A 288358-nucleotide genomic window follows, 5' to 3' on the forward strand; every position below is an offset into this window, starting at 1 on the left:
TTAACACACTCTGTGTGAGGCATCAGCACAGGACGTACAGGGCTGTGTACACGTACTGGTACAACAGCATGTGACACTGGCGCAGGATATCCGGGACCGAGGAGGGGTACTGGAGGCCACGAGCGTTGAGCCGGCACACTCCGTCCTGGCTGCATGCCCACCTTAGTACGACACGTGCGTGGTGCTCGCACAGGACGTACCGGACTGTGCCACGCAGCTCCGCATATCTCGGAACCTGCCCAGTCTCACGCTGCCTAGCCTGAGTATGGGGAGATGGCTCTGCTCTACCTCTAGGCTCCGCCAACCTCCCTTCCGGCCCCCCAAAGCCGGTGGCCTCCTCTCCTAATCCCCAAACTCGCCCTGTAGCTGCCTCCAGCAGCCCCGTCGTCCATGCCGTGTGCCCCCCCCTAAAAATGTATTGGGGTTGCCTCTTACGTGTCCGACGTCGGCCCGGTTGGCGCCGCTGCTCCTCTCTATGGTGCGCCTCCACCGTCTCCTCCCACGGACGGCGATCCATACCGGCCTGGATCTCCTTCCAAGTCCAGGACCCTTTCCCGTCCAATATCTCCTCCCAAGTCCAGGCTGTCTGCTCCTGGACACGCTGCTTGGTTCTGTTATGGTGGGATCTTCTGTCACGATCGTCAAAAGGATTGGACCAATGCGCAGCGTGGAATGCAAACATACTTTATTATATATTCACCACACGAACAAAAACAACAAAACGATACGTGAAGTCCTTGGTAACAAACACAAACCAACACGGAACAAGATCCCACAATACACTGTGCCAAATAGGCTGCCTAAGTATCGTTCCCAATCAGAGACAACAAGCAACAGCTGATTCTCGTTGCCTCTGATTGAGAACCACCCCGGCCAACATAGATACACATGAACTAGATCCTAACATAGAAACACAAAACATAGACTCTACACACCCTGGCTCAACATAAAATAGTCCCTAGAGCCAGGGCGTGACAGTAGGCTCTACTCAGTACAGTATACTTGCTTCTGAAGAGAGCTGCCCTATCAATTGTTTACTGCCCTTCGAAAACTTTGTAACATATTAGAATAATAGTACAATAGTACAATCATATGGGGGTAGGCTCAGTCAAGGTTGACTTCTCCAGGATTTCATTGTGAAGGCCCTGTGCCCGAAAGAAGATGGCGTAAAAAAAGAAACAGCTGCATTTCCACTATTGAAGAGAACATCCTCTCCGTAATACTCAGCAATACAAGACCCTGAGTGAACTAGTGTATATAGAAATGGATTAACAAGGTGCTTGAACTAGGTGAAAAACTTTTCAGTATGGGATACAACACCAAAAACAAATGTTAACTCTTTACACTCGTGGGAATTGGCCTAAATGGATAGGGCTAAATTGAAATGTTTCTTACAGAAGAGATATGAAATGCATAAACATGGTAGCGATTGAAATGGAACAGTTTGGAGATTATGGGAAAAGTATTAGAACAAAGGTGAGGACACAACAGTTCATCTGAGACAAGACTGAATCCAAACATTACACTGTTGATTTCATGTGTATTTTACATTTACTGTACTTTCCACCATTTGTTGATAACGAAATCTGGAAATACTCTGGATACGTTCAGCAACATGATAAGAATTCTTGGAAAATGTGGGGTAGGTGCAACATAAGACAGAAACATTTCACAGGTTTGAGTGAGAGGACGAACTGATGTCTCCCAGTGGCCACACAGTTCCTAAGTAATTTCAATGCACTTTCATGACTCAAAGAAGAGTCTTCAACTATAAGGTACTTTTCTGAGCTCTCCTTGCTGTGCCATTGAGGAACTAGAGTAAGCCCATTTGCAGTTGTTTTGGTTGGAACACAACCCTACATCCCCGCAATCATACAATTACTGTTATTGTTTACGTAATCCAAAAACGGTCCAATATAAATCGCAATCTGGGTCAGGTGGGCATAATTTGAAAACGTATTCTATTGCCAACATGACTAGCTAAGTTATCAAAATACGATATTACAGTGTTAGGCTTTCACAATGCAATTCATGGAAAACATATTGTACGTTTGGTGCGCATAGAAAGGAGTAATGAATGCATTCAGGTGCGTATGCCGCACCAAATTTTCTTCACAATAGACAAATTCTATTGTTCAGAACAACCCAGGGTATGACTTGCATCTTGCAACTGTACATCAAACATAGTGATCATAAACGTTGACACTGTATATGACAGTGCACATTTGGACTCATGGGTGTTTGGCTTGCTTGTATGACACCAAAGCAGTATTTATTATAATCCTCAATGTCTCATCTTTCAAAATACATCGAGTCCTTTTAATTTACAGAATATCCCTCACTCAGACAACAAAACATTTGCAAAAGTTGCCCAATTAGCGGGAGGGATGGGGGCAACTTCTTTTTGCGAGAGGTGCTCAAGTTCAGAATGGCTGTCTGGGAAGCTGTTACAGTAGAGCCACTGCATTCCAATTTAGCGATTTATCAGTGCCCAAATCTGCCATTTTCAACCCGTATATGGGTACGAGTGTAAAGGGCTAAACTCCCTGTGGAGAAATGCTTGTAGTACTAGCAGATCTTGGCCCGATCCACAAAGTGCATCAGAGTTCGCCTTTTAGATGACAATGAATAAGATTGCATTGACAGGAGGGACCTGATTCTAGATACACACTCCTACTCTGAGATGCCAGGGCCCGTATTCATAAAGCGTCTCAGAATAGGATTGCTGATCTAGGATTGCTGATAGTTTTTTTTTGCTGATACATTTCAATACAGCTATGGCAGTCAACAGGCAATTAAAAGATATGAGATCAGTAAATAAATTGGAAAATTAAGTTTAAAATCTATGATTCATATGAAATCTATTATTCTGTCCATGTGTCTGTCACCTCAACATTTTCTCTCGACCTGTGTGCAACTATGTTGTAAACTTTTCTTCATAGGCTAGGTTGTAGCAACCTCATGATGGGTATAGGGAAAATTTGAGTATCACAAAGTAGCCTAAACCTATAGATGTTACATTGAACTGGGTGAATGGAATATGAATGACAGTCATCCAATAAGCTGTAATAGAAATAAGGCCATGCTCATGAAAAAAAAACATCACTGACCGCCACTGGTGTGAGTGTAGGTGTAGGTGTGTGTGTTTCATTAGCACTTGTACACAGTCTGAATGGAACCAGCCAGGTTGAATAGGGTTGTAATTTATAACTGCAGACGATACTGCTAGAAGGCTAGGAGGATGTGCACGGGAGATGGAGCGAGAGATGGAACTAGCATCTCAGACGCTGCTTTACCACTGATGAAGAGCACTAGAAGGCACCTGCTCTCCTTGAGACAGAGAGAGAGAGCGAAAGAGAGAGAAGGGAGAGGGGGGAGAGAGATGAGGAAGGAAGGAGAAGGAGAGTAATTGAAGAAGGTAGGGAGGGAAGGAGAGAAAGCGATGGGGAGAGACAGACCTGGGCCCTGACAGTAAATCTGGGGAGAGACAGACCTGGGCCCTGATAGTAAATCTGGGGAGAGACAGACCTGGGCCCTGACAGTAAATCTGGGGAGAGACAGACCTGGGCCCTGACAGTAAATCTGGGGAGAGACAGACCTGGGCCCTGACAGTAAATCTGGGGAGAGACAGACCTGGGCCCTGACAGTAAATCTGGGGAGAGACAGACCTGGGCCCTGACAGTAAATCTGGGGAGAGACAGACCTGGGCCCTGACAGTAAATCTCAGTAAGACAAAAATAATGGGGTTCCAAAATAGGTCCAGTTGCCAGGACCACAAATACAAATTCCATCTAGACACCGTTGCCCTAGAGCACACAAAACATTATACATACCTCGGCCTAAACATCAGCACCACAGGTAACTTCCACAAAGCTGTGAATGATCTGAGAGACAAGGCAAGAAGGGCCTTCTATGCCATCAAAAGGAACATAAAATTCGACAAACCAATTAGGATCTGGCTAAAAATACTTGAATCAGTTATAGAACCCATTGCCCTTTATGGTTGTGAGGTCTGGGGTCCACTCACCAACCAAGAATTCACAAAATGGGACAAACACCAAATTGAGACTATTTGCACATTGTTACAACACTGTATATATACATAATATGACATTTGAAATGTCTTTATTCTTTTGGAACTTCTGAGTGTAATGTTTACTGTTAATTTGTATTGTTTATTTCACTTTTGTTTACTATCTACTTCACTTGCTTTGGCAATGTTAACATACGTTTCCCATGCCAATAAAGCCCTTAAATTGAATTGAATTGAAATTGAGTGCACAGGAGGGAGAGAGTGAGAGAGAACGGTAGGGAAGGTGAGAGAGAGAGAGTGCAGGGGGGGAGAAAGACAGAGACACACACCAACAAGCTTCCCAGACAGATGTATAAATACTGAGCCAACACAGGGGTGGAAAACTATTCAAACTTCCTGTTACAACAGGTTAAAGGTACACTCAGCATATGGCATCAACAACAATGGGGCAACTTCCTACTCACAGATGACAACACCAGCAGAATTCCACTTTGCCAAGACTATAATTTCTGGTCCTTTACTACAAGTTATGCCTTCCCGAATGTCAGTTTTCTTGCGTTTGGTGCCTAATGAATATGACCTAGGTTTCATGTTCAATGTAACTTAACTTTGTGCAAAGACACGCACATATACACAAAAAATGCAAGCATGCATCCCACACTCGCAGATATGCAATTATACTAAACAAAAATATAAACGCAACATGTAAAGTGTTGGTCCCATTTGTCATGAGCTGAAATTGCAGTTTTGTCACACAACACAATGCCACAGATGTCTCAAGTTTTGAGGGAGAGTGCAATTGGCATGCTGTCTGCAGGAATGTCCACTAGAGCTGAGCTGTTTCCAGATCATTTAATATTAATTTCTCTACCATAAGCCGCCTCCAACGTCGTTTTAGAGAATTTGGCAGTACGTCCAACCGGCCTCACAACCGCAGACCATGTGTAACCACGACAGCCCAGGACCTCCACATCCAGCTTCTTCACCTGCGGGATCGTCTGAGACCAGCCACCCGGACAGCTGATGATATTGAGGAGTATTTCTGTCTGTAATAAAGCCCTTTTGTGTGGAAAAACTCATTCTGATTGGCTGGGCTTGGCTCCCCAGTGGGTGGGCTTGGTGCCCAAGTGGGTGGGCCTATGCCTTCTCAGGCCAACCCATGGCTGCGCCCCTGCCCATTAATGTGAGATCCATAGATTAGGGCCTAATGAATTCATTTCAATTGACTGATTTCCTTATATGAACTGTAACTCAGTAAAATCGTTGAAAGTGATGCATGTTGCATTTATATTTTTGTTCAGTTTAAATACTGCTGAAATCTACAGTCAATGATTTTGACTTCAAAATGGTTTTGCATGCTAAGATTAGCTACACATACATTGGGTACAATGAATTTGCATTAATAAGACTTGAAAATGGGACCCAGGGGCCAAATCAATAACAATTACATGGAATTAGCTCCACTGTCTCTCGTTCCCGGCGCAGACGACTTCAGGAAATGAAGTGTTAAGCTCACGTGCTAACACATTAGCACGTAGAAGTCCAATTTTACGACTTATAGTATAATGTTAAAATGTATGGAAGAATTTGATTTAAAATGCCTCTTGTGGACAATCGTCTGTCAGCTACCATCTCTTGTTGAGACACAGGATCAAATTCAATCAACCTGTTTACGCAAAGATAACTAAGAATATATACTACAAGAAAGTATGTTAAGTTAAATGAACAACTTCACTAAATTGATCCAGACTAGGTGTATATTCAGTGAACTATTCCTTTAATAGTGAGTAATTTGCTCTATTTCATCATTGTTATATGAATCCAAACATGCATTTTCATAGTGCATGGAGATCATTAATTTGTCTCATCCCAAAACCCAGGGCCGGGCAGTTTCATATGAAGGAAAAAGGGCCCTGAGTGTTTTGAAATTGGCATGAGATGGCTCTATTGAATGTCACACCAATGAATTGAATGAATCAATTGACACATTTGCTTGCAGAACAACCCTTTTGTTGGCCATGCACATAAGGCCGTTGTCTCCGGATATTCTAATTAGCCGATTTGGCCGTCTGCGTACGACCTCGCCGCCACCTCTTCCTGGGTCCAGGCTTTGCCTGGATGCAGGGTTCTTCAGACCGTTTATTGGCATCAGTTCTCTCACGGAGTTCACTGCTACTGAGAGGCTGTGAGTGCTTTGTATAAAGGGAAGGGAACACTGCCACTACCTCATTCCCCAACCAAGGTGCGTGAATAGAGACGCAAACTGAAGTGAAGAGGAAATTCAGGAACTCTTCGAGGATAAAGGTGCTTCTAAAAGCATTTCGATGTTTAGCCTTCATCATTAAAAAAACTAAAACTTTGTATAAAAACAGTTGATCTAAATGAGTAATTCACTATACAGGACAGACCTAAGTTTAAATAATATTTGATATAATTTCAATACTTTAGGTGCGCTTGATTAAGCTTGCCTGTTGCAATGGAACCAATAGCAAAGTCCTAAAAGTGCACTCCAGGCAGGCTAAAGCAAATGCTCAAAGTATTTGACAGATTTCAAATAGTAGAAAAAGCGTGCTGGTACATTATTGTGATATTCTAATGCATCAAGTACTGTTAATGGCATTATATTCAATCATTTCATCACTTTCTTCACCATAATAGAGCTGTGTCAGTTAAACTATGCATTATGACAGATAAACATTTACATTCACATTATGACAGGAGTTAAAACTCATCTTTCGTCAAGCTTTATGTCATTTTTACCACAGCACAACATTATGATTTGGCAACTTCCAGTGAGACGATAATGTGTGCATTACTGTATCAATAAAAGCACATTTCACCTTCAACAACTCTGATATCAGTTTTCCACTGAAGTGACTTATCCTCAGTGCTTAATTTCACCTCTCCGTTTTGGACCTATTTGGTAACCCTCGTGGCATGAAAAATGATTGTCACTTTTTGCAATGTAAAAATTCTAATAAAAGCGATCAAAGTTTATTCGAGTTGCCTCTTTGTTAATTATCCTGCCCCCCCCAAAAAAAAAAAACATAATGTGAAAAGTAGATTTTCAGCCCGGGCCTAATATTCTAAGAGTTGATTCGGGTTGGGCCGGCCCGGGTTTATGGTTTGCGCAACATTGTAACCTACTGTATGTGTGAGACCAACAGGTGGCCCTGGCTGTGTGAGAAGCGGCCTGTATCTCTCACATAACTAGAATGAGATTCACTTTCTCTGATCTCTCTCCCTCTCTGCTCTGATAGGCATGAGCCTGCAACTCTCATCTCTTCAGCGTTGCACTTCATCATTTATTTCCTTATAGAATCATAGTGAAGGGTTCTGAAGGAACTGCAGCACCCCTGATAAATTGAAATACATTTGCCAAAATAATAGAATTACTGCTGTCTGTTCAGAAATACATGAAATCATTCAGAATAGCCTACTACACCATGAGAATGCCTATAATTTAGCCACAGAGGATCAATAGCTTCTTTATAAAAATAGCCTTGCTGTGGATTGTAGCCCAATAATAAGGAATAGCCTACAGTCAGGAATGCGCAGAAAATATGTCAATGAACAAACAGCATGCAGAGAAAACAGGCCTTTTGGAATATATATATATATATATATATATATTTATTATCTCTTATCCAGAGCAACTTACAGGAGCAATTAGGGTTAAGTGCCTTGCTCAAGGACACATCGACAGATTTTTCACCTAGTCAGCTCGGTGATTAGAACCAGCGACCTTTCGCTTACTGGCACAACGCTCTTAACCACTAAGCTACCTGCTGCCCCTACAATCTAGGGAAACACAGGTTGGTAAGCAAATGTCTCCTGCTGAAAAGAGAAGACTGCTATAGGCTACCAAAATATTTGATCAACTTCCAAATATTGTTTTGCAAAGTAAAACAAGACAGATAGCCTTTTGGCACAAGCGCATTGGCCATCACCAGCAAGTGAGCTGCACATCATTGGGTGAGTCAGTGAAACTTGAAATCATTTTTAGGACTATAACTTCCTCCACACACCTAGGCCTAGGCTATTGATGAATTCAACACAAGGTCATTTTTATTGATCTCAGATTCTCAGTTTGTCAGTGTCAAAGTAGCCTGCCATTTCGATCATTTGTGCGTTATTAAAAAATATTCTGCCAAAGTCTCCATTCATGTAAGATTACATAGAATTGCATGAAATGCGTTTATAAAAGGCCACATTTTTCCCGGACCCTAGGCTACTAAAAATATTCCCCATGTGTGCAACTTCTATAAGTGCCTCTACTCTACTGCTCTATGCCGCTACGTAAATGCGATGATATGCATGCAATGCTTTATTATAAAGGTGACTTTTCATGCGTTCAGGTAACTCACACCCCCACCCCCCTCTCGCGCTCACTTTTTGTTTCGGCACCCCCCGATTGACAAATTAAGCACTGCTTATCCTCTTGCAGGAGACCGCTGAGACCCCATAAGGATTAATGGGGAATCCTTTTTAAATGTCCAATGCAGCCGTTTTTATCTCAATATCAAATCATTTCTGGGTATCAATTAAGCACCTTACTGTTATTGTTTTCAATTAAATTGTAAAAAAATATACAGAAATATCAATTTCTCAAGCAAGAATTAGCTAGGACTGTCTGAGTGAGGGGCCTTATTGGACGAGCCTAATAGGAGGGATATGTGACCTGAAAACTAGCTGTTATTGGCAGAGAGGTTTGAAACTCTCTTTGTTAATGGTCTATTAACTTATACTGCCTGATGATGTTGCCAGGCAGGCCAAAACTCCATCCCACCTAAACAGTTCTTACACTAAATTGTAACAATTTTACAGTATTATTCCAATCTCATAGTGTGGAAATATATATAAAACACCCGGAAATCATGTTTTTGACTTCACTGGGCATTTATATATGCCCCCCTCATAAAAACATGAGACAAGGTCTTTGATGACTACTTTCTGCACAGCGCAAACTGGAAATGTGCCACCAGGCGCTGCCGTCAAAGCGACATTCTGACACCACTATCAACTAGCAGCATAACCAACTTCACTAATTTACCCCAGGGATCAAATGTCACACTGTCACACCAATTCACTAATCTCGTTTGAAATGCCATGCATGGAACCAGTTGCAATCTTTGCAGTTGAGCTCCCCATGCGCGCTGTAACCACCTTCCCCTGGGAAACAGCCTCCCTCTATGATGTTTCCTGTAATTAAGGATGAACTGGGTCTATGTATTTTAAATGACCAAGCAGAAATGGCAATAAGGACAACAAGTTTCATGAGGATGAACTAATATCACAACAACTTGAAATAAAACAAGTTTGTTGGCAGCTATTGTCTCAATGGTCCCATGATGCGAAGACAGAAGTGTTTGTATAGGGTTGTTCCATTTGATTTCAATCACTTTTTGACTGCACCCTTTTTTATTTTATTTTATTTTTATACATATTTGTCCATAGAAGTGGTGGTAGCAGTGGTCAGAAAGTAACTTTTTGGGCCTGAATGCCAAAATATTTAGGAGATAGAGGTGCTCAAAGTTTACCCATTTTGCATACCCCTCCCTGCCATGAGACATCCATTTATTCATCACTAGAAAATATAAAAGGTTGAGTTTGATATAATTTAAAATCTTACAAACAGAGTTGTCAAACTATTTGATAATGTCTTGAAAAAAAATTATGTAATTTTTTTACCTTTAACATCAATTATCTAAAAACCGCGTACATTTTAATTTTTCGCATATGTGTAGTTTAAACCTTATTTTACATCATCTGAGGTGTTTGTGTTGTGCCCAACAACAGTTGAGACACAACATGCTCTTGAATACAGGGTGGGTGTCATGTTGAGGCTGATAAATGTACTGAAATGGGAATAAAATAAACTTTCACATGGTAGAACAAAGATGGTTGGAGGTTTGGTTTATTAGGATCCCCATTAGCTACTGCACATGCAGCAGCTATTCTTCCTGGGGTCCGCATAAATTGTGCAAATACATAACAAAGTACAGACAGTTATAGACAAGAACAACATGAGATATTACAGTAAATTATAAATAATAATACATAAAAAAAGGTTATAAACTCAGAAAAAAAAAAAACGTCCTCTCACTGTCAAATGTGTTTATTTTCAGCAAACTTAACGTGTAAATATTTGTATGAACATAACAAGATTCAACAACTGAGATATACACCATCATTCAAAAGTTTTGGGTCACTTAGATATTTCCTTGATTTTGAAAGAAAAGCAATTTTTTTGTCCATTAAAATAACAACAAATTGATCAGAAATACAGTGTAGACATTGTTAATGTTGTAAATGGCTAATGCAGCTGGAAACGGATGATTTTTTATGGAATATCTACATAGGTGTACAGAGGCCCATTATCAGCAACCATCAGTCCTGTGTTCCAAAGGCACGTTGTGTTTGCTAATCCAAGTTTATCATTTTAAAAGGCTAATTGATCATTATAAAACCCTTTTGCAATTATGTTAGCACAGCAGAAAACTGTTCTGCTGATTAAAGAAGCAAAAACTGTTCTGAGAAATGAAAGCTATTCTATGCGAGAAATTGCCAAGAAACTGAAGATCTTGTACAGCGCTGTGTACTACTCCCTTCACAGAACAGCACAAACTGGATCTATCCAGAATAGAAAGAGGAGTGGGAGGCCCCGGTGCACAACTGAGCAAGAGGACAAATACATTAGAGTGTCTAGTTTGAGAAACAGACGCCTCACAGGTCCTCAACTGGCAGCTTCATTAAATAGTACCCGCAAAACACCAGTCTCAACGTCAACAGTGAAGAGGTGACTCCGGGATGCTGACCTTCTAGGCAGAGTTGCAAAGAAAAAGCCATATCTCAGACTGTCCATCTTAATCTTTTCTTTTTTTGGGGCAGTCTGTGATATGGCTTTTTCTTTGCAACTCTGGCGTTGATGCTCTCAATGGTGCAGCTGTAGAACTTTTAGAAGATTTGAGGGTCCATGGCACATTTTTTCAGCCTCCTTTCTTTTCTCTCCAAAACTCTTGAGCATGCCGTCTCTAGCCAACTCTCCTGCTATCTCTCTCAGAATGACCTTCTTGATCCAAACCAGTCAGGTTTCAAGACTGGTCATTCAACTGAGACTGCTCTTCTCTGTGTCACGGAGGCTCTCCGCACTGCTAAAGCTAACTCTCTCTCCTCTGCTCTTATCCTTCTAGACCTATCCGCTGCCTTTGATACTGTGAACCATCAGATCCTCCTCTCCACCCTCTCCGAGTTGGGCATCTCCGGCGCTGCTCACTCTTGGATTGCGTCCTACCTGACATGTTGCTCCTACCAGGTGGCGTGCGAGAATCTGTCTCCGCACCACGTGCTCTCACCACTGGTGTCCCCCAGGGCTCAGTTCTAGGCCCTCTCCTATTCTCTCTATACACCAAGTCACTTGGCTCTGTCATATCCTCACATGGTCTCTCCTATCATTGCTACGCAGACGACACACAATTAATTTTCTCCTTTCCCCCTTCTGATAACCAGGTGGCGAATCGCATCTCTGCATGTCTGGCAGACATATCAGTGTGGATGTCGGATCACCACCTCAAGCTGAACCTCGGCAAGACGGAGCTGCTCTTCCTCCCGGGGAAGGAGTGCCCGCTCCATGATCTCGCCATCACGGTTGACAACTCCATTGTGTCCTCCTCCCAGAGTGCAAAGAACATTGGCGTGACCCTGGACAACACCCTGTCGTTCTCCGCTAACATCAAAGCGGTGACCCGATCCTGCAGGTTCATGCTCTACAACATTTGCAGAGTACGACCCTACCTTTCACAGAAAGCAGCACAGGTCCTAATCCAGGCACCTGTCATCTCCCGTCTGGATTACTGCAACTCGCTGTTGGCTGGGCTCCCTGCCTATGCCATTAAACCCCTACAACTTATCCAGAACGCTGCAGCCTGTCTGGTGTTCAACCTTCCCAATTTCTCTCATGTCACCCTGCTCCTCCGCACACTCCACTGGCTTCCAGTTGAGGCTCACATCTACTACAAGACCATGGTGCTTGCCTACGGAGCTGTGAGGGGAACGGTACCTCCTTACCTTCAAGCTCTGATCAGACCCTACACCCAAACGAGGGCACTACGTTCATCCACCTCTGGCCTGCTAGCTCCCCTACCTCTACGGAAGCACAGTTCCCGCTCAGCCCAGTCAAAGCTATTCGCTGCTCTGGCACCCCAATGGTGGAACAAGCTCCCCCACGACGCCAGGACAGCGGAGTCACTGACCACCTTCCGGAGACACTTGAAACCCTACCTCTTTAAGGAATACCTGGAATAGTATAAAGTAATCCTTCTACCCCTACCCCCATAAAAATAAAAATAAATAGTGGTTGTCCCACTGGCTATCATAAGTTGAATGCACCAATAAGAGCGTCTGCTAAATGATGTAAATGTAAATGTAAATGAAGAGGCATTGTCTTGGCCTCTTCACAACTGTCTTGGTGTGTTTGGACCATGATAGGTCCTTTGTGATGTGGACACCGAGGAACTTGAAGCTCTTGACCTGCTCCACTACAGCCCACTCGATGTGAATGGGGGCGTAATCGGCCCTTCATTTCCTGTAGTGCACGATCAGCTCCTTTGTCTTGCTGACGTTGAGGGAGAGGTTGTTGTCCTGACATTACACTGCCAGGTCTTTGGACTCCTCCCTATAGGCTGACTCATTGTTGTCCGTGATCAGGCCTACCACCGTCGAGTCATCTGCAAACTTAATGATGGTGTTGGAGTCGTGCGTGGCCATGCAGTCATGGATGAACAGAGAGTACAGGAGGGGACTAAGCATGCGCCCCTGAGGGTCCCCGTGTTGAGGGTTAGCGTGAAAGATGTGTTGTTGCCTACCCTCACCACCTGGGGGCGGCCCGTCAGGAAGTCCAGGATCCAGTTGCAGAGGGAGGTGTTCAGTCCCAAGGTCCTTAGCTTAGTGATGAGCTTGGAGGGCACTATGGTGATGAAGAGTGAACTGTAGTCAATGAACAGCATTCTCACGTAGGTGTTCCTTTTGTCCAGGTGGGAAAGGGCAGTGTGAAGTGCAATAGAGATTGCATCATCTGTGGATCTGTTGGGGCAGTATGCAAATTGGAGTGGTTCCTGGGTGTAAGGGATGATGGTGTTGAGGTGAGGTGAGCCATGACCAGCCTTCTTGGCTACAGATGTGAGTGCTACGGGGTGATATTCATTTAGACTCCCGTAGGGAGTATGGTGGTCTGCTTGAAACATGTACAGTTGAAGTTGGAAGTTTACATACACTTAGGTTGGAGTCATTAAAACTCGTTTTTCAACCACTCCACAAATTTCTTGTTAACAAACTATAGTTTTGGCAAGTTTGTTAGGACATCTACATTGTGCAAGTAATTTTTCAAACAATTGTATTATTTCACTTATAATTCACTGTATCACAATTCCAGTGGGTCAGAAGTTTACATACACTAAGTTGACATTGCCTTTAAACAGCTTTGAAAATTCCAGAAAATGATGTCATGGCTTTAGAAGCTTCTGATAGGCTAATTTACATCATTTGAGTAAATTGGAGGTCTACCTGTGGATGTATTTCAAGGCTTCAAACTCAGTGCCTCTTTGCTTGACATCATGGGAAAATCAAAAGAAATCAGCCAAGACCTCAGAAGAAAACATCGTAGACCTCCACAAGTCTGGTTCATCCTTGGGAGCAATTTCCAAACGCCTGAAGGTACCACGTTCATCTGTACTAACAATAGTACGCAAGTATAAACACCATGGGACAACGCAGCCGTCATACCGCTCAGGAAGGAGAGCGTTCTGTCTCCTAGAGATGAACGTACTTTGGTGCGAAAAGTGCAAATTTATCCCAGAACAACAGCAAAGGACCTTGTGAAGATGCTGGAGGAAACAGGTACAAAAGTATCTATATCCACAGTAAAACGAGTGCTATATCAACATAACCTGAAAGGCCGCTCAGCAAGGAAGAAGCCACTGCTCCAAAACCGCCATAAAAAAGCCAGACTACGGTTTGCAACTGCACATGGGGACAAAGATCGTACTTTTTTGAGAAATATCCTCTGGTCTGATGAAACAAAAATATAACTGTTTGGCCATAATGACCATCGTTATGTTTGGAGTAAAAGGGGGACGCTTGCTAGCCGAAGAACACCCTTCCATCATGTTGTGGGGGTGCTTTGCTGCAGGAGTGCTGCAGCACTTCACAAAATAGATGTCATCATGAGGAAGGAAAATGATGTGGATATATTGAAGCAACATCTCAAGACATCAGTCAGGAAGTTAAAGCTTGGTCGCAAATGGGTCTTCCAAATGCACAATGACCCCAAGCATACTTCCAAAGTTGTGGCAAAATGACTTAAGGACAACAAAGTCAAGGTATTGGAGTGGCCATCACGAAGCCCTGACCTCAATCATATAGAAAATGTGTGGGCAGAACTGAAAAAACGTGTGCGAGCAAGGAGACCTACAAACCTGACTCAGTTACACAAGCTCTGTCAGGAGGAATGGGCCAAAATTCACCCAACTTATTGTGGGAAGATTGTGGAAGGCTACCCGAAACGTTTGACCCAAGTTAAACAATTTAAAGACAATGCTACCAAATACTAATTGAGTGTATGTAAACTTCTGACCCACTGGAAATGTGATGAAAGAAATAAAAGCTGAAATAAATAATTCTCTCTCCTATTATTCTGACATTTCACATTCTTAAAATAAAGTGGTGATCCTAACTGACCTAAGACAGGGAATTTTTACTAGGATTATATGTCAGGAATTGTGAAAAACTGAGTTTAAATATATTTGGCTAAGGTGTATGTAAACTTCCGACTTCAACTGTAGGTATTACAGACTGGGTCATGGAGAGGTTGAAAATGTCAGTGAAGACACTTGTCAGCGCATGCTCTGAGTACGTATCCTGGTAATCCATCTGGCCCTGCAGCCTTGTGAATGTTAACCTGTTTAAACATCTTACTCACATCGGCTACGGAGAGCGTGATCACACAGTTGTCCAGAACAGCTGGTGCTCTCATGCATGGTTCTGTGTTGCTAACCTCGAAGCGAGCATAGAAGGCATTTAGCTTGTCTGGTAGGCTTGTGTCACTGGGCAGCTCGCGACTGGGTTTCCCTTTGTAATGCATGATAGTTTGCAAGCCCTGCCACATCTGACGAGCGTCAGAGACGTTGTAGTAGGATTCATTCTTAGTCCTTTATTGACGCTTTGCCTGTTTGATGGTTCGTCGGAGGGCATAAGCATCCAGATTAGTGTCCCGCTTCTATAGATACTAGAATGGACATTCCTATTTAAATTGACATTCTACGGTGGGTTGACTGGCGGCCATCTTTGTAGTAGTAATTGGAGGGAAACATTTTAATTCAAATAAAATGTCAATGATGTGCCAATTGCAGTGGTCTGAAGGGATATTTCCATTCTATGAATTCAATTTGTCTGATTGAAATCACACCCACCTGTATTTAAGAGTATGTTGTGTCTCAACCAGTGGCGGCTCCTGAAAAAATTCTCAGGAGGGGCAATTTTTCTGATGATTTAGGTGACCTACACACATTTTAAAAAAGATATGTCCAGCAACAACATGAAGACAGGGGCAGCATATAAGTCAATACCAGAAGCATTTATTGACTGATCTGGGGAGATGGATTCCAGTTTCTGTGACAGATTATAAATAATCTCTGATGCCTTTGTTATATTAGCTTTTGGTTGAATGTACTGTCGTAGTAACTATATAATGTTATAGCTTGGTCTGACTAAAATCTTGTGCATGACCCATTTTGTGTTGGGCGTTTGTTTTCAATCAATGCTGTTCCTATCCTATAACAATGGACAAAAGAGTCCTATCTTGTCAGCCTTGTCAGCAGGTGGCCAAGGACAACACCCACGCCATAGGTCTCTCAGTTCTTCCAACTCACGAGTTCTTGCTCTGAGGACACACACACACACACACACACACACACACACATCATCACTGATAACACACACACACACACACATCATCACTGTTAAACACACACACACACACACACAAAAATCCCCTCTCTTTAGGCTGAACATTTGAAGACAAAGAACCCGACTCAGAGCCAATGCAACAGTGGAGGGGACCTCGCCCAACTCATCAGGACCAATCAGAAGATCAGAACTACTAGATTCAACCTACATCATTTATTGTATAAAATGTCTGCACACAATGTTTTCGGGGCTCTCTTCAGATAGCTCCCTAAGAGTTTGACGAACGAGTCCGTGCACGCGATTCCAGATATCTTTACCTCTGAATAAACTGCCTTTATTATACCATATCCACCCTGTCCAAAGTCTCTACTTGGTCTCAGTTCTCCAGTAAACTTGTGATTATCAACAGTACACAACGGTAACAAACAATTGGGGGAACTCACGGGGCAGATAGTAAGGTCGCAGTGACACAGAAAGCAGTTCAATGTCGGGGGTACAGAGTCGCTCTCTTACCAGGATCGATTTTCCCTGTGACTGTCAGATCGCGGTCCGCTCTGACCAGGGTGAAGCCGGCCGGCTCCACTTCTCTGTCCGGGACTCTGTCATCCAGCCAAGTCTCCCAGCTGTATTGGATTCCGCTGCCAGCAGCGTTTTCATTATTTAGTCCGTTCGTAGCGGGTATGTACACGATCAACAAGATCAGTCCAAAACCCACCACTGGAAATCCATGGTTGGCAGAATGTTTGTAAACTAAGTGTACAAATTAAAAACATAAAATAACGCCACTAAGTGTACAAATTAAAAACATAAGATAACGCCACACTGCAGGTCGCAACAGAGACGCTGCTAGCCGCTATTTTCTTAGTTACGTTCATGGTTACGTCACGTATGACGAAAGCGCGTAAGTGCAAGCCCTCAGAAACACATAGAGATTGTATTGAAAGCTTTGAAATTTGAAAAAAATAGATTTTACATCAGAGTCTATGACAGACTTCTGGGCGATTTTCAACTTGACTGAAATCGCCCCAAAAACGGGCGGGGCCATTTGAAGCACGACTTTAGCCTGATTTGACATTTAGTGGCAGTCAGATCAGATTAGAACACTGATAACTACTGTTGCCGTGATATAATTGATTAGAAAAAAAATCCCTTCCTTTTCCCGTTTGGCAGTGAGTCGCCCATATCGCCCTATTGAACACACCGCCCCTGGTCTCAACTGATGGCAGGCACAACACAAACACCTCAAATTACGTATAAGTCTAAGCTACAACATATTGTGAAAATTGGAGTGCACAAGTTTTTTGATAATTGATGTTAACATGGATTTAAAAACAACAACAAAAAAGTAATACTTTTTTGTATCTACAAATTATAAAATAGTTTCACAACCCTGTTTGTAAGCTTTCAAATTACATCAAACTCAACCGTTTACCTTTTCTAGTGATAAAGATATGTCTCATGGTAGGGTGGGGAATGCGAAATGGCTCAACTTTGAGCACCTTTATTGCCTAAATGTTTTGGCATTCAGGTCCAAAAGGTCCCTTTCTGACCACTTATAACATGGGCAAATATGTATGTAAAATTTTGTACAAATCAAAAGTGGTGCGGTCAAAAACTGATTGAAATCAATTGGAACGACCCTGTAGTGAGTCATGCATGTGCATATGTGATACTTGGTCTTGTCACTATGCTAATGTTACTAAAGTAATCTCCATATGGGAGGACAATGTGCTGCAGTAGCCTACTGTATCAACTGCAATAGAGGGAGGGAGGGGTGGATTCTTTTCATATTTGTTAGCATATGGTAGCATCACCTGTTTAGGATACTATGTTACAGTGGGGGAAAAAAGTATTTAGTCAGCCACCAATTGTGCAAGTTCTCCCACTTAAAAAGATGAGAGAGGCCTGTAATTTTCATCATAGGTACACGTCAACTCTGACAGACAAATTGAGAAAAAAAAATCCTGAAAATCACATTGTAGGATTTTTAATGAATTTATTTGCAAATTATGGTGGAAAATAAGTATTTGGTCACCTACAAACAAGCAAGATTTCTGGCTCTCACAGACCTGTAACTTCTTTAAGAGGCTCCTCTGTCCTCCACTCGTTACCTGTATTAATGGCACCTGTTTGAACTTGTTATCAGTATAAAAGACACCTGTCCACAACCTCAAACAGTCACACTCCAAACTCCACTATGGCCAAGACCAAAGAGCTGTCAAAGGACACCAGAAACAAAATTGTAGACCTGCACCAGGCTGGGAAGACTGAATCTGCAATAGGTAAGCAGCTTGGTTTGAAAAAAATCAACTGTGGGAGCAATTGTTAGGAAATGGAAGACATACAAGACCACTGATAATCTCCCTCGATCTGGGGCTCCACGCAAGATCTCACCCCGTGGGGTCAAAATGATCACAAGAACGGTGAGCAAAAATCCCAGAAACACACGGGGGGACCTAGTGAATGACCTGCAGAGAGCTGGGACCAAAGTAACAAAGCCTACCATCAGTAACACACTACGCCGCCAGGGACTCAAATCCTGCAGTGCCAGACGTGTCCCCCTGCTTAAGCCAGTACATGTCCAGGCCCGTCTGAAGTTTGCTAGAGTGCATTTGGATGATCCAGAAGAGGATTGGGAGAATGTCATATGGTCAGATGAAACCAAAATAGAACTTTTTGGTAAAAATTCAACTTGTCGTGTTTGGAGGACAAAGAATGCTGAGTTGCATCCAAAGAACACCATACCTACTGTGAAGCATGGGGGTGGAAACATCATGCTTTGGGGCTGTTTTTCTGCAAAGGGACCAGGACGACTGATCCGTGTAAAGGAAAGAATGAATGGGGCCATGTATCGTGAGATTTTGAGTGAAAACCTCCTTCCATCAGCAAGGGCATTGAAGATGAAACGTGGCTGGGTCTTTCAGCATGACAATGATCCCAAACACACCGCCCGGGCAACGAAGGAGTGGCTTCGTAAGAAGCATTTCAAGGTCCTGGAGTGGCCTAGCCAAAATCTTTGGAGGGAGTTGAAAGTCCGTGTTGCCCAGCGACAGCCCCAAAACATCACTGCTCTAGAGGAGATCTGCATGGAGGAATGGGCCAAAATACCAGCAACAGTGTGTGAAAACCTTGTGAAGACTTACAGAAAACGTTTGACCTGTGTCATTGCCAACAAAGGGTATATAACAAAGTATTGAGAAACTTTTGTTATTGACCAAATACTTTTTTTCCACCATAATTTGCAAATAAATTCATAAAAAATCCTACAATGTGATTTTCTGGAAATGTTTTTCCTCATTTTGTCTGTCATAGTTGACGTGTACCTATGATGAAAATTACAGGCCTCTGTCATCTTTTTAAGTGGGAGAACTTGCACAATTGGTGGCTGACTAAATACTTTTTTCCCCCACTGTAACAAAGTATTGAGAAACTTTTGTTATTGACCAAATACTTATTTTCCACCATAATTTGCAAATAAATTCATTAAAAATCCTACAATGTGATTTTCTGGATTTTATTTACTTTTTATTTACTTTTTTCCCCCACTGTAGATGCTGACTGCCAGTGAGGCTACCAACCAACCAACCACCAACCAAACAAACAATGGTAGGGTGCATCACTTATTCTACAAAGCATAGCCCATCCGCACAGCCTTCATTGTGTAACATCAAAACCCCATTGCAAATAACTCACAGCAGTTCCGCAGAACCTTCAAAGAACAATCTTTACCATAGGTTGAATATGAACAAGTATGCAAGGCTAACAGTAAGCTCATGAGCTACTGCAGCGAAACAGGAAATCTGATGTTTTCTCATGTTGTCAGAACTGTTCCAGGTCATAATATGGGTATAAAATATGGACAGTGGCAGCTGGGGGAAGAGAGAGAGAAACAAAGAGAAAAGTGGAGGTAGGGAGGGGGAGAGAGAGAGAGAGAAGGAAGGAAAGAGTAAGGGAGGGAGGGAGAGAGAGAGAGAGAGAGAGAGAGAGAGAGAGAGAGAGAGAGAGAGAGAGAGAGAGAGAGAGAGAGAGAGAGAGAGAGAGAGAGAGAGAGAGAGAGAGAGAGAGAGAGAGAGAGAGAGAGCGCGAGAGAGAGAGAGAGAAAGAAAGAAAGAAAGAAAGAAAGAAAGAAAGAAAGAAAGAAAGAAAGAAAGAAAGAAAGAAAGAAAGAAAGAAAGAAAGAGAGCTCAGGTATCCTGGCGTATGCTGTCAATCACAGAGCAGGGATTTGAAACAATCAAACGTTTCTTCTTCAAAACAATCCACCTTTGATAGGTTCATATCACACAGATCAACGAGTTTGTTGAGCTTTAGTTGTTTCCAAACCGCCTTCACGGTCCTCATCAGAAGAAATGCTGTGACCAACAGGTACGGTCACGTACGGTCAATCTCCCAATCTCACCTGTTTTATTGACCTAACAAAACCTGTCAAAATCTGTCATCGGTCGTGATTGAACGGAATAACCTCCGGAATGTAATTTTTCTCCTCCAGTCAATTCCAGCGAGGCAGGGGCAGAATATAGCTGGGTTATTTTTGGTCAGGGCCTTCTTTGATGTGTGTGTGTGTTTGTATGTGTGTGTGTGTGTGTGTGTGTTTGTATGTGTGTGTGTGTGTGATAGCGGCTATGTCCGGCCCTTCTCCTTCACAGGAGTGATGGCCCCCTAGACAGCCTTCCAATGTCAGTTTCTACTCCCTTCTTCACCCCCCATCTTCCTTCACGTCCCTCACTACCTCTTCTCATCTTACTCCTCCCCCTCTCCACCCATCTCATTTTCCTTCTCCCTCTCCTGCCCTCTTATCCACCTCTCCTATCTCAACCTGCCCATCAAATCTCATCCCCTTCTATTAAACTCCCCTATCCTCTACTACTCTCCTCTTCCCTCTCTTCTCTTCTCTCCTCCCTTCTCTTCTTCCTCTCCGCTCCTCAGCTGAGTACCAGTCCCATTTGCACTGACAGCTGCAGTACTCAGGCAATTAGGTCAGCCCATTGCCTATATAAAGCATCATTGAAGAAGAGTGAAGGTCCTACATTTTCTTTGGCACACTGAGATGATCAAAGACTGCAATAACTTCTGCTACATTGTAAGCTAACTATGGCCCTGTCCGAATACCCATAGGCTACATTAGTCCTAGCGCTCTGAGGAAAGCGTGAGCTAACACAAGCGGTCATATTTAACTATCGGCTGATAGACACCATAATATGAATTAGCTAATATCAATTCCAATTTACAATTCATCACATCACAGGTGAGCTCACCAGTGATCAAAATAATTGAGTAAACCACTTTCTAAAAGTCAAAAGAAATCAGACGGGGGGTAGAGTTTGTGCTTCGCACCATCTTTGTTTTTCCACGTCAACCAAAGATAAGAAGAGGTGACAAGATGAGTTGGGTCTGTTTGCAGTATGCATGTTGAAGGGGGTGTGTCGTCTACCATCATTCACTTCCATCATTCACTTCCGGAAGTTTACTCAAAAGACGAGTGAACCATCCCTTCACCTCGTTTTGTTATAACACATTTGGTCTGACACCCAGAATGACACCAGAATGCATTGCATGATGTCAATAAGCATGGCTCCACACATAGCTGGCAATTAGCTTAACATTAGCGCATCATAATCCTTCAAAAAAGTATTTTACACACGTGTCCATTACAATCTATGCAATAATCGGAATGCATGATTTGTCACCAGTACTTGAAAACATGAACAAAACAGTAAATAAATAAATAATTACCACACAAACCATTTTCTGATAATGACACAAGTGGCGCGTGCCGGCAGTCAATCACGTAACCACTCACTCGAAACCATTCAGTGTTGTCGTTTATGTATGTAGCTAGTGGGCTAATCTGTAGCATTAGCAATGTCTTTCAAAAGAAGGCAGCTATTTCACTGTTAGTCTACACTTGTTGCTTACGAATCTTTTCACAAATCAAATTTGATTTGATGGCCACATAGTTCACCGCCAGCTAAAAGTTAAGATGATTACAGAACAAGGTTGTTTTGTAATTGGACATAGAGTTCACATACAAATCCCATACAGTTCCATTATGCAATTACACTCAGTGGCCAGTTTATTAGGTCCAAAAGGCTTCTTAACAGTTTCTATCCCCAAGCCATAAGACTCCTGAACAGCTAATCAAATGGCTACCCGGACATTGTCCGGGTGCGACAAACAAAAAACATTGAGTCAGCGGCAGTCCTGTGGGCGAAAACAGCTCCTTGATGAAGGAGAACGGTTGAAGGAGAATGGCAAGAAGCATGCAAGCTGACAGGCAGGCCACAAACAGGCAAATAACAGCGCAGTGCAACAGTGATGTGCAGAACAGCATCTCAGAACGCACAACTCGTCGGTCCTTGTCACGGATGGGCTATTGCAGCAGACGCCCACACCAGGTTCCACTCTTATCAGCTAAAAACAAGAAGAAGTTGCTCCAGTGGGCATGCGATCACCGACACTGGACAATTGAGGAGTGGAAAAACATCGCCTGGTCCGGCGTATCCCGGTTCTTGTTGCGTCATGCTGATGGCAGAGTCAGGATTTGACGTAAGCATCATGAATCCATGGCCCCATCCTGCCTGGTGTATACGATACAGGCTGGTTGTGGTGGTGGTGTAATGGTGTGAGGAATGTTTTCCTGGCACACGTTAGGTAATTTTATACCAATTGAGCAACATTTCCATACCCAAAAGAATTCAGGCTGTTCTGGAGGCAAAGGGGGGCCCGACCCGGTACTAGATGGGTAATAGATGGTACCCGGTACTAGATATACCTAATAAACTGGCCACTGAGTGTATAATGACATTTTAGCATTCTTTTACAGAGCTAATAGAAGCATGTAGCTAGCTACATAAGCACAATTGAGTATAACAGCATAAATGTTATGACTTTAGTACCTTGTGTGTCCGCGGTTATAAAGGAATACACACATAACACATTATGCTCCATACATACATACGGTGTGCTACAGTAGAAATGACAACACAATATACAGAAACCATTATGATAACTTAATAAGGCACTTACTTTGATAGGAACACACACATGTCCAATGTTTTTATTAGTAAGGAAAACAACAATGAAGGCAATGCGGGCGCCAGCCGGAAAATGTACCAAGGGGAAAGGTTCGGGCAGGTTCTGTTCTGACTGGAGATGCACAAATGTCTGCATATACAGTGAGGGAAAAAAGTATTTGATCCCCTGCTGATTTTGTACGTTTGCCCACTGACAAAGAAATGATCAGTCTATAATTTTAATGGAAGGTTTATTTGAACAGTGAGAGACAAAATAACAACAAAGAAATCCAGAAAAACGCGTGTCAAAAATGTTATAAATTGATTTGCATTATAATGAGGGAAATAAGTATTTGACCCCATCTCAATCAGAAAGATTTCTGACTCCCAGGTGTCTTTTATACAGGTAACGAGCTGAGATTAGGAGCACACTCTTTAAGGGAGTGCTCCTAATCTCAGTTTGTTACCTGTATAAAAGACACCTGTCCACAGAAGCAATCAATCAATCAGATTCCAAACTCTCCACCATGGCCAAGACCAAAGAGCTCTCCAAGGATGTCAGGGACAAGATTGTAGACCTACACAAGGCTGGAATGGGCTACAAGACCATCGCCAAGCAGCTTGGTGAGAAGGTGACAACAGTTGGTGCGATTATTCGCAAATGGAAGAAACACAAAATAACTGTCAATCTCCCTCGGCCTGGGGCTCCATGCAAGATCTCACCTCATGGAGTTGCAATGATCATGAGAACGGTGAGGAATCAGCCCAGAACTACACGGGAGGATCTTGTCAATGATCTCAAGGCAGCTGGGACCATAGTCACTAAGAAAACAATTGGTAACACACTATGACGTGAAGAACTGAAATCCTGCAGCGCCCGCAAGGTCCCCCTGCTCAAGAAAGCACATATACAGGCCCGTATTAAGTTTGCCAATGAACATCTGAATGATTCAGAGGAGAACTGGGTGAAAGTGTTGTGGTCAGATGAGACCAAAATCGAGCTCTTTGGCATCAACTCAACTCGCCGTGTTTGGAGGAGGAGGAATGCTGCCTATGACCCCAAGAACACCATCCCCACCGTCAAACATGGAGGTGGAAACATTATGCTTTGGGGTTGTTTTTCTGCTAAGGGGACAGGACAACTTCACCGCATCAAAGGGACGATGGACGGGGCCATGTACCGTCAAGTCTTGGGTGAGAACCTCCTTCCCTCAGCCAGGGCATTGAAAATGGGTCGTGGATGGGTATTCCAGCATGACAATGACCCAAAACACACGGCCAAGGCAACAAAGGAGTGGCTCAAGAAGAAGCACATTAAGGTCCTGGAGTGGCCTAGCCAGTCTCCAGACCTTAATCCCATAGAAAATCTGTGGAGGGAGCTGAAGGTTCGAGTTGCCAAACGTCAGCCTCGAAACCTTAATGACTTGGAGAAGATCTGCAAAGAGGAGAGGGACAAAATCTCTCCTGAGATGTGTGCAAACCTGGTGGCCAACTACAAGAAACGTCTGACCTCTGTGATTGCCAACAAGGGTTTTGCCACCAAGTACTAAGTCATGTTTTGCAGAGGGGTCAAATACTTATTTAGGCTCATTAAAATGCAAATCAATTTAAAACATTTTTGACATGCGTTTTTCTGGATTTTGTTGTTGTTATTCTGTCTCTCACTGTTCAAATAAACCTACCATTAAAATTATAGCCTGATCATGTCTTTGTCAGTGGTAAAAAAATACAAAATCAGCAGGGGATCAAGGACTTTTTTCCCTCACTGTACTTGACCTGGGGAAACACTGGGGGAGTGCTTGGGCTCTCATTGAAGAGAGAAGTTTGTCTGGCTCATCTAGCTAATCCTCGCCTTACATTAGCATAACATACCTCAAACATAAATTGTCCAACACAGTGGAATGGAGTACTTCTATATGAATTAATAAGGAGCAGAACACACCTAATTTCAAACTGTTGTTTGAACATAATTTGAAATTGCCAAGTTAAAACATAGCCTATAGATAATTAGCAGATAGCTTGCCTTGGTTTGAGTGCAGTGCGTGTTAACTGTCCTGTTGCATAAAAATCTAAATTTGGAACAGTGAGCACATTCGGACATCACGCGCATAAAGAAAACTCATACTGGGGGGACCGTTAGAGATATTTTGAACTCACGCGTGACAAGGTTAACAGTACATAACTGCGAAGTTTACAGTAATGTACTGTTAAACCAAAGTTTATTTGGAATTTACAGTAACATACTGTTCCCTTTTTTACAGTAATTTACTGGTAACTGTTTGAAAGGGGGTCATATAAACATTGCCTTGTATTTTTTACAGGTAATATACCACATCTTCTGTCTGAAATGGGTATTGGTTGGATGAAGCAGGGAGTTCTAGATTATATTTCTCAACCTAACCCCTTCCCCTTTAACAGCACACAGTGTGCAAATCTAGCAATTCCCACTTTTTTTTTATTACACAGGATACTGTAGGCCCTTGTTATTCCAGGAGACTAAGGAATGAGAGGCTACAGAAGACACCAAGGCCAGGTCTTGCTCCCCCTTTTTTGAGTATTTATGAAGCTTCTGGCATTCTCCCGCTAGCTACACCACTTGAGGTCTGATCCTTGCAGCTCTCTGAAAAATAGTGTGTGAAGAAAACACCATTGACCTTAACTAGATTTATTGAAGTGATTCCCAACCGCCGCTACTCCAGTACAAGTGGTGTAGCGGCTTCAATGTTGCTCTCCTCTTCTGAAATCAATCAATTTGTCACGCTTGTGATTTAGCACTCTTCTCTACACCAGAGACTCTGTCTCTCTTTGTCTGCCTGTCGGTGAAAAATGGTGAACAATGCCATGCTAAACCACTTTCATGATGCTTGATAGATGGCTAGGCTAGGAGATCAAGTGCATCTGTATGTTTGCAAGCACACATAATCAAGCAATATAATATCATAACATATATAATCATTATTGCCTATTTCAGATGGTTGTATAATTCCATGAATCCAGTATAACGGGAATGACAAGTCCAACACAAACCAAGAGTGATTTGGACTAAGTGCATACCATCCATACAGATTACTCATACTGTCTTTCCCCGGACTGCCATTTGGATGCTTTGAGCATTGTGTAAACAAAGCTTGATCTCAAACATGCTTTCTCTAATATTTCCGGTAATGGAATTAACTTACTGTATATAGGCCAGATCCAAACCCACAATATGTGCACAGCATCTCTGTATGCCTCTGCAGAGGGGTAAGCAGGGAATCAGGTCACAGGCATTTTATATTATCGAGATAACATACACTAAAAAAATCCTGTTGTTTTTACGGTAACTTAATGGCAGTCAGTTACCTGTAAATTACTGTAAAAAAAAAAGGTCCAGTATGTTACCATAAATTCCAAATAAACTTTCGTTATCAGTACATTAATGTAAACTTTACAGTAATGTATGTGAAACCAACAATTCTTTGGAATTTATGGTAACCTACTGTACCTTTTTTTTACAGTAACTTACAGGTAACTAACTGGCTGCCAGTAAGTTACTGTAAAAACAACAGGATTTTTTTTTTACAGTGAAAAGGGGTATACATTTCATGTTATCGATGAGAATTGTCATAACTGGTACATTAAATTTGACTTGTTGATAAAAAATGCATGTGGGATAAAACCCTTAGATCATATTGATTATATCATATTATTATGATAATTGGCACTGTACCACATCAAGACATAACTGATGTGACCTATTTGGCATTGGAAAGGTTAATGACATGCAGTTGGAATCCCTGCACCTGTGATAGAGGGGTGTTTAGTGCACTGTGTGCGACACCACAACAGATCAAACAGCATGGATGTTTCACAAAGGGATGTGACTGCAGGCTGAAGGCTGGGGCCGTGTGTCCATGGGGAGGTTTAAAAGGCATGGGGTAGACACGCAAACAACCTGTCTGTCTGTCTGTCTGTTCTGTTTTGTCTTTTTCTGTCTGAAACCCTTGCTGTGTATGGTACACAATGGACTCATATTACAAGAAAAAGGGATTTGTTGTTGTGACCTTATAATCCCCCCTCCTAACCAAAACCCTACAGCAGATAAAATGGACACAATGTACATTTCCGCCGATTACCTCACGAGAAATCCCATTCTATCCCAACCTATAGCTAATCTTGGGAATGATGGAAAAAATGGCACCAGGAACAAAATTTGGTTTTCACTTTTTGCAAGCCTTTACAAGCAAAACAGAACTCTTTTTCTTAGATCCATCGATCATCAGTGGGTGATCAACATACATCACAAACTCACTCAGATTACCACTGACATTAAGGTGCCGTTCAAATCTGGCATAAAGTTAACCCCAGTCAAATGTATACCCTCTATAAACCTTAAATGTAATCAAAGCAACAATGATTCAGTCAAAGAAAAATGACAAACAGAAAGGGGATAGGGGGTTTATGTTGGCATGAATTAGCATCAAAACGCTAAGCACTTGATGTCATTATGATGTCAAAGGATGATGTCGTTAAAACTGTTCTCCTCAGATATAAGCTATAAGGGTCGTCTGATAGGATGAGGAAAGTTAATCAGGAAGTGGCTAGGATTTAACTGACATGGATAGGCCCTTTAATCTTCCATGACTAGATTATACCCAGAGGACACAGGGTTATGCTCAGCTATAAACGAAAACAGGGGAAGTTTGACATGATCTTTTGCCTTGAAGGACACAGATTAGGCTAGATTAACTGGTAATGGAAATAAAAACTCGGCTCTTGAGGAAAGAATTTGCTTGGTCATACTAAAGTTTGGTTGCTTAATTACATGGTTAAGGTATGATTCAGATTCAGAGTGTTTAATGGTCACATATACAGGCTCCAACATGCAGGACTAAGAGAAATAAAATAATGAAAATGGTAATAAAACAATAGAAATAGAAATAGCACTATATGCATCATAACAACTGTAGCAGTGATGAATAAATACATGTCCATTGGGGTGGAGGCAGAGTAAAGGCTGCTGAGAGGGTGGGGGGGGAATGACCATAGGGGGAGCAGCAGCATGACCATTGAGGGGGGGTGGGGATCAAGTAAAATAAAAACAATAACAATTATAATAAAAACAATTATAATATACATACATTATTAACAACTGCAGCATGTATGGTAAGTGACCATTGAGGGGGTGTGGAGGGGAAATCTCCATAGGGGGAGTAGCGGAGGGGAAATGTCCACAAGGGGAGTAGTAGGGGGGAGGGGGGAGTAGGTAGCTGCCTAGTGGTGGCTATTCAGCAGCCTGATGGTCTGAGGTTAGAAACTATTGGCCAGTCTGACAGTTTTTGCCATGATGCATTACATTTACATTTTTGTCATTTAGCAGACGCTCTTATCCAGAGCCACTTACAGTTAGTGAGTGCATACATATTTTTATAACAAAAAAAATTCTTACTGGCCCCCCGTTGGAATCGAACCCACAACCCTGGCGTTGCAAACGCCATGCTCTACCAACTGAGCTACATCACTGCCGGCCATTCCCTCCCCTACCCTAGACCAATTGTGCGCCGCCCCATGGGTCTCCCAGTCGCGGCCGGCTACGACAGAGCCTGGATTCAAACCAGGATCTCTAGTGGCACAGCTAGCACTGCGATGCAGTGCCTTAGACCACTGCGCCACTGGTGCTTTAGATATGTGTTATTTCATAGTTTAGATGTCTTCACTATTATTCTACAATGTAAAAAATAGTAAAAATAAAGAAAAGCCCTTGAATGAGTAGGTGTGTCCAAACATTTGACTGGTGGTGTATGTCAGACGTTCATGTAACCAATATGCCATGGATATTTTGGTCATATAATAATTGTGTGCTAACTTGCACGTGGTAGATAGCTAGCTATACAGGGCAGTTAGCATTCACATGCATCCTGCGGGATGTTGCTCCCTGATGGGCAGTGGTAATAATATTACGGTTCATGTTCATGAATGAGTTGTCAAATGAAGTTATTGTAAACAGTCAAGTACAGTTTGATATGGACGTTTATAGACCTGTTAAAAGGACAATATTGTAAAACATGACATGTACTGACCAGGTGAATCCAGGTGAAAGCTATGATCCCTTATTGATTGTCACTTGTTAAATCCACTTCAATCAGTGTAGATGTATGGGAGGAGACAGGTTAAAGAAGGATTTTTAAGCCTTGAGACAATTGCGACATGGATTGTGTATGTGTGCCATTCAGAGGGTGAATGGGCAAAACAAAATATTTAAGTGCCTTTGAATGGGGTATGGTAGTAGGTGCCAGGCGCACCGGTTTGTGTCAAGAATTACAACGCTGCTGTTTTTTTCATGCTCAACAGTTTCCTGTGTGTTTCAAGAATGGTCCACCACCCAAAGGGCATCAGGCCAACTTGACACAACTATGGGAAGCTTTGGATTCAACATGGGCCAGCATCACTGTGGAACGCTTTCGACACCTTGTAGAGGCCATGCCCCTACGAATTGAAGCTGTTCAAAAGCAACTCAAAAACAACTCAATATTAGGAAGGTGTTCAATTTTTCTGTCCACTCAGTGTAAATGCATTATTTTTATGTTAAGATGTTGATGGACATTATGGTAATGACCTGTGAACACTGCTGAGGCAGACAGCCATCTTTCCTGCATCCAGCTCACTAAAGTGCTTGTACAACTCTTTGCTAGTTTCTGCATGCATGCTGTGTGATGTCCTCATGTGGACACCGCCTGGGACCTGTGTTTGATCTCTCATTGTGGGATTCGACTGGTCTACTCATCTACAGCTCAGTGGATATCATGGACCACAACAGACTGCAAGAGTTCCCTTAACGTTTCCTAAAGGGTCTCCTTTGGTTATATGACAAATAACTCTCCGACCACATTCAGGGAACCAACATTTGTTAGCTGGGTATACTGTTGGTGGTCAAGTTACTTCTCAACAGAAAATGAATTACACTCAAATTAATGGAAAATCATACTTCACACCAAGTCTCTGACTCCCAGTCATGAAGCCTTTTTTTAGGGGATAGATCAGCCATGAAATTAATTAATTAATCATAAAGCCTTTCTTGAGCATTTCTAACAGCCTGGGCCGGTTGCACCAGTTGGTCGTAACTCTATGTCCGACGCAAAATGCGCTCTACGCCGGACCTAAAAATGACACCTATTGCACCGCTTGGGGCGTAAGCCCTTCTATGTGCTACGCCTGGGCATAGATTCAGACTAGTAGGGAGCAGGCGTAGGGTGCTAGATTGGGACTATCTTTACCATGATACGCATAGAAAATAATATACATCTATATTTTCAAAAGCCTGTGAGTTTCGTGTGTTCATATTTCACAACCTCTGTGGGCTTTTGAAGTGTCCTAGATGCCCAGGTCAATATAAAATAATACACATTGATTTAGGCTACATTATAGCATACTAAATATTTCTGATAAGTGATAGATGAGCAAATAAATAGATGAGCTGCACCTCCACTTCTTGGCCCTGCCAGAGATCAATAAAAAAAATATTCCTATCCAGCATACATCGACACGACATCCCCAGAATACCAAATAGAATTATGAATGCAGCAAAAAACAATTTGTTTTTGTTAACAGATCAAAGGCAAGGCCCACAATAAATACATATTCACGGCCTGCATAATCATTGGGTGCATTTGCTGGCTCTCCTCACAGCATCCATCCATCTCTCTCTCTCTCTCTCTCTCTCTCTCTCTCTCTCTCTCTCTCTCTCTCTCTCTCTCTCTCTCTCTCTCTCTCTCTCTCTCTCTCTCTCTCTCTCTCTCTCTCTCTCTCTCTCTCTCTCTCTCTCTCTCTCTCTCTCTCTCTCTCTCTCTCTCTCTCTCTCTCTCTCTCTCTCTCTCTCTCTCTCTCTCTCTCTCTCTCTCTCTCTCTCTCTCTCTCTCTCTCTCTCTCTCTCTCTCTCTCTCTCTCTCTCTCTCATAGAGCACCACAGAGAACTCCGACAATAAGGCTCTCACCCACTCGCTAGATTCAGGACACACACACACACACATATGTATACATATACGCACACACAAAGCACACATGCATGTATGCACATACAAATACACACACACCCTCCTTTGAATCTCTGAAGCATCTGAATAAACTTTTATCTGGCAAAATTTGAATCTGAATTCAGCCTGTGGAGAAACTGATACATAGCAATATCGGTTCCTTGATTTATTGGCACTGTGAAAACGCACAGGCAAAATGCACATGGAATCTGTGCCTTACAAGACAATCAATGTGGAAAACCTAATCATTGCTCGTTGCTAATTTGATTCCTCTGGGGGGTTTTTCAGTGGTGTCAAGCTATTAATTGTGGCACATTGTTTCTATTCTTCTCCGGGTGCATGTAGTCAAAGTTAATATGGCATTTGTGCTGGGGAATTTGCTCTATAGCTAACTATCAGGTGCAACAAAGCAATTAAAGGATGTATCCTATACAGAGCTTAGCAAGGACACACCATGTGTCTGCTCCACCGGAAAAAACAGCAAGGGCAATGTCACACAAAGGCTGCGTTTAGACAGGCAGCCCAATTTTGATCTTTTTTCCACCAATTGGTCTTTTGACCAATCAAATCAGATCTTTTCACATCATATCTTTTTTCAGAGCTGATCTGATTGGTCAAAATACCTAGTGAAAAAAATATCAGAATTGCGCTGTCTGTCTAAACAGAGCCATATATACATGGGTTCAAATAGTATTTGAAATATTTCGAATACTTTGAGTGTTTACTTGAGCTTGCCTTAAATGCCATATGGGCTGAGTTTGCAGTATTTGGACTATTCCAATGGTTCCATTAAGCCAGACAAGCTCAAACAAGCACAGATATAGTAATTGAAATGATTTCTAATAGTATTTGAACCCAAGTCTTAAATGTCACATGCAAAAAAGTGTGATGGGTCCGCCCTCAATTTTTTTTTGGCATAAAGCTTACTTAATTTTTTGCATGTATTCTTTTCACTAAATGTCACACAAAAAACAGTAAATGTAGGCATGCACTTAGACTTTCTGTACAGGAAACCCTGTCAAATTTCACTACTACAGTGCTAAAACACACGTTAACAACCCATGCTTATGAAGGTATCATGAACTATTATGTTACATTATGCAATGGTATGCTATTATGATATGCTATGCATTCCTTATATGGCCCTTGACTGTAAGGCTGCTACATAGTTATTGAGAGTCAGCAACGAGCTCTGACAACTGCATCTCAGTTGCTCAGCAGCCAAACCAGATGACACTATGCAGTATTCTAGTCACAGACACCGTCGGTTAATTGATTCTGTTCACCTCAATAGATGAGTTGGTTGTTTAGCAACAAAACCAACGTGTGTGCAACTATGGGGTAAAACAGACAGGGTTGGCTTAGACTGTTGGCAACTTGTAAACTATATTTAGTCTCCAAAGATGATTGAAAACATAAATACATTTGCACAATGGGCACTTGTTGTCTCTCAAATACATCGTTACAGTTGTTGTTTGGCTAGCTAACAAAGTTTAGCCATATTAGCATAGACATGACATCAGTCAAAACACCTCAAAACAGGACATGATATCAAAAACAAGATACAACAAGCTGAAACGAGCCACTTTCGATTCCCCACATGGCAGCTTCTTGCCATTGTTGCTAGCTATCTGATTATTTTCGTGATGATGTCAGCCAACCCGGGGAGGCAGGTAGCCTAGCAGTTAAGAGCGTCGGACCAGTTACCGAAAGGTAATTGGTTTGAATCCCTGAGCCGGCAAGGTGGAAATAATCTGCCCTTGAAGAAGACAGTTAACCCCCAACAACTAATCCCCAGGGGCTGATGATGTGGATGTCAATTAAGGCAGGCCCCCATACCTCTCTGACTCAGATAGGTTTGGTTAAATGCAGAGGGCACATTTCAGTTCAATGCCTTCAATTGTGCAACTGACTAGGCATCCCCCTGTCAATGGGGAGAAATGCCATGCCAATGTTCACATAACACCTGGAATGAGTAAGGCAGGGCACATGTCTAATTTCTTATCCAGATACACACCAGGGGACACTCAGAATGAAGCCTTTCAGTAAAAAAGAAGAAATATGAGAATCTCTGTCCAATTCTCTAATAATTAATTAACCTCCTTGCGAGATGGATAGAAAACTGTGTCCTCGGATTTGTGCTAATGCTCGGATAAGAGTTTAGCAGTTTCCTTCACTGTGATTTAACCAGGAGTTGTACAGTTGTCACACTTTTTAAAACTTCCTGTAAGTAAAGTTTTTATGCACTATTCAGTTACATTTGTGTGACCGACAATGTTTTGCATTGACGACCAGCCTTCATCTCCACCAGCGTTGAATGTTCTTTTACCACTACCTCCTTGGAGTTAACAATAAGCAGACTGCATACCAGGTGTTTATCTCACCTATGGCACTGCAATACATTCAATGATGAAACATAAGACCAATACATTTCCTAACCGCAGTTCCCAGGTTCACCTAACGACCGGTGACTGTTATGATTGAGTGACTGGCAGCTAGACCGGCTCATCACAGAGATGCATCTGTTGAGAGATGACCATTTTCTCTCCATTAGAGTTAGGGATGTGCCGGGCCTTCCAGAAACAGGCTGGGTAGTTAGCGTCTAGGCTATCATTCATACTAGGAAGGCAGGCAATTTGATTGAGGCCATTCAGAGAGAGGAGAGAGGAGTCTGGAATAGACTGGTAATTTGGTTTGGGGAGTGAGATAGAGGGATGGAGGGAGAAAGAGAGAGAGGGGTATGAGAGGGAGGGAGAAAAACAGGAGAGAGTGCCAACAGGGAACAGATAGGCTACAGTATTGAGTTGGGACAGTCATGGTTAGGAAGACCCATGTGGGCATTTCCTTCTAAAGCAAAGCCTATGTTGGGGGTGATGTGGTACCATGACTTGTCAAAATCGATTCTCTGGGTGACATGGAGGATTGATGGGGTGAGTTGGAGACAAATTAACAATCGGAGGAGAGTGAGAGGTGTTTTTTCTTTGTCTCTAACTCTGCCTCTCTCTCTCTCTCTCTCTCTCTCATTCACTTTCTCCCTTTCTCTCTCTGGTGTCTCTATTTGTCACAGCGCTGAGTTAAAGAGGCCATGGTCAAACCTCTAAAAATACTCCTCTATCTAGGTAGGGAGGGTGGAAATTGAAAAAAAGAGGGAGGGGGGAGGGAGTGAGGGAAGGAAAGAGGTCCGCTCTCAGAAACTTTAAGGACTTTTACTGCAGTGGGCTAAATCAGGGTCACACAGTGTTCTTAAACAAATCTACTTTGAAACAAAAGTATACACCTCACACACATGGATATGGACTTAAAAGAATGTCAGATATAGAGTTGAAATTTATTCAATTTTGAGTTTGCATTCCAATATTACACTTTACATACATTACAGAAGACTGAAATATAACAAAACTGTTCAACATAGAAACACTGGATTTTTGGCGGGTTTTTAATTATGAAAAATATTAATAACATTCCACCCATAAGGCCACTAGGTAATTTGACAGCAGGAAAGGCCTACCATGCTTGAGTTTGTATGAAAGTCCAAAGTAGCATGAAGTGATACATTGGCAATGCATACTAATGTTATTGTGGATATTGGGACACATTAGGAAATGTTGAATAGGTCAGCTGCAAAAGTCTCTGCTGCGCTGTCAATGATTGGGGATCTGATACGCTTTATAGCCCAAGCAATCATCCTGTAGCACATAGCAGAAGCCTTCATCATGCCCAGACACATCCCACCTGCTTCCTCCTCCTACACGCTCGCACACACACATAGACACAGCAAAAATCCAATACCAAGTCATCATAAGGGTATTTCATACTCCATTGGCCCTCATCCATTATAGATCAGCATGGTTACTTGCGCACACATTCTATTAGGCTGGCCTGTTAATTAGATTGAAGTGAATGGGTCCCACTCACTGTGGTGCTGGAGATCTGACTCTTGCTCAGACTTTGTTTCAAATAGTATTTAAAGTAATTTTAAATACTTTAGCTGGAATTGATTGAGCTTGCCTGGCGCAATGGAACCAATAGAATAGTCGCAAAACTGCAAAGCCCTGCCCATCTGGCACTCCAGGGCAGGCTAGAGAAAATGCTCAAAGTATTTGAACCCAGGGATGCTCCAGGTCAGTACAGAAGCAGGTGCAGGCTTCTCATCATGGGGTTACGAGGGCCAAATGGGGATGGGTCCTAAAGCTACAGCTGGTTACGATGTATTCCAGATACACATTTTCTATACAAATCTGCACCGATTATAATCAGCAAGGTCACCCGTGATACAAGTCAGTATTCGATGTTCATCCATGTCTGAGGATGTCGAGAGATAATGTGGAAACCGGCCACTAGGGCCAACAATGAGCACTCTTACCTTCAAGTAGGTTTCAGATTTGCTAGGGTGTTGTAAATGGCAAAAGAGGATAAGCGTTTGTCTCTGGTTCCAAAGGTTGTGTGTTCAAATCCAGCAATAGAAAACTGTTTTTGAGAAAAAAGCCTGTCCCTAACCTTATCCGTTACCTTAACCATTCTGAGTTAATGCCTAAACGTAACCTTAAACACTTCAAAACTTGACGTTTGGAACAACTTCGAAATTTGACGTTCGAGAAACATGGATGAACGTCTAATTCTGACGTGAGACTGTGAGAGCTCGTAGATTACAATATCGTGATTGGATGTTGATGCATGTTGAAGTCACCATCTCTATTGGAAAATCCATTGCAGACGTACTGTACAGGTAACTGAGAGTGTGGCAGGTAGCCTAGCGGTTAAGATCGTTGGGCCAGTAATTAAAAAGTGATTGGTTTGAATCCCTGAGCTGACTAGGTGAAAAATCTGTCAAGGTACCCTTGAGCAAGGCACTTAACCCTAGTTGCTCTGGATAAGAGCGTCTGCTAAATTACTAAAATGTAATTGCCAATGTAATGGAAACACTTGAGTAAATGAGGGACAGCCTACAAAGTATATTGAAAGCAGGTGCTTCCACACATGTGTGGTTCCTGAGTTAATTAAGCAATTAACATCCCATCATGTTTAGGGTCATGTATGAAAATGCTGGGCAGGCCATTATCATAGCTACTATGTCTAGGCCCCCATATATATATTACTATAAGTATTTATACATTCCTGCTACTAGTCACTTTTCAGCCATGTATACAGGTATCCTACTACCAATCACTTTTTGTTTACAAACCAACCTCAACCACTCCAGTACACCTGCACATTGAATAAGGTACTGGCACTGACCTGTATATATACTGAACAAAAATGTAAACGCAACATGTAAAGTGTTGTTCCCATGTTTCATGACATGAAATAAAAGATCCCAGAAATGTTCCATAAGCACAAAAAGCTTATTTCTCTCAAATTTCTGGCACAAATTTTGCTACATCCCTGTTTGTGAGCATTTCTCCTTTGCCAAGATAATCCATCCACCTAACAGGTGTGGCATATCAAGAAGCTGATTAAGCAGCATGATCATTACACAGGTGCACCTTGTGCTGGGGACAATAAAAGGCCACTCTAAAATGTGCAGTTTTGTCACACAACACACCGCCACAGATGTCTCAAGTTTTGATGGAGCGTGCAATTGACATGCTGACTGCAGGAATGTCAACCAGAGCTGTTGCCAGATAATTTAATGTTCATTTCTCTACCATAAACCGCCTCCAACATCGTTTTAGAGAATTTGGCAGTACGTCCAACTTGCCTCACAACCGCAGACCATGTGTAGCCATTCCAGCCCAGGACCTCCACATCCGGCTTCATCACCTTCGGGATTGTCTGAGACCAGCCATCCGGACAGCTGATGAAACTGAGGAGTATTTATGTCTGTAATAAAGCCCTTTTGTGGAGAAAAACTCATTCTGATTGGCTGGGCTTGGCTCCCCAGTAGGTGGGCCTATGCCCTCCCAGGCCCACCCATGGCTGTGCCCCTGCCCAGTCATGTGAAATCCATAGATTAGGGCCTAATGAATTCATTTCAATTGACTGATTTCCTTATATGAACTGTAACTCAATAAAATCGTTGAAATTGTTGCATGTTGCGTTTACATTTTTGTTCAGTATACTTGCATTCTCGTGTTTCTTTAATTATTAACTCCCATCGTAGTCCTTGTGTAGTTTTTATTTGTACTTTTAGTTTTTATAATTTTTTATATTATTATCTATATTATTGTTATCACAGCATTGTTGGAAAGCGCTCTGAAGGTAAGAATTTCACTGTACTGTTTTCCACCGGTTATATCCTGAGCACGTGGCGAATAAACTTTTGAAACATTAGTTAACTCACATACAGTATGTGGCCTGTGGTAGTCGAGCAGTTACTGCCGCTGCCAAACCATCTCTCCTCCTCGCTTTCCTGTCTCTCTTCACTGTCTCTGGCCAGTGGCCAATAAACTTGAAAAATCATTTTAAAGAACAACAACTCACATACAGTATAACAAAACAAGTCATGCAATATGGAAACACCCAAATATACAACTAATTTCACCATATTTGACAATTAAAACAGAACAAGAACCCCTGTCCACCTTCTAGGCTTAACACTCTCATTTAGCAGTTAGCCACAACCCAGCCTTATCACTCGCTAACACCGCCTCAACCTGAGACCTGTACTTGCTGCCTGTGTGTAGAATAACAACTGCCTCAGCACAGCAACATAGACCAACCCCTGCCATGCCATGAGTTTTGGCATCGTGCCAGTCTTGTTTCTCAGATGGGCGGCTGGCGTCGCTATTAACGGCCTGGCAAGTAACTTGCAGCCTTAGCGCTCGTGACTAATCAGATCACACATACGCACACACACATACACACACACACACCTTGGTGAAGACAGACGTTTTAATTAGAGGCATATCGCTTCGGGTTGGGACGAGTGGGGAGTACTTTATTGATGTCAAGAGTCTCTTCCTAACTCTCTTCCCATCCGGTCTCCACGGAGTCTGAGAGGGGGAGAAGGTTGGAGAAGACAGCAGGACCGCAGTCCAATCACCTGAGTTCGGGAAAGAACACACGGGGAATGAGGCAGGGGTGCACAATACCACCACTTGTGTTCTGCAGTCCTGCTGGTTTTCAGTTCTGCAGTCCTGCTGGTTTTCATTTACTCCCTTGCTTATTTGATCGGTGGATGCTATACTGGTTTGGCTAGAGTCTACCCCACCTGGTTTTCAAGGTATAAATCAGTCTCTGAGGCAAGGACAGAAATCAGGACCATAGCTATGCACCGCAGAGATAGACAGACAGCCAACCTGTTCATGTCATATCTGTATGTGTCTATGTGTATTAAATATCCACACACAATGAAAGGCCTATAAAGTACATGATGCTACTGTAACAAAGTATATTTCATACGAAAACTGACCTTGAGAAGGTAGCCTACAATCTCCAAAGCATTGAAAATAGCAAAAAAAATACTATAGTGATCATTTTAAGGGTACACTTGCACTTTCTTTCCATCGCAAGCCTGAAATGTTCTATTACCAAAAAGAAGAGACAATCAATGGCAGATATCTTCATTTCACACCTAACGACAATGTTTAGGGATAACGCTCAATGCAATTCACATTTGCCTTCCTGGCAATCAGTGTTCTCCTCGAGTTATCAGACTGCTGATTAATTCTGTTCAGCATGAACTATCGCTGTGCAACACCAATATCCACTTCCTTTTCAATATTCTTTGTTGATCTCTGTTGCATTTCAACTATCTCATTAGAAGCCAAGCTAGCTTCTCCTGTCAGTGCTTTAACATCTTTGGCTGACTTTTCAAAACCCCAAACATCTTTTGGCATACTGAGAGAGGCTGTTTGACATTTTCACAGACAAAATTATTCACTCTTTTGACAAGACGTGGCAAATGCTCAGGAAGGTAATTTAAAGTCCTACGAATGTTTTTGCTGTCAAGCTAGGAAAAATGATTCACCCTAGGTGAGCCTAGTTTGAAGTCAAACAAAGCAAAGCTATGATCTTTATAGGTTATAGCTTTACTGAAAGGATAAATTACACCAAAACAAAGCACACACATTGATATGAAGTCATGGTTTGTCTTTTTTCCCTGCAGATGCTAGCCCTTTGATAAGCACAAAAACAGAGAGGGAGGACATCTTACCTCGAGTAAGGTTGTTTAAATATAGACAGTTGCTACTTTATCTGTTTGTATAAGCTTAAAATTCTAAGCATTTCCACTGTGCAGTATCTGTGTATGAATCCTCCTGTGCTTGCTTCCCCTTTCCATCTCCATACCTCAGCCCGGGAAGTCAATATAATGACTTCAACATTATTTCTCTCTTTATCCTCTCTTGTCAGATAACAATAATAACTCACATTCACAAACATCACTTTGCAATGGATGCACTAACGTCAAGGGTTTCTGAATCTACCAGCTCACAAGAAAATATAGAAAATCTTTGCAAAAGCTATCTTGGGGGAACGGAAGCCCTGGATTTTCACTGTTGTTTTTATCTCACTCCCAGAATTCAGCTTTTTCTCATTGATGCAACATGGTGTAATCTAGCTGTCCATCTGAGAACTGGAATGCACACCTCCATCTCGGCAGATATTCAATACAGCATGAGCTATACATAATGCATGCCCTGCCCCTGCCATATACTATCCTATGAAACCAAGCCTCTATGCGTAAATCAAGGAAATCGTAATGACCTGCCCTTATACTCCTGGGGTTAGGAGATATGAGATATGAGCTTTATTTTTACCCATTATGTAGGTCACTGTAAAACAAATGGAGTTAAATATAGGTTTTATATAAGAATGGGCACAGCAGGGTTTGGGGCAGGTCATAATGTAAACAAACATTCTAAACACCGAATTGATATACAAAGAATTATGCCAGTAAGGAATTAGTGTGGTATAAACATCAACCATCAAAAGCATATTTAAAACAGGGTTCTCTCGCTCTCTCTCTGCATGTGTCAAGGTTATTATAGCAAACTAAAACTGAAACAAAAACAGTATGAAAAACTAACTGTAAGTCGCTCTGGATAAGAGCGTCTGCTAAATGACTAAAATGTAAATATCAAATCAATTTTTATTGGCCACATGCGCCGAATACAACAGGTGCAGACATTACAGTGAAATGCTTACTTACAGCCCTTAACCAACAGTGCATTTATTTTAAATAAAAAAGTAGAATAAAACAACAAAAAAGTGTTGAAAAAAAAGAGCAGAAGTAAAATAAAATAACAGGGGGGTACCGGTGCAGAGTCAATGTGCAGGGGCACCGGCTAGTTGAGGTAGTTGAAGTAATATGTACATGTGGGTAGAGTTAAAGTGACTATGCATGAATAATTAACAGAGTAGCAGCAGCATAAAAAGATGGGGTGGGGGGGCAGTGCAAATAGTCTGGGTAGCCATGATTAGCTGTTCAGGAGTCTTATGGCTTGGGGGTAGAAGCTGTTGAGAAGTCTTTTGGACCTAGACTCGGCACTCCGGTACCGCTTGCCGTGCGGTAGCAGAGAGAACAGTCTATGACTAGGGTGGCTGGAGTCTTTGACAATTTTGAGGGCCTTCCTCTGACACCGCCTGGTATAGAGGTCCTGGATGGCAGGAAGCTTGGCCCCAGTGATGTACTGGGCCGTACGCACTACCCTCTGTAGTGCCTTGCGGTCGGAGGCCAAGCAGTTGCCAAACCAGGCGGTGATGCAACCAGTCAGGATGCTCTCGATGGTGCAGCTGTAGAATTTTTTGAGGATCTGAGGACCCATGCCAAATCTTTTCAGTCTCCCGAGGGGGAACGGCCAGGAGATGGCACTGTTTCAAATAGGCCAAGCTTGTGCATCACTATCACTAACTAAACGGGAGAAAATCGGCTAGGTAGCTAACTTGATTCTTCTTACATGTACTACTAAAGTTGAAAAGCATTGGATTGGTATAACGATGGGCAAGAGAGAGTATCCTTCCACCATATTTTTTGCACCAGTCTCTGCGCTATTCCTTTTAAATCTAAGTCACACTGAGATTGACTTTACAATTTAAACCTAACCTAGAGCTCCATTCAATCAGTATCACTGAGATTTACTTTATAATTTAAACCTAACCTAGAGCTCCATTCAATCAGTTTCACTGAGATTTACTTTATAATTCAAACCTAACCTAGAGCTCCATTCAATCAGTATCACTGAGATTTACTTTATAATTTAAACCTAACCTAGAGCTCCATTCAATCAGTAACACTGAGATTGACTTTATAATTTAAACCTAACCTAGAGCTCCATTTAATCAGTATCGCCAATAGCGCAATTCGCGGAGACTGCTATCAATGAAACGCTGCATACAGTGCCTTACAAAGGTATTCATCCCCCTTGGCGTTTTTCCTATATTGTTGCATTACAACCTGTAATTTAAATGGATTTTTATTTGGATTTCATGTAATGGACATACACAAAATAGTCCAAATTGGTGAAGGGAAAAAAAAAAAACTTGTCTCAAAAAATGCAAAAACAATAAATAACAGAAAAGTGGTGCGTGCATATGTATTCACCCCCTTTGCTATGAAGCCCCTAAATAAGATCTGGTGCAACCAATTACCTTCAGAAGTCACATAATTAGTTAAATAAAGTCCACCTGTGTGCAATCTAAGTGTCACATGATCTTTCACATGATCTCAGTATATATACACCTGTTCTGAAAGGTCCCAGAGTCTGCAACACCACTAAGCAAGGGGCACCACCAAGCAAGCGGCACCATGAAGACCAAGGAGCTCTCCAAACAGGTCAGGGACAAAGTTGTGGAGAAGTACAGATAAGGGTTGGGTTATAAAAAAATATCTGAAACTTTAAACATCCCAAGGAGCACCATTAAATCCATTATAAAAAATGGAAAGAATATGGCACCACAACAACCCTGCTAAGAGAGGGCCGCCCACCAAAACTCATGGATCAGGCAAGGAGGGCATTAATCAGAGAAGCAACAAAGAGACCAAAGATAACCCTGAAGGAGCTGCAAAGCTCCACAGCATATATTGGAGTATCTGTCCATAGGACCACTTTAAGCCGTACACTCCACAGAGCTGGGCTTTATGGAAGAGTGGCCAAAAAAAAGCCATTGCTTAAAGAAAAAAATAAGCAAACACGTTTGGTGTTCACCAAAAGCCATGTGTGAGACTCCCCAAACATTTTGAAGAAGGTACTCTGGTCAGATGAGACTAAAATTTAGATTTTTGGCCATCAAGGAAAATGTTATGTCTGGTGCAAACCCAACACCACTCATCACCCCTAGAACACCATCCCCACAGTGAAGCATGGTGGTGGCAGCATCATGCTGTGGGGATGTTTTTCATCGGCAGGGACTGGGGAACTGGTCAGAATTGAAGGAATGATGGATGGCGCTAAATGCAGGGAAATTCTTGAGGGAAACCGGTTTCAGTCTTCCAGAGATTTGAGACTGGGACTGAGGTTCACCTTCCAGCAGGACAATGACCCTAAGCATACTGCTAAAGCAACACTTAATGGGAAACATTTAAATGTCTTGGAATGGCCTAGTCAAAGCCCAGACCTCAATCCAATTGAGAATCTGTGGTATGACTTAAAGATTGCTGTACACAAGTGGAACCCATCCAACTTGAAGGAGCTGGAGCAGTTTTGCCTTGAAGAATGGGCAAAAATCCCAGTGGCTAGATGTGCCAAGCTTATAGAGACATACCCCAAGAGACTTGCAGCTGTAATTTCTGCAAAAGGTGGCTCTACAAAGGATTGACTTTGGGGCGGTGAATAGTTATGCACACTCAAGTTTTCTGTTTTTTTTGTCTTATTTCTTGTTTGTTTCACCCCATATTTTGTATCTTCGAAGTGGTAGGCATGTTGTGTAAATCAGATGATACAAACCCCCAAAAAATCCATTTTAATTCCAGGTTGTAAGGCAACAAAATAGGAAAAATGCCAAGGGGGGTGAATACTTTCCCAAGCCACTGTGTGTCGGCTCAATCGGAATATAACTTTTCACGTGATCACATGTGATTTGTAAAATAAAAACATGTTTTCATGTGATCACATGTGATCTTATGTGAAGTTAATGTGATAACATGTGACAACATGTAAAGCAACATGTGATCACATGTGAAGTGTTACAAAAACACATATTTTCACATGATTTCACATTTTCCACGTAAAATCATGTGGTTTTTCTGTAAGGAGCGCTATAGCGCTGAACTTCGGCACTACGGATTGAGTCGAGCCCCTAACCTTTGACTGACCCCATTTGCAAGAAGTGACACACTATAAAACACAAAGGGCTCCTAGCCTCCTAAGTATGCTTTCTGTCCTGAACCCTAAAACTGAAACTAAATAATATAAAAATTAAATGAAAATGTTTTTATAAAACTAATACGAAATAAAAACTGAAACTAAACAGATTTTATTTATTTATTGAAAAACGAATGAAAAGAAAACTAAGATAACTATAATAACCTTGGCGTGTGTGTGTGAAAGAGAGAGGGAGCATCATGAGCGATACTGAAAGTATGACATGAGTGCAGCTAGAGAGAAAGAGGATGAGACAGTGAAAACGAGAGGGAAAAAGAGACTCAAAACGGTCTGCAAGCTCCCATGGCCTGGCAGCTCACTTCTCTTTTCCAACCACTTTTTCTAACTGAACCAACGTTGTTAGGCCACACTATTGAGGTCATTTAAAAAAAGCCCATGTTCAAAAGGCGCCAGCGCTAAACCCAATGTTAATTTGATGGCATGAAAGACACAGTGACCTAATACTGTAGAGTCGGGCACATTATGGCGCACATACCATTCAGTGCCAAGCATAACTCTTATCCTCATGGCAATCCCACTGTAGAGGGAGAGCTGCTGAAGTCTATTTGATATAATGTACTACATATAAATGAATGGTGTGGAAAAATGCTATTGATTTCTTTTGATTAGCGGTCTATCTTTGGCCAGACGCGTGGTGTGTCTGTCACTCTGTGAATTAGATGCGGTGACTCATTTTGCCTCGTAGTATAAATTACTCTATAATTGTGGGACTGAGTCTGCGCCAGAGCGGGGACATGGTCAGCATCTCTACTTAGACGAGTCAATGTTGCTCCCTTCCAGAAAACATGTAAACAACTCTACATCCCCAGCACACCCTTATACCCTGAGGGTGGTAGGATAGGTGGCTTCTAGGGTTCTCTGTCACTGACAAAATCATAGAGGGAGGCAAGAGAAGTTAGTTGCATAATGTCAGGGCCGGTTGCATAAATAGCTGTAAACTTGCAAAAATGACTCTGCACCCCATGGCTAAATGTGTAGAATTGCAGGAAATAAGCTTTAAAACTGCAAAGAATTATCTCTGCCCCATGGCAAAATGAGTAGAATTGCATGAAATTCATTATAAAATTGCAAGATTTTCTCTCTGTCCGTTGGTAAAATGTGTAGAACTGCAGTAAACTTGCTTTAAAACTGCAACATTATCTCTGTGCCCCATGGTAAAATGTGTAGAATTGCAGGAAATTAACTTTAAAACATACATTTTTCTTTTTCAGCTGTCAAGAGGGGGCCCCCCAACCAAATCTCACTTAACCCTCCCGTTGTCCTAGGGTCAAAATGACCCGCCACTGTGTTGAACCAACTTTATTTAATTTTTATATTTTGGGGATCATTTGTGAGAAGGAGGCAGTGAGACTTTCTTTAAAGAGAGGCGGCCCTGCATAATGTGTCAACCTTCAAAGTAGCTGGACATATGGTACTCTGGCCCATGAACGACTCATAGGTGTTGGAAGCAGGCAAGCATTGCTAACAAGACTCACATCAGTGCCACCTGACCACCCAGTGGGTGGTAAACTCCATTTATTTTTTCGGCCCAGCTGTGGTTTCATCCAAGTATAGCTATATTTTTCTCGCTCTGAGGTGCGCAAAACAACAAAAAGGCCAACCCAAAAACCACTGATAAGGCTACTGCAAAGATCAATGTTGACATTGTTGCATCTCTCGCACTTCCTCCTCTTACCTTCAAAACCAAACATGCTTTTGTTTCACTTGTGCTTTCGACAGCCTGGCAATTTGCTCCGCATGAGTAGGCTAGATAGCTCGACAGCATTTGGGACGACATATTTTAAACTGTGTGGCCACACTCTGTGGCCATACAAGTTTCATTGGCATGCACAAAATAAAAAAATGGAGAAATATACTGTATCTCAATTAATTACTAATATAACACTTTTTCCTCCTGCATTCAAATTGGTGAGTCGTCGCCCAACCCCCCCCCCCCCCCCCCCCCCCACACTCCCCCCCTCGCAAATGGAAAAGCCTCTCTATGTTCAACATTATTACTCATATTATTTATTTCATTAAATAGTGATGATCGCTGTAAATGAAGCTTCATACGGATGGACAACACGACTAGGTTACATGTCACACAAGCGGCTGAAATAACCCACTTTCTCTTCTTCTTTTTCTTTTTTTACATGTGTCAACCGCTATCAATTCATTCCTGTGAATTCAAAATACAATGATTCAAACCCCCATCTAGAGTCTAGACTACTGCAGTCAGAATAAATTGATGCAAAACACGTATGCAGTCGCTGAATAACATTATAACTGGCTTTATCCACACATTTAAACATGTATTTCCTGTCATGTTTTTGGTTAGGCTATTTGCCGAAACAACAAACGCCACATAACACAATTAATTCAACAGTTTTTCAAACCATACCTTCTGAGTCATCAACTTTGCTATTTGTCGGTCTGTAGAGAGGTTGAACAGACTTGTTATCCTGGTCTTATTGGCGATAACTTGCCGAATTAGGCTCTATTTTGAGAGTAAAAAAAAAAACGCTTATAAGCAAGAGTATGATAAGCGGACGCGGTGCTCCAGTTATTAAATCGCACACTTCATCGACGTCGAGTCTGTTATTCGTCCGTGCTGTCTGTCTCACTCCGCTTAGGTGGAAATGCGAGCGCCCCGGTTCACAGCGATCTCCATTACTGAGAAGTTAATTCACGTTTGCATTAGGGAGACAGCCTAGACATTGGCTCTGTGAGGCAAGGCAGTCGAGGCAGAGAGATGGTGGGCTTGGGAATAGCGGAGGAGGGTGTGTGTGTGTGAGAGAGAATAGCGGAGGAGTGTGTGTGTGTGTGTGTGTGTGTGTGTGAGAGAGAGAGAGAGAGAGAGAGAGAGAGAGAGAGAGAGAGAGAGAGAGAGAGAGAGAGATTCTAATCAGCACCATGGACAGCACACTGGGCGTCGAGACTGGAGAAGGCTACTTTGCACTTGCTTTGATCGGTGATTTACATATATAGAACTGTGTTGTTCATTCTTAAAAATAATATCTGACATCTCTGCCCCTCACCCAAACACAAGCTTTCTTTCTCTCTCTCTCTCTCTCTCTCTCTCTCTCTCTCTCTCTCTCTCTCTCTCTCTCTCTCTCTCTTCTCTCTCTCTCTCTCTCTCTCTCTCTCTCTCTCTCTCTCTCTCTCACACACACACACACACACACACACACACACATCTCAATATCATATAACATCTGGGTAACAATTAAGTACCTAAATGTGATTGTTTACAATTAAAATGGTCAAAAATAAACAAAAATAACTTCTTAGCAAAGAGCAATCTCTAAATAAATAATTTGGTTAGGACTGTCTGGGAGTGGTCTGACATTTACCACAGGAAAATACTAGATACTGTGAGAAAGCATTGACAGGTGTTGGAAATGCTGCAGGAATCATACCTAAAACTAGAAGGCAGAAGAGCAGGAGAGTGTGTGAAGGAGTAGAAAATACATCTGATTAGTGCTACAGAGTGAAAGTCTATTTTCTGTCATTCCACATTGACCTAGAAAACTAAACAGATCAATATAAATGAAGGGTGGGACTCAAGGAGGCAAGGAAAGGAAAGGAAACCATTTTAACAGTATTGAGACACCCCCCAACAGATAATATTACACTCAAGGACTAGAGGTTGGGGATATCTGATCTACATTAATACAAAAGCATGGGGGAACACAGAAAGAACGCACAACAATAAACATTTATACATTTATTGTGACCCCGGGTGCTTTCGGCGGTATGCAACGTTTCCAAGGTGTATGTGATATGAAAGACAGATCACAAACGAGGCTATGCAGTATATTCAGTGCAGCTGTTTATCCAATGCAGTTTACATTGCACAGGGTCATATTCATTTGGGCACAACGTAGCAAAATGGTTTGGAATGGAAAACAAAAAACTGTGTTTCTTAGTGGACAAGTCCAAGTAGTCCCTTCCTGTTTAAGTCTGGTTTCTACAGTTTGATGCCTAATGAACACAACCCAGGATTCATTAAGCATATGTTTTCTGTTGTGCTACTGTGTGATAGGGAATGGAACCTGATAGTAAATAGTTAAAGGAAAAATCAACTCAAAAACGATATTTTGGTATTTATTTCGTTAGTCCACTGTTGATACTGTCTCAAAATGTTTTGCATGTCAGCAGTCACGTTTTCATGATGATGTGGCAAGTGACTAATGGAAAAAAATACCAAAATATAGTTTTTGAATGGCTTTTTCCTTTAATTGGAGTGTAATCGAACATCTTTAATGAACATAAGTATTCACACTGCCTCATCGAATTAGCTTTACTATCTACTCATTCCTATTCAACATTGGTTCTCATTCATTTAGCGACATTATGTAAATAGTTGCCCCATGTATTCAACATCTTGACATGCTGTAAAATATTTGATTTTTAATAGTTCAACTTTTGGGGGGGGGAAGACAGATGTTTTTTCTGATAAATACAGTGGGGAAAAAAAGTATTTAGTCAGCCACCAATTGTGCAAGTTCTCCCACTTAAAAAGATGAGAGAGGCCTGTAATTTTCATCATAGGTACACGTCAACTATGACAGACAAATTGAGAAGAAAAAAAATCCAGAAAATCACATTGTAGGATTTCTAATGAATTTATTTGCAAATTATGGTGGAAAATAAGTATTTGGTCACCTACAAACAAGCAAGATTTCTGGCTCTCACAGACCTGTAACTTCTTCTTTAAGAGGCTCCTCTGTCCTCCACTCGTTACCTGTATTAATGGCACCTGTTTGAACTTGTTATCAGTATAAAAGACACCTGTCCACAACCTCAAACAGTCACACTCCAAACTCCACTATGGCCAAGACCAAAGCGCTGTCAAAGGACACCAGAAACAAAATTGTAGACCTGCACCAGGCTGGGAAGATTGAATCTGCAATAGGTAAGCAGCTTGGTTTGAAGAAATCAATTGTGGGACCAATTATTAGGAAATGGAAGACATACAAGACCACTGATAATCTCCCTCGATCTGGGGCTCCACGCAAGATCTCACCCCGTGGGGTCAAAATGATCACAAGAACGGTGAGCAAAAATCCCAGAACCACACGGGGGGACCTAGTGAATGACCTGCAGAGAGCTGGGACCAAAGTAACAAAGCCTACCAGTAACACACTACGCCGCCAGGGACTCAAATCCTGCAGTGCCAGACGTGTCCCCCTGCTTAAGCCAGTACATGTCCAGGCCCGTCTGAAGTTTGCTAGAGTGCATTTGGATGATCCAGAAGAGGATTGGGAGAATGTCATATGGTCAGATGAAACCAAAATAGAACTTTTTGGTAAAAACTCAACTCGTCGTGTTTGGAGGACAAAGAATGCTGAGTTGCATCCAAAGAACACCATACCTACTGTGAAGCATGGGGGTGGAAACATCATGCTTTGGGGCTGTTTTCTGCAAAGGGACCAGGACGACTGATCCGTGTAAAGGAAAGAATGAATGGGGCCATGTATCGTGAGATTTTGAGTGAAAACCTCCTTCCATCAGCAAGGGCATTGAAGATGAAACGTGGCTGGGTCTTTCAGCATGACAATGATCCCAAACACACCGCCCGGGCAACGAAGGAGTGGCTTCGTAAGAAGCATTTCAAGGTCCTGTAGTGACCTAGCCAGTCTCCAGATCTGAACCCCATAGAAAATCTTTGGAGGGAGTTGAAAGTCTGTGTTGCCCAGCGACAGCCCCAAAACATCACTGCTCTAGAGAAGATCTGCATGGAGGAATGGGCCAAAATACCAGCAACAGTTTGTGAAAACCTTGTGAAGACTTACAGAAAACGTTTGACCTGTGTCATTGCCAACAAAGGGTATATAACAAAGTATTGAGAAACTTTTGTTATTGACCAAATACTTATTTTCCACCATAATTTGCAAATAAATTCATAAAAAATCCTACAATGTGATTTTCTGGATTTTTTTCTTCTAATTTTGTATGTCATAGTTGACGTGTAACTATGATGAAAATTACAGGCCTCTTTCATCTTTTTAAGTAGGAGAACATGCACAATTGGTGGCTGACTAAATACTTTTTTCCCACACTGTATGTCATAGTGATGCATCGGGTCACTATATTCATTCCATAGTTCATCTTCAATATCATAATTGGAAATATTCAGAATCATATAAGAATAGTGTTGCAGTGTGCAGCTTTCCATTGAATGTCTGAATAGTAGCCCTACATTAGGGCCTATGGGTTGAATTCTAAATTGAGATTTACGGTATTGCGTTACTCGGATTGTTGTGCAAAATTGTTCAAGGACATTTGCGCAGTATTACAGGAATGATTTGCCGGCTTGGTATGTGACTATGTGAACCTCCCATCAGCAATATATAGAAAGGGATTCATTACTTCCTTTTTCATTCCGGGAGTAGACAATATTTTTGTGTTATACCTTTGTCACGTCTCCATGTATTTATTGGGGGATTTCCTCTCCTTCTTGCTCCCTATGGATACCATGTCAAGGGTTGCCTTGTAATGTTTGATATAGGCTTTCTTACAGTGTGGCCAATTCATCCCAAGGTACTTTCTCTTCAGTATCAGCCTCTGCAGAATATACAAGGGGATACTGCTAAAAATGTCTCCTGACGTATGACATGTACAGTGCATTCGGAAAGTATTCAGACCCCTTCCTTTTTGCCAATTTTGTTAAGTTACAGCCTTATTCTAAAATGGATTCAATATTTTTTTTGCCTCATCAATCTACACATAATACCTCATTATGACAAAGCTAAAACAGGTTTTTAGAAATGTTTCCAAATGTATAAAAAACAAAAACAGAAATACCTTTTTACATACAGTGAGGGAAAAAAGTATTTGATCCCCTGCTGATTTTGTACGTTTGCCCACTGACAAAAACATGATCAGTCTATAATTTTAATGGTAGGTTTATTTGAACAGTGAGAGACAGAATAACAACAAAAAAATCCAGAAAAACGCATGTCAAAAATGTTATAAATTGATTTGCATTTTAATGAGGGAAATAAGTATTTGAACCCCTCTCAATCAGAAAGATTTCTGGCTCCCAGGTGTCTTTTATACAGGTAACGAGCTGAGATTAGGAGCACACTCTTAAAGGGAGTGCTCCTAATCTCAGCTTGTTACCTGTATAAAAGACACCTGTCCACAGAAGCAATCAATCAATCAGATTCCAAACTCTCCAACATGGCCAAGACCAAAGAGCTCTCCAAGGATGTCAGGGACAAGATTGTAGACCTACACAAGGCTGGAATGGGCTACAAGACCATCGCCAAGCAGCTTGGTGAGAAGGTGATAACAGTTGGTGCGATTATTCGCAAATGGAAGAAACACAAAAGAACTGTCAATCTCCCTCGACCTGGGGCTCCATGCATGATCTCACCTTGTGGAGTTGCAATGACCAGGAGAACGGTGAGGAATCAGCCCAGAAAAACACGGGAGGATCTTGTCAATGATCTCAAGGCAGCTGGGACCATAGTCACCAAGAAAACAATTGGTAACACACTACACCGTGAAGGACTGAAATCCTGCAGTGCCCGCAAGGTCCCCCTTCTCAAGAAAGCACATATACAGGGCCGTCTGAAGTTTGCCAATGAACATCTGAATGATTCAGAGGAGAACTGGGTGAAAGTGTTGTGGTCAGATGAGACCAAAATCGAGCTCTTTGGCATCAACTCAACTCGCCGTGTTTGGAGGAGGAGGAATGCTGCCTATGACCCAAGAACACCATCGCCACCGTCAAACATGGAGGTGGAAACATTATGCTTTGGGGGTGTTTTTCTGCTAAAGGGACAGGACAACTTCACCGCATCAAAGGGACGATGGACGAGGCCATGTACCGTCAAATCCTCAGCCAGGGCATTGAAAATGGGTCGTGGATGGGTATTCCATCATGACACTGACCCAAAACACACGGCCAAGGCAACAAAGGAGTGGCTCAAGAAGAAGCACATTAAGGTCCTGGAGTGGCCTAGCCAGTCTCCAGACTTTAATCCCATAGAAAATCTGTGGAGGGAGCTGAAGGTTCGAGTTGCCAAACGTCAGCCTCGAAACCTTAATGACTTGGAGAAGATCTGCAAAGAGGAGTGGGACAAAATCCCTCCTGAGATGTGTGAAAACCTTTTGGCCAACTACAAGAAACGTCTGACCTCTGTGATTGCCAACAAGGGTTTTGCCACCAAGTACTACGTCATGTTTTGCAGAGGGGTCAAATACTTATTTCCCTCATTAAAATGCAAATCAATTGATAACATTTTTGACATGCGTTTTTCTGGATATTTTTGTTGTCATTCTGTCTCTCACTGTTCAAATTAACCTACCATTAAAATTATAGACTGATCATGTTTCTTTCTGTGGGCAAACGTACAAAATCAGCAGGGGATCAAATACTTTTTTCCCTCAATGTAAGTATTCAGACCCTTTGCTATTACACTCTAAAATTGAGCTCAGGTGCATCCTGATTCCATTGATCATCCTTGAGATGTTTCTACAACTTGATTGAAGTCCACCTGTGGTAAATTCAATTGATTGGACATGATTTGGAAAGGCACACACCTGTCTAGATAAGGTCCCACAGTTGACAGTGCATGTCAGAGCAAAAACCAAGCCATGAGGTCGAAAGAATTGTCCGTAGAGCTCCGAGACAGGATTGTGTCGAGGCAAAGATCTGGGGAAGGGTACCAAAAAATGTCTGCAGCATTGAAGGTCCCCAAGAACACAGCGGTATCCATCATTCTTAAATGGAAGAAGTTTAGAACCACCAAGTCTCTTCCTAGAGCTGGCCGCCCGGCCAAACTGAGCAATTGGGGGAGAAGGGCCTTGGTCAGGGAGGTGACCAAGAACCTGATGGTCACTCTAACAGAGCTCCAGAGTTCCTCTGTGGAGATGGGAGAACCTTCCAGAAGGACAACCATCTTTGCAGCCCTCCAGCAATCAGGCCTTTACTGTAGAGTGGCCAGACAGAAGCCACTCCTCAGTAATAGGCACGTGACAGCCCGCTTGGAGTTTACCAAAAGGCACCTAAAGGACTCTAAGACCACGAGAAACAATATTTTCTTGTCTGATAAAACCAAGATTGAACTCTTTGACCTGAATGCCAAGCGTCACATATGGAGGAAACCTGGCACCATCCCTACGGTGAAGCATGGTGGTGGCAGCATCATGCTATGGGGATGTTTTTCAGCAGAAGGGACTGGGAGACTAGTCAGGATCAAGGGAAAAATGAACGGAGCAAAGTACAGAGAGATCCTTGATGAAAACCTGCTCCAGAGTGCTCAGGACCTCAGACTGTGGTAAAGGTTCACCTTCCAACAGGACAACGACCCTAAGCACACAGCCAAGACAACAAAGGAGTGGCTTCGGGACAAGTCTCTAAATGTCCTTGAGTTCGGGACAAGTCTCTGAATGTCCTTGAGTGGCCCAGCCAGAGCCCAGACTTGAACCCGATCAAACATCTCTGGAGAGACTTGAAAATAGCTGTGCAGAGACACTCCCCATCCAAGCTGACCGAGCTTGAGAGGATCTGCAGTGAATGGGAGAAACTCCCCAAATACAGGTGTGCCAAGCTTGTAGCGTCATACCCAAGAAGACTCGAGGCTGTAAACGCTGCCAAAAGTGCTTCAACAAGGTACTGAGTAAAGGGTCTGAATACCTATGTAAATGTGATATTTCTGTTCTTTATTTTGAATACACTAGCAAAAATTCCAAAAAAACGATTTTTGCAATGTCATTATGGGGTATTGTGTTTAGATTGATGAGATAAAAAAAATAAAAAAAATTGAATAAGGCTGTAACGTAACAACATGTGGAAAAAGTCAAGGGGTCTGAATACTTTCCGAATGCACTGTACAGTGCACCCCTTTAGTGAGTGCCTTAACAGTATAGGTGTCCACTACTTGCATGTGGTGGAGGCATGTATTACGCTACACTGGTTCACTTTGTCTGGCCATGTTTTGGGTTGAGCACATTTTTAATTCCATGTTAGTCCAAACCATCTCTTAAAGGAATATTATAATCCTTAATTAGAATGAGATTCAATGGAGAGTATAAACGATGTCAGAAGCAGATGAGCAGCTCCTGTGATGACCAATTTGATAAGCAGATGGTCTTGAACACACGTACGCACGCACACACATACACACACAAACATGCGCACACACGCGCACACACGTGGTTCTGAATTAACACGGAAATGACCCTGGTGCTAATACTGAAGAGATACATGTGCATAGCTTTAAGACGACAATTCTCCTTACAGTTACACATGCACCAAGTCTCTAATATAGTCTGTTCAGTTTATAGACATTCAGAAAACTAATGACAAGGACAAACCTTTATGTTTCGCAACTATGGTTTCAAAATTCCCTGGTTTTCCAGAAATCCGGGTTGGAAGTTTCTCGGAATCAGGAGGGAACAAACCCTCATCAAACGTCTGTTGCTGTCAAGCAACTACAGTCAATTCGGAGACCCCTTGACTTTTTCCACATTTTGTTACTTTACAGCCTTATTCTAAAATTCATTTTTTTATATCCTCATCAATCTACACACAATACCCCATAATGACAAAGCAAAAACATGTTTTTAGAAATTTGTGCAAATGTATTAAAAATTAAAAACGGAAATATCACATTTACATAAGTATTCATACCCTATACTCAGTACTTTGTTGAAGCACCTTTGGCAGCAATTACAGCCTTGAGTCTTCTTGGGTATGACGCTACAAGCTTGGCACACCTGTATTTGGGGAGTTTCTCCCATTCTTCTCTGCAGATCCTCTCAAGCTCTGTCAGGTTGGGTGGGGAGCGTCACTGCACAGCTATTTTCAGGTCTCTCCAGAGATAATAATAATAAATAATAATAATATGCCATTTAGCAGACGCTTTTATTCAAAGCGACTTACAGTCATGCGTGCATACATTTTTTTGTGTGTATGGGTGGTCCCGGGGATCGAACCCACTACCTTGGCGTTGCAAGCACCGTGCTCTACCAGCTGAGCTACAGAGGACCACGAGATGTTAGATCGGGTTCAAGTCTGGGCTCTGGCTGGGCCACTCAAGGACATTCAGAGACTTGTCCTGATGCCACTCCTGCGTTGTCTTGGCTGTGTGCTTAGGGTCGTTTTCCTGATGGAAAGTGAACCTTCGCCCAAGTCTGAGGTCCTGAGCGCCCTGTAGCAGGTTTTCATCAAGGTTCTCTCTGTACTTTGCTCCGTTCATCTTTCCCTCGATCCTGACTAGTCTCCATTTGCGACCAAGCTTTAACTTCCTGACTGATGTCTTGAGATGTTGCTTCAATATATCCACATAATTTTCCTTCCTCATGATGCCATCTATTTTGTGAAGTGCACCAGTCCCTCCTGCAGCAAAGCACCCCCACAGCATGATGCTGCCACCCCCGTGCTTCACGTTTGGGATGGTGTTCTTCGGCTTGCAAGCGACCCCCTTTTTCCTCCAAACATAACGATGGTCATTATGGCCAAACAGTTCTATTTTTGTTTCATCAGACCAGAGGACATTTCTCCAAAAAGTACGATCTTTGTCCCCATGTGCAGTTGCAAATCGTAGTCTGGCTTTTTTATGGCGGTTTTGGAGCAGTGGCTTCTTCCTTGCTGAGCGGCCTTTCAGGTTATGTCGATTTAGGACTCGTTTTTACTGTGGATATAGATACTTTTGTACCTGTTTCCTCCAGCATCGTCACAATGTCCTTTGCTGTTGTTCTGGGATAGATTTGCACTTTTCGGACCAAAGTACGTTCATCTCTAGGTGACAGAACGCGTCTCCTTCCTGAGCGGTATGACTGCTGCGTGGTCCCATGTTGTCACGAATTCCGCTGAGGCTGCCCCCCCTCCTGGTTCGGGCAGGCTTCGGCGTTCGTCGTCACCGGAGTACTAGCTACTGCCAATCCCATTCTCATCACTCCACTTGTCATGTCTTGTCAATCACACACACCTGGTGCTCATTCCCCTAATTAGTATGTGTATAAGTGTTCCCTCTGTTCCTTTTGTCTTTGTGAGTGACTGTTTGTTGTGAGAGCGTGTAGCTTGGTTGAGCTTCTATTCACTGTGTTTATGCCAAGGTGGATGTTTTCCCTTGTAATAGTTTTGTTTGACGCTTGGGGCATTTGATTTATGTAAACAGAATAAACTCTGGACTTCTGTATTTTACCTCCTGTGCCTGACTCCTTCATTCACACCTCGTCACAGAATGACTCACCTGATCTGAAATGGAGTCAGCAGGAGAAGACTGCATGCCTGGAGTTGTGGCAAGGGTCCAGGAGCATTCCTCGATGTTGGCCAGCTTCGGGGAAGGGATGGATCGGGTTCTTCAGGTGGTAGAATGCCTGGAGAGGAGAGGATCTGATCTATCGAGACCAGCTTGTCAACCGGATCCAGCCACCTACACCCCAGCCCCTGGAGGGATCCAGATATCCCGGCCACCGGCCTTGGTGGGACAGCAGCGCGTTGTAAGGGATTCCTACTCCAACTGGAGTTGTATTTCTCCAGCATCAGGCCGGAGCCCCGGGAGCGGGAGAAGGTATCCGTCCTCGTTTCCTGCCTTTGTGGGAGAGCCCTGGAGTGGGCCAACGTGGTGTGGAACGAGGAAGGTACCGCGTTGGAGGACTACGGGGAGTTTGCTCACCTCTTTCAGGCCGTTTTTGATCACCCACCTGAGGGTCGAGAGGCGGGCGAACGACTGGTTCATCTGAGGCAGGGGACGAGGACCGCTCAGGACTACACGCTGGAGTTCCGGACGCTGGCAGCGGGGTCCAGGTGGAACCAGCGAGCCCTAATCGACCATTTCCGGTGCCACCGAAGGGAGGACGTCCGACGGGAGCTAGCCTGCCGGGATGCCATGCTATCGTTCTCCCAACTGGTGGATATGGCCATCCGGCTGGACAATCTGCTAGCAGCCAGAGGACGTCCTGGTAGGGGTCTGCCCGTTCCCGCTTCGGACAACTCTGACCCCGAGCAGATGGAGCTGGGGGGAGCCGCCGGTTGAGAGAGAGCAGGAGGACAGCGTCAGTGCCACTCTGGTGGCACGAAGGGACAATCCACCTCACGTTGTAGTAAACATTCTTTTGGGTATGGAGTCGGTAGGCAGGGTACTCACGCATCACCCCAGGTAATGAACACCCAAACGTGTTCAGAGCCCTTTGCGGCGCACTGTACTTTATCTAACTCCTTTCCTGATCACTTGGTAGGTTCCCAGTGTAAGGCGCTAGTCGATTCAGGCGCAGCTGGGAATTTTATGGACAGGGCATTTGCAGGCCGTCAAGGCATTTCATTGGTTCCCCTAACCATTCCACTCCCCATCAGAGCACTTGATAGTCGACCATTAAGGTCCGGGTTAGTTAAGGAAGTTACGGTACCATTCACCATGATTACGAAGGAGATGCATGTTGAGCATGTCACCTTTATGATTATTGAGTCTCCTGCTTACCCTGTAGTCTTGGGTATCCCGTGGTTAGCCCTTCACAACCCCAATTTCTCATGGCCGCAGAGGGTTCTTACGGGGTGGTCACGTGAGTGTCCGGGTAGGTGTCTAGGTGTTTCCGTTTGTGCGACCACGGTGGAAAGTCCAGACGGTACCCCCACCGTGCGCATTCCCCTCGAATACCATGATCTGGCGCTCACGTTTTCCAAGAGTCATGTGTATCCCCTGTCGCAGGCTGAAACAGAGGCTATGGAAACATACGTCACCGAGTCCCTGCGCCAGGGGTATATACGTCCCTCCACTTCACCTGCCTCCTCAAGTTTCTTTCTTTTTCACACAGGGCCATGTAGGTTTGGATTTTGTTTTCCCTTAATAATAACAACCTTCATTTCAAAACTGAATTTTGTGTTTACTTGTGTTATCTTTGACTAATATTAAAATTTGTTTGATGATCTGAAACATTTAAGTGTGACAAACATGCAAACAAATAACAAATCATGAAGGGGGCAAACACTTTTTCACACCACTGTATATAATTATATATATTTAACTGAAAACCTGTTTTCGCTTTGTCGTTATGGGGTATTGTGTGTAGATTGATGAGGAAAATGTTTTAATCATTTTAGAAGAAGGCAGTAAATTAACGAAGTGGAAAAAGTCAAGGGGTCTGAATACTTTCTGAATTCACTGCTGTTAGGCCCCTCTGTTTAATCACACAGACCTGTTTGATAGAGTCAACACGCATACAGCCTTGGTGCACTACCAATTTACAGAGCCCTATCAAATGTTTCAGCCAAATGTTAACATCTGAACTGGCTGTCATTGGTGTCAATGGAAGGCCTTTCGCACTGTGCGAAGTTAATTAAACATCAAACCCTTTGCCCTTTTTTGACTAGAGAGAGGTAGAGGGAGAGAGTACAGAGCGAGAGAGAGAGAGGGGGGAGCAGGAGACTGACAGAAAGAGAGAGAGGGAGAGAGAGAGAGAGAGAGAGAGAGAGAGAGAGGGAGAGAGAGAGAGAGAGAGAGAGAGAGAGAGAGAGAGAGAAAGCTGATCACTCAGAGATAAATTGTGTTTGTATTTGCTTTTTCTGTTTGTTTTGGGAAGCTCAAACGGATTCAATACAAAGAAGGAAAAAATAACTGTGTGCCTTTGGTTATGTCATCATGTACACTACCAGTCAAAAGTTTGGACACACCTACTCATTCAAGGGTTTTTCTTTATTTGTACTATTTTTTACATTGTAGAATAATAGTGACGACATCAAAACTATGAAATAACAAATATGGAATCATGTAGTAAACTAAAAAGTGTTAATCAAATCAAAATATATTTTATATTTGAGATTCTTCAAATAGCCACCCTTTGCCTTGATGACAGCTTTGCACACTCTTGGCATTCTCTCAACCAGCTTCACCAGGAATGCTTTTCCAACAGTCTTGAAGGAGTTCCCACATATGCTAAGCACTTGTTGGCTGCTTTTCCTTCACTCTGCCGTCCGACTCATCGCAAACTAACTCAATTGCGTTGAGGTCGGGGGATTGTGGAGGCCAGGTCATCTTATTCAGCACTCCATCACTCTACTTCTTGGTAAAATAGCCCTTACACAGCCTGGAGGTGTGTTGGGTCATTGTCCTGTTGAAAAACAAATGATAGTCCCACTAAGCCCAAACCAGATAGGATGGCGTATCGCTGCAGAATGCTGTGGTAGCCATGCTGGTTAAGTGTGCCTTGAAATCTAAATAAATCACAGACAGTGTCACAAGCAAAGCACCCCCACACCATAACACCTCATCATCCATGCTTTACGGTGGGAAATACAAATGCGGAGATCATCCGTTCACCCACACCGCGTCTCACAAAGACATGGCGTTGGAACCAAAAATCTCCAATTTGGACTCTAGACCAGAAGACAAATTTCCACCAGTCTAACGTCCATTGCTCGTGTTTCTTGGCCCAAACAGGTCTCTTTTTCTTATTGGTTTCCTTTAGTAGTGGTTTCTTTGCAGCAATTCGACCATGAAGGCCTAATTCACACAGTTCCGTCTGAACAGTTGATGTTGAGATGTGTCTGTGACTTGAACTCTGTGAAGCATTTATTTGGGCTGCAATTTCTGAGGCTGGTAACTCTAATAAACTTATCCTCTGCAGCAGAGGTAACTATGGGTCTTCCATTCCTGTGGCGGTCCTCATGAGAGCCAGTTTCATCATAGCACTTGATGGTTTTTGCAACTGCACTTGAAGAAACTTTGAAAGTTCTTGAAATGTTCCGTATTAACTGACCTTCATGTCTTAAAGTAATGATGGACTGTTGTTTCACTTTGCTTATTTGAGCTGTTATTGCCATAATATGGACTTGATCTTTTACCAAATAGGGCTATATTCTGTATATCCCCCTACCTTGTCACAACACAACTGATTGGCTCAAACACATTAAGAGATTTCACAAATTAACTTTTAAGAATGCACACCTGTTAATTGAAATGCATTCCAGGTGACTACCTCATTTACATTTTAGTCATTTAGCAGATGCTCTTATCTAGAGCGATTTACAGTTAGTGCATACATTTTTCATGCTGGCCCCTCGTGGGAATCGAACCCACAACCCTGGCATTGCAAGCGCCATGCTCTACCAACTGAGCTACAGGAGAAAAATTGAAGCTGGTTGAGAGAATGCCAAGAGTGCGCAAAGCTGTCATCAAGTCAAAGGGTGGCTATTTGAAGAATCTCAAATATAAAATATATTTTGATTTGTTTAACACTTTTTTGGTTACTACATGATTCCATATGTGTTATTTCATAGTTTTGATGTCTTCACTGTTGTTCTACAATGTAAAAAATAGCAAAATGAAAAATACTTGAATGAGTACGTGTGTCTAAACTTTTGACTGGAACTGTAAGTACTCAGATTAAGTTTGGGTAGAAATTAAACAAAAGTAATTGACTTTGATCCAAATATGAATAGATACAATACTATCTTGTTGTGCATTGTGGGTGTGCTTGATTTAAACCCTTGAGCTTGTCTATTTGATTTCAAAGTACTTTATGTATTTCATCCGCAACACAAAAGCTCGGGCCAAAAAAGACATGCTTCTATAATATCACAAATAATCCTATTCTCAACAGTAGGCTTGAGTCAAAAGATGTCAGACGAGCCTTACGACTCCCAACCAGCGACGTATTCAGACAATGGAAGTAAAAGAAGAAAAGCCCCAAAGAGATAAGTGTGGGAAGCAAAATGAATGCACAATGCATTCCGACCTCATTGTATTCGCCCCAGAGTGATTCTTTCATGGCTATATATTGCCACTGTCAACACCTCTTGAATTGGATGCGAGAGGTTCTTTTAATTCTTCTCGGCTCATTTGCTTAATTATCACCCCCAGTGCTGCACTTTTAAATCTGCAAACAAGTCTATTCTGAGTGTGGGAGTCAACTTCGCAGCTGAGAGAGGATGCCTGCTTGAAGTTACCCTCTTCTATTTCTAGTTCACGTGAAGGAACAAAGGAGAATCACACTTAACTGGCACAAAGAGAGTGCTGTTTGAGAGCCAATCGCATGGCTTCAGTGCTTGGCCTCCACCTATGAGGTCGTAACCCAGGAAGTGGACAATACAGCAGAGATATACCTCCGGGTACCCCCCTATACGCACTCACACATGCAGACAGGCACACATGCACACACGCACACACACAGGGAGAACACATATTAGTTGCATCCTTCATTTATTAATAACCATAATAATTACTCAACCATATCATCAAACAACCAGGGTTTTTATTCTAAGATCAGAGGTGTCACAGCTGCAAAGTAAGAATCTCTGAATCTTCATCATATCAGCTGTTATATTCCAGACACACACAGCACAATGTACACCTGGCTGCACGCCCCAACTGACAATGACCTTTGCCTGGATCGAGGAGAAAAAAGACAAGACTAGCATCCAAACCACATAATTGATCTCTCTTACACTCTGAGAGGTCACACCAATTATTTTCAGTGTGGAGGAGGAGTACAGAGTCGGGGGAGGAGGAGGATGAGGATGAGGATGAGGATGAGGAGGAGTGAGGACTAATTATGGAAGTCTATCTTAAGACAAGGCCGGGTGGTGAGATCCATTTTTTATTCTCTTCCCTCCTTTATTCCTCCTCTCAATCAGACTGTGAATGCAAAACAGATATTAAAAAAATGTGCCACCTCTAGCTCCCTGGCACTTTCTCTCGCTCTCTTTCTCACCTTGTTTTCACTCTCTTTCTTTTTCTCTGGTGTGATTTGTAGACACTCCACATCACCCCTGTCTTCTCTCACATGAACGCACACACACACACAAACACACACACACACACCAGTCAATTCCATTCCAATTCCAGTCAATTCAGAAAGTAAACCAAATTCCAATTCCACATTTTCCTCATTGAAAAACAATGGAGAGAATTCTAATTCTAATTTCAGTGTACTTCCTGAATTGACTGTCATTTAAATGGAATTGACCCCAACCCTGCTTATCACAAATGGGGGAGGGAGGGAGTTGGTTAGTATTGTCTACGTCCTAGGTTTGCCAATGATTATTCTATCAGCACATGGGAATAACGACCACACTATAGGGGAATTGAGGACGTTTTCAGAGAGGTGATGCGTCGCTTGTCGAGAAGCTAAGAGCAGAGGAGCAACAATGAAGTAACAGAGTCGAGAGAGAGATAGATAGAGAGAGAGATATAGGAGCGAGAGAGAGCGAGAACCCATATTCCACTGTGACTAGCATTGCAGAGGTAATGCCAACTGAGTGTAATCTGGCTTTGAGCAGCGAAGCTTTCTGACAGGACAGCTTTTAACCTGATTAAACACATATCTCTCCTAGAGAGACACACAGAGAGAGAGACACCCCTATCAGACCACAGAAAAATCACAGACTACTTGAATAGAGCAATATTCAGTCATGAGGCAACAAAGCCAAAGGAACTGAATAACATTAAGAATGCTATAGATGGAAGGAAAGTAGTGTCGAAACCTACCAAAAAACAATTAGGCAACAACAAATTCAATCCCTTTTAGACAACTTCCTGGAAAAAACGTTCCACTGTAATAGTGAAGGTGTAAACCTGGCAGTAGAAAACCTAAACAGTATATTTGACCTCTCAGCTTCCCTATCAAATCTAAAAAATCTCTAACAGAAAACCGAAGAAAAGTAACAACAATCACAAATGGTTTGATGAAGAATGCAAAAACCTAAGAAAGAAATTGAGAAACCTATCCAACCAAAAACATAGAGACCCAGAAAACCTGAGCCTACAACTTCACTATGTTGAATCACTAAAACAATACAGAAATACACTACGGAAAAAGAAGGAACAGCATGTCAGAAATCAGCTCAATGTAATTGAAGAATCCATAGACTCTAACCACTTCTGGGAAAATTGGAAAACACTAAACAAATAACAACACGAAGAGCTATCTATCCAAAACAGAGATTACATTTACGTCATTTAGCAGACGCTCTTATCCAGAGCGACTTAAAAAAAAAAAAAATCATACCCCCTGTGGGAATCAAACCCACAACCCTGGCGTTGCAAACACCATGCTCTATCAACTGAGCTACATCCCTGCCGGCCATTCCCTCCCCTACCCTGGGCCAATTGCGCGCCGCCCCATGGGTCTCCCGGTCACGGCCGGCTACAACAGAGCCTGGATTTGAACCAGGATCTCTAGTGGCACAGCCTGCACTACCTTAAACCACTGCGCCTTAGACCACTGCGCCACTCGGGAGACCCGAGATGTACGGGTAAACCACTTTTTCAATCTTTTTGGCCCTATAACAAAGAACAAACAGCCAAAAAATATACATGATCAAATGAAAATCTTAGAATCAACTATTAAAGACTACCCACTGGATTCTCCAATTAAATTCAATGAACTACAGGACAAAATACAAACCCTCCAACCCCAAAAGGCCTGTGGTGTTGATGGTATCCTCAATGAAATGATAAAATATACAGACCACAAATTCCAATTGGCTATACTTAAACTCTTTAACATCATCCTTAGCTCTGGCATCTTCCCCAATATTTGGAACCAAGGACTGATCACCCCAATCCACAAAAGTGGAGACAAATTTGACCCCAATAACTACCGTGGGATATGTGTCAACAGCAACCTTGGGAAAATCCTCTGCATTATCATTAACAGCAGACTAGTTCATTTCCTCAGTGAAAACAATGTACTGAGCAAATGTCAAATTGGCTTTTTACCAAATTACCGTACGACAGACCACGTATTCACCCTGCACACCCTAATTGACAAACAAATAAACCAAAACAAATGCAAAGGCAAAGTCTTCTCATGCTTTGTTGATTTCCAAAAAGCTTTTGACTCAATTTGGCATGAGGGTCTGCTATACAAATTGATGGAAAGTGGGGTTGGGGGAAAAACCTACAACATTATAAAATCCATGTACACAAACAACAAGTGTGCGGTTAAAATTGGCAAAAAACACACACATTTCTTTCCACAGGGCCATGGGGTGAGACACGGATACAGTTTAAGCCCCACCCTCTTCAACATATATATAAACAAATTGGCGAGGGCACTAGAACAGTCTGCAGCACCCGGCCTCACCCTACTAGAATCTGAAGTCAAATGTCTACTGTTTGCTGATGATCTGGTGCTTCTGTCACCAACCAAGGAGGGCCTACAGCAGCATCTAGATCTTCTGCACAGATTCTGTCAGACCTGGGCCCTGACAGTAAATCTCAGTAAGACAAAAATAATGGTGTCCCAAAAAAGGTCCAGTTGCCAGGACCACAAATACAAATTCCATCTAGACACCGTTGCCCTAGAGCACACAAGAAACTATACATACCTCGGCCTAAACATCAGTGCCACAGGTAACTTCCACAAAGCTGTGAACGATCTGAGAGACAAGGCAAGAAGGGCCTTCTATGCCATCAAAAGGAACATAAAATTCGACATACCAATTAGGATCTGGCTAAAAATACTTGAATCAGTTATAGAACCCATTGCCCTTTATGGTTGTGAGGTCTGGGGTCCGCTCACCAACCAATAACTCACAAAATGGGACAAACACCAAATTGAGACTCTGCATGCAGAACTCTGAAAAAATATCCTCTGGGTACAACAAAAATCACCAAATAATGCATGCAGAGCAGAATTAGGCCAATACCCGCTAATTATCAAAATCCACTTAAAAGGAAGCGATTCCCAAACCCTCCATAACAAAGCCATCACCTACAGAGAGATTAACTTGGAGAAGAGTCCCCTAAGTAAGCTGGTCCTGGGGCTCTGTTCACAAACACAAACAGACCCCACAGAGCCCCAGGACAGCAACACAATTAGACCCAACCAAATCATGAGAAAACAAAAAGAGAATTACTTGACACATTGGAAAGAATTAACAAAAAAACAGAGCAAACTAGAATGCTATTTGGCCTTAAACAGAGAGTACACAGTGGCAGAATACCTGACCCCTGTGACCAAACTTAAGGAATGCTTTGACTATGTACAGACTCAGTGAGCATAGCCTTGCTATTGAGAAAGGCCGCCGTAGGCAGACCTGGCTCTCAAGAGAAGACAGGCTATGTGCACACTGCCCACAAAATGAGGTGGAAACTGAGCTGCACTTCCTAACCTCCTGCCAAATGTATGACCATATTAGAGACACATATTTCCCTCAGATTACAGACATCCACAAAGAATTTGAAAACAAACCCAATTTTTATAAACTCCCTTATCTACTGGGTGAAATAACACAGTGTGCCATCACAGCAGCAATATTTGTGACCTGTTGCCACAAGAAAAGGGCAACCAGTGAAGAACATACAACCCATATTTATGTTTATTTATTTTCCCATTTGTACTTTAACTATTTGCACATTGTTACAACACTGTATATATACATAATATGACATTTGAAATGTCTTTATTGTTTTGGAACTTCTGAGTGTAATGTTTACTGTTAATATTTATTGTTTATTTCACTTTTGTTTACTATCTGCTTCACTTACTTTGGCAATGTTAACATATGTTTCCCATGCCAATAAAGCCCTTAAATTGAAATTAAAGTGAATTGAGAGAGAGAGAGAGAGAGAGAGAGAGAGAGAGAGAGAGAGAGCGAGAGAGAGAGAGAGAGCACGAGAGAGAGAGCGCGAGAGAGAGAGAGCGCGAGAGAGAGAGAGAGAGAGAGAGAGCGAGAGAGAGAGAGAGAGCGAGAGAGAGAGAGAGAGCGCGAGAGAGAGAGAGAGAGCACGAGAGAGAGAGCGCGAGAGAGAGAGAGAGCGCAAGAGAGAGAGAGAGAGAGAGAGAGAGAGAGAGAGAGAGAGAGAGAGAGAGAGAAAGGAAAGCGGGAGAGCCCTTAAATTGAAATTAAATTGAATTGAGAGAGAGAGAGAGAGAGAGAGAGAGAGAGAGAGAGAGAGAGAGAGAGAGAGAGCTAGAGAGAGAGAGAGAGCACGAGAGAGAGAGCACGAGAGAGAGAGCGTGAGAGAGAGAGAGAGAGAGAGAGAGAGAGAGAGAGAGAGAGAGAGAGAGAGCGAGAGAGAGAGAGAGCGTGAGAGAGAGAGAGAGAGCGAGAGAGAGAGAGAGAGAGAGAGAGAGAGAGAGAGAGAGAGAGAGAGAGAGAAAGAGAGAGAGAGAGAGAAAGGAAAGCGGGAGAGAGGAGAGAGGAGAGAATGAAAATGGTAGAGGGAGAGAGAGGGATGGATGGAGATAGAGAGAAGGTAGAAGGAGAGAAAGAGGGATGGAGAAATAAGGGCGCAGAGAGAAGAGGATAAAAAGGGGAAAAGAGGGATGTGGAGAATACGCAAGCTCACCATATGAGATGAGTCTCTCTCTCCCTCCCTCTGAGCTTTCACACACACACACACACACTCACACACAGTATCAATATATTGATATCTCAATATCATATAATTTCTGGGTAACAATTAAGTACCTTAATGTGACTGTTTTCAATTTAAATAGTAAAAAATATACAAAAATAGCTTCTTAGCGAAGAACAATTTCTCAAGAAAGACTGTCTGGGAGCGGTCTGAGTGGGGAGGGGGAAACTGAAAACTAGCTGTTATTGGCAAAGAGGTTTGGAACTCTTTCTCATTGGTCTATTGATTAATTTAGGTGATGTCACCAGGCAGGTTAAAACTCCATCCCACCAAAACAGGCTGAAATATCAGGCAGTCTTTTCAAACAGCTCTTACACTAAAAGGGCATTATTATAATTTTCACAATTTCCCAGTATTATTCCAACCTCATGGTGTGGAAATATATATAAAACACAGAAATTTCACTTTTTTGACTGCACTGGGTCTTTAAAGCTAGCATGGACATGCACAAAGTGGGGGGGGGAAGGGCTCAAAACTAAATCAGTGAAATTAAGGCCAGAAACATTTGTAGCGTGGGATAAAAGAGGTGGAACTGCCTAAGTAGTAAAGTGGTAGGCTAACATTATCTAACATTACCTCCGGCTTTCCTTGACAGGCTAAAAGCCCAAAATGGTGGTAAACTTTCAACTCCTTTCTGTAATTTAATGAGACTAATGTTGGCCATGGTTATTGTCCAGGACCAGGCCAATGCAGGATTAGCTGCATGTGGTTTAAGAGAAGATTAACAGATGGGATTTTTGACCAGATGAGGACTATTCTGTGCTGCACATTAACTAATTGTGATGACGTGCCTCACTCACATGACATGTGCCTCCAACTGAAGAGCATGTGGTGGAGGGATGAAAACTAGGCCAAACTTTCCTTGTCATTTAAAAAAGCTGCTTGTTTCTGTTCATTGGAGAAAAATGTGTGAAAATGCACTAGGAAGATGTGTGAAAATCTAATGAGAAAAACAAATGAAAACCGTCCTACCCCTGTTTTATATCTGCACCCGTTTTGATATTACTTTGCCTCAGATTACAATACCATGAACATAATGACCTTCTTACATTGGCATTAAATGCATTTGCTATCTTAAACAGATGCTACTCATTATCTAACCATTCGGACCTATTTTATTAGGCATAAACTCTCCACAAACCCTCTTGACAACCACATTTCTTAATGGCTATATGTAATGCACATAGTTCTGGAACAGAGGATGGTAATATGAGTCGGCACACTGCTAGTAAATATGCTAATGGCTATAAGCCTGCGTAATGCCGTGGCACGAGATATATCAATAAGCATGTCAGTACACACAGACTGAAACACGCATGTCATGTCGATCAGTGTGTGTGTGTGTATGTGCTAACATACACAGTGTGTCAGTTCGCGTGTTTAATGGCACAGCACACAAGTGAAGATTGGGAATAGTGGGGAGGCTCGCACACTGAGGCAGACCCCAGTGAGGACTAGCTTCACGCAGTGCTTGCAGCTCATGTCCATGGGGAGTGTGTGTATGTATCTGTCTCCAGCAGTGGAGGTTGCTGAGGGGAGGAAGGCACATAATAATGGCTGGAACGGAGTAAATGGAATGGCAACCATGTGTTTGATGTATTTGATACCATTCCACTTATTCCGCCCCAACCATTTCCACTCCGCAAAGGTATCTGTGTCTGTCTGTGTGTGTCTGTGTGTGTGTGTGTGTGTGTGTGTGTGTGTGTGTGTGTGTGTGTGTGTGTGTGTGTGTGTGTGTGTGTGTGTGTGTGATTGTGTGCGTGCGTGCATGCATGTCTGTGCATGTTATTGTCTGTACTAGCATGTGTGTGTGTGTGTGTGTGTGTGTGTGTGTGTGTGTGTGTGTGTGTGCGTGCTTGCACATGTTTGTATCTGTGCTAACTTGTGTGTGTGCGTCTCCAGCACTCCTCAGGCATCTCTCCTAATCTCACATGTTAGAGACAGCTGGCCGCCCAAGGGACTCCACACTGTGTGTCTAATGCAAATGAGACAAATCCAGAACAGAATGTGATCACACTACTTACGGTAGTACATGTAGGCCTATATCAGGGAGCCTGATTGGTATCACAATTTTGCCCCAGCCCCAGGTAACACACATTACTCCAATAATCAACTAATCATGATCTTCAGTTTAGAATGCATTAGTTAAATCAGATGTGTTTGCTAGGATGGGGAAAAGTGTGACACCACTCTGGCCCCCGACGACTGTAGTTGCCCATCCCTGGCTTATATTCTACCAGAAACACCCATTTCACAATCAGGATTAGCATTCAGAGAGAGCGAAGTGATGTGTTGTTTGGTCTGTGATAGATTGGTAATGTACAGCGAGTTGGTAATTTTATAGATATAATTTACCGCTAACACTTTACTTAAAGTAACTGTCCAGTGAAAATCTAATTTTTAAAAGCTCATATTCTGTTTTACCCAAATAATGTTGTTGACTCATCCCTTACTTGTAGTTGTGGCCAAAGCATAAATTAGAGAAAATACACTTTGTAAAACCACATTTGAAACTTGTTTTTGAAACAAATCGTTACATAAAATGCTGGAAATTTGCTTGGATAATGACATCATCCTCTTTGGCCGAGACAAGCCCGCATGTGATTGGTCCAGCAGCTTTTTATTTTGTTTCAAAATTCTCCAGTGATGAGAAGGATCCTTCTCAAGACAAGGGAAGACACCGACTCAGGAGTGCACACTCACTGCAGACAAGCAAGCTAGCTAGCTAGCAAGCCAAACAATCCACAGCTGCTGTTAGCGAAAGGGACAAAGCCTATTCAACAACTATCTCGCCAGTCACTTCTATTTCAAATGATGTGGTTTGTAAGAGTTGGCCTGCTGTCTGTTTAGAAGCAGTAGCTAAAATGCTAATGTTAGCTATCGTGGCTAGCTAGCTGGCTAGCCAACAAGAAAGCAAGTCAAAGCAGATCCTCCACACAACAACCATCTCACCATTCCCTTCTATTTTAAATCCTGTGGTTTGTATGTAAAAGTTGTATGTCAAGAGGAAACCTAGGTTGCTGTTATTGAGTGATATAGATAGCAGCAGTAGCTGGCTAGCTAGCCTTATGACTAGCTAGATAGCTAGTTAGGTAGCTAACAACAAAAATATTAGGAATATAGTAGTGTATGATACAGGGAGTAGGGTGCCATTTGGGACTCAACCTATATCAAGGCTAAGACAGCCCCAGCCTTGATTCCTTCCCCCATGCCCTCCTATTGATTGTCCAGGTCCTGGGGATAAGGGTTGTTATGAGGCCTGGATATGCCTAGATGAAATGGTGTCCTTGGATTAAAAGTAATGATCTCTGTGTTGTCTCACACATAGCCACTAAGGGGGCTTTATGGTTGAGCTGATACACACTGTGTGTGTGTGTGTGTGTGCGTAAGTGTGGGGTTTTTGTGTGTGCGAGTAGGGATGTTTTTTTTTTGTGTGTGTGTGTGTGTGTATGTCTTCAACCTCAGGCGCCTGAAGAAATTTGACATAGGCTCTCGGATCCTAAAGAAGTTCTAAAGCTGCACAATCTTGGGCATCTTGACCGGCTGCATCACCGCCTGGTACAGCAACTGCATCGCCCTCAACCAGAAGGCCCTAAACAGGGTGGTACGGATGGCCCAATATATCACTGGGGGCAAACTCCCTGCCCTCCAGGTAATCTACACCAGGTGGTGTCTGAGGAAGGCCCGAAAGATCGTCAAGGACTCCAGTCACCCGAGCCACAGACTGTTCGCTCTGTTATCATCTGGCAAGCGCTATCGGAGTATCGGGTCTCGGACCATCAAGCTCCGAGACAACTTCTACCACCAGGCCATCAGACTGCTGAAAAGCTAAACCTGCACCCCTGCACAGACCTGCAACTTAGAGACTATTTGCACCGTAGAGACTATATACAGTGGCTTGCGAAAGTATTCCCCCCCTTGGCATTTTTCCTATTTTGTTGTCTTACAACCTGGAATTAAAATGGATTTTTTGGGGGGTTTGTATCATTTGATTGACACAACATGCCTACCACTTTGAAGATGCAAAATAAAACAATTGTGAAACAAACAAGAAATAAGACAAAAAAACAGAAAACTTGAGCGTGCATAACTATTCACCCCCCCATAGTCAATACTTTGTAGAGCCACCTTTTGCAGCAATTACAGCTGCAAGTCTCTTGGGGTATGTCTCTATAAGCTTGGCACATCTAGCCACTGGGATTTTTGTCCATTCTTCAAGGCAAAACTGCTCCAGCTCCTTCAAGTTGGATGGGTTCCGCTGGTGTACAGCAATCTTTAAGTCATACCACAGATTCTCAATTGGATTGCGGTCTGGGCTTTGACTAGGCCATTCCAAGACATTTAAATGTTTCCCATTAAACCACTCGAGTGTTGCTTTAGCAGTATGCTTAGGGTCATTGTCCTGCTGGAAGGTGAACCGCCGTCCCAGTCTCAAATCTCTGGAAGACTGAAACAGGTTTCCCTCAAGAATTTCCCTGTATTTAACGCCATCCATCATTCCTTCAATTCTGACCAGTTTCCCAGTCCCTGCCGATGAAAAACATCCCCACAGCATGATGCTGCCACCACCATGCTTCACTGTGGGGATGTTGTTCTCGGGGTGATGAGAGATGTTGGGTTTGCGTCAGACATAGCGTTTTCCTGGATGGCCAAAAAGCTCAATTTTAGTCTCATCTGACCAGAGTACCTTCTTCCATATGTTTGGGGAGTCTCCCACATGGCTTTTGGCCAACACCAAACGTGTTTGCTTATTTTTTTCTTTAAGCAATAGCTTTTTTCTGGCCACTCTTCCGTAAAGCCCAGCTCTGTGGAGTGTACGGCTTAAAGTGGTCCTATGGACAGATACTCCAATCTCCGCTGTGGAGCTTTGCAGCTCCTTCAGGGTTATCTTTGGTTTCTTTGTTGCCTCTCTAATTAATGCCCTCCTTGCCTGGTCCGTGAGTTTTGGTGTGCGGCCCTCTCTTGGCAGGTTTGTTGTGGTGCCATATTCTTTCATTTTCTTTCATTTCTATAATGGATTTAATGGTGCTCCGTGGGATGTTCAAAGTTTCGGATATTCTTTTATAACCCAACCCTAATCTGTACTTCTCCACAACTTTGTCCCTGACCTGTTTGGAGAGATCCTTGGTCTTCATGGTGCGGCTTGCTTTCATATCGTCTGAGATCCCCAGAGATTAGAAAGCTGCCACGGTCATCCCCCTCTTCAAAGGGGGTGACACTCTAGATCCAAACTGTTACAGACCTATATCCATCCTGCCCTGCCTTGATCACCGACCATTTCGAATCCCACCGTACCTTCTCCGCTATGCAATCTGGTTTCCGAGCTGGTCATGGGTGCACCTCAGCCACGCTCAATGTCCTAAACGATATAATAACCGCGATCAATAAAAGACAGTACTGTGCAGCCGTCTTCATCGACCTGGCCAAGGCGTTTGACTCTGTCAATCACCACATTCTTATTGGCAGACTAAATAGCCTTGGTTTCTCAAATGACTGCCTCGCCTGGTTCACCAACTACTTCTCAGAGAGAGTTCAATGTGTCAAATCGGGGGGCCTGTTGTCTGGACCTCTGGCAGTCTCTATGGGGGTGCCACAGGGTTCAATTCTCGGGCCGACTCTATTCTCTGTGTATGTCGCTCTTGCTGCTGGTGACTCTCAGATCCACCTCTATGCAGACGACACCATTTTGTATACATCTGGACCTTCATTGGACACTGTGTTAACAAACCTCCAAACGAGCTTCAATGCCATACAACACTCCTTCCATGGCCTCCAACTGCTCTTAAATGCTAGTAAAACTAAATGCATGCTCTTCAATCGAACGCTGCTTGCACCCGCCCGACTAGAATCACTACTCTCGGTGGGTCTGACTTAGAATATGTGGACAACTACAAATACCTAGGTGTCTGGTTAGACTGTAAACTCTCCTCCCAGACTCACATTAAGCATCTCCAATTCAAAGTTAAATCTAGAATCCGCTTCCTATTTCGCAACAAAGCCTCCTTGACTCATGCTGATAAACATACCCTCATAAAACTGACTATCCTACCGATCCTTGACTTCGGCGATGTCATTTACAAAATAGCTTCCAACACTCTACTCAGCAAATTGGATGTAGTCTATCACAGTGCCATCCGTTTTGTCACCAAAGCACCATATTCTACCCATCATTGTGACCTGTACGCTCTCGTTGGCTGGCCCTCGCTACATATTCGTCACTAAACCCACTGGCTCCAGGTCATCTATAAATCACTTCTAGGCAAATCCCCGCCTTATCTTAGATCATTGGTCACCATAGCAACACCCACCCGTAGTATGCGTTCCAGCAGGTATATCTCACTGGTCATCCCCAAAGCCAACACCTCCTTTGGCTGCCATTCCTTCCAGTTCTCTGCTGCAAATGAATGGAACGAACTGCAAAAATCTCTGAAGCTGGAGACACTCATCTCCCTCACTAACTTTAAGCATCAGTTGTCAGAGAAGCTTACCGATCACTGCACCTGTACACAGCCCATCTGTAATTAGCCCACCCAACTACCTCATCCCCATATTGTTATTTACATAGTTATTTATTTTGCTCATTTGCACCCCAGTATCTGTATCTGCACATCATCTTCTGCACATTTATCACTCCAGTGTTAATACTAAATTGTAATTATTTTGCACTATGGCCTATTTTGTTTATTCCATATGTAACTCTGTGTTGTTGTTGTTTTTATCGCACTGCTTTGCTTTATCTTGGCCAGGTCGGAGTTGTAAATGAGAACTCAACTGGCTTACCTGGTTAAATAAAGGAGAAAAAAATAAATAAAAGTGCCCCTTGGTTAGTGCTGTTGCAGACTGGGGCCTTTCAGAACAGGTGTATATATACTGAGATCATGTGACAGATCATGCGACACTTAGATTGCACACAGGTGGACTTCATTTAACTAATTATGTGACTTTGAAGGTAATTGGTTGTACCAGATCTTATTTAGGGGATTCATAGCAAAGGGGGTGAATACATATGCACGCACCACTTGTCCGTTATCTATTTTTTAGAATTTTTTTAAACAAGTTATTTTTTTCATTTCACTTCACCAATTTGTACTATTTTGTGTATGTCCATTACATGAAATCCAAATAAAATCCATTTGAATTACAGGTTGTAATGCAACCATCCCAAGGGGGATGAATACACACACCCATAAACACACACACACACACACACACACACACACACACACACACACACACACACACACACACACACACACACACACACCCATAAACACACACACAAACATTCATAAAAACACACACACACAAACACCCATAAACACACACACGAACACCCATAAACACACACACAAACACCCATAAACACACAAACACCCATAAACACACACACACAAACACCCATAAACACACAATCACCCACACAAGCGCTAAGAACTCATACACTGACTGTCAATGCTGTTTTTTAATTGTTTACTATTTATTCCACTTCATGTTTGTAAATAGTGTAACTACAGCCCATTATTACTCTGCACACTATATCTTCTATTACTTCTGTTTTTTTCATTATTATTATTGATAACACTTAATATTAAGGGGTCCTTATTACAGTGTAATTACACTATAACAACTGTTGTAGTTCATTGTATTAACGCATCGTTACACTGTAATAACAACATGTAACTGCTGGTAAAATGCAGTCTGTAGTAAGTTAATGCTTGTTACCATGCTTGTTACAAATGGGCAAGTTCCCACTAAATTCACCAATTTAGGTTTTTGTTTCTTCTCAGCTGCATCCCGATTCTGTAATAACTGTCACAAGGTTGTAATCTCTTGTGGACAGATGCGCTGGGTGTTCGAGATTAAAGGTTTGAAGCTCAGAAGGCTCTAATTACCTACCCGTGAATGCGCACTCTTCAAAATCTCCACTCAATGTAGTTGCTAGCACCTGCCCCCCGAAAGTGTACCATCTCAGTTAACTTGGTTGAGTTTACAAAAACAGACCAGATATACAGTACCAGTCAAAAGTTTGGACACACCTACTCATTCAAGGGTTTTTCTTTATTTTTACTATTTTCTACATTGTAGAATAATAGTGAAGACATCAAAACTATGAAATAACACATATGAAATCATGTAGTAACCAAAAAAGTGTTAAACAAATCAAAATATATTTTACATTTGAGATTCTTCAAAGTAGCCACCCTTTGCCTTGATGACAGCTTTGCACACTCTTGGCATTCTCTTAAAAAGCTTAACCTGGAATGCTTTTCCAACAGTCTTGAAGGAGTTCCCACATATGCTGAGCACTTTTTGACTGCTTTTCCTTCACTTCGCAGTCCAACTCATTCCAAACCAAACCATCTCAATTGTGGAGGCCAGGTCATCTAATGCAGCACTCTCCTTGGTCAAATAGCCCTTACACAGCCTGGAGGTGTGTTTTGGGTCATTGTCCTGTTGAAAAACAAATGATAGACCCACTAAGCGCAAACCAGATGGGATGGTGTATCGCTGCAGAATGCTGTGGTAGCCATGCTGGTTAAGTATGCCTTGAATTCTAAATAAATCACAGACAGTGTCACCAGCAAAGCACCCCCACACCTCCTCCTCCATGCTTCACGGTAGGAACCACACATGCGGAGATCATCCGTTCACCTACTCTGCGTCTCACAAAGACACTGTGGTTGGAACCAAAAATCTCAAATTTGGACTCATCAGACCAAAGTACAGATTTCCACCGGTCTAATGTCCATTTCTCGTGTTTCTTGGCCCAAGCAGGTCTCTTCTTCTTATTGGTGTCCTTTAGTAGTGGTTTCTTTGTAGCAATTCGACCATGAAGGCCTGATTCACGCAGTCTCCTCTGAACAGTTGATGTTGAGATGTGTCTGTTACTTGAAATCTGTGAAGCATTTATTTGGGCTGCAATTTCTGAGGCTGGTAACTCTAATGAACATATCCTCTGCAGCAGAGGTAACTCTGGGTCTTCCTTTCCTGTGGCGGTCCTCATGAGAGCCAGTTTCATCATAGCGTTTGATGGTTTTTGCGACTGCGCTTGAAGAAACGTTCAAAGTTCTTGAAATGTTCCGCATTGACTGACCTTCATGTCTTAAAGTAATGATGGACTGTTGTTTCTCTTTGCTTATTTGAGCTATTCTTGCCATAATATGGACTTGGTCTTTTACCAAATATGGCTGTCTCCTGTATACCACTCCTATTATGACACAACACAACTGTTGGCTCAAACACATTAAGAAGGAAAGAAATTCCACAAATAAACTTTTAACATGGCACACCTGTTAATTGAAAAGCATTCCAGGTGACTACCTCATGAAGCTGTTTGAGAGAATGCCCAGAGTGTGCAAAGCTGTCATCAAGGCAAAGGGTGGCTACTTTGAAGAATCTCAAATGTAACATATATTTGGATTTGTTTAACACGTTTTTGGTTACTACATGATTCCATATGTGTTATTTGACAGTTTTGATGTCTTCACTATTATTCTACAATGTAGAAAATCGTAAAAAATAAAGAAAAACCCTTGAATGAGTAGGTGTGTCCAAACTTTTGACAGGTACTGTAGGTCAACCTCACTTAACATGTACGTTACTCATTATGACAACCTGAACCTCCTTGCCATCCAAGTGAGAGGATAAACCCACAACTACATAACAGAGTACATGCAATATCTGCATAAGTACAATGTAACTACTAAGTGTTACACAGGATTTAGCTAGTTAAAATGAAGTATATCTTGATGGGTACTTGTAATTAATGTGTGCTTATACACTGAGTATAAAAAAACATTAGGAACACTTAAAATGGTCCAAACACATGCGCACAGCCGTGAAGAAGGCGCAACAGCGCCTCTTCCCCCTCAGGAGGTTGAAAAAGATTGGCATTGGCCCTTAAATCCTCAAAAGGTTCTATATATGTACCACTGAGAGCATCTTGACTGGCTGCATCACTGCCTGGTATGGCAATAGCACCGCCCTCGATCACATGGCGTTGGAGGGTGTTGCGGACAGCCCAGTACATCACTGGGGCCGAGCTCCCTGCCATCCACGACATCTATATCAGGCGGTGTGGAAGGAAGGCCTGTTAAAGACTCCAACCAACCAAGCCATAGACTATTCTCTCTGCTTCCGCACGGCAAGAGGTACCAGTGCATTACATTTACATTTTAGTCATTTAGCAGACGCTCTTATCCAGAGCGACTTACAGGAGCAATTAGGGTTAAGTGCCTTGCTCAAGGGCACATTTACGTCATTTAGCAGACGCTCTTATCCAGAGCGACTACAAATTGGTGCATTCACCCTATAGCCAGTGGGATAACCACTTTACAATTATATATATATAATTTTTTTTATTTATAATTTTTATCTTTTTTTTTTAATTTTTTTATTTTTTTATTTTCTTTTTTTTGGGGGGGGGGGGGGGGGGGGGTGGAAGGATTACTTTATCCTATCCCAGGTGTTCCTTAAAGAGGTGGGGTTTCAAATGTCTCCGGAAGGTGGTGAGTGACTCCGCCGTCCTGGCGTCGTGAGGGAGCTTGTTCCACCATTGGGGTGCCAGAGCAGCGAACAGTTTTGACTGGGCTGAGCGGGAACTATGCTTCCGCAGAGGAAGGGGAGCCAGCAGGCCAGAGGTGGATGAACGCAATGCCCTCGTTTGGGTGTAGGGACTGATCAGAGCCCGAAGGTACGGAGGTGCCGTTCCCCTCACTGCTCCATAGGCAAGCACCATAGTCTTGTAACGGATGCGAGCCTCAACTGGAAGCCAGTGGAGTGTGCGGAGGAGGGGGGTGACGTGAGAGAACTTGGGAAGGTTGAACACCAGACGGGCTGCGGCATTCTGGATGAGTTGTAGGGGTTTAATGGCACAGGCAGGGAGCCCAGCCAACAGCGAGTTGCAGTAATCCAGACGGGAGATGACAAGTGCCTGGATTAGGACCTGTGCCGCTTCCTGTGTAAGGCAGGGTCGTACTCTCCGAATGTTGTAGAGCATGAACCTGCAGGATCGGGTCACCGCCTTGATGTTAGCGGAGAATGACAGGGTGTTGTCCAGGGTCACGCCAAGGCTCTTCGCACTCTGGGAGGAGGACACAACGGAGTTGTCAACCGTGATGGCGAGATCATGGAACGGGCAGTCCTTCCCCGGGAGGAAGAGCAGCTCCGTCTTGCCAGGGTTCAGCTTGAGGTGGTGATCCGTCATCCATACTGATATGTCGGCCAGACATGCAGAGATGCGATTCGCCACCTGGTTATCAGAAGGGGGAAAGGAGAAGATTAGTTGTGTATCGTCAGCGTAGCAATGATAGGAGAGGCCATGTGAGGATATGACAGAGCCAAGTGACTTGGTGTATAGGGAGAAAAGGAGAGGGCCTAGAACTGAGCCCTGGGGGACACCAGTGGTGAGAGCACGTGGTGCGGAGACAGCTTCTCGCCACGCCACTTGGTAGGAGCGACCGGTCAGGTAGGACGCAATCCAGGAGTGAGCCGCGCCGGAGATGCCCAGCTCGGAGAGGGTGGAGAGGAGGATCTGATGGTTCACTGTATCAAAGGCAGCAGACAGGTCTAGAAGGACAAGAGCAGAGGAGAGAGAGTTAGCTTTAGCAGTGCGGAGAGCCTCCGTGACACAGAGAAGAGCAGTCTCAGTTGAATGACCAGTCCTGAAACCTGACTGGTTTGGATCAAGAAGGTCATTCTGAGAGAGATAGCAAGAGAGTTGGCTCTTCTCGCTCTATCAGCGAGGTGAGGTAGGGGAGAAGGTCACCGGAGATGGTCTGGAGAAGAGAGGAGGGGATGGGATCAAGCGGGCAGGTTGTTGGGCGGCCTGCAGTCACTAGTCGCAAGATTTTATCTGGAGAGAGAGGGGAGAAAGAAGTCAAAGCATAGGGTAGGGCAGTGTGAGCAGGACCAGCAGTGTCATTAGACTTAACAAACGAGGATCGGATGTCGTTAACCTTCTTTTCAAAGTGGTTGACGAAGTCATCCACAGAGAGGGAGGAGGGGGGGGGGGGGGGAGGATTCAGCAGTGAGGAGAATGTGGCAAAGAGCTTCCTAGGGTTAGAGGCAGATGCTTGGAATTTAGAGTGGTAGAAAGTGGCCTTAGCAGCAGAAACAGATGAAGAAAATGTAGAGAGGAGGGAGTGAAAAGATGCCAGGTCGGCAGGGAGTTTAGTTTTCTTCCATTTCCGCTCAGCTGCCCGGAGCTCTGTTCTGTGAGCTCGCAATGAGTCATCAAGCCACGGAGCTGGAGGGGAGGACCGAGCCGGCCGGGAGGATATGGGACACAGGGAGTCAAAGGATGCAGAAAGGGAGGAGAGGAGGGTTGAGGAGGCAGAATCAGGAGATTGGAGGGAGAAGGATTGAGCAGAGGGAAGAGATGATAGGATGGAAGAGGAGAGAGTAGTGGGAGAAAGAGAGCGAAGGTTGCGGCGGCGCGTTACCATCTGTGTAGGGGCAGAGTGAGTAGTGTTGGAGGAGAGCGAGAGAGAAAAGGATACAAAGTAGTGGTCGGAGACATGGAGGGGAGTTGCAGTGAGATTAGTAGAAGAGCAACATCTAGTAAAGATGAAGTCAAGCGTATTGCCTGCCTTGTGAGTGGGGGGGGGGGGGGGGATGGTGAGAGGGTGAGGTCAAAAGAGGAGAGGAGTGGAAAGAAGGAGGCAGAGAGAAATGAGTCAAATGTAGACGTAGGGAGGTTGAAATCCCCCAAAACTGTGAAGGGTGAGCCATCCTCAGGAAAGGAACTTATCAAGGCGTCAAGCTCATTGATGAACTCTCCAAGGGAACCTGGAGGGCGATAGATGACAAGGATATTAAGCTTAAATGGGCTAGTGACTGTGACAGCGTGGAATTCAAATGAGGAGATAGACAGATGGGTTAGGGGAAAAATTGAGAATGACCACTTGGGAGAGATGAGGATTCCTGTGCCACCACCCCTCTGACCAGATGCTCTCGGGGTATGCGAGAACACATGGTCAGACGAGGAGAGAGCAGTAGGAGTAGCAGTGTTTTCAGTGGTAATCCATGTTTCCGTCAGCGCCAGGAAGTCGAGGGACTGGAGGGTAGCATAGGCTGGGATGAAGTCAGCCTTGTTGGCGGCAGAACGGCAGTTCCAGAGGCTGCCTGAGACCTGGAACTCCAGGTGTGTGGTGCGTGCAGGGACCACCAGGTTAGAGAGGCAGCAGCCACGCTGTGTGAGGCGTTTGTGTAGCCTGTGCAGAGAGGAGAGAACAGGGATAGGCAGAGGCATAGTTGACAGGCTGCAGCAGATGGCTACAATAATGCAGAGGAGATCGGAATGAAATGAACTAAACATCTGGGAAAGGAGAGATCAGGCCTCCCTCACCAAAAAAATTAATATAACTCTCCCAACTTCCACCTCAGAAACTATAATTGTTTCACTGAACCACCCGAATAAAACTCTCCCAACTTCCACTTTAGAAATTAGAATTGTTGTAAACTACAGCAGACTGTTATCGGTAGCTGTAATTAAGTACAGCAGCTACCAACCACCTAACGTTAATGCCTCGGATGAGGTTAGAAAAACAGCTGAATGGTAGCAGCTAGCTGGCTCAATCACAGGTACTCTTAAGCATGAAATAACATTGGAAACAACTAACCACAGTTGCTAAAAGTTACCAGTAGCTACCCGCTAGCTAGCTAGCTAGCTTTGTTGGTCCAAGTAGTGGGTAAGCTAGCCTCGTGCTTCGCCGGGGTCTGCCGAATACAATACTTACCTACAGTAATTACCTACAATAACCTTCAATAACTACCTGAGTAAGCTACCTATAATACCAAACTACAATACCTACCTACAATCTAAATACATGGTTTAAGCTTAACTCAACACCATATACGAAGCCAAGCTTACCTTTCATAATGCAGCAATGATTAAACGTTGGGTAGCTAGCACAAATATATTGTATTTAGCTACTACAGTACAGCCAGCTGGTAGTGTTGGCTAGCTAGCAATGGCTGCTGTGTTGACTTAGTTTGAAAAACGGCGTCGCTGCGAACGAATGTAGCTGGCTAAAAGGATATTGTTTTTAGTTGCTACCGTTGCTAATAGCTACTCGCCAGCTAATCCAGGAGGTGAGTTAGCTAGCTAGCTTCGTGCTACACCCGGCACCGCCGAATACAAAAGTAACCTACAATAACTACACAACAGCTACCCACAACAGCCCACGATGCCTACCTATACTACTTAATAATATACAGCCCACGATGCCTACCTATAATACCTAACTACAATCTAAATACATAGTTTAAGCCTTACTCGACAAAGCCCAAGCTATGTATAAAGCCAAACTGGCAGACTGCAATCAGTAGCCGTAATTAAGTACAGCAGCTACCAACCACCTAACGTTAATGATAATGAGGTTAGAAAAACAGCTGAATGGTGGCGGCTAGCTGGCTCAATCACAGGTACTCTTAAGCGTGAAATAACATTGGAAACAACTAACCACTGTTGCTAAAAGTTACCAGTAGCTACCCGCTAGCTAGCTAGCTAGCTTTGTTGGTCCAAGTAGTGGGCAAGCTAGCCTCGTGCTTCGCCGGGGTCCGCCGAATACAGTCCTTACCTACAATAATTACCTACAATAACCTACAATAACTACCTGAGTAAACTACCTATAATACCTAACTACAATACCTACCTACAATCTAAATACATGGTTTAAGCTTTACTCAACACCATATAAGAAGCCAAGCTTACCTCCTGCTAGAGAAAACACAACCTCTCCCGACCACGGCAGGTCTACGGCGGTGAATCAAGTCTGACGCCAACAGGCTCTTGAGCAGCTTCTATCCCCAAGCAGTAAGACTGATAATTAGCTAAGAAAGTAGCTGCACGGACTACCTGAGATAACATTTTATCTTTATTTACCTTTTATTTTTATTTTTGCATTCTCTCTATACTCACTCACAGGGCCCTCTACACTCACACACACACACTCACTCCATCATCTGCTCACTCATATATAATATGCACATCAGTGGAGGCTGGAGGATGGGAGACCCACGGTATAGGTGCGGACTGCACGGAGACAGCAAAGCGTGTTTCAAAAATTGTCAGACAAATTATTTTAACCTAAAGCATTTAAAAAATACATTTATAGTACAATATTATGGGGAATGGGAATGAGAGGGCTACTTACACAGTGTTGGGAAGGGATCACAGCAGTGATTGAATGAGGGTATGATGCATGAGTTGAGGTGTTCAGAGGCTTGACTTCAGTGCAGGACAGGGGTTGAGGTGTTCATAGGCTTTCGTTGCTGGACAGGCTCATCATGGATGGATGGTTTTTGAGATGAGCTCAACTTCCACTGAGGGCAGGACAGGATTTGACTGGGAAGACAAAAAACAATAACAGAATACACTACACAGTTAGACAAAAGAGCTAAGAATGAGTTAGCCCAAGCAAATAATAAAATCATTGATGTGGCGCAGTGCTAGCTGTGCCACTAGAGATCCTGGTTCGAATCCAGGCTCTGTTGTAGCCAGCCGCGACCGGGAGACCCATGGGGCGGGGCACAATTGGCCCACAATTGGCCCAGCGGATGTAGCTCAGCGTTTTCGATTCCGACGGGGGACCAGTATGAAAAAAATTAAAAATTAAATAATGTATGCACTCACTGACTGTAAGTTGCTCTGGATAAGAGTGTCTGCTAAAATGTAAATGTAATTGTGTGTTTTGATTGACTACATACAGTAATGAGAGAAAATTGACACATCTACAGTGCTTGGAGAGGAAACATTCAACGTGCCAGTGGATGAGCGGGCACATGAGACGTGGCTTCAGTTCATGTCAGGAGAGAGTTGACAATGGTACTGGAGTGGTCATCACCTCTTAATCAGGGAAAAGAATGGGACTTACTGTAGCTGTAAATACAAATAGCAGATACATTCCACTACAGCAGCGCCATCATAGGTTTGTGCAACATGTTTCTCCATGAAGTTAAACTCAGACATCTCAGAATTCACAAAGTCAAACAGACTGCACATCTCGCCCACTTGACACATCAAAGTAGCCCAAGAAACATTACTGGGGCAATTTTTCCCCCCAGGGGCACAGAGTTTTTCCTTATCTGGTAACCTAACCAGGAAAACTCTGGACCCTATAGGGTATGACAGTGATTAATCAGTTGTAAAAAGGTTTTATATGGGCTATGGAACCAGTTTTTCTAACTCCTGGCCCTGGGGAGGATGAAAACCCTGTCAAACTGCAGCAACCTTATACTTGTTCATATTAATTATATTTAGACTAGACTAACAGGAGGGTTTCCTCTACCCAGACACAGAGACAAGAGAACTCGCAGGGCTGAACTTGCTTTATGCATGTTTGCATCATACAGGCCTATACAACTGTAGGCCTGATTAAAAATGAACTCAAAGTCTATGTCATCACCATTACAGTTGAATTCGGAAGTTTACATACACTTAAGTTGGAGTCATTAAAACTCGTTTTTCAACCACTCCACAAATGTCTTGTTAACAAACTATAGTTTTGGCAAGTCGACTAGGACATCTACTTTGTGCATGACACAAGTAATTTTTCCAACAATTGTTAACAGACAGATTATTTCACTTATAATTCACTGTATCACAATTCCAGTGGGTCAGAAGTTTACATACACTAAGTTGACTGTGCCTTTAAACAGCTTGGAAAATTCCAGAAAATGATGTCATAGCTTTAGAAGCTTCTGATAGGCTAATTGACATAATTTGAGTCAATTGGAGGTGTACCTGTGGATGTGTTTCAAGGCCTACCTTCAAACTCAGTGCCTCTTTGCTTCACATCATGGGAAAATCAAAAGAAAAGACCTCAGAATAAAAATACCTCAGAAAAAAATTGTAGACCTCCACAAGTCTGGTTCATCCTTGGGAGCAATTTCCAAACACCTGAAGGTACCACGTTCATCTGTACAAACAATAGTACGCAAGTATAAACACCATGGGACCACGCAGCCATCATACCGCTCAGGAAGGAGACGCGTTCTGTCTCCTAGAGATGAACGTACTTTGGTGCGAAAAGTGCAAATCAATCCCAGAACAACAGCAAAGGACCTTGTGAAGATGCTGGAGGAAACAGGTACAAAAGTACTTATATCCACAGTAAAACGAATCCTATATCGACATAACCTGAAAGGCCGCTCAGCAAGGAAGAAGCCACTGCTCCAAAACCGCCATAAAACTACGGTTTGCAACTGCACATAGGGACAAAGAACGTACTTTTTGGAGAAATGTCCTGTGGTCTGATGAAACAAAAATATAACTGTTTGGCCATAATGACTATCGTTATGTTTGGAGGAAAAAGGGGGTACTTGCAAGCCGAAGAACACCATCCGAACCGTGAAGCACGGGGTGGCAGCATCATGCTGTGGGGGTGCTTTGCTGCAGGAGGGACTGGTGCACTTCACAAAATAGATGGCATCATGAGGAAGGAAAATTAAGTGGATATGTTGAAGCAACATCTCAAGACATCAGTCAGGAAGTTAAAGCTTGGTCGCAAATGGGTCTTCCAAATGGACAATGACCCCAAGCATACTTCCAAAGTTGTGGCAAAATGGCTTAAGGACAACAAAGTCAAGGTATTGGAGTGGCCATCACCAAAGCCCTGACCTCAATCCTATAGAAAATGTGTGGGCAGAACTGAAAAAGCGTGTGCGAGCAAGGAGGCCAACAAACCTTACTCAGTTACACCAGCTCTGTCAGGAGGAATGGGCCAAAATTCACCCAACTTATTGTGGGAAGCTTGTGGAAGGCTACCCGAAACGTTTGACCCAAGATAAACAATTTAAAGGCAATGCTACCAAATACTAATTGAGTGTATGTAAACTTCTGACCCACTGGGAATGTGATGAAAGAAGTAAAAGCTGAAATAAGTAATTCTCTCTATTATTCTGACATTTCACATTCTTAAAATAAAGTGGTGATCCTAACTGACCTAAGACAGTGAATTGTTACTAGGATTAAATGTCAGGAATTGTGAAAAACTGAGTTTAAATGTATTTGGCTAAGGTGTAGGTAAACTTCCGACTTCAACTGTATGTTGATTGATTAATTCCAGTTAATAATTTTGGATTTAAATGGTCTAGGCAGCCTAGCCAGCCCAAGTTTGAATATAAACCAAATTTGATCACATTCACATTTTCTCCTGACACACAAATGGACTATAAATACATAATGTTACCAAGTTGTTTACCCTGACCTGATGGACAGGGCACATAGCCTGCAGTTGATCAGACTGAACAATCGTCTCGTTTTCATCAGTTCTCTAATATTTAGGTGTAGCAACATTTATGTAATGAGTTTTTGCTTGTGTCTGTCCGGAGTGATTGTGTTATCACCTTTGCGAAATAAATACCAGAGGAAAGTGGAAAGCCTAAAAATGCACTTCTTCAACCTCTCTTTTTAATCTCACTTTTAATGGATGATGCGATGGAAACAGTCAAATAATTCTGAATTGATTTCAACATCCCAGAGAAGACAATAGAAACATCCATATGCTCAGCAAGTAAAGCATCATAACATGCAATTACCTCTGCAAGCTCCTTGTAGTTGCCCTTTCCCTCTCAACACATAGAACCCCCATAATGCTCTGTGGCATAACCCCAATACACCACACTAGGTTTGTTCTCTGATCCTAATCCTATGATTGGATGGACAACATATCAGTTCATATTGCAAAAGTTTTGATTGGTTGGAGGACGTCCTCCGGAAGTAATTACCATTTAGGTCTATGGAAGGTGGTAAAGGTTTTGTATTGAAGTCAATGTAGCCAGAGGAGGACGGGGAATAGCTGTCCTCTGGCTACACCATGGTGCTGAGTGTGTTGTTGAGACTACTGTAGACCTTCATTGTAAAACAGTGTGTTTTGATCAATTATTTGGTGACGTGAATATATGTAGTATAGTTTTATCTAAAAACATTTTAAATGTTTCATTATTTTGAATCTTTCTGAAATTCGCTGAGTAGGATGGTCCTCCCCTTCCTCCTCTGAGGAGCCTCCACTGATGCACATACATTTATACTGACTCTACACACCCACTCACATACAAGCTGCTGCTACTCTGTTTATCTTATATCCTGTTGCCTAGTCACCTTACCCCTATACATAACTGTCACGGATTCTGCCGAGGCTGCTCCTCCTCCTGGCTCGGGCAGGCTTCGGCGTTCGTCGTCCCCGGAGTACTAGCTGCCACCGCTGGATGTTTCGATAGTTGTTTGGTCATGTCTTGTGTGAGCACCTGTTTCACATTGAGTTTTGATTATGTCTCCTATAAGTTTCCCTTTTGGTTTGTTTGCAGTTGTGTGTAATTGTCCGTTTGTCCGTTCGGTGTTTCGTGTATGTTTAGTGTTTACGCGTGTTTGCGTAATCGTTCGCCTCCTTTGTTTTGAGGCCTTTGTTTCCCTGTGCTTTATTTAGTAAAGACATTTCTGATTGAACCTCCTTGTCCTGCGCTTGACTCCACCACTGCATCCACATCCGAACCCTGACAATAACTACCTCCATCACTCCAGTATCCCTGCACATTGTAAATATGGTATTGGAACTGACCCTGTATATAGTATGCTTACTTACTTACTTATTGTGTTCTTCATATTTCTTCTTATTTCTTTTATGTTTTTTCTAGTATTGCATTGTTATTGACTATTGCATTGTTGGATTTTGAGTTTGCAAGAAAGGCATTTTACTATACCCTTTGCCCTCAGAACAGCCACAATTCGTCAGGGCATGGACTCTGCAAGGTGTCGAAAACATTCCACAGGGATGCTGGCCCATGTTGACTCCAATGCTTCCCACAGCTGTGTCAAGTTGGCTGGATGTCCTCTGGGTGGTGGACGAATCTTAATACACACACAAAACTGTTGAGCGTGAAAATCCCAGCAGCGTTGCAGTTCTTGACACAAACCGGTGCACATGGCACCTACTACCATACCGTGTTCAAAGGCACTGAAATATTTTGTCATGCCCATTCACCATCTGAATGGCACACATACACAATCCATGTCTCAATTGTCTCAAGGCTTAAACATCTTTATTTAATCTGTCTCCTCCCCTTCATCTACACTGATTGAAATGACATCAATAAGGGATCATAGCTTTCAACTGGATTCACCTGATCAGTTTATGTCATGGAAAGAGCAGGTGTTGCGTAATGTTTTGTATACTCAGTGTATAGTACATTCCCCATCCTGACAACCTCACCCTAATTTTAAGGCTTCTGGAAGCACCATCCAAGTGGGACGATTAACACAATAGTACACAACAGAGTATGTAATATCTGCATAAGTACAATGTATTTACTAGGCGTTACACAGGCGTTTACTTGTAATTATTGTGTACCTACAAAGTACGTTACCCATCCTGACAAGCTAATCGTCAGCTTCTGAAAGCACCATCCGGGTGAGATGAAAAACACACTAACACACCACAGAGTACATATCTGTAATACCTGCATAGGTACAATGTTGTCACTAGTTGTTACTTAGGATTTAGCTTTTTAAAGTGAAGTGTAACCTTATAGTTACCTATGAGCAATTTCTATACAATTACTTATTACTCATTACCAAGTCAAACGACTTATTGACTAGGCCTATATCTTTGTTTAATCTAATTAAGCAAATTATTAATCTAACAATACAAATCCTTATTATCTTGTAAGAAATGTAAGGTCTTTTTACATGTTGCAATAAAGTTGAAGTAAAGTAGAATATCATATTTTGTTTGTAAGTATTTTTACTTGGTAAGGAGTAATACGTAATTGTATAGAAATTCCTCATAGGTAACTATTCTACTTTACTTCAACTTAATTGCAACATGTAAAAATACCTTACATTTCTTTCAAAATAATAAGGATTTTTATTGTTAGATTCATATCTAGGCTACTCAACATACTAGCTATAGGCTATATCATAAAAATAACTAGTGGTGATTCATATCTGTAGCCTATAGCTAGCATGTTGAGTAGCCTAGATACTGTAGCTTATTTAGAAAAACGGGATTGTCTTTAACAATGGAATTCAACAACTCTGTCTCTATCTTCCTCTGTTTCTTTCTTGTAAGCATTTTCCCATCCTGGAGTCTGAGACCTTGTGGGAATCTGTGGTAGAGAAGAAGAATGTATGACAATTTATCATAGACACGCTACATTACACTATACTAGTTACCATCATCCTGATTTCTATAGTTTAGGCTAGGCCTAGCTAGTAGTTGTTGTGTTATCCAGCTAGAAATAATAGTGCTTGCTAACACTAATAAGCTACATTTAGCATAATCTAATCTAATCATCATAATTAAAGAATCCCCATAAAAATCTGTCCGTTTGTCACGCCCTGACCTAGAGAACTCTTGTTGGTTGGGTCAGGGTGTGAGTTCAGGTTGAGATCTATGTTATCAGATTCTATGTTTAGGATCTAGTATGTGTATTTCTATGTTTGGCCGGATGTGATTCCCAATCAGAGGCAGCTGTCGCTCGTTGTCTCTGATTGGGGATCATACTTAGGTAGCCATGTTGCCTACCTTTGTTGTGGGATCTTGTTTGTGTTCTGGTGTGGCTTGTTGTGAGTATAGCACATAGGACTTCACGTTACGTTGCTTTTGTTGTTTTGTCAAGTGTTTATCGTCATTAATAAATATGTACGCATACCACGCTGCACCTTGGTCTGACCCGTCTCTCAACGATCGTGACAGAAGATCCCACCACCAAAAGACCAAGCAGCGTGCCCAGGAGCAGCAGACACCCTGGCCACAGGTGGGAAAGACATTTTAGTGTTAGTGGGCGAAAGTGGGCATCTAGCCAGGACGGGTTGTGCCAGCTCTAAGCTCCAGACCTCCAGTGCGCCTCCACAGCCCGGTACGGCCTGTGCCAGCTCCTCGCACCAAACCAGTGATGCCTGTTGCCAGCCCGATACGTCCTGTACCTGCTCCCCGCACCAAACCAGTGGTGCATGTATCCAGTCCAGTACGGCCCATACCTGCTCCTCGCACCAAACCAGTGGTGCGTGTGCCCAGTCCAGCTCCGGTCAGCGGCTCCACTCCGGAGCCAGAGCAGTCCGATCCACCGGTGCCTAGTTCAGCTAGGGTCAGTGGCTCCGTTCCAGTGCCAGAGCAATCCGCTCTACCGGTGCCTAGTCCGGCCCCGGTCAGCTGCTCCAGTCCAGTGCCAGAGCAGTCCGCTCCACCCGGGTCCAGTTCAGCTCCGGTCAGCTGTTCCACTCCGAAGCCAGAGCAGTCCGCTCCACCGGTGCCTAGTCCAGCTCCGGTCAGCGGATCCACTCCGGAGCCAGAGCAGTCCGCTCCACCGGTGCCTAGTCCAGCTCCGGTCAGCGGATCCACTCCGGAGCCAGAGCAGTCCATTCCACCGGTGCCTAGTCCAGCTCCGGTCAGCGGATCCACTCCGGAACCAGAGCAGTCCGCTCCACCGGGGTCCAGTCCAGCTCCGGTCAGCAGCTCCAGTCCGCATTTTTTTTGCATTGGATGCATCTCAATCCACCGCATCCGCCTATGTCGCACTTCCGCATATGCAGTGAAAGGTGACAGAGCTAAAGCAGTGTTTGTCAGACCATGAGACTTCAGTCTTCTCACAAAATCGACCCCCACAAGCGTCTTGGGACTGGTCTGATGTTGTTACAGTCGATATGCCAAACTCTGTCTGTAGCGTCCAAACAGTTTGGGCTACACACTAATATAACCCCTCTGTAGAAAGGTGAGACTCTCACGAACACGTCTCAGACTGCCCATCTTAATCTTTTATTTTTATTGGCCAGTCTGAGATATAGCTTTTTCTTTGCATCTCTGCCTAGAAGGTCAGCATCCCGGAGTCGCCTCTTCACTGTTGAGACTGGTGTTTTGCGGGTACTATTTAATGAAGCTGCCAGTTGAGGACCTGTGAGGCGTCTGTTTTTTGGTATATTTTTTTTGCCAGCTAGCTTAGTTGGTAGGCCTAACAAAAACATCAGCTAACGTTTGCTAGCAAGGCTAGCTAGCTGGCAAACGCTAGCTAGCTAACTATCTACCTATGCTAAACAAATTGCATGGAAAACTTACTTTCTCTCTCCTGTGTTGACGTCTTTGTTTATTAATGTGTCTAATATCTAAATGTTTAATTGACGGTTAAAGTAATTGACCCATTGTCAAATGCACAGTTAAATAATTTTACAATTTAAAGTATTTTTTTATGTGAACTATTTTTTAACCCATTTTTGCCATTGGGCCTGGGCAGACTCCAGAGCCCTTTATTGCACAGATGTGTCAATAAGGTGGTCAGTTTTCAGTTGGCTAACACTCCTCATGTGGCTTGTGCAGGCTGAAATATGGTGCGTTGGGATGCTATCGGAAACTTGAACATTTGTAACAAGCATGGTAACACGCATTCATTGTTACACCTCTGTAATTACAGAATGCAATTACCACCAGTTATAACGTATGTTGTTATTACAGTGTAACAATGAATTATTACACTTAATTACAATACTTGTAACAAAGTAATTACATGTGTAACTACACTGTAATAATCACCCCTCAAAATGAAGTGGTACCTTATTGGTAATTATTGATTAATGTCCTGCATTGTTGAGGGAGCTAGCACATAAGCGTTTCACTTCACCTTTTATACCTGCTGTAAAGTGTGTATATGACAAATACATTTGTTTTGTGTGTGTGTGTGTGTGTGTGTTTTATATTCGTTTTAATTTCTATTCGTTTTTAGATTTGTATTTGAAATTCAGTTTAGTTTAAGTTCATTTTCAGATTTGATTGTACTAGTTTTTATTTACTTTCAGTTTCATGAAAATATATTTTGTTTTTAAATTATTTGTTTCAGTTTTAGTTTTAGTGTTAGGGATAGAAAGTAGCCTATGCATGGGAGGCTAGGAGACATTCATGTAGTTTGTGTTTTTTTGGGATGCCACTTCATGCCACTGGGGGGCAGTAATAAGGAGCTGGTCATAGGTTTGGTTAGGTTTAAATTATAAATAAATCTTGGGCTGTATTCCAGAGCTTAGACTTTGCTGACTCCTGACAGATCTTACATCGCCTGGATAGTTATTTTAAGTATCAGTTAACCACATATGTTATAGCAATCTGTCAGTCGATGACACAGTTGATGATGTGGCACGCAACCATTGGTTGATGCATGCAATGTTTGAGCAGGGGGACCAACCATTGTCTGCTTATTGCCCCCGCCCCGCGGAGGGAGTGCCACAGAGCGAAACATCTCACTGGCTAATTTTTCTGGTTGGGGCGGGGCCACTCTGGTCTGCTTATTGCCCCCACCCCGACCAGGAAAACATTGGCAGGAAGATGTTTCGCTCTGGGGCACCCAATCTGCAGGGCAGGGACAATAAGCAGACCAGAGTGGCCCCAGCCCTATCAGAACAAAATGAGGGGGTGTCTCGCTTTCTCTACTGTCTCAGATTGCTTCCCTGTTGTTAGCTAGTGAAAGGTTATCTATTATATTGACAATACTGTATGTTCAAGTAATCGCTCTAACAATGAAAATACATGTCCTCAAAGATGGAAGGCAGGAGGGAGAAGACGAAATCAGGTGGGACCATTCTAGCCAATGAGAGGGCAAATACACGTGTGAACAACAAAAACTAAGTTGTTTTTTTCAAAGTTGCCGAATGTATTTGGTATAATTGCATCTATGGATGCATGTCTTTAAACGCAACATTTTCCAAAAGTCTAGCTAAAACAACTTGGCCGCTATGAACCAATGAGCTTGCATTAAAGTTTTTTCCTGTCCAACAGCGCCACCATGCGGCCAAACTCAACCATAGGTTAGCTAGACTCACCTCCCTGAGCGTGTGTGCCAGATTTCATCACTCTGAGTCAAACAGATCAAGAGACATAAACATGTGCCCGTTTTAGCGCCACCGTATGGTCGATCTAACTGTGCTTAGATATGTTGAGTCTGACAGTGTTTGGAACATGTGTAAAAATGTTGTTTTTGTTACTAGTGACCATGTTGTTTTTGTTACTAGTCTGGAAAATAATGCGTTCAAAGATCTTGGTCCATACATGTCACATGTCAAGTTTCGTGCAGATCGGGCAATCAGTGCTAGAGGAGTAGCATTTTAAGAGATTTTCACAAAATTCTAAATGGAGGAAAATCCATCATGGCAGACTTTATGAGTTCTTGAGGCAAATGTCTCCCGAGTGGTGCAGTGGTCTAAGGCACTGAATCGCAGTGCTAGCTGTGCCACTAGAGACCGGGAGACCCATGGGGCGGTGCGCAATTGACCCAGTGTCGTCCAGGGTAAGGGAGGGAATGGGATGTAGCTCAGTTGATAGAGCATGGTGTTTGCAACGCCAGGGTTGTGGGTTTGATTCCCACAGGGGGTATGAAAAAAATAAAATAATGTATGCACTCACTAACTGTAAGTTGCTCTGGATAAGAGTGTCTGCTAAATGACTAAAATGTAAATGTGTTCCTTGTGAGGAGAAGGACCTATGGACTAAATGTCATGACTCTAGGACACACAGAGTGTGGGGGCTGACCTTTCAAAGTTTGCATTTTCAATTGCTTGTTATGGCACCACCACGTGGCCAATTGGCTTCCTATTACATGAGAGGGTGTTGGCCTTGGGCCTTTACCATGTTGCTAAGTTGCACAGTCCTGGGCCTTTTTATCTCATGGGAATTTGTATTTTTTTCTCAAACGGCAGAAAAAGGAACATGATTATAATAACAATAATGAACTGCTTGAACCCATAATCGCTGCTTGAACACCTAATAATGAACTGGAACAAATACAATGGGGCTTCAGCAGCTTCACTGCCTGAACCCCTCATAAATTATTCAACTTTTATAGCGCTATTCATTACATAAAGACATCTCAAAGTGCTGTAACAAATCATGGAACATTTATTTTCTTTGTCTCCTGTCCTTCACTAGCGCTGATATACTGTAACAAGGATTGGACAGGTGACAGTAAGCCCAGTAGTTTCCACCATGTTGCTTTCACCCATCCCATCTTTTCAAAACAGTATGAATGACGCAAACAAGGAAAAGGAGACAAGGACAGGATTAAGAAAGTCAGTTTACACATGATTCATCCTCTACTGTTACATACAGTTGTGTAAAGTAACGAAGTAGAAATACTTTGTTACTGTACTTAAGTAGTTTTTGGGGTATCTGTACTTTACTATTTATATTTCTGTCGAGTTTTATTTTTACTTCACTACATAAAAAATTAAAATAAAGTATACTTTTTCTCCGATACATTTCCCATGATACCTACGTTCCTCCCTACAAATAAATAAATCTGAAGCTGGAAGAAAAAAACGAATCATATAATATAATAATATACCATTTAGCAGACGCTTTTATCAAAAGCGACTTACAGTCATGCGTGCATACATTTTTTTTGTGTATGGGTGGTCCCGGGGATCGAACCCACTACCTTGGCGTTACAAGCGCCGTGCTCTACCAGCTGAGCTACAGAGGACCACATCATGTTGGGAAAAAGATGCAAGCAACATCGGCGAGTCGGCACACTCATGGGTGAACTTGTTTTGCAATGCAGCAGGCGACGACATGCAGAGTTCCAATCCTCATCAGGCAAATCCAAGGGTCCTAAAGTGCAAACCTCAATCACCGGGAGCCTGTCACTTGCAAAACAGTCATCCACTCAGTGGCACTTTGCCCAAGTGTGTCCGACATCGCTCTACCACCACCACCTGATGAGGACGAACACCCTTGGCTGGATCTAAAATAAATGTTTTATTTTCTCGGAATGAAGGATTCATCCTACCAGATGAAATGTATGTTATGTTTACCAAAAGTTCAGGAAATAAAAGCGTTCAAGAACTCGTCTTCGAACCTAAAAAAACACATTGAGGTAAGCCTACTGTTAGCTTGCTAGCTAGAATAATGTTAGCGTGCTAATTAGCATGCTAGCTAGCATTAGCTAACCTAGCTAGCCCACATTTGCTAATGCAACAAGCAGTGTTAGTTGATGCTAGCTAATCCTATATACCTAAATAGTTCACTAGCTAGTATCTACCTACTTTAGCTGGCTAAAATGTGCCCAGATTCGGAAGCTCTGTTAGCTAACGCAATCTAACTAAACGGACACGAGCTAACTAGCTAGCTTGTTAACAAGCTAGCTAACTAGTAGTTTCCATCTCTGGGCACATTTTAGTCAGCTAACGTTACTCTAGCCAAATACCTTTTCTCTAAACACCTGGTCAAGCTAGCTAGCTAACTAATGTTAGCGTTCGGGTGATAACTAGCCATTTTATTCCTTGTGTTAGTTGTTCTTACCTAGTTAATTACTGTAGACTTAAGTTAATGACGTAACCTACTAGCTAGATCAATTAACATAGTTGTTTCTCATTGTTATATTAAGTGGTGGTCACAAACTCTCAATTAACTAATGTTGTTTATAGCTTTAAAATTAGGATCCTATACCTAAGTATTTGGTGATGGTAGTAATGTAGCTAAGTAACTGTCTTTCTCTTTTCCTTTTCTTCTTATTTCAGAGAAAGTATGTACACCATCTTAAGAAGTATGGAGAACTGACGGCAAACACTGAAGAGAACTTGCCCCTAAGACTCCCTCCACCATCAAGCAGAGCACATTACTGAAGACAGTGTCTCAAAAATCCATAGGCAAAGCTGTGGTGAAGAATGTGGTCCAAGGGCTCCAACCATTCGCTGTTGTAGAACAAGAACCGTTCAGAGAGTTTGTCCAGGATCTGCAGCCTAACTCAAAGATCTTATCAAGGCCCACACTGTGCTCCAGGTTTGATGAAGCCTCCACGGAAATGAAGAAGGTGACTGAGGCCATGAGAGGACTTGACCACATCGCCACCACCACTGACTCCCGGTCTGCAAGAAGACGGAGCTTCATTGGTGTTACAGCCCACTGGGTAGACCCTGACAGTCTCAACAGATGCTCTGCAGCCCTGGCTGGTAAACGGTTGAGAGGATCGCACACCTTTGATGTGTTGGCAGGCGCCCTAAATTACATCCATTCTGAGTTTGAAATCCGGGGAAAGATTGTGAGAACAACAACAGACAATGGCTCTAACTTCTTGAAAGCTTTCCAAGTTTTTGGAGAAGTTGCAAACAACGAGGCAGTGGGTGGTGAAGCAGCTCAGCCAGGACAGGAAGGTGATGTAGAGGAACAAGAGGAGAGTGGTCCCGTGTAGCTCAGTTGGTAGAGCATGGCGCTTGCAAGGTTGTGGGTTCGATTCCCATGGGGGGCCAGTATGAAAATGTATGCACTCACTAACTGTAAGTCGCTCTGGATAAGAGCGTCTGTTAAATGACTAAAATGTAAGAAGTGGAGTTTGTTGGTGTGGCCACGATCCTGAATGAAGATGATGGTTTTGAGTACCAGTTGCCAAAGCACCAGCGCTGTGCTGGCAACCTACTCAACTTAGAATCTACAGTCGATGCCCTGAAAGCAACATCCAGTGAGGCTTACAAAAAAGTGTGCCGTTCAACATTTGGCAAGTACCAAGCACTTTGGAACAGATGCGGAAGATCCACACTTGCAGCGAAAACGGTTGAAGATGTTTGCGACCTCCAGCTGCTGCGCCCGAATGGTTCATGGCTGTAGAAAGACTCCTGAGGATCGTCAAAGACAAAGGAGAGGCGGCCGTCAGAGTTCTCTGTACAGACTTCGAGGTTCCAATGTAAATAAGGATTATGTATTATTTTGTCATAATTTAAGGTCTTGAATGTTGTCTAAATCTGTTGCAGTGTTTCCTGACCCTTTGCTTGGGGACTAATAACTGTTTCACATGTTGTAGCCATACACTATCATTCATCCATTTAGTCAACTACTCATCCAGCCATTGATTACTGTAGTTAAATCAGGTGAAATGGTTAGTGGTCCCCTTTGTATATGGTTAAGAAACAGTATTATTATTATTATTATTATTTATTTTTTTCCAGCTGAACTCGCCTTCCTCACAGAGTATGCTGCCACCATGAGCCCAGTCGCAAAGGCCATCAACATCCTGCAGGCTGAAACCAATGTCAACCTGCTGATCACAAAACTTGACCGAATCAAGTTGTCGCTGAAGTACTGTAAGCCTCTGGTGGATGCGCTACAACTGGGACTGAAGAAGCGCTTCAGCCACATGTTTCACAACCCTGAGCTGATCGCAGCTGCAATCCTTCTCCCCAAATTCAAAACAACGTGGACAAAGGATGACGCCACCATCAGAATGGGTAAGACAACGTGGTTAATTAACAGTATTTTATTATTCATAAACAACTGTGTATAGTGTACATTTTGACACTTCATAGATTTGAGAACCACCCATTTAAACTACACTCCTGACTTTGTGGTTCAGTCCAATGGGTAGCCTACTTAGCCCTGTTGCTTGGTTTATATAGATGGGGGATGTCGATGGATTAATGTAGGCTCATAACGGCATGATATCTATTGTCATCTTCCTTGTATTTCAGGAATGGACTACATCAAGGACCACTTGGAAGAACCCTTGCTACAGCTGGGTGATGGCACCAGTTCATCAGATGAGGAGGACTTCTTCTCTGCCATGAAGATGTCTCAAGCACAAGAAAGCTCCAAACAGCTGGACGGATACCTGGCCGGTTCAGCTGATCATATGGAGTTGCTCAAGTCCTTCCCGGCAGTCTGTAAGCTGTTTCTGAGGCTAAACACACCCTTACCTGCATCAGATGCATGTGAAAGGCTGTTCAGCATTGCATGACTTGTTTTCAGCCCCAGGAGAGCAAGGCTGGATTCCAGAAACTTTGAAAACCAGCTTTTACTGAAGATGAACCGTAAATTCTTCAACTTCAAGTAATGACAGCTTAACGCTAGCAAGCCCAAGGACATGGATGCCTTATGCGTTTTTTAAATGTATGTTTAAAATTCGCAAGTTATAGGTGTCCTTGTTACAAAGGCATGACCTGACACACTGATTTCTAATACAGTTCTATCAGTGGTGATGTCCTCATATATGTACTTTTGATAAGCTCATCAACATTTTTTTTTTTTTTTTGTATATGGTTCTATTATAGGATGTTTTTTCTAAAGCAAAGTGACTGTGATTGTAAGTGCTTACGTTTACTGGCTATATTTCTTAATTATTAAGGCATAATTCTATTTTGTCTGTAAGAGATGTACTTTGAAGTGTTGCCTATTTGAGAATCCACTTTTTATTTATTTATCTGAGCTCTTGTATCCGTAAGACTGTTACCTTTCAGAAAAGCTCAAACTAAATAAAGGTCTGGCTGTTTTGCTTTTTGGATTTACGGCTCTTACGTTTCATACTTTTACTTTTGATCCTTAAGTACATTTACCATACGGCTATTTAATATCAGGTACTTTAAGACTTTTACTCAAGTAGTATTCTAATGGGTGACTTTCACTTTTACTTGAGTCACTAACTGTAAGTCGCTCTGGATAAGAGCGTCTGCTAAATGACTAAAATGTAAATGTAATGTCATTTTCCAGTAAGGTATCTTTTACTCAAGTATGGTTGTTTGGTATTTTTTCCACCACTGCTTAATATAAGGAATTTGATGTATAACTTTTACTTTTTAATTTTACTCAAGTATGATGATTGAGTACTTTTTCCACCACTGTACTTAAGTATATTTAAAAACAGATGCTTTTAGTATTTTACTTGGTGACTTTCACTTTTACTTGAGTAATTTTCTATTAAGGTATCTTTACTTTTACTCAAGTATGACATTTGAGTACCTTTTCCACCACTGGAAACTCACCTTTATCTAGAATCTCCAGTTGAAACTAGCTAGCCAGCTAACTAGCTACTTGCTATTAGCCACCGTTAGCGGTTTTCACCCAGAACATCGGATTTTCTACTGGAATAACTGAATCACTGGACCCTAACACCGGATCGGAACTAGCTAGCCGCAACCGAATGGATGTTGCTGTAGGCTAATCACCACTGCCCCCGACGCAAACACCAGTTAGCCTTGAGCCAGTCCCATATCCCGGCTATCTACCTCTTTGTCTACCGGACGGGAGTAGCCAGCTTACTAGCTACTTGCTATTAGCCACCGTTAGCGTTTTTTCACCATTGTCCATGGCCTGCACTACCTACCAGCCAGCTCTAGCCTGGACTATTATCGGCCAGTCTACACTGTGCGTTATCGACCCAGAACATATCGGATTTTACATTTTAGTCATTTAGCAGAAGCTCTTATCTTATAAGTGCATACATTATTTTTATTTTTTATACTGGTCCCCTGTGGGAAACGAACCCACAACCCTGGCGTTGCAAACGCCATGCTCTTCCAACTGAGGTACACTGGATTTTCTGCCGGAATCACTAAATCACTGGACCTTTAACACCTGATCATCGCAACTAGCTAGCTGCAACCAAATGGATGTTGTTGTTGGCTAATCAGCCTTGAGCTAGCCTCGAGTCAGGCACATCTCCCGGCTATCTACCTCTCTGTCAACCGGACGGGACCTCCTAGAGTCGACACGGAGCCCCACCGATCCATCACGACTGGTCTACCGATGTAATCGTCTGTGGTTTCAACAGGCTTCCCGTTGCGATGACCACGAAGATCCATCTGCTAGCCCCGGCCCGCTAGCACACGCAAACAACAGCCGTGCTTCCTGCTCGCTGTGCTTTAGCATCAATTCGGCTCTGCTGACACTCACAAACAGATCAATAAAAACGATGTTGTCTGATCCATATATTTGGCATACGAAAAGGTGTGACACAAATATAATATGATGTCCATCTAACCTGTAGGAGGAAATTATTGTCCAAAAACAAACAAAAGTGGCACTGACCCAATGGTAAAGACAGTAAATATGCACACTCACCGGGTATATGGCCGTTGTTCTCTGCTGGTGCCAATAAGAGAGGCTACTGTTTGCTCAATTAAGTTAAGCATTTTGATAACTAAAAGACAGATTGAAGCCTTTTCATTGTCATCTCTTTACAGCAATAGCCATTTGCTTTCAAACAGTTTTTCCGCAAATTTATATTTAAATATTGCGATATGCCTAGCTGGGTCTCTCTGGTTTTCACTGACAGTCACAACTCAACAATCATCTGTTTGGTATTTGCAGCACGCACTGCGCATATTGCGGGCCCTTCCGACTCTAGGCTATGCGATTTAAAACAATCCACAGCTTTTTTTATATACAGTGCATTCGGAAAGTATTCAGACCCCTTGACTTTTTCCACATTTTGTTACGTTACAGCCTTATTCTAAAATGGATTAAATAAATAAAAAATCCAAATCAATCTACACACAATACCACATAAACAGGTTTTTAGAAATGTTTGCAAATGTATAAAAATTTAAAAACAGAAATACCTTATTTACATAAGCATTCAGACCCTTTGCTATGAGACTCGAAATTGAGCTCAGGTGCATCCGGTTTCCATTGATCATCCTTGAGATGTTTCTACAACTTGATTGGAGTCCACATGTGGTACATTCAATTGATTGGACATGATTTGGAAAGGCACACACCTGTCTATATAAGGTCCAACAGTTGACAGTGCATGTCAGAGCAAAAACCAAGGCATGAGGTCTAAGGAATTGTCAGAGACAGGATTGTGTCGAGGCACAGATCTGGGGAAGGATACCAAAAAAGATATGCAGCATTGAAGGTCCCCAAGAACACAATGGCCTCCATGACTCTTAAATTGAAGAAGTTTGGAACCACCAAGACTATTCCTAGAACTGGCCGCCCGGCCAAACTGAACAATCGGGGGAGAAGGGCCATGCTCAGGGAGGTGATCAAGAACCTGATAGTCACTTGGACAAGCCTTTATGGTAGAGTGGCCAGATGGAAGCCACTCCTCAGTAAAAGGCACATGAAAGACAGCTTAAGGCACCTAAAGGACTCTCAGATCATGAGAAACAAGATTATTTGGTCTGATGAAACCAAGATTGAACTCTTTGGCCTGAATGCCAAGCGTCACATCTGGAGGAAACCTGGCACCATCCCTACGGTGAAGCATGGTGGTGGCAGCATCATGCTGTCGGGATGTTTTTCAACGGCAGGGACTGGGAGACTAGTCAGGATCGAGAGAAAGATGAACGGAGCAAAGTACAGAGAGATCCTTGATGAAAACCTGCTCCAGAGCGCTCAGTACCTCAGACTGGGGCAAAGGTTCACCTTCCAACAGGACAATGCACACAGCCAAGACAACGCAGGAGTGGCTTCGGGAAAAGTCTTTGAATGTCCTTGAGTGGCCCAGCCAGAGCCCGGACTTGAACCTGATCAAACATCTCTGGAGAGACCTGAAAATAGCTGTGCAGCGACGCTCCCCATCCAACCTGACAGACTTGAAAGGATCTGCAGAGAAGAATGGGAGAAACTCCCCAAATACAGGTGTACCAAGCTTGTAGTGTCATACCCAAGAAGACTCAAGGCTGTAATGGCTGCCAAAGGTGCTTCAACAAAGTACTGAGTAAGGGGTCTGAATACTTATGTAAATGTTTAAAGGTTTTTTTTGTTATACATTTTCTAAAATGTCTAAAAACCTGTTTTTGCTTTGTCATTATGGGGTATTGTGTGTAGATTGATGAGGATTTTTTAAAATCCATTTTAGAATAAGGCTGTAACGTAACAAAATGTGGAAAAGGTCAAGGGGTCTGAATACTTTCTGAATGCACTGTATATACAAAAGTATGTGGACATCGCTTTAAATTAGTGGATTTGGCTATTTCAGCTACTCCCGTTGCTGACAGGTGTATAAAAACAAGCACACAGCCATGCAATCTCCATAGACAAACATTGGCAGTAGAATGGCCTTATTGAAGAGCTCAGTGACTTTCAACACGGCACCCTCATAGGATGCCACCTTTCCAACAAGTCAGTTCGTCAAATTCCTGCCCTGCTAGAGCTGCCCCGGTCAACTGTAAGTGCTGTTATTGTGAAGTGGAAACGTCTAGGAGCAACAACGGCTCAGCCGCGAAGTGGTAGGCCACACAAGCTCACAGAACGCGACCGCCGAGTGAGTCTGTCCTCAGTTGCAACACTTACTACCGAGTTCCAAACTGCCTCCGGAAGCAACGTCAGCACAAGAACTGTTCGTCAGGAGCTTAATGAAATGGGTTTCCATGGCCCAGCAGCCGCAAACAAGCCTAAGATCACCATGTGCAATGCCAAGTGTTGTCTGGAGTGGTGTAAAGCTCGCCGCCATTGGACTCTGGAGCAGTGGAAACACGTTCTCTGGAGTGATGAATCACGCTTCACCATCTGGCAGTCCAAAGTATGAATCTGGGTTTGGCGGGTGCCAGGAGAACGCTACCTGCATAGTGGCAACTGTAAAGTTTGGAGGATAATGGTCTGGGGCTGTTTTTCATGGTTCGGGCTAGGCCCCTTAGTTCCAGTGAAGGGAAATCTTAATGCTACAGCATACAATGACATTCTAGTCGATTCTGTGCTTCCAACTTTGCAACAACAGTTTGGGGAAGGCCCTTTCCTTTTTCAGCATGACAATGCCCCTGTGCACAAAGCGAGGGCCATACAGAAATGGTTTGCTGAGATCGGTGTGGAAGAACTTGACTGGCCTGCACAGAGCCCTGACCTCAACCCCATTAACACCTTTTGAGTGAATTGGAACGCTGACTGCGAGCTAGGCCTAATCGCCCAACATCAGTGCCCGACCTCACTAACGCTCTTGTGGCTGAATGGAAGCAAGTTACCGCAGCAATGTTCCAACATCTAGTGTAAAGCCTTCCCAGAAGAGTGGAGGCTGTTATAGCAACAAAGGGGGGACCAACTCGATATTACTGCCCATGATTATGGAATGAGATGTTTGACAAGCATGGGTCCACATACTATTGGTCATGTAGTGTATCTTTAAGATACACTGCTCAAAAAAATTAAGGGAACACTTAAACAACACAATGTAACTCCAAGTCAATCACACTTCTGTGAAATCAAACTGTCCACTTAGGAAGCAACACTGATTGACAATAAATTTCACATGCTGTTGTGCAAATGGAATAGACAACAGGTGGAAATTATAGGCAATTAGCAAGACACCCCCCAATAAAGGACTGGTTTTGCAGGTGGTGACCACAGACCACTTCTCAGTTCCTATGCTTCCTGGCTGATGTTTTGGTCACTTTTGAATGCTGGCGGTGCTTTCACTCTAGTGGTAGCATGAGACGGAATCTACAACCCACACAAGTGGCTCCGGTAGTGCAGCTCATCCAGGATGGCACATCAATACGAGCTGTGGCAAGAAGGTTTGCTGTGTTTGTCAGCGTAGTGTCCAGAGCATGGAGGCACTACCAGGAGACAGGCCAGTACATCAGGAGACGTGGAGGAGGCCGTAGGAGGGCAACAACCCAGCAGCAGGACTGCTACCTCCGCCTTTGTGCAAGGAGGAGCAGGAGGAGCACTGCCAGAGCCCTGAAAATGACATCCAGCAGGCCACAAATGTGCATGTGTCTGCTCAAACGGTCAGAAACAGACTCCATGAGGGTGGTATGAGGGCCCGACGTCCACAGGTGGGGGTTGTGCTTACAACCCAACACCGTGCAGGGCGTTTGGCATTTGCCAGAGAACAACAAGATTGGTAAATTCGCCACTTGCGCCCTGTGCTCTTCACAGATGAAAGCAGGTTCACACTGAGCACGTGACAGACGTGACAGAGTCTGGAGACGCCGTGGAGAACGTTCTGCTGCCTGCAACATCCTCCAGCATGACCGGTTTGGCGGTGGGTAGTCATGGTGTGGGGTGGCATTTCTTTTGGTGGCCGCACAGCCCTCCATGTGCTCTCCAGAGGTAGCCTGACTGCCATTAGGTACCGAGATGAGATCCTCAGACCCCTTGTGAGACCATATGCTGGTGCGGTTGGCCCTGGGTTCCTCCTAATGCAAGACAATGCTAGACCTCATGTGGCTGAAGTGTGTCAGCAGTTCCTGCAAGAGGAAGGCATTGATGCTATGGACTGGCCTGCCCGTTCCCCAGACCTGAATCCAATTGAGCACATCTGGGACATCATGTCTCGCTCCATCCACCAACGCCACGTTGCACCACAGACTGTCCAGGAGTTGGCGGATGCTTTAGTCCAGGTCTGGGAGGAGATCCCTCAGGAGACCATCCGCCACCTCATCAGGAGCATGCCCAGGCGTTGTAGGGAGGTCATACAGGCACGTGGAGGCCACACACACTACTGAGACTCATTTTGACTTGTTTTAAGGACATTACATCAAAGTTGGATCAACCTGTAGTGTGGTTTTCCACTTTAATTTTGAGGGTGACTCCAAATCCAGACCTCCATGGGTTGATAAATTTGATTTCCATTGATAATTTTAGTGTGATTTTGTTGTCAGCACATTCAACTATGTAAAGAAAAAAGTATTTAATAAGATTATTTCATTCATTCAGATCTAGGATGTGTTATTTTAGTGTTCCCTTTATTTTTTTGAGCAGTGTATTTTCAAATTTCTCTCCCTCATGATGTAACAAGTAATGGTAGACATATGAAGTAGTTATAGTGATTTTACAGATTAAGTGATTAAAACTCACAATTCCATTACCAAATTGGTAATGGAATTACCAGAAAATCAGTAACGGAATTACTGCAATTGGAAATCATAATAGTCACAAATCATAGTTGTGTCACCTGCTACTGTCCTCCCTTCCTCTGGCATACTGTTATGTTCAGATGATAACTGTTTTCTTTGTCTTTCTGTTGTCTGGTGGTCAAACCAAGTGTTAAAACGTTCAGAGTCGGTACATTTACATTTACATTTAAGTCATTTAGCAGACGCTCTTATCCAGAGCGACTTACAGGAGCAATTAGGGTTAAGTGCCTTGCTCAAGGGCACATTTACGTCATTTAGCAGACGCTCTAGTCCAGAGCGACTCACAAATTGATGCATTCACCCTATAGCCAGTGGGATAACCACTTTACAATTTTTTTTTTGGGGGGGGGGGTTAAAGGATTACATTATCCTATCCCAGGTATTCCTTAAAGAGGTGGGGTTTCAAATGTCTCCGGAAGGTGGTGAGTGACTCCGCTGTCCTGGCGTCGTGAGGGAGCTTGTTCCACCATTGGGGTGCCAGAGCAGCGAACAGTTTTGACTGGGCTGAGCGGGAACTATGCTTCCGCAGAGGAAGGGGAGCCAGCAGGCCAGAGGTGGATGAACGCAATGCCCTCGTTTGGGTGTAGGGACTGATCAGAGCCCGAAGGTACAGAGGTGCCGTTCCCCTCGCTGCTCCAAAGGCAAGCACCATGGTCTTGTAACGGATGCGAGCTTCAACTGGAAGCCAGTGGAGTGTGCGGAAGAGGGGGGTGACGTGAGAGAACTTGGGAAGGTTGAACACCAGACGGGCTGCGGCATTCTGGATGAGTTGTAGGGGTTTAATGGCACATGCAGGGAGGCCAGCCAACAGCGAGTTGCAGTAATCCAGACGGGAGATGACAAGTGCCTGGATTAGGACCTGTGCCGCTTCCTGTGTGAGGCAGGGTCGTACTCTCCGAATGTTGTAGAGCATGAACCTGCAGGAGCGGGTCACCACCTTGATGTTAGCGGAGAACGACAGGGTGTTGTCCAGGGTCACGCCAAGGCTCTTCGCACTCTGGGAGGAGGACACAACGGAGTTGTCAACCGTGATGGCGAGATCATGGAACGGGCAGTCCTTCCCCGGGAGGAAGAGCAGCTCCGTCTTGCCAGGGTTCAGCTTGAGGTGGTGATCCGTCATCCATACTGATATGTCTGCCAGACATGCAGAGATGCGATTCGCCACCTGGTTATCAGAAGGGGGAAAGGAGAAGATTAGTTGTGTATCGTCAGCGTAGCAATGATAGGAGAGGCCGTGTGAGGATATGACAGAGCCAAGTGACTTGGTGTATAGGGAGAAAAGGAGAGGGCCTAGAACTGAGCCCTGGGGGACACCAGTGGTGAGAGCACGTGGTGCTCTCCCTCTCTCGCTCTGCCTCTCTCTCTCACTCTCCATTTAATGTCACCTCTCCCAGGTCTTACTGACACCTACCCATGCCTTGAGACCCCTCTCTTTCCATTTACTGTAACCAGCATCCTCACAAACTGAGCACCGACCGACACCGGACGTACATTGTGAAGTAGTTGAAATTTGGCCACTCCACTCTGGCCGTGATGTTAACGTCCACAGATGGGCCGGACTTGACTATATCTGAACCTATCATAGACGTATGATTCACAAGTTTGTACTGTAAAGTGAGTAAAGCACAGTATAGTACAATACTGTACAGTACAGTACAGTGAGTAGAGCACAGTAGTGTACAGTACAATAGGTCGTTGTCATCAAAACGTCACAATCAGGTGAAGAACGTTTGATTTGCTTGCTGGTGGGCAAGTAGACCGCAGCTCCACTAAAACCATTGACAACGGTGTGCCGTTTAATGGATTGTTAAATACATTGTATAACTATTTGGTTGTAATATCATCACCTCTTGAAGAGCGTAGTCAGAACTACAAATGTCAGATATTTCACCTGTAAAACGTGAGGAATTATCATTCACGATTGACAGTGATGGCCTAATTTATAATAAGGTAGGTCTAATTTGGTGTTTTAGGAATTTAGCCACGTACAGTAGGCCTATGTGTAGGCATAGCCAATCATGCAATTTGGATGATGCATTGTGTGTATATTCTAAAATGATTTTATACAATAGGCTTCATGTCGGTACCAACTTTCATTCACAAATGATGGTTTAATAATAATTTTTAAAATGGTGCTCCGGTAGGCTACCTAAAATAGCACTACACCACTGGTTCTAATAATTGTAAAGCAATTGCCATGTGTGGTCAACTGATAATTCCAGCACCATTTTGATTGGGACCGAGTCATTGCGCTGCTTTGAGACAAGCATGGGAACTCATCTTGATAAATCAATCAATGTCCGATTTTTGTTTTCACTGAATCTCCGTTTGGATATTTGGTTACAATCATGCTGGGAAATGTTAGCTAAGTTGAGGTGAGTGCTCATGATCATCAGTCTAGCTATTGAAAGCAATGCAGATCTTCTCCACACACACACACACATTAGGCATATAGCCTACCTGATGAGCTTCCTTATGTTTTCCTGAACTTTCCAAGACTTTTGTGATGCATTTCAGCCACTTAGCCTACTGATGTGAATAAACATTTGTACACTTTTCCAATAGGCTATTCAAGTCATTTGACATTTTTATTGTTTAGAAAGGTCACAAGGCCTACATGTTTCTGTAACAATATAGCTGAAACCACTATTGGCTTCATTGACTTACTGAATATATTCTCATAATTGTAGGCTAGGCTACTTGCTATTATATTATTGTAATAGTAGGCCTAACTACACAATAGCATTATATGGGGTTACTGACCACAATCGATTGAATTAATAATAAGAAGTGTTGATTAATTGATTTGGCCTTGGGGAGAGCACAGAGTATGGAAGAAAACATAGCGCTGCAGGACGGGGTTCTGGAAGTGCTGCAGATCAATTGAAATAAACAGTATATTGTTGTTATGTTTCTCATGTCCAGATGCTGTTCATGTTTTGTTTCATGTTTATTTATTATTAAATCCACAACCTGTACTTGCTTCTCGTCTCCCAGTGTCTGTCGCTACACTGCCATAGTCTTAAGATATCTGTCATATGGAAATGAATAAACATGTGATGCTGTCCCCTAACCGGTGTGATTGCAAAATGATGATTGATTGATTGATTGATTTAATTCATTTGATAATCAAACTTAGAAGGCTGCTTCTGCCGGAGACAACATTACATACGGGCAATTCCACGGTATGGAATTACACTTTGACTCAGTCTTTTCACTTTAAAATGTATGCCAAACAAAAACCATTGATTTAAAAGTTTAACAAACCATACAATTTCCACTCAGAAATTCACAAACTAATTTAGTGGAAGAACTGTGCAGATGCAAACTTTGTTAACGGAATTACGGTAAAATCTCCCTCCGTTTTTTATGCAACCACGTTTTCCAAAAACGGTTAATTATCTGCTCAGAATAAAGATTTAAAGATGTCTGCAGAATGAATGGGGTGTCAGATATGACATTGTCAGCTATAGGGTGTCAGCTATAGTTAAGAGGATTTACACCCGGTACCGGAATTATATGATGGGTCCCTGATCTGTACTACACAGAAATGCATAATTATGGATATGAATGTCATTCTCCTTATGTTTCACAAGTTTGGACATCACAGTGCAGCATAGCAGAGCAAAGTAGAGTACAATGCAGTATAGTACAATACAGTTCAGTACAGTAAAGTACAGTAGAGTTCAGTACAGTAAAGTATAGTACAGTACAATATACTGTACTCTACTATACTCTACTTTTCTTTACTGTACTGCATTGTACTGCACTACTGTATAGCTTGTTATCAATAAAACGTCACCATACAGTGCAGAGCGTTCGATTTGCCTGCTGGGGGCAAGGTGACCCCCAGCTCTGCTAAAACTATTGACAACTACAGTGAGGGAAAAAAGTATTTGATCCCCTGCTGATTTTGTACGTTTGCCCACTGACAAAGAAATGATCAGTCTATAATTGTAATAGTAGGTTTATTTGAACAGTGAGAGACAGAATAACAACAATCCCATAGAAAATCTGTGGAGGGAGCTGAAGGTTCGAGTTGCCAAACGTCAGCCTCGAAACCTTAATGACTTGGAGAAGATCTGCAAAGAGGAGTGGGACAAAATCCCTCCTGAGATGTGTGCAAACCTGGTGGCCAACTACAAGAAACGTCTGACCTCTGTGATTGCCAACAAGGGTTTTGCCACCAAGTACTAAATCATGTTTTGCAGAGGGGGAATACTTATTTCCCTCATTAAAATGCTAATCAATTTATAACATTTTTGACATGCGTTTTTCTGGATTATTTTGTTGTTATTCTGTCTCTCACTGTTCAAATAAACCTACCATTAAAATTATAGACTGATCATGTCTTTGTCAGTGGGCAAACGTACAAAATCAGCAGAGGATCAAATACTTTTTTCCCTCACTGTACCTGCACCGTATAGCTGGTTTAATATCAGATACAAATCTGATTCCTGGCCATGAGACGTGTCTGAATGGTCAAATCAGATTTATTTGCCCTCAAGTGTTTTTCACACTGTTATTTGTCATATATTGTCACTTGCTGTTGACAGTTTCACAAGAACATTTGATAGTTAACTCATTTGTTAATTGTTTACAAACAAATTAGTGAGTTTGGTAGCAAGCTTAACAGCTAGCTAGCTTGTTGACTATTGTGGACAGCCAAAAAGGACTTGTTTTGAAAGTTGGATCATCTTATCCTTTAAAAGTGTACTCACACTATGATTTTGAAGATTCAAAGCAACTGGCAGGAATTGTTACACAACTTCTGAGTTCGAGGAAGCACCAATCAGCCTATACCACTGCGCACACACCCATTTTTACTATAATGACAATTAGCGTAGCCATGTCAGCAAATTACTGCTGTCTGAACATACACAAATCTGATTTGGTCACTTGTAACTTGCTGTTTGGACAGTCAGTATTCCAAAACGGATTTGAAAAACAAAACTGATTTGAGCATTAAGGCCTGCAGTGTGAACAAAGTCGTATATCATACATCAAGATATTAAGGTTAGGTGTAGTATTGTCTGTGTTGCTGAACACATTTGGTGCTGTCCACGGCATAAAAATCATTAAAAAATATCATACAAATATAATCATCATCATCATCATCATCACCTCCACCATTAGTATCATCATCACCCTCATCCTCATGTTGTATTAGTACCAGTGAAGGGACAGCATAGCTTGTGAAACTGTTTATAAAAGTGATCAGTCATTTCCTCTTGATAACAGCGTATTACACCATATCATACTTTACTTTTGTGTATGGCTGCGTCCCGGGTGTGCCCTATTCCCTATGTGGCTTACTACTTGGTAAGCACTGTGTGGTGCACTGTGTGGGGAATGGGGTGCTATTTGGGACGTAGCATATGTATCCTCTGACTCCCCTCTCTTTCAAGAGTTTTTCAATAGAATTTTGTCACTCAAGGAGGACCGTGCCCCCTGGTTGAGTAAGCACAGTGACTGGTTAATTCTGGTGTAAAAATCGTCAGTTGTTTGAGACAAGACACAGGCAGCCTCCAGCATCTTGTTACTGAAGCTGAACCGAATCCTCAGATACTCACTCTGAACAGTCTTCATTACCATGAGGATGATGTGGACCATCCTTCTACTCCCTCTGTGTTTGCTTTGCACTGAGCGAAGCAATGTCCCTTCAGGAAGAGTAAAGAAGACCTGAACAGACCAGGTTGGAAGACAATATGCCACCGCAGGTGAAGGAGACAGTGCAGAACATCGGGGGCCCGGGGTGTGCGAAGATCATGGATGGGAACGAGAGAAGCAAAAGAAAATCTCTCTTTCACTACCTGACTTTCAGACGGAGGTATCCATTTCAATTTAAGAAGTGGGATTTTTTTCCCTTTATTTATTAGATAGGACAGTGAAAGACTGACAGGAAAGGTAGGAGAAGAGGGTGTGTTAGAATAGGGTCAGATTCAACCCCACGCTCGCAGTGGTACATGTATTTTGGAGGCAGCAGCTTAGACTGCTAGACCACCCCAGACCACAAAGGTATCCATTTGACAGAACAATGTGAATCCACTTCTCCTCTCTCCTAGCCTTGAGTAGTGTCACCTGGAGAAGGTCATTCTCCACAGTTGACGCGACCCATGACTGGGGGTATCCGTTGACAATCCAGAACAGTGAAGGGCCGCCGCGGGACTGTGGGATAATCATGAACTAGAAAGAAGTTCTATCACTCCAACTACTGTCTGAAGTGACACCCTATTTTACATTTTAGTCATTTAGCAGACGCTCTTATCCAGAGCGACTTACTGTTAGTGAGTCCATACATTTTCATACTGGCCCCCCCGTGGGAAATGAACCCACAACCCTGGCGTTGCAAGCGCCATGCTCTACCAACTGAGCTACAGGGGACCCTATCCCTCACTACTTTTAACCAATAGGGATATGGTGAAAGGTGGTGCACTAGTATGCAAGTAATGCACTATGTACGCGATTGGGGTGCCATAAGAGGGCAGAAAGTACAGAAAGTACAGAAAGTACTGCTTTGCAGATTTAATGGTCATCATTGTTAGCGTCTCTGCTATATACTGTCTGGTAACTTTCCATAACTGTAATGACTCCAAGGCCATACTGTAATGTATCTTAATTGAAGCTCTCTTATCATCTGTGCTGACTGCTGATCAATATGAATATGCTTACAGTATTGATAAGTAACCTTGAATAATCATGTACGTTGATAACACTCATTTCCTTCTGTTTCTGTGTCTAACACCTTGGATCCTGTCCCATAATGCAATTGTTTTGGAATAAATCTAATATCATCTAGAAAAAAGAGACACTGATTTAAGGTCAGTTTTGTGTGGTTTCCATGGCATGCAGATCCTGGGTTAGGGGTGCTATTTGAAATCTTTAGTGCTGATCAAGGATCAGGTCCTCCTTTCCATGTCATTTCATTCATTGTCATCTAAAAGGCTAAACTGGTCCTAGGTCAGCACTCTTGCTCTGGGACTCTTGACGGCCCCAGATCTACTAGGTCAGAGACTTCTGTAGTTCAACTTCATTCAGAGTTTGACAGAATTTACAGACAAACGAGCTGATTGATATCAAGGTAGCCAGGTAGCCTAGTGGTTAAGAGCGTTGGGCCACTAATCAAAAGGTTGCTGGTTTGAATCTCTGAGCAGACTAGGGGAAAAATCTGTCAATGTGCCCTTGAGCAACGTACTTTACCCTAATTGCTCTGGATAAGAGTGTCTGCTAAATAACTAATAATGACTTAAAAAAACAGGCATGCAGTATTGATAAGTACCCTTAACATAATGTACAGGCATTGTTTCATAGCATTAAGATTGTCGTTAGAACCTTCATAAGATGTTTCCCAGATAGTTTGTTAGTAATTTGGTTCTTATAAAACTTTGCACATCTATGAGTGATCCAGACCCCTCATAGAGCAACCAAACTGCATCGTTAGATGCTTTTTTGCCCTTTCTGTGCTACTTTATTCACAGAAGATCTCCGCTAAACATAGAATTAAGATGTTTAGGCTATCTGTTTGACTGTGACTGCCGATACTTTCAGAACGAAGTTGACTACAAATACAAAGTTGCCAAAGTATTTGCAATTGTTACAAACAAGTCAATGATAAATTGGTGCTTCAAATTAAAACCGAGATGATTGCATTAAAAGATACATAGGCTACATGGGCCTATATAGGCTAATTAAATCAATTTCATGTTCAATCAATTGAGTTCTATTTTGCAACTAGGGTACTGTCAAAAAGGATTGCCTCAATGTGTTTCATGATGTGTGACGTGCGCAATGATGTGCCAAATCTGTGATTTAGTGCATTAATCAAATCAAATCAAATTTTATTGGCCACATGCGCCGAATACAACAGGTGCAGACATTACAGTGAAATGCTTACTTACAGCCCTTAACCAACAGTGCATTTATTTGTAATAAAAAAGTAAAATAAAACAACAACAAAAAAGTGTTGAGAAAAAAAGAGCAGAAGTAAAATAAAATAACAGTAGGGAGGCTATATATACAGGCGGTTACCGGTGCAGAGTCAATGTGCGGGGGCACCGGCTAGTTGAGGTAGTTGAAGTAATATGTACATGTGGGTAGAGTTAAAGTGACTATGCATAAATAATTAACAGAGTAGCAGCAGCGTAAAAAGATGGGGTGGGGTGGGGGTGGGGGTGGGGGGGCAGTGCAAATAGTCCGGGTAGCCATGATTAGCTGTTCAGGAGTCTTATGGCTTGGGGGTAGAAGCTGTTGAGAAGTATTTTGGACCTAGACTTGGCACTCCGGTACCGCTTGCTGTGGGGTAGCAGAGAGAACAGTCTATGACTAGGGTGGCTGGAGTCTTTGACAATTTTGAGGGCCTTCCTCTGACACCGCCTGGTATAGAGGTCCTGGATGGCAGGAAGCTTGGCCCCAGTGATGTACTGGGCCGTACGCACTACCCTCTGTAGTGCCTTGTGGTCGGAGGCCGAACAGTTGCCATACCAGGCGGTGATGCAACCAGTCAGGATGCTCTCGATGGTGCAGCTGTATAATTTTTTGAGGATCTGAGGACCAATGTCAAATCTTTTCAGTCTCCTGAGGGGGAATAGGCTTTGTCGTGCCCTCTTCACGACTGTCTTGGTGTGTTTGGACCATGATAGTTCGTTGGTGATGTGGACACCAAGGAACTTGAAGCTCTCAACCTGTTCCACTACAGCCCCGTCGATGAGAATGGGGGCGTGCTCAGTCCTCTTTATTTTCCTGTAGTCCACAATCATCTCCTTTGTCTTGGTCACGTTGAGGGAGAGGTTGTTATCCTGGCACCACACGTCATTTAGGCAGGTTATCTTGGTGTCCTTGGGCACGGGGACTATGGTGGTCTGCTTGAAACATTTTGGTATTACAGACTCTGTCAGGGACATGTTTAAAATGTCAGTGAAGACACTTGCCAGTTGGTCAGCACATGCTCGGAGTACACGTCCTGGTAATCCGTCTGGCCCTGCGGCCTTTGTTTATGTTGACCTGCTTACAGGTCTTACTCACATCGGCTACGGAGAGCGTGATCACATAGTCATCCGGAACAGCTGGTGCTCTCATGCATGCTTCAGTGTTGCTTGCCTCGAAGCGAGCATAGAAGTGGTTTAGCTCGTCTGGAAGTCTTGTGTCACTGGGCAGCTCGCGGCTGTGCTTCCCTTTGTAGTCTGTAATAGTTTTCAAGCCCTGCCACATCCGACGAGCGTCAGAGCCGGTGTAGTACGATTCAATCTTAGTCCTGTATTGACTCTTTGCCTGTTTGATGGTTCGTCGGAGGGCATAGCGGGATTTCTTATAAGCGTCCGGGTTAGAGTCCCGCTCCTTGAAAGCGGCAGCTCTACCCTTTAGCTCAGTGCGGATGTTTCCTGTAATCCATGGCTTCTGGTTGGGGTATGTACGTACGGTCACTGTGGGGACAACATCATCAATACACTTATTGATGAAGCCAGTGACTGATGTGGTGTACTCCTCAATGCTATCTGAAGAACATGTTCCAGTCTGTGCTAGCAAAACAGTCCTGTAGCTTAGCATCTGCGTCATCTGACCACTTTTTTATTAACCGAGTCACTGGTGCTTCCTGCTTTAGTTTTTGCTTATAAGCAGGAATCAGGAGGATAGAGTTATGGTCAGATTTGCCAAATGGAGGGCGAGGGAGAGCTTTGTATGCGTCTCTGTGTGTGGAGTAAAGGTGGTCTAGAGTTTTTTTTCCATTGGTTGCACATTTAACATGCTGGTAGAAATTAGGTAGAAAGGATTTAAGTTTCCCTGCATTAAGTGCCCGGCCACTAGGAGCGCTGCCACTGGATGAGCGTTTTCCTGTTCACTTATGGCCTTATACAGCTCATTCAGTGCAATCTTAATGCCAGCATTGGTTTGTGGAGACAGCTATAAAAAATGTAGATGAAAACTCTCTTGGTAAATAGTGTGGTCTACAGCTTATCATAAGATACTCTACCTCAGGTGAGCAAAACCTCGAGACTTCCTTAGTATTTGATTTTGTTCACCAGCTGTTGTTTACAAATATACACAGACCGCCACCCCTTGTCTTACCGGAGTCAGCCGTTCTATCTTGCCGATGTAGCGTATAGCCCGCTAGCTGTATGTTGTCCATGTCGTCGTTCAGCCACGACTCGGTGAAACATAAGATATTACAGTTTTTAATGTCCCGTTTGTAGGATAACCGTAATCTTAGGTCATCCAATTTATTCTCAAATGATTGAAGATTGGCTAATAGGATTGATGGGAGAGGCAGTTTACTCGCTCACCGTCGGATCCTTACAAGGCACCCCGACCTACGTCCACGATATCTCTGTCTCTTTCTCATGCGAATGACGGGGATTTGGGCCTTGTCGGGTGTCTGTAGGATATCCTTCGCGGCCGCCTCGTTGAAGAAAAAATCTTTGTCCAATACGCGGTGAGTAATCGCTGTCCTGATATCCAGAAGCTATTTTTGGTTATAAGAGACGATGGCAGAAACATTATGTACAAAATAAATTACAAATAACGCGGAAAAACACACATAATAGTACAATTGGTTAGAGGGCTGTAAAACGGCAGCCATCTTCTCCAGCGCCATTCTATTGGGTAAGCATAATAAGACACCTCAATAACCTATTTGCAGCCATAGGTAGCCTGGGCGCCTGACTTTGTCTGAAAGTGGGGTAAACAGAACAAAAAAAGATGTAAACATTTCCTGCAATTCTATACTGTTTCTTTACAGGGGGAATCCATATATATGAACAGAACACAACAATTGTTCTTAGGTTCTGCCACAATAAATAATATTGAGCTTGAGTACTCAAATTAAAAATATATTTTTAGAACACAAGGCCAGAAAGAAATGTGTGCATTTATGCCTAATTTATCATAACCATTACAGATAACAAATCCTAATTGATAATTTGCCCCATATCTATTCAGTCACTAAAAAAACAAGTGCCATTTAAGATTGGTTTATTGAAACTGTAATATCAACTGGTTATATTATATCGTGGAACACCATTTTCAAAAAGGCAGTAACATCAGCAGTGGAGCTTGCTTGTAGAAGCCTATTGTAATGAACACTCGGACAGAGTGGTAAGATCCAATCGCAGAATAGCGATGCTTTATTAGAGTACAGACAAGGGAATAGCTTAATCGTGGTCGGGCGGGCTGTGGTCAAAACCGGGCCAGGCATAGACAGGCAGAGGTACCAAAGGAGCGGGCTTAGTCGTAGTCGAGGTCACAGGCACAGGATCAGAGAACGGTAATCACTGGGGTAGACAAGTAGAGGATTAAGCAATTCGGGGAGTCAAACAACAAGGCACAGGTCGGATACACGGGTAATCAAAAACAACAAACTCTCTCTCTCTCTCTCTCGGAACAAAACGCTTAGCAAGTCACAAAGGAACAATACCTCGCACCGACTGAACCTCTGAGCACACCTTATATCCTACCCTAATTACGGACAGGTGTGCTCAGAACTCAGTTGAACCAGATCGAGTCTGATGACTCCCCCTCTCTGTAGATCGGGGAAGTGTCAGACTCTGTCTAGACCCAGCCAACCCCCGATCCCTTACAGTATCCCCCTCCCCAGGGCCGGCTCCTGACGGCCTTCTACCTCTACCGGGTGGTCTTCCTCTGGGTCGGGGTCCGGGATGATCTGGGTGTTCAGCGTGGAAAGTGGCCTTGAGAGCGGGGTCTAGTATGTCCTTAGCAGGAACCCAGGACCGTTCCTCCGGTCCATATCCCTCCCAGTCCACGAGATATTCGATGCCCCCTCGTCTCCGTCTTGACTCCAGTATCTCGTGGACTGTATAGGTGGTGTCCTGTTCATCCTCCAAAGGTGGTGTAGTAGGTTGTTGAGCGATTGGTGGATACATCGGGCTATAATGAACAGGTTTCAGCAGGGAGACGTGGAACGTAGGGTTTATCCTGTAGTGTCGAGGGAGTAACAGACGGTAGGTGACAGGGTTAATACGTCTCTGTACTTTGAAGGGACCAATGTACCTGGGTTGGAGCTTCTTGCAGCTCCGTCGGAACCGCAGGTCTCGGGTAGACAGCCACACTCGTTGCCCGGGTTGATAAGTGGGAGTAGGTCTCCGGCGTCGGTCGGCATAGGTCTTTTGCTGCTGTGAGGCTTGACTGAGATGTTGATGGGCCGTCTCCCAGACCTGCGCACTCCGACGGAACCACTCGTCCACCGCCGGTACCATCCAGGGTGCGGTATCCCACGGAAACAGGGGTGGTTGATACCCTAGAACACACTGAAAGGGCGTTAGACGTAGGGAGGTGTGAATGAGTGAGTTCTGAGCATACTCTACCCAAGGAAGGAATCGGCTCCACTCTTGCGGCTGCCGCGAACATTGTTGCCGTAGATACTTCCCAATTTCCTGGTTGAGCCGTTCGGTCTGCCCATTGGCCTGGGGATGATATCCGGAGGTGAGGCTCACCGAGATACCCAAGCGTTTGCAGAAGGCCTTCCAAACCCGGGATACGAACTGGGGTCCCCGGTCGGAAACAATATCCTCTGGAACACCAAACTGCCGGAACACCTGGTTAAACATAGTCTCCGCCATCTGAGTGGCGTTAGGTAAACGGGTCATGGGTACTAACCGACACATCTTTGAGAATCGATCGATGACCACGAGAATAACAGTATGGCCCTCTGATTCTGGTAGATCGGTAACAAAGTCCATCGCAATGTGCGACCAGGGTCGTTGAGGAGTTGGCAATGGCATCAGCTTACCCTCCGGTAGTGCTCGAGGCGCCTTGGACTGAGCACATACTGGGCAGGATAATACGTAGTCTCGGACATCATCTGTGAGGGAATCCCACCAGTATTTTCGACTGATGAGTCGAGTAGTTCGAGTGATTCCGGGATGACCAGATCCTAGCAACGTGTGGCACCATTCCATCAGTTGAGGTCGAAGCGGAGCTGGTACAAACACCTTCGACACCGGGGTTTCTGGAGGGGCTGGTTCCGCTTGTAGGCTCTCCTGAATCATGTCATCGATAGCCCACCTCACAGGGCCAGCACGGCAACTCATGGGGAGGATAGGTTCTGGTTCAACCGGTCTGTCAGCGCGCTCGAACCGTCGGGAAAGCGCGTCCGCCTTACAATTCTTGGACCTGGGAATATAAGAGACAGTGAATTGGAAACGGTTGAAGAACAAAGACCACCTTGCCTGTCGGGAGTTCAGTCGTTTAGCACTGTGAAGATACTCCAGATTGCGATGGTCCGTGAGCACTTGGAACGGATGAGCTGCTCCCTCCAGCCAATGTCTCCACTCCTCCAGTGCCAACTTCACCGCCAGCAATTCACGATTTCCCACGTCGTAGTTCTGCTCGGCCGGATTCAGCTTCTTAGAAAAAAAAGCACAGGGTCGTGATTTGGGCGGCTCACCTTGGCGCTGGGATAGCACGGCTCCAACTCCAACCTCCGAGGCGTCCACCTCCACGATGAACGGCAAAGTAGGATCCGGCTGACAAAAAATGGGAACGGTGGTAAATCGTTGTTTCAATGTCTCAAAAGACCGCACTGCCCCCTCCGTCCATTTCAGACCACGCCCCTTGTGGCTGGTCATCGCCGACAGGGGAGCTGCGGTGGTGCTGAAATTACGCACGAACCGTCTATAGTAATTGGCAAACCCCAAGAATCTCTGAAGCTCTTTCACCGTCTGGGGTTGCGGCCAGTCTCGTACAGCTTGTACCTTGGATTCATCCAGTCTTACCCCGTCGGGAGTGAGTATGGCCCCAAGGAAGGAAATCGTCGTGACATGGAATTCACTCTTCTCGGCCTTCACGAACAGAGAGTGTTGGCGGAGTCGGTCCAGAACCTGTCGTACATGGGACACATGTTCACTCAGAGAGTTAGAGTAGATTAGGATGTCATCAATGTACACTATGACGAAACGATCAATCAAGTCCCTAAAAATGTCATTCATGAACGCCTGGAACACAGAGGGCGCGTTAGTAAGTCCAAAGGGCATAACACAATATTCATAATGTCCTCGATGGGTGATGAAGGCGGTGTTCCATTCATCCCCCTCTCTAATGCGCACCAGATTGTACGCACTCCTGAGGTCCAGTTTACTGTAGATGGAGGCTTGCCCCACCTGCTCGAGGGCCGCTGGAATCAAAGGAAGGGGGTAACGATTTTTTATGGCGATATCGTTCAAACCTCGATAGTCTATGCAAGGACGAAGTCTGCCATCCTTTTTCTTAACAAAGAAAAAACTGGATGCGGCGGGAGACGTAGATGGGCGAATGGCCCCTTGCTGAAGTGCCTCATCAATATACTTGCTCATTGATTCCCGTTCCGGCTGAGACAAAGGGTAGATTCGTCCGCGAGGAGGGGTAGCCCCGGATAGCAGATCAATTGCACAATCCCAGGCCCGATGCGGTGGTAACACGGTAGCCCTCTCCTTCGAGAACACCTGCGCGTAATCCTGGTACTCTGTAGGAACAACAGTAGACACCGCACCCTTCGCATCCTCCACAGTAGACGTTTTGCAAGGTAAAATGAGGCACTCAGCCCTACATACCTCACTCCAGGCCGTGATATCGCCAGATTTCCAGGAGATGACCGGATCATGGGTAACGAGCCAGGGGTGGCCGAGGACTAGCGGCTCCCGTGGGCCGGAGATGACGAACAGAATGATGTTCTCATGGTGCAGGGAGCCCACTTGTAACTTGATTTCCCCGGTACGGTGCGTAATGAACCCAGTGCCCATGGGCTCACCGTCTAGCGCGTTGACTCTCAGGGGAGGTTGAATTGGGATAAGTTGAACTCCCAACTCCTCAGCAAGACCCATATCCAGAAAGCTGGCAGCCGCTCCGGAATCAATAAGTCCCTCCAACCTGCGCACTTTCTCTCCGACAGATAAGGTAACAGGCACATACATTTGTTTAGATGTAATGTTCAACACTGGAGTCTCACTCACTGGTTTGGCAGTTCCGAGGCGATATCCTGGGGTACGGTTAGGTCGTACCGGACATGGACGAACGAAATGACCCGCCTGACCACCATACAGGCATAGTCCGTCTTGCCGACGTTGTTGTCTCACCGAACCTTGTAGAGGTGACCGTCCCAGTTGCATAGGTTCCTCCTCAGATTCTCTCCTCCGCTCTGTCGATTGCATAGGACCAGTGATCGAGGGCTCCCGGACTGTGGATGCCTTGTGTTGCACTATAAGATTATCAATAGAGATGGCTATCTTGATAAACTCATGTAGCGCAGTGATATCTCCTCGACAAGCCAACTCAGTGTGTACGTCTTTGCGCAGCCCTCTTCGGAAAACTGTGAGCAAAGCAGTTTCGCTCCATCCGCTACCGGCTGCTATAGTACGGAACTCTAAAGCGTAGTCGGCTACTGTGCGACGGCCCTGCTGAAGTTCGCATAGTTGGTCTCCCACACTACGCCCAGATACTGGGTGGTCGAACACCTCTTGAAACAGTCTCTTGAACTGAACTTCCGCATTCAACTCGGGGACCTCAGCTGCCCAAAGCGCAGTAGCCCAATCCAGTGCTCTTCCCGTTAGCAAAGAAATCATGAAATCCACCCTGCTACGGTCATCGGAAAACAGTACGATTATACGACATATACAGGGACATCTGGAGTAGAAACCCCTGACATTTGCCAGGTTCCCCGTCGTACCTTGTCGGTATAGAAATCGGAGGTGCATGACGAGGACTGACCGTACTCGGGGTGGTGCCTTCCGCGGCACCAGCGTTGAGTAGCTGTAGGAGTTCATCCATGCGTTTCTCCTGTATCTCCCATCACCTCTGTAATTCCGCTGGATCCATGGTAAGGGCGAGGTATTCTGTAATGAATACTCGGACAGAGTGGTAAGATCCAATCGCAGAATAGCGATGCTTTATTAGAGTACAGACAAGGGAATAGCTTAATCGTGGTCGGGCGGGCTGTGGTCAAAACCGGGCCAGGCATAGACAGGCAGAGGTACCAAAGGAGCGGGCTTAGTCGTAGTCGAGGTCACAGGCACAGGATCAGAGAACGGTAATCACTGGGGTAGACAAGTAGAGGATTAAGCAATTCGGGGAGTCAAACAACAAGGCACAGGTCGGATACACGGGTAATCAAAAACAACAAACTCTCTCTCTCTCTCGGAACAAAACGCTTAGCAAGTCACAAAGGAACAATACCTCGCACCGACTGAACCTCTGAGCACACCTTATATCCTACCCTAATTACGGACAGGTGTGCTCAGAACTCAGGTGAACCAGATCGAGTCTGATGACTCCCCCTCTCTGTAGATCGGGGAAGTGTCAGACTCTGTCTAGACCCAGCCAACCCCCGATCCCTTACACCTATGGCTGTGCAATGGCATAGCCTTACATTTAGCAGACGCTCTTATCCAAAATGACTTATGAATGCATTCATCTAGGTGAGACAATAACACCTCACAATCTTATCATGTACATTTTCCTTTAACAAAGTTTTTATCAGCAAAGTCAGTGCTAGTGGGTAAAGAGAAGTGATTTTGGGGGGGGAGGGAGTGTAAGGTTTCAGACATTTTCAAAAGATGGGCAGGGCCTCCACTGTCCTGATGTTAGGGGGAAGCTTGTTCCACCATTGGGGTGCCAGGACAGAGGAGCTTTGACTGGGTTGAGCAGGAGCTGCACTCCCATGAGGTAGGGAGGGCCAAGAGACCAGAGGTTGCAGAACAGTGCCTTGTTTTGTTAATTTGGCAGACAAGATGCTCACAAAATAAAATAAAAAAATTCTAAGCACATTCCACCAAATAATTTTGAACCCCCTTTTTCTCCCCAATTTCGATCTTGTCTCATCGCTGCAACTCCCCAAAGGGCTCGGGAGGCAAAGGTCGAGTCATGCGTCCTCCGAAACATGACCCGCCAAACCGTGCTTCTTAAAACCCGCCTGCTTAACCCGGAAGCCAGCCGCATCAATGTGTCAGAGGAAACACCGTTCACCTGACGACCGAGGTCAGCCTACATTGCCACAAGGAGTCGCTAGAGCGCGATGAGCCAAGTAAAGTCCCCCCAGCCAAACCGTCCCCTAACCAGGATGACGCTGGGCCAATTGTGCTCCGCCCTATGGGACTCCCGATCACGGCCGGTTGTGATACAGCCCGGGATCGAACCCGGGTCCGTAGTGATGAATGAAAACAACCACCTGATTGGTTTGGTAGAAGACAAAAAAGGCTAACCTGTGCACGCACTACGGCGTGTGCGACGTCATCTATAATAATTTGGCTGTTCTAAATTATTTTGACCAGCAGGTGCTACTAGTGCACAACGTGTTGATCAAAGCCTCGAGTAATGAACCTATTTTCGACACAATTGGCTGGAAATGCTCAATGTTTCAGTAAACTTTGTTAAATGGCTGTAAACAGCTTGGAGAGAAAAAGCATTTAACAGATGTAATCATGTAATAATAGGCATGCTGTCGCATACCAGTGCTCATCATGGTTCTTACAGGCAAAGTGAAATGACAGATTTGCTCGTGGTGCAGGCAGCTCAAATGATATGTAACAACACCCTGAGTGCATCGGACATGAAACAACGATACAAATGTAAGAGCACAACAAAATAGATAAAACATTTATTTTGCAGATGCCTTTTCATTTTAAACACCAGTTTTGCAACTAGTAGTGATATTACGTTTGATACCGGAGCTCCGAGGCATGCGTCGAAATCGCTAAGCAGTTAACTTCGAAGCAGTGTGCTGATGCTTGTATCACTTTATCAGAAGCATGTGATCAATGACGTCCGAAGCTTCGTTTTGTCGAATAACCACCTGATTGGTTTGGTAGAAGACAAAAAGGCTAACCTGTGCACGCACTATGGCGTGTGCGACGTCATCTATAATAATTTGGCTGTTCTAAATGATTTTGACCAGCAGGTGCTACTAGTGCACAACGTCTTGATCAAAGCCTCGAGTAATGAACCTATTTTCGACACAATTGGCTAGTAATGCTCAATGCTTCAGGAAGCTTCATTTCCCCATCAGTATCAACTAGTGCTTTTGTAACTGCACTGAACAAAAACTGGCGTGCGGGAGGGAAGGAAAACCTTGCAGTGGGCGAAACTATTCATCTTGATGCAATGGGGGGAGGGGGTGCAAAATGCAATCAGTTAATTTTTATATAATATATAAAAAATGGACATATCTATTTTAATACAGCCTTGCACAAAACATGACTAATTATTGAAAATGTCAAATTACCCAATGGGTCATGATACTTTTCTCGTGCAAAAGTCGGGGTGCAAAAGCATATGTTTACTATTTCAAAAGTGGGGATGCAGCTGCTCCGTTTGCCTCATTGCTCTTGCGCCTATGCATGGTAATATATCTCTAGGAGCTGATCCGTCGTTAGTATTGTGGAATAATTATAATGTTATGGTAAGATTTGAATGGAGAAAGCTGATCCGAGAGCAGTGCTAGTTTTCTTTCGATCCCATCAGTATCGACACATGGTCTAACGATGCACTTAGCAAAAGTTCTTTCTACGTACTTGTTTGGCAAACACAAAAGTTGGCTCGTAAATAACGATGGTACGATCATCGTAATGCTTAAGTCACATCGCAACTGGGAAATGAGACCCAGGTCTTTAGCCATAAACGTGGGTGTTGATGGTTATAACATTGTTCATCATTCTGTTACTTCATCCTGTCCATAATGTTGTTTGGAAATATCTGTCATGGAATAATTTTACGCACAAAGTAGGGTGTAAAAATATGCCTGAGCGAAGACCCACCTCCATTTTTCAGGGGAAATGGAGAGTGATCTACCCATATCCTATCTTCTATCATTGTATAGTGTCTAGTTAAAATTAGCTTAGTGTGTACAGGTAGCCTAGCTCAGAGTGATTAGCATAGCGATTAGCATAATTAGCATAGCAACCTGCGTTAGCTATGAAGCTAACTGGCTTCGGCCCAGCTCCGGGGCTGGCTGGCACCCCAGCTGAGGCACTGACTGTGGTGAAGGGATGCCATGTGTGGTTTGGCCCCTCTCTGAACATCTACCAGTAATGAACGCTTTAAACAACAGGGATTAGAACAGGTTTAACTGGCCTACATAACATAATCTCCCACTGACCACCACATGTGTGGCTAAGACGTAGAGAAATTCTACATAGGAGTAGGGGGAAGTTGCCCCTAGACGCTGATCCTGTGTCAGTTTTGCATTTTACCCACTAATGGTTAGGTTTGGGGGAGGGAAAGCCGATTCTAGATCTGTACTTAGAGGAAACGTATCCCGGAGCTTCTACATACAGTAGGGTACATATACTGAACAAAAATATAAAGGCAACATGTAAAGTGTTGGTTCCATGTTTCATGAGCTGAAATGAATGATTCCAGAAATGTTCCATACGCACAAAAAGCGTATTTCTCTCAAATGTTGTGCACACCTGACAGGTGTGGCATATCAAGAAGCTGATTAAATGGCATGATCTTTACACAGGTGCACCTTGTGCTGCGGACAATAAAAGGCTACTCTAAAATGTGCAGTTTTGTCACACAACACAATGCCAGTTGTGAGGGAGCGTGCAATTGGCATGCTGACTGCAGGAATGTCCACCAGAGCTGTTGCCAGATAATGTAATGTTAATTTCTCTACCATAAGCCGCCTCCAACGTCGCTTTAGAGAATTTGGCAGTACGTCCAACCGGCCTCACAACCGCAAACCACATGTAACCACGCCAGCCCAGGACCTCCACATCCGGCTTCTTCACCTGCGGGATCGTCTGAGACCAGCAAACCGGACAGCTGATGAAACTGTGGGTTTGCACAACCGAAGAATTTCTACACAACTGTCAGAAACCGTCACAGGGAAGCTCATCTGCGTGCTCGTCATCCTCACCAGGGTCTTGACCTTACTGCAGTTCAGCATCGTAACCGACTTCAGTAGGAAAATGCTCACCTTTGATAGCCACTGGCATGCTGGAGAAGTGTGCTCTTCACGGATGAATCCTGATTTCAACTGTACCGGGCAGATGGGATGTTTGGGATGCTCTGGATCAACGTGTACGACAATGTGTTCCAGTTCCCACAAATATCCAGCAACTTCGCACAGCAATTGAAGAGGAGTGGGACAACGTTCCACAGGCCACAATCAACAGCCTGATCAACTCTATGTTAAGGATATTTTTATATTTCTTTTTAAAAAGGCATAATCTTCGTAAATGATATCATAGGTAGGACTGGTGGAGTTATGTCGCACATGCAGCTAACAAAAAGATATGGAAATGTCTGCTCTACCCAAAATTACAACCAAATAATTGCAGCATTACTGCAAAAATGGAAGAGGAAAGTGGAAGTGGAAAAAGTAAGGAACATTTCTGTCGGCCCTGCATTAAAGACCATCATTGTTTAAAGAAAATTGTGATAAATAAAAAAGTATCCCAGTTTCCTTTAAGGACCAAAGGATTGACAGCCATCCCATATAGATTGCAAAATAGTTGGGAAGAGATTTGTGACGTACCGATTCCATGGCAAATGGTTTATGAACTAATATGCAAAACAACGCCGGATTCAAAATATTATACAAAATTCTTGCTACCAATAGAATGTTATTTATATGGGGGATACAATCTTCCCAGCTCTGCAGATTTTGCTGTGAATAGACAGAATCATTAGATCATTTGTTTTGGTTCTGTCCATTTGTAGCTTGTTTTTGGTCACAGGTCCAATAATGGCTGAAGGATTGCAATATTTACCTGGAGCTAACCCTGCAGATAGCACTACTGGGTGAGCTGAAAAGGCATAGTCAATTGATCAATAATATAATAATACTTTTAGCAAAAATGTTTATTTTCAATTTATAATCTGTAGAAACAATGAGAATAGAAGGGTTCAGAACTTTTGTGAAACATCACAATACAGTTGAAAAAGATATGGCAAATAGAAATCCAATATGGATGGTGTGAAGAGATAGATGGGAGGGGTTGAATGGAGCTGAAGGTTGGGACTAATAACTAATAACAACAAAATACAGTGGGGAAAAAAAGTATTTAGTCAGCCACCAATTGTGCAAGTTCTCCCACTTAAAAAGATGAGAGACGCCTGTAATTTTCATCATAGGTACACGTCAACTATGACAGAGAAATTGAGATTTTTTTTCTCCAGAAAATCACATTGTAGGATTTTTAATGAATTTATTTGCAAATTATGGTGGAAAATAAGTATTTGGTCACCTAAAAACAAGCAAGATTTCTGGCTCTCACAGACCTGTAATTTCTTCTTTAAAGGGCTCCTCTGTCCTCCACTCGTTACCTGTATTAATGGCACCTGTTTGAACTTGTTATCAGTATAAAAGACACCTGTCCACAACCTCAAACAGTCACACTCCAAACTCCACTATGGCCAAGACCAAAGAGCTGTCAAAGGACACCAGAAACAAAATTGTAGACCTGCACCAGGCTGGGAAGACTGAATCTGCAATAGGTAAGCAGCTTGGTTTGAAGAAATCAACTGTGGGAGCAATTATTAAGAAATGGAAGACATACAAGACCACTGATAATCTCCCTCGATCTGGGGCTCCACGCAAGATCTCACCCCGTGGGGTCAAAATGATCACAAGAACGGTGAGCAAAAATTCCAGAACCACACAGGGGAACCTAGTGAATGACCTGCAGAGAGCTGGGACCAAAGTAACAAAGCCTACCATCAGTAACACACTACGCCGCCAGGGACTCAAATCCTGCAGTGCCAGACGTGTCCCCCTGCTTAAGCCAGTACATGTCCAGGCCCCCGTCTGAAGTTTGCTAGAGTGCATTTGGATGATCCAGAAGAGGATTGGGAGAATGTCATATGGTCAGATGAAACCAAAATAGAACTTTTTGGTAAAAACTCAACTCGTCGTGTTTGGAGGACAAAGAATGCTGAGTTGCATCCAAAGAACACCATACCTACTGTGAAGCATGGGGGTGGAAACATCATGCTTTGGGGCTGTTTTTCTGCAAAGGGACCAGGACGACTGATCCGTGTAAAGGAAAGAATGAATGGGGCCATGTATCGTGAGATTTTGAGTGAAAACCTCCTTCCATCAGCAAGGGCATTGAAGATGAAACGTGGCTGGGTCTTTCAGCATGACAATGATCCCAAACACACCGCCCGGGCAACGAAGGAGTTGCTTCGTAAGAAGCATTTCAAGGTCCTGGAGTGGCCTAGAAAGTCTCCAGATCTCAACCCCATAGAAAATCTTTGGAGGGAGTTGAAAGTCTGTGTTGCCCAGCGACAGCCCCAAAACATCACTGCTCTAGAGGAGATCTGCATGGAGGAATGGGCCAAAATACCAGCAACAGTGTGTGAAAACCTTGTGAAGACTTACAGAAAAGGTTTGACCTGTGTCATTGCCAACACATTTGTCACGCTCTGGCTCCGGGACTGTGTATTTTGAGCCAGGGTGTGTTCATTTGGTTGTGTTGTATTTGGTTGTGTTTCATTGTTTGGTCGTGTGACTCCCAATCAGTGGTAACGAGTGTCAGCTGTCGGCTCGTTATCTCTGATTGGGAGCCATATTTAAACTGTCAGTGTTCACCTTAGTGTTGTGGGTTTTTGTTCCTTTACGGTCATTGTAACTGTGGACTTCACGAATCGTTTATTGTTTTGGTTTTTGCACTTTAGTATAATAAAGTCATCATGTTCGCTCAACATGCTGCGTATTGGTCTGCTCCTTTTGAAGACGATCGTGACAGAAAAACCCACCAAGATGGGACCAAGCAGCGTGTCCAGGAGCCATCGCCAGGGAGATCCCTCACAGATCTCCTTCGCCTCCTGGACTGGGTCAAGCCGAGTGAGGAAGAGAAGGGCTTGACATTATGGCAGAAGGGCGAGAGGCTGGCGAGGGACATGGAGACCTGGTCCACGGGTAGGAGAGACGCCCCGAAAATTTTTAGGGGGGGGCTCACGACGTCGGACCAGCAGGAGGCCGCGATAGAGCGGCCCAGTGGGTTGCCGGAGAAGGCCGCCGGGTTACGGGGGCCACTGGTCGAAGAGGGGATGGAGGAAGTAGAGGCACGGCGAGAGGTACTGGCGTGTGTTGCCAGTCCGGTCCGGCCCGTTCCAGATCCCGGTGTAGGACCAGTGGTGTGTGTCCCCAGTACAGTCCGGCCCATCCAAGCTTCCCGCACCAAGCCAGTGGTGTGCGTCGTCAGTCCGGCACGGCCCGTGCCTGCTCTCCGCATCAAGCCTGTGGTGCGTCTCGTCAGCCCGGCTCTGCCCGTTCCTGCTCTCCGCACCAGGTCGGTGGTGCACGTCGCCAGCCCAGTCCGGCCCATTCCTGCCACTTGTACCAAGTCAAGGGTGCGAGTCGTCAGCCGGATTCAGCTCATTCCTGCTACTCGCAACAAGCCAAGGGTGCGAGTCGTCAGCCGGATTCAGCCCATTCCTGCTACTCGCACCAAGCCAAGGGTGCGAGTCGTCAGCCGGATTCAGCCCATTCCTGCTACTCGCACCAAGCCAAGGGTGCGAGTCGTCAGCCGGATTCAGCCCATTCCTGCTACTCGCACCAAGCCAAGGGTGCGAGTCGTCAGCCGGATTCAGCCCATTCCTGCTAATCGCACCAAGCCAGGGATGCGAGTCTTCAGCCTGGTGAGGCCTGTTCCGGCTCCACGCACCATGCAAAGGGTGCGTATCGTCTGCCAGGTCCGGTCCATTCCTGCCTCACGCGCCAAGCCAGGGGTGCGCGTCGGCAGTCCTGATCCAGCTAACTGGGTCAGATCGGACTGGGGGCACTACGGGGGGATTGTAGTAGGGTGGTGGTCAAGCCCGGAGCCGGAGCCGCCTCCGAGGAGCAATACCCACCCAGCCCTTCCCTATTTGGGGTGTAGGCGCGGTCGGAGTCCGCGCCTTTAGGGGGGGGTACTGTCACGCTCTGGCTCCGGGACTGTGTATTTTGAGCAAGGGTGTGTTCATTTGGTTGTGTTGTATTTGGTTGTGTTTCATTGTTTGGTCGTGTGACTCCCAATCAGTGGTAACGAGTGTCAGCTGTCGGCTCGTTATCTCTGATTGGGAGCCATATTTAAACTGTCAGTGTTCACCTTAGTGTTGTGGGTTTTTGTTCCTTTACGGTCATTGTAACTGTGGACTTCACGAATCGTTTATTGTTTTGGTTTTTGCACTTTAGTATAATAAAGTCATCATGTTCGCTCAACACGCTGCGTATTGGTCTGCTCCTTTTGAAGACGATCGTGACACAAATGGTATATAACAAAGTATTGAGAAACTTTTGTTATTGACCAAATACTTATTTTCCACCATAATTTGCGAATAAATTCATAAAAAATCCTACATTGTGATTTTCTGGAGAAAAAAATTCTCATTTTGTCTGTCATAGTTGATGTGTACCTATGATGAAAATTACAGGCCTCTCTCATCTTTTTAAGTGGGAGAACTTGCACAATTGGTGGCTGACTAAATACATTTTTTCCCCACTGTAATTAATGTAAAACATACTGTGTCCATAATAAGTATATAGGTTATAGGTTGAGAGCTTTTGTGAAAGAGCACAGTTTGAAAGATATGGCATATAGAAGCAAACCGGATGGACATCGTGAAAATAATCGGAGAGGATGAGGAGGTTCAGGAGTAAAAACAAACAAAATAGAATTATTGTAAAATTGACTGTGTCCATAAAACGTATATAGTATGTATAAGCTGGAAGTAGAGGCCTAAGCGTTGTTGTTAACTAGTTGGAAAGTAATAAAACAAAATGTATTTAAAAAACTATATGTATATACAGTGCCTTGCAAAAGTATTCATCCCCCTTGGCGTTTTTTCTGTTTTGTTGCATTACAACCTGTAATTTAAATGGATTTTTATTTGGATTTCATGTAATGCACATACAAAAAATTGTCCAAATTGGTGAAGTGAAATGAAAAAAATAACTTGTTTCAAAAAATTCTAAAAAATAAATAATGGAAAAGTGGTGCGTGCATATGTACAGTGGGGAGAACAAGTATTTGATACACTGCCGATTTTGCAGGTTTTCCTACTTACAAAGCATGTAGAGGTCTGTAATTTTTATCATAGGTACACTTCAACTGTGAGAGACGGAATCTAAAACAAAAATCCAGAAAATCACATTGTATGATTTTTAAGTAATTAATTTGCATTTTATTGCATGACATAAGTATTTGATCCATCAGAAAAGCAGAACTTCATATTTGGTACAGAAACCATTGTTTGCAATTACAGAGATCATACGTTTCCTGTAGGTCTTGACCAGGTTTGCACACACTGCAGCAGGGATTTTGGCCCACTCCTCCATACAGACCTTCACCAGATCCTTCAGGTTTCGGGGCTGTCGCTGGGCAATACGGACTTTCAGCTCCCTCCAAAGATTTTCTATTGGGTTCAGGTCTGGAGACTGGCTAGGCCACTCCAGGACCTTGAGATGCTTCTTACGGAGCCACTCCTTAGTTGCCCTGGCTGTGTGTTTCGGGTCATTGTCATGCTGGAAGACCCAGCCACGACCCATCTTCAATGCTCTTACTGAGGGAAGGAGGTTGTTGGCCAAGATCTCGTGATACATGGCCCCATCCATCCTCCCCTCAATACGGTGCAGTCGTCCTGTCCCCTTTGCAGAAAAGCATCCCCAAAGAATGATGTTTCCACCTCCATGCTTCACGGTTGGGATGGTGTTCTTGGGGTTGTACTCATCCTTCTTCTTCCTCCAAATACGGCGAGTGGAGTTTAGACCAAAAAGCTCTATTTTTGTCTCATCAGACCACATGGCCTTCTCCCATTCCTCCTCTGGATCATCCAGATGGTCATTGGCAAACTTCAGACGGGCCTGGACATGCGCTGGCTTGAGCAGGGGGACCTTGCGTGCGCTGCAGGATTTTAATCCATGACGGCGTAGTTTGTTACTAATTGTTTTCTTCGAGACTGTGGTCCCAGCTCTCTTCAGGTCATTGACCAGGTCCTGCCGTGTAGTTCTGGGCTGATCCCTCACCTTCCTCATGATCATTGATGCCCCACGAGGTGAGATCTTGCATGGAGCCCCAGACCGAGGGTGATTGACTGTCATCTTGAACTTCTTCCATTTTCTAATAATTGCGCCAACAGTTGTTGCCTTCTCACCAGCTGCTTGCCTATTGTCCTGTAGCCCATCCCAGCCTTGTGCAGATCTACAATTTTATCCCTGATGTCCTTACACAGCTCTCTTGTCTTGGCCATTGTGGAGAGGTTGGAGTCTGTTTGATTGAGTGTGTGGACAGGTGTCTTTTATACAGGTAACGAGTTCAAACAGGTGCAGTTAATACAGGTAATGAGTGGAGAACAGGAGGGCTACTTAAAGAAAAACTAACAGGTCTGTGAGAGCCGGGATTCTTACTGGTTGGTAGGTGATCAAATACTTATGTCATGCAAGAAAATGCTAATTAATTACTTTAAAATCATACAATGTGATTTTCTGGATTTTTGTTTTAGATTCCGTCTCTCACAGTTGAAGTGTACCTATGATAAAAATTACAGACCTCTACATGCTTTGTAAGTAGGAAAACCTGCAAAATCGGCAGTGTATCAAATACTTGTTCTCCCCACTGTATTCACCCCCTTTGCTATGAAGCCTCTAAATAAGATCTGGTGCAACCAATTACCTTCAGAAGTCACAAAATAAGTTAAATAAAGTCCATCTGTGTGCAATCTAAGTGTCACATGATCTGCCACATGATTTCAGTATACACTACCGTTCAAAAGTTTGGGGTCACCTAGAAATGTCCTTATTTTCGAAAGATTATTTTTTTTTTGTCCATTAAAATAACATCAAATTGGTCAGAAATACAGTGTAGACATTGTTAATGGTGTAAAAGAGGCGACTCCGGGATGCTGACCTTCTAGGCAGAGTTGCAAAGAAAAAGCCATATCTCAGACTGGCCAATAAAAAGAAAAGATTAAGATGGGCAGAGACACACTGGTAGAAATAAGGTAGGTTTTTGAGCACAGAGCACAGAGCACAGTATCATGTTCAATTGTATGCTTTGTTTAATTGATTGAACAGTCTGTTTTGTACATACAGTTGCTTGCGAAAGTATTAACCCCCATTGGCATTTTTCCTATTTTATTGCCTTACAACCTGGAATTAAAATTGATTTTTGGGGGGTTTGTATCATATGATTTACACAACATGCCTACAACTTTGAAGATGCAAAAATGTTTTTCTTGTGAAACAAACAAGAAATAAGACAAAAAAAACAGAAAACTTGAGCGTGCATACCTATTCACCCCCCCCCCCCCCCCCCCAAAGTCAATACTTTGTAGAGCCACTTTTTGCAGCAATTACAGCTACAAGTCTCTTGGGGTATGTCTCTATAAGCTTGGCACATCTAGCCACTGGGATTTTAACCCATTCATTAACGCAAAACTGCTCCATTTCCTTCAAGTTGGATGGGTTCCGCTGGTGTACAGCAATCTTTAAGTCATACCACAGATTCTCAACTGGATTGAGGTCTGGGCTTTGACTAGGCCATTTCAAGACATTTAAATGTTTCCCCTTAAACCAATCGAGTGTTGCTTTAGCAGTATAATTAGGGTCATTGTCCTGCTGGAAGGTGAACCTCCGTCCCAGTCTCAAATCTCTGGAAGACTGAAACAGGTTTCCCTCAAGAATTTCCCTGTATTTAGCGCCATCCATCATTCCTTCAATTCTGACCATTTTCCCAGTACCTGCCGATGAAAAACATCCCCACAGCATGATGATGCCACCACCATAATTCACTGTGGGGATGGTGTTCTCGGGGTGATGAGAGGTGTTGGGTTTGCGTCAGACATTGCGTTTTCCTTGATGGCCAAATAGCTCAATTTTAGTCTCATCTGACCAGAGTACCTTCTTCAATATGTTTGGGGAGTCTCACACATGGCTTTTGGCGAACACCAAACGTGTTTGCTTATTTTATTTCTTTAAGCAATGGCTTTTCTGGCCACTTTTCCATAAAGCCCAGCTCTGTGGAGTGTACGGCTTAAAGTGGTCCTATGGACAGATACTCCAATCTCCACTGTGGAGCTTTGCAGCTCCTTCAGGGCTATCTTTTGTGTCTTTGTTGCCTCTCTGATGACTGCCCTCCTATCTTGGCAGGTTTGTTGTGGTGCCATATTCTTTCAATTTTTAAATAATGGATTTAATGGTGCTCCGTATGACGTTCAAAGTTTCTGATATTTTTTTATAACCCAACCATGATCTGTACTTCTCCACAACTTTGTCCCTGACCTGTTTGTAGAGCTCCTTGGTCTTCATGGTGCCACTTGCTTGGTGGTGTCCTTTGCTTAGTGGTGTTGCAGACTCTGGGGCCTTTCAGAACAGGTGTATATATACTGAGATCATGTGACAGATCATTTGACACTTAGATTGCACACAGGTGGACTTTATTTAACTAATTATGTGACTTCTGAAGGTAATTGGTTGCACCAGATCTTATTTAGGGGCTTCATAGCAAAGGGTGTGAATACATATGCACGCACCACTTTTCCGTTATTTATTTTTTAGAATTTTTTGAAACAAGTTATTTTTTTCATTTCACTTCACCAATTTGGACTATTTTGTGTATGTCCATTACATGAAATCCAAATAAAAATCCATTTAAATTACAGGTTATAATGCAACAAAATAGGAAAAACGCCAAGGGGGATAAAAACCTTTGCAAGGCACTGTATACAGTCATGTCCATAATTGTTGGCAGCCTTGATAAAGATGAGCATAAAAATACTAAAATAAATAATACAAATACTGATCTATATTGTTTGCTCAATAAATTGTGGATATTATATTATTTCATACTTGTACAATTGCTCAGAGAAAGAGATTTTGTTTAATAACAAGTAATTAAATACAATCTCAAAAAGATCAGGGTATCATGAATATTACCCAGTACCAGGACATCTTTGCCAGGAGGCTGAAACTTGGCCGCAAGTTGATTCTCCAGCAAGACAATAACCCCAAGCACACAGCAAAATCCACTAGGAAATGGTTTATTGACCACAAAATAAAGTCCGTAAGCGCAGACGAAGGATATCAAGGATCTGGAAAGATTCTGTATGGAATGTTCTAAGAGCCATCCCAATGTGTTCTCCAATCTCATAAAACATTTTCGAAATAGGCTCAGTGCCGTTATCCTTACAAGGTGAGTTATTGAAAGGTATTAAAAAGATGGGTGCCAATAATTTTAATAGTTTTTTAAATAGTTTTTATAGTTCTAGGCCTAGATTCAGTAGGTCACTGCAGCCTAAGAAGTTAATTTAACTCAGGACTGTTTGCAAAAAAATACCATTCTGAACAGAGTGCACATTTGGGGTTCAGTCCCAGTGGTCAATTATTTTATTAGGTTTTCAGGAAGATGTTGGCCTTTTTATAAATGTATTTCATGCAAAACTACATCATTTTAGACTTAGCACAATCTTTTTTAATAGCATAGAAATGACAGAAATGACAGGCTACTCTGACACTGACAAACTGAGATCAATAAGAACATCCTCGTCTTGAATGCGCCTAGGCCTACGAAAAGAGGGGAGACAGACAGATTGTACAATATGACGTCCATCTTGCCTGGTTGAGGAAGTTATAGTCTTTAAAACAACTTTCCAGAGGCACAGTCTCTCCTAATGATAAAGATAGTGATGGCTGGGATTCTGGGAATATGTGCACTCACTTGTGATGGATGTGCTCTGCTGGTCGCTCAATATTATAAACTGAGAAATTATTTAGGTAGCCTAAATACAGACAGATTAGAGTCTTCTCTTTTCAGCAGTAACCATTTGATTTCCAAACAGTGTTTTTCCATGATTGTATTTTGAAATATAAGGCCAATTTTAGCTGCTGTTCACTGACAGCCGCACCTCCACAATCAGCTGTTAGATATTACACACACTGCCCAATTTGCAGGCTATAGCCTATGCGCTGCACTTGTGATTAAAAACAATTCACAGCTATTTTAAATCCTCTTTGGCTAAATTATCCTGTCTGGTGTAGTATTTAGAAATATTGTATTTATTTATTTACAAACAGGAGTGATTATTAAATTAATAATCTACAGATAGACTATCGAAATAAAGTGTTACTGAGTTTTATGACTACCTGCAGTGACTCATGATCCCGCCCCTCTCCTTCTTTCGCTCTCTGAGCTGCACCTGTTACACGCCTGTATGTCGCTGTAGCTGTGCACACTGCCTCAAAACCAAAAAGGCTTCCACAGTGTGTGGAAACCTTTCTCATCATTTGGTGTTTGGACTTTTAAAGATTCAAGAGGGGAAAAACTTAGTAACAAGGTAAATAACTATTTTCACTTTGTATCCTATTATTTTGTACAGAGAAGCTCAGTCTACATCAAACATTTACAGGACCTTGAAGTTTAGGTGACTAATATTTTTTTGGGGGGGGGTTATAGTTATTAGGCCTATATCACATCTTTACCACAAAAATGTGTATTTTCTTGTCCAAGAGCTTTAGCTACAGAACATTTTACTGTTGGGCACTGTTTGGCTCTGAATTGTGTGAAATAAAGTTTTCTTTTTTTTAAATATGGGCCTCTAGGTATGTAAAGTAGAATGTGGAATGACACACGTTGGTGTTGAAATTATTTATCCATTTATTTAGTCTGCTTAAGTACAAGGAATTCCAACAGAATAGTTGGTGAGAGTGTCAGGCAAAGTGGAGGTGAGGCTCAAGCGACAAATATTGACAGTGCTTTCCTTTTTCATGTTCTCCACCATTTTGTGATTTTTAAAAGTTGTTTGTTAGTATGGTGCATGGACTTTGAGTTAAATTAGTAATGTGGTGCAATAAATGTGACTAAGGTGGGTTTAGTGACCACAGAAAATGGGATCATATTGAAGGTTTTGTAGTGATCAGAGAAGTGGCATGTCGAAGTGGACTTACTTTGTGCAATGTGTACAGAGTGGGAACAATACTAATGACAGTACCTACAATGGATTTGAATAGAGCTAATTAATCTTGGAGCGATTTATCCAGATTTGAGTCCATTGTGCTTTTATGCTGAATTCACGAGTACCACTCACTGAGCTTACTACAATTGACCTTGTAATTAATTGTTATACAAACTCTTAATTCAAATGACTGTACTGAAAATGTTAATGTACTGGCTTTCTATGAACACCACAAAGTAATGAAAGCCAAAGCCCAAAGGCGAGGTACTAATAAGATATTATATTACGGGATGTTTAATATCATTTTGTTCATATCCCTAAGCCTCCTGTCATTCATGAGGGGAATTTTAATAAAAGGATAAATTCAATCCCCCTCTTTTGCTGTACAATAGCCGCACTCATAATTTTTGTTCTGAATAGGGGCCTTTCTCAAATGGTTGGGAGTCTTTCAATGCAAGGTCAATATCAGCTTTGAGTTAAACAGAGAGCCAGCATGAACCGCTCATTATTTCTATTCAAATGTCAGATAACAGCGCAATTAGGCCTGTACCGTATATGGCATTTAAAACACCCTTACAAATGAGTGGTTAGTCAGAGGGTGTGCAAGGCTGGGCAAATGTACCTAAATAAATACGGAAGTGACTCAGCCAAATGTAATTACTGTTATTCCCCAAATGAGATTAGAGATCTGACCGCATCACCGGACATTTAGCAAAAGTTCAAAATGTGGCTACCTGGATCGAATTGAACTCAATTGAACTGTGAGTGGACATGATAGTAGATTATACTTAGACTCTGATGTACTTTCTGGGGAAAATTGAGTTGACTGACTTGTTGCCACTAATTTCCTGCTCTTTCTTAAGATTGCTCTTCGAGGCCATGTTTTGAATGGGAGCTCTTCACAAGTCTTTTTCAATGTCAGTGTTGCTCAAACTGTGGTCTGGGGACCCTGAGGGGTACTGAAGGCCATTCCAGGGGCTACTTGGAGAGACAAATCAGTGGTGGGGATTTTTTACATACCTGTAATTGTTAATGAGTCTATTTTTCACTCAGCGTGTGGATTCTGCATCTACATTTTTAAAACTTGTTTTTGGTGTCAACTGAGTGTAAATGATTAATTGTTGTTGTATTTTCTTCAAGGACTTTTTATTTATTTATGTTTTGATAAAGGAGTACTTGATAGAGTGGATACAGGTACTCGGGAGGGTTATATCAATAACACAAGTTGGAAACAATTGTTCAACAGGATTATTGACACACAAAGCAGTATGTTACAAAGTAGGCCAATGTATTTGACCTAGCAACAGGAAGCCATACCCGATTTATTCCAAATAGGCATTTCTTACCTTTATGCCTATCGTCCTAAACTTTGACAGTGGCGTTAGTGGCTTCCCTATTTTTTTATGAATGTACTCCATGCAAGAGACGGCATGACACCTGTTGACACCATGGACGAGTTTAAAGCTCCAATATGTAACTTTTTGGGCGACCCAACCAAATTCACATACAAATGTGTTGTTATAAATCTGTTATTCTCATTGAAAGCATAAGAAGCGGTAGATATGTTCTATGTGCGCTATTTCTATGCTTCCCGTTCTTAAGTTTCGTTTGTGCGTCTTTTACTTTCGTTTTTTTACGCCAGCTTCAAACAAGCTGAAAATATAATATTTTTGGTTATTGAAAATATATGTAACAGCGGTTTAGATGGTACAATAATTCTCTACACTATACATTGCTTGTTTTGTCACATAAACTGAAAAGGATTTGGCCAACTATTAGAATTTTAGCAACCAGGAAATTGCGGAGCACATTGTCAATGCCATGTTTACATGGCTGGACTTATTGGATTTGTCCAGTGCCAGAAACCAAAGGTCACCATTGGTCATCACCTCTTGGCTTCACGTGCTGGGGTCAACTCACTGTACTGTCTGCCCCTCAGCTGCTTGATGCATATCAAGGTGTGAGAATCTCCCAACAGAGCATGTGAAAGAGTACAATACTCTGGTCTCTTATCACTCCTTGAGGGAAAGCAAAAGAGGTTCAGCCCTCTCTCTTGAAGTAAAACAATCCTTAATTTAGAATAGTTAAAAATCAATGAGCATTTCTTGGCATTTCTGCTGCACGTCGACACTTGGTTTTGAACACTTCATTGTATTGATAAACGGAAATAAACTTTACATGAACGCTCTGTCATAAAGCCTACATAACACTGTCATAATACTGACATAACAGATATAATAGCCATGACAGATCATTTTTATTTATGGTAAATGACTTGGCCAAAACAACCCTCCAAAATGACAATTTGGGGAAATAAATCTCTTTCAGATACATCAAGTAGGCTACAATCAGCCTTCTTTCTCTCCAACAAGTCCTGCCGAGACTGAGGCTGTCCTAATATGGACACCGTAGTCTCCATTTGACAATGTCTGTCCCAAACTCATTTCACCATTAATGGCTTTGGAGGGTTCGAGGGTTCCTTGGACGGAAAGCCTTTAAGCTCAGCACAAACACAGGCAGACAGGTGCGTCAGCAAATCCTTTAAAGACACACACTCAAGCATACACAGGCCCTTGTGCTTTTTAACAGGAGACAACAGTAGATAGTGTCGTCGTTTTGTAGACTAATGGTAAAGAGACACACAGACAAGTGCAGGCCTGGGTATGGTTTTCTGAAACCTTTATCAGTATAGGTGGATAATGGCTTCAAATAATGGCAGTTATATGTTATTCTAACAACGTACTTTGTTTCCAGTAGATGGTGGTAAAGAGTAACTGTGTCAAATAGGTCAAACCAACAATATGCATGACCATTTCCAAAGGGGTATTTCTTTGATCGACCTGTGTCATTTCGTGCAGTAATTTGCATGTAACTAAAAGACAGCCACAGTGAAGACTATTTTATCACAGTCTACCCTGCTTCACTCTGCAGCTGTCTTGAACTTGTTTTAGTGTGTGTAAACATTAGTCCTGCAGGCTCTTTGTTACCAGAGTCCCTCTGTGGTCTCCACAGCTGCAGACGGGTTGGCTCCAAACACACACACGCAGACAGACACACACAGGTGAGGGACTGTGGCAACCTGTGTGGCGTTCTAGAAGTGCAGTTCAGTTCAATTCAATACAGTCATTCTCAATGTAGCTATTCTCAACTTTTTACTTCACAATTTGAGCAGCCCTATTGAACACTTTATGGGACACTTTATAAAGGGTGACAATAGTAGGCCCCTTGCCCTGCTTTGCAAGACAGGCTGCATCCTTGTAGGCTGCATCACAACTATGATTAGGATCATTAATGGGAATTTATAATTACCTTTATACACTAATGACGGATTACTCCTACTAACTCAAAATTACAAAGATAAATAGATGAAGTTTAATTAAAAGCTAAATTGATTAAGTTTAATGAATTATTCTAAAGCTGTCTAAACACATTGCCTTGAATTACACTTCTTGTAATCGTTAATTACCCTGTCTTCTTTAAACATCCCTGAGGATTTCTAAATGTTTCACATTTTCATTGATTACACACAATGCTGTAATTAATTTAAGCATATTGCTGGATTAGTTTACAGTAATAAAATAATATGCCAGTTAGCAGGCCCTTTAATTCAAAGCGACGCACAGTACAGTGAGTGCAAACATTTTTATGTTGTCCCGATGGGAATCAAACTCCCAACCCTAGCAGTGCTAGCACCATGCTCTTACCATCTGAGCCACACAGAATCTGGTACATTTCTAAAGGAATACAGGTATACAGTATGCATTGAGTGAGTGTCAAAACCTTTACAGAGTGGATATAATATGCCCCCTAGTGTTACAGTGGTATGAGTCTTTGAGAGTAGTGCTTTGCATGTGTTGGTGTATGGCAGTATATGTGAATGGGTGTGTCATGTATGTTTATACAATGTTTGTACAGTATGTCAGTATGTGCGTGTCTGAGTTTACCCACACCAGGCTGATCCGTGTGTGTGTCTGTTTGGTGTGTGTGTGTGTGTGTGTTGTTGTGTGATTACAATATACAACGTATGTTATGGCAGGATGTGTGTGTGTGTGTACAGCGTTTGTTTACTGAATCTGTAATCCCGTGTCTGCAGGCTACCTGGCAGTGTGAGGTTGTCTGGTCTTTAGTTTAGTGTGTGTGTTTGTGTGTGTGTGTGTATTCAGTGTGCATCTGGCAGTGGGTGTGTTCAATGTTTAGTTTGGAGGTGTCAGGCTGACTGGACTCTCTCTCTCTCTCTTCCAGACACAATCCATTGTGTTTTTTATGTTGTTTTGAGGCCCCTGCCATGGTGGCCAGTAAATCTTGTCCATGTTTGTTGCATCTGGACTGGCCTATTGCTACACTGAGGCTCTGGGTCCAGCCAAAATATCTGCTGCATGCATCCCAAACCACAATCCACAGAGAAAGGGGGGTTGAGAGGTTGTAGAGTGAGAGTGCATGCGTGTGCGAGAGAGAGAGAGAGAGAGAGAGAGATAGAAAATATGAGAGGTATGGTGGGTGGGGTGGAAGAGTGAGAGTAAAGGTGAGACAGAGTGGAATATAGAGGGTCAATGTGTGTGTGACAGAAAGATTAAGAGAAGGCTATAGCGAGAGACTGTTGAACAAGGAGAGAGAAACAGGGAAGCAGAGAGAGAAAGTAGAGGAGAAAAAGAAAGATGCCTGGAGAACAGAGAGGGTGAGAGAGACTTGAGAAAATAACAGATAGAGAGATTTTCACACCCTTCACATCTCTCGGTCAGGGATTAGCAGCTCCTCTCTGTCCTTAGAGGTGATACATCACCAGGAGATTAGCAACTTCTTCCCATACTGCCCTCCCTTCCTCAACAGCTGGCCTGGCAGGCCCTGTACACAGCCGACAACATACTACACTGGGGGAGAAGGGACGGGGAGGAAGAGGGGGAGAGAGGTGGAAAAGATGGAGATAGGGGGAAAAGAGGGGGTGAGAGAGGCGAGGGCAGAGAGAGAGTCAGCCTGGTAAACCACCCACTAGATACACTGGGAAAGAGGGAGAGAGAGAGAGGCTCTGTCGAAACAACCCCTAGTATGGAGCGATTTCAGTGGCAACAGAAATTGTATTTGAATTCCATAAATTTGAATTTGTATTAGGATAATGAATTTGAATTGAATTCATAAATTTAACTTGTATTTCATGATTTGAACTCTCTCTGTGGTAAACAGAAACCTCTGGCGGTTTCTGAAGCCAATGTGGCGGTTTCTGAAGCCTATGAATTTGGCCCATCAAGTTTTCAGAGCAAATTATTATTATTTTATTATTATTGTTGGACATGAAAGACTGTAAAAACCCCAGGAAATCAGCTCCAAGTTATTTAAATTGTTTTAATCTGTTCCCAAGTATTCTCACGCATAATAGAGAGACACGTGATCGTATACAAATGTAAGCAAGGTTTGAAATGATTATGTTTTAGTCAAATATTATATCTGTTTGGGCTTCTTGCGGACAATTTGCAGTCTACAAATGATTTGTAATTATGTTCTAATATTATTATAATCGGCCCGTGGTTGAATCTAGTTGATGATCCCTGCCCTAGGCAATTGTGCACAATATCCAGGCAGCCAGACATACTAAGTGTGAGGTGTGGTGAGAGAAAGAGCAGAAGAGAGACAGCAGTGACAAATGTCTGATCTGCAGACGTCTAGAATACTTGTAGTGACTCAGTAGAATTTGTATAGGGGTGTTATTGTCTATGATTTCCCCAGTAAACAAACTCTCAATTTACTCATACATCTTGTAATAAGGTGATATATAAATTAACAAATATTCAGTTTTCATTTCAGTTATGTCTGTTTTTGGATGTTCTGTATCCACAAATGTAATTATTTTGACATTATCCTTTATTTTGTGTGTGTACGTGCACGTGTGTGTGTGTGTGCACGTTTGTGTGTGTGAGTATGTGTGTGCATCTGTGCGGGCGTGTGTGAGATTGACAATGAAGCTAAAGTATTTTTCTATTCCATTTTACCCCAGTAATTCCTGAGTCATCTTCTGTCTGATAGTGAATTAGAAATAAGATAAAATAGTCTCTTCAGATTGTTTGTATTTGGCCCGTCTGGGAGTAATGCTAACAGCATTTTTGGGTGTGAGAAGGCGCTGAGGCTGCTGTCCTTTCAACCCTTCACACCTGTTGCCCTCTAAATGAACTAAACACATGACCGTCTCTCACTAAGTTCTGTGTTTGGGCCCTGACTTTCCCATGGCCTAACAGCAGAGACATTGTGAAATGTTTTCACATGCTGCTTTCCCAAACACCATTGTGTTCCCAGCTTTGCTTATTCAGCCCCAGTGAAGCTAGCAAACAAGCGCCTTCTTAGCAAGCAAGCTGGCGTCCTCTTAGCTAGCTTCTTGTGTGTTCTGTTCGAAGTTTACCTCAGTTCAGTGACTGCACTGACTGCCCAAAGATTTTCATGTCATTGTGTAAGGCTGGTTAATGCTGGTTAAAAAGCATAGGCAGGCCTACATGACCACTACAATGAGTTGTAGTTTAGCAACCCGCTAACACGATGGGACGTGTAGCATTTGTGCATGGAGCGATATTGGAGTGTTGAATTTAGTTGTTTGCCTGCGCCTCAACTCCAGTCTTTTTGGAGAAATAACTAAGGCTTACTTATGTGTATACAGTATACACACATGCTTTCTCTGTTTTATCCAAGCACCATGTCAAATTATCATTAATAGTTTTGTTCAGTTCTGATATGATATTGTACTGTATGGATTACAACAATATGGAGAACTGTCACACCCTGGTTCTGGGACTCATTATGTTGAGCCAGGGTGTGTGCAGTCTATGTGTTTATGTTCTATGTTGGGTGTCTAGGTTGTTGTTTTCTATGTTTGGTCAATGACTCCCAATCAGTGGTAACGAGTGTCAGCTGTCGGCTCGTTATCTCTGATTGGGAGCCATATGTATACTGTGTGTTTTCACCTTGGGGTTGTGGGTTTTTGTTCCAGGTTCAGTATTTTGTCACTGTTGGACTTCACTATCGTCTTTTGTTTTGTAGTTACGTGCTTTCTTTATTAAAGTCATCATGTTCACTCAACGCGCTGCGTATTGGTCTGCTCCCTTTATAGACGATCGTGACAGAAAAACCCACCATACCAAGACCAAGCAGCGTGTCCAGGAGCAGGCAGCCTGGACGTGGGAGCAGATCTTGGACGGGCAGGGGTCCTGGACCTGGGAGGAAATCCTGGCCGGGATGGATCGCCGGCCATGGAGTGAGACGGTGGAGGCGCGCCGTAGAGAGGAGCTACGGCGTGATCAGGGTCGTCGTCGGACGGTCGTGAGTCAACCCCAGAAAATTTTTAGGGGGGGGCACACGGCAAGGACGACGGGGCTAACGGAGGCAGAGAAGGGGCGAATCCAAGAGGCCACCAGGTTACGGGGGCTACTGGTGAAAGGAGGGAAAGGAGATGTAGAGGCACGGCGTGAGAGGCTGAGGTGTGTATCCAGTCCGGTCCGGCCCGTTCCAGTTCCCGGGGTAGAGCCAGTGGTGTGTGTCCCCAGTACGGTCCGGCCTGGTACGGCCCCTCGCACCAAATGGACGGTGCGCTTCTCCAGCCCGGTCCGACCTGTTCCTGCCTCTCGCACAAGGCCTACGGTGTGCTTCGCCAGCCCAGCCCGGCCTGTTCCTGCTTCCCGCACTAGCCCTGAGATGCGTGTCCTCAGCCCGGGACCACCAGTTCCGGCACCACGCACTAGGCCTTATGTGCGTCCCCAGGGTCCAGCATGCCCTGTTCCTGCTCCCCGCACTAGCCCTGAGATGCGTGTCCTCAGCCCGGGACCACCAGTTCCGGCACCACGCACTAGGCCTTATGTGCGTCCCCAGGGTCCTGCATGCCCTGTTCCTTCTCCCCGCACTAGCCCTGAGATGCGTGTCCTCAGCCCGGGACCACCAGTTCCGGCACCACGCACCAGGCCTATAGTGCGTCTCGGCCGGCCAGAGTCTGCCGTCTGCCCAACGGCGCCTGAACTGCCCGTCTGCCCAACGGCGCCTGAACTGCCCGTCTGCCCAACGGCGCCTGAACTGCCCGTCTGCCCAACGGCGCTTGAACTGCCCGTCTGCCCAACGGCGCCTGAACTGCCTGTCTGCCCAACGCCGTCTGAACTGTCCGTCTGCCAAGCGCTACATAAGCCGCCCGTCTGCCATGAGCCTTCAGAGCCGTCCGCCAGACCGGAGCCGCTAGAGCCTTCCGCCAGACAGGATCAGCCAGAGCCGTCCGCCAGACAGGATCAGCCAGAGCCTTCCGCCAGACAGGATCAGCCGGAGCCTTCCGCCAGACAGGATCAGCCAGAGCCTTCCGCCAGACAGGATCGGCCAGAGCCTTCCGCCAGACAGGATCAGCCAGAGCCTTCCGCCAGACAGGATCAGCCAGATCCGTCAGCCAGCCATGAGCAGCCAGATCCGTCGGCCAGCCATGAGCAGCCAGATCCGTCAGCCAGCCATGAGCAGCCAGATCCGTCAGCCAGCCATGAGCAGCCAGATCCGTCAGCCAGCCATGAGCAGCCAGATCCTTCGGCCAGCCATGAACAGCCAGATCCGTCGGCCAGCCATGAGCAGCCAGATCCGTCAGCCAGCCATGAGCAGCCAGATCCGTCAGCCAGCCATGAGCAGCCAGATCCTTCAGCCAGCCATGAGCCGTCCAGCCAGGATCCGCCAGAGCCAGCCAGCCAGGATCCGCCATTGAGTCCGGTGCTGTCCCTTAGCCCGGTGCTGCCCCTTATCCTGGTGCTGCCCCTTAGTCCGGTACTGCCTCTTAGTCCGGTGCTGTCCCTTAGTCTGGTGCTGCCCCTTAGTCCGGTGCTGCCCCTTAGTCCGGTGCTGCCCCTTAGTCCGGTGCTGCCTCTTAGTCCGGTGCTGCCCCTTAATCCGGTGGGGGTCAGTTGGAGGAGGCTACGAAAGCGGGTAGTGACTATGGTGGGGTGGGGACCACGACCAGAGCCAGAACCACCGCCGAAGAGGTATGCCCGCCCAGCCCTCCCTTGTTTAGCCCGTATTGAGGCGCGGTCGCAGTCCACGCCTTTAGGGGGGGGTACTGTCACACCCTGGTTCTGGGACTCATTATGTTGAGCCAGGGTGTGTGCAGTCTATGTGTTTATGTTCTATGTTGGGTGTCTAGGTTGTTGTTTTCTATGTTTGGTCAATGACTCCCAATCAGTGGTAACGAGTGTCAGCTGTCGGCTCGTTATCTCTGATTGGGAGCCATATGTATACTGTGTGTTTTCACCTTGGGGTTGTGGGTTTTTGTTCCAGGTTCAGTATTTTGTCACTGTTGGACTTCACTATCGTCTTTTGTTTTGTAGTTACGTGCTTTCTTTATTAAAGTCATCATGTTCACTCAACGCGCTGCGTATTGGTCTGCTCCCTTTATAGACGATCGTGACAAGAACAATACATTATATTGAATGTCAGTCAAGTGTACAGTGTCTATCCAGTCAGATCTAGTTTATTCTTTAGTAAGAGACAATGTCAAAAACAAATGGACGATTCCACGGTAACAGAATGACACTGAGACTTATTTTTCACTTTAAAAGTATGCCAAACCAAAACCATTGATTGAAAAGTTAAACAAACCATACAACTCTATGCAAGGACTACCTTTAACAATTTCCACAGAAAGGTTTGCAAACAACAAGTTTACTCTTAAGAGCAGTGCAGATGTAAAGTTTGGTAACAGAATGATGGTAAAATCTCTCTGTTTTTTATATGACCATGTTTTCCAAAAACTCTTAAATATCTACTCTGAATTAAGATTCAAAGATGCCTGCAGAAAGAATGGGGTGTCAGCTATGATATGATACCCTATGACACTACAGTAAGTGAAGTGGATTAACACCCGATAACAGAATGATGTTAACAGAATGACATCATGGGTTTGTGATGCATAATTATGAATGTAATTCTCTTCATGGTGATGTATCCTGAATAGGTACACAAATGTAGAACAATGTAATATCCTCCTTTGCATGTTCAGGTATTATTCTACACACTGGCTATTATTCTAATGAGCTCTGCCCCCAAACAAGACCAGATTTGGTTGTTCCGGACTGGACCAAATCTGTACCAACCATAGACATCTATGATTCACAAGATTGGACATCACAGTACAGCACAGTAGAGCACGGTTCTGTTCAGTACAGTACATTATACTTAACTCTACTCTAGTGTGCTCTACTGTACTGTAGTAAACTCTACTTTTGTTTACTGTTCTGTGCTCTACTGTACTCTACTGTGCTGTCCAAACTTGTGAAACAGACATTACATTACATTTACATTTTCGTCATTTAGCAGACGCTCTTATCCAGAGCGACTTACAAACAGAGGTCTATGATTGTTTCAGATTTGGACTGACCAAATTTCTACTACTTTTCAACGTCCATGGACATCAAGTGTCGGTCGGTGCTCAGTGGGTGAGAGGGCTGTTACAGCAAATGGAAAGAGAGGGGGCTCGTGTATTTGTCAGTAAGAGCCGAGAGAGGTGACATTAACTGGAGAGAGAGAGAAGAGAGAAAGGGAGAGAGAGTGGGTCCAGACGGTTTTCACACTCTTGCTTTGACCACCAGACGACAGAATGACAGAGAAAACAGTTATGAGCTGAACATAACAGTATGCCAGTAGCAGGTGATCCAGCTGTGGTTTGTGACTACTATGAATTATTATTGTAGCCAATTCTGTTGCAGTCATTCTATAACAGATTTTTTGGTCATTCTGTTACAGATTTGGTAACAGAATTACGCGTTTTAATCACTTAATAAATCATTAACCAAATCGTTATCAGTAAAAACCCCAACTAATTTGTAGGTCTACCTTCACTTGTTACTTCTGTGAACTTTCATTATCATCCCTCCTAATGAGGGACATAAATAATAAAATATCTTAAAGATATGTGGGGTTTTTGTAACAGAATGACAAGAAACTAGCCAATATTTTCTTAAACTTGAATGTTGATATTAGTTGGCAGGGGTCTTTATTTCAACATTATTGTGTTTTGTATTTCTAATACACTACGACTTTTTCTGCTAGATGTTTTCTAAGACCCCTTTTCCATCTATTTGACCAGAAATCAAAGCTTTTGTTTATTCCACATTTTTTGGATGAAAGAATGATGGAAAAAAGTATATATGCCTTAATTAAAAAAAATATATAGAATCTTAGCTTTCATTTGACAGCAAATGTTATATTCTTCTATGAACTTCACATTACTGCTCATGGGGCTTTTTACATGGAAATGCCCATTTCTATCTCACGTGGTAGTTTTCACATCAATGCAAAAGTGTCAAAGGAGTTTAGGCTAAGGAAATATGAGCCACTGATTCAACTCGGCATGTGGAATTGATTTTATAAGGCTGCCCCTCCTCATAATTGGACTGCTAGACAGCTGTGCTCATTTGGAGTTGTATGGCCCGTCCGCATTTAGGAAAACACAGTAGTATGGAGGGAACAACAAAATAAAATATGGAATCCTCTGTGAGGGTTATAGGGGCATGGCATGCAGGTGCACACACGCAGGCACAGTTACACACACACAGCCGCAGGCAAGCAGGGATGCACGGATGGACGGACAGACAGACAGATCCCTTTATCAATAATATGCATGAATGTACCCCAACACCAGTTGATCCACTGATAATTCAGCTAGCTCCCCAGTATGTACAGTAGTGGGGTTCGGGGATGATTCCCCCCTTCAAAAAATATTTCTCTGTTTAAACACTTAGGATTTATGATTTTTTATTCAGATCCCCATTAGCTGTTGAAGAAGCAGCAGCTATTCTTCCTGGGGTCCACACAAAACATTGAACATGACAAAATACAGAACGCTAATGGACAGGAACAGCAACACACATTTAAACTAACAACACTACGACTAAAGAACAATACAACTGTTTAAAATATGTGTATATATATATGTGTATTTATATGAAAATATACTAAAAATAATGTGTAGGTGTGTGTAGAGCGTGTGTGTTAGAGAGTGTGTGTCGCTTCACACTCCACTTTGTTCCTCCTTGAGGTGTTGTTTTATCTGTTTCTTAAAACTGAGTTTATTGCTTGCCTGAGTGACCTGAGGTGGAAGAGAATTCCATGTCATCATTGCTCTATACAGTACTGTGCATCTCCCAGCCTCTGTTCTGGACGTTGGGACTGTGAAGAGACCCTTGATTGCATGTCATGTGGGTATTTTGAAAGTGCAGTCGCAAAAAAACATGAAACTGGCTCTCATGAGGACCGCCACAGGAATGGAAGACCGAGCGTTAACTCTGCTGTAGAGGATAAGTTCATTAGAGTTACCAGCCTCAGAAATTGCAGCCCAAATAAATGCTTCACAGAGTTCAAGTAACAGACACATCTCAACATCAACTGTTCAGAGGAGACTGTGTGAATCAGGTCTTCATGGTCGAATTGCTGCAAAGAAACATCTACTAAAGGACACCAATAAGAAGAAGAGACTTGCTTGGGCCAAGAAACACGAGCAATGAACATTAGACCGGTGGAAATGTGTCCTTTGGTCTGGAGTCCAAATTGGAGATTTTTGGTTCCAACCGCTGTGTCTTTGTGAGACGCGGTGTGGGTGAACGGATGATCTCCGCATGTGAATTTCCCACCGTAAAGCATGGAGGTGTTATGGTGTGGGGGTGCTTTGCTGGTGACACTGTCTGTGATTTATTTAGAATTCAAGGCACACATAACCAACATGGCTACCACAGCATTCTGCAGCGATACGCCATCCCATCTGGTTTGGGCTTAGTGGGACTATCATTTGTTTTTCAACAGGACAATGACCCAACACACCTCCAGGCTGTGTAAGGGCTATTTTACCAAGAAGGAGAGTGATGGAGTGCTGCATCAGATGACCTGGCCACCACAATCCCCCGACCTCAACCCAATTGAGATGGTTTGGGATGAGTCGGACCGCAGAGTGAAGGAAAAGCAGCCAACAAGTACTCAGCATATGTGGGAATTCCGTCAAGACTGTTGGAAAAGCATTCCAGGTGAAGCTGGTTGAGAGAATGCCAAGAGTGTGCAAAGCTGTCATCAAGGCAAAGGGTGGCTATTTGAAGAATCTGAAATATAAAATATTATACACTTTTTTGGTTACTACATGATTCCATATGTGTTATTTAATAGTTTTGATGTCTTCACTATTATTCTACAATGTAGAAAATAGTAAAAATAAAGAATAACCCTTGAATGAGTAGGTGTTCTAAAACTTATGACCGGTAGTATAGGTTAAATGATCATATCAATGAAGATTCACTGTGTTTAATTTCTGATGCCCTGACTCATTATGTAAGTTTTGTCTACAAGACCATGACTATGGTTATGGACTATGTCGAGAAGAATGTGGAAATGATTGTGCCTATTACAAATGTTCACTATTTCAGTGATGGCTGTGCTGGACAGTACAAGAATTGTAAAACAAATTCATCCATTTGTGCCACAATGGGAGTGATTTTGGCGTAAAGTGCCTCTGGTCTTTCTATGCCACAAGCCATGGAAAATCACCATGTGATGGGATAGGAGGAACAATAAAATGTCTTACAGCAAGACCAAACCTCCAACGACCTCTGGAAAATCAAATTATTACTACAAGACAAGTGTATGAATTTTGCACAGAGGAAATCAAAAGAATCAAAGTGTTTTTCATAGAACAGGACATGGAAACATAGAACTCATTGAAAGATATGTGAACACAAGAACTCTGCCAGGAACCACCGCTTCCATCACTTTGTTCCACTCTCCAAAAGCTTCACAGGTGCAAAGAGTTTCCAGTGACACAGATTATGCCATTAAGTTTGACTTGGTCCTTGGAAAACCCATAGATGAGCATACAATGGTGAATGTGAGAGCATCTGATTTTCTAGTTTGCTGCTATGATGAGGAGTACTGGATTGGAATTGCAGATGCTTTGGATGATGAAAACATGGATTCAAAGGTGAAATTCATGCTTTTATGTTATTCAGCAAGGTCATTTTCTTCGCCAAACAGAGAGGACACATGTTATGTACAAAAAACAAGCATCATATGCACCTTTAAGGCACCAGCCACTGCAACTGGTCGCCAATATCATTTGGGATGTAGCGACATCACTGCAATAGAAGATGCACTGAAGAAAGAAAAGAAAGTGAAATAATTAAATGAAGAATGAGTAGTCTTCAATGCTGTTTTCTGTTTTCTGTTTTCATATGATTTTATTTTAATATATTTGGACAAAACATGTATAAATCATTATAATCTGAAGGTAAAAATTTGAAATAACACATGGGGGGGGGGGGATTCACACTTCACCTAATGGCAGGAACAGCACCATCTAGTGGTCAGAATCTGATAATATCAGGTTGTATGATGGGCCATAAACCTAACGACTTCAATGACTAATTTCTCTGAACAGGAGAAAATAAACATCATATTTACAGGGAATACATTACAAAGGATGAAGTAGCAATTATCCAAGCCATAGTTCCATACTACTTGTCAGACATAGAGAACTGATACTGTATATGGGTTGTTGGGGTGGAGTTGGTGTGGGGTGTGGGAGATCTGTGGGTCTCTTTGGACCATTTCTTTGGATTCCCCATGTTTAACTCATTGTTAGAAGAGTTTGGTCCAAATCGGATGTTAGATACTATATTTATTGAATATTATGTGAATTCTATAAATTAAAATGGCCTTTTTGGTGCAATCAATTAGCTTAATTTCTCAGAGATCAAATAACATTTCAACAGTAATGTTGCAGGAATGCTAATCTTATCTGTTTCTAACTACAGAAATGATTTCAGAACAATCTGAGGTAAGGTGTTATGGCTTGCTGAAATGACATGGAGTTACTCAAAAATGCACCTCTCCCACACTAACTTTACAAAATTACAATACTTTTCTTTAATTTATTAGGTATTGTATGCATGAATATGATGGCTCACAGTTTGTTGCCATTTCATGACTAAATTTGCCAACTTTGCCAATGAAATAATCGTAAAATTTGTTGAATTATTATTTCTGCCCATAATTTCATTTAAAGTACTCCAAAGCTTTATACTTAATATAATTTATCTTAGTTTCATAATACAATATCTTCTTTTTTTTCAGTTTAGTGACATCATTTTTTAATTTACAATATGTCTGCCAATCAGATGTGCAGCCAGACTTATTTGCCACTTTTGCTTCATTTCTCTCAACCATACAGTTCTTTTTAAAATTTCCCATCAATCCAGGTGGCCTTAATAGTTTTAACAGTCTGTTTCTTAATAGGTACATGCTTATTGATAACTGGAAGAAACTATTTCATAAATGCATCAAGTGCAGTGTCTGGATGCTCCTCATTACACACATCAGGCCAACAAATCTTCAACATAGGAATCACTACAAAACCTTTTGTATGATCGCTTATACACTATTTTAGGCTCAGCCTTTGGAACCTTGGCTTTTATGGATATAACCACTACAGTGGGGAAAAAAAGTATTTAGTCAGCCACCAATTGTGCAAGTTCTCCCACTTAAAAAGATGAGAGAGGCCTGTAATTTTCATCATAGGTACACGTCTACTATGACAGACAAAATGAGAAAAAGAAATCCAGAAAATCACATTGTAGGATTTTTTATGAATTTATTTGCAAATTATGGTGGAAAATAAGTATTTGGTCAATAACAAAAGTTTCTCAATACTTTGTTATATACCCTTTGTTGGCAATGACACAGGTCAAACGTTTTCTGTAATCTTCACAAGGTTTTCACACACTGTTGCTGGTATTTTGGCCCATTCCTCCATGCAGATCTCCTCTAGAGCAGTGATGTTTTGGGGCTGTAGCTGGGCAACACGGACTTTCAACTCCCTCCAAAGATTTTCTATGGGGTTGAGATCTGGAGACTGGCTAGGCCACTCCAGGACCTTGAAATGCTTCTTACGAAGCCACTCCTTCGTTGCCCGGGCGGTGTGTTTGGGATCATTGTCATGCTGAAAGACCCAGCCACGTTTCATCTTCAATGCCCTTGCTGATGGAAGGAGGTTTTCACTCAAAATCTCACGATACATGGCCCCATTCATTCTTTCCTTTACACGGATCAGTCGTCCTGGTCCCTTTGCAGAAAAACAGCCCCAAAGCATGACGTTTCCACCCCCATGCTTCACAATAGGTATGGTGTTCTTTGGATGCAACTCAGCATTCTTTGTCCTCCAAACACGACGAGTTGAGTTTTTACCAAAAAGTTATATTTTGGTTTCATCTGACCATATGACATTCTCCCAATCCTCTTCTGGATCATCCAAATGCACTCTAGCAAACTTCAGACGGGCCTGGACATGTACTGGCTTAAGCAGGGGGACACGTCTTGCACTGCAGGATTTGAGTCCCTGGCGGCGTAGTGTGTTACTGATGGTAGGCTTTGTTACTTTGGTCCCAGAACTCTGCAGGTCATTAACTAGGTCCCCACGTGTGGTTCTGGGATTTTTGCTCACCGTTCTTGTGATCATTTTGACCCCACGGGGTGAGATCATGCGTGGAGCCCCAGATCGAGGGAGATTATCAGTGGTCTTGTATGTCTTCCATTTCCTAATAATTGCTCCCACAGTTGATTTCTTCAAACCAAGCTGCTTACCTATTGCAGATTCAGTCTTCCCAGCCTGGTGCAGGTCTACAATTTTGTTTCTGGTGTCCTTTGACAGCTCTTTGGTCTTGGCCATAGTGGAGTTTGGAGTGTGACAGTTTGAGGTTGTGGACAGGTGTCTTTTATACTGATAACAAGTTCAAACAGGTGCCATTAATACAAGTAACGAGTGGAGGACAGAGGAGCCTCTTAAAAAAGAAGTTACAGGTCTGTGAGAGCCAGAAATCTTGCTTGTTTGTAGGTGACCAAATACTTATTTTCCACCATAATTTGCAAATAAATTCATAAAAAATCCTACAATGTGATTTTTTGGATTTTTTTTCCTCAATTTGTCTGTCATAGTTGACGTGTACCTATGATGAAAATTACAGGCCTCTCTCATCTTTTTAAGTGGGAGAACTTGCACAATTGGTGGCTGACTAAATACTTGTTTTCCCCACTGTATATTATGGTCACTAAATCTAATGGGTGTGGATACAGCTTTTGAACAAAGTTCAACACCAATAGCAAAAATATGATCAATACACTTGGATTATGTAGTTCCTGTACTGTTTGTTAACACTCTGGTAGGTTGATTAATAACTTGAGCCAGATTACAGGCACTGGTTACAATAAGAAGCTTCCTCTTGAGTGGACAGCTTGATGAAAACCAGTCTATATTCAGGTCATCCAGAAAATAGACCTCTTAACATCACACACATTATCAAGCATTTCACACATATTACCCAGATACTGACTGCTAGCCCTTGGTGGCCTATATCAGCACCCCTACTAATGCACATACAAAACTCCCCAGGGGCCAAAAATAGATGGAATACCATGCCTACTTTAACACACATACCCTATATAAAATACCCATAAAGCAATGTGAGAAATCTGTCTGTCTCTTCCCAGCTTTGGGAACTAGTTTTCCGGACTGGGAAAAATGTGTAATGTATTGAGTTTTCTCCAGCCAGAGCACGCATGCATGGTGCATTAATCTCTGTGTCAGATCCACTAAACTCACACAGATTTCAGACAATGTTGCCATGTCTGAATGTTGGAATGGTTGGCTTTGCGTCTGTACCTTTTTCTGAAAGATTATCTTAGAAAATTCGAAAAACCAAGAATTGCTCCAAACATGGTTTTGGAGTTTCTAATTACATGAATGAAGTATAATAATAATGTATTATCCTCAGGATGTATAAACTGTTGTGGTATTAAATATGAGTGTGAAATGGTACTGTATGTTGACAATGGATGTCAGGGATTACTTATTGAATCCTCACATATGCAAACAAACTTAGCTAGCATTCTTCAGTCAAATGTACGTTTCTGGACCTGTTAGCATGGTCTTAGATAGCAGGGTCTTATTTTATTATAATGGAAAATAATGTTATGTATGATGTGTAAGTATAACGTGATCCATCTCTGCCATGGCAGACCTGAGATTCGAACTAGCATCCCAAACAACACACTCCGAAGCACTGTCTGTGTCATTGACCCATAAAATCCAAGGCATTTATTGGTCCAGGATGACAACTTAAAGTCTCAGGAAAAACACGTCATTGTGAAATGCTAACTTAGCCACGCGCCATATGCATGTGACATTTCTAAACTATGCATTGTGTTATACTTACTATCATATAATGACTTTCAGATATATTGGCATTGATGATATTTATAAACGATGCATTCTCCTATACTTCCTTTCATATACATTGGCATTGGAGTCTGTGGGCCTGGTCCATAATATCTCAAAGACATTGTATTAGTAAGGTATAAACCAGAGTTATACAAAAAATAATGTCTCATTATAGAAACACAGAAGGGACTGCACAGATAATACAGAACAGATGGGAAGCAATGTTGGATAGCAGTGTTGAATAACTCTCTGTGCTCTCGTTTAGCACCTATAAAGATGTAACATGATTTGTGGAACATGATAGATTTATGGATTTACAATTACAGACCGCGTATATTTGGCAAACTTTAATGTCATGGTATATCACTCAAGTCTGGTTTTTAGATAGTTGACAGCAGGGGCGTCATGCATGGCAAAAATCTGAGGGGACACAAAGTAAGTGAGGATGACTTGGGGGTGGGTCCGGAGGGGGGCTAGGAAGTTGGAATTTTTCAAACCCCTGAAACAGCTTTTTTTCCTGCAATCTAGAGCCATAATCATTATGTTTAATTTTATGCTAAAAAAAAACATGTTTATTGTTCTGCATATCTAAGCATACCTCTTGAGCTGTCTGTATCCCCCTCGCTGGTGGTTATTTTTTTAAAGAAACTAAATATGCTTCTTTGCATCTCTGCTTAAATCTGGGTAAAAGATTGAAAGGAATGCGTCTTATTCAGTACATTTAGTAATTGCTTGCTTTTCTAAACTCTACCAATCTTGACAGCAGGCATGCTAAGCTACTCTAACTTGATTGATAGTCTGAAGTGGCTTCTTAGTAGCTAGTTATGAGGTTGGAACATTGGGAACCTATCTGGTCTAGCTAAAGTCAACTTCATTCAATTCCTAGGTGGCTAGTAGTATTACAGAGAAACAAAACAAAAAAATGTAACAATTATTATTAATATTTTTAAAACTGGATGAATCTGAGGGGGCACGTGACCCTGTGCCCCCTGTGGGCATGACGCGTCTGGTTGACAGTCTCCTATACCACACTGAACAATGGAGTACAGGCACGTAAATGCATGCGCAGGCACGCATGCGTAGGCATGCACACAGTCACAGACACACACAGGCGGGCACACGTAGGCGCGCGCGCACACACACAAACGCAGAATTCCAGGCTGTTTCAATCAACCCTCAGGAATGCACTCCTTAGTGTTTCCCAATACGACCTTTATAACCTATAAGAAACACAGCGAATGACACACTAGCAGTCCAAACAAGTATTTTAATCCCTGTAAGCCCCTCTTAAAAAGAGGTATGCCCCATGTGAATACCTCACACAAAATCACATCTGGAGTGAGGACAGATAGTAGACAATGGTCTGCTCTACTACCTGCTGTCTGTTGAGAGAGAGAATGTAAGTTGGTTTTCATTAGGCACCAAACAGAAGATAAAGGACTGAAACAGGGAGGGACTACCAATAAGAAGCGCACATTTTCGTTGTCCGTAACTTTTTGCTATGGAGTGCCCTAATGAATATGACCTAGAAAGTCCAGTATCTAAAATCACCACTATGACACCCCAGGCCGGGAAGGATATGATGTCATAGTCTATATAGCTGCAGATCTCCAGACAGAGATAACAAGACACTTTGCCTGGGAAAAGGGAACAGAGGAGGGGAAAACAGATAACACCAGAGAGGAAGAGATAAAGCGAGAGGGATAAATGGGCACAAAATCTTTACGAGTGTGCTGATATAAGTAGGACATGTGACATCCTGACAAATTTGAGAAAATACACTTTATATCGGAGTTGTGCCTGGTCGTCACTAGTTACCACAAATGCAAAGTCATAAACCCTGCCAATTTCTATGTCTCCTCTTAAAGAGCAACAAATCCCTTTGAAAATGGCCTATGTGGCATCGATATGAGTCAGAAACAGTTATTCTAGTGTCCAAATTTACTACAAAGTGTAAATAGGATCATTTTGGTCATAAAGTCAGTCTCGTCTAAAACAGAGTTTGGAACATCCATTCGTCACAACGGGTAAATGAAGGTTGGGTTTTGATTTAACAATGTCCATTTGCCCACTAACATGGGGTGAACAGCTGCGGTGATTGCTCTCTATCCAATAGCATAGACCCTGAGACAGACCTGCCCAGCAGTTCCGACTTTGTTTACATACAGTAAGACAACATGTCGCACATTTTTTTACTTGAGAAATACTGCACCTTAGTTACATGTAAAATTGCGCAACTAAAACATCTTTGGCAAAAACATCAATTAATTACAGATTTCTTAAGTTATCTTAGATTCATTCTGCCAGATTTTGAGGATGTTTCTCATGTGGGACAAACATCATTAACTAAATACGGAATAAGTCAGGAAAAAGACCTCCAAGATAGAAATCTCGTTATTCTAATGAGCAACAGAAAAACACACGTGCCAATTGTCGTGTTCAGTCACTCTTTAAAATGTGATTTTAAACCTAATCCTAACCACAATGCTAACTTTATGCCTAACCATAACCTTAATTAATTTTTACGATTTGGCCAATTCTGACGTTGTGGCTGTGATTACTAGTGGAAACCAGTGTTCCTGTTGTTCAAACGCATACACTGAGCGTACAAAAAATTAAGAACACCTTCCTAATATTGAGTTGCATCCTCCCTTTTGCACTCAATTCGTAAGGCATGGACTCTACAAGGTGTCAAGCGTTCCACAGGGATGCTGGCCAATGTTGACTCCAATGCTTCCCACAGTTGTGTCAAGTTGGCTGGATGTCCTTTGGGTGGTGGACCATTCTTGATACACACAGGAAACTGTTGAGTGTAAAAAGCCCAGCAGCATTGCAGTTCCTGATACAAACTGGTGCGCCTGGCACCAACTACCATACCCCACTAAATATTTTGTCTTGCCCATTCACCCTCTGAAAGGCACACACACACACACAATCCATGTCTCAATTGTCTCAAGGCTTAAAAATCCTTCTTTAACCTGTCACCTCCCCTTCATCTACACTGATTGAAGTGGATTTAACAAGTGACACCAATAAGGGATCATAGATTTCACCTGAATTCACCTGTCCAGTCTATATCAAGGAAAGAGCAGGTGTCCTTAATGTTTTGTACACTCACTCTATCTGATAATGTGACTTGACTATTCCCTGTTGTCTATTCTTTCATCTTCTCTCAAGTTTTATAGACAGGAACACACACACACAAACACACAGGGAGTCTGAATCGCAATTGCTGGGTATGGAAGGGAGCAAGGGAGGGGGGTATTTGTTGAAAGTAAATCACGGCAGGGAAGGGATGGAATGGGGGAGTGAAGGGTGTTTGTGTGTGTCTCATCCTGGTGTTTGTGTGTGCACGTACATCTGCGTGTCATCATCTGTATCTGGCTGACTTTATCTCTGCATGCGTTTGTCTTTCTCTGTGTCTACATTACGTCTGGATCAGTGCTTGTGTTCGTGTGTGTATGGCTTGTCTATTTCCATGTGTTTTGTGTGTGAAATGACTGGCCCAGCTCTGCCTCATCCCTCGCAGTCATGACCATCCAACTAGCCCTTTGTGTTAGTGGAGATGGACACCACATCTGGTTTTCATGAATGGGGGGGATTTGAGATGAATGTCAGCTTCTGTGGCCTCTTTGATCCTGCACAGCCTGACCAGACGAGCATCTTTCATATTGGGCGACAGCACCAGGTATCGCCTCTTAGCCGATGAGTGAAACCAATACAAGACACAGATAAATTTTCTACATGTGCACATTGACCAGAGGCATATTGAGGCACATTCAGTGAGTTAGGAAGCGCAGTGTTGAGGAATGTTTTGAATAGAAGTAGAAGAACGGAATGGAAAATGGTTCACTGCCAGAGGTTCTGAATCTTTATGTTGGATATGTACAGTGCCTTCAGAAAGTATTCAGACGGCTTGACTTTTTCCACATTGATTACAAAAAAAAACATCCCCAGCAACCTACACACAATACCCCATAATGACAAAGTGAAAACAGGTTTTTAGAACATTTAGAAAATGTATTACAAATAAAAACCAGAAATACCTTGACATAAGTATTCAGACCCTTTGATATGAGACTCGAAATTGAGCTCAGATACATCCTGTTTCCATTGATCATCCTTGAGATGTTTCCACAACTTGATTGGAGTCCACCTGTGGTAAATTCAATTGATTGGACATGATTTGGAAAGGCACACACCTGTCTATATAAAGGTCCCACAGTTGACAGCGCATGTCAGCACAAAAACAAAGCCATGAGGTCAAAGGAATTGTCCGTAGAGCTCTGAGACAGGATTGTGTCGAGGCACAGATCTGGGGAAGGGTAACAAAAACATGTCTGCAGCTTTGAAAGTCCCCAAGAACACAGTGGCCTCCATCATTCTTAAATGGAAGAAGTTTGGAACCACCAAGTCTCTTCCTAGAGCTTGCTGCCTGGCCAAACTGAGCACTCGGGAGAGAACCTGATAGTCACACTTACAGAGCTCCAGAGTTCCTCTGTGGAGATGGGAGAACCTTCCAGAAGGACAACCATCTCTGCAGCACTCCACCAATAAGGCCTTTATGGTAGAGTGGCCAGACGGAAGCAACTCCTCAGTAAAAGGCACATGACAGCCCACTTGGAGTTTCCCAAAAGGCACCTAAAGACTCTCAGACCATGAGAAACAAGATTCTCTGGTCTGATGAACCCAAGATTGAACTCTTTGGCATGAAAGCCAAGCGTCACTTCTGGAGGAAACCTGGCACCATCCCTACGGTGAAGCATGGTGGTGGCAACATCATGCTGTGGGGATGTTTTTCAGCGGCAGGGACTGGGAGACTAGTCAGGATCGAGGGAAAGATGAATGGAGCAAAGTACAGAGAGATCCTTGATGAAAACCTGCTCCAGAGCACTCACGACCGCAGACTGGGGTGAACGTTCACCTTCCAACAGGACAACAACCCTAAGCACACTGCCAATACAACGCAGGAGTGGCTTCGGGACAAGTCTCTGAATGTCCTTGAGTGGCCCAGCCAGAGCCCAGACTTGAACCCGATCGAACATCTCTGGAGAGACCTGAAAATAGCTGTGCAGCAACGCTCCCCATCCAACCTGACATAGCTTGAGAGAAGAATGGGAGAAACTCCCCAAATACCAAGCTTGTAGCATCATACCCAAGAAGACTCAATGCTCTAATCGCAGCCAAAGGCGCTTCAACAACGTACTCAGTAAAGGATCTGAATAGTTATGTAAATGTGATATAAATTAGCAAAAAATTATGAAAACCTGTTTTTGCTTCGTCATTATGGGTATTGTGTGTAGATTGATGAGGAATAAAATCAATTTAATCAATTTTAGAATAAGGCTGTAATGTAACAAAATGTGGAAAAGGTCAAGGGGTCTGAATACTTTCTGAAGGCACTGTATCTTGAGCATTCCATGATGGCTTTTCAATATGCCCCCTGGTCCTTTTATCCATGCATAAAGCTGACAGAAAGAGAGAGAGGAGGAAAATGGAGAGAGAGAGAGAGAGAGAGAGAACGAGAGAGAGTGTGAACTTCAGATGTTTTATGCTGGGGGATGGGGTGAAAAAGAAGAGTCTGAGTCGGAGAACCTGCTGGTTCTCTCACTGGCGTCCTGATCCCCTCTGCCAAAACATCTGTCCATTTAAAGGCCCTCTCTCCCCGAGTGGCACACATCTGTGGAAACCCTACAAGCAGGCTCTTGCACTTCTCGAAACCAAAGAGAGAGAGAGAGAGAGCACCTGCATCTTTCTATATTCCACAAAAATATACAAATATCTATCTCTTAACACCATCCATATTGGATTTCTATTTGCCAGTTGAAAAATATATGGCAAATAGAAATCCAATATGGATGGTGTTAAGAGATAGATGGGTGGTGTTGAATGGAGTTGAAGGATGGGACTAATAACAACTAACAACAACTAATAACAACAAGATAACTAATAATGTAAAGCATACTGTGTCCATAATAAGTATATAGGTTATAGGTTGAGAGCTTTTGTGAAAGAGCACAGTTAGAAAGATCTGGCATATAGAAGCAAACCGGATGGACATCATGAAAATGATTGGAGAGGTTGAGGGTAGAGGAAGTTCTGTAAAAACAAACAAAAGATAATTATTGTAAATTTATAACATTTCTGACATGCGTTTTTCTGGATTTTTTTGTTGTTATTCTGTCTCTCACTGTTCAAATAAACCTACCATTAAAATTATAGACTGATCATGTCTTTGTCAGTGGGCAAACGTACAAAATCAGCAGGAGATCAAATACTTTTTTCCCCTCACTATATATATATATATATACAGTGGGGAAAAAAAGTATTTAGTCAGCCACCAATTGTGCATGTTCTCCCACTTAAAAAGATGAGAGAGGCCTGTAATTTTCATCATAGGTACACGTCAATTATGATAGACAAATTGAGAAAAAAAATTCCAGAAAATCACATTGTAGGATTTTTAATGAATTTATTTGCAAATTATGGTGGAAAATAAGTATTTGGTCACCTAAAAACAAGCAAGATTTCTGGCTCTCACAGACCTGTAACTTCTTCTTTAAGAGGCTCCTCTGTCCTCCACTCGTTACCTGTATTAATGGCACCTGTTTGAACTTGATATCAGTATAAAAGACACCTGTCCACAACCTCAAACAGTCACACTCCAAACTCCACTATGGCCAAGACCAAAGAGCTGTCAAAGGACACCAGAAACAAAATTGTAGACCTGCACCAGGCTGGGAAGACTGATTCTGCAATAGGTAAGCAGCTTGGTTTGAAGAAATCAACTGTGGGAGCAATTATCAGGAAATGTAAGACATACAAGACAACTGATAATCTCCCTCGATCTGGGGCTCCACGCAAGATCTCACCCCGTGGGGTCAAAATGATCACAAGAACGGTGAGCAAAAATCCCAGAACCACATGGGGGGACCTAGTGAATGACCTGCAGAGAGCTGGGACCAAAGTAACAAAGCCTACCATCAGTAACACACTACGCCGCCAGGGACTCAAATCCTGCAGTGCCAGACGTGTCCCCCTGCTTAAGCCAGTCCAGGCCCGTCTGAAGTTTGCTAGAGTGCATTTGGATGATCCAGATGAGGATTGGGAGAATGTCATATGGTCAGATGAAACCAAAATAGAACTTTTTGGTAAAAACTCAACTCGTCGTGTTTGGAGGACAAAGAATGCTGAGTTGCATCCAAAGAACACCATACCTACTGTGAAGCATGGGGGTGGAAACATCATGCTTTGGGGCTGTTTTTCTGCAAAGGGACCAGGACGACTGATCCGTGTAAAGGAAAGAATGAATGGGGCCATGTATCGTGAGATTTTGAGTGAAAAACTCCTTCCATCAGCAAGGGCATTGAAGATGAAACGTGGCTGGGTCTTTCAGCATGACAATGATCCCAAACACACCGCCCGGGCAACGAAGGAGTGGCTTCGTAAGAAGCATTTCAAGGTCCTGGAGTGGCCTAGCCAGTCTCCAGATCTCAACCCCATAGAAAATCTTTGGAGGCAGTTGAAAGTCTGTGTTGCCCAGCGACAGCCCCAAAACATCACTGCTCTAGAGGAGATCTGCATGGAGGAATGGGCCAAAATACCAGCAACAGTGTGTGAAAACCTTGTGAAGACTTACAGAAAACGTTTGACCTGTGTCATTGCCAACAAAGGGTATATAACAAAGTATTGAGACACTTTTGTTATTGACCAAATACTTATTTTCCACCATAATTTGCAAATAAATTCATTAAAAATCCTACAATGTGATTTTCTGGAGATTTTTTTTTTTTCATTTTGTCTGTCATAGTTGACGTGTACCTATGATGAAAATTACAGGCCTCTCTCATCTTTTTAAGGTGGAGAACTTGGGGGAACCATGGGGGTTTGGAAGTGATGCTAACAATTACATTGATGGAGGTTACAATCTATCTGCAATATTGAAGCTGATCTGCCCCCCCCCCCCCCCCCAAAAAAAAATAATAATATTAATTTCAAATATAAATACAACATGCATCAATTTCTAAGATTTTAATGAGTTACAGGTCATATAAGGAAATCAGTCAATTGAAATAAATTCATTAGGCCCTAATCTATGGATTTCACATGACTGGGAATATAAATATGCATCTGTTGGTCACATATACCTTTAAAAAAACATAGGGACGTGGATCAGAAAACCAGTCAGTATCTGGTGTGACCACCATTTGCCTCAACCAGCGCGATACATCTCCTTCGCATAGAGTTGATCAGACTGTTGATTGTGGCCTGTGGAATGTTGTCCCACTCCTCTTCAATGGCTGTGAGAAGTTTCTGGATATTTGCGGGAACTGCGACACGCTGTCGTGCACGTCGAACCAGAGCATCCCAAACATGCTCAATGGGTGACATGTTTGGTGAGTATGCAGGCCATGGAAGAACTTGGACATTTTCAGCTTCCAGGAATTGTGTACAGATCCTTGCGACATGGGGCCGTGCATTATAATGCTGAAACATGAGGTGATGGCGGCGGATGAATGGGCCTCAGGATCTTGTCACGGTATCTCTGTGCATTGAAATTGCCATCGATAAAATGCAATTGTGTTTGTAGCTTATGCCTGTCCATACCATAACCCCACCGCCATCATGGGGCACTCTGTTCATAGCATTGACATCAGCAAACCGCTCGCCATCACGACGCCAAACACGTGGTCTGCGGTTGTGAGACCGGTTGGACGTACTGCCAAATTCTCTAAAACGATGTTGGAAGCTGCTTATGGTAGAGAAATGAACATTCAATTCTCTGGCAATAGCTCTGGTGGACATTACTGCAGTCAGCATGCCAATTGCACGCTCCCTCAAAACCTGAGACATCTGTGGCATTGTGTTGTGTGACAAAACTGCACATTTTAGAGTGGCTTTTATTTGTTCCCTGTTTAATTAGCTTTTTGATATGCCACATCTGTCAGGTGGATGGATTATCTTGGCAAAGGAAAAATGCTCACTAACAGGGATGTAAACAAATGTGTGCACAACATTTGAGAGAAATAAGCTTTTTGTGCATATGTAACATTTCTGGGATCTTTTATTTCAGCTCATGAAACATGGGACCAACACTTTACATGTTGCGTTTATATTTTTGTTCAGTATACATTCTTTTTATCTGTTTTCTGCTGCGATAAACACTATTATGCTATCTAAACACTTTTCTCTCTCGTTCTTCATGACAATGTTTGAGGCACATAGTTGGGTCTTGAAGCCATATTGAACCACATTATGAAAGAGAACAGCTGAAATGCTCTCCATTCCAGCTACTTAATCTGCATTCTTCTTGGGCATTTGGCTGAGAGAAATGAACACTTCTCAGTTCTCTCTATTTCTTAATGAAAATGTTTAAGGAATGCTGTTTGCCTGCTCTCGAGACCACCAACTTGAGGGAGAGAGAGCAGCCATATTCAATTTCGCCTTGTTCTAAGTCCTTCACTTTAATTCCTTGTAGCTATTGGCTGCTAGAAATAAACACAATTATCTTTCTCTCTCGGTCTCCCGCTACGAAACTGTTCAAGCAACCCTGCCGCTCACACACTAGCTCTTGGGTTTCATTCACCATACCAGCCGCCCCTCAGAAGTAGGCTACAGTCCAGAGAGGGTGTAACCCTGCATTCCATCAGTCTGCTGTGGCAGCAGCTAGCTACAGCTAGCCTAGCGCTCTGCTAATGCCCTGCTGGTGCACTGGGTCCTGTTAATTAGGAACCAAGTGGAATAAAACGGACTGAAACAAGGAGGGACTAGATGGACCTGGTCCAATAAGTTCAATAAGAAACATTCATTTTCAGTGTCTGTTGCAAAAACATGACCCTGGATGAAGTGTTGAAATGCTAGAGGAGAGGCTCTGTGGAAAGGAAATGAAAGAGTTTGTGTCCAAAAAGTTGCCCTACAGTATTCCCTATATAATGCACTTCTTTTGCTCTATGGGCTGTGGTCAAAAGTAGTGCACCATGTAGGGAATAGGGTGCCATTTGGGGCGCAATTAGAGCCTGCAGCAGCCACTGGAAGTCTTTGGTGAAGAGAGTAAAGAGAGGAGACTCCAAAGGGGACTAAGCTATGAAGCTATACCCTACCCAAGCCCTAATGATTAAAATAGATAGAAAGGGTCCACTAGAAGGAGGGGTTGTATTTTTTGTTCTCTCTGATGCTGACTGTGTGGGGATAGAGTGTGTCTTGTTATTGTGTGTGTGTGTGTGCCGAAATTTGAATACTGATTTCACTTTAGATCTTAATACAGTATTCAAATTAATGTGTGTGGTGTACCCAGACACTCATTTAAATACTGTATTGAGATCCACATCACAAGTGTGTGAGTGTGTATGTGTGAGCGTGTGTGAATCCCACACTGGTCTGAAAAGCCTAGAGGGGGATTTCCTTCTGAAAGGCAAAGCTTTTCTCCTCCCCCCTTCTCCAGCGCTCTCTCCCTCTCTCACGCTCCCACTTGCTCCAAAAAAACAGTGCTGCCAGAGAAGCTGAATAGTGGAGCCAGCGAAGCAACAGGCAGCTAGACACTTCACAGCTAGGAGCTCAACTCACTCAAACTTGCAGAAAGTCACAAAGAAATGGGAACTCTCCTACTTACTCGCAGACCACTAACTGTCATGTGGACCTACCTTCATCAATGGCATTAACTTGGCTATTAAGAACCATGTAAAGAAGACCTCACTCTCACTAGAGTCAATTATCTGGACAGGATTATCAGGACAAAATGTGAAGAAACATTCTGCAGGATAGAAGAGATACTGTCAGAAAGATGGTAACTAATTATACTTTTTCTATTGAGCTGTCATGTGCTTTTGGCTCCGTTGTCTTATGTTACCTCTTCCAGGTCTGTGAGTTGCGGTGCTCCACTGACCTACTGAGTGAATAACCCACGGGTGTGAACGAGTGGGTTGTCTTTCTCAGCGGCTTCTTCTGTAATGCATAAATGGAGAGTGTCCTGTATGCATTTTTTTTTCAAAGCACACTGTCTGCAAACTTTGAGATACAGAGTACAGTATGGTTTTCATAGGTGAATAGCAAAGAAAGTTACCTATTGACTTTTTCTAAATGGAAATTAAATCAAGGTAGCTAGCAGTACTTCTGCAGCAAGTACTGCTTTTTTGTATGGCCTTGATAGTGTTGATTAAACACTTATTTATTTCAGATTAAAGTTAACAGTCACTACAAGTACTTACCATTTTGCACAGTGTATGTTGTTAGGGACACCGTTTCATGCAGCGAACTGAACACAGCATCTCAAGCCCCTCAAGTGTCCCACCACTAGAGAGAAAAGAAGCTGCAGCAAATGGTCTTTGTTTTGTTTGCAATGGCAGTATGTAACTTTCTGGGCAACCCAACCAAATTCAAACAGAAATGTCTGTCATTCTCATTGAAAGCATGTCTAAGAAGCGGTAGATCTGTTCTTTGTGCGCTATTTCTATGCTTCCCGTTTTTGAGTCTTTTACTTTCGGTTTTGTACACCAGCTTCGAACATCTGAAAATACAATATGTTGGGGTATGGTAAAGATATTTCACAGCGGTTTAGATGGTACAATGATTCTCTCCACTATACTAGCTTGTTTTGCCACATAAACTGAAATTAAGCAAACTATTACAACTTTAGCAACCAGGAAATGGTGGAGCGATTTCTGTATAGTACATCTTTAATCCTAGTTGACGTGTCAACAATCATCTGCAAGTTAATAGCAGTCAGCATTTCACACACCAAGTAGGACTCTAGGAAGACCGGCAGCGCTAAAAGTATATGGCACTAGCTAGCAAAAAGACAGTACTAGACAACAACAGATAAAGACAAAACTTATACTTAACACTCCTGGAGATATCAGGAGTCCTCTAGCTATAGAATGAAGCACTCTTCCTTGTGTCTGATGACACCGCACTCCCAGCTTCCTCTCTGACAACTGAAGGAGTATCTAACGGAGAAGAATGAACGCTCAGTTTATCAGGTAATAGAGATAATGTGGAGGAAGTGTGGGTAATTGTGCTGGGCTTTCATTTTGACCCTCTTTGCCACAGAGCTTTCACAGTGGTGCCCGAAATATTGTCCTGTGGTCATCACTTTAAGCCCTTTGATTCGTATTTAATTGATGTGAATTGCACACATACTAGGAATAGCCAATGACTGTATAAGGCTAGTGGGAGTATTTCGCACAATGGGCAGTATATCAGGCTGAGTGTTTTGCATTTTGGTATAATGTGATTCTTCAGTTTAGTGAGCTGCTCTATAAACACTGTCAAATTCCGGGGACTAATTTTGTTCACAATAGGGACTAATTAATGACACCGGTTGCACCACATGAAGAATCCTAAAGTGGTGAGACCACTGAGACATGACAGTGTTTTGGAAGGAGGAAGCTTTACATCAGTCAGTAGCCTACAGAGTAATATGAGAAGAGTGCAGTTGCTGATCTTAAGTACAGTGCCTTCAAAAAGTATTCACACCCCTTGACTTATTCCACATTTTGTTATGTTACAAAGTGGGATTAAAATGGATTTCATTGTAATTTTTCTACACAAAATACTCTGTCAAAGTGTAAGGAAAATTCTAATGTTTGTAAAAACATTAATTAATAAAAATTATGAAAAATAAAACACTCATATCTTGATTAGATAAGTATTCAATTCCCTGAGTCAATACATGTTAGAATTTCTTTTGGCAGAGATTACAGCTGAGTCTTTCTGGGTAAGTCTCTAAGAGCTTTCCACACCTGGATTGTGCAACATTTGCCCATTATTCTTTTCATAATTCACTCTGTCAATTAGGTTGTTGATCCATCCTCAGTTTTCTCCTATCACAGCCATTAAACTCTGTAACTGTTTAAGTCACCGTTGTCACTGCCATTAGCTCATACAAACGCATTGAAAAACAGATTCACTACATGGAACAACAGATAGTCCCCCCCAATAAATCTAAAGGAAGTTTGTTCTGAAGTGTCTGTCCTATATCTGAGAGATATAAGATATTTATTTGTGTATTTAACATGTATTTAACCCCTTATTTTTGGCATTGAACAGTCTCCATATATACTGTACTCCCATTCATTTTTTCAACTGGCACCGGGGGACCTTCAGACGAGTCTTGTGAGGCCTGTGGGCGTCCTAGAGCAAAATAACATGTACGTGTTCGTGAGAGTCTCACCTTTCCACAGAGAGGTCATATTAGTGTGTAGCCCAAAATGTTCGGACGCTACAGACAGAAGTTGGCAGGTCGGCTGTATCAACCTCAGACGAGTCCCAAGACGCTTGTGGGGGTCGTAGAGCAAAACGGAGAACACAACACCATTGTTTTCGTGAGAGTCTCATTTTCGGGATGTCTCATGGTCTGACAAACACCGCTCTAGCTCTGTCACCTTTCACCGCAGATGTAGAAGTGCAACATCGGTGGATTGAGACACATCCAATGCAAAAAAAAATATCTCTAGCTAAAACTGACACATTTTTATTCCTGAACCTATTTAGACTTGCCATAACAAAGGGTTGAATACTTATTGCCTCAAGACATTTCAGCTTTGGTACTTTTTAGCCCTTTTTCGTGATATCCAATTGGTAGTTACAGTCTTGTCCCATCGCTACAACTCCCGTATGGACTTGGGAGAGGCAAAGGTCGAGAGCCATGCGTCCTCCGAAACACAGCCGTGCCAAGCCTCACTGCTTCTTGACACACTGCCAATGTGTCGGAGGAAACACCGTACAACTGGCGACCGAAGTCAGCGTGCATGCCAAACCCTCCCCTAACCCAGACGACGCTGGGCCAATTGTGAGCCGCCTCATGGGTCTCCCAGTGTTTTGATAATTTAAGTGAAACAGTTGTTGCATGTAGAATAAACCATACTTCACATAATACTGTAGAAGTAATGTTCTGTTAATATAACAACCTGCCAATATTATACCTTCCTGATCAAATCCTCATCAAATGTAATAAAAATAAATAAGTATTCAGACCCTTTGCTATGAGATTCAAAATTGAGCTCACGTGCTTCCATTGATCATCCTTGAGATGTTTCTACAACTTGATTCCACCTGTGGTAAATTCAATTGATTGGACATGATTTGGAGACGCACACACCTGTCTATATACATTTTAGCCATTTAGTAGACGCTCTTATCCAGAGCGACTTACTTTTTTTTATACTGGCCCCCCATGGGAATCGAACCCACAACCCTGGCGTTGCAAACACCATGCTCTATCAACTGAGCTACATCCCTGCTGGCCATTCCCTCCCCTACCCTGGACGACGCTGGGCCAATTGTGCGCCGCCCATGAGTCTCCCGGTCTCGGCCGGCTGCGACAGAGCCTGGATTCGAACCAGGATCTCTAGTGGCACAGTTAGCACTGCGATGCAGTGCCTTAGACCACTGCGCCACTCAGGACCTATATAAGGTCCCACAGTTGACAATGCATGTCAGAGCAAAAACCAAGCCATGATTGAGGTCAAAGGAATTGTCCGTAGAGCTCCGAGATAGGACTGTGTCGAGGCACTGATCTGGTGAAGGGTACAAAAACAATTCTGGCCTCCATCATTCTTAAATGGAAGAAGTTTGGAACCACCAAGACTCTTCCTAGAGCTGGCAGGCCGGCCAAATTGAGCAATCAGGGGAGAAGGGCCTTGGTCAGGTAGGTAACCAAAAACCTGATGATCATTCTGACAGAGCTCCAGAGTTCCTCTGTGAAGACGGGAGAACATTCCAGAAGGACAACCATCTCTACAGTACTCCACCAATCAGGCCTTTTTGGTATAGTGGCCAGACGGAAGCCACTGCTCAGTAAAAGGCACATGACAGCCCGCTTGGAGTTTGCCAAAAGGCACCTAAAGACTCTCAGACCATGAGAAACAAGATTCTCTGGAACCCAGATTGAACTCTTTGGCCTAAATGCCAAGTGTCACTTCTGGAGGAAACCTTGCACCATCCCTACGGTGAAGCATGGTGGTGGCAGCATCATGCTGTGGGGATGATTTTCAGCGGCAGGGACTGGGAGAATAGTCAGGATCGGGGGAAAGATGAATGGAGCAAAGTACAGAGAGATCCTTGATGAAAACCTGCTCCAGAGCGATCAGGACCTCAGCCTGTGGCGAAGGTTCACTTTCCAACAGGACAATGACCCTAAGCACACAGCCAAGACAATGCAGGAGTTGTTTCATGACAAGTCTCTGAATGTCCTTGAATGGCCCAGCCAGAGTCCGGACATGAACCCAATCGAACATCTCTGGAAAGACCTGAAAATAGCTGTGCAGCGATGCTCCCCATGCGTTCCAAAAGAGATATCGACCTGGCTACAGAAAAATGCTAAAGACTATTTTTGTAGCATTATTTTTGCAGACTATCAACAGTAGCCAGCATATTGTTAGTATGTTCACTATTGAAGGTTTACTTTTGTAAATCACTTTCCCTAAAATAAATAAGCTCAACGAGAAGATTGATGTGCACTTCCTTTTGCTCAGGACAGCTCGTGTGTGCTTTGTGAACGTAGCTATCAACTTCTGTATTGCTCAATAAGTTGTGGCGCTTGAATGAACTGCCAATCGTATTGCTCAAATACAAATAGCACAACCTTTCTGCGTGTAGTCTTCAATGGTTTTCAAATGTAGACTGAGACAGAGCAGGTAAATGTTGAAATGGAACGCTAAAATGTGCTGAGAATTTACTGGCACAGTCGGTGCTGCTGCTTTGAAACTTAGGCAAATGCTGTCTCGCAATACGTTTTCCGGCAGCTCTGCATAGTACGCAATTTTCTGGGACCACTTTTGGCTTGTGAGTACTACTTTCAGAACTACTGGCTAAAAAGTATACAAAAGTACCGGAGAATCTCTTAAAAACTCATTTTAGTCACAAACCACAATTGGGTCACCTGCTCCTGTGCTCCCTTCCACTGGCATACTGGTATGTTCAGCTCATAACTGTTTTCTTTCTCTTTCTCTTGTCTGGTGGTGAAAGCAAGTGTGAAAACAGTCTAGACAACCCCTCCCTCTCTCTCTCCCTCCCTCCCTATCTCTCTCCCTGTCTCTCTCTCCAGTTAATGTCACCTCTCCCGGATCTTACTGACACCTACACATGAGCCCCCTCTCTTTCCATTTACTGAAACCAGCATTCTTACCCACTGAGCACCAACACCAGACATCTATGGACGTTGAAAAGTAGTTGAAATTTGGTCAATCCACCCTGGCTATGATTTCAACGTCCACAGACGTCGTGTTTTGGTACGGTCCAGACCGGCTTTAATTTCAACGTCCACAGATGTCGATTTTTGGTCTGGTCCGGACCGTCCTTGATTTGGCCCAAACATAGTCGTCCATGATTGGTTTAGATTTAGTCCAGTCCGGACCAAATCTGAACCAATCATCGACGTCTATGTTTCACAAGTTTGGACAACACAGTACAGCACAGTAGAGCACAGAAGAGTTCAGTACAGTACAGTACTGTAGAATATAGTTCAGTACTGTACAGTAGAGCACACTAGAGTTGAGTACAGTATAATGTACTGTACTGAACTATACTCGACTTTACTCTAATGTGCTGTACTGTTCTCTACTAAGCTCTACTGTGCTGTACTTTGATGTCCAAACTTGTGAAACATAGACGTCTATGATTGGTTCAGCTTTGGTGTGGTCCGGACCAACCAAATGTATTTTTGTGGGGCGGAGCTCATTAAAATAATAGCAATGTGTAGAATAATACCCAAATATGCAAAATAAGGATATTGCATATTTCTACCTTTGTACCTATTCAGGATACATCACCATGAAGAGAATGATAATCATAACCATAATTATGCATTTCTGTATAGTACAGATCTGGGACCCATGATTAAATTCCGTTACCGTAATTCTGTTACCGGGCGTTAATCCACTTCACTTACTGTAGTTAAATAACCCCAAAATATTTTTTCAAAGTGAAGGTGTCATGTCATAGCTGACACTGGTCACATAAACTGAGGGAGATTTTACCGAAATTCTGTTACCAAACTTTGCATCTGCACAGTTCTTCGAGTAAATGTGTTTTGTAAAGATGTCAGTATAAATGGTTAAGATTAGTCCCTGTGCATAGAGTTGAATGTTTTTTTAAACTTTGAAATCAATGGTATTTGTTTGACATAAATTTTTAAGTGAAAAATCTGAGTCTCAGCGAAATGCCATTATCGTGGAATTGCCCGTATCATACATTTTGGAACTCTTTCTTTGGCATGTGTATTAAGTTCTCTTTAGATGACAACACAATATTTGATTTACTGAACCAACCCTATTGGGAATACAGTATGTAAGAAGTACTTTATCCATGAAGGATATTTCACAATATTACGGCACAATACCACAACATGACACTCATACAGTACATACTGTAGATTCCATTATTTATGTAGTCAGTGAAAGTTTCCAAGATTCTCTACATAATGGCAAATGTGGCAATGAGCCACATTTACAAATGCCACATTTCAGCACAGGAAGGATTTGACAGCTAGTTTTCAGACACAGTCGAAGATTCCCATCTCAGCAGCGACAGATAAAAGTGTACAGGATGGGATTTAGCGTAAAGTGTGTCATTGTAAAATTTGAGTTTTAGTTGTAATGCCTTTCTGTTTAGCCCATTCAGATAACTGACATAGGGTAGGGCAGTCTACTGGTGTTAATGTAGTGGATGGCTAAGGAAGTGAGCATCAATACTGCCTTCCTGAGAACTGAAGAACCGTTGCCCCAGACCCAGAAATACCTTGGCTGGGGTTGAAATCTCAATAGACCATGTTATACCATGTTATATTCCATATGTATATACTGTATTCTACTGTATTTTGGTCAATGCCACTCCGACATTGCGCGTCCTAATATTTACAGTATATATTTCTTAATTCCATTTTTTTACTTTTAGATTTGTGTGTATTGTTGTGAATTGTTAGATACTACTGCACTGTTGGAGCTAGGAACACAAGCATTTCGCTACACCCGCAATAACATCTGCTAAATATGTGTATGTGACCAATACAATTTGATTTGATTTGATTTATACTACACCACTGGTGCAGTGTATTACAATATGGGTTTACTGTCTCTAGTTCAATGTGGGTCAGGCCAGAGGAAGTCTATAGCGTTGTGATCTAGATTTACTGGCATCTATTCAGAGAAAGTATTAATATGTGGCAATAACTTTTCTAAGAGTGAGTTTCTCATGTGAAGTCTTTCCAGGGACTGAGTAAGAGTAACATATTGATTTCCTGCCTAGACTGAGCATCAAAGGTGGTGTAGCAGTCTGTCTTTTCAGGAAGAGAATGATTGTAGGTCATTTGTGTCTTCTAAGCAAACTGTGGTTTGCAATGGTGGGTCTTCTCCTTACTTTAAGTTAAAGTGATAGTTCACCCAAATTAGAATTTGACCTCAATTTATGGATATGTAGGATGTCATAAGCAGCTAAATAAATTCAGGAGGAGAGTCTATGCAATTTAGTGGTATACTTTCCAGTATTGCGATACTCGTCAGTATCGTGGCAAGGAAACAAAATACGAAGCTTCTTTAGGAAAACAGCCCTAATATAGGAAACATAGATCATTATGTTGTCATCCAGAGTCACATGTATTTATTTTCCAAGCTATAGCAGACAATATTTTACATACAGGTTTTTAAAGGACCAGAGTTGGGTCTGCTTCGTGTAAAAAAATTTGGCCTGGAAAAAATATTGCGATACTACTATCGTCCCGGCCCTAATACTTTCAGAGATGGTCGAAGTATCGGTGTCTATCCCAGTTATAAGTTAGCATGGTGTTATGGATCCCTATGTATCTTGTTATAAGTTAGCATGGTGTTATGGATCTCTATGTATCTTGTTATAAGTTAGCATGGTGTTATGGATCTCTATGTATCGTGTGCTCTCTGTCTTGTGATACTGCAGCTGTTGCAGCCACTCCACAGCTCGCCCACTGTTAGGAACTGTTGCTTTAGGAAATGTTTTGACTCAGAGAGAACTTAGCATGAGCAGAGAATGAGAAAAAAAACACAGCAAATGTCAGTGCCGTTCAAATAAAATCAAATGTATTTCTAAAGCCCTTTTTACATCAGCAGATGTCACAAAGTACAAATACATTAGCTCGTATAAACACACACACACACACACACACACTACACACCAGTGTCTTCACATCAGCATTTACGCACGACAAATCATTCACCGTGATATCTGGAGTGCCAAGAGTAAATGGGATGCCTTACGGGCTAAGACCACCCCTATTGGCGCTGTGTCCAATGCTTTGGCCTATTTAACCTGGTGAACGGTACTCGGGGAGCCAATACTTACAACTCCCCAAAAACAAACAAGCAAGTACTTTTCCTGATGTTTTTCCCGAAAAGCAAGCTTTGGGAATACTCAGAAGATGAAGAAATTAATTGTTTTGTCATGCTAAGTGGGTCATCAGAGTTCAGCTGTAGGAAAAGTGCCAGAAAAAAAAAGTAAAACATCTAAAAAGCTGCACGCTGTTGCTCTCACACTAGGGGCTTTTTCTTTGGGCCAGATTGCCAGATTTGAGGTTGAAGGTTGAGTGTTTGCATGTGTGGTGAGCCCAGTGCAAATCCTGCCACACTTCCTGGCAACCCTGCGCCCCATTTGACCCAGTTCCACAGGTGTGCATCTATGTTGGGCATTGGTGATGGTGTTGAGATGTAAGGAGCTCACTTGGAAAGCTTTTTTTTAATCCTTCCTTTCTTCCAAGCAAACATAAAACAGACATGATTGAATAGATGAAAGCCAGGTTGAACTATATATTACTTTCACCTACCAAAGCATGACACTAAATTCAAGGACAGGAGAATGGAAGGATGCAATTTCCACTATTCAGGATTCTGCATTTAAATCATAACCACTGCTGCTTTTGGCCAAAATATGACAGGGAATGCTCCTACTGGCCGGTGACTTTAATGCAAGAAAACAAATCCGTTTCACATAATTTCTACCAGCATGTCACCTGTGCAACTTCCTGTTTACAAGCAAAAACTCAAACAGGAAGTACCGGTGACGTACTCAATATGGAAGTGGTCCGATGAAGCGGATGCTAAGCTACAGGACTGTTTCACTAGCACAGACTGAAATATGTTCCGGGATTCAGTGACCGTACAGTGACCGTACGTATATCCCAACCAGAAGCCATGGATTACAGGCAACATCCACACTGAGTTAAAAAGCTGCCGATTTCAAAAAGCGGGACACTAATCCGGATGATTATAAAAAATCTCGCTATGACTTCCGACAAACCATCAAACTTGCAAAGCATCAATACAGGACCAAGATCAAATCCTACTACACCGGCTCTGATACTTGTAGGATTGCAAACTATAACAGATTACAAAGGGAAACCCAACCGCGAGCCTACCAGATGAGCTAAATACCTTCTATTCTCACTTCGAAGCTAGCAAAACTGAACCATGCATGAGATCATCAGCTGTTCCGGACGACTGTGTGATCACACTCTCCATAGCCGATGTGAGTAAGACCTTTAAACAGGTTAACATTCACAAGGCCGCAGGGCCAGACAGCTTACCAGGACGCATACTCAGAGCATGCGCTGACCAGCTGGCAAGTGTCTTCACTGACATTTTCAATCTCTCCCTGACCCAGTCTGTAATACGTACATGTTTCAAGCAGACCACCATAGTCCCTGTGCCCAAGAACGCCAAGGTATCCTGTCTAAATGACTATTGCCCTGTAGCACTCACATCTGTAGCCATGAAATCCTTTGAAAGGCTGGTCATGGCTCACATCAACACCATCATCCCAGACACCCCGGACCCACTCCAATTCGCATAACGCCCCAACAGACCACAGATTATGCAATCTCTATTGCACTCCACACTGCCTTTTCCCATCTGGACAAAAGGAACACCTACGTGAGAATGCTTTTAATTGACTACAGCTCACCGTTCAACACCATAGTGCCCTCCAAGCTCATCGTTAAGGTAAGGAACCTGTGCTGAGGAGTATTTCTGTCTGTAATAAAGCCCTTTTGTAGGGAAAAACTCATTCTGATTGACTGGGCCTGGCTCCCCAATGGGTGGGCCTGGCTCCCCAGTGGTTGACCAATAGCTACCCGGACTATCTGCATTGAACTCTTTTGATTTATCACACGCTGCTGTTACTGTTTATTATCTGTTCTGTTGCCTAGTCACTTTATCCCTACCTAAATGTAAATATCTACCTCAATTACCTTGTATCCCTGCACATCGACTCGGTACTGGTACCCCATGTATATAGCCAAGTTATCGTTACCCATTGTGTATTTATTCCTTGTGCTATTGTTTTTGCATTTTTGTATTATTTCTCTTTTTTTCTCTCTGCATTGTTGGGAAAGGCTAGTAAGTGAGTATTTCACTTTTTGTCTACACTTGTTGTTTACGAAGCATGTAACAAATAAAAATATGATTTGATTAAATTGTCATACAAAGCAATACTCATGGTTTATGGTGGCATTTAATTACACTAAGCCCATTGTCCTCAGAGCCATGGCACAATACTTGCATATTTTCAGCATGACTAATGTCTATAGTACAGTATAGGCCTATATATTTTTTCATCTGTAACTCAAAATTCAGATCATTTGTTTTGAGTTGGAATCCCAGCACACCCACAGGGACCAAATTTAATTTTGGCCCTTCTGAGGACAAGGACAAACAAAACATCAGATACCCAATACACTGTTTATGTGGCCTCTTAATTTCCCTAACACAGCCTGAGAGTCTTACAGTTCTGTTAAAACTGGTGCTATATAGGCCCTGCCAAATCCACTTGTAGGCAGCACACAAGACTTTGCTAAAGCAAGATAGATGGATAGATGGATGGGTGGATACATGCAGGGGGCCTTGTCTTGTTGGGGGCCTTTCTTATTAGGCGGTTCAGCATTAAAAGGATTTCAAATGGCTTATTTCAATTGTGTGCCACTTTGCCAAAGCCCTGAGCCGAGGTTTACAAGAGGGTCTCAGACAAAGACAGTACTGTCCCACCAACCAACAGGAGTAACCCTCTCCTGAAGAAAGAGAGGAAAAGAGGGGAAGAATGGAGGGGGGGATGAGACATGCTGAGAACAGGGAAAGGGGTTGTTGCACGTCGGAAGTTGGAAATACAGACCTTCTTATACCTTAAAGCAGTTTGTTCTTTCTTAGTTTATTTACAAATGTACTGCACATGTATTATACATGTGTTCACTAAAACAAGCATCTTGCCTTCTATACAGCCCATTTATATCGTGCGGTCATTGAAAGTTGCTCTACTTGCTGACACATGATGCATGAGGGATACGGTACAAGTTACACTATCAATCAATCAATCAATCAACCAATCAATCAAATGTATTTATAAAGCCCTTTTTACCACAGCAGTTGTCACAAAGTGCTTATACAGAAACCCAGCCTAAACGCCCCAAAGGCAAGCAATGCAGATGTAGAAGCACGGTGGCTACGAAAAACTCCCTAGTAAGGCAGGAACCTATGAAGAAACCTAAAGAGGAACCAGGCTCTGAGGGGTGGCCAGTCCTCTTCTTGCTGTGCCTGGTAGAGATTATAAGAGTATGTGGCCATTAAGGCCAGACCGTACTTCAAGATGTTCATACCTTAACAGATGACCAGCAGGGTCAAATAATAATCACAGTGGTTATAGAGGGTGCAACAGGTCAGCACCTCAGGAGTAAATGCCAGTTGGCTTTTCATAGCCGAGCATTCAGAGGTCGAGACAGCAGGTGCGGTAGAGCGAGAGAGAGAGAGCAAGAGAGGCAGAGTCGAAATAGCAGATCTGGGATAAGGTCGCATGACCGGTGAACAGGTCAGGGTTCCATAGCCGCAGGCAGAACAGCAGAAACTGGATCAGCAGCACGACCAGGTGTACTGGGGACGGGGACAGCCAGAAGTCATCAGACCAGGTAGTCCTGAGGCATGGACCTAAGGCTCAGATCCTCCAGGAGGGAGAGAAAGAGAGTGGGAGAGAGATGTGAGAATTAGAGGGACCATGCTTAAGATCACACAAGACACCAGATAAGACAGGATAATTACACCAGATAGGACAGACTGACCCTAGTCCCTCCGCACATAGACTATTGCAGCATAGATACTGGAGACTGAGACAGGGGGGGTCGGGGGACTGTGGCCCCGTCCGATGATACCACCGGACAGGGCCGACCAACCCCCACACCACCAGAGGGATCTTAACAGACCACCAACTTACTACCCTGAGACAAGGCGGAGTATAATCCACGAAGATCTCCCCCACCGCACAAACCCGCGGGGGTGCAAAACTGGACAAGAAGATCACGTCAGTGACTCAACCCACTCAAGTCGAGTATAGTGAAATGCACTAAAGGTGTAGTGGAAGAATAAGAGAAGATGATACTCGCGACTAGCGACTTGATGACTCAATCATAATGTATGACATTGTTTGGAAGGCTGACTATCTGTGGGCTATCACAGGGCTCAAACACAACTTGTCTGTGGTTTTCTCCGGGGAGGGATGTTCCCATAGAACCCTGGGAGCATGGACACGTTGGTGTGAAGACTGAAGAAAACTTGAATCGACTAAATGAATGTTACTGTGTGAATTAAATTGTCATGTTTGGATTGTTTCAAGAGTTCATGAAGAGCTACACATTTTGATATGTTTTATTGTACTGTAAGTGCTATGGATGTATTGTTACAGGGAAACTGACACAGTGGTGCGCCCCTATCATTTAAAATGAGTTGATTAGATTAGAATCTGGGTGTGTTTTCCTGTCTTTTGTTTTGACTAGCAAAGTGCAAAGAAATGTTCATTTAGGTTGGGGGTGAGTTTTTGCTTGAATTTGGTTACAAGGGCACTGAATTTGTTCATACTTTGAGAACTTGTTACCAAGCTCCTGTGTGTATCACACAGTTTTTTATCTTAGAGATTATTCTTAACTGAAGACACGTGTAACCACGTTAAGTCTTACTTAGTTGAAAGTCATTTACGTTGAGTAGTCTGTAATGTTTCATGCATTTCATGTACACTGTAATTGTTTGAGTTTTAATTATTTAGTGACTAATAAATTCTATTAACTGAATTGAGTAAATCCATTCCTCGTTTTACAGAGTAATTATTTGATTGGCTGTACGCTTATAATTTAGTAGGTCTATTGCAGTGGAGGCTGCTGAGGGGAGGACGGCTCATAATAATGGCCGGAACGGAGCAAATGGAATGGCATCAAACACCTGGAAACCATGTGTTTGATGTATTTGATACTATTCCACTGATTCCTCTCCTGTCATTACCACGGACCCGTTCTCCCCAATTAAGGTGCCACCAACCTCCTGTGGTCCATTGGTCATTTTTTTATTTACACTATACACTACACATGCTTCGGTACCACCTTGACATCTCTGATCTGCTTGCCTCAATAAATGAATACTAGAACATTTGTTGCCAGGATTAGCTATGTGTATCTCTCAATAATTTCATAGCGGTGCAAATTAGACACATGTTCATTGTATTCATACTGAGAGGTGATGCAAGGCTCGCTACCTTGACTAGATTCCTCCAGAGACGCACAGGGCCTGTTGCATTTATTCACATAATATTGGAGTCAGATTTCTAAATATAGTTTATTATTATATTCAACATAATTTCTACACCCCTACAAAGGTACATTACTTGAAAATGAGCTGTATGCTCCATGAAAGCTTAATTGCGTTTCACTGATAAAAATCTCTAGCTGTTATTTTAGTCATCACTTGTTTAGGGAACAATGGGGAATTCTCCTGCCCGCCGCCTTGTGTCCACACAGACATAATAATGTGGTGTTGTTTTGGGTAGATGTGTCATCTGGGACTGCTCGGCCAGACAAGCATGATGAGTCACTAGAGTTTACCAACGTGTCACTGCTCTCTCTCTCTCTCTGAACCCACAAACCATCACTTCTAATCACAGGTGACATTCCTTGGAGCATTCTATGGAGTGCTTATACTTTCCCTGGGTTGTGGTCTGGGTCGTGGTCTGTAGCCTAGAGGGGCTTTTGTCTTGTCAGTCCATGCCTCACCAGGATTTGGTTGGAGGTCAGAGATTTGCGGTTATCTTATACGCCTGTAAGCTTTTGACCTTGCTAAAAAGCTAACACGAACAATGCCAGTCCACACACCTTGACAGGTTGTTTACATAGCTGTTGAAATTCAAGAGCGGTCTGCTCAATGCTTTCGTTGACCAGTGCCCAAGGCAATAGTAGTAGAGTGAGAGTGAGAGAGAGAGAGACAGAGAGAGAGAAAGCGAGAGAGTGTGTGTGTGTCCCTTTAAATGGGGAGGACAAAGACCCACACCCATCACGACAGATGCCACAGCAGAGAACTGTGACCTTTGATTGAAGGGTAAATCCATTTGATTTCAATCACTTTTTGACAGCACCCCTTTTGATTTGAACGAAACCTTTCATAAATATTTGCCCATTGTAGAAGTGCTCAGAAAGTGAGTTTTTGGACCTGAATGCTAACACATAAAAGAGATAAAGGTGCTCAAAGTTGACCCATTTTGCAGCACTGGAAAATATAAAATGGTTGAGATTGATATCATTTAAAAGCTTACAAACAGGGTTGTCAAACTACACTTAACTAAAATATAAACGCAACATGCAAGGTGTTGGTCCCATGTTTCATGAGCTGAAATAAAAGATCCCAGAAATGTTCCATACGCACAAAAAGCATATTTCTCTAAATTGTGTGCACAAATGTGTTTACATCCCTGTTAACGAGCATTTCTCCTTTGCCAAGATAATCCATCCACCTGACAGGTGTGGCATATCAAGAAGCTCATTAAACAGCAGGATCATTACACAGGTGCACCTTGTGCTGGGGACAATAAAATGCCACTCTAAAATGTGCAGTTTTGTCACACAACACAATGCCGCATATGTCTCAAGTTTTGAGGGAGCGTGTAATTGGCATGCTGACTGCAGGTATGTCCACCAGAGCTTTTGGCAGTACGTCCAACCGGCTTCACAACCGCAGACCACGTGTATGGGATCGTGTGGGCGAGTGGTTTGCTGATGTCAACGTTGTGAACAGAGTGCCCCATTGTGGCGGTGGGGTAATGGTATGGGCAGGCAGGCATAAGCTACAGAACAAAAAAAACACAATTGCATTTTATCGATGGCAATTTGAATGCACAGAGATACAGTGACTAGATCCTGAGGCCCATTCATCCTGTCGTGCCATTTATCCGCCGCCATCACCCCATGTCGCAAGGATCTGTATACAATTCCTGGAAACTGAAAATGTCCCAGTTCTTCAATGGCCTGCATACTCACCAAACATGTCACCCATTGAGCATGTTTGGGATGCTCTGGATCGACGTGTACGACAGCGTACACAGCCATTGAAGAAGAGTGGGACAACATTCCATAGGCCACAGTCAACAGTCTGATCAACTCTATGTGAAGGAGATGTGTCGGGCTGAGGCAAATGGTTGCCACACCAGATACTGACTGGTTTCCTTATATGAACTGTAACTCAGTAGAATCTTTGAAATTGTTGCATGTTGCGTTTATATTTTTGTTCAGTGTAGTATGAAAAAGGGATCAACACAAAATGGTGTGTACCTGCCCCTGTTTTGGTAAAAAAATTAGGGATGGGTCTGGAGAAATGTAACCAATCTCACATTCATAGACAAAGCTATGGATGCAAGGACCCATGATATCAAAATTATAGTTTTAACCATGTTTTGAGGCTATATGCTGTTTGTTTACATTTACTTCGTTTACAAACATCTGGTACAACATGGTAGGGCAATTGAATGCAAGCTTCACAAAACATTGTTAAAACATTTCTAGCCTGTCTATCTGTGGGTAACAGTTATACTCGAACCACTCAGTTGTCCATCACAAAACGGCCAAAAAGAGTAGAACCAGCCCAGCTGCTTTTACACTATGATTTCACTATTCAATGTTTCTTTTGAAATAATAATAATTAAGGAATAGTTTCACCATTTTAAAACGAGAGTTCAGTTCACGTAAAGATCTTAAAATGAGGGACAGGTTATTTGTACCTTAACATGAATCACTAATCACATTAAATAAATAACAATCTTCAGCAACTGAATTTGTCAAGGCATCAAAATAATTAGGGCTTTACAATGGTGAAAACTTTGAGAAAAAGTGTGTTAAAATCTGTAAGTCACAGAGGGTGCACGGAGGGACATGTCAAAATACCGAATTTTCGCACATTGGCAAGTCTTTATTCATAGAAAAAATATATATTGAATACTCCATATAGTTTATATTAAAGGGCACTTCATTGAATATAACAGTCTTTTAAAATTCAATATTGGTGCACAATTTCTACATAAAATATCAAAGGGACACAAAAGGCACTCATTTCATGGTATAACAAACTTTTATTTTAGCGTGTAACATCCCTTTAAACCTCTTCCCCGATTGCTTCCATCTGTTTTGTTTGTACTATTCTCCACAGCTGGTCGAAGTAGCAGAAACCGGGGCACAACCACAGATAAATGTGGCCTAGTTCCTAGTTCCTATTGCCGTGACTATCTGAAACAGACATGTGTAGCCTAGCATATACAGTGGGGGAAAAAAGTATTTAGTCAGCCACTAATTGTGCAAGTTCTCCCACTTAAAAAGATGAGAGGCCTGTAATTTTCATCATAAGTACACGTCAACTATGACAGACAAATTTAGAAAAAAAAATCCGGAAAATCACATTGTAGGATTTTTAATGAATTTATTTGCAAATTATGGTGGAAAATAAGTATTTGGTCAATAACAAAAGTTTCTCAATACTTTGTTATATACCCTTTGTTGGCAATGACACAGGTCAAACGTTTTCTGTAAGTCTTCACAAGGTTTTCACACACTGTTGCTGGTATTTTGGCCCATTCCTCCATGCAGATCTCCTCTAGAGCAGTGATGTTTTGGGGCTGTCGCTGGGCAACACGGACTTTCAACTCCCTCCAAAGATTTTCTATGGGGTTGAGATCTGGAGACTGGCTAGGCCACTCCAGGACCTTGAAATGCTTCTTACGAAGCCACTCCTTCGTTGCCCGGGCGGTGTGTTTGGGATCATTGTCATGCTGAAAGACCCAGCCACGTTTCATCTTCAATGCCCTTGCTGATGGAAGGAGGTTTTCACTCAAAATCTCACGATACATGGCCCCATTCATTCTTTCCTTTACACGGATCAGTCGTCCTGGTCCCTTTGCAGAAAACAGCCCCAAAGCATGATGTTTCCACCCCCATGCTTCACAGTAGGTATGGTGTTCTTTGGATGCAACTCAGCATTCTTTGTCCTCCAATCACGACGAGTTGAGTTTTTACCAAAAAGTTATATTTTGGTTTCATCTGACATTCTCCCAATCCTCTTCTGGATCATCCAAATGCACTCTAGCAAACTTCAGACGGGCCTGGACATGTACTGGCTTAAGCAGGGGGACACGTCTGGCACTGCAGGATTTGAGTCCCTGGCGGCGTAGTGTGTTACTGATGGTAGGCTTTGTTACTTTGGTCCCAGCTCTCTGCAGGTCATTCACTAGGTCCCCCCGTGTGGTTCTGGGATTTTTGCTCACCGTTCTTGTGATCATTTTGACCCCACGCGGTGAGATCTTGCGTGGAGCCCCAGATCGAGGGAGATTATCAGTGGTCTTGTATGTCTTCCATTTCCTAATAATTGCTCCCACAGTTGATTTCTTAAAACCAAGCTGCTTACCTATTGCAGATTCAGTCTTCCCAGCCTGGTGCAGGTCTACAATTTTGTTCTGGTGTCCTTTGACAGCTCTTTGGTCTTGGCCATAGTGAAGTTTGGAGTGTGACTGTTTGAGGTTGTGGACAGGTGTCTTTTATGCTGATAACAAGTTCAAACAGGTGCCATTAATACAGGTAACGAGTGGAGGACAGAGGAGCTTCTTAAAGAAGAAGTTACAGGTCTGTGAGAGCCAGAAATCTTGCTTGTTTGTAGGTGACCAAATACTTATTTTCCACCATAATTTGCAAATAAATTCATAAAAAATCCTACAATGTGATTTTCTGGATTTTCTTTTCTCAATTTGTCTGTCATAGTTGACGTGTACCTATGATGAAAATTACAGGCATCTCTCATCTTTTTAAGTGGGAGAAATTGCACAATTGGTGGCTGACTAAATACTTTTTTTCCCCACTGTATGTAGTAAACACTACCATCATGACTTAAGTGCACAATGCTGTCCTTTTATACAGCTTCCTTTCTACAGGGACCTGTGATGGAGACCATACATTTCTTCTTTCTCTCGCTCATACTTGTCTGCTTGAATCTGATCAGAACCTCACCCTTCCCCAGCTTGAAGTATACCAACTCAAATGAGGTGTATCTTGGAAGTACATGAAACACTCACAGAGGACAGAGCTAAGCATATCTAGAGCATGGCAAAGGCTTTCTGATTAGTTTATCTCACCACTCAAACAGAAACCTTAATTTTCCCAAATGTCCGTTTTTATTTCCATCTTGAACTAAGAATGAAGATATAGATGAAATGTTTACATTTTAGAGGAATGTTTTGGTTTTGGGGACATAGTTCCTCCTTTGCAGCATTCAAATCACTTTTGTATGATGTGGATGACTATGCTGAATATGAAGGCACAACCACAGACTATAAAAGCCCACAAAGGTACATCCATACTGTTCACTGTACAGCAGTGGAGGCTGGTGACTTGAAAAATTGAGGAGGATGGTAGACTCACGGTATTGATGTGGACCACATGGAGACGACAAAGCATGTATAGAAAATAATCAAAGACAAATTACTTTAGCCTAAAACGTTTAATGAATACATTTATAGTAAATATTATTGGGAATGGGACAAGGCCAGTTCATCGAGGGAGTAGCAGTGCATGATATGCTCATCATGAGCTCAACTCTTCTACTGAGGGCAGGACAGGATATGACTGGGAAGACAAAAACTATAACACAACACAGTTAGACAAAAGAGCTAAGAATGAGTTAGTCTAAGCAAAGAGTGAATCGTTGATGTGTATGTGTAATAATTAGATTGTGTTAGTTCAGGGATTCTTGAAAGTCAGGACAATCCTTGTCTGGCAGGGAAACTTTATTTGAAATAAAAAAATAAAAATAAGATAGAGATTGTCTTTCAAGAATCCTTGAGTTGCTGGTTTACTATGGTATTTATCCAAACATGAAAGAGCTACTTACGCAGTGATTAGCTCTTTAGGCCTCCCGAGTGGTCAAAGGCACTGCATCGCAGTGCTAGCTGTGCCACTAGAGATCCTGGTTCGAATCCAGGCTCTGCTGTAGCCGGCCGCAACCGGGAGACCAATGGAGCGGCGCGCAATTGGCCCAGCGTCATCCAGGGTATGGGAGGGAATGGCAGGCAGGGAGGTAGCTCAGTTGATAGAGCATGGCGTTTGCAACGCCAGGGTTGTGGGTTCGTTTCCCACGGGGGGCCAGTATGAAAATAATAATGTATGCACTAACTGTAAGTCGCTCTGGATAAGAGCGTCTGCTAAATGAAAAAAAAAATGAAAAAAAAGATTGAATGACGGTATGAAGCATGAGTTAGGGCGGCAGGTAGCTTAGTGGTTAAGAGCGTAGTGCCAGTAACCGAAAGGTCACTGGTTCTAATCCCCGAGCCGACTAGGTGAAAAATCTGTCGATGTGCCCTTGAGCAAGGCACTTAACCCTAATTGCTCCTGTAAATCGCTCTGGATAAGAGCGTCTGCTTAATGACTCAAATGTAAATGTAATGAGTTGAGGTGTTCAGAGGCTTGACTTCAGTGCAGGACAGGGGTTGAGGTGTTCAGAGGCTTCAGTGCTGCACAGGGGTTGAGGTGTTCAGAGGCTAGACTTCAGTGCAGGACAGGCGCATCATGGATGGATGGTGTTTGAGAAGAACTCAACTCTTCCATTGAGGGCAGGACAGGAGTTGACTGGGATGACAAAAAACAATGACACAACACAGTTAGACAAAAGAGCTAAGAATGAGTTAGTCCAAGCAAGGAGTAAAATTTCCTTGATGTGAAATAATATGATTGTGTTTGTGTATGTGATTGACTCTACATGCATTAATGAGAGACAATTGAATGGGCTACTCACAGTGCTTGGAAAGGAAACATTAATTGCGCCAGTGGATGAGAGTGCACATGAGACATGGCTTCAGTTCATGTCAGGAAAGAGTTGAGACTGGGAGTGGAGTGGTCAAATACAAATAGCAGATGCATTGAGTTACACATGAATCACTGATTTGAAAATGTAATTCACTCTACATACAGTGATGAGAGAAAATGTACAGTGCTTGGAGGGGAAACATTTAATGCACCAGTGGATGAGAGGACATATGGGACATGGGGAATAACAGACGGCAGGAGGGCAGAGGATCAGGGGCTTCAGTTCTTCAGAGGGCCTTGGGTGAGCCAGGAGGGCAGAGGACCAGGCGCTTGAATCTCCCTTGAATCTCCCCATCACAATAAAACACTTGCAGCTCTGTTTTTAGTCTTTCCTGAAATTCCAACGCGTTGGTGCATTTTTCGTCAAGCATGCACATCCAGCCTGTTCAAGCAACATCACCCACTTGGTCGACTTCCCCAAAAAAGTGGTGAAGCCGCCAAGTGTCGCAAAGAAAACCTTAACTTTGGGAATGGACTTCGTGCTCTGACTCTGAACTAAATTGAGCCGTTGTGCATAGCAATGCACAAAGGTGGCACTCGGAGCTAATTCTCTTACTTTTGCCTGCAGGCCAGTGGTCCTCTGTAGCTCAGCTGGTAGAGCACGGTGCTTGTAACGCCAAGGTAGTGGGTTCGATCCCCGGGACCACCCATACACAAACATTAATGCACGCATGACTGTAAGTCGCTTTGGATAAAAGCGTCTGCTAAATGGCATATTATTATTATTATTATTTAAGTCAGAAGCCATTACAGAAGCGCCATCATAGGTTTGGGCAACAAGTTTCTCCATGAACTTAAACTCATCTCAGAATTCACTAAGTCAAACACAGACTGCACATCTCGCCCACTTGACACATCAAAGTAGCCCCAAAAACTTTCCTGAATAAAGCCCTGATCATCCACATAGCTGATGATAACTGACCACTGCTAGTGACCGCTGATCTCTGTGGTTTCTCCATTTGCCATGTGGGAAAGGGCACTGCGTCAACCTCTTTTAATCTCCCTTTTAACAGATGATGCAATGGAAGCTATCAAATCATTCTGAATTGATTTCGACATCCCAGAGAAGACAGTAGAAACGTCCATATACTCAGCAAGTAAAGCATCGTAACATGCAATTACCTCTGCAAACTCCTTGTAGTTGCCCTTGTTAACGGAACTTTCCCTCTCATCGTGCCCCCTAAAAGCCAACTCTTGCATGGCCAAAAATGCAGTAGTGTCAATAAGCCACTTGACAACACCCGTTTCTTACCTTCTCGTTGTGTTGCACAGATGGAATACGCAGACCTTCGTCCATTACATGATCAATGCAGCTTTCTCCCAGAAGCTTGAATCTGATGTGGGCATCTCTTTCTGTGTACTCCAGAGAATGAAAAGTGTTCTTCAACAAAAAATTCACTACACTATTCAGTCTCAATCTATACAACTCACCACGCTTCTAAATCACACATGCGTAGTAGTAGGTTCCTTCTCTGATCTTTTGATTGGATGGAAAACATGTTAGTTCATACTGCAAAAGCTTTGATTGGTTGGAGGACGTCCTCCGGAAGTTGTCATAATTGAGGGGGTGAGGAGCACGAGGCTCCTGGGTTTTGTATTGAAGTCGATGTAGCCAGAGGAGGACGGAAAATAGCTGTCCTCTGGCTACACCATGGTTCTACCCTAGAGGGTGTTGTTGAGACTATTGTAGACCTTCATCGCAAAACAGTGTGTTTTAATCAGGTATTTGCTGACGTTACTATATTTAGTATAGTTTTATCTAAAGAGGATACATATGTATAATGTTTCATATAAAAAATAAAAACCTAAATCATCCTCCCTTTCCTCTACTGAGGAGCATTCACTGCTGTACAGTACTTCAAATTTCAACATTTGTTGGTTGCAGACGCTAAAGTGATTTGCTTTGAGGCATTCCAAAGGGCCCAGTATAGGGGTAAAGGCCAAGAAAAATAGCTGTCCTGTGGCTTTACATTTACAGTGTATTTATCTTTTTGGACGTTCTGCGGTTATGTTAACTTTCTTCAAACAAAGCGGTGCTGTCAACACTAGTGGAATTCAAAATTGACACTCACCTCTGAAGTTATTCACACACACACACACTCATATTTGGGGATTTGCACTCTGTCAAACATACTTGCATTCCAATTTCTGCAATGACAAAAAAGGGTCAGGGTACAATTACATTATCATTCACTCTTTGGTCATGCTATCCTATCTTATATGAAAGTGAAATTAAATCAAAGGGACTTGTGTGAACAGGTTAGTTGATGTGGGATGTGACTTGACACAAAAATATCTCTTCCCTAACCCCCCTCTCAGAACCCAGAATCCCTGGACTCGTCCATCCAGAGTGCCCTGTCTGCTCTGTTCCCGCCCTTTGAGGTCACAGCGCCCACCGTCCTCAGTCAGCTGTTTAGGACCATCGAGGAGCGATTCCACGGTGACGCGCTGCACTGCTTGCTCGACTTCCTCATCCCGTCCAAACACCTCCTGGAGAGCGTGCAGCAGGCGGCGTGTGTGAGTACACACACACAAGCACGCACGGACGTGCACACACACGCGCACACACGGAATAGATGGAGCAACTTGGGTTTAATAACAGTAAAACCTCAGAGGTTCACGTTGAGGTTCTAACTGTATTACAGAAAAAGACATCAACAAAAGGTTGACTTGTCTGTCGCGGGATATATCCAAGCTGTTGTTTATGCTTCAGGAAATGTCTGTGGATCCTAGCCAGACATGCAACTGAGCTGACATCACTCAGCAAAGGATCACATTTTATTGTTTCTCCTCAAAGTGTTCAAAAGAAAAGAGAACACAGTCTAGGATTCCATTTGTCTTTGTTGGAGGCTCAAGGAACGTTGGGTTTAGGCCAGAATCTGGGATTCTCTTTAGTTTTTCATAACCACAGCTCAGTAGTGCACATATGAAGGTGAATTTGAGTTATTTATCCTTCCCTCATTGCATTCCAGTCTGTAAAATGCAATTTTGAAGTAGAAGTAAGCCTAATTTGTTTGGGATTCTAGTCTCCTCATGTCACATAATACATAGCTTAAGTGCACCCCTAGTCGGAACCCCGGGAATGTAAATGTTGGATCATTTAGTATTTTTTCTTCTAGTCCAGCATTAACCCACCTAATTAAACTCATCAAGGGAGTTGATGATTAGTTGAGATCAGTTGAGCTGGTGCTGGGCTGGGCTGGAACAAAAAAATGCAATCCTACTGCAGGACTGACGATGAGAAACTCTGACATAAAGGATCATAAATCCATGCAACTCACCCACTCTCCCATCTCTCCCTCCCTCTCCCCAGGCTGCATACTCGGATGTGCTTTTCCGTTGTGAGGGCTGGCCCCTGTGCCTCCACGACAGGACAGTAATCCAGCTGGCCCCCCTCAACCCTCTCCTGCTGCGCCCCGGAGACTTCTACCTGCAGTTGGAGCCCTTTGGCGAACAGGCAACCCGCATCGTCCTCAAGAGTCTCCTGGAGGAGGGCTGCCATGAGGTGGAGGAGACCCCCATCCCCGACACCACCTACCCCTGTATCTTTACCCTTGATTGGCTGAGGGAGGTGAACGATGGCCGCCATGGCACCCCGCTGTCCCACTGCCTGCTTTCCACCGACCAGGGAGTGATGAAGGTGCCCTGGGCGCAAGTGGCCATCCCCGAGTTTCTGGTCAAGCCCAAGACCATGACTACACCAAGTGTTATCCGGGACGTTCCGTTTGAGTCACGGCAGTTGCAGATTCCATCCTCTTCCGACTCTACATCTTCCGCCCTTTCTCTGGAGACCATGATCCTTCCTGCCAGGGACGGGATCTCTGTGTCCTTGCGACTCATGGATGGTACCTCGAAACTAATCAATGGGGACCATGAAAAACCTGTCCCCAAACTGCATGCCAAACCCCTAGTCAAGCCTGTGGGCTGGGTGTCGCCCAACACCTGGGACACCAGCTGGAACTACCACGAGATCGAAGGTGACTATGTGGATTTAGTGGAGTTCTCCAAGGAGAAAGAGTCTCTTGCGGGACGCAGTAGGAATCCCAACCCTTCTACTCCTCTCCCTTTGTTCAAACCAGTCAGGCCCCCTCCTCCTATACCGCATGGGAGCAGCACCCCCTGTGGGTGCACCCTCAGGTTTGCGGAGGAGCCTTGCACACCATGCAGCCAGAGGAGACTAGGGAAAGAGCCTGGTGGGCATGAACTAAAGTGCAGGTACAGGGACTCCTACCTAGCAGCACTGCGCAACCCAGTTTCCGGCCCCTGCGGAGGGGAGGAGTCAGGCTTCAAGGGTCACGCCAGAGTTCTGGGTCAGGACCTCTGGGAGTGCTGTAACCACTATAAGGAGCCTATTGTATGTCACGAGCCACACCAACATGGGCACTTCGCTAAGGAATCCCCAAACCTAAATCACATAACACACAAATCTATCGAACCTGCCGTAACTCACGAACCAGGAAAACATACTAAAGAACCTCAAGTCATTCATAAACTCTGCCAAGTGGAACCCCATAACCAAGAATTTCAAACAAACCACAAAGCCCATCAAATGGGACCTGATTCAATGTTAATCTTACCTCCGGTGGGCCCTCACCCGGGCGTGGTTGATGCCTTTGAGTGTGACTTCACCTCCAAGCCAGTTTGGAACCCGGAGGCAGTGAAAACCATTGGTAAACACAAGGCCAAGCCCAGGTCACTCTCCACTGTGTCCGAGACTGCCAGAGGAAGTCCTCTGGTTCATAAACTGAACAACAGGAGCCACAGTGACATCTGTCCAGAGATGACCCCCCCCAGTGTCCAGTGTAAGAAAATCACTGCCTTCGGCCTGGTGTCCCCCAAGCTGGAGAGTTGGCAGTCTGCAAAGAATGGTAAGAGGGACTACTGTTCCCTTTACACACTTTTGTGCTGACCTGAACCATACAGTGATGTCTTTGGTATTGGAAGAAATTTGCAACATAGACTAGTATTGTTGTACCCCATCCAGCTTACTGTCTTGCTTCATAAATAGTGCATGTTTCAAAGGGACACCAAAACCATCTCTGTGTACACCAACTAATTTAAACTCAACCTTGACCCCTTTTGCTGAAGGGAGTGTGCTGTGTTGAAGGGGGCCATTAGGCCAGTGTCCATTGGCTATGGTAATAAACATGACATTCCTTTTATGAAGAGAGACAGGGGGTGAAGGAGGGAGGAGAATACACTGTTCCCGTTTCCTACACCCTCACAAGAGGACTCACAAGGGCACTCAGAGGTCAAGCAGGGGGCTAGGGAAGAAGGAGAGGGGACTGTCCCCATTCCCTATTAAACCCTCCCTCTCTACACCCTCACATGGGCCCTCCGAGGACTCAAGACATGCTTGTCGGAGACTATTGGACTGGGGAGGGAGAGGGAGCACAGACAAGCCTTTGTTGGCTCTAGATGAAGTCAATTAGGATTCTAGAAATCAAAGCCAGGCTTAACAGCCTCAAAGTGTTTGGTTACAGGGAGAGAGCATGTCCAATGTTTAAAGGCTGTGCATAGTGCAACGGTGGCACGTAAGGTTAAGGTTTATATGAAAGACAGCCATTGAGATCTATGTCTAAAAAATAAATGCTCCCAGTGCTAAAAGGTCAAGTCTTTTTGAATGCCAAAGCAATTTGACCAGGAAGACTTTACAGTAGAGCATTGTTCTTCAACCCTGGTTATTGAGAAATATATTATGCGTCTCTGATGTCTCTTTCTGTGTTTATCATTTTAATCAACTTGATCAGTGTTGTTCAAGACTGTGTGCAGGCTTTTGTTTTAGCCCAGCACTAACATACAGTATGTGATGATTAGTTGTTTAGTTGGATGCGTTGTGTTGGTGTTAGGCTAGAACAGGTCTAAACACAGTCTTGAACAACACTGATTAAGTTGATTAAAATTATAAACACAGACATAATCAGAGACATGAGAGAAGAAGAGACACAACAGAGAAGATGCAATAAATAGTGCAAACACATTCACTTTCTTGTTGGTATCTGTCATTTTTTTTACCTCAAGATCCCCCGCCTGGCAAAGTTGAAACGCACACTACTACACACCCCAACGGACCTGACACCAAACTCCAGAGTCCAAAGACTAAGCCATCAGCACCTCCAATCCAACCCCCCTCCCCCATATACAGAGCTCCTCCATATCCCCCCTCCCAAGACTCCATCTTCAGAAGCATCAGCGGCCTACTTCACCTGGGTATCGTCAGTCTACCAGGTATTGTGTTTGTTCTGCATGACATCCAGTGATACCCAGTGTTGTCCAATAAGAAACAAAAAAAAATGTTTTCCTTTGCAAAGCGTATTGCTACGGTGTTCCCTTATGAATACGCCACTGGTCCACACTTTCTCTATCTCCCCATGACACCCTCTATTGTCCCCTCCACCCCCAGGTAGCAGAGACAGGGTGGGCAGGGCCGTGCTGGAGGTCCATGGGGACAGGCAGGCCTGGACGTCTCCTCTGCTGTCCGCCCAGGAGGTGTGTAAAGTGCTACTCTACCTTCACTCCATCCCCAGGTAATACCAATCAATCCCTAGTCATCTTCGGTGATAGTTCAAGGGAGTTTACTATATGTGATTTTGTATAGGGTGTAGGTGATCAACTGGTCTGTGCCCAGTTTCCCAAAAGCAATGTTACTAAAGTTAACTATAAATACAAAGTTACCAATGTCTTTGCAATTGTTTCAAACAAGCAAAGGATTTAAAAAAAAAAATCGAATTAAAACCGAAATGACTGCAGTAGGCTATTAGGCTACAAAGGCCTATATATTCAATCATGTTTAAATCAATTTCATATTCAGTCAAAGTAGTTCTGTTTTGCTAATTGTAGGCTGCACTGTCTGTGAATTTTAACTCAATATAAACTGAACAAAAATGTTATGGCAACATTCAACAATTTCAAAGATTTTACTGAGTTACAGTTCACTGTTCCACGGGTACCGAAGACGTGGACGTCTGTACTCCCTTTTCATCCATGACTGCATGGCCAAGCACGACTCCAACACCATCATTAAGTTTGCAGACGACACAACATTGGTAGGCCTGATCACCGACAACGATGAGACAGTCTATATGGAGGAGGTCAGAGACCTGGCCATGTGGTGCCAGGATAACAACCTCTCCCTCAACGTGATCAAGACAAAGGAGATGATTGTGGACTACAGGAAAGGAGGACCGAGCACACCCCCATTCTCATCGATGGGGCTGTAATGGAGCAGGTTGAGAGCTTCAAGTTCCTTGGTGTCCACATCACCAACAAACTATCATGGTCCAAACACACCAAGACAGTCGTGAAGAGGGCACGACAAAGCCTATTCCCCCTCAAAGACTGAAAATATTTGGCATGGGTCCTCAGCTCCTCAAAAGGTTCTACAGCTGCACCATCGAGAGCATCCTGACTGGTTGCATCACCGCCTGATATGGCAACTGCTCGGCCTCCGACCGCAAGGCACTACAGAGGGTAGTGCGTAATGGCCCAGTACATCACTGGGGCCAAGCTTCCTGCCATCCAGGACTTCTATACCAGGCGGTGTCAGAGGAAGGCCCTAAAAATGGTCAAAGACTCCAGCCTACCAGCCACTCTACCGCACGGCAAGCGGTACCGGAGCGCCAAGTCTAGGTCCAAAAGGCTTCTCAACAGCTTCTACCCCCAAGCCATAAGACTCCTGACCAGCTAATCATGGCTACCCAGACTATTTGCTTATGCCTGCCCATACCATAATCCCACCACCACCATGGGGCACTCTGTTCACAATGTTGACATCAGCAAACCGCTCGCCCACACGACGTCATACACGCTGTCTGTCATCTGCCCGGTACAGATTCATCTGTGGAGGGTACACTTCTCCAGCGTGCCAGTGGCCATCGAAGGTGGTGGAGAATGGTAGAGAAGTTAACATTAAATTCTCTGGCCACAGCTCTGGTGGACATCCCTGCAGTCAGCATGCCAATTGCACGCTCCCTCAAAACTTGAGACATCTGTGGCATTGTGTTGTGTGACAAAACTGCACAATTTAGAGTGGCCTTTTATTGTCCCCAGCACAAGGTGAACCTGTGTAACGATCATGCTGTTTAATCAGTTTCTTGATATGCCACACCTGTCTGGTGGATGGATTATCTTGGCAAATGAGAAATGCTCACTAACAGGGATGAAAATAAGATTTTTGTGCGTTTGGAAAATTCTGGGATCTTTTATTTCAGCTCATGAAACATGGGACCAACATTTTACATGTTGCATTTACATTTTGGTTCAGTATATTTCATGATGTGTAACAACATGTCCGCAATGATGTACCAAATCTGTGATTTTTATTCGTTAGGCATTAGAATAAACGTCCTCAATATTTGCACCGATATAGACATAGGTGATAATATCTCTCTCGGAGCTGCGTGGTGTTTTGGGAAACGCATGTTACAGTTTCAGCCATTGTAGGGATGATGCATCGTTAAAACACTCATAAGCCCATCAGTATCGGGAAACCGGGGCCTGGTCTTTCCACTCTTACCTTACTATAATTGTGATTCATGCTTTTTTTGTGTGTCCTTGTAATACACACTGTTAACACACATTGTGTGAGTTGAAACTATGCAATGGAAGTGAATATTTTACATTGTTTGGAAGTCATTTAGGTAACCCTCTCAGCACATTTTGATGGGTGGTCCTCTGTAGCTCAATTGGTAGAGCATGGCGCTTGTAATGCCATGGTAGTGGGTTTGATCCCCGGGACCACCCATACCTAAAAATGTATGCACACATGACTGTAAATCGCTTTGGATAAAAGCGTCTGCTAAATGGCATATTAATATTATTAATTTTAATGCATGTTGTCAAAACATTTGTCATAGATTTTGGGCTATATCTTTTCACCACTGGGGGGCAGTGAAATACCACCATCTTATGTCTCACACAACACTAGTAGGGCCCTTTTCGAATACTTTAATAATGCATCCTTCCTCCCCCCCATCCTTGAAGTAATCAGCGCAACTGACATGGTTTGAGGACTGTATGTAGCAAAATTGTCCAATCATATCAGGGATTACTCCAATGGAAGAAGTAAGGAAGGATGCATTTGTAAAGTATTTGAACAGGGCCATAGTCTCCCACTTCTAAAACAGATTAACAGATAAAGACACGCCATCCACTCTGTTCTCAGTTAACCCTATAGCTTTACCCCTAGCTGATACTGGTCTCGCAGCCGGAGCTGTTTAAAAGCCAAATGTCCTCATAATACTCATTTTACAGTCTAATCCGTTTACACAGCTTTAATGGACACACTTTGAAATTCAAGGTGACGGCTGTCTCGTTAAAACAGATTAGCCCTTTAATGTTGTCCCCTTAATGTCCCTCATTTAACCCTTTAAGAGGCATCCCGTCCTGACAAACCACAATGACAACACTACCACTCAAATAACACTTCAAATTCCAGGGAAGTTTGAACAACTTTTAAATGTGCCCCAACATGCTTTCCTGTTTTCTTCTAGAAAAGAGGTCCGGGACCTGGGAATGACAGTGGTGATCAATGCCAGGAAGAAGCCCCCTCCCTCCCTCTTCTACACAGCCCTAATGATGCTTCAGGTTAGGAAAATAAGAGTCATCACATCATAATAAATCAACTGTCAAACTATAATCCACCCATTCTGAGATAAAGAGCTGATTGTGGTGTATCTAGTTACTCAGTGTTCAAATGCAATATGGGGGCAGTTCAAGCAGTTCATCAGTTAAGTTCAGTTTAGTTCACATTATTGGCTTTTGCAAGATTTCTCTTGCATTCTCAAGCACTGAGGTAAAAAAGACAATCAAAAAAGACAACAGATAGATGACAACAGGTCACACAACAGACAGAGCTATTGATCTGACTAAAGTAAAGAATCGTTGCTGCAGTTCATGATTGGGGATTGCTGTTGCCTGGGAAGTCCACAAGGATATATTGGTTGCTGTACATGACTGACTTCACCCAATTTGTCCTTTATGAATTCATAGTGATTTCTGTCAACTGCACAGTAGTCAATTATGTCATTGACAATGATCTATCACTTTCTCTCATAGATATTTACCGACCATTTAAACACATCTTGGGGACACATACAAACGTGAATCCCTATAGTGAAGAACACATTATGATGACCTTGCATGATGCCTTGTCCTGACATGTTTCCTTATTGGTCGGCCCTATAGGAGCAAGCCCTGCATGCAGTTCATAGTGTGCTGATGCTGGTGGATAAAGAAACAAGCCCTCGCCCTGAAAGACACCCTGGGCTACAGGTCAGATAACACATACATGCGCATGTACACATGGCAAGCACATTCACAAGCACATACACACACACACACACACACACACACACACACACAATCCTGTTTCACAAGACTCCATGGCTGTGTCCCAATAGTCTAAAAGTCAGTGTCTCCTCTCCATCTTCTCCTTCAACTAATCTGAAAGCAATAGGAGGGATGTGTCTTCAAGGATGCTATCTGTGACTGTTGAGACACGTCCACATTGTCAGGCCCGCTATCTGTAATATGACTGACCCCTCCCCTCATGACTCCCGTCAATCAGATGGACGTGGTGACCTCTCTGAAGGCCCTGCACAAGACGGTGGAGGGACAACAGCTGACCTCTGACCTAGGCGGGAACTTTCCCTACAGCCACATTGATTGGCTGCAGTTTCACCAGGTGCAGTATAATATTTATAAATGGGTTTTCCATATGTAATGGCCTCTTTAAATGAGCTTCAGTCTACCCGGGTAGTATGGTCAAGATTTCTAGAAGTACAAGTTAATTAAATCTGCTATACAAGTGTCATCAACATTTTACATTGTAGTTGATAGTTGCTCACTTCAATGCTATTGTAGATTCTTTACTTGTGTTAATTTCACTATAATACCAATGCATTGTCCATCTCAAAGTCCATGCATATACAATACATCCCACTGTATCATTCCAGTAGCGCCCACATGATGACACATTATTCACTTAGTTTCCAGTAAAGTAAGCAGCTGTTCTACCACACCCACTGGAGATTGCTCTTATAACACAGATTAACTCACGTTAATATGTTGAATATGAAACCGATTGTGATTGTGAACACGTTATAGTTCTATACGGATCACTTGGCCCTATCACTAGGGCCTTGTTGCTTACCCCCTCACCGATCTGAAAAGAACTGGGTAGATTTAGGGAATATGTCTCTTGCTAATACATTTCCAATTCTTTCAAATTCGCAAGGGCTAGTCAACAAGGGCATACGAATAGTGGGCAAGAAATCGGTTTGGAAGTGAGCTTGTTCGGAATCGCGTGGCCGTTGTCTTTGCTATTCTGAACCATAAATTCCCCAAATCTATTGCATCAGCCTTGTTTTGGGATGAGTCTGAATCCTAAAATCTTTTTCCTGTGTTTCAGAAACTGGTTTCCTTTGTGTCGGACTTGCAAGGGGCAGCCCATTTACTACATAGAGCAATCAAGAAAATTGATGGTAATCCAAAAACAGACACCGACCAGGTAGCGCATTACAATTATTATAAATGAAAAATAATATAAGTCTATAGCATGACTTTTTCAGAGCTGATTTTTTTCCCTTGGGTTGTTTTTTGTTCAGGATGTGCAGCTATGTATTCAAGATCAGAAGACCTCAATGAAAGAGGTGCTGCAGGATGCCCGATTGGTCCATTTACAGAGAGAAGGTGGGGCCATCCTGACCAGAATGAGGAGGGAGGAGTTTCGATTTACCAAGTCCGACGACTACAGGTATTGTTCTTTATCTAATTCATAAATTATTGCGATTAACTGTGTGTAGTACCCTTAGAGATGTAAAGAGGGCACACCTATCTTTGCCATTGATTGCTTCTATGTCCCACCTACCTAGTTGACTACTTGCCCTCCATTGCATTGCCCATTCTAAAACAGGCTTCTTGGCAAGTGAGCCCTCTATCCATCTCTATGGTAGCAACCATCTACAGTATGTCAGGGGTACTCAACTCTTACCCTACGAGGTCCGGAGCCTGCTGGTTTTCTGTTCTACCTGATAATTAATTGCACTCACCTGATGTCCCAGGTCTAAATCAATCCCTGAATAGAGGGGAACAATAAAAAAAATGCAGTGGAACTGGCTTCGAGGTCCAAAGTTGAGTTTGAGGGATCTAGGTGATACCAAGGCAGCCATTTTCTGCCAGAACACCACTGACCACACATCATCTATCAAGGTGGAGAGGAAAAGAGTGAATGTTTGCCAATGTCCACCTCTCATTACAGGGATGCCTTGGAGTCAGTGACGGTCCTATATAACCAGATGGAAGAGAGTGTTCATACCCTGGTGATGAGGTCCAATGAATCACTACAGCATCTGGACTTCCTGCTCAAACTCAGGGAGGCGGAGTCAAATCTCAATATGGTAGGTCAGGAGGTTGTAACCTTACAGAACATTCAGCTGGAAGTATATTGTGTAGTATAATCAAGCACACCTAACATTATTGAAAGAAAACTAATACTATTTTCACCCGGGTCTGTTAGTATGCTTTATGATGTATAATTCCCTATCTGAATTTGTACCTTGTAGGCAATGGCATGGTTCGATACAGAAGGAGAGCAACGGCTGAAGGACTCCAACTCCACTGAGGACACCCTGGAGAGTGTGACCCAAGCCTTTCAGCGCTTTGACACCGTCCTCTCTCAGGCCAAGGTACAGCTAGGTTGGGGTTAGACAAATTAACTAAGCTCATGAGGCAGTCAGGTCCAGAAATATTTGCACCCTTGATAAAGATGAGCAAAAAATACTATAAAATAAATAATACAAATACTGAGCTATATTGTATGCTAAGACAATTGCTCAGATAAAGATAATTTCTTTAACAAGTAATATTATTTTTCTCAAAAAGATAGGGGTAAAAAATATTGGCACCCCTGTTTTTAATACCTTCCAATACCTCACCTTGTGAGGATAACGGCACTGAGCCTTTTCCTAAATGGTTTTATGAGATTGGAGAACACATTTGGAGGGATCTTAGACCATTCCTCCGAACAGAATCCTTCCAGATCATTGATATCCTTCATCTGCACTTTCAATTCAAACCACAGATTTTCAATTAACCATTTCTTTGTGGATTTTGATGTGTGCTTGGGGTTGCTGGAAGATCCACTTGCAGCCAAGTTTCGGCCTCCTGGCAGAGGCAACCAGGTTTTTGGCTAAAATGTCCTGGTACTGGGTAAAGTTCATGATGTCGTTGACCTTAACAAGGGCCCCAGGACCATTGGAAGCAAAAGTCCACCATCATATTTGACTGTAGATATGAGGTTATTTTCTGTTTATCCATCCTTATTTCGATGCCAAACCCATCACGGGTGTGGTGGCCCAAGAGCTCTATTTTCATGTAATCTGACCATAGCACCGGTTACAATCCTAGTGCCAATGAAATAAGGATGCATAGGCAGATAATAACCCTACTGTAAAATGTTGACATCTTTTGTTATTCATCATAGGAGAAGAAACAGAAGACCTTGACCCTGGTGATGGAGGTGGAGAAGATTTTGGGTTCCACCAACTCCAACCCCGAGACTGAGGTTTTTAGGACTGTGATGAACACGTTCAAATCCAATATGGCCGACTTTATGTTGCGCGCCGAGCAACGGCGTACCGAGCTTGACAACATGGTGCATGTCTACCGCTTCTGTGAAGAGGTTAGTTGAGGAAGACCTGTCAAAATACTCTGAAAAATACTCCATTCCTTCCCTTCCTTTAGTCCTTACCTTCTTTCTTAGTGAGTTAATTCCATTTAAATTCCTCCCAATTGCAAGAAATGTAACTCACTTTTATGGAGGAATGTCAACTAATTCGAATTGATATAACATTGACCCAAACTCTGCTTAATTTCTCCAACCACATTACTTTTACCACCACTACCACCATGTTGTCTGTTGTAACTCATATCACGTGTGAACTGAGGAAATGAAGGAAGGATTGATACATTTTTACAATATGCGGACAGGCCCCCTCTTTAACCCCTAACCACAACAGTCATAAATATTCCCATCAATCTTTTTAGAACCCTGACTCCCCATCCAAGATATAACTTCTCTAACACCTCTAAAATAACACTGATCTCTGTACTGTTTCCTCTAGGCTGCTGCCCTTGCTAAGGAATGCAGGCAATATCTGGAGCAGGTAGAGACAGGGTGCTATCCTGCCAAAGCCAATCTAAGCATGCTTAAGATCTACGAGGAGAGATTGGTTGACTGCTTCTCGGCCCGACACTTCCAGAAGATCAAAGCCAAAGCCTGCAGCATGAGGGGCTCTGGGGGGATGAATTTGTGGAATGCAGTCTGGTTCCAGTGCCAGGAAGTCAGTCAGCGGCTGGGGGAGAGATTGCAGCAGCAGGGGAACACAGCAAACAAATACCAGCAGCAACCCACAGCTGGCGGAGCTCAAGTGAAGAGCAGGGTGTTAGAGACAGGGAAGGAGAGGGAGAAAGAGGAGGAGGAGGTGGTGGCCCCTTGCTCCCTCACCCAAGCCTCAACCTCCCATCCAGGGGTGCCCGATATTGCCAATAACTCAGAGAGGGCCTCCGTGGAACAGATGGAGAGCAGAGACAGCCGTGCAAGGGACAGCACTCACATCACGTGTTTTAACCTCCCTTTCAAAGCGGACTCGAAAGGGAGCATAGGAACCAAAGAAGCATCCCAGTCACCCAAATCCCCAGGCATAGAGGGGAAACTGACGACAGCGGTGCCCCAAGATGGAGAAGTTGGACCAGGAAGGCACCACAGCGAGACGGACCTCAAGACGGGGGATCTGATTGGTGGGTGTGAGGCGTTTCCATGGAAACGTGGCGCTTTGGGGTGGTCCCTGAGTGAGGGTTCCTGTATGAGCTCTCTCCTGTCCTCAGAGTATGGCTCCTCCCCCTTGTCGGCAAGACACTCCCATAGTCGGCCCTTAGTAGTGGCACTGCAGTCCCCCCAAAACCCTTATGATATCTCCCATAATGGAAGTTTCTGCTCCGGCCACTCCTGCTGTAGGACAAATGGGAAAAGGGACGATGACAGAGAAGATGGTGACCCCACAGAGGTGTCTTCAGTGTCCTTCGCTGACCCCTGTGACCCGAATGGTGACAGGACCCAGAAGGCCTCATCTTTGGCCGACACACAAGCTGAAGATAATGGAAACAATGTCCTGTGAGTGATGGACCTCCCAATTCTCAACAGCTATGTGAAAAGCTATCCCAAAATAACATGCAAATGTTTCCCCAGAAATTCCAAGAAAACCTACATGCCAATAGTCACCCAAGAACTATTAACAATCTGCAATTCAGACAAACAAAATAACATTGTTATTGAAATGGTTCTGTGAAATAAGTCTTGAAATCATGCTTACTGGCAGTTTAAACAAATGAGTGACAAATGACATTTACAGCATGCAGTGTTAGTAGAAGTGCAACATAGAGATGGCTTTTCTTTGGGCCTTTGTTAGATTTCAGATGAAGATGAGTTGCCAGAAACCTTTACAATAACTACACTAAGTAAACCAGTCACAGTTATTAGGATATACCTACATGAAAAAATACTATAGTGTACTATTGTGTAAACACTATAGTACTTGGTCGTTTCTGTGGACTAAAGTCTGCAAAAACACTACAGTGAATACTGTAGTACTTACTGTAATATACTGTAGTATTTACAGTTAACTATAATATACAGTGCATATGGAAAGTATTCAGACCCCTTGACTTTTTCCACATTTTCATTAAAGTTGTTTTCCCTCATCAATCTACACACAATACCCCATTATGACTAAGCAAAAACTGTTTTTTAGATTTTCTTAGCAAATTTATTAAAAATAAAATACTGAAATCACATTTACAGTTGAAGTCGGAAGTTCACATACACCTTAGACAAATACATTTAACTCAGTTTTTCAAGTCCTGACATTTAATCCTAGTAAACATTCCCTGTCTTAGGTCAGTTAGGATCACCACTTTATTTTAAGAATGTGAAATGTCAGAATAATAGTAGAGATAATGATTTATTTCAGCTTTTATTTCTTTCATCAGATTCCCAGAGGGTCAGAAGTTTACATACACTCAATTAGTATTTGGTAGCGTTGCCTTTAAATTGTTTAACTTGGGTCAAACGTTTCGGGTAGCCTTCCACAAGCTTCCCACAATAAGTTGGGTGAATTTTGGCCCATTCCTCCTGACAGAGCTGGTGTAACTGAGTCAGGTTTGTAGGCCTCCTTGCTCGCACACGCTTTTTCAGTTCTGCCCACAAATGTTCTATGGGATTGAGGTCAGGGCTTTGTGATGGCCACTCCAATACCTTGACTTTGTTGTCCTTAAGCCATTTTTCCACACCTTTGGAAGTATGCTTGGCGTCATTGTTCATTTGGAAGAACCATTTGCGACCAAGCTTTAACTTCCTGACTGATGTCTTGAGATGTTGCTTCAATATATCCACATAATTTTCCTTCGTCATGATGCCATCTATTTTGTGAAGTGAACCAGTCCCTCCTGCAGCAAAGCACCCCCACAGCATGACGCTGCCACCCACGTGCTTCACGGTGGGATGGTGTTCTTCGGCTTGCAAGCCTTACCCTTTTTCCTCCAAACATAACGATGGTCAATAAATTCACCCAACTTATTGTGGGAAGCTTGTGGAAGGCTTCCCGAAACGTTTGAACCAAGTTAAAAAATGTAAAGGCAATGCTACCAAATACTAATTGAGTGTATGTAAACTTCTGACCCACTGGGAATGTGATGAAATAAATAAAAGCTTAAATAAATAATTCTCTCTATTATTATTCTGACATTTCACATTCTTAAAATAAAGTGGTGATCCTAACTGACCTAAGACAGGGAATTTTTATTAGGATTAAATGTCAGGAAATTTGAAAAACTGAGTTTAAATGTATTTGTCTAAGGTGTATGTAAACTTCCGACTTCAACGGTATGTATGTATGGGCTCCCGAGTGGCGCAGTGGTCTAAGGCACTGCATCTCATTGCTTGATGCGTCACTACAGACCCCCTGGTTCGATTCCAGGCTGTATCACAACCGGCCTTGATTGGGAGTCCCATAGGGCGGCGCATAATTTGCCCAGCATCGCCCGGGTTTGGCCGGTGTAGGCCATCATTGTAAATAAGAATTTGTTCTTAACTGACTTGCCTAGTTAAATAAAGGTAAAACTGTACATACGTTTTCAGACAGCTATTTTCAGGACTCTCAAGACATGTTCTGGTTGGGCCACTCAAGGACATTCAGAGACTTGGCCCAAAGCCACTCCTGTCTTGGCTGTGTGCTTAGGGTCGTTGTCCGGTTGGAAGGTGAACCTTCGCCCCAGTCTGAGGTCCTGATCGCTCTGGAGCAGGTTTTCATCAAGGATCTCTCTGTACTTTGCTCCAGTCATCTTTCCCTCGATCCTGACTAGTCTCCCAGTCCCTGCTGCTGAAAAAACATCCCTACAACATGATGCTGCCACCACCGTGCTTCACCGTAGGTATGGTGCCAGGTTTCCTCCAGATGTGACGCTTGGCATTCAGGCTTTTTGCAAACTCCAAGCGGGCTGTCATGTGCCTTTTACTGAGGAGTGGTTTAGTCTGGCCAATCTACCATAAAGGCCTGATTGGTGGAGTGTTGCAGATATGGTTGTCCTTCTGGACGGTTCTCCCATCTCCACAGAGGAACTCTGGAGCTCTGTCAGAGTGACCATCTGGTTCTTGGTCACCTCCTTGACCAAGGCCCTTCTCCCCCGAATGCTCAGTTTGGCCGGGCGGCCAGCTCTAGGAAGACTCTTGGTGGTTCCAAACTTCTTCCATTTTAAGAGTGATGGAGGCCACTGTTTTCTTGGGGACCTTCAATGCTGCAGAAATGTTTTGGTAACCTTCCCCAGATCTGTGCCTCGACACAATCCTGTCTCTGAGCTCTACAGACAATTCCTTCCACCTCATGGCTTGTTTTTTGCTCTGACATGCACTGTCAACTGTGGGACCTTATATAGACAGATGTGTGCCTTTCCAAAACCTGTCCAATCAATTGAATTTACCACAGATGGACACCAATCAAGTTGTAGAAACATCTCAAGAATGATCAATGGAAACAGGATGCACCTGATCTCAATTTCGAGTCTAATAGCAAACCCTGAATACTTGTGTAAATAAGGTATTTCTGTTTTTTAATTTGAATAAATTAGCAAAAATTTCTAAAAACCTGTTTTCACTTTGTCATTATGGGGTATTGTGTGTAGATTGATGAGGGAAAGCATTTATTGAATCAATTTTAGAATAAGGCTGTAACGTAACAAAATGTGGAAAAATTCAATGGGTCTAAATACATTCCGAATGGACTTTATATGTACATACTGTGGCATAGAAGTGGAAGGTTTCTCCTTGAGAAAATCAACTGGTGAAATACTGAAAAAGCACATTTTCCATAACCTGTAGGTAGGTAGGACTGGGGTCTGAACGGATAGTTCAGATCTTCAGCTCTTTTCTATAACCTGTAGGGAACACAATATATGGTGTATATTTGGCATGTAGGTTTCTTAAATTTGCGAATGCATTGTATAAATTCATCCATCTTAAAAAATCCTGATTCCCTGTTTCCTGTGTGGACAGGAAGTTGCAGAGGATCATGGAGGAGCTCTTGTTGACTGAGAGGGAGTATGTACGATCTCTAGGTTACGTCCGAGAGCACTACTTCCCCGAGCTGGAGAGGCCTGACGTGCCTCAGGACCTAAGGGGCCAGAGGGGGAGCATTTTCGGCAACCTGGAGAAGCTCCATGACTTCCATCGACACCACTTCCTGAAAGAGCTGGAGGGCTGCCTCCGAGAGCCCTTCAGGGTGGGACGCAGCTTCCTACGACATGTGGGTTCCCATCGTTATGTACCTTAACCGCTTGATAACTAACCCTAACCTTAAAGGGATATTTCACTCGAAACAATCTTTCATTATTTAGTCCACTGTTATTATAACAATTGTTTTATAGTCCGCAATCAAGTTTTCAAGAGCATTTTCTGTACAGAGCAAAAACTGTGACGACGGCACCCTTTCCAGGGTAGTGTCACCATCACTTCACAGAGAAGTTAAAAGGACAGTACCGCTGGTATAACAGTCTATTTTAATCCAACTGCTCTTAAATAAACAACCAACAACAACTTTTGTGGGTGAGAGACGCTTCAGTCTTTTTATCTGGTATTTTCATCTGCTTAGCAATCCCCAACAAGTGATGTGGACTGCATGCCACAAGTCAGTTCAACTAAAATCTTGTTGAATCAACAAGCACGTAGTGTCTACCGCTGTCGGAAATATTCCAGATGTGCACACTGGCAATTAGACAGAGTTCCTGGGAATTTCCACTTTTTTTTATCCCATTTCCTGTCTTCCCGACAATGCGAAAAATAGGGATATTTTTTGTTGTCTTTCACTGGAAATTGGAAACGAGGCAGACCGATCCATTTCATCCAATGTTTCAACTTTGTTGATTGGATTGTTTTTCCTCTGTCCAGAGAGAGAGCTTTGGTCTGTACGCCCTCTACAGCAAGAACAAACCCAAGTCTGACAGCTTACTCATCAACCACGGCCATGACTTCTTCAAGGTGAGGACCTCAACCATCCCCCACAGTACACTGATATTAGATAAGGCAATACTCATCCCCATTGGAGCCCATGAAATGAATTTGTTGTGGAAGTGACACTGGAACAACCGGTTTTGCAAGGAATTATGAGGCCTTTAATAGTATATTATAACATGCATTTCCCAATAGTCCTGCATTTTCATAATCTTTTCCTATTGTATGACATTCCTACTAAGACGCTGTTGAAGGAATTACATTTACATTTTACATTTTAGTCATTTAGCAGACGCTCTTATCCAGAGCGACTTACAGTTAGTGAGTGCATACATTTCTTCACAACACACTTAACACTTCCAGACATACCATCTCTCTAAATAAATAATGCTAAAAGCTAATGATTAAGCATGCTACATTTCCACCTGTGTCTTCAGGGGTCAATGACAGAGAAGTGTTTCTAAAATGGTGTTCTGCAATGTGTCACAGACCATGAGCAACGTGACAGGAGGAAGGAATTAACGTTGTGAGGTGAACAAACTAGCCCCACTGACAGTTTCAACTCATAACAAGCAGGAAAGTTCCAGCAAGTTCTCGAGAGAACTGTAGCGCCTCTGACTGTTTCTGGCGCTCAGTTGCGTCCAAGATAATAACCACAATAGTTTCTAGGGCTACAATCAAAGAAAAACACAAACAGTAACATTTAAGCAATAACGTTAGCTACAATCGTCAAAAACAAGGGCCACGGCTGATACAGCTAGTAATGTTACATAGCTGGCAAACCGGACAACGTTGATTGTGCAAACTGGTTGGGTTACAATGCACGACATGGAACCGAAAGTTGATGCGTTAAAAGGAATAACCTTGCATGAGCAAAGGCCTAACAAATCAATGCTTAAGTACGGCACTGATCTACTGTACCTATGTATTGTATCTACCCTAAATCTATTGTAACCTATACAGTGCATTCCGAAAGTATTTAGACCCTTTGACTTTTTCCACATTTTGTTACGTTACAGCCTTATTCTAAAATGGATTAAATAAATACAAATCCTCATCAATCTACCCCATAATGACAAAGCAAAAAAATGTTTTTTACATGTTTTATTAATTTTAGCAAATGTATTAAAATTAACAAACTGAAATGCCTTATTTACATACAGTGAGGGAAAAAAGTATTTGATCCCCTGCTGATTTTGTAAATTTGCCCACTGACAAAGAAATGATCAGTCTATAATTTTAATGGTAGGTTTATTTGAACAGTGAGAGACATAATAACAACAAAAAAATCCAGAAAAACGCTTGTCAAAAATGTTATCAATTGATATGCATTTTAATGAGGGAAATAAGTATTTGACCCCTCTCAAGTGTATTTTATACAGGTAACGAGCTGAGATTAGGCGCACACTCTTAAAGGGAGTACTCCTAATCTCAGTTTGTTACTTGTATAAAAGACACCTATCCACAGAAGCAATCTATCAATCAGATTCCAAACTCTCCACCATGGCCAAGACCAAAGAGCTCTCCAAGGATGTCAGGGACAAGATTGTAGACCTACACAAGGCTGGAATGGGCTACAAGACCATCGTCAAGCAGCTTGGTGAGAAGATGACAACAGTTTGTGCGATTATTCGCAAATGGAAGAAACATAAAATAACTGTCAATCTCCCTCGGCCTGGGGCTCCATGCAAGATCTCACCTCGTGGAGTTGCAATGATCATGAGAACGGTGAGGAATCAGCCCAGAACTACAAGGGAGGATCTTGTCAATGATCTCAAGGCAGCTGGGACCATAGTCACCAAGAAAACAATTGGTAACACACTACGCCGTGAAGGACTGAAATCCTGCAGTGCCCGCAAGGTCCCCCTGCTCAAGAAAGCACATATACAGGGCCGTCTGAAGTTTTCCAATGAACATCTGAATGATTCAGAGGAGAACTGGGTCAAAGTGTTGTGTTCAGATGAGACCAAAATCGAGCTCTTTGGCATAAACTCAACTCGCCCTGTTTGGAGGAGGAGGAATGCTGCCTATGACCCCAAGAACACCAGCCCCACCATCAAACATGGAGGTGGAAACATTATGCTTTGGGGGTTTTTTTCTGCTAAGGGGACAGGACAACTTCACCGCATCAAAGGAACGATGGACGGGGCCATGTACTGTCAAATCTTGAGTGAGAACCTCCTTCCCTCAGCCAGGGCATTGAAAATGGGTCGTGGATGGGTATTCCAGCATGACAATGACCCAAAACATACGGCCAAAGCAACAAAGGAGTGGCTCAAGAAGAAGCACATTAAGGTCCTGGAGTGGCCTAGCCAGTCTCCAGACCTTAATCCCATAGAAAATCGGTGGAGGGAGCTGAAGGTTCGAGTTGCCAAACGTCAGCCTCGAAACCTTAATGACTTGGAGAAGATCTGCAGAGAGGAGTGGGACAAAATCCCTCCTGAGATGTGTGCAAACCTGGTGGCCAACTACAAGAAACGTCTGACCTCTGTGATTGCCAACAAGGGTTTTGCCACCAAGTACTAAGTCATATTTTGCAGAGGGGTCAAATACTTATTTCCCTCATTAAAATGCAAATCAATTCATAACATTTTTGACATGCGTTTTTCTGGATTTTTTTTCGTTATTCTGTCTCTCACTGTTCAAATAAACCTACCATTAAAATTATAGATAGATCATGTCTTTGTCAGTGGGAAAACGTACAAAATCAGCAGTGGATCAAATACTTTTTTCCCTCACTGTAAGTATTCAGACCCTTTGCTATGAGACTCGAAATTTAGCTCCGGTGCATCCTGTTTCCATTGATCATCCTTGAGATGTTTCTACGACTTGATTGGAGTCCACCTGTGGTAAATTCAATTGATTGGACATTATTTGGAAAGGCACACCTGTCTATATAAGGTCCCACAGTTGACAGTGCATGTCAGAACAAAAACCAATCCATGAGGTCGAAGGAATTGTCCGTAGAGATCCGAGACAGGATTGTGTCAAGGCACAGATCTGGGGAACGGTACCAAAACATTTCTGCAGCATTGAAGGTCCCCAAGAACACAGTGGCCTCCATCATTCTTAAATGGAAGACGTTTAGAACCGCCAAGAGTCTTTCTAGAGCTGGCAGCCCAGCCAAACTGAGTAATCGGGGGAGAAGGGCCTTGGTCAGGGAGGTGACCAAGAAACCTATGGTCACTCTGACAGAGCTGCAGAGTTCCTCTGTGGAGATGGGAGAACCTTCCAGAAGGATAATCATCTCTGCAGCACTCCACCAATCAGGCCTTTATGGTAGAGTGGACAGAAGCCACTCCTTAGTAAAAGGCACATGACAGCCAACTTGGAGTTTGGCAAAAGGCACCTAAAGGACTCTCAGACCATGAAAAACAAGATTCTCTGGTCTGATGAAACCAAGATTGAACTCTTTGGCCTAAATGCTAAGCGTCCCGTCTGGAGTAAACCTGAACCTTCCATACGGTGAAGCATGGTGGTGGTAGCATCATGTTGTGGGGATGTTTTACAGCAGAAGGGACTAGGAGACTAGTCAGGATCGAGGGAAAGATGAATGCAGCAAAGTACTGAGAGATCCTTGATGAAAACCTATTATAGAGCGCTGAGGACCTCAGACTGGGGCAAAGGACAACGACCCTAAGCACACAGCCAAGACAACAAGGAGTTGCTTCGGGACAAGTCTCTGAATGTCCTTGAGTGGCCCAGCCAGAGCCCGGACTTGAACCCGATAGAACATCTCTGGAAAGACCTGAAAATAGCTGTGCAGCGACACTCCCCATCCAACCTGATAGAGCATGAGAGGATCTGCAGAGAAGAATGTGAGAAACTCCTCAAATACAGGTGTGCCAAGCTTGTAGCATCATACCCAAGAAGACTCGAGGCTGTAATCGCTGCCAAAGGTGCTTCAACAAAGTACAGAGTAAAGGGTCTGAATACTTATGTAAATCTGATATTTCACTTTTTTATTTTTTATAAAAGTGCTAACATTTAGCAAACCTGTTTTTGCTTTATCATTATGGGGTATTTAGTGTAGATTGATGAGAGAAAAAAAAGATTTAATCAATTTTAGAATAAGGCTGTAACGTAACAAAATGTGGAAAAAGTCAAGGGGTCTGAATACTGTCCGAATGCTCTGTATATCTCCCCTACACTTTAGCAAAAACAGCTGCAGCTGGGCGACAAGATGGATCTGTCGTCTTACCTGCTGAAGCCGGTGCAGCGGATCAGCAAGTACAGCCTGCTGCTGCAGGACATGGTGAGGGATTGCGGGCCCCACAGGGGCCGCGAGGAGGCCGAAGTCCAGTGTGCCCTGGAAGTCATCCAGTTCCAGTTGCGCCATGGCAACAACCTGCTGGCCATGGACGACATACAGGACTGTGATGTGAGTGTTAAGGGGTGAAGCCAATCAATCAAATTTATTTAATAAATCCCTTTTTAGAGGGGTTATTGGCAGTTGTCACGTGCTTTTACAGTAACCTGGGATAGACCCTAAAGAGCAAGCAGAGACAGAAACTCTATCTATATTCCTTATATGTCCCTATCTAAACATTACGTTCTTACACATCCTCTTCTCTCTGAGTTTACCGGAGTAGGGATTTGGGGATGTGGGGATGGGTGGGGTATGGGGTCATCTGAGCGTAGAGGAGATGACTGGGCAGGACAAGACTGGACTGCATTGTGGCCCAGGGAACACACTTCATCCACTACCAATGTTCTAGCACCCATCCTGGTTTATTTGTGACAAGACATACAAAAGCAACATCTTTATCCAATATTATCTCACCATGGGTGTAATATTGAAACGTAACAGAGTATAGATTTTATTCAGAGGATGGAATGAGAGGGAGTGGAATAGAAAGCAGAGGAATGTTGAGTTTGATTTATTCAGTGTTTGTAATAAGACATAACATCAAAGCAACATTTCTATGGATGTTTGTGTATGGGCTACTGGTTGTCTATGTCAGTGATTTTCAAACTTTCTTTCAGAAGACCCACATTGGAAATATGATTTACCAACATGACCCAAATAACTACCTGTAGCCTATACTGTAAACCACATTTACATTTGACATGTTAGTAATTTAGGAGACGCTCTTATCCAGAGCGACTTACAGTTAGTGCATTCATCTTAAGAAAGCTAGGTGAGAAAACCACATATCACATGCATAGTAAGTACATTTTTCCTCAATAAAGTAGTTATCAGCAAAGTCAGAGCTCGAAAGGCGGGGGCGAAAGGTAGGGTTTCAGGTGCTTTCGGAAAATGGGCAGGGACTCTGCTGTCCTCGCTTCAGTGGGAAGCTGGTTCCACCATTGGGGTACCAGGACAGAGAAGAGCTTGGACTGGGCTGAGCAAGAGCTGGCCTCCCGTAGGGGTGGGAGGGCCAAGAGACCATAGGTGGCAGAAGTAGTCCTCTGGTTGGGATGTAGGGTTTGAGCATAGCCTGAAGGTAGGGAGGGGCAGTTCCTCTTGCTGCTCCGTAGGCAAGCACCATGGTTTTGTAGTGGATTTGAGCTTCGCCTGGAAGCCAGTGGAGTGTGCGGAGGAGCGGGGTGACATGGGAGAACTTGGGAAGGTTGAAAACCAGGCGGGCTGCAGCGTTCTGGATAAGTTGCAGGGGTTTGATGGCACAAGCGGGGAGCCCAGCCAACAGCGAGTTGCAGTAGTCCAGACGGGAGATGATAAGTGCCTGGATTAGGACCTGCGCCGCTTCCTGTGTGAGGTAGGGTCGTACTCTACAGATGCTGTAGAGCATCAACCTGTAGGAGTGAGTCACTCCTTTGATGTTTGCAGAGAAAGACAGGGTTTTGTCCAGGGTCATGCCAAGGTTATTGGCACTCTGGGAGGGTGACACTGTGGAGTTGTCAACCGTGATAGAGCGGTCTATGAGCGGGCAGGCCTTCCCGGGAGGAAGAGCAGCTCCGTCTTGTCGAGGTTGAGCTTTAGGGGTTGGGCCGACATCCAAGCTGAGATATCTGCCAGAGAGACAGTCAGCTTTGGCAGTGCGGAGCGCCTCTGTGACACAGAGAAGAGCAGTCTCGGTTGAGTGACCTGTCTTGAAGCCTGATTGGTTAGGGTCAAGAAGATCGTTCTGAGAGAGATAACGAGTTTGTGAGGTGGTTTGGTTGCTTTATTTTTTGTAAGATAACAAGCTTGTTTAAGCCTTTCACTTTTTTAGACCTGTATACTGCCCATGCAGTTGACCGCACTCTGTCCATAACTCTTGTCATCTCTGAAGTTCAAGGCACCACTTGGCTCTGATCTACTGTGCATTGGCAACTGACCTTGCGGTCATACAGTATAGTGCAGGGGTCTTCAAACTTTTTTTCAGGTGACTCACTTTGGCAAAATGATTTACTCACTTGACCCAAATAGCTATCTACCACATTCGTGAGGTTGTTCGGAACCTAAAAAACATGTTAGTTTGTTCCTATCAGCGGGTGAATACAGTATAATGTCAAATGTCAAGGTACTAAAAATTGTTTATCTTACTACAGAAGCATCCTGACAGAATACAGCCCGCCTCCAATGTTATCTCTCTTTGTCTCTAGGTCAACCTGAAGGAGCAGGGGCAGCTGATTCGTCAGGACGAGTTCCTGGTGTCCTTCAGGAAGAAGAAATGTTTCCGCCACATCTTCCTCTTCCAGGACCTCATCCTCTTCAGCAAGACCAAGTGGACTGATGTGGGCAACGACACTTATGTCTACAAACAGTCATTTAAGGTATGCAGACAGTCTGTACAAAACACAGCACAATATACCCCAATATGAAACTTTAGCTGAAGCTACTTCCCTTGGATTTCAATTAAACAAATGTTTAAGTTTATAAAAGGCCTTGTGGAGGCCTTATGTGACATGAGAGAGCATTATATGGAATTTCCCATTTGAGCTAGCTACACTCCTAAAGTTTCACTTCCTCTATTGCTTAGCAAAACTGTATATGATACATTAACACATACCCTACTTTAAAATGGAGAAGGAAACTGCAGATGACCTCGTCTGTCTAGGGCAAGGGTTTCAAACTCATTCCATGGAGGGCCTAGTGTCTGCGGGTTTTTGGTTTTTCCTTTCAATTAAGACCTAGACAACCAGGTGAGGGGAGTGCTTTACTAATTAGTGACCTTAATTAATCAATCAGGTACAAGGGAAGACCGAAAACCTGCAGACACTCGGCCCTCCGTGGAATGAGTTTGACACGTAGTCTAGGGTGATTACTTTCTTAGCAAAAATTTAGAAGAATTTGTGCAGAGTAATATCCATAAAGTATAGATCTTTGTAGGCTTTATAACATTTATGAAGACTTCATAAGCTGTACAAGTTGTATTTAGGTAAAGGCCATGTTGTCTATTTTGACAGACCTCTGACATTGGGATGACCCATAACTCAGGGGACAGCGGGCTGTGCTTTGAGATCTGGTTCCGAAGGAGGAAGTCCCATGACACGTACACGCTGCAGGCCAGGAACAGGGAAGTGAAGGAGGCCTGGACTAAAGACCTTAAGCGCATCCTCTGGGAGCAGGCTGTACACAACAGAGGTTAGAGGTCACCCAGCCAATCAGGTCTCTCAGAATCACCAGAAAGTGTCCTCAGGTGATCTGGTCTGTGTCGGAAAACATGACTAAACGTCAATTAGGAATTGAGGAAAGAAGGACGGAGGAAGCAACGATTTTAAAGTTACAGATGTAGGATCTTAATTGGATCACTCGTTAGTTACTGAGAATGTTCCTGTACCAAAGGAAATGCAGATTCATGATTCACATAAATGCACTGAAAAAACGCAATAACACACATAGCCTAATTTTGGCCAGCTAATAGCCTTACCACCAATCAAGCAACATTATGGACTAAATGATAAAATCCTGTTTCTGCAGGATGATTTTGCTGCAATAACTGGTCACGATAAGATCCTACACCTGTAGTAACATTTTCAGACACAGCTAAACAGAACGATATAAATATGTCATACATTTATGTGCCAGAAGTATTTTATCTAGTAGTAGTACAGATGTTGGATCTTAATTTGACCTCTATTGTCACTGCAAAATAATCCTGCAGCAACAGGATTTGAACGTTTTGTCCATAATGTTGCTTGATCGTTTGTTAGGCTATTAGCTGGCCAAAATTAGGTTACATGAAAAGTGCAATACTGTTAATATAACCGTGTGTTAATGCATGTTTTCAGTGAATTTATGTAAATCATGAATCTCAATCATGTGGTGCAGAAACATTTTAAGCAACAAAAGAGTGATCAAATTAAGATCCTACACCTGTAGGTTGTATTGGTTTCTCGCAGATATGTAGTATGTCATTCTCTTTCCCCCATTCCCTCTGATCTGAATGGAATTGATGGGTGAGTGCAATGTTATGTAAACCAACCCAACACTTGGCCTGACATGTGGTCAAGTGGTCGTGAAGGAATAGAGGCAAGGAAAATAAACAATTTCAGGCTACTGGCATACAGCTCGCCTTGCCAGTACTATTAACCTGGATTTTAAGTAGAAGCAGAGAGGGTCTTGACGGGAAGCTCTTGCAACAAAGTTGTAAATTAAAGTACTCTACCTGACGTACTGTTCAAACACACATCTTGCAATGAGACTAGTACATTTACATTTAAATTTTAGTCATTTAGCAGACGCTCTTATCCAGAGCGACTTACAGTTAGTGATTACATATATATATTTTTTTATACTGGCCCCCCGTGGGACTCAAACCCACAACCCTGGCGTTGCAAACGCCATGCTCTATCAACTGAGCTATATCCCTGCCGGCCATTCCCTCCCCTACCCTGGACCAATTGTGCGCCGCCCATGAGTCTCCCGGTCGCGGCCGGCTGCGACAGAGCCTGGATTCGAACCAGATTCTCTAGTGCCACAGTTAGCACTGCGATGCAGTGCCTTAGACCACTGTGCCACTCAGCCATAGTATTTCTTGGGTCAATGTTTGAGTTTTGTTATTGTGTTCCTCCCTTTTATAGGTAAATTACTTACTAGCTAAATTCTGTCCATGGTAATATGTTGTGCCTTGCTCCAAGAAAAGTTGATCTCTGCCAGCTCATCTCTCAAAATAGGTCACTGTTGAAACTTTATTTTGTTTGCTCAATTCTAGAGATTCGTATGCAGGAGAGGGTGTTCATGGGTATCGGGAACAAGCCCTTCATGGACATCCAGCCTAGCGATGCGGCCATCAACGACAGGGCAGTCAATTGTACTCTGATGGGAAGAGGTACACAGCCATATAATAATATAATATTTCAATTAGACTATAATTGGAATGGTTCTTCTTAGTAATAAATGAACACCATAATAAATATGTTTTTCTGAGGTCCTTGTTGATCCTCCTTTGGAATTTCTCTTTTTGTCTCATTCATGTCCCATTTTATACAATTTGATTTCATCTGGCCCTCCCAGAATCCAAGGCGTTGGCCTCCTCGGGGACGTCTGGCTTGCAGGGCAGGTTTCCTGTGCTGCGGCCTAACTCCATTGGCTCGGGGAGCTGTTCGTCGTCTTCCGGCAGCCACTCCTCTTCGTCCTCGGGGAGAGGGTCCCTGTCGTCTGCCGTGGGTGGGAACCTTTGTGGCCCGAAGCGGAGGGGGGCAGGGGGTCACGGGGGGTACTCCGCACCCCCTGGGGTCCTGGAAGAGGATGACATGGACCAGGAGAGCGGGAGTCAGAATCTACTGAGTGAGTGGCTATAATGAGAAGGGTAGCTAATTTGGGGAATATACACTTAAACATGCTAATTGGGGGAATATACACTAAAACATGCTAATTTGGGGGGATATCGACTAAAAAGTTAGCATTTGGTTTAGATAGCAGCCAGGTACACAAATCCAAAGCATGAATTGCTGTCTCCTTGTCCAAATACTGTTTACAGGGTCAGACTTTCTTCCTATGATTCCTATTTGTCATAAGACACAGCTGCTGTTGAAAGAGGCTAGGTGGTTCTCAGAAATGTTTGTGCTATGAGTGACCCACCCTCCAAAAATTGTGGGGATTTTCCTGTGACCCAAAAAATTGAGGGAGAGTTTTCTGTTTCTAGAGAGGACTCTGTCATACCACAGCCCAAAATGAAGCAGCCATGATGACCCACCATTTGGTCCCAAGCCCAACCCACCATTTGGGAATCAAAAACTGACATGGGATCATTTACAGCATAGAATAAATCATGAGCACAACCCACTAGGCAAAAACTGGTTGAATGAACGTTGTTTCCACATAATTTCAACCCAAAAATGATATCTGATGACATTGAATCAATGTGAAAATCTGATTGGATTTGCCAAAAGTCATCAACGTAAGGGAATTTAGTCTTTTTTTCCCACAAACATTTTACCTAAATCCACAGGGCCTGATATTTTTTTTTTTGTAGCCACCCCTTCCCCACCCTCCCATCACACTATAATTTCCTGTAAACAAATCAATAAAATTCCAATCAAATGTATTTATAGAGTCCCTTTTACATCAGCAGATGCCACAAAGTGCTTATACAGAAACCCAGCCTAAAACCCAAAGGCAGGAACCTAGGTGGCCAGTCCTCTTCTGGCTGTGCTGGTGGACATTATAAGAGTACATGGCCATTAAGCGAGATCATTCTTCAAGATGTTCAAGCGTTCATAGATGACCAGCAGGGTCAAATAATAATCATAGTGATTATAGAGGGTGCAACAGGTCACCACCTCAGGAGTAAATGTCAGTTGGCAATTTTAAGATCATGTACCAGTAAGAATAATAGACAAGATGGCGTATTGAATAGAAATCGGTACAAAACACCTCAAGATAAAAACATAATATTCAAAATCAGTAAGTTAGACTAAATATTAGCATTTCATATATTCGCAGTTAATATAATTCAATCTGGATAATAACAGAAATAAGATCATAAGGCTAGAGAAATATATAGACAAATATTACAACAACAAGCAACACCCAAACATGACTGAAGACAAGCGTGGAGAGCCGATCCCCAAAAGGAAACGCGACTCATCGACTGATACAGATGATATATGCTTTTCACCACTGGGTATGGTAAGTGTGGAAAGCGACCTGTTGAAGTCGATAAATGACAAATTGGGCATACTAGAATTGGTCAGTAAAGACGTAAAAGAGTTGAAAGCGAGTCTTCAAATGAGTGACGAAAAAGCTTTGGTAATGGAGAAAGAAATCAAAGAAATAAAAGTGACAGTCTCTAAAATGGAAATGGACGTTAGGGAACTAAAAAAGGAGAACAATCTTCTGAGAGAAGCCTTACTAGACATCCAAACTAGATTGATGAGGGAAAATCTAGTACTTACGGGTATTCAGGAAAAGGAGGGAGAAATAACAGAGAATATTATGAAGGACTTCCTGCATACAGCGCTACAAATCCCACTCGAGGCTGTCGATAAAATCCAACTTGAACGTGTACATCGTTTCGGAAAAAGAGGACAGAAATATGAGCGCCCATTCGTTGCCAAATTTGCTTTTTTTAAGGATAAAGCTATGGTGAAAAGCCTAGGAAAAAGACTTGCTTGCACGAAAATAGGCATGAATGATCAGTTCCCGAGGGAGATTGTAGAAAGGCGCAAAGTTCTGTATCCAATCTTCAAGGAAAACAGATTAAAAGGGAAACGTGTTGCACTAGTGGTGGATAAATTATATATTGACAACCAAATGTTCAGAGACACAAAGACTACTCCATGGCTATTCTAAAAGTTGTAATAGAGGAGTCAAATATTGGAGCACCTGATACTAGCAATGATAGGGATTGTAATATTAAATAACATTTATAGTAAGTATAGTATTTTACAAAACGATAAAACGATATAACAAGCAGAATAATACATCTTTAAATACAAATAATTAGAACATGGCTTTTTTGGCGGGAGGTTGTTGTTTTGGCGGATGGTTGTTGTGGTTGGTCCTGTGTTCTCTCTGGCGTCCTTTCCCCCTTGCGGCAGATGTGGATGCGGGTGCGTTTGCACGCTCAGCCCATTTCTTCCGCAGTCAACCATGTGGTGTGCATTTTTGTGTTTGAAAAGGTGCGGCGTTAAGTGAGTGAGAGGGGAAATGGTTGCATATCCCAGAGCCGACCGGGGGTCTATGAGCAGGGGTAGTGAGAGAGAGAGCTTTCAATTTTGTGTAGATGAGGGATATACATTTTTAAATATAGTATACATCTAATCTAATTATTCATTGTCCTATCATGATGGAAAGATCCCTAACCCTATAACCTGGACACCCACCTGAGCGACCCATACACCAAAGAGAAGTTCCCATCTATTTTATGGACCTGCTGTGAATATGCAGCCTAAACAGAGAAATAAATGCGGTCAGAGACCTACTTGAGCAGCACCGCCCCCTCAAGATTCTGAGCCTGCCTGGCAGGGTTGGTCCTAAAAAGCCAGAGCCCCCTGATGGGAGAGCATAATATACAAGGAAATTCTCAAAGCTGCTAATGAGAACCTTGACGACCTTTTACCTAGCCGGTGGGGATTCCGGTGGGGTACGCCCACCCAGGTAGTGGCAGTGCTGGCAACACTGGCTGCAGTAACCCATGGGGAGGGGGTCACACTCGGACAATCAGAGAGGGGGTTTATCATTGTGGCCCAGGTGGCACAAAATAATCAAAGGTCTGACCGCATGGAGATGCTTGGGAAAATGGTTACAACAGGGGATCAGAGTGTTTATGTCTCAGGTGAAGAGGGTGGATCTGATCTCCATCACCTAGGACTTGACATAGATTAAGTAGATTAATCAAATCTCACATTGTTATCAATTTCTGCTCAATCTGCATGCTTTCTCAATCAGCTTTAACTGTATGTGCACTCGTAGATCAAGTTATTTCTCGAGTTGGGCTCTGGGATATAACAGCCGTTGAGTATCTGATTTTATGGTGGATTGTGGAGGAGGGGGGTTAAGTGTTTTGGAGTATGTGAGTATGTGCGTGTGTGCTTGTCTGGCATCTGTTGTGGGGGGGTGGGGATGTTGGGGGGGAGGGTATGGGATGGACCACTGGAATTATTTGCTAGGATAATAATTGCTTGTCAATGAATTAAATGTAATACAATGGCAATCCGGGTTATATGTTAGAATCCTATGTGTGAACTGCCGACATTATTACGCATATTAATTGATAATGATGGAAAATTGGATATGCATAATTTAAAAAAAAATAGTTATATATATATATATATATACAGTGGGGAAAAAAAGTATTTAGTCAGCCACCAATTGTGCAAGTTCTCCCACTTAAAAAGATGAGAGAGGCCTTCAATTTTCATCATAGGTACACGTCAACTATGACAGACAAATTGAGGGGAAAAAATCCAGAAAATCACATTGTAGGATTTTTTATGAATTTATTTGCAAATTATGGTGGAAAATAAGTATTTGGTCACCTACAAACAAGCAAGATTTCTGGCTCTCACAGACCTGTAACTTCTTCTTTAAGAGGCTCCTCTGTCCTCCACTCGTTACCTGTATTAATGGCACCTGTTTGAACTTGTTATCAGTATAAAAGACACCTGTCCACAACCTCAAACAGTCACACTCCAAACTCCACTATGGCCAAGACTAAAGAGCTGTCAAAGGACACCAGAAACAAAATTGTAGACCTGCACCAGGCTGGGAAGACTGAATCTGCAATAGGTAAGCAGCTTGGTTTGAAGAAATCAACTGTGGGAGCAATTATTAGGAAATGGAAGACATACAAGACCACTGATAATCTCCCTCGATCTGGGGCTCCACGCAAGATCTCACCCCGTGGGGTCAAAATGATCACAAGAACGGTGAGCAAAAATCCCAGAACCACACGGGGGGACCTAGTGAATGACCTGCAGAGAGCTGGGACCAAAGTAACAAAGCCTACCATCAGTAACACACTACGCCGCCAGGGACTCAAATCCTGCAGTGCCAGACGTGTCCCCCTGCTTAAGCCAGTACATGTCCAGGCCCGTCTGAAGTTTGCTAGAGTGCATTTGGATGATCCAGAAGAGGATTGGGAGAATGTCATATGGTCAGATTAAACCAAAATATAACTTTTTGGTAAAAAGTCAACTCATCGTGTTTGGAGGACAAAGAATGCTGAGTTGCATCCAAAGAACACCATACCTACTGTGAAGCATGGGGGTGGAAACATCATGCTTTGGGGCTGTTTTTCTGCAAAGGGACCAGGACGACTGATCCGTGTAAAGGAAAGAATGAATGGGGCCATGTAGATTTTGAGTGAAAACCTCCTTCCATCAGCAAGGGCATTGAAGATTAAACGTGGCTGGGTCTTTCAGCATGACAATGATCCCAAACACACCGCCCGGGCAACGAAGGAGTGGCTTCGTAAGAAGCATTTCAAGGTCCTGGAGTGGCCTAGCCAGTCTCCAGATCTCAACCCCATAGAAAATCTTTGGAAGGAGTTGAAAGTCTGTGTTGCCCAGCGACAGCCCCAAAACATCACTGCTCTAGAGGAGATCTGCATGGAGGAATGGGCCAAAATACCAGCAACAGTGTGTGAAAACCTTGTGAAGACTTACAGAAAACGTTTGACCTTTGTCATTGCCAACAAATGGTATATAACAAAGTATTGAGAAACTTTTGTTATTGACCAAATACTTATTTTCCACCATAATTTGCAAATAAATTCATTAAAAATCCTACAATGTGATTTTCTGGATTTTCTTTCCTAATTTTGTCTGTCATAGTTGACGTGTACCTATGATGAAAATTACAGGCCTCTCTCATCTTTTTAAGTGGGAGAACATGCAGAATTGGTGGCTGACTAAATACTTTTTTTCCCCACTGTATATATATATATATATAGAGGTGAAAGCATTGGAAATGCTTTTGGCGGTTAATCTGCTTCTGTTTTGTGGGTGGCACTGTGTGCTGTTTTCGATGGATGGGTCCTGGCCTCTCGGGGCCTTAGGGATACGGAGGGACGTGGGTGGGATGCTGATCACTGGGATGACGGCTCAACTTGGGATGGGGAGGGGCTTTAGCGTGGGAATTAGTGGAGAACAATTGAAGGGTTACTCCGTAGCAATGCAAATATCAGGGTACAGCTATATGGACACTCAATCGTTACGCTATTTTTTATTGGTAAATTTACAAACATATATAATGATAAATAGACTTGAAACTTGTATCTCATTATGGTGTATGGTGAAATAAGTATAGCCAGTTATAATTGTAATGGCTTAGCTGATAATAACAAAAGAAGAACAATATTTACATGGCTCAAAGAGAAGGAATATAATATCTATTGTATACAGGAAACTCATTCAACAATTCGAGATGAAGTAGCGTGGAAAAAATAATGGGGGTGGGAATATACTTCTCCCATGGGCAAAGAAATTCAAAAGGGGTGATGATATTAATTAATAGTAATTTCGATCCGAATGTGCAAATTGTCCAAATAGATACGCAAGGTAGATGGATTATTTTAAATATGTTATTGGACCATAAACAGATATGGCTCATTAACCTTTACGGACCAAATAATGATGATCCACAATTCTTTGACAATATATATAATACATTATCAAGCCTGCAAGCAACTCAAGACAATATTATTATGGTGGGGGATTATAATACTGTTTTAAATAGCTCAATGGACCGAAAAGGAAATCACACCACAAACAATCACCCACATGCTCTTAAGGAAATTGTGAATGTCATGGATACATTAGAACTAGTAGATATATGGAGGCTTAAATATACTGATCTAGTGAAATATACATGGCGGAGACTGAATCAAGCTAGTCGTCTTGACTTCTTTCTTATCTCATTCTCGTTGGCACCAAAAGTAAAAAAAGTGTTGATAGGGGACAGAATGCAGTCGTACCATCATATAATAGGCATATACATTACTCTTACTGAATTTCCACGTGGGCGAGGATATTGGAAATTTAATCAAAGCCTATTGGATGATAATTTATTTATAATTAGAACAAAGGAATTTATAACTGACTTTTTCCAACATAACATAGGTACAGCGAATCCCCTTATTGTATGGGACACCTTTAAATGTGCCTTTAGAGGCCATGCAATTCAGTACTCATCTCAAAAACAAAAGCAATGTAGGTCAAAAATAGTTTATACTAAGAAATGAAATAGAAAGTCTAACAGAACAGATAGATGGCAATAAAAACTGTAACATAGAGGCTCAGAATAAATTAGAGGAAAAACAAAAAGAAATGGAGAAACTTATTCAAGAAAGATCAAGTGTAATATATTATAAAAATAAAGCAAACTGGATGGAATATGGGGAAAAATGCACAAAATTCTTTTTTAATCTTCAACATAGGAATGCTACCAAAAAGAACTTAATGAAACTGGTTACAATTGACGGAGTCATCCATAATTCACCAAATGATATTTTGAAGGAAGAAACAAAGTACTTTAAGCATATGTTTTCTTTTCAGTCGCCTCCATCTCCTCTAACTGAAGCTAATTGTAGAGATATTTTTTCTATTGATAATGTCTAATTAACAGCCACACAGAAAGACTCATGTGAAGGTGAAATTACAGAGGAGGAACTTCTGGATGCAATTAAAGACTTTAAGTCCGGGAAAACTCCAGGGTTGGATGGCATACCAGTCGAGGTATACCAAACCTTTTTTGATATACTAAGAGGACCGTTATTAGCATGTTTTAACCACTCCTATATAAATGGTAGATTATCTGACACTCAAGAAGAAGGTCTGATCTCATTATTACTGAAACAGGATACAAGTGGAAAATATAAAGATCCAGTCCATTTACAAAATTGGAGGCCCCTTACACTTCAGTGTTGTGATGCAAAAATCCTAGCAAAATGTATAGCGCATAGAATTAAAAAGGTATTGTCGGATATTATTCATTCTAATCAGACAGGTTTTTTACATGGAAGATACATTGGAGATAATATAAGGCAAGTATTGGAAACAATAGAACACTATGGAAAATATGGGAAACCAGGCCTGCTATTCATAGCAGACTTCGAAAAGGCATTTGATAAAGTTCGACTGGGGTTTATATATAAATGCCTGGAGCATTTCAATTTTGGAGAATCTCTCATAAAATGGGTCAAAATCATGTATAGTAACCCTAGGTGTAAAATAGTAAATAATGGCTATTTCTCAGAAAGTTTTAAACTGTCAAGAGGAGTGAAACAAGGTTGTCCACTATCGGCATATCTATTTATTGTGGCCATCGAGATGTTAGCTATTAAAATCAGATCCAATAATAATATCAGAGGATTAGAAATACAGGGCTTAAAAACAAAGGTGTCATTGTACGCAGATGATTCATGTTTTCTTTTAGATCCACAACTAGAATCCCTCCACAGCCTCATAGAGGATCTAGATACATTTTCTAACCTCTCTGGATTACAACCAAATTATGACAAATGTACTATATTATGTATTGGATCACAAAAAAATACAATTTTTACATTACCATGTAGTTTACCAATAAAATGGTCTGATGGTGATGTGAATATACTCTGAATACATATCCCAAAGGAAATAAATGATCTCACTTCAATAAATTTTAATAGAAAGTTAGCAAAAATAGATAAGATCTTACTACCATGGAAAGGAAAATACCTGTCAATTTGTGGAAAAATCACCCTGATTAACTCTTTAGTATTATCCCAGTTTACCTATTTGCTTATGGTCTTGCCTACGCCTAGCAAACAGTTTTTTAAATTATATGAGAAAAAAATATTCAATTTTATTTGGAACGGCAAGCCAGACAAAATTAAAAGAGCATATTTATATAATGAATATGAATTCAGAGGACAGAAATTATTAAATATTAAAGCATTAGACCTATCAATAAAATCTTCAGTCATCCAAAAGTTATACTTAAATCCGAACTGGTTCTCAAGCAAATTAGTAAGATTGTCTCACCCAATGTTCAAGAAAGGCCTTTTTCCCTTTATTCAGATTACAACCTCTCACTTTCAGTTATTTGAAAAGGAAATAATCTCCCAAATGTCACTATTTCTAAAACAAGCCATAGAAAGTTGGTTGCAATTTCAATTTAATCCTCCAGAAACGACAGAACAAATAATGCAACAAATATTGTGGTTAAATTCAAATATACTAATTGACAAAAAACCTCCATTTTTTTGACAGAATGTTTAAAAAAGGTATAATCTTCGTAAATGATATCATCGGTAGGACTGGTGGAGTTATGTCGCACATGCAGCTAACAAAAACATATGGAAATGTCTGCTCTACCCAAAATTACAACCAAATAATTGCAGCCTTACCGCAAAAGTGGAAGAGGAAAGTGGAAGGGGGAGAAAGTAAGGAACTTGTCTGTTGGCCTTGCATTAAAGAACATAATTGGTTAAGGAAAACTGTGATAAATAAAAAAGTATATCAGTTTCACTTAAGGACCAAAGGATTGACAGCCGTCCCATATAGATTGCAAAATAGTTGGGAAGAGATCTTTGACGTACCGATCCCATGACATAGTGTTTATGAACTGACAGGCAAAACGACACCGGATTCAAAAATTAGAATCTTTCAATTTAAATTATTATATACAATTCTTGCTACCAATATAATGTTATTTATATGGGGGATACAATCTTCCCAGCTCTGCAGATTTTGCTGTGAAGAGACAGAATCATTAGATAATTTGTTTTGGTTCTGTCCATTTGTAGCTTGTTTTTGGACACAGGTCCAGGAATGGCTAAAGGATTGCAATATTTACCTGGAACTAACCTTGCAGATAGCATTACTGGGTGATCTGAAAAGTCATAGTCAATCAATCAATAATATAATAATACTTTTAGCAAAAATGTTTATTTTTCATTCACAATCTGTAGAAGCAATGAGAATAGAAAGGTTCAGAACTTTTGTAAAATATCACAGTACGGTTGAAATATATATGGCAAATAGAAATCCTATATGGATGGTGTTAAGAGATAGATGGGAGGTATTGAATAGAGTTGAAGGATGGGACTAATAACAAATAACAACAAATAATAACAAAGATAGCTAATAATGTAAGCATACTGTGTCCATAATAAGTATATAGGTTGTATGTTGGGAGCTTTTGGAAAGAGCACAGTTAGAAAGATATGGCATATAGAAGCAAACCGGATGGACATCATGAAAATGATCGGAGAGGTTGAGAGTAGAAGAAGTTCAGGAGCAAAAAAAAAATATATATATATATATATAAATTAAGCTGATCCATCCCCCCCCCCCAAAAAAACCCCCCCCAAAAATAAAAATAAATGTCAGTTGACATCTCATAGCCAAGCATTCAGAGGTCGAGACAGTAGGTGAGAGAGTGCGAAAATCCCCCCACCCCCAACGGGCCTGGGCCCAGGTACTTCAGCCGCGCTAAACCACTGCATTAATCCGGCCCTGTAAATCCAATAACATGGTGTCATGTTTTTTGTTGATTTCATGTTGCATTCAAGCCACGAAAGAAAATGAGTCAGGCTCTTTTACGCCCTCTTCCAAATGGTAGCTATAAATGCAGAGGTTGAGCACAGTGCAAAAATATGATGAAGTGTGAATATTTCTGCCACCCGCATACAGGAAAATGGTTCCAAATAAATGACATTATTACGTGCTCCACCTCCCATGTTATCTACATGATTAAATGTCCATGTGGGCTGTGTCATGTAGGTAAAACCTCTCATTCTCTCAAACAGAGAATTAGTGAACAAAAAAGTTCAATCAGGAGAAACGACAGGGATTATCCAGTTGCAGTACATTTTAATTACCAAAAACATGAGATTTCTACCTTTTTAGAGTTTGTGGCATAGAGAAAGTCAAGATATCAGACAGGGGAGGTGATATAAATAGTACTCTGAGCAACAGAGAATGTTTTGGGATTTTCACTCTCCAGACATTATTCCCAAAAGGTCTTAATGATGAAATGTCCATGCATGTTATATTTTAAATGTGAATATGAACTAATGCCACCACGTCAGCCTACTTTGACGTTTTTTCTTGCACTGTACCCAATGATTTATGAACACTTACTTGATAGGTCAATGTCCTCATTGTGGTGTTACAGACGTGTTTAATACGTTTTATGTACACACTTTATTAGAATACTGAAATGCACATTGTTATATTTGGCAACACATGTTATTTTCCCTCGACTCCAACCCCATTCGATGCATTGAACGGATGTGGGTGGAGCAATGTCTACATGAGGGTGCAAATTAAAAACACTCACAAAAGCTCTGACGAAGGACTTAAGGCCGATACATAAAGCTTAATAAAGAGCAGTGATACTAGCAAGAGCAGTGTGCGGGTTTCTTCTTTTTTCTCATCTTATTCAACTGTTACCATGCACCTGCAACAAAGATAGCTCAGATGTGCGAGTGCCTTTTGAAAGTTGACAACTTTCAAAACTAGACGTTGAACTGACGTCTGTGCCCAGTGAGAAGACGTGTTCCATTTATTTTTCTGTGCTGCGGCTCTGTCTGGCTACTGTCCATAAGGTTAGCGGAAGCAGAGTAGGCTACCTTGTAATTTTTGTCGGATTAAAAAATATTCTACTGTCTCCAGTCATTTAAAGTGTGGTAAAAATTGCATGAAATGTGTTTATAAAAGGCCACATTATTTTCATGCAAAGAAAGGAAAATAAACGTACAGTATCTGATATAGCCTAGACCTACTCCACTACGCGCTGCATTGAACGGTCTTTTCTACGAATAGTGATTGAGTTATGTTATTAGCCTAAATTATGACTTTCCAATTTACTCATCACATTAGCAATACATCTGCAAATGCAATGATTCATGGAATGCTTTATTATAAAGGTGAATTTCTATGGTGAAAGTTTGCTTTCCCAAACTTGAGACTCACTGCCAGACAGATAACTAATTGCGTTTGGGAATGCTTTATTAATATGACAGAGGATCTATTTTCTAATTTATGATTGAACTAAAGACAATGTATAAAGGGTCAGTCATTGAAAAGCCCTGAGCCCATATTTACTAAGCGTCTCAGAGTAATGTAGGAGTGCTGATCTTGGATCAGTTTTGCCTTTTGAGTCATAATGAATAAGAGGGGGGACGTGATCCTAAATCAGCACTCCTTTCAGATTAGAATGTGGACAAGTCTGACGGTTTCCCCTTCCTATTCCAGTGAACAGCTCAGAGTCTTCGGGAGAGAGCGTGAGCGGCTTCAGCAGCTGTCACTCCGCCATTGGTGGAGAGGCGGAGGACGCCTCCTCCGTGTGCGCCTCCGTCGTCAGCCTGAAGGAGGTGCTAGCCCGCAGACCCGAAGCCGACCTCCACAAGGCCAAGAGTCCCACCCGGTCCACAGAGAAAACCATCTCGCCCTTGCTCCCACCCAGACCACCAGCCATGACTAAGGATCCACCAAAGGTGTGGGTTGAGACTAACCATGAGCAGTACAATTTCGCAGGATTATAATACTATTAGGGTGAATTCTAAATCAAATATTAACTTAGTCATGCATTGAGGTGGTGTACAGTCGTGGTCAAAAGTTTTGAGAATGACACAAGTATCGCTGCTTCAGATGTTACTATGGTATACTGAAGTATAATTACAAGCATTCCATAAGTGTCAAAGGCTTTTATTGACAATTACATTAAGTTTATGCAAAGAGTCAATATTTGCAGTGTTGACCCTTCTTTTTCAAGACCTCTGCAATCCGCCCTGGCATGCTGTCAATTAACTTCTGGGCCACATCCTGACTGATGGCAGCCCATTCTTGCATAATCAATGCTTGGAGTTAGTCAGAATTTGTGGGTTTTCGTTTGTCCACCCGCCTCTTGAGGATCGACCACAAGTTCTCAATGGGATTAAGGTCTGGGGAGTTTCCTGGCCATGGACCCAAAATGTTGATGTTTTGTTCCCCGTGCCACTTAGTTATCACGTTTGCCTTATGGCAAGGTGCTCCATCATGCTGGAAAAGGCATTGGTCGTCACCAAACTGTTCTTGGATGGTTGGGAGAAGTTGATCTCGGAGGATGTGTTGGTACCATTCTTTATTCATGGCTGTGTTCTTAGGCAAAATTGTGAGTGAGCCCACTCCCTTGGCTGAGAAGCAACCCCACACATGAATGGTCTCAGGATGCTTTACTGTTGGCATGACACAGGACTGATGGTAGCGCTCACCTTGTCTTCTCCGGGCAAGGTGTTTTCCGGATGCCCCAAACAATCGGAAAGGGGATTCATCAGAGAAAATAACTTTACCCCAGTCCTCAGCAGTCCAATCCCTGTACCTTTTGCAGAATATCAGTCTGTCCCTGATGTTTTTCCTGGAGAGAAGTGACTTCTTTGCTGCCCTTCTTGACACCAGGCCATCCTCCAAAAGTCTTCGCCTCACTGTGCGTGCAGTTGCACTCGCACCTGCCTGCTGCCATTGCTGAGCAAGCTCTGCACTGGTGGTGCCCCGATCCCACAGCTGAATCAACTTTAGGAGACGGTCCTGGAGCTTTAGGAGACGGTCCTGGTGCTTGCTGGACTTTCTTGATCGCCCTGACGCCTTCTTCACAACAATTGAACCTCTCTCCTTGAAGTTCTTGATGATCCGATAAATGGTTGATGTAGGTGCAATCTTACTAGCAGCAATATCCTTGCCTGTGAAAGCCTTTTTGTGCAAAGCAATGATGACGGCACGTGTTTCCTTGCAGGAAACCATGGTTAATAGAGGAAGAACAACGATTTCAAGCACCACCCTCCTTTTAAAGCTTCCAGTCTGTTATTCTAACTCAATCAGCATGACCGAGTGATCTCCAGCCTTGTCCTCGTCAACACTCTCACCTGTGTTAACGAGAGAATCACTGACATGATGGCAGGCTGGTCCTTTTGTGGCAGGGCTGAAATGCAGTGGAAATGTTTTTGGGGGATTAAGTTCATTTTCATGGCAAAGAGGGACTTTCATCTGATCACTCTTCATTACATTCTGGAGTATATGCAAATTGCCATCATCAAAACTGAGGCAGCAGACTTTGTGAAAATTAGTATTTGTGTCATTCTCAAAACTTTTGACCACGACTGTAGAGACAGTGGTATAGTGGAAACACTGCTGCCGCTATCACAGGTATGCCTTCCCACCGGAGACCAGGCCCGCCTTACCTCCTGCATCTCCCTTCTTCATCTATATCACCATCCACTTCTGTACTGTTTGAATAAAGCATATATATTACCAAAAATAACAATATACAAAAATAAAGTCATGCACTGATGTCAATGGGAGGCTAAGTGAAAATGCACCCCTTCGTGATCTGGTAAGCTATACCACATGAAGTGATGTTTATTATTTAATGTTTTCCCCCCACAGGTTCAAAATGTGGCCATTGGAAAGTCAACCGAGGTTTGAGCTCTGAGTTTGGTAGGTTTGTCTGTAATGATGATGTCACTATGCACCATCTATAGTTGGCCTGTATTTATGTCTGGGGATTTTTTTCAATATAATTCCATATATGTTTGTGTTGTATGTAACTGTATTTATTGTATATACTGTATGGGACTGTCTTTTACACATGGATGTTTCATGTTCTCAGTCATTTTCCCTAGGTTATCCAACTACAATCCTATATTGTCTCTCTTCACAGAATTGGACCTATCCACAACAGAAGGACACCATGAACTGTGTCACTGTATAAAGGGGACTATTATATGACAGTTACTGTACTCTACTTTTTCTATTCTGTTTTTATCTGACCACTAAAATGACATGTATTTCACATATTTTCTTATTGTTTTGCAATTAAACATGTACGTCTGAATTGTGTTTGCATTGTGTAAGACAAGTACATTCAACATGTAATTAACCTCAGTGTTATATCATATTCAATAGATTGCAATACAATACGGTCCCTCTTTAAAAAACCCACAACTTAGGCTTTACGGAGCACATGACATTACTTGTCCTATCTGGGGCCTTCCCTCAAGACTAGCAATGTCACATACCTGTAATGTCACCATGTCACCCTATATAAAGCACAGCGTTTTAGGGGATTGACATAATAGGTTATAGTGAATTGCAAAATGTGACAAAGAAATTGTTGCACGTGATGCAACCATCATACCTGTCCTTGAGCGTGCTCTGACCTGTAATCGGCAGGTGTGAATGTCATGCCAGGCATAGAGCATGTTCTCTGCCAAGCTAAACCAATAACACATGCTCTCAGGAAACTGTGTGGGTAACATTTAGATAAAACTGTGGTGAATCAATCAATGAATCAACTTCACCTGTCTTTTTATGTATACTGAGCAAAAATATAAATGCAACATGTAAAGTGTTGGTCCCATGTTTCATGAGCTCAAATAAAAGATCCCAGAAATGTTCCATATTCACAAAAAGCTTATTTCTCTCAAATTATGTGCACAAATGTGTTTACATCCCTGTTAGTGAGCATTTCTCCTTTTCCAATATAATCCATCCACCTGACAGGTGTGGCATTTCAAGAAGCTGATTAAACAGAATTTAGGGCTCCCGAGTGGCGCAGCGGTCTAAGGCACTGCATCTCAGTGCTTGAGGCATCACTACAGACCCCCTGGTTCGATTCCAGGCTGTATCACAACCGGCTGTGATTGGGAGTCCCATAAGGCAGCGCACAATTGGCCCAGCGTCGTCCGGGTTTGGCCGGTGTAGGCCGTCATTGTAAATAAGAATCTGTTCTTAACTAACTTGCCTAGTTAAATAAAGGTAAAATAAAAATAAAACACAGGTGCAACTTGTGCTGGGGACAAGAAAAGGCCACTCTAAAATTTTGTCACACAGCACAATGCTACAGATGTCTCAAGATTTGAGGGAGCGTGCAATTGGCATGCTGACTGCAGGAATGTCCACCAGAGCTGTTGCGAGAGAATTGAATGTTCATTTCTCTACCATAAGCCGCCTCCAACATCGTTTTAGAGAATTTGGCAGTACGTCCAACCGGCCTCACAACCGCAGACTACGTGTAACCACTTACAGCCCACGACCTCCACATCCGTCTTCTTCACCTGCGGTATCATCTGAGGCCAGCCACCCGGTCTGATGAGGAGTATTTCTGTGTGTAATAAAGGCCTTTTGTAGGGAAAAACTCATTCTGATTGGCTGGGCCAGCTCCCCAGTGGGTGCGCCTATGCCCTCCCAGGCCCACCCATGGCTGGGCCCTTGTGAAATCCATAGATTAGGGCCTAATTTATTTATTTCAATTGACTAATTTCTTTATATGAACTGTAACTCAGTGAAATCGTTCAAATCGTTGCATGTTGTGTTTATATTTTTGTTCAGTATAGATATGTTTATTATTTAACATTTTCTCTTAATACATGAAATATGCAGTTATGGCATGAGATTACAGTTACACCTGCCATACTTCAGGCCAGAACTTCACCCTAGGTATGGTGCATCACGTGCAATAACAATATTACAACAGCCAAAACTTGTTAACTAGTTTAAGCAATTTGATTGACAACATTGTTGAATCAAATGTGCAAGACCAAACATCTTTTAACAGTAGAAACATAAATTGGTTCCATGCCATCCTTTCAGTAGGAGAGCCATGACAAGATCTGTCCATGATTTTTAAATCTCATGTTGAAGAGAGCTTATCAACTAAATTAAATGATTGTTAACTGGTGCTTGCTTGTAATGTGTTTTATTGGTTTTTATTAGTACAATTATAAGCACAGTATTGCACTGTTATGACAGTATGGCTAGTCTCGTAACAAGTTCATAATAATCTTCGAGACTAATGAACATTTCATTCGTTTTCACTTCATCTTTCTCACTTTGATTCCTCAACATTAACAGTTATCTTTTTCCTCTAATTGGATGTTGTTATTGCAATTTTATATGTATTAAATTATGAAACTGGTCAAAATATTTACAGTTTGTGTGCTTTTATTTTTATTTACTTTGATAAGATTTAAAAAAGATAAGAAATACTTTTATTTAATCCCAAGCGGAAATTGATTTGTCAAAAATAATGTGAAACTGTACCAACATTTTAAAGGAATTATCTATCAAATAGGTAGTTTGTGAAGAAAAATTAGGTGTCAAATAAATTACAGTGCATTCGGAAAGTATTCAAACTGTGGCACGTAAGGTTAAGGTTTATATGAAAGACAGCCATTGAGATCTATGTCCAAAAAATAAATGCTCCCAGTGCTAAAAGGTCAAATCTTTTTGAATGCCAAAACAATTTGACCAGGAAGACTTTACAGTAGAGCATTGTTCTTCAATCTTGGTTAGTGAGAAATCTATTATGCGTCTCTGATGTCTCTTTCTGTGTTTATCATTTTAATCAACTTAATCAGTGTTGTTCAAGACTGTGTGCAGGCTTTTATTTCATCCCAGCACTAACATACAGTATGTGATGATTAGTTGTTTAGTTGGATGCGAAGTGTTGGTGTTAGGCTAGAACAGAAGTGTAAACACAGTCTTGAACAACACTGATTAAGTTGATTAAAATGAAAAACACAGACATAATCAGAGACATAATAGAGAAGATGCAATAAATAGCGCAAACACATTCACTTTCTGGTTGGTCAAAAGTATCTGTCATTTTTTTTACCTCAAGATCCCCCGCCTGGCAAAGTTGAAACGCACACTACCACACCCTCCAACGGACCTGGCACCAAACAAAGTCCAAAGACTAAGCCATCAGCACCTCCAATCCAACCCCCCTCCCCCATATACAGAACTCCTCCATATCCCCCCTCCCAAGACTCCATCTTCAGAAGCATCAGCGGCCTACTTCACCTGGGCATCGTCAGTCTACCAGGTATTGTGTTTGTTCTAAATGACATCCAGTGATACCCAGTGTTGTCCAATAAGAAACAAAAAAATATGTTTTCCTTTGCAAAGCGTGTTGCTACGGTGTTCCCTTATGAATACGCCGCTGGTCCACACTTTCTCTATCTCTCCATGACACCCTCTATTGTCCCCTCCACCCCCAGGTATCAGAGACAGGGTGGGCAGGGCCGTGCTGGAGGTCCATGGGCACCGAAATGCAGTAATTTCGGTTTTCATTCGAATGATTTTTTTATCCTTTGCTTGTTTGAAACAATTGCAAAGACATTGCTAACTTTGTATTTACAGTCAACTTTAATAAGATTACTTTTGGGAAACTGGGCACAGACCAGTTGATCACCTACACCCTATACAAAATCACGATGACTACCAGGACTATTTGCTTATGCCTGCCCATACCATAATCCCACCACCACCATGGGGCACACTGTTCACAACATTGACAACAACAAACCGCTCGCCCACACGACGTCATACACACTGTCTGTCATCTGCCCGGTACAGATTCATCTGTGGAGAGCACACTTCCAGCGTGCCAGTGGCCATCGAAGGTGGTGGAGAATGGTAGAGAAATTAACATTCAGTTCTCTAGCCACAGCTCCTGTGGACATTCCTGCAGTCAGCATGCCAATTGCACGCTCCCTCAAAACTTGAGACATCTGTGGCATTGTGTTGTGTGACAAAACTGCACAATTTAGAGTGGCCTTTTATTGTCCCCAGCACAAGGTGCACCTGTGTAACGATCATGCTGTTTAATCAGTTTCTTGATATGCCACACCTGTCTGGTGGATGGATTATCTTGGCAAATGAGAAATGCTCACTAACAGGGATGAAAAGAAACTTTTTGTGTGTTTGGAAAATTCTGGGATCTTTTATTTCAGCTCATGAAACATGGGACCAACATTTTACATGTTGCATTTACATTTTGGTTCAGTATATTTCATGATGTGTAACAACATGTCCGCAATGATGTACCAAATCTGTGATTTTTATTCGTTAGGCATTAGAATAAACTTCCTCAATATTTGCACCGATATAGACATAGGTGATAATATCTCTCTAGGAGCTGCGTGGTGTTTTGGGAAACGCATGTTACAGTTTCGGCCATTGTAGGGATGATGCATCGTTAAAACATAAGCCCATCAGTATCGGGAAACCGGGGCCTGGTCTTTCCACTCTTACCTTACTATAATTGTGATTCATGCTTTTTTTGTGTGTCCTTGTAATACACACTGTTAACACACATTGTGTGAGTTGAAACTATGCAATGGAAGTGAATATTTTACAATGTTTGGAAGTCATTTAGGTAACCCTCTCAGCACATTTTGATGGGTGGTCCTCTGTAGCTCAATTGGTAGAGCATGGCGCTTGTAATGCCATGGTAGTGGGTTTGATCCCCGGGACCACCCATACCTAAAAATGTATGCACACATGACTGTAAATCGCTTTGGATAAAAGCGTCTGCTAAATGGTATATTAATATTATTAATTTTAATGCATGTTGTCAAAACATTTGTCATAGATTTTGGGCTATATCTTTTCACCACTAGGGGGCAGTGAAATACCACCATCTTATGTCTGACACAACACTAGTAGGGCCCTTTTCGAATACTTTAAAAATGCATCCTTCCTCCCCCCCATCCTTGAAGTAATCAGCGAAACTGACATGGTTTGAGGACTGTATGTAGCAAAATTGTCCAATCATATCAGGGATTACTCCAATGGAAGAAGTAAGGAAGGAAAGATGCATTTGTAAAGTATTTGAACAGGGCCATAGTCTCCCACTTCTAAAACAGATTAACAGATAAAGACACGCCATCCACTCTGTTCTCAGTTAACCCTATAGTTTTACCCCTAGCTGATACTGGTCTCGCAGCCAGAGCTGTTTAAAAGCCAAATGTCCTCATAATAAACATTTTACAGTCTAATCCGTTTACACAGCTTTAATGGACACACTTTGAAATTCAAGGTGACGGCTGTCTCGTTAAAACAGATTAGCCCTTTAATGTTGTCCCCTTAATGTCCCTCATTTAACCCTTTAAGAGGCATCCCGTCCTGACAAACCACAATGACAACACTACCACTCAAATAACACTTCAAATTCCAGGGAAGTTTGAACAACTTTTAAATGTGCCCCAACATGCTTTCCTGTTTTCTTCTAGAAAAGAGGTCCGGGACCTGGGAATGACAGTGGTGATCAATGCCAGGAAGAAGCCCCCTCCCTCCCTCTTCTACACAGCCCTAATGATGCTTCAGGTTAGGAAAATAAGAGTCATCACATCATAATAAATCAACTGTCAAACTATAATCCACCCATTCTGAGATAAAGAGCTGATTGTGGTGTATCTAGTTACTCAGTGTTCAAATGCAATATGGGGGCAGTTCAAGCAGTTCATCAGTTAAGTTCAGTTTAGTTCACATTATTGGCTTTTGCAAGATTTCTCTTGCATTCTCAAGCACTGAGGTAAAAAAGACAATCAAAAAAGACAACAGATAGATGACAACAGGTCACACAACAGACAGAGCTATTGATCTGACTAAAGTAAAGAATCGTTGCTGCAGTTCATGATTGGGGATTGCTGTTGCCTGGGAAGTCCACAAGGATATATTGGTTGCTGTACATGACTGACTTCACCCAATTTGTCCTTTATGAATTCATAGTGATTTCTGTCAACTGCACAGTAGTCAATTATGTCATTGACAATGATCTATCACTTTCTCTCATAGATATTTACCGACCATTTAAACACATCTTGGGGACACATACAAACGTGAATCCCTATAGTGAAGAACACATTATGATGACCTTGCATGATGCCTTGTCCTGACATGTTTCCTTATTGGTCGGCCCTATAGGAGCAAGCCCTGCATGCAGTTCATAGTGTGCTGATGCTGGTGGATAAAGAAACGAGCCCTCGCCCTGAAAGACACCCTGGGCTACAGGTCAGATAACACATACATGCGCATGTACACATGGCAAGCACATTCACAAGCACATACACACACACACACACACACACACACACACACAATCCTGTTTCACAAGACTCCATGGCTGTGTCCCAATAGTCTAAAAGTCAGTGTCTCCTCTCCATCTTCTCCTTCAACTAATCTGAAAGCAATAGGAGGGATGTGTCTTCAAGGATGCTATCTGTGACTGTTGAGACACGTCCACATTGTCAGGCCCGCTATCTGTAATATGACTGACCCCTCCCCTCATGACTCCCGTCAATCAGATGGACGTGGTGACCTCTCTGAAGGCCCTGCACAAGACGGTGGAGGGACAACAGCTGACCTCTGACCTAGGCGGGAACTTTCCCTACAGCCACATTGATTGGCTGCAGTTTCACCAGGTGCAGTATAATATTTATAAATGGGTTTTCCATATGTAATGGCCTCTTTAAATGAGCTTCAGTCTACCCGGGTAGTATGGTCAAGATTTCTAGAAGTACAAGTTAATTAAATCTGCTATACAAGTGTCATCAACATTTTACATTGTAGTTGATAGTTGCTCACTTCAATGCTATTGTAGATTCTTTACTTGTGTTAATTTCACTATAATACCAATGCATTGTCCATCTCAAAGTCCATGCATATACAATACATCCCACTGTATCATTCCAGTAGCGCCCACATGATGACACATTATTCACTTAGTTTCCAGTAAAGTAAGCAGCTGTTCTACCACACCCACTGGAGATTGCTCTTATAACACAGATTAACTCACGTTAATATGTTGAATATGAAACCGATTGTGATTGTGAACACGTTATAGTTCTATACGGATCACTTGGCCCTATCACTAGGGCCTTGTTGCTTACCCCCTCACCGATCTGAAAAGAACTGGGTAGATTTAGGGAATATGTCTCTTGCTAATACATTTCCAATTCTTTCAAATTCGCAAGGGCTAGTCAACAAGGGCATACGAATAGTGGGCAAGAAATCGGTTTGGAAGTGAGCTTGTTCGGAATCGCGTGGCCGTTGTCTTTGCTATTCTGAACCATAAATTCCCCAAATCTATTGCATCAGCCTTGTTTTGGGATGAGTCTGAATCCTAAAATCTTTTTCCTGTGTTTCAGAAACTGGTTTCCTTTGTGTCGGACTTGCAAGGGGCAGCCCATTTACTACATAGAGCAATCAAGAAAATTGATGGTAATCCAAAAACAGACACCGACCAGGTAGCGCATTACAATTATTATAAATGAAAAATAATATAAGTCTATAGCATGACTTTTTCAGAGCTGATTTTTTTCCCTTGGGTTGTTTTTTGTTCAGGATGTGCAGCTATGTATTCAAGATCAGAAGACCTCAATGAAAGAGGTGCTGCAGGATGCCCGATTGGTCCATTTACAGAGAGAAGGTGGGGCCATCCTAACCAGAATGAGGAGGGAGGAGTTTCGATTTACCAAGTCCGACGACTACAGGTATTGTTCTTTATCTAATTCATAAATTATTGCGATTAACTGTGTGTAGTACCCTTAGAGATGTAAAGAGGTCACACCTATCTTTGCCATTGATTGCTTCTATGTCCCACCTACCTAGTTGACTACTTGCCCTCCATTGCATTGCCCATTCTAAAACAGGCTTCTTGGCAAGTGAGCCCTCTATCCATCTCTATGGTAGCAACCATCTACAGTATGTCAGGGGTACTCAACTCTTACCCTACGAGGTCCGGAGCCTGCTGGTTTTCTGTTCTACCTGATAATTAATTGCACTCACCTGATGTCCCAGGTCTAAATCAATCCCTGAATAGAGGGGAACAATAAAAAAAATGCAGTGGAACTGGCTTCGAGGTCCAAAGTTGAGTTTGAGGGATCTAGGTGATACCAAGGCAGCCATTTTCTGCCAGAACACCACTGACCACACATCATCTATCAAGGTGGAGAGGAAAAGAGTGAATGTTTGCCAATGTCCACCTCTCATTACAGGGATGCCTTGGAGTCAGTGACGGTTCTATATAACCAGATGGAAGAGAGTGTTCATACCCTGGTGATGAGGTCCAATGAATCACTACAGCATCTGGACTTCCTGCTCAAACTCAGGGAGGCGGAGTCAAATCTCAATATGGTAGGTCAGGAGGTTGTAACCTTACAGAACATTCAGCTGGAAGTATATTGTGTAGTATAATCAAGCACACCTAACATTATTGAAAGAAAACTAATACTATTTTCACCCGGGTCTGTTAGTATGCTTTATGATGTATAATTCCCTATCTGAATTTGTACCTTGTAGGCAATGGCATGGTTCGATACAGAAGGAGAGCAACGGCTGAAGGACTCCAACTCCACTGAGGACACCCTGGAGAGTGTGAACCAAGCCTTTCAGCGCTTTGACACCGTCCTCACTCAGGCCAAGGTACAGCTGGGTTGGGGTTAGACAAATTAACTAAGCTCATGAGGCACAGTCAGGTCCAGAAATATTTGCACCCTTGATAAAGATGAGCAAAAAATACTATAAAATAAATAATACAAATACTGAGCTATATTGTATGCTAAGACAATTGCTCAGATAAAGATAATTTCTTTAACAAGTAATATTATTTTTCTCAAAAAGATAGGGGTAAAAAATATTGGCACCCCTGTTTTTAATACCTTCCAATACCTCACCTTGTGAGGATAACGGCACTGAGCCTTTTCCTAAATGGTTTTATGAGATTGGAGAACACATTTGGAGGGATCTTAGACCATTCCTCCGAACAGAATCCTTCCAGATCATTGATATCCTTCATCTGCACTTTCAATTCAAACCACAGTTTTTCAATTAACCATTTCTTTGTGGATTTTGATGTGTGCTTGGGGTTGCTGGAAGATCCACTTGCAGCCAAGTTTCGGCCTCCTGGCAGAGGCAACCAGGTTTTTGGCTAAAATGTCCTGGTACTGGGTAAAGTTCATGATGTCGTTGACCTTAACAAGGGCCCCAGGACCATTGGAAGCAAAAGTCCACCATCGTATTTGACTGTAGATGTGAGGTTATTTTCTGTTTATCCATCCTTATTTCGATGCCAAACCCATCACGGGTGTGGTGGCCCAAGAGCTCTATTTTCATGTAATCTGACCATAGCACCGGTTACAATCCTAGTGCCAATGAAATAAGGATGCATAGGCAGATAATAACCCTACTGTAAAATGTTGACATCTTTTGTTATTCATCATAGGAGAAGAAACAGAAGACCTTGACCCTGGTGATGGAGGTGGAGAAGATTCTGGGTTCCACCAACTCCAACCCCGAGACTGAGGTTTTTAGGACTGTGATGAACACGTTCAAATCCAATATGGCCGACTTTATGTTGCGCGCCGAGCAACGGCGTACCGAGCTTGACAACATGGTGCATGTCTACCGCTTCTGTGAAGAGGTTAGTTGAGGAAGTTGAGGAAGACCTGTCAAAATACTCTGAAAAATACTCCATTCCTTCCCTTCCTTTAGTCCTTACCTTCTTTCTTAGTGAGTTAATTCCATTTAAATTCCTCCCAATTGCAAGAAATGTAACTCACTTTTATGGAGGAATGTCAACTAATTCGAATTGATATAACATTGACCCAAACTCTGCTTAATTTCTCCAACCACATTACTTTTACCACCACTACCACCATGTTGTCTGTTGTAACTCATATCACGTGTGAACTGAGGAAATGAAGGAAGGATTGATACATTTTTACAATATGCGGACAGGCCCCCTCTTTAACCCCTAACCACAACAGTCATAAATATTCCCATCAATCTTTTTAGAACCCTGACTCCCCATCCAAGATATAACTTCTCTAACACCTCTAAAATAACACTGATCTCTGTACTGTTTCCTCTAGGCTGCTGCCCTTGCTAAGGAATGCAGGCAATATCTGGAGCAGGTAGAGACAGGGTGCTATCCTGCCAAAGCCAATCTAAGCATGCTTAAGACCTACGAGGAGAGATTGGTTGACTGCTTCTCGGCCCGACACTTCCAGAAGATCAAAGCCAAAGCCTGCAGCATGAGGGGCTCTGGGGGGATGAATTTGTGGAATGCAGTCTGGTTCCAGTGCCAGGAAGTCAGTCAGCGGCTGGGGGAGAGATTGCAGCAGCAGGGGAACGCAGCAAACAAATACCAGCAGCAACCCACAGCTGTCGGAGCTCAAGTGAAGAGCAGGGTGTTAGAGACAGGGAAGGAGAGGGAGAAAGAGGAGGAGGAGGTGGTGGCCCCTTGCTCCCTCACCCAAGCCTCAACCTCCCATCCAGGGGTGCCCGATATTGCCAATAACTCAGAGAGGGCCTCCGTGGAACAGATGGAGAGCAGAGACAGCCGTGCAAGGGACAGCACTCACATCACGTGTTTTAACCTCCCTTTCAAAGCGGACTCGAAGGGGAGCATAGGAACCAAAGAAGCATCCCAGTCACCCAAATCCCCAGGCATAGAGGGGAAACTGACGACAGCGGTGCCCCAAGATGGAGAAGTTGGACCAGGAAGGCACCACAGCGAGACGGACCTCAAGACGGGGGATCTGATTGGTGGGTGTGAGGCGTTTCCATGGAAACGTGGCGCTTTGGGGTGGTCCCTGAGTGAGGGTTCCTGTATGAGCTCTCTCCTGTCCTCAGAGTATGGCTCCTCCCCCTTGTCGGCAAGACACTCCCATAGTCGGCCCTTAGTAGTGGCACTGCAGTCCCCCCAAAACCCTTATGATATCTCCCATAATGGAAGTTTCTGCTCCGGCCACTCCTGCTGTAGGACAAATGGGAAAAGGGACGATGACAGAGAAGATGGTGACCCCACAGAGGTGTCTTCAGTGTCCTTCGCTGACCCCTGTGACCCGAATGGTGACAGGACCCAGAAGGCCTCATCTTTGGCCGACACACAAGCTGAAGATAATGGAAACAATGTCCTGTGAGTGATGGACCTCCCACTTCTCAACAGCTATGTGAAAAGCTATCCCAAAATAACATGCAAATGTTTCCCCAGAAATTCCAAGAAAACCTACATGCCAATAGTCACCCAAGAACTATTAACAATCTGCAATTCAGACAAACAAAATAACATTGTTATTGAAATGGTTCTGTGAAATAAGTCTTGAAATCATGCTTACTGACAGTTTAAACAAATGAGTGACAAATGACATTTACAGCATGCAGTGTTAGTAGAAGTGCAACATAGAGATGGCTTTTCTTTGGGCCTTTGTTAGATTTCAGATGAAGATGAGTTGCCAGAAACCTTTACAATAACTACACTAAGTAAACCAGTCACAGTTATTAGGATATACCTACATGAAAAAATACTATAGTGTACTATTGTGTAAACACTATAGTATTCACTGTAGTGTTTCTGTGGACTAAAGTCTGCAAAAACACTACAGTGAATATTGTAGTACTTACTGTAATATACTGTAGTATTTACAGTTAACTATAATATACAGTGCATATGGAAAGTATTCAGACCCCTTGACTTTTTCCACATTTTCATTAAAGTTGTTTTCCCTCATCAATCTACACACAATACCCCATTATGACTAAGCAAAAACTGTTTTTTAGATTTTCTTAGCAAATTTATTAAAAATAAAATACTGAAATCACATTTACAGTTGAAGTCTGAAGTTCACATACACCTTAGACAAATACATTTAACTCAGTTTTTCAAGTCCTGACATTTAATCCTAGTAAACATTCCCTGTCTTAGGTCAGTTAGGATCACCACTTTATTTTAAGGATGTGAAATGTCAGAATAATAGGAGAGAGAATTATTTATTTCAGCTTTTATTTCTTTCATCAGATTCCCAGTGGGTCAGAAGTTTACATACACTCAATTAGTATTTGGTAGCGTTGCCTTTAAATTGTTTAACTTGGGTCAAACGTTTCGGGTAGCCTTCCACAAGCTTCCCACAATAAGTTGGGTGAATTTTGGCCCATTCCTCCTGACAGAGCTGGTGTAACTGAGTCAGGTTTGTAGGCCTCCTTGCTCGCACACGCTTTTTCAGTTCTGCCCACAAATGTTCTATGGGATTGAGGTCAGGGCTTTGTGATGGCCACTCCAATACCTTGACTTTGTTGTCCTTAAGCCATTTTTCCACACCTTTGGAAGTATGCTTGGCGTCATTGTTCATTTGGAAGAACCATTTGCGACCAAGCTTTAACTTCCTGACTGATGTCTTGAGATGTTGCTTCAATATATCCACATAATTTTCCTTCGTCATGATGCCATCTATTTTGTGAAGTGAACCAGTCCCTCCTGCAGCAAAGCACCCCCACAGCATGACGCTGCCACCCCCGTGCTTCACGGTGGGATGGTGTTCTTCGGCTTGCAAGCCTTACCCTTTTTCCTCCAAACATAACGATGGTCAATAAATTCACCCAACTTATTGTGGGAAGCTTGTGGAAGGCTTCCCGAAACGTTTGAACCAAGTTAAAAAATGTAAAGGCAATGCTACCAAATACTAATTGAGTGTATGTAAACTTCTGACCCACTGGGATTGTGATGAAATAAATAAAAGCTTAAATAAATAATTCTCTCTATTATTATTCTGACATTTCACATTCTTAAAATAAAGTGGTGATCCTAACTGACCTAAGACAGGGAATTTTTATTAGGATTAAATGTCAGGAAATTTGAAAAACGGAGTTTAAATGTATTTGTCTAAGGTGTATGTAAACTTCCGACTTCAACGGTATGTATGTATGGGCTCCCGAGTGGCGCAGTGGTCTAAGGCACTGCATCTCATTGCTTGATGCGTCACTACAGACCCCCTGGTTCGATTCCAGGCTGTATCACAACCGGCCTTGATTGGGAGTCCCATTGGGCGGCGCATAATTTGCCCAGCATCGTCCGGGTTTGGCCGGTGTAGGCCGTCATTGTAAATAAGAATTTGTTCTTAACTGACTTGCCTAGTTAAATAAAGGTAAAACTGTACATACGTTTTCAGACAGCTATTTTCAGGACTCTCAAGACATGTTCTGGTTGGGCCACTCAAGGACATTCAGAGACTTGGCCCAAAGCCACTCCTGTCTTGGCTGTGTGCTTAGGGTCGTTGTCCGGTTGGAAGGTGAACCTTCGCCCCAGTCTGAGGTCCTGATCGCTCTGGAGCAGGTTTTCATCAAGGATCTCTCTGTACTTTGCTCCAGTCATCTTTCCCTCGATCCTGACTAGTCTCCCAGTCCCTGCTGCTGAAAAAACATCCCTACAACATGATGCTGCCACCACCGTGCTTCACCGTAGGTATGGTGCCAGGTTTCCTCCAGATGTGACGCTTGGCATTCAGGCTTTTTGCAAACTCCAAGCGGGCTGTCATGTGCCTTTTACTGAGGAGTGGTTTAGTCTGGCCAATCTACCATAAAGGCCTGATTGGTGGAGTGTTGCAGATATGGTTGTCCTTCTGGACGGTTCTCCCATCTCCACAGAGGAACTCTGGAGCTCTGTCAGAGTGACCATCTGGTTCTTGGTCACCTCCTTGACCAAGGCCCTTCTCCCCCGAATGCTCAGTTTGGCCGGGCGGCCAGCTCTAGGAAGACTCTTGGTGGTTCCAAACTTCTTCCATTTTAAGAGTGATGGAGGCCACTGTTTTCTTGGGGACCTTCAATGCTGCAGAAATGTTTTGGTAACCTTCCCCAGATCTGTGCCTCGACACAATCCTGTCTCTGAGCTCTACAGACAATTCCTTCCACCTCATGGCTTGTTTTTTGCTCTGACATGCACTGCCAACTGTGGGACCTTATATAGACAGATGTGTGCCTTTCCAAAACCTGTCCAATCAATTGAATTTACCACAGATGGACACCAATCAAGTTGTAGAAACATCTCAAGAATGATCAATGGAAACAGGATGCACCTGATCTCAATTTCGAGTCTAATAGCAAACCCTGAATACTTGTGTAAATAAGGTATTTCTGTTTTTTAATTTGAATAAATTAGCAAAAATTTCTAAAAACCTGTTTTCACTTTGTCATTATGGGGTATTGTGTGTAGATTGATGAGGGAAAGCATTTATTGAATCAATTTTAGAATAAGGCTGTAACGTAACAAAATGTGGAAAAATTCAATGGGTCTAAATACATTCCGAATGGACTTTATATGTACATACTGTGGCATAGAAGTGGAAGGTTTCTCCTTGAGAAAATCAACTGGTGAAATACTGAAAAAGCACATTTTCCATAACCTGTAGGTAGGTAGGACTGGGGTCTGAACGGATAGTTCAGATCTTCAGCTCTTTTCTATAACCTGTAGGGAACACAATATATGGTGTATATTTGGCATGTAGGTTTCTTAAATTTGCGAATGCATTGTATAAATTCATCCATCTTAAAAAATCCTGATTCCCTGATTCCTGTGTGGACAGGAAGTTGCAGAGGATCATGGAGGAGCTCTTGTTGACTGAGAGGGAGTATGTACGATCTCTAGGTTACGTCCGAGAGCACTACTTCCCCGAGCTGGAGAGGCCTGACGTGCCTCAGGACCTAAGGGGCCAGAGGGGGAGCATTTTCGGCAACCTGGAGAAGCTCCATGACTTCCATCGACACCACTTCCTGAAAGAGCTGGAGGGCTGCCTCCGAGAGCCCTTCAGGGTGGGACGCAGCTTCCTACGACATGTGGGTTCCCATCGTTATGTACCTTAACCGCTTGATAACTAACCCTAACCTTAAAGGGATATTTCACTCGAAACAATCTTTCATTATTTAGTCCACTGTTATTATAACAATTGTTTTATAGTCCGCAATAAAGTTTTCAAGAGCATTTTCTGTACAGAGCAAAAACTGTGACGACGGCACCCTTTCCAGGGTAGTGTCACCATCACTTCACAGAGAAGTTAAAAGGACAGTACCGCTGGTATAACAGTCTATTTTAATCCAACTGCTCTTAAATAAACAACCAACAACAACTTTTGGGGGTGAGAGACGCTTCAGTCTTTTTATCTGGTATTTTCATCTGCTTAGCAATCCCCAACAAGTGATGTGGACTGCATGCCACAAGTCAGTTCAACTAAAATCTTGTTGAATCAACAAGCACGTAGTGTCTACCGCTGTCGGAAATATTCCAGATGTGCACACTGGCAATTAGACAGAGTTCCTGGGAATTTCCACTTTTTTTAATCCCATTTCCTGTCTTCCCGACAATGTGAAAAATAGGGATATTTTTTGTTGTCTTTCACTGGAAATTGGAAACGAGGCAGACCGATCCATTTCATCCAATGTTTCAACTTTGTTGATTGGATTGTTTTTCCTCTGTCCAGAGAGAGAGCTTTGGTCTGTACGCCCTCTACAGCAAGAACAAACCCAAGTCTGACAGCTTACTCATCAACCACGGCCATGACTTCTTCAAGGTGAGGACCTCAACCATCCCCCACAGTACACTGATATTAGATAAGGCAATACTCATCCCCATTGGAGCCCATGAAATGAATTTGTTGTGGAAGTGACACTGGAACAACCGGTTTTGCAAGGAATTATGAGGCCTTTAATAGTATATTATAACATGCATTTCCCAATAGTCCTGCATTTTCATAATCTTTTCCTATTGTATGACATTCCTACTAAGACGCTGTTGAAGGAATTACATTTACATTTTACATTTTAGTCATTTAGCAGACGCTCTTATCCAGAGCGACTTACAGTTAGTGAGTGCATACATTTCTTCACAACACACTTAACACTTCCAGACATACCATCTCTCTAAATAAATAATGCTAAAAGCTAATGATTAAGCATGCTACATTTCCACCTGTGTCTTCAGGGGTCAATGACAGAGAAGTGTTTCTAAAATGGTGTTCTGCAATGTGTCACAGACCATGAGCAACGTGACAGGAGGAAGGAATTAACGTTGTGAGGTGAACAAACTAGCCCCACTGACAGTTTCAACTCATAACAAGCAGGAAAGTTCCAGCAAGTTCTCGAGAGAACTGTAGCGCCTCTGACTGTTTCTGGCGCTCAGTTGCGTCCAAGATAATAACCACAATAGTTTCTAGGGCTACAATCAAAGAAAAACACAAACAGTAACATTTAAGCAATAACGTTAGCTACAATCGTCAAAAACAAGGGCCACGGCTGATACAGCTAGTAATGTTACATAGCTGGCAAACCGGACAACGTCGATTGTGCAAACTGGTTGGGTTACAATGCACGACATGGAACCGAAAGTTGATGCGTTAAAAGGAATAACCTTGCATGAGCAAAGGCCTAACAAATCAATGCTTAAGTACGGCACTGATCTACTGTACCTATGTATTGTATCTACCCTAAATCTATTGTAACCTATACAGTGCATTCCGAAAGTATTTAGACCCTTTGACTTTTTCCACATTTTGTTACGTTACAGCCTTATTCTAAAATGGATTAAATAAATAAAAATCCTCATCAATCTACACATAATACCCCATAATGACAAAGCAAAAAAATGTTTTTTACATGTTTTATTAATTTTAGCAAATGTATTAAAATTAACAAACTGAAATGCCTTATTTACATACAGTGAGGGAAAAAAGTATTTGATCCCCTGCTGATTTTGTAAATTTGCCCACTGACAAAGAAATGATCAGTCTATAATTTTAATGGTAGGTTTATTTGAACAGTGAGAGACATAATAACAACAAAAAAATCCAGAAAAACGCTTGTCAAAAATGTTATCAATTGATTTGCATTTTAATGAGGGAAATAAGTATTTGACCCCTCTCAAGTGTATTTTATACAGGTAACGAGCTGAGATTAGGCGCACACTCTTAAAGGGAGTACTCCTAATCTCAGTTTGTTACTTGTATAAAAGACACCTATCCACAGAAGCAATCTATCAATCAGATTCCAAACTCTCCACCATGGCCAAGACCAAAGAGCTCTCCAAGGATGTCAGGGACAAGATTGTAGACCTACACAAGGCTGGAATGGGCTACAAGACCATCGTCAAGCAGCTTGGTGAGAAGATGACAACAGTTTGTGCGATTATTCGCAAATGGAAGAAACATAAAATAACTGTCAATCTCCCTCGGCCTGGGGCTCCATGCAAGATCTCACCTCGTGGAGTTGCAATGATCATGAGAACGGTGAGGAATCAGCCCAGAACTACAAGGGAGGATCTTGTCAATGATCTCAAGGCAGCTGGGACCATAGTCACCAAGAAAACAATTGGTAACACACTACGCCGTGAAGGACTGAAATCCTGCAGTGCCCGCAAGGTCCCCCTGCTCAAGAAAGCACATATACAGGGCCGTCTGAAGTTTTCCAATGAACATCTGAATGATTCAGAGGAGAACTGGGTCAAAGTGTTGTGTTCAGATGAGACCAAAATCGAGCTCTTTGGCATAAACTCAACTCGCCCTGTTTGGAGGAGGAGGAATGCTGCCTATGACCCCAAGAACACCAGCCCCACCATCAAACATGGAGGTGGAAACATTATGCTTTGGGGATTTTTTTCTGCTAAGGGGACAGGACAACTTCACCGCATCAAAGGAACGATGGACGGGGCCATGTACTGTCAAATCTTGAGTGAGAACCTCCTTCCCTCAGCCAGGGCATTGAAAATGGGTCGTGGATGGGTATTCCAGCATGACAATGACCCAAAACATACGGCCAAAGCAACAAAGGAGTGGCTCAAGAAGAAGCACATTAAGGTCCTGGAGTGGCCTAGCCAGTCTCCAGACCTTAATCCCATAGAAAATCGGTGGAGGGAGCTGAAGGTTCGAGTTGCCAAACGTCAGCCTCGAAACCTTAATGACTTGGAGAAGATCTGCAGAGAGGAGTGGGACAAAATCCCTCCTGAGATGTGTGCAAACCTGGTGGCCAACTACAAGAAACGTCTGACCTCTGTGATTGCCAACAAGGGTTTTGCCACCAAGTACTAAGTCATATTTTGCAGAGGGGTCAAATACTTATTTCCCTCATTAAAATGCAAATCAATTCATAACATTTTTGACATGCGTTTTTCTGGATTTTTTTTTGTTATTCTGTCTCTCACTGTTCAAATAAACCTACCATTAAAATTATAGATAGATCATGTCTTTGTCAGTGGGAAAACGTACAAAATCAGCAGTGGATCAAATACTTTTTTCCCTCACTGTAAGTATTCAGACCCTTTGCTATGAGACTCGAAATTTAGCTCCGGTGCATCCTGTTTCCATTGATCATCCTTGAGATGTTTCTACGACTTGATTGGAGTCCACCTGTGGTAAATTCAATTGATTGGACATTATTTGGAAAGGCACACCTGTCTATATAAGGTCCCACAGTTGACAGTGCATGTCAGAACAAAAACCAATCCATGAGGTCGAAGGAATTGTCCGTAGAGATCCGAGACAGGATTGTGTCAAGGCACAGATCTGGGGAACGGTACCAAAACATTTCTGCAGCATTGAAGGTCCCCAAGAACACAGTGGCCTCCATCATTCTTAAATGGAAGACGTTTAGAACCGCCAAGAGTCTTTCTAGAGCTGGCGGCCCAGCCAAACTGAGTAATCGGGGGAGAAGGGCCTTGGTCAGGGAGGTGACCAAGAAACCTATGGTCACTCTGACAGAGCTGCAGAGTTCCTCTGTGGAGATGGGAGAACCTTCCAGAAGGATAATCATCTCTGCAGCACTCCACCAATCAGGCCTTTATGGTAGAGTGGACAGAAGCCACTCCTTAGTAAAAGGCACATGACAGCCAACTTGGAGTTTGGCAAAAGGCACCTAAAGGACTCTCAGACCATGAAAAACAAGATTCTCTGGTCTGATGAAACCAAGATTGAACTCTTTGGCCTAAATGCTAAGCGTCCCGTCTGGAGTAAACCTGAACCTTCCATACGGTGAAGCATGGTGGTGGTAGCATCATGTTGTGGGGATGTTTTACAGCAGAAGGGACTAGGAGACTAGTCAGGATCGAGGGAAAGATGAATGCAGCAAAGTACTGAGAGATCCTTGATGAAAACCTATTATAGAGCGCTGAGGACCTCAGACTGGGGCAAAGGACAACGACCCTAAGCACACAGCCAAGACAACAAGGAGTTGCTTCGGGACAAGTCTCTGAATGTCCTTGAGTGGCCCAGCCAGAGCCCGGACTTGAACCCGATAGAACATCTCTGGAAAGACCTGAAAATAGCTGTGCAGCGACACTCCCCATCCAACCTGATAGAGCATGAGAGGATCTGCAGAGAAGAATGTGAGAAACTCCTCAAATACAGGTGTGCCAAGCTTGTAGCATCATACCCAAGAAGACTCGAGGCTGTAATCGCTGCCAAAGGTGCTTCAACAAAGTACAGAGTAAAGGGTCTGAATACTTATGTAAATCTGATATTTCACTTTTTTATTTTTTATAAAAGTGCTAACATTTAGCAAACCTGTTTTTGCTTTATCATTATGGGGTATTTAGTGTAGATTGATGAGAGAAAAAAAATATTTAATCAATTTTAGAATAAGGCTGTAACGTAACAAAATGTGGAAAAAGTCAAGGGGTCTGAATACTGTCCGAATGCTCTGTATATCTCCCCTACACTTTAGCAAAAACAGCTGCAGCTGGGCGACAAGATGGATCTGTCGTCTTACCTGCTGAAGCCGGTGCAGCGGATCAGCAAGTACAGCCTGCTGCTGCAGGACATGGTGAGGGATTGCGGGCCCCACAGGGGCCGCGAGGAGGCCGAAGTCCAGTGTGCCCTGGAAGTCATCCAGTTCCAGTTGCGCCATGGCAACAACCTGCTGGCCATGGACGACATACAGGACTGTGATGTGAGTGTTAGGGGGTGAAGCCAATCAATCAAATGTATTTAATAAATCCCTTTTTAGAGGGGTTATTGGCAGTTGTCACGTGCTTTTACAGTAACCTGGGATAGACCCTAAAGAGCAAGCAGAGACAGAAACTCTATCTATATTCCTTATATGTCCCTATCTAAACATTACGTTCTTACACATCCTCTTCTCTCTGAGTTTACCGGAGTAGGGATTTGGGTATGTGGGGATGGGTGGGGTATGGGGTCATCTGAGCGTAGAGGAGATGACTGGGCAGGACAAGACTGGACTGCATTGTGGCCCAGGGAACACACTTCATCCACTACCAATGTTCTAGCACCCATCCTGGTTTATTTGTGACAAGACATACAAAAGCAACATCTTTATCCAATATTATCTCACCATGGGTGTAATATTGAAACGTAACAGAGTATAGATTTTATTCAGAGGATGGAATGAGAGGGAGTGGAATAGAAAGCAGAGGAATGTTGAGTTTGATTTATTCAGTGTTTGTAATAAGACATAACATCAAAGCAACATTTCTATGGATGTTTGTGTATGGGCTACTGGTTGTCTATGTCAGTGATTTTCAAACTTTCTTTCAGAAGACCCACATTGGAAATATGATTTACCAACATGACCCAAATAACTACCTGTAGCCTATACTGTAAACCACATTTACATTTGACATGTTAGTAATTTAGGAGACGCTCTTATCCAGAGCGACTTACAGTTAGTGCATTCATCTTAAGAAAGCTAGGTGAGAAAACCACATATCACATGCATAGTAAGTACATTTTTCCTCAATAAAGTAGTTATCAGCAAAGTCAGAGCTCGAAAGGCGGGGGCGAAAGGTAGTGTTTCAGGTGCTTTCGGAAAATGGGCAGGGACTCTGCTGTCCTCGCTTCAGTGGGAAGCTGGTTCCACCATTGGGGTACCAGGACAGAGAAGAGCTTGGACTGGGCTGAGCAAGAGCTGGCCTCCCGTAGGGGTGGGAGGGCCAAGAGACCATAGGTGGCAGAAGTAGTCCTCTGGTTGGGATGTAGGGTTTGAGCATAGCCTGAAGGTAGGGAGGGGCAGTTCCTCTTGCTGCTCCGTAGGCAAGCACCATGGTTTTGTAGTGGATTTGAGCTTCGCCTGGAAGCCAGTGGAGTGTGCGGAGGAGCGGGGTGACATGGGAGAACTTGGGAAAGTTGAAAACCAGGCGGGCTGCAGCGTTCTGGTTAAGTTGCAGGGGTTTGATGGCACAAGCGGGGAGCCCAGCCAACAGCGAGTTGCAGTAGTCCAGACGGGAGATGATAAGTGCCTGGATTAGGACCTGCGCCGCTTCCTGTGTGAGGTAGGGTCGTACTCTACAGATGCTGTAGAGCATCAACCTGTAGGAGTGAGTCACTCCTTTGATGTTTGCAGAGAAAGACAGGGTTTTGTCCAGGGTCATGCCAAGGTTATTGGCACTCTGGGAGGGTGACACTGTGGAGTTGTCAACCGTGATAGAGCGGTCTATGAGCGGGCAGGCCTTCCCGGGAGGAAGAGCAGCTCCGTCTTGTCGAGGTTGAGCTTTAGGGGTTGGGCCGACATCCAAGCTGAGATATCTGCCAGAGAGACAGTCAGCTTTGGCAGTGCGGAGCGCCTCTGTGACACAGAGAAGAGCAGTCTCGGTTGAGTGACCTGTCTTGAAGCCTGATTGGTTAGGGTCAAGAAGATCGTTCTGAGAGAGATAACGAGTTTGTGAGGTGGTTTGGTTGCTTTATTTTTTGTAAGATAACAAGCTTGTTTAAGCCTTTCACTTTTTTAGACCTGTATACTGCCCATGCAGTTGACCGCACTCTGTCCATAACTCTTGTCATCTCTGAAGTTCAAGGCACCACTTGGCTCTGATCTACTGTGCATTGGCAACTGACCTTGCGGTCATACAGTATAGTGCAGGGGTCTTCAAACTTTTTTTCAGGTGACTCACTTTGGCAAAATGATTTACTCACTTGACCCAAATAGCTATCTACCACATTCGTGAGGTTGTTCGGAACCTAAAAAACATGTTAGTTTGTTCCTATCAGCGGGTGAATACAGTATAATGTCAAATGTCAAGGTACTAAAAATTGTTTATCTTACTACAGAAGCATCCTGACAGAATACAGCCCGCCTCCAATGTCATCTCTCTTTGTCTCTAGGTCAACCTGAAGGAGCAGGGGCAGCTGATTCGTCAGGACGAGTTCCTGGTGTCCTTCAGGAAGAAGAAATGTTTCCGCCACATCTTCCTCTTCCAGGACCTCATCCTCTTCAGCAAGACCAAGTGGACTGATGTGGGCAACGACACTTATGTCTACAAACAGTCATTTAAGGTATGCAGACAGTCTGTACAAAACACAGCACAATATACCCCAATATGAAACTTTAGCTGAAGCTACTTCCCTTGGATTTCAATTAAACAAATGTTTAAGTTTATAAAAGGCCTTGTGGAGGCCTTATGTGACATGAGAGAGCATTATATGGAATTTCCCATTTGAGCTAGCTACACTCCTAAAGTTTCACTTCCTCTATTGCTTAGCAAAACTGTATATGATACATTAACACATACCCTACTTTAAAATGGAGAAGGAAACTGCAGATGACCTCGTCTGTCTAGGGCAAGGGTTTCAAACTCATTCCATGGAGGGCCTAGTGTCTGCGGGTTTTTGGTTTTTCCTTTCAATTAAGACCTAGACAACCAGGTGAGGGGAGTGCTTTACTAATTAGTGACCTTAATTAATCAATCAGGTACAAGGGAAGACCGAAAACCTGCAGACACTCGGCCCTCCGTGGAATGAGTTTGACACGTAGTCTAGGGTGATTACTTTCTTAGCAAAAATTTAGAAGAATTTGTGCAGAGTAATATCCATAAAGTATAGATCTTTGTAGGCTTTATAACATTTATGAAGACTTCATAAGCTGTACAAGTTGTATTTAGGTAAAGGCCATGTTGTCTATTTTGACAGACCTCTGACATTGGGATGACCCATAACTCAGGGGACAGCGGGCTGTGCTTTGAGATCTGGTTCCGAAGGAGGAAGTCCCATGACACGTACACGCTGCAGGCCAGGAACAGGGAAGTGAAGGAGGCCTGGACTAAAGACCTTAAGCGCATCCTCTGGGAGCAGGCTGTACACAACAGAGGTTAGAGGTCACCCAGCCAATCAGGTCTCTCAGAATCACCAGAAAGTGTCCTCAGGTGATCTGGTCTGTGTCGGAAAACATGACTAAACGTCAATTAGGAATTGAGGAAAGAAGGACGGAGGAAGCAACGATTTTAAAGTTACAGATGTAGGATCTTAATTGGATCACTCGTTAGTTACTGAGAATGTTCCTGTACCAAAGGAAATGCAGATTCATGATTCACATAAATGCACTGAAAAAACGCAATAACACACATAGCCTAATTTTGGCCAGCTAATAGCCTTACCACCAATCAAGCAACATTATGGACTAAATGATAAAATCCTGTTTCTGCAGGATGATTTTGCTGCAATAACTGGTCACGATAAGATCCTACACCTGTAGTAACATTTTCAGACACAGCTAAACAGAACGATATAAATATGTCATACATTTATGTGCCAGAAGTATTTTATCTAGTAGTAGTACAGATGTTGGATCTTAATTTGACCTCTATTGTCACTGCAAAATAATCCTGCAGCAACAGGATTTGAACGTTTTGTCCATAATGTTGCTTGATCGTTGGTTAGGCTATTAGCTGGCCAAAATTAGGTTACATGAAAAGTGCAATACTGTTAATATAACCGTGTGTTAATGCATGTTTTCAGTGAATTTATGTAAATCATGAATCTCAATCATGTGGTGCAGAAACATTTTAAGCAACAAAAGAGTGATCAAATTAAGATCCTACACCTGTAGGTTGTATTGGTTTCTCGCAGATATGTAGTATGTCATTCTCTTTCCCCCATTCCCTCTGATCTGAATGGAATTGATGGGTGAGTGCAATGTTATGTAAACCAACCCAACACTTGGCCTGACATGTGGTCAAGTGGTCGTGAAGGAATAGAGGCAAGGAAAATAAACAATTTCAGGCTACTGGCATACAGCTCGCCTTGCCAGTACTATTAACCTGGATTTTAAGTAGAAGCAGAGAGGGTCTTGACGGGAAGCTCTTGCAACAAAGTTGTAAATTAAAGTACTCTACCTGACGTACTGTTCAAACACACATCTTGCAATGAGACTAGTACATTTACATTTAAATTTTAGTCATTTAGCAGACGCTCTTATCCAGAGCGACTTACAGTTAGTGATTACATATATATATTTTTTTATACTGGCCCCCCGTGGGACTCAAACCCACAACCCTGGCGTTGCAAACGCCATGCTCTATCAACTGAGCTATATCCCTGCCGGCCATTCCCTCCCCTACCCTGGACCAATTGTGCGCCGCCCATGAGTCTCCCGGTCGCGGCCGGCTGCGACAGAGCCTGGATTCGAACCAGATTCTCTAGTGCCACAGTTAGCACTGCGATGCAGTGCCTTAGACCACTGTGCCACTCAGCCATAGTATTTCTTGGGTCAATGTTTGAGTTTTGTTATTGTGTTCCTCCCTTTTATAGGTAAATTACTTACCAGGGACGGCTTGTTCAATAGGGCGATATGGGCGACGCACTGCCAAACGGGAAAAGGAAGGGATTTTTTTTCTAATCAATTATTTAAAAAAAAATTAAATAAAAAAAAATATTTTTTTTTTATAAATTTATAAAAAATTATATCACGGCAACAGCAGTTATCAGTGTTCACGTCTGATCTGCCAGCCACTAAATGTCAAATCAGGCTAAAGTCGTGCTTCAAATGGCCCCGCCCGTTTTTTGGGCGATTTCAGTCAGGTTGAAAATCGCCCAGAAGTCTGTCATAGACTCCCATGTAAAATCTAGTTTTGTCACATTTCAAAGCTTTCAATACATTCTCTATGGGTGTCTGTGGGCTTGCACTTACGCGCTTTCGTCATACATAACGTAACCACGAATGAACGTAACTAAGAAAAGACCAGGTAGCAGCCTCATTCAATTCACTACTACTATCAAAATGGCTAGGCTTCAGTCCAACTCGATTGTGTGTTTGAAAGAAGTTCCTTTTTGTCGGCGAACAAATGAAGATAAATTGGCAACGAAACAATTAGGACCCCCCAGACCAAATTTAATAATTCAACAGGTGTCTACTAAAGGGGGGAAGTCCTACACCCGAGGATTTTCCAAAAATTGGTATGAACGGAAAACCTGGCTAGCAGGCTGCGATGTAGCTAATGCAGTTTTTTGCTACCCCTGCTTACTCTTCCACCCTGAAGGCGGCACAGCAGACAGCACCGCTTGGACAGCGACTGGTGTAACCGACATGCACCATCTTTCAGAAAAGATTAAGAAAAATTAGCTGTCAAAGACCCACATATAGCTGTTTGAGATTGTCTGCTTTTGGGAGAGTGAATATTGCCACTCAACTGGATGAGGGATACAGGCTAGCTGTCCGCCGCCACAACGATGAGGTTAGCAACAGCAGAGTCGTGAACACTGTCTACGAGAATCGAGACGACCTCATATAATGTTTTGAAGCCATCCGGACGGGTTCATTGGGTTCATTTGACCAGCACACCTTGAGAGAGGCAGCTGGCTACGTGAGGATACTACATGATGAAGATTTAATTTTTTTTCACAAAATCATGCCCCACGTCGACATTCTGTACCAGAAGCTACAGAAGAAGGACATCGATGCTGTCTCTATCAAACGTGCCCTCGACAGCTTCACAAGCAAGTGCAGGCCATAAGGTAAGATTAAACAGATATCAAAAAATGTGGTAAAAGCTCTTGTTGATCCTGCAATCTGAACAAATACCAAGATGCTGTATTTTCAGCTGATATTTCATTTGTTTATGGAAATGCATATTGTTTATGCAGTGTTGAGGAATGTGAAAGAACACCCTTGATTATTTTTACTGTGATAACTTATTTTGCTTTTGTAAGCCAACACTTTTGAGATCAGTCAATAAATGCTTCTGGTATTGACTTATATGCTGCCCCTGTCTTCATGTTGTTGCTGGACATATCTTTTTAAAAATGTGTGTAGGTCACCTAAATCATCAGAAAAATTGCCCTCCCTGAGAATTTGTTCAGGAGCCGCCACTGTTACTTACTAGCTAAATTCTGTCCATGGTAATATGTTGTGCCTTGCTCCAAGAAAAGTTGATCTCTGCCAGCTCATCTCTCAAAATAGGTCACTGTTGAAACTTTATTTTGTTTGCTCAATTCTAGAGATTCGTATGCAGGAGAGGGTGTTCATGGGTATCGGGAACAAGCCCTTCATGGACATCCAGCCTAGCGATGCGGCCATCAACGACAGGGCAGTCAATTGTACTCTGATGGGAAGAGGTACACAGCCATATAATAATATAATATTTCAATTAGACTATAATTGGAATGGTTCTTCTTAGTAATAAATGAACACCATAATAAATATGTTTTTCTGAGGTCCTTGTTGATCCTCCTTTGGAATTTCTCTTTTTGTCTCATTCATGTCCCATTTTATACAATTTGATTTCATCTGGCCCTCCCAGAATCCAAGGTGTTGGCCTCCTCGGGGACGTCTGGCTTGCAGGGCAGGTTTCCTGTGCTGCGGCCTAACTCCATTGGCTCGGGGAGCTGTTCGTCGTCTTCCGGCAGCCACTCCTCTTCGTCCTCGGGGAGAGGGTCCCTGTCGTCTGCCGTGGGTGGGAACCTTTGTGGCCCGAAGCGGAGGGGGGCAGGGGGTCACGGGGGTTACTCCGCACCCCCTGGGGTCCTGGAAGAGGATGACATGGACCAGGAGAGCGGGAGTCAGAATCTACTGAGTGAGTGGCTATAATGAGAAGGGTAGCTAATTTGGGGAATATACACTTAAACATGCTAATTGGGGGAATATACACTAAAACATGCTAATTTGGGGGGATATCGACTAAAAAGTTAGCATTTGGTTTAGATAGCAGCCAGGTACACAAATCCAAAGCATGAATTGCTGTCTCCTTGTCCAAATACTGTTTACAGGGTCAGACTTTCTTCCTATGATTCCTATTTGTCATAAGACACAGCTGCTGTTGAAAGAGGCTAGGTGGTTCTCAGAAATGTTTGTGCTATGAGTGACCCACCCTCCAAAAATTGTGGGGATTTTCCTGTGACCCAAAAAATTGAGAGAGAGTTTTCTGTTTCTAGAGAGGACTCTGTCATACCACAGCCCAAAATGAAGCAGCCATGATGACCCACCATTTGGTCCCAAGCCCAACCCACCATTTGGGAATCAAAAACTGACATGGGATCATTTACAGCATAGAATAAATCATGAGCACAACCCACTAGGCAAAAACTGGTTGAATGAACGTTGTTTCCACATAATTTCAACCCAAAAATTATATCTGATGACATTGAATCAATGTGAAAATCTGATTGGATTTGCCAAAAGTCATCAACGTAAGGGAATTTAGTCTTTTATTCCAACAAACATTTTACCTAAATCCACAGGGCCTGATATTTTTTTTTTGTAGCCACCCCTTCCCCACCCTCCCATCACACTATAATTTCCTGTAAACAAATCAATAAAATTCCAATCAAATGTATTTATAGAGTCCCTTTTACATCAGCAGATGCCACAAAGTGCTTATACAGAAACCCAGCCTAAAACCCAAAGGCAGGAACCTAGGTGGCCAGTCCTCTTCTGGCTGTGCTGGTGGACATTATAAGAGTACATGGCCATTAAGGCGAGATCATTCTTCAAGATGTTCAAGCGTTCATAGATGACCAGCAGGGTCAAATAATAATCATAGTGATTATAGAGGGTGCAACAGGTCACCACCTCAGGAGTAAATGTCAGTTGGCAATTTTAAGATCATGTACCAGTAAGAATAATAGACAAGATGGCGTATTGAATAGAAATCGGTACAAAACACCTCAAGATAAAAACATAATATTCAAAATCAGTAAGTTAGACTAAATATTAGCATTTCATATATTCGCAGTTAATATAATTCAATCTGGATAATAACAGAAATAAGATCATAAGGCTAGAGAAATATATAGACAAATATTACAACAACAAGCAACACCCAAACATGACTGAAGACAAGCGTGGAGAGCCGATCCCCAAAAGGAAACGCGACTCATCGACTGATACAGATGATATATGCTTTTCACCACTGGGTATGGTAAGTGTGGAAAGCGACCTGTTGAAGTCGATAAATGACAAATTGGGCATACTAGAATTGGTCAGTAAAGACGTAAAAGAGTTGAAAGCGAGTCTTCAAATGAGTGACGAAAAAGCTTTGGTAATGGAGAAAGAAATCAAAGAAATAAAAGTGACAGTCTCTAAAATGGAAATGGACGTTAGGGAACTAAAAAAGGAGAACAATCTTCTGAGAGAAGCCTTACTAGACATCCAAACTAGATTGATGAGGGAAAATCTAGTACTTACGGGTATTCAGGAAAAGGAGGGAGAAATAACAGAGAATATTATGAAGGACTTCCTGCATACAGCGCTACAAATCCCACTCGAGGCTGTCGATAAAATCCAACTTGAACGTGTACATCGTTTCGGAAAAAGAGGACAGAAATATGAGCGCCCAATCGTTGCCAAATTTGCTTTTTTTAAGGATAAAGCTATGGTGAAAAGCCTAGGAAAAAGACTTGCTGGCACGAAAATAGGCATGAATGATCAGTTCCCGAGGGAGATTGTAGAAAGGCGCAAAGTTCTGTATCCAATCTTCAAGGAAAACAGATTAAAAGGGAAACGTGTTGCACTAGTGGTGGATAAATTATATATTGACAACCAAATGTTCAGAGACACAAAGACTACTCCATGGCTATTCTAAAAGTTGTAATAGAGGAGTCAAATATTGGAGCACCTGATACTAGCAATGATAGGGATTGTAATATTAAATAACATTTATAGTAAGTATAGTATTTTACAAAACGATAAAACGATATAACAAGCAGAATAATACATCTTTAAATACAAATAATTAGAACATGGCTTTTTTGGCGGGAGGTTGTTGTTTTGGCGGATGGTTGTTGTGGTTGGTCCTGTGTTCTCTCTGGCGTCCTTTCCCCCTTGCGGCAGATGTGGATGCGGGTGCGTTTGCACGCTCAGCCCATTTCTTCCGCAGTCAACCATGTGGTGTGCATTTTTGTGTTTGAAAAGGTGCGGCGTTAAGTGAGTGAGAGGGGAAATGGTTGCATATCCCAGAGCCGACCGGGGGTCTATGAGCAGGGGTAGTGAGAGAGAGAGCTTTCAATTTTGTGTAGATGAGGGATATACATTTTTAAATATAGTATACATCTAATCTAATTATTCATTGTCCTATCATGATGGAAAGATCCCTAACCCTATAACCTGGACACCCACCTGAGCGACCCATACACCAAAGAGAAGTTCCCATCTATTTTATGGACCTGCTGTGAATATGCAGCCTAAACAGAGAAATAAATGCGGTCAGAGACCTACTTGAGCAGCACCGCCCCCTCAAGATTCTGAGCCTGCCTGGCAGGGTTGGTCCTAAAAAGCCAGAGCCCCCTGATGGGAGAGCATAATATACAAGGAAATTCTCAAAGCTGCTAATGAGAACCTTGACGACCTTTTACCTAGCCGGTGGGGATTCCGGTGGGGTACGCCCACCCAGGTAGTGGCAGTGCTGGCAACACTGGCTGCAGTAACCCATGGGGAGGGGGTCACACTCGGACAATCAGAGAGGGGGTTTATCATTGTGGCCCAGGTGGCACAAAATAATCAAAGGTCTGACCGCATGGAGATGCTTGGGAAAATGGTTACAACAGGGGATCAGAGTGTTTATGTCTCAGGTGAAGAGGGTGGATCTGATCTCCATCACCTAGGACTTGACATAGATTAAGTAGATTAATCAAATCTCACATTGTTATCAATTTCTGCTCAATCTGCATGCTTTCTCAATCAGCTTTAACTGTATGTGCACTCGTAGATCAAGTTATTTCTCGAGTTGGGCTCTGGGATATAACAGCCGTTGAGTATCTGATTTTATGGTGGATTGTGGAGGAGGGGGGTTAAGTGTTTTGGAGTATGTGAGTATGTGCGTGTGTGCTTGTCTGGCATCTGTTGTGGGGGGGTGGGGATGTTGGGGGGGAGGGTATGGGATGGACCACTGGAATTATTTGCTAGGATAATAATTGCTTGTCAATGAATTAAATGTAATACAATGGCAATCCGGGTTATATGTTAGAATCCTATGCGTGAACTGCCGACATCATTACGCATATTAATTGATAATGATGGAAAATTGGATATGCATAATTTTAAAAAAAATAGTTATATATATATATATATATACAGTGGGGAAAAAAAGTATTTAGTCAGCCACCAATTGTGCAAGTTCTCCCACTTAAAAAGATGAGAGAGGCCTTCAATTTTCATCATAGGTACACGTCAACTATGACAGACAAATTGAGGGGAAAAAATCCAGAAAATCACATTGTAGGATTTTTTATGAATTTATTTGCAAATTATGGTGGAAAATAAGTATTTGGTCACCTACAAACAAGCAAGATTTCTGGCTCTCACAGACCTGTAACTTCTTCTTTAAGAGGCTCCTCTGTCCTCCACTCGTTACCTGTATTAATGGCACCTGTTTGAACTTGTTATCAGTATAAAAGACACCTGTCCACAACCTCAAACAGTCACACTCCAAACTCCACTATGGCCAAGACTAAAGAGCTGTCAAAGGACACCAGAAACAAAATTGTAGACCTGCACCAGGCTGGGAAGACTGAATCTGCAATAGGTAAGCAGCTTGGTTTGAAGAAATCAACTGTGGGAGCAATTATTAGGAAATGGAAGACATACAAGACCACTGATAATCTCCCTCGATCTGGGGCTCCACGCAAGATCTCACCCCGTGGGGTCAAAATGATCACAAGAACGGTGAGCAAAAATCCCAGAACCACACGGGGGGACCTAGTGAATGACCTGCAGAGAGCTGGGACCAAAGTAACAAAGCCTACCATCAGTAACACACTACGCCGCCAGGGACTCAAATCCTGCAGTGCAAGACATGTCCCCCTGCTTAAGCCAGTACATGTCCAGGCCCGTCTGAAGTTTGCTAGAGTGCATTTGGATGATCCAGAAGAGGATTGGGAGAATGTCATATGGTCAGATTAAACCAAAATATAACTTTTTGGTAAAAAGTCAACTCATCGTGTTTGGAGGACAAAGAATGCTGAGTTGCATCCAAAGAACACCATACCTACTGTGAAGCATGGGGGTGGAAACATCATGCTTTGGGGCTGTTTTTCTGCAAAGGGACCAGGACGACTGATCCGTGTAAAGGAAAGAATGAATGGGGCAATGTAGATTTTGAGTGAAAACCTCCTTCCATCAGCAAGGGCATTGAAGATTAAACGTGGCTGGGTCTTTCAGCATGACAATGATCCCAAACACACCGCCCGGGCAACGAAGGAGTGGCTTCGTAAGAAGCATTTCAAGGTCCTGGAGTGGCCTAGCCAGTCTCCAGATCTCAACCCCATAGAAAATCTTTGGAAGGAGTTGAAAGTCTGTGTTGCCCAGCGACAGCCCCAAAACATCACTGCTCTAGAGGAGATCTGCATGGAGGAATGGGCCAAAATACCAGCAACAGTGTGTGAAAACCTTGTGAAGACTTACAGAAAACGTTTGACCTTTGTCATTGCCAACAAATGGTATATAACAAAGTATTGAGAAACTTTTGTTATTGACCAAATACTTATTTTCCACCATAATTTGCAAATAAATTCATTAAAAATCCTACAATGTGATTTTCTGGATTTTCTTTCCTAATTGTGTCTGTCATAGTTGACGTGTACCTATGATGAAAATTACAGGCCTCTCTCATCTTTTTAAGTGGGAGAACATGCAGAATTGGTGGCTGACTAAATACTTTTTTCCCCACTGTATATATATATATATATATAGAGGTGAAAGCATTGGAAATGCTTTTGGCGGTTAATCTGCTTCTGTTTTGTGGGTGGCACTGTGTGCTGTTTTCGATGGATGGGTCCTGGCCTCTCGGGGCCTTAGGGATACGGAGGGACGTGGGTGGGATGCTGATCACTGGGATGACGGCTCAACTTGGGATGGGGAGGGGCTTTAGCGTGGGAATTAGTGGAGAACAATTGAAGGGTTACTCCGTAGCAATGCAAATATCAGGGTACAGCTATATGGACACTCAATCGTTACGCTATTTTTTATTGGTAAATTTACAAACATATATAATGATAAATAGACTTGAAACTTGTATCTCATTATGGTGTATGGTGAAATAAGTATAGCCAGTTATAATTGTAATGGCTTAGCTGATAATAACAAAAGAAGAACAATATTTACATGGCTCAAAGAGAAGGAATATAATATATATTGTATACAGGAAACTCATTCAACAATTCGAGATGAAGTAGCGTGGAAAAAATAATGGGGGTGGGAATATACTTCTCCCATGGGCAAAGAAATTCAAAAGGGGTGATGATATTAATTAATAGTAATTTCGATCCGAATGTGCAAATTGTCCAAATAGATACGCAAGGTAGATGGATTATTTTAAATATGTTATTGGACCATAAACAGATATGGCTCATTAACCTTTACGGACCAAATAATGATGATCCACAATTATTTGACAATATATATAATACATTATCAAGCCTGCAAGCAACTCAAGACAATATTATTATGGTGGGGGATTATAATACTGTTTTAAATAGCTCAATGGACCGAAAAGGAAATCACACCACAAACAATCACCCACATGCTCTTAAGGAAATTGTGAATGTCATGGATACATTAGAACTAGTAGATATATGGAGGCTTAAATATACTGATCTAGTGAAATATACATGGCGGAGACTGAATCAAGCTAGTCGTCTTGACTTCTTTCTTATCTCATTCTCGTTGGCACCAAAAGTAAAAAAAGTGTTGATAGGGGACAGAATGCAGTCGTACCATCATATAATAGGCATATACATTACTCTTACTGAATTTCCACGTGGGCGAGGATATTGGAAATTTAATCAAAGCCTATTGGATGATAATTTATTTATAATTAGAACAAAGGAATTTATAACTGACTTTTTCCAACATAACATAGGTACAGCGAATCCCCTTATTGTATGGGACACCTTTAAATGTGCCTTTAGAGGCCATGCAATTCAGTACTCATCTCAAAAACAAAAGCAATGTAGGTCAAAAATAGTTTATACTAAGAAATGAAATAGAAAGTCTAACAGAACAGATAGATGGCAATAAAAACTGTAACATAGAGGCTCAGAATAAATTAGAGGAAAAACAAAAAGAAATGGAGAAACTTATTCAAGAAAGATCAAGTGTAATATATTATAAAAATAAAGCAAACTGGATGGAATATGGGGAAAAATGCACAAAATTCTTTTTTAATCTTCAACATAGGAATGCTACCAAAAAGAACTTAATGAAACTGGTTACAATTGACGGAGTCACCCATAATTCACCAAATGATATTTTGAAGGAAGAAACAAAGTACTTTAAGCATATTTTTTCTTTTCAGTCGCCTCCATCTCCTCTAACTGAAGCTAATTGTAGAGATATTTTTTCTATTGATAATGTCTAATTAACAGCCACACAGAAAGACTCATGTGAAGGTGAAATTACAGAGGAGGAACTTCTGGATGCAATTAAAGACTTTAAGTCCGGGAAAACTCCAGGGTTGGATGGCATACCAGTCGAGGTATACCAAACCTTTTTTGATATACTAAGAGGACCGTTATTAGCATGTTTTAACCACTCCTATGTAAATGGTAGATTATCTGACACTCAAGAAGAAGGTCTGATCTCATTATTACTGAAACAGGATACAAGTGGAAAATATAAAGATCCAGTCCATTTACAAAATTGGAGGCCCCTTACACTTCAGTGTTGTGATGCAAAAATCCTAGCAAAATGTATAGCGCATAGAATTAAAAAGGTATTGTCGGATATTATTCATTCTAATCAGACAGGTTTTTTACATGGAAGATACATTGGAGATAATATAAGGCAAGTATTGGAAACAATAGAACACTATGGAAAATATGGGAAACCAGGCCTGCTATTCATAGCAGACTTCGAAAAGGCATTTGATAAAGTTCGACTGGGGTTTATATATAAATGCCTGGAGCATTTCAATTTTGGAGAATCTCTTATAAAATGGGTCAAATTCATGTATAGTAACCCTAGGTGTAAAATAGTAAATAATGGCTATTTCTCAGAAAGTTTTAAACTGTCAAGAGGAGTGAAACAAGGTTGTCCACTATCGGCATATCTATTTATTGTGGCCATCGAGATGTTAGCTATTAAAATCAGATCCAATAATAATATCAGAGGATTAGAAATACGGGGCTTAAAAACAAAGGTGTCATTGTACGCAGATGATTCATGTTTTCTTTTAGATCCACAACTAGAATCCCTCCACAGCCTCATAGAGGATCTAGATACATTTTCTAACCTCTCTGGATTACAACCAAATTATGACAAATGTACTATATTATGTATTGGATCACAAAAAAATACAATTTTTACATTACCATGTAGTTTACCAATAAAATGGTCTGATGGTGATGTGAATATACTCTGAATACATATCCGAAAGGAAATAAATGATCTCACTTCAATAAATTTTAATAGAAAGTTAGCAAAAATAGATAAGATCTTACTACCATGGAAAGGAAAATACCTGTCAATTTGTGGAAAAATCACCCTGATTAACTCTTTAGTATTATCCCAGTTTACCTATTTGCTTATGGTCTTGCCTACGCCTAGCAAACAGTTTTTTAAATTATATGAGAAAAAAATATTCAATTTTATTTGGAACGGCAAGCCAGACAAAATTAAAAGAGCATATTTATATAATGAATATGAATTCAGAGGACAGAAATTATTAAATATTAAAGCATTAGACCTATCACTAAAATCTTCAGTCATCCAAAAGTTATACTTAAATCCGAACTGGTTCTCAAGCAAATTAGTAAGATTGTCTCACCCAATGTTCAAGAAAGGCCTTTTTCCCTTTATTCAGATTACAACCTCTCACTTTCAGTTATTTGAAAAGGAAATAATCTCCCAAATGTCACTATTTCTAAAACAAGCCATAGAAAGTTGGTTGCAATTTCAATTTAATCCTCCAGAAACGACAGAACAAATAATGCAACAAATATTGTGGTTAAATTCAAATATACTAATTGACAAAAAACCTCAATTTTTTTGACAGAATGTTTAAAAAAGGTATAATCTTCGTAAATGATATCATCGGTAGGACTGGTGGAGTTATGTCGCACATGCAGCTAACAAAAACATATGGAAATGTCTGCTCTACCCAAAATTACAACCAAATAATTGCAGCCTTACCGCAAAAGTGGAAGAGGAAAGTGGAAGGGGGAGAAAGTAAGGAACTTGTCTGTTGGCCTTGCATTAAAGAACATAATTGGTTAAGGAAAACTGTGATAAATAAAAAAGTATATCAGTTTCACTTAAGGACCAAAGGATTGACAGCCGTCCCATATAGATTGCAAAATAGTTGGGAAGAGATCTTTGACGTACCGATCCCATGACATAGTGTTTATGAACTGACAGGCAAAACGACACCGGATTCAAAAATTAGAATCTTTCAATTTAAATTATTATATACAATTCTTGCTACCAATATAATGTTATTTATATGGGGGATACAATCTTCCCAGCTCTGCAGATATTGCTGTGAAGAGACAGAATCATTAGATAATTTGTTTTGGTTCTGTCCATTTGTAGCTTGTTTTTGGACACAGGTCCAGGAATGGCTAAAGGATTGCAATATTTACCTGGAACTAACCTTGCAGATAGCATTACTGGGTGATCTGAAAAGTCATAGTCAATCAATCAATAATATAATAATACTTTTAGCAAAAATGTTTATTTTTCATTCACAATCTGTAGAAGCAATGAGAATAGAAAGGTTCAGAACTTTTGGAAAACATCACAGTACGGTTGAAATATATATGGCAAATAGAAATCCTATATGGATGGTGTTAAGAGATAGATGGGAGGTATTGAATAGAGTTGAAGGATGGGACTAATAACAAATAACAACAAATAATAACAAAGATAGCTAATAATGTAAGCATACTGTGTCCATAATAAGTATATAGGTTGTATGTTGGGAGCTTTTGGAAAGAGCACAGTTAGAAAGATATGCATATAGAAGCAAACCGGATGGACATCATGAAAATGATCGGAGAGGTTGAGAGTAGAAGAAGTTCAGAAGCAAAAAAAAAATATATATATATATATATATATATATATATATATATATATATATATATATATATAAATTAAGCTGATCCACCCCCCCCCCCAAAAAAACCCCCCCAAAAAATAAAAATAAATGTCAGTTGACATCTCATAGCCAAGCATTCAGAGGTCGAGACAGTAGGTGAGAGAGTGCGAAAATCCCCCCATGCCATTTTTACCACACTTTAAATGACTGGAGACAGTAGAATATTTTTTAATACGACAAAAATTACAAGGTAGCCTACTCTGCTTCCGCTAACCTTATGGACAGTAGCCAGACAGAGCCGCAGCACAGAAAAATAAATGGAACACGTCTTCTCACTGGGCACAGACGTCAGTTCAGTGTGAATATTTCTGCCACCCGCATACAGGAAAATGGTTCCAAATAAATGACATTATTACGTGCTCCACCTCCCATGTTATCTACATGATTAAATGTCCATGTGGGCTGTGTCATGTAGGTAAAACCTCTCATTCTCTCAAACAGAGAATTAGTGAACAAAAAAGTTCAATCAGGAGAAACGACAGGGATTATCCAGTTGCAGTACATTTTAATTACCAAAAACATGAGATTTCTACCTTTTTAGAGTTTGTGGCATAGAGAAAGTCAAGATATCAGACAGGGGAGGTGATATAAATAGTACTCTGAGCAACAGAGAATGTTTTGGGATTTTCACTCTCCAGACATTATTCCCAAAAGGTCTTAATGATGAAATGTCCATGCATGTTATATTTTAAATGTGAATATGAACTAATGCCACCACGTCAGCCTACTTTGACGTTTTTTCTTGCACTGTACCCAATGATTTATGAACACTTACTTGATAGGTCAATGTCCTCATTGTGGTGTTACAGACGTGTTTAATACGTTTTATGTACACACTTTATTAGAATACTGAAATGCACATTGTTATATTTGGCAACACATGTTATTTTCCCTCGACTCCAACCCCATTCGATGCATTGAACGGATGTGGGTGGAGCAATGTCTACATGAGGGTGCAAATTAAAAACACTCACAAAAGCTCTGACGAAGGCCTTAAGGCCGATACATAAAGCTTAATAAAGAGCAGTGATACTAGCAAGAGCAGTGTGCGGGTTTCTTCTTTTTTCTCATCTTATTCAACTGTTACCATGCACCTGCAACAAAGATAGCTCAGATGTGCGAGTGCCTTTTGAAAGTTGACAACTTTCAAAACTAGACGTTGAACTGACGTCTGTGCCCAGTGAGAAGACGTGTTCCATTTATTTTTCTGTGCTGCGGCTCTGTCTGGCTACTGTCCATAAGGTTAGCGGAAGCAGAGTAGGCTACCTTGTAATTTTTGTCGTATTAAAAAATATTCTACTGTCTCCAGTCATTTAAAGTGTGGTAAAAATGGCATGAAATGTGTTTATAAAAGGCCACATTATTTTCATGCAAAGAAAGGAAAATATACGTACAGTATCTGATATAGCCTAGACCTACTCCACTACGCGCTGCATTGAACGGTCTTTTCTACGAATAGTGATTGAGTTATGTTATTAGCCTAAATTATGACTTTCCAATTTACTCATCACATTAGCAATAAATTTGCAAATGCAATGATTCATGGAATGCTTTATTATAAAGGTGAATTTCTATGGTGAAAGGTTGCTTTCCCAAACTTGAGACTCACTGCCAGACAGATAACTAATTGCGTTTGGGAATGCTTTATTAATATGACAGAGGATCTATTTTCTAATTTATGATTGAACTAAAGACAATGTATAAAGGGTCAGTCATTGAAAAGCCCTGAGCCCATATTTACTAAGCGTCTCAGAGTAATGTAGGAGTGCTGATCTTGGATCAGTTTTGCCTTTTGAGTCATAATGAATAAGAGGGGGGACGTGATCCTAAATCAGCACTCCTTTCAGATTAGAATGTGGACAAGTCTGACGGTTTCCCCTTCCTATTCCAGTGAACAGCTCAGAGTCTTCGGGAGAGAGCGTGAGCGGCTTCAGCAGCTGTCACTCCGCCATTGGTGGAGAGGCGGAGGACGCCTCCTCCGTTTGCGCCTCCGTCGTCAGCCTGAAGGAGGTGCTAGCCCGCAGACCCGAAGCCGACCTCCACAAGGCCAAGAGTCCCACCCGGTCCACAGAGAAAACCATCTCGCCCTTGCTCCCACCCAGACCACCAGCCATGACTAAGGATCCACCAAAGGTGTGGGTTGAGACTAACCATGAGCAGTACAATTTCGCAGGATTATAATGCTATTAGGGTGAATTCTAAATCAAATATTAACTTAGTCATGCATTGAGGTGGTGTACAGTCGTGGTCAAAAGTTTTGAGAATGACACAAGTATCGCTGCTTCAGATGTTACTATGGTATACTGAAGTATAATTACAAGCATTCCATAAGTGTCAAAGGCTTTTATTGACAATTACATTAAGTTTATGCAAAGAGTCAATATTTGCAGTGTTGACCCTTCTTTTTCAAGACCTCTGCAATCCGCCCAGGCATGCTGTCAATTAACTTCTGGGCCACATCCTGACTGATGGCAGCCCATTCTTGCATAATCAATGCTTGGAGTTAGTCAGAATTTGTGGGTTTTCGTTTGTCCACCCGCCTCTTGAGGATCGACCACAAGTTCTCAATGGGATTAAGGTCTGGGGAGTTTCCTGGCCATGGACCCAAAATGTTGATGTTTTGTTCCCCGTGCCACTTAGTTATCACGTTTGCCTTATGGCAAGGTGCTCCATCATGCTGGAAAAGGCATTGGTCGTCACCAAACTGTTCTTGGATGGTTGGGAGAAGTTGATCTCGGAGGATGTGTTGGTACCATTCTTTATTCATGGCTGTGTTCTTAGGCAAAATTGTGAGTGAGCCCACTCCCTTGGCTGAGAAGCAACCCCACACATGAATGGTCTCAGGATGCTTTACTGTTGGCATGACACAGGACTGATGGTAGCGCTCACCTTGTCTTCTCCGGGCAAGGTGTTTTCCGGATGCCCCAAACAATCGGAAAGGGGATTCATCAGAGAAAATAACTTTACCCCAGTCCTCAGCAGTCCAATCCCTGTACCTTTTGCAGAATATCAGTCTGTCCCTGATGTTTTTCCTGGAGAGAAGTGACTTCTTTGCTGCCCTTCTTGACACCAGGCCATCCTCCAAAAGTCTTCGCCTCACTGTGCGTGCAGTTGCACTCGCACCTGCCTGCTGCCATTGCTGAGCAAGCTCTGCACTGGTGGTGCCCCGATCCCACAGCTGAATCAACTTTAGGAGACGGTCCTGGAGCTTTAGGAGACGGTCCTGGTGCTTGCTGGACTTTCTTGATCGCCCTGACGCCTTCTTCACAACAATTGAACCTCTCTCCTTGAAGTTCTTGATGATCCGATAAATGGTTGATGTAGGTGCAATCTTACTAGCAGCAATATCCTTGCCTGTGAAAGCCTTTTTGTGCAAAGCAATGATGACGGCACGTGTTTCCTTGCAGGAAACCATGGTTAATAGAGGAAGAACAACGATTTCAAGCACCACCCTCCTTTTAAAGCTTCCAGTCTGTTATTCTAACTCAATCAGCATGACCGAGTGATCTCCAGCCTTGTCCTCGTCAACACTCTCACCTGTGTTAACGAGAGAATCACTGACATGATGGCAGCTGGTCCTTTTGTGGCAGGGCTGAAATGCAGTGGAAATGTTTTTGGGGGATTAAGTTCATTTTCATGGCAAAGAGGGACTTTGCAATTCATTGCAATTCATCTGATCACTCTTCATGACATTCTGGAGTATATGCAAATTGCCATCATCAAAACTGAGGCAGCAGACTTTGTAAAAATTAGTATTTGTGTCATTCTCAAAACTTTTGACCACGACTGTGTCATGAGCCCTCTCACTCCACCGGGTTACCACCTTAATTTGTTTCCACTATCTTCCACTCTGCTCACCACTCTCTCTACTCAGCCTAACTAGCTCCACCTGTCCCTGCTCTGCTCTGCTCTAATTACTCTGCCAGCTGCGCTGCATTACCCACTAACCTCTCCCAGTATTTAAAGCCCTGTCTTTCAGCTCTCCTTTGTCAGATCGTCTGCAAAGCTCACACCCGGAACCTGTTTGCTCGCGCTTCTGGCTCACCCTGGTTTTGTGACCCCGGACCTGCCTGATTTTTGGATACTCTTCTGCCCCAGGAGATCCAGACCTGCTTTTTGCCATAACGACTCCTGACTACTCTTCGATCCCGGACTTCTGGACCACCCACCACCGGCTTCATAGGACGCATCGCTGCCACTGGGGGGGGCACAGACCCAGCACATTGGACGGGATCCCTGTTACCCCTGGAGCCTTCACTTACTCCCTACTTCCCTTTTCCCTTAAGTTTTAATAAACTTTCTGGTGTGACGCAATTGTGGTCCTCTGGTCGTCTGTCTGAACCGTGACAGTACGATCTGACCATCATGGACTCAGCGCACACTTTCCCCGACATGGAAACCGACGAACCTGAGCAGCAGTTCCAGCAGCAGCAACAACAACTCGCCATGATCATTCAACTCCTCACCAACCTTACCCCAGCCACTCCGCCCACCGGCCCGTTTCCAGGCAGTCTGCCCACCAGCCCTGCCCCCGAGTTACCTGCCCCGGTCATTGCAGCCGCTGCTCCGGAACCCAAGATTGGAAACCCCGAGCGGTTCAACGGCGATTCAACCCAGGTCCGGCCATTCCTGACTAGCTGTCGACTTCAGTTCTCCTTGCAGCCAAGGACCTTCGCCACGGAGGGGGCTAAAGTTGGGTATGCCATCACTCACCTGACGGGCCGAGCTCGACTCTGGGGAACAGCAGAGTTCGAACGTCAAACCCCCGCATGTGCAACCTTCGACCTGTTTGCTGAGGAGATGCTGAAGGTGTTTGACCTGGATTCACCAACCGCAGAGGCGTCTCGTGAACTGTTCAGTATTCGACAAGGCAGACGTACAGTCGCAGACCATTCCATCGACTTCCGAACCCTGGCAAGACGAAGTTCTTGGAACACACCATCGTTGGTGGACGCGTTCTTCCATAGTTTGGCTGACTATATCAAGGACGAGTTGGTCTCCCATGAACTGCCTTCCACTCTTGATGAAGCCATCGCACTGACTGTCCGGATCGACAGAAGGATACAGACCCGTCGTCGTGAGAGGGGGCGCCAAGGTCCACCTACTACCGGCATTCGGAGAGATCCGACTGGGCTCCTGTCATCTACTGCCACTCACCCAGGTCAGCTTGATCAGTCTGAGCCTATGGAGATTGGACGAGCCTCTCTCACTCCTGCAGAGCGCCAGCGCCGCTTCACCTCAAACCTCTGCCTCTATTGTGGAGGTGATGGACATCGTGTGGTAACCTGCCCTTTAAAAGGCCGAAGCTCACCGGGCATAGGGGGAGTCCGGTTGAGCTCAATGACCATCCAGTCCTCCGACCGCAAACCCCTGCTGCAAGTTCACCTCCGCCTCTCTGACTCAACTCACACCCTGGCTGCTCTGGTGGATTCTGGCGCCGAAGCCAACATAATGGACATCAAGCTGGCACGCCAACTGGGACTGGAGAACCTCCGTTTGACACCTCCTATTCCTGCCCGGGCACTGGATGGACACTTACTCGGATCGGTTACTCATGTCACGGCCCCGGTCTCGATGGGTCTGTCCGGAAACCATCAAGAAACTATCCAGTTTCACCTGCTCCCCTCTCCAGGCCAACCCCTCATCCTGGGTTACCCATGGCTCCGCCGGCACAACCCTCAGCTCGACTGGGTGACCGGGGTGATCAGGGAGTGGGGAGAGGACTGCCACCGAACCTGCCTGCTTGCTGCCGCACTACCCCCTCGGCCAGTACCTACTAACTCCGCTCCTGACCTCTCCAATGTCCCAGAATGCTACCATGGTCTCAGAGAAGTGTTTAACAAAGCAAGAGCCACATCTCTGCCCCCTCACCGACCGTACGACTGTGCCATCGACCTCCTCCCTGGAACAGCCCCTCCAAAGGGCCGTCTTTATTCGTTGTCTGCTCCTGAAAGAAAGTCCATGGAGGACTACATCAATGACTCTCTGTCCGCAGGATTAATCCGTTCATCTTCATCTCCTGCTGGTGCTGGCTTCTTCTTTGTGGGGAAGAGGGACGGATCTCTTCGCCCCTGCATCGACTACAGGGGACTCAACGACATCACAGTGAAGAACCGTTACCCTCTGCCTCTGCTCACCTCTGCTTTTGAGTTGCTCCAGGGAGCCACTGTTTTTACCAAGTTGGATCTCAGAAACGCTTACCACCTAGTGCGGATCCGGGAGGGAGATGAATGGAAAACCGCATTCAATACACCTACAGGCCACTACGAGTATCTGGTTATGCCTTTTGGCCTCACCAATGCTCCTGCTGTGTTCCAGGCTCTAGTGAATGATGTACTGCGGGACATGTTAAACAAGTTTGTCTTCGTTTACCTGGATGACATCTTAATCTACTCCAGAAACCTGTCTGAACACACCCGCCATGTCCAGCAAGTCCTTCATCGTCTTCTGGAGAATTCCCTCTACGCCAAGGCAGAGAAATGTGAGTTTCACGTCAAGACAGTGGCCTTCCTGGGGTACATAGTGGCAGAGGGAAGTATCCAAATGGATCCTGCCAAAGTATCAGCAGTCACTTCATGGCCAGTTCCGGAGAACCGAAAGAAGCTGCAACAGTTTCTGGGGTTTGCTAACTTCTATAGAAAGTTTATCCGGAACTACAGTACCGTTGCTGCCCCTCTCACTGCTCTAACCAGCACCAAGCAACCCTTCACCTGGACCCCAGCAGCCGACAAAGCCTTCAGTACCCTCAAGGTAAGGTTCACCTCCGCTCCCATCCTCCAGATGCCTGATGTGGACCGGCAATTCATTGTGGAGGTGGACGCCTCGGATGTGGGAGTTGGTGCTGTGATTTCTCAGTGGGCTGCGGAGGATAGGAAGCTCCATCCCTGTGCCTTTTTCTCACGTCGGTTGTCCCCCTCTGAGTGCAATTACGACATAGGGAACCGAGAGCTGCTGGCTGTGAAGCTTGCCTTGGAGGAGTGGCGTCACTGGCTGGAGGGGTCCACCATTCCATTTCTCGTTTGGACCGATCATAAGAACTTGGAGTACATCCGCACGGCCAAACGGTTGAACTCCAGGCAGTCCCGCTGGGCCCTGTTCTTCACCAGGTTTAATTTCACTCTGTCATACCGGCCTGGATCACGCAACACCAAGCCAGACGCCCTCTCCCGTCAATTCCAGAAGGATGACACCCCCTCCAAGGATCCTGTGTCGATTCTGCCCAGTCCCTGCATCGTAGCAGCTCTGACCTGGGCTGTTGAGGAACAGGTGCTGGAAGCTCTCCGTAACCAGCCAGGTCCCAGCACTTGCCCAGCTGACCGCCTTTTTGTCCCCGAAAACCTGAGGTCCCAGGTCGTTCAGTGGGGACATGACTCCCGCCTAGCTTGTCACCCTGGCTCCACCCGCACTTACAACCTGCTCGCCCAGAGGTTCTGGTGGCCCTCTCTGAGAAAGGATGTACGGGAATTCGTCCAAGCCTGCCCCATCTGCAACCAACACAAGTCGTCCTGCCAGCCCCCAGCCGGATTGCTGCAGCCCCTGCCTGTGCCCAGACGTCCCTGGTCTCACATCGCCCTTGACTTTGTCACGGGGCTGCCCCCTTCAAGTGGCATGACCGTCATTCTCACCATAGTTGACCGATTCAGCAAGATGGCACACTTCATTCCCCTCCCCAAGCTCCCAACCGCCAAGGAGACCGCCCAGGTGGTCCTGGAACACGTCTTCCGGATCCACGGACTGCCAAAGGATGTAGTTTCTGACCGTGGTCCACAATTCTCCTCCGCTTTTTGGAAGGAGTTCTGTCACCTGCTGGGAGCCACAGTCAGTCTGACTTCCGGATTCCATCCCCAATCCAATGGGCAGTCAGAGCGGGCAAATCAGGAGCTCGAGAAGGCACTGCGATGCATGACTTCACGCAACCCCCACTCCTGGTCGCAGCAATTGACATGGGTGGAGTACGCACACAATTCTCTGACCTGCTCTGCCATCGGTATGTCCCCTTTCCAATGTGTTTATGGATACCAGCCTCCTCTATTTGCCAGCCAGGAAGGGGAGGTTACTTGCCCATCTGCACTTGCTTTTGCCCGTCGATGTCGCCGCACCTGGTCACAAGCCCGAGCCACACTCCTCAGATCCGTTGCCAGCTACACTACCGGGGCCAACCGTCGGAGAATTCCTGCTCCCACCTACCATGTTGGTCAAAGGGTGTGGTTGTCATCGAAGAACCTGCCACTCAGGGTGGAGTCGCAGAAGCTGGCACCTCGGTTCATTGGCCCATTCCCTATCATAAGAGTGATTAGCCCAACTGCTGTCCGGCTCCAACTACCTAATTCCATGAGGGTGCACCCCACTTTCCATGTGTCTAAGATTAAGCCCATTCATGAGAGTCCGCTGGTCCCTGCTGCGCCTTGTCCTCCTCCTCCACGGCTCGTCGATGGTGGTCTGGTTTACACCGTCCGCCGCCTGCTTCGGTCCAGACGGAGGGGTAGGGGTCTCCAGTACCTCATTGACTGGGAGGGCTATGGACCTGAGGAAAGGACCTGGGTGCCAGCTAGTCGGATTGTGGATAGGACTCTCATCACCGCCTTCCACCAACGGCATCCTGATCAACCTGCAATCCGTAGGGGCCGCCCCAGAGGGGTCCCTAACCGTCCTGCCCGCTCGGCTTCCTGTCCTGTGCCTGATCCTGTCTCGGGACCTGTCCCATCTCCCGACCACGGCCCTCCGGCTTCCTCCGAGGATGAGGACGTTCACTCGGACCGTTCGGAGGAGTTCTAGCCCTCCTCCGGCTCCCCTCCTCCCGCCCGGCGTGGTGTTGCTCTTGGGACTTCTGGGGCCGTCCCTTGGGGGGGGGGTTCTGTCATGAGCCCTCTCACTCCACCGGGTTACCACCTTAATTTGTTTCCACTATCTTCCACTCTGCTCACCACTCTCTCTACTCAGCCTAACTAGCTCCACCTGTCCCTGCTCTGCTCTGCTCTAATTACTCTGCCAGCTGCGCTGCATTACCCACTAACCTCTCCCAGTATTTAAAGCCCTGTCTTTCAGCTCTCCTTTGTCAGATCGTCTGCAAAGCTCACACCCGGAACCTGTTTGCTCGCGCTTCTGGCTCACCCTGGTTTTGTGACCCCGGACCTGCCTGATTTTTGGATACTCTTCTGCCCCAGGAGATCCAGACCTGCTTTTTGCCATAACGACTCCTGACTACTCTTCGATCCCGGACTTCTGGACCACCCACCACCGGCTTCATAGGACGCATCGCTGCCACTGGGGGGGGCACAGACCCAGCACATTGGACGGGATCCCTGTTACCCCTGGAGCCTTCACTTACTCCCTACTTCCCTTTTCCCTTAAGTTTTAATAAACTTTCTGGTGTGACGCAATTGTGGTCCTCTGGTCGTCTGTCTGAACCGTGACAGACTGTAGAGACAGTGGTGTAGTGGAAACACTGCTGCCGCTATCACAGGTGTGCCTTCCCACCGGAGACCAGGCCCGTCTTACCTCCTGCATCTCCCTTCTTCATCTACATCACCATCCACTTCTGTACTGTTTGAATAAAGCATATATATTACCAAAAATAACAATATACAAAAATATAGTCATGCACTGATGTCAATGGGAGGCTAAGTGAAAATGCACCCCTTCGTGATCTGGTAAGCTATACCACATGAAGTGATGTTTATTATTTAATTTTTTCCCCCCACAGGTTCAAAATGTGGCCATTGGAAAGTCAACCGAGGTTTGAGCTCTGAGTTTGGTAGGTTTGTCTGTAATGATGATGTCACTATGCACCATCTATAGTTGGCCTGTATTTATGTCTGGGGATTGTTTTCAATATAATTCCATATATGTTTGTGTTGTATGTAACTGTATTTATTGTATATACTGTATGGGACTGTCTTTTACACATGGATGTTTCATGTTCTCAGTAATTTTCCCTAGGTTATCCAACTACAATCCTATATTGTCTCTCTTCACAGAATTGGACCTATCCACAACAGAAGGACACCATGAACTGTGTCACTGTATAAAGGGGACTATTATATGACAGTTACTGTACTCTACTTTTTCTATTCTGTTTTTATCTGACCACTAAAATGACATGTATTTCACATATGTTCTTATTGTTTTGCAATTAAACATGTACGTCTGAATTGTGTTTGCATTGTGTAAGACAAGTACATTCAACATGTAATTAACCTCAGTGTTATATCATATTCAATAGATTGCAATACAATACGCTCCCTCTTTAAAAAAAACACAACTTAGGCTTTACGTAGCACATGACATTACTTGTCCTATCTGGGGCCTTCCCTCAAGACTAGCAATGTCACATACCTGTAATGTCACCATGTCACCCTATATAAAGCACAGCGTTTTAGGGGATTGACATAATAGGTTATAGTGAATTGCAAAATGTGACAAAGAAATTGTTGCACGTGATGCAACCATCATACCTGTCCTTGAGCGTGCTCTGACCTGTAATCGGCAGGTGTGAATGTCATGCCAGGCATAGAGCATGTTCTCTGCCAAGCTAAACCAATAACACATGCTCTCAGGAAACTGTGTGGGTAACATTTAGATAAAACTGTGGTGAATCAATCAATGAATCAACTTCACCAGTCTTTTTATGTATACTGAACAAAAATATAAATGCAACATGTAAAGTGTTGGTCCCATGTTTCATGAGCTCAAATAAAAGATCCCAGAAATGTTCCATATTCACAAAAAGCTTATTTCTCTCAAATTATGTGCACAAATGTGTTTACATCCCTGTTAGTGAGCATTTCTCCTTTTCCAATATAATCCATCCACCTGACAGGTGTGGCATATCAAGAAGCTGATTAAACATAATTTAGGGCTCCCGAGTGGCGCAGCGGTCTAAGGCACTGCATCTCAGTGCTTGAGGCGTCACTACAGACCCCCTGGTTCGATTCCAGGCTGTATCACAACCGGCTGTGATTGGGAGTCCCATAAGGCAGCGCACAATTGGCCCAGCGTCGTCCGGGTTTGGCCGGTGTAGGCCGTCATTGTAAATAAGAATCTGTTCTTAACTAACTTGCCTAGTTAAATAAAGGTAAAATAAAAATAAAACACAGGTGCAACTTGTGCTGGGGACAAGAAAAGGCCACTCTAAAATTTTGTCACACAGCACAATGCTACAGATGTCTCAAGTTTTGAGGGAGCGTGCAATTGGCATGCTGACTGCAGGAATGTCCACCAGAGCTGTTGCGAGAGAATTGATTGTTCATTTCTCTACCATAAGCCGCCTCCAACATCGTTTTAGAGAATTTGGCAGTACGTCCAACCGGCCTCACAACCGCAGACTACGTGTAACCACTTACAGCCCACGACCTCCACATCCGGCTTCTTCACCTGCGGTATCATCTGAGGCCAGCCACCCGGTCTGATGAGGAGTATTTCTGTGTGTAATAAATCCCTTTTGTAGGGAAAAACTCATTCTGATTGGCTGGGCCAGCTCCCCAGTGGGTGCGCCTATGCCCTCCCAGGCCCACCCATGGCTGGGCCCTTGTGAGATCCATAGATTAGGGCCTAATTTAATTATTTCAATTGACTAATTTCTTTATATGAACTGTAACTCAGTGAAATCATTCAAATCGTTGCATGTTGTGTTTATATTTTTGTTCAGTATAGATATGTTTATTATTTAACATTTGCTCTTAATACATGAAATATGCAGTTATGGCATGAGATTAGTTACACCTGCCATACTTCAGGCCAGAACTTCACCCTAGGTATGGTGCATCACGTGCAATAACAATATTACAACAGCCAAAACTTGCTAACTAGTTTAAGCAATTTGATTGACAACATTGTTGAATCAAATGTGCAAGACCAAACATCTTTTAACAGTAGAAACATAAATTGGTTCCATGCCATCCTTTCAGTAGGAGAGCCATGACAAGATCTGTCCATGATTTTTAAATCTCATGTTGAAGAGAGCTTATCAACTAAATTAAATGATTGTTAACTGGTGCTTGCTTGTAATGTGTTTTATTGGTTTTTATTAGTACAATTATAAGCACAGTATTGCACTGTTATGACAGTATGGCTAGTCTCGTAACAAGTTCATAATAATCTTCGAGACTAATGAACATGTCATTCGTTTTCACTTCATCTTTCTCACTTTGATTCCTCAACATTAACAGTTATCTTTTTCCTCTAATTGGATGTTGTTAGTGCAATTTTATATGTATTAAATTATGAAACTGGTCAAAATATTTACAGTTTGTGTGCTTTTATTTTTATTTACTTTGATAAGATTAAAAAAAGATAAGAAATACTTTTATTTAATCCCAAGCGGAAATTGATTTGTCAAAAATAATGTGAAACTGTACCAACATTTTAAAGGAATTATCTAGGTAGTTTGTGAAGAAAAATTAGGTGTCAAAGAAATTACAGTGCATTCGGAAAGTATTCCAACTGTGGCACGTAAGGTTAAGGTTTATATGAAAGACAGCCATTGAGATCCATGTCTAAAAAATAAATGCTCCCAGTGCTAAAAGGTCAAATCTTTTTGAATGCCAAAACAATTTGACCAGGAAGACTTTACAGTAGAGCATTGTTCTTCAACCATGGTTAGTGAGAAATCTATTATGTGTCTCTGATGTCTCTTTCTGTGTTTATAATTTTAATCAACTTAATCAGTGTTGTTCAAGACTGTGTGCAGGCTTTTGTTTCAGCCCAGCACTAACATACAGTATGTGATGATTAGTTATTTAGTTGGATGCGAAGTGTTGGTGTTAGGCTAGAACAGAAGTGTAAACACAGTCTTGAACAACACTGATTAAGTTGATTAAAATTATAAACACAGACATAAATAGAGACATAATAGAGAAGATGCAATAAATAGCGCAAACACATTCACTTTCTGGTTGGTCAAAAGTATCTGTCATTTTTTTTACCTCAAGATCCCCCGCCTGGCAGGGCTGTGCTGGAGGTCCATGGGCACCGAAATGCAGTCATTTCGGTTTTCATTCGAATGATTTTTTTATCCTTTGCTTGTTTGAAACAATTGCAAAGACATTGCTAACTTTGTATTTACAGTCAACTTTAATAAGATTGCTTTTGGGAAACTGGGCACAGACCAGTTGATCACCTACACCCTATACAAAATCACATACAGTAAACTCCCTTGAAATATCACCGAAGATGACTAGGGATTGATTGGTATTACCTGGGGATGGAGTGAAGGTAGAGTAGCACTTTACACACCTCCTGGGCGGACAGCAGAGGAGACATCCAGGCCTGCCTGTCCCCATGGACCTCCAGCACGGCCCTGCCCACCCTGTCTCTGATACCTGGGGGTGGAGGGGACAATAGAGGGTGTCATGGAGAGATAGAGAAAAGTGTGGACCAGCTGCGTATTCATGAGGGAACACCCTAGCAACACGCTATTAGGCTATTAGCTACAAAGGCCTATATATTCAATCATGTTTAAATCAATTTCATATTCAGTCAAAGTAGTTCTGTTTTGCTAATTGTAGGCTGCACTGCCTGTGAACTTTAACTTAATATACACTGAACAAAAATATAAATGCAACATGCAACAATTTCAAAGATTTTACTGAGTTACAGTTCACTGTTCCACGGGTGCCGAAGACGTGGACGTCTGTACTCCCTGTTCAGCCATGACTGCATGGCCAAGCACGACTCCAACACCATCATTAAGTTTGCCAACGACACAACAGTGGTAGGCCTGATCACCGACAACGATGAGACAGTCTATAGGGAGGAGGTCAGAGACCTGGCCGTGTGGTGCCAGGATAACAACCTCTCCCTCAACGTGATCAAGACAAAGGAGATGATTGTGGACTACAGGAAAGGAGGACCGAGCACACCCCCATTCTCATCGATGGGGCTGTAGTGGAGCAGGTTGAGAGCTTCAAGTTCCTTGGTGTCCACATCACCAACAAACTATCATGGTTCAAACACACCAAGACAGTCGTGAAGAGGGCACGACAAAGCCTATTCCCCCTCAGGAGACGGAAAATATTTGGCATGGGTCCTCAGCTCCTCAAAAGGTTCTACAGCTGCACCATCGAGAGCATCCTGACTGGTTGCATCACCGCTTGGTATGGCAACTGCTCGGCCTCCGACCGCAAGGCACAACAGAGGGTAGTGCGTACGGCCCAGTACATCACCGGGGCCAAGCTTCCTGCCCCTCAGGACTTTTATACCAGGCGGTGTCAGAGGAAGGCCCTAAAAATGGTCAAAGACTCCAGCCACAATAGTCATAGACTGTTCTCTCTGCTACCGCACGGCACGCGGTACCGGAGCGCCAAGTCTAGGTCCAAAAGGCTTCTTAACAGCTTCTACCCCCAAGCCATAAGACTCCTGACCAGCTAATCAAATGACTACCAGGACTATTTGCTTATGCCTGCCCATACCATAATCCCACCACCACCATGGGTCACTCTGTTCACAACGTTGACAACAACAAACCGCTCGCCCACACGACGTCATACACGCTGTCTGTCATCTGCCCGGTACAGATTCATCTGTAGAGAGCACACTTCCAGCGTGCCAGTGGTTAAGCATTAGAATAAGCTTCCTCAATATTTGCAGCGATATAGGCCTAATTGATACTTCATCAGTATTGTGGAATAATTATAATGTTAAGGTAAAATGTTAATGGAGAAAGCTAATCCGAGAGCAGCAATGCCTTTGTTTCGATCATATCAGTATTGATACATGCGCCAACGACGCATTTAGCAAATGTTCTTTCAGCGTGGTGTTTTGGGAAACGCATGTTACAGTTTCGGCCATTGTAGGGATGATGCATCGTTAAAACAAAGCCCATCAGTATCGGGAAACCGGGGCCTGGTCTTTCCACTCTTACCTTACTATAATTGTGATTCATGCTTTTTTTGTGTGTCCTTGTAATACACACTGTTAACACACATTGTGTGAGATGAAACTATGAAATGGACGTGAATATTTTACATTGTTTGGAAGTCATTTAGGTAACCCTATCAGCACATTTTAATGCATGTTGTCAAAACATTTGTCATGGATTTTTGGCTATATCTTTTCTCCACAGGGGGGAAGTGAAATACCACCATCTTATGTTTCACGCAACACTAGTAGGGCCCTTTTCGAATACTTAATGCATCCTTCCTTCCCCCCTTCCTTGAAGTAATCAGTGAAACTGACATGGTTTGAGGACTGTATATAGTGAAATTCAAATCAAATTAAATCAAATCAAATTTTATTTGCCACATGCGCCGAATACAACAGGTGTAGACATTACCGTGAAATTCTTACTTACAGCCCTTAACCAACAATGCATTTATTTTTTCATAAAAAAGTAAAATAAAACAACAACAACAAAAAAAAAGTGTTGAGAAAAAAAGAGCAGAAGTAAAATAAAATAACAGTAGGGAGGCTATATACAGGGGGGTACCGGTGCAGAGTCAATGTGTGTGGGTACGGGCTAGTTGAGGTAGTTGAGGTAATATGTACATGTGGGTAGAGTTAAAGTTACTATGCATCAATAATTAACAGAGTAGCAGCAGCGTAAAAAGATGGGGTGGGGTGGGGGTGGGGGTTTAGTGCAAATAGTCTGGGTAGCCATGATTAGCTGTTCAGGAGTCTTATGGCTTGGGGGTAGAAGCTGTTGAGAAGCCTTTTGGACCTAGACTTGGCGCTCCGGTACTGCTTGCCGTGCGGTAGCAGAGAGAACAGTCTATGACTAGGGTGGCTGGAGTCTTTGACAATTTTGAGGGCCTTTCTCTGACACCGCCTGGTATAGAGGTCCTGGATGGCAGGAAGGTTGGCCCCAGTGATGTACTGGGCCGTACACACTACCCTCTGTAGTGCCTTGCGGTCGTAGGCCGAGCAGTTGCCATACCAGGCGATGATGCAACCAGTCAGGATGCTCTCGATGGTGCAGCTGTAGAACCTTTTGAGGATCTGAGGACCCATGCCAAATCTTTTCAGTCTCCTGAGGGGGAATAGGCTTTGTCGTGCCCTCTTCACGACTGTCTTGGTGTGTTTGGACCATGATAGTTCATTGGTGATGTGGACACCAAGGAACTTGAAGCTCTCAACCTGTTCCACTACAGCCCCGTCGATGAGAATGGGGGCGTGCTCAGTCCTCTTTTTTTTCCTGTAGTCCACAATCATCTCCTTTGTCTTGGTCACGTTGAGGGAGAGGTTGTTATCCTGGCACCACACGGCCAGGTGGATCTGTTGGGGCGGTATGCTAATTGGAGTGGGTCTAGGGTTTCTGGGATTCAGTGAAACATAAGATATTACTGTTTTTAATGTCCCGTTGGTAGGATAACCGTAATCTTCGGTCATCTAATTTATTTTCAAATGATTAAAGATTGGCTAATAGGATTGATGGAAAGGCAGTTTACTCGCTCGCCGTCGGATCCTTACAAGGCACCACGACCTACGTCCACGATATCTCCGTCTCTTTCTCCTGCGAATGACGGGGATTTGGGCCTTGTCCTATCATATCAGGGATTACTCCAATGGAAGAAGTAAGGAAGGAAAGATGCAGTTCTAAAGTCTTTGAACAGGGCCATAGTCTCCCACTTCTAAAACAGATTAAAAGATAAAGACACGCCATCCACTGTGTTCTCAGTTAACGCTATAGCTTTACCCCCAGCTGACACTGGTATCGCAGCCGGAGCTGTTTAAAAGCCAAATGTCCTCATAATACACATTTTACAGTCTAATCCGTTTACACAGCTTTAATGGACACACTTTGAAATTCAAGGTGACGGCTGTCTCGTTAAAACAGATTAGCCCTTTAATGTTGTCCCCTTAATGTCCCTCATTTAACCCTTTAAGAGGCATCCCGTCCTGACAAACCACAATGACAACACTATAGCCTGCAGGCCATAGGCTGACTGCCAACTGTCTGTTGTGTAGGCTTTTAAAGAACAGACAGCCCCAACTGGTAACCTGAGATGGAGTAATTACGGTGAGGCGTGTGTTGGGGGGGGACTGTGTGTGCATATGCGTGCGTGAGACGGACAGACACAGTCAGAGGGAGAGGTGAAACCACTAAAACCGCTCAAATAACACTTCAAATTCCAGGAAAGTTTGAACAACTTTTTAATGTGCCCCAACACGCTTTCCTGTTTCCTCCTAATGATGCTTCAGGTTAGGAAAATAAGAGTCATCACATCATAATAAATCAACTGTCAAACTATAATCCACCCATTTAGATTCTGAGATAAAGAGCTGATTGTGGTGTATCTAGTTACTCAGCGTTCAAATATTGGTTGCTGTACATGACTGACTTCACCCAATTTATCCTTTATGAATTCATAGTGATTTCTGTCCACTGCACAGTAGTCAATTATGTCATTGACAATGATCTATCACTTTCTCTCATAGATATTTACAGACTATTTAAACACATCTTGGGGACACATACAAATGTGAATCCCTATAGTGAAGAAAACGTTATGATGACCTTGCATGATGCCTTGTCCTGACATGAACTGCAAGCCCTGCATGCAGTTCATAGTGTGCTGATGCTGGTGGATAAAGACACAAGCCCTCGCCCTGAAAGACACCCTGGGCTACAGGTCAGAGAACACATAAATGCGCATGTACACATGGCAAGCACATTCACAAGCACATACACACACACACACACACACAATCCTGTTTTACAAGACTCCATGGCTGTGTCCCAATAGTCTAAAAGTCAGTGTCTCCTCTCCATCTTCTCCTTCAACTAATCTGAAAGCAATAGGAGGGATGTGTCTTCAAGGATGCTATCTGTGACTATTGAGACACGTCCACATTGTCAGGCCCGCTATCTGTAATATGACTGACCCCTCCCCTCATGACTCCCGTCAATCAGATGGACGTGGTGACCTCTCTGAAGGCCCTGCACAAGACGGTGGAGGGACAACAGCTGACCTCTGACCTAGGCGGGAACTTTCCCTACAGCCACACTGATTGGCTGCAGTTTCACCAGGTGCAGTATAATATTTATAAATGGGTTTTGCATATGTAATGGCCTCTTTAAATGAGCTTCAGTCTACCCGGGTAGTATGGTCAAGATTTCTAGAAGTTAATTAAATCTGTTATACAAGTGTCATCAACATTTTACATTGTCATTGATAGTTGCTCACTTCAATGCTATTGTAGATTCTTTACTTGTGTTAATTTCACTATAATACCAATGCATTGTCCATTGTCCACCGAAACCATGGCGACGCCCTTGATCAGGTCCATCTCTAAGGTTGGTAGGCAGGTGTCCCGACCATGGAGTGTGTACCAGCATGGGCTGCACAACAGATCCACCCAACCAGACGTGTCTGCAGAGCAGGCTGCTGCCCTGGGGGTCTCCCACCCTCCACTACAGACATACCCTGAGGAGGAGGGGATGATGAGGGATGCTGTGAAAAAGTTTGCACAGGAGCGTCTTACCCTGTTTGTGTCGAAGATGGACGAAAACTCTCATATGGATCCGGAAGTGATAAAGTCAGTCTTTGAACAGGGGCTGATGGGCATTGAGTTCGACCCAGAGTACGGAGGCACCGGCTCCACGTTCTTCTCCTCCATCCTGGTCATTGAGGAGCTGGCCAAGGTGGACGCCTCCGTGGCCGTGCTATGTGACACATAGAACACCCTCATCAACACGCTCTTCACCAAGCTGGGGACTGCAGCCCAGAAAGAACAGTACCTCAGCCGACTGTCAACAGACATGATTGGTAGTTTCTGCCTGTCAAAAGCAGTGTCGGGGAGCGATGCCTTCTCTCTGAAGACGCGTGCTGACAAACACGGGGACTATTACGTCATCAATGGTTCCAAGATGTGGATCAGTAATGCAGAGCAAGCTGGGGTGTTTCTGGTGATGGCCAACGTGGACCCGTCTGCTGGTCACAGAGGTATCACTTGCTTCATCGTGGACAGAGACACAGAGGGGCATCAGATCGGCAAGAAGGAGAACAAACTGGGTCTGAGAGCCTCTTCAACCTGTCCTCTCAACCTGGATAACATCAAGGTTCCTGAGTAGAACATCTTGGATCAGATCGGCCATGGATACAAGTACGCCATCGGCTGAATGAAGGCAGGATTGGGATCGCTGCTCAGATGCTGGGACTGGCTCAGGGCTGCTTCGACCAGGCGGTTCCCTACACCAGACAGAGGGTTCAGTTTGGCAAACGCATCTTCGACTTCCAGGCCATGCAGCACCAGATTGCCCATGTAGTCACCCAGATAGAGGTTGCCAGGCTGCTGACCTACAACGCTGCCCGGCTGAAGGAGGCAGGAAGACCTTTCATCAAGGAGGCCTGCATGGCCAAGTACTTCACCTCAGAGGTCGCAACGTTGACCACATCAAAATGCATAGAGTGGATGGGAGGGGTAGGCTTCACCAAATACTACCCTATTGAGAAATACTACAGAGATTGTAAAATAGGTACCATTTATGAAGGCACAACCAACATCCAGCTGTCCACCATGGCCAAGTTTATAGACCAGGACTATGACTACTGACCTCCTGACCTGGTCTGGCTGGATCCCCATCATGGAGACTGACCTGGCTGGATCCCCATCATGGAGACTGACATGGCTGGATCCCCATCATGGAGACTGACCTGACATCCTGACCTGACCTAGTCTGGCTGGATCCCCATCATGGAGCCTGACATGACTATATCCTCATCATGGAGACAGACCGTTATACACTCCTCTTTGTGACCCATTGGTTATATCACTCGTTGTTGGACTGTTGTGGGATTTAGGGCACTATTCAATCCGTATCGCGGAAGTTCAACATTCCCGCATGATTGAAATTTAAAGGCAATGTTCCCCCGTTTAGTGGAGACTGCATTCACTGTAAACACTGCATATGTCGACTCAATCTACATTTCTATCACGCAATCTGTAACGCTTCAGCGATCCAGACTGAATACGGCCCTTAGAGTGTCAGGCATTACTGTAGAGCTCACGTGTAAACCACTGTGTAGCTGACTATAGTACTAGAGGAGGTTCCATAACTATGTGCAGTTAGTCAATGCATCTGTTGCTTTCCACTATGGATAGATTAATGGTTACTGTTTCCAGACCTGTAGATAGTGTAACGTAGCTCTGGTGTTGGTAGTGTAAGTGTGGAAGTGGATTTGAACCAGGATCTCCCGAGTGGCGCAGTGGTCTAAGGCACTGCATCGCAGTGCTAGCTGTGCCACTAGAGATCCTGGTTCGAATCCAGGCTCTGTCGTAGCCAGCAACAAGGGCATACGGATAGTGGGCAAGAAATCGGTTTGGAAGTGAGCTTGTTCGGAATCGCGTGGCCGTTGTCTTTGCTATTCTGAACCATAAATTCCCCAAATCTATTGCATCAGCCTTGTTTTGGGATGAGTCTGAATCCTAAAATATGTTTCCTGTGTTTCAGAAACTGGTTTCCTTTGTGTTGGACTTGCAAGAGGCAGCCCATTTACTACATAGAGCAATCAAGAAAATTGATGGTAATCCAAAAACGGACACCGACCAGGTAGCGCATTACAATTATGAATTAAAAATAATATAAGTCTATAGCATTATCTTTTTCAGAGCTGATTTTCTTTTTGGTTCAGAATGTGCAGCTATGTATTCAAGATCAGAAGACCTCAATGAAAGAGGTGCTGCAGGATGCCCGATTGGTCCATTTACAGAGAGAAGGTGGGGCCATCCTGACCAGAATGAGGAGGGAGGAGTTTTGATTTACCAAGTCCGACGACTACAGGTATTGTTCTTTATCTAATTCATAAATTCTTGCGATTAACTGTGTGTAGTACCCTTAGAGATGTAAAGAGGGCACACCTATCTTTGCCATTGATTGCTTCTATGTCCCACCTACCTAGTTGACTACTTGCCCTCCATTGCATTGCCCATTCTAAAACAGGCTTCTTGGCAAGTGAGCCCTCTATACATCTCTATGGTAGCAACCATCTACAGTATGTCAGCGGTACTCAACTCTTACCCTACGAGGTCCGGAACCTGCTGATTTTCTGTTCTACCTGATAATTAATTGCACACACCTGATGTCCCAGGTCTAATTCAGTCCCTGATTAGAGGGGAACAATAAAAAAAATGCAGTGGAACTGGCTTCGAGGTCCAGAGTTGAGTTTGAGGGATCTAGGTGATACCAAGGCAGCCATTTTCTACCAGAACACCACTGACCACACATCATCTATCAAGGTGGAGAGGAAAAGAGTGAATGTTTGCCAACGTCCACCTCTCATTACAGGGATGCCTTGGAGTCAGTGACGGTCCTATATAACCAGATGGTTGAGAGTGTTCATACCCTGGTGATGAGGTCCAATGAATCACTAAAGCATCTGGACTTCCTGCTCAAACTCAGGGAGGCGGAGTCAAATCTCAACACGGTAGGTCAGGAGGTTGTAACCTTACAGAACATTCAGCTGGAAGTATATTGTGTAGTATAATCAAGCACACCTAACATTATTGAAAGAAAACGAATACTATTTTCACCCGGATCTGTTAGTATGCCTTATGATGTATAATTCCCTATCTGAATTTGTACCTTGTAGGCCAAGGCATGGTTCGATACAGAAGGAGAGCAACGGCTGAAGGACTCCAACTCCACTGAGGACACCCTGGAGAGTGTGAACCAAGCCTTTCAGCGCTTTGACACCGTCCTCTCTCAGGCCAAGGTACAGCTGGGTTGGGGTTAGACAAATTAACTAAACTCATGAGGCACAGTCAGGTCCAGAAATATTTGCACCCTTGATAAAGATGAGCAAAAAATACTATAAAATAAATAATACAAATACTGAGCTATATTGTATGCTAAGACAATTGCTCAGATAAAGATCATTTGTTTAACAAGTAATATAATTTTTCTCAAAAAGATAAGGGTCAAAAGTATTGGCACCCCTGTTTTTAATACCTTCCAATAGCTCATCTTGCAAGGATAACGGCACTGAGCCTTTTCTTAAATGGATTTATGAGATTGGAGAACACATTTGGAGGGATCTTGGACCATTCCTCTGAACAGAATCCTTCCAGATCATTGATATCCTTCATCTGCACGTTTTAATTCAAACCACACTTTTTCAATGGGTTTCAAGTCCGGAGACTGCAAAATGTTGATTTTGTGTTCAATTAACCATTTCTTTGTGGATTTTGATGTGTGCTTGGGGTTGCGGGAAGATCCACTTGCAGCCAAGTTTCAGCCTCCTGGCAGAGGCAACCAGGTTTTTGGCTAAAATGTCCTGGTACTGGGTAAAGTTCATGATGTCGTTGACCTTAACAAGGGCCCCAGGACCATTGGAAGCAAAAGTCCACCACCATATTTGACTGTAGGTATGAGGTTCTTTTCAGTTTATGCATCCTTATTCGACGCCAAACCCATCACGGGTGTGGTGGCCAAAGAGCTCTATTTTCATGTCATCTGACCATAGCACCGGTTACAATCCTGGTGCCAATGCCATTTAGCAAATTCCAGGCGTTTACATTTGTAGGATGACATGAAAATAGACCTCTTTGGGTTTAGCGTTGAAATAAGGATGCATAGGCAGAAAATAACCCTACTGTAAAATATGGTGGTGGAAATGTTGACATCTTTTGTTATTCATCATAGGAGAAGAAACAGAAGACCTTGACCCTGGTGATGGAGGTGGAGAAGATTCTGGGTTCCACCAACTCCAACCCCGAGACTGAGGTTTTTAGGACTGTGATGAACACGTTCAAATCCAATATGGCCGACTTTATGTTGCGCGCCGAGCAACGGCGTACCGAGCTTGACAACATGGTGCATGTCTACCGCTTCTGTGAAGAGGTTAGTTGAGGAAGTTGAGGAAGACCTGTCAAAATACTCTGAAAAATACTCCATTCCTTCCCTTCCTTTAGTCCTTACCTTCTTTCTTAGTGAGTTAATTCCATTTAAATTCCTCCCAATTGCAAGAAATGTATCTCACTTTTATGGAGGAATGTCAACTAATTCTAATTGATATAAAATTGACCCTAACTCTGCTTAATTTCTCCAACCATATTACTTTTACCACCACTACCACCATGTTGTCTGTAGTAACTGATATCACGTATTGATTGATACATTTTTACAATATGCGGACATGCCCCCTCTTTAACCCCTAACCACAACAGTCATCAATATTCCCATCAATCTTTTTAGAACCCTGACTCCCCATCCAAGCTATAACTTCTCTAACACCTCTAAAATAACACTGATCTCTGTACTGTTTCCTCTAGGCTGCTGCCTTTGCCAAGGAATGCAGGCAATATCTGGAGCAGGTAGAGACAGGGTGCTATCCTGCCAAAGCCAATCTAAGCATGCTTAAGACCTACGAGGAGAGATTGGGTGACTGCTTCTCGGCCCGACACGTCCAGAAGATCAAAGCCTGCAGCATGAGGGGCTCTGGGGGGATGTATTTGTGGAATGCAGTCTGGTTCCAGTACCAGGAAGTCAGCCAGCGGCTGGGGGAGAGACTGCAGCAGCAGGGGAATGCAGCCAACAAAACCAGCAGCAACACGCAGCCGGCGGAGCTCAAGTGAAGAGCAGGGTGTTAGAGACAGGGAAGGAGAGGGAGAAAGAGGAGGAGGACAAGGAGGAGGAGGTGGTTGCCCCTTGCTCCCTCACCCAAGCCTCAACCTCCCCTCCAGGGGTGCCCAATATGGCCAATAACTCAGAGAGGGCCTCCGTGAAACAGATGGAGAGCAGAGACAGCCATGCTAGGGACAGCACTCACGTCACGTGTTTTAACCTCCCTTTCAAAGCGGACTCGAAAGGGAGCAAAGGAGCCAAAGAAGCATCCCAGTCGCCCAAATCCCCAGGCATAGAGGGGTAACTGATGACAGCGGTGCCCCAAGATGGAGAAGGTGGACCAGGAAGGCACCCCAGCGAGACCGACCTCAAGACGGGGGATCTGATTGGTGGGTGTGAGGCGTTTCCATGGAAACGTGGTGCTTTGGGGTGGTCCCTGAGTGAGGGTTCCTGTATGAGCTCTCTCCTGTCCTCAGAGTATGGCTCCTCCCCCTTGTCGACAAGACACTCCCATAGTCGGCCCTTAGTAGTGGCACTGCAGTCCCCCCAAAACCTTATGATATCTCCCATAATGGAAGTTTCTGCTCCGGCCACTCATGCTGTAGGACAAATGGGAAAAGGGAAGATGACAGAGAAGATGGTGACCCCACAGAGGTGTCTTCAGTGTCCTTCCCTGACCCCTGTGACCCGAATGGTGACAGGACCCAGAAGGCCTCATCTTTGGCCGACACACAAGCTGAAGATAATGGAAACAATGTCCTGTGAGTGATGCACCTCCCACTTCTCAACAACTATGTGAAAAGCTATCCCAAAATAACATGCAAATGTTTCCCCAGAAATTCCAAGAAAACCTACATGCCAATAGTCACCCAAGAACTATTAACAATCTGCAATTCAGACAAACAAAATAACATTGTTATTGAAATGGTTCTGTGAAATAAGTCTTGAATTCATGCTTACTGGCAGTTTAAATAAACAAATGAGTGACAAATGATATATTCAGCATGCAGTGTTAGTAGAAGTGCAACATAGAGATGGCTTTTCTTTGGGCCTTTGTTAGATTTCAGATGAAGATTAGTTGCCAGAAACCTTTACAATAACTACACTAAGTAAACCATTCACAGTTATTAGGATATACCTACATGAAAAAATACTATAGTATACTATTGTGTAAACACTATAGTATTCACTGTAGTGTTTCTGTGGACTAAAGTCTGCAAAAACACTACAGTGAATACTGTATAATGTACTGTAGTATGTACAGTAGTCTCCTGAGTGGCGCAGTGGTCTAAGGCGCCGCATCGCAGTGCTAACTGTGCCACTAGAGATCCTGGTTCGAATCCAGGCTCTGTCGCAGCCGGCCGCGACCGGGAGACTCATGGGCGGCGCACAATTGGCCCAGCGTCGTCCAGGGTAGGGGAGGGAATGGCCGGCAGGGATGTAGCTCAGTTGATAGAGCATGGCGTTTGCAACGCCAGGGTTGTGGGTTCGTTTCCCACGGGGGGCCAGTATAAAAAAAATATATATGTATTCACTAACTGTAAGTCGCTCTGGATAAGAGCGTCTGCTAAATGACTAAAATGTAAATGTACAGTTAACTATAATATACAGTGCATTTGGAAAGTATTCAGACCCCTTGACTTTTTCCACATTTTGATTAAACAGTTGTTTTCCCTCAATTTACACACCATACCCCATTATGACAAAGCAAAAACTGTTTAAAAAAAAAAGATTTTTTCAGCAAATGTATTAAAAATAAAATACTGAAATCACATTTACAGTTGAAGTCGGAAGTTTACATACACCTTAGCCAAATACATTTAACTCAGTTTTTCACAATTCCTGACATTTAATCCTAGTAAACATTCCCTGTCTTAGGTCGGTTAGGATCACCACTTTATTTTAAGAATGTGAAATGTCAGAATAATAGTAGAGAGAATGATTTATTTCAGCTTTTATTTATTTCATCACATTCCCAGTGGGTCAGAAGTTTACATACACTCAATTAGTATTTGGTAGCATTGCCTTTAAATTGTTTAACTTGGGTCAAACGTTTCGGGTAGCCTTCCACAAGCTTCCCACAATAAGTTGGGTGAATTTTGGCCCATTCCTCCTGACAGAGCTGGTGTAACTGAGTCAGGTTTGTAGGCCTCCTTGCTCGCATACACTTTTTCAGTTCTGCCCACAAATGTTCTATAGGATTGAGGTCAGGGCTTTGTGATGGCCACTCCAATACCTTGACTTTGTTGTCCTTAAGCCATTTTGCCACAACTTTGGAAGTCTGCTTGGGGTCATTGTCCATTTGGAAGACCCATTTGCGACAAAGCTTTAACTTCCTGACTGATGTCTTGAGATGTTGCTGCAATATATCCACATTATTTTCCTTCGTCATGATGCCATCTATTTTGTGAAGTGCACCAGTCCCTCCTGCAGCAAAGCACCCCCACAGCATGATGCTGCCACCACCGTGCTTCACGGTTGGGATGGTGTTCTATGGCTTGCAAGCTTTCCCCTTTTTCCTCCTAACATAACGATGGTCATTATTGCCAAACAGTTTTACTGTGGATATTGATACTTTTGTACCTGTTTCCTCCAGCATCTTCACAAGGTCCTTTGCTGTTGTTCTGGGATTGATTTGCACTTTTCGCACCAAAGTACGTTAATCTCTAGGAGACAGAACGCGTCTCCTTCCTGAGTGGTATGACGGCTGCGTGGTCCCATGGTGTTTATACTTGCGTACTATTGTTTGTACAGATGAACGTGGTACTTTCAGGTGTTTGGAAATTGCTCCCAAGGATGAACCAGACTTGTGGAGGTCTACAATTTATTTTATGAAGTCTTGGCTGATTTCTTTTGATTTCCCCATGATGTCAAGCAAAGGGGCACTGAGTTTGAAGGTAGGACTTGAAATACATCCACAGGTACACCTCCAATTGACTCAAATTATGTAAATTAGCCTATCAGAACCTTCTAAAGCCATGACATCATTTTCTGAAATTTTCCAAGCTGTTTAAAGGCACAGTCAACTTAGTGTATGTAAACTTCTTTCCCACTGGAATTGTGATACAGTGAATTATAAGTGAAATAATCTGTCTGTAAACAATTGTTGGAAAAGTGACTTGTGTCATGCACAAAGTAGATGTCCTAACCGAATTGCCAAAACTATAGTTTGTTAACAAGAAATTTGTGGAGTGGTTGAAAAACAAGTATTAATGACTCCAACCAAAGTGTA

General features: G+C 43.1%; 1 protein-coding gene and 1 pseudogene across 2 annotated transcripts; both read left to right on the forward strand.

Annotated features, from left to right (window-relative positions):
• Window positions 1-93357: 93357 nt before the first annotated feature.
• On the forward strand, window positions 93358-228837 carry LOC311138874 (pleckstrin homology domain-containing family G member 4B-like; the record flags this gene model as incomplete). The annotated part of the gene is given in 29 exon segments (XM_084173668.1): window positions 93358-93505; window positions 94496-94774; window positions 95015-95202; window positions 184681-184878; window positions 185675-186715; window positions 186980-187229; window positions 188383-188589; window positions 188765-188888; window positions 191853-191946; window positions 192547-192633; window positions 192929-193045; window positions 193772-193870; window positions 193968-194116; window positions 194621-194759; window positions 194925-195047; window positions 195845-196042; window positions 196485-197160; window positions 197248-197533; window positions 200966-201215; window positions 201857-201946; window positions 206076-206300; window positions 208469-208639; window positions 209273-209450; window positions 211021-211137; window positions 211364-211374; window positions 211376-211595; window positions 222998-223239; window positions 228546-228602; window positions 228778-228837. Coding segments are annotated over 29 exon segments (6024 nt in total).
• Window positions 228838-279825: 50988 nt separating this feature from the next.
• On the forward strand, window positions 279826-281127 carry LOC311137831 (short/branched chain specific acyl-CoA dehydrogenase, mitochondrial-like; annotated as a pseudogene). Its single transcript has one exon. The product of its transcript is annotated as a short/branched chain specific acyl-CoA dehydrogenase, mitochondrial-like (transcript).
• The last annotated feature ends 7231 nt before the right edge of the window (window positions 281128-288358 follow it).

This window comes from Coregonus lavaretus (genome assembly GCF_964263955.1).
Source record: "Coregonus lavaretus genome assembly, chromosome: 12".
In the NCBI taxonomy this organism is placed as follows: domain Eukaryota; kingdom Metazoa; phylum Chordata; class Actinopteri; order Salmoniformes; family Salmonidae; genus Coregonus; species Coregonus lavaretus.